The 288,358-nt window shown below is 41.8% G+C and overlaps 1 protein-coding gene and 1 non-coding gene across 4 annotated transcripts; one reads left to right on the top strand and one right to left on the bottom strand.

Annotated features, from left to right (window-relative positions):
- Positions 1 to 79,092: 79,092 nt before the first annotated feature.
- On the bottom strand, positions 79,093 to 189,003 carry LOC126484557 (uncharacterized). Of its 3 annotated transcripts, none has more exons than XR_007587875.1 (4): positions 188,834 to 189,003; positions 111,360 to 111,555; positions 102,606 to 102,872; positions 79,093 to 80,557 (listed from the first exon to the last, which is right to left on the bottom strand). XR_007587875.1 is itself a non-coding variant. In XM_050108118.1 (4 exons), exons 1-4 carry the CDS (start codon positions 188,899 to 188,901, stop codon positions 80,538 to 80,540), a joined length of 369 nt encoding a protein of 122 aa, XP_049964075.1. In that variant the 5' UTR covers positions 188,902 to 189,003; the 3' UTR covers positions 79,093 to 80,537. The 3 variants fall into 3 exon arrangements, 1 of the variants encoding a protein (XP_049964075.1); XR_007587876.1 differs by lacking the exon at positions 102,606 to 102,872 and adding an exon at positions 100,065 to 100,319; XM_050108118.1 differs by having other exon boundaries at positions 102,788 to 102,872.
- Positions 189,004 to 270,290: 81,287 nt separating this feature from the next.
- On the top strand, positions 270,291 to 270,364 carry Trnat-ugu (transfer RNA threonine (anticodon UGU)). The gene has a single exon. It is a non-coding gene; the product is annotated as a tRNA-Thr (tRNA).
- The last annotated feature ends 17,994 nt before the right edge of the window (positions 270,365 to 288,358 follow it).

The following is a 288,358-nucleotide window of genomic DNA, read 5'->3' as shown; positions in this document are numbered from 1 at the left end:
AGACTGTCGACTACGAGAAGAACAGGTTGACTGTCGAATTGGGCGATCCTGGTCTGAACAAATATTTGTTCTGCGAAATTTGTAAGGGGAGGCCATACGTTCGGATCACAGATTTATTTCGTACTTTGTACACTTTTAGTTGTCCATTAGAACAACATGATGAGCAAGTATTAACACGTACTGCTTACGCGATTGAGGAAACTCGCTAGAGCAGTTTTACGCTTCATTGATGTACCGATGCGTTGCAACCCTGGGCATAAGCGAGCGGCGGTCATGCGATTAGCGGTCGAGCACCGTAGTCGTGGATCGCTGAATAGCTCATCTTTTTCATTAAATAATATTTTTTCAACACTAGTCATGTTATTTCGCACATATTATATTTGAAAGGTAATATGATGAAACGACACGTGTATTTGCATGAACTTTTATTGCATTTCCAATGTTATTTCGGTGTTTACTAATTTTTATTATTGCAAAAATATTACACGAATTTTATCTCTAAAGGCAAGTTAAAAACTTTACCAGCCGTCGTAAAACTTGTTCATATTTGATTGAGAAATTACGAGAAACTGCTTCTCCTGAAAATGCTATTAAAATACATACAATCGTATATCACCAATTTTCGTCACCGATATTTACGAAAATGTTGCGTTACGCTTGGTTTATATCCAAATTATCGGAAGGAAGAGAAATTTTTGAAGATATCAACGTATGAAAAATATCATCGTGCAACTTGTAGTGTCGAAAGCACATCTGACGATTAGTCGTACATTACCCTCATATTCTGGCATATATTAACTCACTGTATTACTGAATAAAGTTATTTAAACCTTTATTTATCTATGTTTGACTTGGACTTTCTAAGTCTGTCCCTTGTCTTTCAAACTTATGTATGTAGATCCAAGCGTCCAGGTGCAAAACAGTTCTCGCAACCTAACCCGACTGCAAGTGTAATGGATTTCGGAAATCACGACAGGCATACATGTCCAGAAAATCATTATGCATTTGGTCATTTATCTGTCGATACTTATAAACATAATATTTGTTGTGACAGCAAAAATTATAAACCAACCAAATAACATTGGAAATTTGATAAAAGTTCATGCAAATACACGTGACTGTTCATCATATTACCTTTCAAACGTAATATGTATGAAACAATATGACTAGTGCTGAAGAATATGAATTTAAAAAAACAAAAAAACAAAAAAAAAATCGTGAGTGGCACTCGATCCAGCGAACCACCGATTACGAAACTTGAACGCTAACCACATGATCGCTGCCATCTCATGCTAAGGGTTGCATCGCAGCGGTACATTACTGACAGGTAACACTTCTCTCGCGAATTTCTCGAAATTGCATAAACAGCACGCCTTACTACTTACACACTATGTTGTCGTAATAGACTAATAAAGGTGTACAGAGCGTGAAGTAAATCCTTGATCCGAAACAGTGCATAGAATTCAACTGTACAGTGTACCTAAAATTCGTTGAGTTTAAAAAAGCTTCTGACAGTATACACCGAGTATCGTTGTGGAATATTGTACGCCTATTTGAAATTCCTGATCAGCTTCTTGATGTTTTCAGAAACCTGTATCTAGACTCGAGTTGCTGTTTAAGAACAGGAGATGGCAACATCGCGTTCTTAGCATTCTGACAGGCATCGGACAAGGATGTACTTTGTCATCATATCTTTTCATATTAGTCGTAGTATTTCATAACGAGAAAAACTATGGACAACTCAGATATGGCCGTATTTTGGAATTACCAATCTAAGCTTATGGATCTAAATTTTGCTGGCGACATCCTTCTGGCAGAAACATGACTGCCAAGCTGGGTGGAATTGCCAGTTCTGTAGGGCTAAAAATTAATAGTGATAAGTCAAAATGTGGATAAAAAGTGAAAATATATGTATTGTATTGTATGTTAACCGGGGTCCTAGAAACGACGGAGAGGCTCCGTCCCCGCCGCAGCCGCAGTGGTCCACAACCCCACGACGACTACCGCAGTCCACTTCACCCTTCCGCCACCCCACACCGAACCCAGAGTTATTGTGCGGTTCGGTCCCCGGTGGACCCCCCCCCCCCCCCCCCCTCCCAGGGAACGTCTCACACCAGACGAGTGTAACCCCTATGTTTGCGTGCTAGAGTAATGGTGGTGTACGCGTACGTGGAGAACTTGTTTGCGCAGCAATCGCCGACATAGTGTAACTGAGGCGGAATAAGGGGAACCAGCACGCATTCGCCGAGGCAGATGGAAAACCGCCTAAAAACCACTCAAAGACTGGCCGGACATCGACACAAATCCGCCGGGCGGATTCGTGCCGGGGACCGGCGTTCCCGCCCGGAGAGCCGTGCGTTAGAAAATGGTTCAAATGGCTCTGACCACTATGGGACTTAACATCTCAGGTCATCAGTCCCCTAGAACTTAGAACTAGTTAAACCTAACTAGCCTAAGGACATCACACACATCCATGCCCGAGGCAGGATTCGAACCTGCGACCGTAGCGGTCGCGCGGTTCAAAACTGAAGCGCCTAGAACCGCTCGGCCACCAACAGCCGGCCGTGCGTTAGACCGCATGGCCAACCGGGCGGGCGAAAATATATGTATTCAGATTATAGTGCAACAGACGGTACTACAAAATGTTGACCAATTTCACATCTCAGCAACCTTAGCTGCAACAATGGGGACATAGATGCAGACACCAGCAGCAAAATTGGGAAAACTTTTGCAGTCTTCCAACGAATGCGGTCTATATGGAGTAGTTAGAAACTATAAGCAAGGACAGAAGGGTCCGACTACTCTCTCATGTGAGACCTGGAAAAGTCACCAAAATCAGCGCACACGTCCAATGTTTCTTACCAACGATGCTTGAGACGAATTCTGAAGATCAGTTAAGAGTTTGGAAATTTGTGGTACCAAACTGCTGAGGTCATCGATCTCTAAGTTTATGTACTACTTAATCCAGCTTAAAGTAATTTACGCTAAGGACAAAACACACACACATGCCCGAGGGAGGACTCGAACCTCCGACGGGGAGAGCCGCACGGACCGTGACAAGACGCCCTAGACCGCGCGGCTATCCCGCGCGGCTGAAGATAAGTTATCGTAACCATATTTCAAATGATGAAGTGCTGAGAGAAAGTGATCGACACAGCCAGGACAAAATCGTCGCTGAAAGAAGACTGAAGTTTGAGAGGCACGTTCTGCAGAAGAAAGATGGAAGAATCCCGAAAACAGCTGTTGAACTCGACGAATGGATCACAGAAACAGAGGAAGACCTCGTAACATCTCGAAAGGAAATTTTGCGAAAGATCGTCAGTGCATGAACATGAATTGGGAGGAAGCTGATAATCTGTCAGCTGATCGAGTTCGATGGAGGAAACTTGTTGCCCGAAATGCTACTTAGCATTAGAGGAGATAACTCGAAGTCTAAGTTTGACAATATTAGAACCAGGTCTTTGGGGTGGTACTGTGGTATAAACCATTCTCGGATTTCTTGCCGCGTCAGTTCAGGGTGAAACGTCGAGCTTTCGACGATATCCACTGTCGTCTTCGTCAGGAGCAACTGAGATTTTACCCCGAGTTGACGCGACAAGAAGTCCGAGAATGTTTTATATAAGTTTGCAATGATAACTAGGATGTAGTCTTTGAAATTCTGAAGGCACTTGCGATAAAACACAGGGAGCAAAAAGTATTCTAGAACTTTTACAGAAACCACACTGCGGTATGAAGGACGATGGACAAGAAAGCGAAGCAGTAGTTAAGAAGGGCGTGAGATGTAGCGTATTCCTGATGTTACCTGTTGAATGAACAAACGTGAAAAACATCAAGGAAAAAGTCGGAAGAAGAATTAGGTGTTGAGGGAGGAGAAATAAAAACTTTGAGGTTTGCTGATGACACCGAAATTCTGTCAAAGATGGTGAATGACTTGGAAGACCACAGATAAACGGAATTGATGGTGAACTGAAAGAGGTTGTAAGGTGAACATTAACAAAAGTAAAACAAGGGTAATAGTTAAATTAAATATGGCAGCGCTGAGAGAAAACAGTAGGAAATGAGACAGAAAAAGCAGTAAATGAGTTTCGCTATTCGGGAAACAAATTAACTTATAACTGGCTAAGTAGACAGGACGTCAAATGGAGATTGGCAACAGAAAGAACAGTGTGTCTGAAAAAAGATAAATTTGTTAGTCTCGAATATAAATGTGAGTCTTATGAAGTCTTTCCTGTAAGTGTTTTTTTGGAATGTAGCATTGTACGGAAGTGAAACATGGACAATAAACACTACAAACAAGAAGAGAATGAAAGTTTATGAAATTTGGTGCTGCAGAGGAATGCGGAAAGTTAGAAGAGTTGATCTAATAATTAAGGTAGAGCTACTCAATCGAGTTTAGGACAAAAGAAATTTATGGCACAGCTTGACTCAGGGGAGGGATCGGTTGACAGGATTCACATGTTGAGGCATCACGGAATCGTCAGTTTGACAATGGACGAAAGTGTGTTTTGCGGGGAGGGGGGTGGGGTGTAAAAATTGTAGAAGAACACCAGTTTTTGGATACAGTGAGCAAGTTGAAATGGATGTAGGTTGCAGTAACTAGGCGGACATGAAGGTGCTTGCGTAGGATAGAGAGGCGTGAGGAGCTGCAGCAAACTACTCTTCGGACTGAAAGCCTCAACAACAGCCTTATTGTTCCCTTGTTAACTTGCAGAATTGATGTGGCATTTCGATGGTGTCCAGTAAACGACGCAGGAGCGCACAAAACTGGGACCACTAGGCGCAGAAGTGTACCTCGCTGGCCGGCGGCGGAAACAAAGACGACCGGATGCTTTCATTCCGTACACCTGCAGCTTGCATAACGCCTCGGCAACCAAGCAGACACAGTGCTCTGTTGCCTCGTTAATTCCATTCCGCGGCTTTTCGCCTCTGCTGCGCGAATCTGCTGCTCAAGGCCGGAGGCAAGTTTCATGTGAATGTTGCTGTTCTAGTAGGCCTTTTGAAACTTCAATCCCCCAGAGATTCTCCTACACTCAGGACCGTATTACGTATGTCCTCACTCGACAGTCAGTGGTATTGAGCACATTTGGCACGTTATTGAACGGTTTGTGCACGCTCTTGGACCCAGCTCCGACCAACTTCCGTGAGGTGTGGGTGGCATTTGACGGTCATCCACTAAAATGGTTACTAGTGTTTCCAAACCCAACTAGCAGAAAATCGGAACATTTGGGACTGGTGCTTTAAAAACCGACGGCACAAGGGCCTCGAAGTCGGACTATTTTTTTGTTTTTTTAAAAAAGATAAATTTACGAAGAGTGACAAGGACAAGAAAAGCATTTCTTGAGAAGAAAAATTTGCTAACATCGAGTATAAATTTAAGATTAGAAATTATTTTCTGACAGGATTTGTCTGGAATGTACCTTCGTACTGTAGTGAAACGTGGACCAAAAACAGTTCAGACTAGAAGAGAATAGTAGCTTTTGGAATGTAGTACTACAGATGAATGGCGAAGATTAGATGGGTAGATCGAACGACAACTGAGGAGATACTGATTAGAATTGGGTGAAAAAGAAATTTGTAGCATAACTTGACTAATCTTCCTTTCAAATAGCAAAACTCATCTACTAGTTTTAGTGCCTCATTTCCGACTGTTATTCCCTCTGCATTGCCTTATTTAATTCAACTGTGCTCTGTTGTCCTTGTTTTATAGTCAAACTGAGCTATAAATTTCTTTTCTCCTAAATTCGATCCAGTAACTCTTCATTAATTATATCCAGCCTTCCAATATTCTTCATTCTTCTGTAGAACCACATGTCAAAAGCTTCTATTCTCTTCTTGTCTGAATTGTATACCGTCTACGTTTCACTTCTGCACAATGCTACATTCCATACAAATACTTTCAGAAAAGACTTAATAATACTTAAATTTATTCATCTCGGGTAATCATCCGAGTGGTGGCGTCGTCTTGTGGTAACGTTTCGATGACTTTCGTACCCATCATCTTCTGGCGACAAGACGACGCCACCACTCGGGTGATAACCCGAGAAGAATTCATCACTGGAATACGCCGAGAAAGACTGCAATCGCATACTTAAATTTATATTTGATGTCAGCAAATTTACATTTTTGACAAGAGCCGTCTTGCTATTGCCAGTATGCTTTTGATTTTCTATCTATTTTGACAATTATCAGTTAATTTACAGCTCAAATAGGAAAGCTCATCTGCTACTTTTAGGGTCTCATTCACTAATGTAGTTTCCTCAGCATCGCCTGATTTAATTCGACTATATTCTGATACTCTTACTTAAGAGTATCCGTTCATCTGATCTCCCTTCGTCACTTGCCATCTTCGACAGAATTAAAATGTCACCGCCAAAGCTCAAAGTTCTTATTACAACTTCCGGAAAGATAATTTTCTTTCGAATTTTTTCCTTAGTTTTATTTATCGTTTGCTCAATGTACAGACTGAATAACGCTTGGGATAGGCAGCAGTCCTGTCTCAACCAATGCTTCCCTTTCATGTCCTTCAACCCTTATAATGCATAAGTAGTAGATAACCTTTCGCTCCTTCTATTTTATCGGTTCTTCCTTCATAATTTCAAAGACTGTATTCGTGTCAACTTTGTCAAAAGGCTTCTGGAAATCTTCACATGCTATAAACATAGGTTTGCCTTTCGTCAGTCTTTCTAAGATGAGTTGTAGGGTCACAATTGCCTCGCATGTTTCTACTTTGCCGGAAAAAAATTAGTACATCCTTTTAGACGTTACCAGTTCACTCAAGATTTATTGTGCAACAGTGCAGATCAATAGCACAAGCGGTTCTGGGGTACCACGTATCGACCCATCCTGAAACACCCGTATTAGTACGTGGTGTAGCCTCCATGGGCAGCACTGACTACGCCATTCAGTCGATCGTGCAGATGGCGAATATGTCCTGGGATACCTTATTCCACGCCTGCTCGAACTATTCAGGTCGTTCTGTAAGAACTGTTGGTTGACGAGTCATTTTTCGTCACGTCATATGCCACACTTGCTCTATTGAAGACAAGTTCGGAGATCGTGCCGGCCAAGGAAACTGCTGAACGTCTTGCAGAGCACGTCGAGTTTCACGGACAGTGTGTGGGCGAACCTTATGCTGTTGGAACAATACAATACCTACCTGTTGCAAGAACGGCAAAAGAACGGATCTAAAGCTTTCTACACGTACCGAGTGCTGGTTAGCGTCCCCTCCGAAAACAGCAAACGTGAACGAGGGTTGTAGCTTATTGCGCCACAGACCATAAAGTCGGGATGGGGCCAGTGCGTCTTCGATGAGTGCACCCTACGAGACAGTGATCATCAAGTCTACGTCGTGCGCGCAAACGACCATCACTTGGGTACAGGCAGAATCTGCTTTCATCGCTGAAGACCACAGCATGCCATTCCATCTTCCAAGTGATCCTCTGACGACACCAGTCAAGCCCTGCACGTCGATGCTATGGCGAAAATGGAAAACGGGCTAGAGATCTGAGTCCTGTAGTCCCACTGCTAATAACTGGTTCGGGACAGTTCGTGTGGACACGTCTGGGCTCATAAGCAGTCTTATCTGCGCTGTGGTTGCTGTATGATCTGCCGCTGCTGCCCTTACAATATGACGATCGTGGCAGACGTCTGTGCTGCGTGGACGTCCAGAAACTCGCCTACCAGTGTGAGAATGTTCGCATGACCACTGATACCAGCATTGTTGCACAACTGATGTAGCAATCCAACTTGTGTGGCAATTCTCCGTAAGGACCATCCCGGCACTCAGAAGGCTACAATTTGACCCCTTTCAAAGGCGCTTAGCTGGCTGTAGGAAGCACGAGTGCGTCCCCATGGCATGGTTGCCTGCTTACTTCACACGTACGCATCACACTGAGCCTTCTGATTGTGAGCATTCCCTAATTAAAGGTTAGACACAGATGGTGCTCTAGTAAGGCATACGCCATCATCGGATCAAAATCGACGTCGTATTTCCAGGTGTACTGTCATCGCCCGCTGTACGGGACTACAAGTCCCACCGCCACACCTACACCTGCCCATGTTAGGCAAAATTTTTCTGCCTGACTCATGTAGTACTATCACCGTCAGAGGGTGGTACGGGACTACAAGTCCCACCGCCACACCTCCAAAGTGAATTGCAGTGACGCAGTCACTGCCCTGTGGAAATTTACTGCCTCACCAACACAGTTAGACCGCAATAGACCGGTGATGCTGTATTGTAACATATCACCCCGGACTACAAGTCCATTTAAAAAAAAAAAAAAAAAAAAAAAACCAGGTGTACTTTTCTTTTCAGCAGTGAATATTTCTCCACAGCCAAAAGTGATGTTAAAAGATTGTTAATGTAATGGAACTTCATTTTGTCATGAAACGTAGATTCGAAATAAGTGGGACGAACCGAAAGTATATCGTAACGATAGTGCTGTTTCTGGACACAGGTTAGCTTTCAATTAGAGTAAGTCACTCCTTTTGTGCCCTAACATGCTGGAAATGTATTTCTGAAACTGGCAGCGTGTGTTTTCAAGATATTATGAGCCATGGGTAAAACAGCTGATTATAGTTTTTCAAGCTTCATAACGTTGCAAATCATTGCCGGAGCATTATAGTCTTTAGTGAACAGGTTTCATAAAATGCCACTGTACTATCTTTACATTCTGCTCTTCTTTTCTGAATAATCTCAGCTGCACCGCTACTGTATTTAAAGCCACTGCTGTAGCAACACGGAAGACTTTGGTGATCTTAGCTCTGGTAGCGTCGGCAGCTGCCCGCTCCCCTTGTGCACTTGTGATGCGGCGCGCTTAATTGTATTGAGCTGCTGGCGGCGGCGCCTTTGTTCGCGTGGAAATGAAGCCATTACACGCGTCCTTGTGCGCTTTGTCCGTTCCCGGGCACTGTTCCTTCACTCACCACCTCTTCTGGCTTCCTGCTTCCACCGACAGCGGCTGGCTTTGTGGCAGGGGCACCAGGCGCACACACTTAACCTTTTCTTTTATTGACACCCAAACACCGTGTCATATCCTAGTCAAACTGTATGTACGAAACAACACAAAGCATGATTTGCGTTTTGCTAACAGATAATAACTGCAGTAACAGTGGTTTCTGTGGTTCTATAGCTCAGTAGTTTCTATCTAACTACACTACTGGCCATTAAAATTGCTACACCAGGAAAATGACGTGCTACAGACGCGAAATTTAACCGACAGGAGGAAGATGCTGTGATATGCAAATGATTAGCTTTTCAGAGCATTCACACAAGGTTGGCGTCGGTGGCGACACCTACAACGTACTGACATGAGGAAAGTTTACAACCCATTTCTCATACACAAGCAGCAGTTGACGGGCGTTGCCCGGTGAAACGTTGTTGTTATGCCTCGTGTACGGAGTAGAAATGCGTCCATCACATTTCCGACTTTGATAACGGTCGGATTGTAGCCTATCGCGATTGTGGTTTATCGTATAGCGAGATTGCTGCTTGCGTTGGTCGGGATCCAACGACTGTTAGCAGAATATGAATCGGTGGGTTCAGGGGGGTGATAAGGAACGCCGTGTTGGATCCCAACGGCCTCGTATTGCTAGCAGCCGAGATGACAGGCATCTTATCCGCATGATCGTGCAGCTACGTCTCGATCCCTGAGTCAACAGGTGGGGACGTTTGGAAGACAACAACCATCTGCACGAACAGTTCGACGACGTTTGCAGCAGCATGGACTATCAGCTCGGAGACTATGGCTGCGGTTACCCTTGACGCTGCATCACAGACAGGAGCGCCTGCGATGGTGTACTCAAAGACGAACCTGGGTGCACGAATGGCAAAACCTCATTTTTTTCGGATGAATCCAGGTTCTGTTTACAGCATCATGATGGTCGCATCCGTGTTTGGCGACATCGCGGTGAACGCACATGGGAAGCGTGATGGTATGCGGTGCCTCTGGTTATACGTCTCCGTCACCTCTTGTTCTTATTGAAGGCACTTTGAACAGTGGACGTTACATTTCAGATGTATTACGACCCGTGGCTCTACCCTTCATTCGATCGCTGCGAAACCCTTCATTTCAGCAAGATAGTGCACGACCGCATGTTGCAGGTCCTGTACGGGCGTTTCTGGATACAGAAAACTTCGACTGGTGCCCTAGCCAGCACATTCTCCAGATCTCTCACCAACTGAAACCGTCTGGTCAATGGTGGCCGAGCAACTGGCTCGTCACAATACGCCAGTCACTACTCTTGATGGACTGTGGTATCGTGTTGAAGCTGCGTGGGCAACTGTACCTGCACACGCTTCCAAGTTCTGTTTGACTCAATGCCCAGGCGTATCGAGGACGTTATTACGGCCGGATGTGGTTGTTCTGGGTACTGATTTCTCAGGATCTATGCACCCAAATTGCGTGAAAATGTAATCACATGTCAGTTCTAGTATAATATATTTGTCCAACGAATACCAGTTTATCACCTGCATTTCTTCTTGGTGTAGCAATTTTAATGGCCAGTAGTGTATAAGTGCTGCATGATAAGTAAGAGGATAGCTGAAAGAGTCGGACAACGAGGAAGACAACATGTAATGGTTAGAAGCCTTTCAAATGCGATATTGATGGAGACTGTCGAAGATCACATAGATTAATCGAGTAAGGAATAAAGAGTTCCTTATCGAGTCTACGGGAAAGTCAGACGAGGAAAGGACACAATGAATCGAAGAGTTAGAATGGTTAACATAACGTTTATAAAAATATCAGTCGTTGCTAAAACCTGTAGCTGAAGAACGGTGGAAAGAAGGGATCGTAGAAGCAAGTCTATTCACGGTGTAACTTAATTAACACCGAAAACTGACACGGATGAAAGTATTCCATTCAGTTCAATTCAAATTATTGTTATGAATTTCAGGCCTGTTATCTTGAACATCTAAACCAATCGTACGTATTCAGTAAGGATGATAACGATATATATAGTTACTAATTATGACAATAGCAACCGTTGCTAATACGCTCTAAGACAAAAAAAAAGAAAGACGGACCACGAAGAAATGACTACAATTTCAGAAACTTTGAATGCTTTATTCAAGAGAAAGTGCTTCATAAATTGAGCAAATCAATAACGTGTTGGTGCACCTCTGGCCCTTATGCAAGCAGTTATTCTGCTTGGCATTGAGTGACAGAGCTTTTGGATGCTCTCCTGATAAATATCGTGCCAAATTCTGTCCAGTTGGCACTTTAGATCGTCAAAATCCCAAGCTGGTTGGAGGGTCCTCCCCTTAATGCTACAAACATTCTCAACTGGGGAGACATCCGGCGACCATGCTGGCGAAGATGTAGTTTGGCAAGCTCGAAGACAAGCAGGAGAAACTCTCGTCGTGTGCGGCCGTGCATTATCCTGCTGAAATTTAAGCCCAAGGTGGCTTGCCATGAAGGACAACAAAATGGGGTGTAGAACATCGTCGACGTACCGCAATACTGTAAGGCTGTCGCGGACGGCACCCAAAGGGGTCCTGCTATGAAATGAAAAGGCACCCCAGACCATCACTCTTGGCTGCCGGGCCGTATGGTGGGAGACAGTCGGGATGGTAACTCGCCACTGTCTGGGGCGTCTCCAGAAACTTCGTACCGTCACATCGATAGCTGGGAACTGTTGAACCAAATGTGCTAAAAATAACCTTCACTTAAAAAAATTTACTTAGCAATGTGTGGTAGAAACATTGGCTACGAGAAAAATATGAGGAGTGAATTCAAAGTTTTGATGTAAACCATAGTTACGGTACGTCACTGAAGCAGTTTTAAGTGCAAATATCATATGCGATCCATTTTTTTCGCCCAATACATTTGTCCACCAGTATTTGGAACAAGAGGGGCACGTACAACATATTCATTACGCAGATTAATGCTAACCAAATGATAATGGAAAGTCAAAAATACCAGGATAATTTTGTCCATCTTTTTAATGAACACTAATGCTATATTAACAAACGTATCGTTACTTAACGTACCTCGTCTTTGTTTGATCAGTGTAGACTTCTTAAGTAACAGAACCCAGTACGTTGTCCTCGATGGTGAGTGTTCATCGGAGGTGAGGGTATCATCTGGAGTGCCAAGGGAAGTGTGGTAGGTTCGCTGTTGTTTTCTATCTACGTAAATGATCTTTTGGATAGGGTGGATAGCAATGTGCGGCTGTTTGCTGATGATGCTGTGGTGTACGGGAAGGTGTCGTCGTTGAGTGACTGTAGGAGGATACAAGATGATTTGGACAGGATTTGTGATTGGTGTAAAGAATGGCAGCTAACTCTAAATATAGATAAATGTAAATTAATGCAGATGAATAGGAAAAAGAATCCTGTAATGTTTGAATACCCCATTAGTAGTGTAGCGCTTGACACATTCACGTCGATTAAATATTTGGGCGTAACATTGCAGAGCGATATGAAGTGGGACAAGCATATAATGGCAGTTGTGGGGAAGGCAGATAGTCGTCTTCGGTTCATTGGCAGAATGTTGGGAAGATGTGGTTCATCTGTAAAGGAGACCGCTTATAAATCACTGATACGACCTATTCTTGAGTACTGCTCGAGCGTTTGGGATTCCTATCAGGTCGGATTGAGGGAGGACATAGAAGCAATTCAGAGCCGGGCTGCTAGATTTGTTACTGGTAGGTTTGATCATCGCGCGAGTGTTATGGAAATGCTTCAGGAACTCGAGTAGGAGTCTCTAGAGGATAGCAGGCGTTCTTTTCGTGAATCGCTACTGAGGAAATTTAGAGAACCAGCATTTGAGGCTGACTGCAGTACAATTTTGCTGCCGCCAACTTATATTTCGCGGAAAGACCACAAAGATAAGATAAGAGAGGCATATAGGCAGTCATTTTCCCTCGTTCTGTTTGAGAGTGGAACAGGGAGAGAAGATGCTAGTTGTGGTACGAGGTACCCTCCACCACGCAGAGTATGGTGAATTGCGGAGTATGTATGTATATGTAGATGTAGTGTCTCGTTACGCTGTCACCTCTACAACATACTGGAGAGGCTCATTTTTCAGAGAATGATTAGAAAGGTGGAGCCACTTCCAATACCACAGCAAGCAAGTATCAGAGAAGGGAAAAGTTGCACGTCTCAAATATTGAACTTAACACAACATATTGAATGTGGATACGAGAAACGTCGCATTACAGGTTGTCTTTATCGATCTATCCGCCGCTTACGATACGACCAACCATCAGCTCGTTCTGAATAAAGTTTATGATATAACTAAAGACTTCATACTCATGTGCAATATTAGAAACCTGCTCCAGAATCGCAGCTTTTTGTGGAATTTCAGGGAAGAAAAAGTAGATGGAGAACTCAGAAAATGGGCTATCACAAGGCAGCGTACTTACGCCGCTATTATTCAATTTCTATACTAACGATCAACCTATCCCTGAAGGAACTCGAAGCTTTACTTATGCTGATGACTGCGCTATCACTACTCAGGCTGACTGCTTTGAGACTGTAGAAGGTACGCTATCAAAATCTTGGGAAGTATTCACTGTTTACTATCATGCGAATTACTTGAGACCTAATCCTGCCAAGACTCATAACTGTGCTTTCCACCTGAAGAATAAACAGGCATATAGATCCTTAAATATATCCTGGGGAGGCATCGTACTCGAACATAATCCTACGCTCATATATCTTGGACTAACTCTGTATCGCGTGCTAACATATGAAAAGCATTGCCTAAGCACCAAACAGAAATAAAATAGTGCGAAAATTCACAGGTACATTAATCCATGCACTGTGAGCTCATGCGCGCTTGCTCTATGTTATTCCACTGCTGAATATGCATGTTCGGTATGGTACAAGTCCAGTCATGACAGGAACGTAGATGTGGCTCTAAATGAGTCTTGCCGGATTATCACGGGTTGCTTAAGACCTACTCCTGTGGACAAACTCCATTGCCTCGCTGGCATAGCTCCCCCTGAAATCAGACGTGAGGTAGCTGCGAGATATGAGAAAAGTAAGGCCACAGCGAAGGAAGCCGATGGTCGTTAGCCCGCACATCCTAGGCTGAAATCAAGAAAGAGCTTCTTGACAACTACTGAGGCTCTCATCGATAATCCACGTGCAGCAAGGATCTCGCGATGGCGGGAAAAATGTCGGTATTTGGGAGAATGAATGGCTCAAAAGGAAGAACCTCCCCTGGACATTCGGAGAAGTGGTCAATATGGAGGTCTCTCAATAGACTATGGTCAAACACAACGAGATGCAAGACCAATCTGTGGACTTTGGCTTTCTCTGTGGACTCAGTTCTTTGCCAGTGTGGCGCTGAGCAGACTAACAGCCATTTCCTTGTGTTCCTCACCACCAACCGTCTGCACTATGCAAGACCATATGAGAGCTACACCAAATGCACTTGAAGTGTCTAATTTTTGGTCTTCTTTTGTGTAAAATTATGTCAACACTTATATATATATATATATATATATATATATATATCCCCCCCCCCCCCCATGAACCATGGACCTTGACGTTGGCGGGGAGGCTTGCGTGCCTTAACGATACAGATAGCCGTGCCGTAGGTGTAACCACAACGGAGGGGTATCTGCTGAGAGGCCAAACGTGTGGTTCCTGAAGAGGGGCAGCAGCCTTTTCAGTACTTGCAGGGGCAACAGTCTGGATGATCGACTGATCTGGCCCTGTAACACTAACCAAAACGGCCTTGCTGTTGTGGTACTGCGAACGGCTGAAAGCAAGGGGAAACTACAGCCGTAATTTTTCCCAAGGGCATGCAGCTTTACTGTATGATTAAATGATGATGGCGTCCTCTTGGGTAAAATATTCCGGTGGTAAAATAGTCCCCCATTCGGATCTCCGGGCGGGGACTACTCAAGAGGACGTCGTTATCAGGAGAAAGAAAAGTAGCGTTCTACGGATCGGAGCGTGGAATGTCAGATCCCTTAATCGGGCAGGTAGGTTAGAAAATTTAAAAAAGGAAATGGATAGGTTAAAGTTAGATATAGTGAGAATTAGTTAAGTTCGGTGGCAGGAGGAACAAGACTTTTGGTCAGGTGAATACAGGGTTATAAATACAAATCCAAATAGGGGTAATGACGGAGTAGGTTTAATAATGAATAAAAAAATAGGAGGGCGGGTAAGGTACTACAAACAGCATAGTGAACGCATTATTGTGGCCAAGATAGACACGAAGCCCATACCTACTACAGTAGTACAAGGTTATACGCCAACTAGCTCTGCAGATGATGAAGAAATTGATGAAATGTATGATGAGATAAAAGAAATTGTTCAGGTAGTGAAGGGAAACGAAAATTTAATAGTCATGGGTGAGTGGAATTCGAGAGTAGGAAAAGGAAGAGAAGGAAACGTAGTAGGTAAATACGGACTGGGGCTAAGAAATGAAAGAGGAAGCCGCCTAGTAGAATTTTGCACAGAGCATAACTTAATCATAGCTAACACTTGGTTCAAGACTCATGAAAGAAGGTTGTATACGTGGAAGAATGCTGGAGATACTAGAAGGTTTCAGATAGATTATATAATGATAAGACAGAGATTTAGGAACCAGATTTTAAATTGTAAGACCACAATCTATTGGTTATGAACTGTAGATTAAAACTGAAGAAACTGCAAAAAGATGGGAATTTAAGGAGATGGGACATGGATAAACTGAAAGAACCAAAGGTTGTACAGAGTTTCAGGGAGAGAATAAGGGAACAATTGACAGGAATGGGGGAAAGAAATACAGTAGAAGAAGAATGGGTAGCTTTGAGGAATGAAATAGTGAAGGCAGCAGAGGATCAAGTAAGTAAAAAGACGAGGGCTAGTAGAAATCCTTGGGTAACAGAAGAGATATTTAATTTAATTGATGAAAGGAGAAAATATAAAAATGCAGTAAGTGAAGAAGGCAAAAAGGAATACAAACGTCTCAAAAATGAGATCGACAGGAAGTGCAAAACTGCTAAGCAGGGATGGCTAGAGGACAAATGTAAGGATGTTGAGGCTTATTTCACGAGGGGTAAGATACACTCCTGGAAATTGAAATAAGAACACCGTGAATTCATTGTCCCAGGAAGGGGAAACTTTATTGACACATTCCTGGGGTCAGATACATCACATGATCACACTGACAGAACCACAGGCACATTGACACAGGCAACAGAGCATGCACAATGTCGGCACTAGTACAGTGTATATCCACCTTTCGCAGCAATGCAGGCTGCTATTCTCCCATGGAGACGATCGTAGAGATGCTGGATGTAGTCCTGTGGAACGGCTTGCCATGCCATTTCCACCTGGCGCCTCAGTTGGACCAGCGTTCGTGCTGGACGTGCAGACCGCGTGAGACGACGCTTCATCCAGTCCCAAACATGCTCAATGGGGGACAGATCCGGAGATCTTGCTGGCCAGGGTAGTTGACTTACACCTTCTAGAGCACGTTGGGTGGCACGGGATACATGCGGACGTGCATTGTCCTGTTATAACAGCAAGTTCCCTTGCCGGTCTAGGAATGGTAGAACGATGGGTTCGATGACGGTTTGGATGTACCGTGCACTATTCAGTGTCCCCTCGACGATCACAAGTGGTGTACGGCCAGTGTAGGAGATCGCTCCCCACACCATGATGCCGGGTGTTGGCCCTGTGTGCCTCGGTCGTATGCAGTCCTGATTGCGGCGCTCACCTGCACGGCGCCAAACACGCATACGACCATCATTGGCACCAAGGCAGAAGCGACTCTCATCGCTGAAGACGACACGTCTCCATTCGTCCCTCCATTCACGCCTGTCGCGACACCACTGGAGGCGGGCTGCACGATGTTGGGGTGTGAGCGGAAGACGGCCTAACGGTGTGCGGGACCGTAGCCCAGCTTCATGGAGACGGTTGCGAATGGTCCTCGCCGATACCCCAGGAGCAACAGTGTCCCTAATTTGCTGGGAAGTGGCGGTGCGGTCCCCTACGGCACTGCGTAGGATCCTACGGTCTTGGCGTGCATCCGTGCGTCGCTGCGGTCCGGTCCCAGGTCGACGGGCACGTGCACCTTCCGCCGACCACTGGCGACAACATCGATGTACTGTGGAGACCTCACGCCCCACGTGTTGAGCAATTCGGCGGTACGTCCACCCGGCCTCCCGCATGCCCACTATACGCCCTCGCTCAAAGTCCGTCAACTGCACATACGGTTCACGTCCACGCTGTCGCGGCATGCTACCAGTGTTAAAGACTGCGATGGAGCTCCGTATGCCACGGCAAACTGGCTGACACTGACGGCGGCGGTGCACAAATGCTGCGCAGCTAGCGCCATTCGACGGCCAACACCGCGGTTCCTGGTGTGTCCGCTGTGCCGTGCGTGTGATCATTGCTTGTACAGCCCTCTCGCAGTGTCCGGAGCAAGTATGGTGGGTCTGACACACCGGTGTCAATGTGTTCTTTTTTCCATTTCCAGGAGTGTAGATACTGCCTACAAGAAAATTAAAGAGACCTTTGGAGAAAAGAGAACGACTTACATGAATATCAAGAGCTCAGATGGAAACCCAGTTATAAGCAAAGAAGGGAAAGCAGAAAGGTGGAAGGATTCTATAGAGGGTCTATACATGGGCGATGTTCTTGAGGACAATATTATGGAAATGGAAGAGGAGGTAGATGAAGATGAAATGGGAGATATGATACTGCGTGAAGAGTTTGACGGAGTACTGAAAGACGTAAGTCGAAACAAGGCCCCAGGAGTAGACAACATTCCATTAGAACTACTGACAGCCTTGGGAGAGCCAGTCCTGACAAAACTCTACCATCTGGTGAGCAAGATGTATGAGACAGGCGAAATTCCCTAAGACTTCAAGAAGAATATAATCATTCCAATCCCAAAGAAAGCAGGTGTTGACAGATGTGAAAATTACCGAACTATCAGTTTAATAAGTCACAGCTGCAAAATACTAACACAAATTCTTTACAGACGAATGGAAAAACTGGTAGAAGCCGACCTCGGCGAACATCAGTTCGGATTCCGTAGAAATGTTGGAACACGTGAGGCAATACTGACCCTACGACTTATCTTAGAAGATAGATTAAGGAAAGGCAAACCTACGTCTAGCATTTGTAGACTTAGAGAAAGCTTTTGACAATGTTGACTGGAATACTCTCTTTCAAATTCTGCAGGTGGCAGGGGTAAAATACAGGGAGCGAAAGGCTATTTACAATTTGTACAGAAACCAGATGGCAGTCATAAGAGTCGAGGGACATGAAAGGGAAGCAGTGGTTGGGAAGGGAGTGAGACAGGGCTGTAGCCTCTTCCCGATGCTATTCAATCTGTATATTGAGCAAGCAGTAAAGGAAACAAAAGAAAAATTCGGAGTAGGTATTAAAATCCATGGAGAAGAAATAAAACCTTTGAGGTTTGCTGATGACATTGTAATTCTGCCAGAGACAGCAAAGGACTTGGAAGAGCAGTTGAACGGAATGGACAGTGTCTTGAAAGGAGGGTATAAGATGTTCATCAATAAATGCAAAACGAAGATAATGGAATGTAGTCGAATTAAGTCGAGTGATGCTGAGGGAATTATATTAGGAAATGAGACACTTAAAGTAATGAAGGAGTTTTGCTATTTGGGCAGCAAAATAACTGATGATGGTCGAAGTAGAGAGGATATAAAATGTAGACTGCCAATGGCAAGGAAAGCGTTTCTGAAGAAGAGAAATTTGTTAACATCGAGTATAGATTTAAGTGTCAGGAAGTCGTTTCTGAAAGTATTTGTATGGAGAGTAGCCATGTATGGAAATGAAACATGGACGATAAATAGTTTGGACAAGAAGAGAATAGAAGCTTTCGAAATGTGGTGCTACAGAAGAATGCCGAAAATTAGATGGGTAGATCACATAACTAATGAGGAGGTATTGAATAGAATTGGGGAGAAGAGGAGTGTGTGGCACAACTTGACTAGAAGAAGGGGCCGGTTGGTAGGACATGTTCTGAGGCATCAAGGGATCACCAATTTAGTGCTGGTGGGCAACGTGGAGGGTAAAAATCGTAGGGGGAGACCAAGAGATGAATACACTAAGCAGATTCAGAAGGACGTAGGCTGCAGTAGGCACTGGGAGATGAAGAAGATTGCACAGAATAGAGTAGCTTGGAGAGCTGCATCAACCCAGTCTCAGGACTGAAGACCACAACAGCAACAACATATATATTTTTGACCTTCTGCCGGCCGGTGTGGCCGAGCGGTTCTAGGCGCTTCAGTCTGGAAACGCGCGACAGCTACGGTCGCAGGTTCGAATCCTGCCTCGGGCATGGATGTATGTGATGTCCTTAGATTAGTTAAATTTAAGTAGTTCTAAGTTCTAGGGGACTGATGACCTGAGATGTTAAGTCACATAGTCCTCAGGGCTATTTGAACCATTTTTTCTGTACTTTTGACACGATAAATAAATAGTGTCATTTTTAGTCTATCGTAATTTTTGCTGTATAATGTCTTTCGTTATTTTACGCTATGATACCAGAAGCAGTTAGGACCCAAGCATCGGGAAGGAGAAAGGTGGAAATGTAAGACGCACCCCAGTAAAAGAAATTCTACATTTACACCTGACGTGATGGTTTATTTCAGGCTACTGTAGGAATTTTGATACGGTTTTCACTAATAGCTCTTCACGAGAGAGGTTTGTGTACTTAACTTATGACCGCTGCGCCAGAACAAATCGTCCAGCCTTAGACATTTACGAAGAAAAATCCCCATCGCACCCCCTCAGATTTAGTGCTAAAATGGCTCGTGGCCACCCGTCAAAATCTGAACACAGATCAAGCATGAAAACAGGAAGAAGGAGTATTGAACTGTAATAATAATAATAATAATAATACTATACAATAACAAACGCCTATATCTAAAAACAGAGACTAGGGTAGTCTACACTAAATTTAGACAGTATATAACATACTTAATAACATAAAATTATCTTACTCTAGTGTCCTGGGCCTAATGTATTTTTTTACAAGAAAAATTGCAACATTCAATTGCTTGATGATGATGTTGATGGTGGATGGTTGAGTCTTTTTGATGACAACTTCCTTCTGTGGGATATATATCCTTCACGCTTCAAAAACCAACAGTAGTCACTTAACATTGAAGGTTTCTATCTACCTTTATAGCGGCTTTCCATTCGCAAAATGTCCTGATGGAACCTTTCACCGTGTTCGTCACTAACCGCTCCCAAATTGGTAGGGAAGAAATCTAAATGAGAATGAAGGAAGTGCATTTTTAGTGACATTCTGCATCCAAGATTTTTATAGTTCTCTAAAAGAGTTCCTACCAATATGTCACTGGTTTCTGCTCTTTTATCCCCTAGGAAACCTTCAAGGACATCCCTAAAAGAACGCCAGGCTGCAAGTTCTAACTCACTTAATTTTTCTTCGAAGTTCTTATCGTGCATTAAATTCCTAATTTGTGGCCCAACAAAAAATCCCCTCTTTCAATTTGGCGTCACTTAATTCAGGGAACTCTTCACGAAGATGCATGAAACCGTTAGCATTTTTGTCCATTCCTTGACAAAATTCTTCATAAGGCCGAGCTTAATATGCAGTGGGGGAAGGAAAACATTTTGATAATCCATCAAAAGTACATATTTCATATTTTCTCTCCCTGGAGCCAATTTCTCTCTTGGTGGCCACTGTTTTACTGTATAATGTTTGTATGTTGCACGGCTGTCCCAAAAACAAAGGAAACAGCAATACTTTGTTCAAATGGTTCAAATGGCTCTAAGCACTATGGGACTTAACATCTGAAGTCATCAGTCCCCTAGACTTGGATCTACTTAAACCTAACTGAAGCGTCTAGAACCGCTCGGCCACAGCGGCCGACAATGCTTTGTGAAACCACTTGGGGGACCACTTAGTAAACCAATCACCTTAAGATCACCACATATTTTCAAATTTTGTTCCTTATACTTAATAGCTTCAAGTATCTCTTTCAAATTTACGTAGTTCTCTTTCAGAGCCACAGAGCACCCTATAGGTACAGATGGAAACGTATTACCAGTATGCATTAGTATAGCCTTCAGACTTGTCTTGGAAGCGTCAATAAACAAGCGCCACTTAGCAGCATCTTATGGTATGTTTAACTGTTTCATTAATCCTACTACATCACTACAAGCACAAACAATGCCCACCATACGGTAACGTGTCATCAGATCTTTATTACGTTGCCTACAGTGAGTAATTCTTGTTTCTTCATGAAGTAAGTCCCGTTCCTTAAGACGTGAAGATAAAAATTTTGCGTGCTCCTTGGATAAGTATGAATCTCGAACTAGGTCATTCAAGTCTGCTTGTGTAATTAAATGTGGTCTTTTGTTCTGGAATGTGCTCCTCTCCACTTGATTGACATTGTGCTCCCTCAGCGTTTGTAGATTCATGATTAGTATTAGGAACTTCTTCCCACACTAGTGGAAGTGTTGGAACTGGCAGGTCTTCACCGTGGGGAACAGGTCTAATTGCTGAGGGCAGGTTAGGGTACTTAATATTCTTCTTATTCTTTGATGAAAAGCCAGTTAAATTAGTCAAACAGAAGTAGCAATCATCAACACGATTTTGAGACACTTGCGAGATCATTGGTATGCCAAATGGTAAGTGCTCTTTTTTTCCTTTCAGCCATGGTCTTAGTTTAGAATTGCACCTAGTGCAAGTCGTGTGAGGTGCCCAATCTTTATCCTGATCTCCCAGTTGGCAGTTGAAATATAAATGATACGACGTCTTCAGTAAATTAGAAAATGGTCGTCTTTGTTTCCTTGTGGTGAATTCACCACATATATAACAAAATGAAGGGGGATGATTTGTACATCCACGTTTTGATTTCTTCATGTTGTTTTTTCAATGCCTACAAAACACTTTTCTGTCGAGTTAAATTAGCCAGATCAAGTCCTGAAAAAGAAAAGAAAAATTCAGAGACTTGAGATAATATAGAAAGAAGAGTAAGCAAGTGTATGTGACTGGAGTGTTTAAATACACAATGTAAAATACACTAATGTTACATATTACACTTAAAAAGTAGTTCACATTAAAGTTAAGAACAAAAAAGGTCACCGCTCTAAGTTTTATCACACTTCTTTTAAACACAAAGCACTTAAAAATTATACAGTAAATTCAATTAGGTTATTTAAAGTTTTATATGTACTTTGTCTGTACCAAAACCACTGTTGACTAGTGTAATAGAAGCAGTGAGCTCTCCAAGCTCATGACATGCACCATCGACCGCACTGTAAGAATCCCGCCATCGTGGTTGTGTGGTCACCGTTTTGGAGCGCAAAGTGGGGGATCAGTGTTCAAATCTCATTCGTGCCTCCTTTTTTTTCACAAAATTATAACCTTTCTGTCCGGTCTTTGACGTGTGTATTCTCCTTATGTCATACTACACAATGGTTATGGAATATGAGTCATGTGGTAAGAATATATTACCGTCGCAAGTAAATGTGATGAATAGTGAGAGCAGGCGAGATGTTGCGTAGACCTGTCACGGAAATGAAAACAACAGATAAACGGGTGTGAACTATGTTACAAGAAGTAAACTCAAGAGTCAAAACTTCCAAAACGGACAAGAGTCGTAAGTGTGGTACTGGTGTAGAGCAAATAGGAGATATATACGTCTGGAGGTCCATTCCTTACACATCGCTGTTGCAAACGGACGTACACGACGACACAGAAACAAATTTGAATATAGCGAACAGGCACTTCAAAGACAAGACGGACAATTCAGAATTTTGTGAAAAAAAAAAAAGAAATGGGGAACGAGGGAGATCTGAACACGCAACTCTCCCTCCGCTGTCTAACGCCGTCACTGGACTGTTTATTGTTTCGATTTTGCTTCTATTTTGACAGTTCAGTACATCTTCTTCCTGTTGTCATGCTTGATCTGTATTGATGGACTATTCACTGGGCCACCTTACCACTAAATCTGGGGTGGGGTGGGGGGTGGGGGGGAGGTGCGATGGGGAGTTTCCCTTGTTAGAGCTCATTATGCGAAGTTGGACTGGGTCGCTAGTGTGGAGGACAGGTACGCAAACGTAGACTATTTATATTTATTTGCTGTTTCACATAACTGATGCTGTTCTGTTGTTTTCATGATCTTACGAAAACACAAAGAAGAATTTGTTTATTTAACGATGTAGAAGAAGAAGCGAGTTTTTGAAGAATATACTTACGAAAAAATAAATAGAAAATTAAACCGCGGGGAAGCCAAACGCTGAATACAGGCTATGCGTCGCCGTTGGTGCGAATTCAGAATACGTTTGTCATAGTGCTTAAAGCCTCAGGAGCCCCCACAACGCCGGCAAAAAGGTGTGCATTAAGGTGCTCTCGGTGACGTGCACGGAAAAGTGAAGGAGAACCTTAGCCCATACCTCGATCAACTGCAGAATTTCACGAATCTAATCATCTTTCTGGCAAGGTATTGACAGGGTACATTGACATAAAAATATTACTTTGCAAAAAGGGTGCATTTTGACCTGGATCACAAATCGTTTTGCTGACAAATCGAAGACGTTTCGTCATATATTCACAAGTGCAAATGTCCGCCTAACCACAGCGTACTGACGTTCAGCAAATACGTAGTGTCACTTGCAAGGAACATGCCACTAAATGGTAGATAGCTTGAATGTCACGCCCGGTTACATTTCAGCGGTCCTTGTCGGCGGCGGTCAGACATAAAGGGAAGCTGGCTGTGTGGGAGCCGTTATGGGCGTGTCCGGCAGCCTGGCTGCCACCAGTGAGTGGGGCGACATTTATTTGCGCCACTAATTGAGCCCACTACACTCTACGGGCCCTGCACGCGCCGCTGGTTGCTCAACGCTCCTGGGGTCAGGGACGCAGGAGAGGCGCGCTGTGCCGCGACACCGAGCCCTGCTTCACTGCCCACCTCCAGTCGCCAACAGCACACTCCGGCCCAATCACTCAAAACGACGGCGTCGGACCTCAATGTATCACCATAATTCCGAGGCAAAAATACGAGGTCTGTCAAAAAAATTCCGAAACTTTCTCCACAAAATTTTTCAACGCTTACCGTTTACTTATTGTGCATGGTCTCCTTCGAAATATTCTTCTCCGCAACTGATACACCGCTCCCAATGTAATTTCCAGCTCCGGAAGTTGGCTTGGTGCGCCTCTAGCTGCACCGCGCCAAGTGTCGTTTGCGAATTTTCTTTTATCTCGTCTATCGTTGCAAATCTTCGTGCTTTCAATGGGGTTTTCAACTTTGGAAATAAAAACAAAGTCCACAAGGGCCAGGTCTGGAGAGTACGGAGGATGAGGCAGCACAGCGACTTTTTTTTCTTTTTTTGGTACAATAGTCACGCACCAGCGTGCATTATAGTGACGCAAGAGAAATGAATTTTGTCACCACATTTCAGGCCGTTTCCTTCTCACATTTTCTCGTAAGCGTCGCAACACGTCCCGATAGTACACTACCGGCCATTAAAATTGATACACCACGAAGATGACGCGATACAGACGAGAAATTTAACCGACAGCAAGAAGATCCTGTGATATGCAAATGATTAGCTTTTCAGATACACAAACAGCAGTTGACCGGCGTTGCCTGGTGAAACGTTGTTATGATGCCTCGTGTAAGGAGCAGAAATGCGTACCATCACGTTTCCGACTTTGATAAAGATCAGATTGTAGCCTATCGCGATTGCGGTTTATCGTATCGCGACATTGCTGCTCGCGTTGGTCGAGATCCAATGACTGTTAGCAGAATATGGAATCGGTGGGTTCAGGAGGGTAATACGAAACGCCGTGCTGGATCCCAACGGCCTCGTATCACTAGCAGTCGACATGACAGGCATCTTATCTGCATAGCTGTAACGCATCGTGCAGCCACGTCTCGATCCCTGAGTCAACAGATGGAGACGTTTGCAAGACAACAACCATCTGCACGGACAGTTCGACGACGTTCGCAGCAGCATGGACTATCAGCTCGGAGACCGTGGCTGCGGTTACCCTTAACGCTGCATCACAGACAGGAGCGCCTGCGATGGTGTACTCAACGACGAACCTGGGTGCACGAATGGCAAAACGTCATTTTTTCAGTTGAATCCAGGTTCTGTTTACAGCATCATGATGGTCGCATCCGTGTTTGGCGACATCGCGGTGAACCCACATTGGAAGCGTGTATTCGTCATCGCCATACCGGCGTATCACCCGGCGTGATGGTACGGGGTGCCATTGGTTACACGTCTCGGTCACCTCTTGTTCGCATTGACGGCACTTTGAAAGTGGACCCGTGGCTCTACTCTTCATTCGATCCCTGCGAAACCCTACATTTCAGCAGGATAATGCACGACCACATGTTGCAGGTCCTGTACGGGCGTTTCTGGATACGGAAAATGTTCGACTGGTGCCCTAGCCAGCACATTCTCCAGATCTCTCACCAACTGAAAACGTCTGGTCAATGGTGGCCGAGCAACTGGCTCGTCACAATACGCTAGTCACTACTCTTGATGAACTGTGGTATCGTGTTGAAGCTGCATGGGCAGCTGTACCTGTACACGCTATCCAAGCTGTATGACTTAATGCCCATGCGTATCAAGACCGTTATTACGGCCAAAGGTGGTTGTTCTGGGAACTGATTCCTCAGGATCTATGCACCCAAATTGCGTAAAAATGTAATCACATGTCAGTTCTAGTATAATATATTTGTCCAATGAATACCCGTTTATCTTCTGCATTTCTTCTTGGTGTAGCAATTTTAATGGCCAGTAGTGTATAAGTGCTGCATGATAAGTAAGAGGATAGCTGAAGGCGTCGGACAACGAGGATGACAACATGTGATGGTTAGAAGCCTTTCAAATGCGATATTGATGGAGACTGTCGAAGATCACATAGATTAATCGAGTAAGGAATAAAGAGTTCCTTATCGAGTCTACGGGAAAGTCAGACGAGGAAAGGACACAATGAATCGAAGAGTTAGAATGGTTAACATAATGTTTATAAAAATATGAGTCGTTGCTAAAACCTGTAGCTGAAGAGCAAGTCTATTCATGGTGTAACTTAATTAACACCGAAAACTGACACGGATGAAAGTATTTCATTCAGTTCAATTCAAATTATTGTTATGAATTTCAGGCCTGTTATCTTGAACATCTAAACCAATCGTACGTATTCAGTAAGGATGATAACGATATATATAGTTACTAATTATGACAATAGCAACCGTTGCTAATACGCTCTAAGACAAAAAAAAGAAAGATGGACCACGAAGAAATGACTACAATTTCAGAAACTTTGAGTGCTTTATTCAAGAGAAAGTGCTTCATAGATTGAGCAAGTCAATAACGTGTTGGTGCACCTCTGGCCCTTATGCAAGCAGTTATTCTGCTTGGCATTGAGTGATAGAGCTTTTGGATGCTCTCCTGATGAATATCGGGCCAAATTCTGTCCAGTTGGCACTTTAGATCGTCAAAATCCCAAGCTGGTTGGAGGATCCTGCACATAATGCTACAAATATTCTCAACTGGGGAGACATCCGGCGACCATGCTGGCGAAGATGTAGTTTGGCAAGCTCGAAGACAAGCAGGAGAAACTCTCGTCGTGTGCGGCCGTGCATTATCCTGCTGAAATTTAAGCCCAAGGTGGCTTGCCATGAAGGACAACAAAATGGGGTGTAGAACATCGTCGACGTACCGCAATACTGTAAGGCTGTCGCGGACGGCACCCAAAGGGGTCCTGCTATGAAATGAAAAGGCACCCCAGACCATCACTCTTGGCTGCCGGGCCGTATGGTGGGAGACAGTCGGGATGGTAACTCGCCACTGTCTGGGGCGTCTCCAGAAACTTCGTACCGTCACATCGATAGCTGGGAACTGTTGAACCAAATGTGCTAAAAATAACCTTCACTTAAAAAAATTTACTTAGCAATGTGTGGTAGAAACATTGGCTACGAGAAAAATATGAGGAGTGGATTCAAAGTTTTGATGTAAACCATAGTTACGGTACGAAACTGAAGCAGTTTTCAGTGCAAATATCACATGCGATCCATTTTTTTCGCCCAATACATTTGTCCACCAGTATTTGGAACAAGAGGGGCACGTACAACATATGCATTACGGGGATTAATGCTAACCAAATGATAATGGAAAGTCAAAAATACCAGGATAATTTTGTCCGACTTTTTAATGAACACTAATGCTATATTAACAAACGTATCGTTACTTAACGTGCCTCGTCTTTGTTTGACCAGTGTAGACTTCTTAAGTAACAGAACCCAGTACGTTGTCCTCGATGGTGAGTGTTCATCGGAGGTGAGGATATCATCTGGAGTGCCCCAGGGAAGTGTGGTAGGTTCGCTGTTGTTTTCTATCTACGTAAATGATCTTTTGGATAGGGTGGATAGCAATGTGCGGCTGTTTGCTGATGATGCTGTGGTGTACGGGAATGTGTCGTCGTTGAGTGACTGTAGGAGGATACAAGATGACTTGGACAGGATTTGTGACTGGTGTAAAGAATGACAGCTAACTCTAAATATAGATAAATGTATATTAATGCAGATGAATAGGAAAAAGTATCCTGTAATGTTTGGATACTCCATTAGTAGTGTAGCGCTTGACACAGTCGCGTCGATTAAATATTTGGGCGTAACATTGCAGAGCGATATGAAGTGGGACATGCATGTAATGGCAGTTGTGGGGAAGGCGGATAGTCGTCTTCGGTTCATTGGTAGTGTTTTGGGAAGATGTGGTCAATCTGTAAAGGAGACAGCTTATAAAACACTGATACGACCTATTCTTGAGTACTGCTCGAGCGTTTGGGATTCCTATCAGGTCAGACTGAGGGAGGACATAGAAGCAATTCAGAGCCGGGCTGCTAGATTTGTTACTGGTAGGTTTGATCATCATGCGAGTGTTACGGAAATGCTTCAGGGACTCGGGTGGGAGTCTCTAGAGGAAAGCAGGCGTTCTTTTCGTGAATCGCTACTGAGAAAATTTAGAGAACCAGCATTTGAGGCTGACTGCAGTACAGTTTTACTGCCGCCAACTTATATTTCGCGGAACGACCACAAAGATAAGATAAGAGATATTAGGGCTCGTACAGAGGCATATAGGCAGTCATTTTTTCCTCGTTCTGTTTGGGAGTGGAACAGGGAGAGAAGATGCTAGTTGTCGTACGAGGTACCCTCCGCCACGCACTGTATGGTGGATTGCGGAGTAAGTAAGTAGATGTAGTGTCTCTTTAGGCCGTCACATCTACAAAATACTGGAGAGGCTCATTTTTCAGAGAATGATTAGAAAGGTGGAGCCACTTCCAATACCACAGCAAGCAAGTATCAGTGAAGGGAAAAGTTGCGCGTCTCAAATATTGAACTTAACACAACATATCGAATGTGGATCCGAGAAACGTCGTTGTCTTTATCGATCTATCCGCCGCTTACAATACGACCAACCATCAGCTCGTTCTGAATAAAGTTTATGATATAACTAAAGACTTCACCCTCATGTGCAATATCAGAAACCTGCTCCAGAACCGCAAATTTTTTGTGGAATTTCAGGGAAAGAAAAGTAAATGGAGAACTCAGAAAATGGGCTACCACAAGGCAGCGTGCTTGCGCCGCTATTATTCAATTTCTATACTAACGATCAACCTATCACTGAAGGAACTCGAAGCTTTACTTATGCTGACGACTGCGCTATCACTACTCAGGCTGACTGTTTTGAGACTGTAGAAGATATGCTATCAATATGTTTGGAAGGATTCACTGTTTACTATCATGGGGATTACTTGAAACCCAATCTTGCGAAGACTCAGACCTGCGTTTTCCACCTGAAGATTAAACAGGCAAATAGATCCTTAAATATATCCTGGGGAGGCACCCGCACTCGAACATAATCCTACTCCCAAATGTCTTGGAGTAACTGTGGATCGCTCGCTTGTGAAAAGCATTGCCTAAGCACCAAACAGAAATATCACAGTGCGAAAATTGACAGGTATATCATGGGGTGCTAATCCATGCACTTTGCGCTCGTGCGCGCTTGCTCTATGTTATTCCACTGCTGAATATGCATGTTCGGTATGGTACAAGTCCAGTCATGCCAGGAACGTAGATGTGACTATAAATGAATCTTGCCGGATTATCACGGGTTGCTTAAGGCCTACTTCTGTGGACAAACTCCATTGCCTCGCTGGCATAGCTCCCCCAGAAATCAGACGTGAGACAGCTGCGAGATATGAGAAAAATAAGGCCACAGCGAAGGAAGCTTCAAAAATGGTTCAAATGGCTCTGAGCACTGTGGGACTTTACATCTGTAGTCATCAGTCCCCTAGAACTTAGAACTACTTAAACCTAACTAACCTAAGGACATCACACACATCCATGCCCGAGGCAGAATTCGAACCTGCGACCGTAGCATTCGCGCGATTCCGGACTGAGCGCCTAGAACCGCTAGACCACCGCGGCCGACGCGAAGGAAGCCCATCCACTATAAGGTCGTCAGTCCGCACATCCTAGGCTTAAATCAAGAAAGAGCTTCTTGACAACTACTGAGGCTCTCATTGAGAATCCACATGCAGCAAGGATCTCGCGATGGTGAGAGAAATGTCGGTATTTGGAAGAATGGATGGCTCCAAAGGAAGAACTTTCCCCTGGACATTCGGAGAAGAGGTCAATGTGGAGGTCTCTCAATAGATTACGATCGAACAGAACGAAATTCAAGACCAATATGTGGACTTGGGTTTTTTCTCTGTGGACTCAGTTCTTTGCCAGCGTGGCGTTGAGCAGACTAACAGCCGTTTCCTTGTGTTCCTCATCACCAACCAGCTGCACCATGCAAGACCTTATGAGAGCTACACCAAATGCAATTGAAGTGTCCAATTTTTTGCCTTCTTTTGTGTAAAATTATGTGAAACGATTCTAGGCGCTTCAGTCTGAGAACGCGCGACCGCTACGGTCGCAGGTTCGATCCTGCCTCGGGCATGGATGTGTGTGATGTCCTTAGATTAGTTAGATTTAAGTAGTTCTAAGTTCTAGGGGACTGATGACCTCAGATGTTAAGTCACATAGTGCTCAGGGCCATTTGATCCATTTTTTTCTGTACTTTTGACACGATAAAATAATAGTGTCATTTTTAGTCTATTGTAATTTTTGCTGTATAATGTCTTTGGTTACTGTACGCTATGATACCAGAAGCAGTTAGGACCCAAGCATCGGGAAGGAAAGAGGTGGAAATGTAACACGCGCCCCAGTAAAAGAAAGTCTATATTTACATTCTGACGTGAAGGTTGATCTCAGGTTACTGTAGGAATTTTGATATGGTTTTCACTAATAGCTCTTCAGGAGAGAGATTTGTGTACATAACTTATGACCGCTGCGCCAGACAAATCGTCCAGCTTTAGATACTTACGAAGAAAACTCCCCATCGCACTCCCTCAGATTTAGTGCTAAAATGGCACGTGGACAGCCCGTCAAAATCTGAACACAGACCTAGCATGAAAACAGGAAGGTGGAGTATTGAACTGTAATAATAATAATAATAATAACACTATACAACAAAAAAAATTTTTTCAGGTACAGAGATAAAACATGGTGGACCTAACTAATTTGGACTTGTTGAATCTGAAAATGCAGTTAGATTTTCGCCATCACCCTCCAATTTTTTTTGTTACGGAGGTTTTTAAACGCCTATATCTAAAACCAGAGTCTAGGGTGGTCTACACTAAATTTAGACAGTATACAACGTACTTAATGCCATAAAATTATTTTACTCTAGTCTCCTGGGCCTAATGTATTTTTTTACAAGAAAAACTGCAACATTCATTTGCTCGATGATGATGTTAATGATGGATGGTTGAGTCTCTTTGATGAAACTTCCTTCTGTGGGTTATATGTCCTTCACGCTTCAAAAACCAACAGTAGTCACTCAAAATTGAAGTGTGGCGATTTTAATGGCCAGTAGTGTACCATCGATTAACACTTTGTCGCTGAGGCAGGAATTCATGATAAACTAATCCTTGGAAGTCAAAGAAAATTATTAGCATGCTTTGACATTTGACCTGACCTGACGAGCTATTTTGGTCTTGGAGAACCTTTCCCGACTCATTGTGATTACTGAACGTTGTTCTCAAATCATAACCCTAGACCCACGTCTCATCACCAGTTACGATTCTCGATCTCATTTGCGCGGTCCAATAGCTCTTCACAGCTTGCGAGGCGAAGGTCTTTCTGGTCTTGACTTATGAGCCGTGGGACGAACTTGGCGTCAACACGATGCATTCCAAAATGCTGTGTCAGTATTTCATGAAATCATCCAACTGAAATGTTACGTTCTTCTCAATATCTCGGAAAGTCAGTCTTCGATTGGCACGCACTATTTCCTTGACGTTCCTGACAAAAGCGTCGTTGGTAGACTTCGAACGGCGTCCTGAACGAGAATCATCTTTGACCTCCGTTCTGCGAGTAAGGCTTAAGCATTGATCACCGTAGGCTTCCTACATCATTTCGTGTGTCTCTGCAAAGATTTCCTTGAATTTCAGGCAAAATTTAATGCAGATACGCCACACAACGTAAGGTGGCTCGCGGAGTATAGATGTAGATACGTTGCTCCTCTAACTCGAATTTCGAAAACTGTGAGACACCACGTTCTGCTCAATATAGCACTGAACAATAACTAACAGATATAAAGCAATGAAACTTCCGGGAGTTACACATTAAACACAGGTGTGTACAGGGACGCCAACCGCATTTCGCTCCAAAAACGCATCACTGACGCGAAATTGCGAATGTTCCGGAATTTTTTGATCAGATCTCGCACACAAGGTGCCTCAGGAGGAAAGATCAGTATTCGAGAATATGACAGAAACGATCATTTAATGCAGAAAACTTCAAATGGCCATATGCGCCATTCCTAACAATTTCCGAGATAGAACATTTTAATATACATTGTCATTTACTTTCTGTATTATTTAACACATCTCACGTTTACACATGTACAACAGTGGGTTTTACAAAGTATCAATCGAAAAATATGTATTATTAACACATTCATATCTCAGCACTGTCGTGCACGTCACATCACAGTCATTGTACAGTTCACAATAAACGTTCGAATATCCGACCGTCAACTTCATTGGATTTGTCCACTCTTGCGAGAGCATGTTGTTGTGCTTGTCTGACGGTGAGTGCCTCTGCACGTTCCCTAATGAAGGCAGCAGCGCCCATGATGCAGCCAAGCATTTCATCTTCATCTTCACCTTTCGTTTGTGCATCTCATACTTCGCCTCACCCCGTAAACAAAAGTCTAACGGCGTGCGGTCTGGCGAGCTTGCTGGCGACGTAACTGTACTGCCACGACCAATCGAGCGATTAGGTTAACTGCGACTAAGATGTTCCCTCACACATCTGGTAAAATTTGGAAGTGCCCTGTCATGCTGGAAGTACATTGCAGTCCTCGTGACCAAATGAACTTCCTCAAAGTCTTCAACAAACGAATTCCATAAAATGTAAATGAATCTGTCCCATAATTCGCTCTTCTGATATGACCGGACGCATCAACATGTTACCGATCATGTCGCACCACATATTGATCGAAAAACGAACTTGGAAATTAGTTTCCAATGTAGCGTCTGGATTTTTCTACAACCATCGATAATTGCTCCGTGTAAACGTGGCTTCATCACTGAACAGTATTAACGGAAGCAAATGACGTTTGTAGTTATTTTTCAATGCATCTGGCTTCTGGCTGGTTCGATGCAGCCCGCCACGAGTTCTCTCCTGTGCCAGCCTTTCCATCTCAGAGTAGCGCTTGCAACCTATGTTCTCAGTTATTTGCTGGATGTATCCCAGTCCTGTCCTCCTCTACCTTTTCTACCCTCTACAGCTCTCTCTAGTACCATGGAAGTCATTCCGTGATGTCTTAATAGATGCCCACCACCGTGTCCCTTTTTCTTGTCAGTGTATACCATATATTCCTTTCCTTGCCAATTCTGCGGAGAATCTCCTCGTTCCTTACCTTATCAGTCACCTAATTTTCAACATTCTTCTGTAGCACCACGTCTCAAATGCTTCGATTCTCTTTTTTTCCGATTTGTCCTCAGTCCATGTCTCACTACCATACAATACTACCGTCCAAACGTATATTATCAGAAAATTCTTCCTCAAATTAAGACCTATGTTTGATACTAGTAGATTTCTCTTGGTCAGTAATGCCCTTTTTACCAGTACTAGTCTACTTTTATGTCCTCATTGCTCCATGCGTCATGGGTTATTTCACTGGTTAGGTAACAGAGTTCCTAAACTTCGCCGGCCGGTGTGGCCGTGCGGTTAAAGGCGCTTCAATCTGGAACCGCGTGACCGCTACGGTCGCAGGTTCGAATCCTGCTTCGGGCATGGCTGTGTGTGATGTCCTTAGGTTAGTTAGGTTTAAGCAGTTCTAAGTTTTAGGGGATTGATGACCACAGAACTTAAGTCCCATAGTGCTCAGAGCCATTTGAACCATTTGAACCTAAACTTCATCTACTTCGTGATCAGCAATTATGATAAGTTTCTCGCTATTCTCATTTCTGCTACTTCTCATTGCTTTCGCCTTTCCTCGATTTACTCTTAATCCATACTCTGTACCCATTAGACTGTTCATTTCATTCAGCAAATTCTGTAATTCTTCTTCACTTTCACTATGGGTAGCAATGGCTTCAGCGAATCTTACCATTGATATCCTTTCGACTTGAATTTTAATTCCAGTCTAGAATCTTCCTTTTATTTCCGCCATTGCTCCTTCTATGTATAGATTGAACAGTAGGGGCGAAAGACTACATCCTTGTCTTACACCCTTTTTAATCCGAACACTTCGCTTTTTGTCTTCCACTCTTATTATACCCTCCTGGCTCTTGCGCATATTGTATATTACTCGTCTTTCCCTATAGCTTATCCCTATTTTTCTCAGAATTTCGGATATCTTGCATCATCTGGCACTCTCAAAAGCTTTTTCATGGTCGACAATCCTGTAAACGTGGCTTGATTTTTCTTTAGTCTTGCTTCCACTACCAATCGCAACACCAAAATTACCTCTCCAGTGCCTTTACCTTTCCTAAAGCCAAACTGATCGTCATCCAACACATCCACAATTTTCTTTTCCATTCTTCAGTATATTATTCTTATCAGCAACTTAGATACATGAGCTTTTAAGCTGATTGTTCAGCAATTCACGCATTTTTCGGCTCTTGCAGTTTTGCGAATTGTGTGAATGATGTTTTTCCGAAAGTTCGATGGTACATCGCCAGCCATATACATTACACACACCAACATGAATAGTCGTTTTGTTGCCACTCCCCCCACTGATTTTAGGAATTCTGATGGAATGTTATCGATGCCTACTGCCTTATTCGATCTTAAGTCTTCCAATACTCTTTTAAATTCTGATTCTAATACTGGATTCCCTGTCTCTTTTGTGTCGACTGCTGTTTCTTGTACTACCTCGTCATCAGACAAGTCTTCCCCGTCGTAGAGGCCTTCAATGTACTCTTTACATCTATTCGCTCCCTTCTCTGCATTTAACAGTGAAATTCCCATCGCACTCTTAATGTTAGCACCTACGCTTTTAATTTCGCCAAAGGTTGTTTTGATTTATAGGTATGCTGAGTCAGTCCTTCCAACAGTCATTTCTTTTTCGATTTCTTCACATTCTTCATGCAGCCATTTCGCCTGAGATTCCCTGTACTCCCTATTTAATTCATTGCTAAGTGATCTGTATTTCTGTATTCTTGAATTCCCCTGAACATTTTTGTACTTCCTTCTTCCCTGTACTTCCTATTTAATTCATTGCTAAGTGATCCGTATTTCTGTATTCTTGAATTCCCCTGAACATTTTTGTACTTCCTTCTTTCACAGATCAACTGAAGTATTTCTTCTGTTACTCATTGTTTCTTCGCAGTTACCTTCTTTGCATCTATGTTTTTCTTTCCAACTTCTGTGGTTGCCCTTTTTAGAGATTCCCATTCCTCTTCAATTGAACTGCCTACTGAGCTATTTATTATCGCAGTATCTATAGCCTCAGAGAACTTCAAGCGGATGTCTTCATTCGTTAGTACTTTCGTATCCCACTTCTTTGCACATTGATACTCTCTTCTAGTCTTTTATACTTCAATGTACTCTTCATCACTACTAAATTGTGGGCAGACTCTGTATCTGCTCCTTGTATGCCTTACAATCCAGTATCTGATTTCGAAATCTTTGCCTGATCATGATGTAATCTAACTGAAATTTTCCCGTATCTCCCGAACTTTTTCAAGTATATTTGTGGTTCTTGAACAGAGTATTCGCTGTTACTAGCTGAAATCACTGCAGAACTCAATTAGTCTTTCTTCTCTCTCACTCTTAATGTTACGCCCATATTCTCCCACAACCCTTTCGTCTAATCCTTCCCCCAAAAGCGCATTTCAGTCCTCATGACTATTGGATTTTCATCTCCCTTTACTTACTAAATTACCCCTTGAATAACTTCATATACTTTGTCTATATCTTCATCTTTGACTTACGACGTCGGCATGTATACTTCAACGATCGTTGGCGGTGTCGTCTTGCTGTCGATTCTGATGAGACTAACCACATCGCTGAACTGTTCACATTAACACACTCTCTGCCCTACTTTCCTATTCATAACGAACCCTACTTCCGTTATACTATTTTCTGCTGCTGTTGATGTTACCCCATACTCAGCTGACCAGAAATCCTTGTCTTCTTTCCATTTCTCTTCACTGGCTCCCACTATATCGAGAATGAGCATTTCCCTTTTCAGTTTTTCTAGCTTCCCTAACACGTATGTCATTTAACTAGTGACAAAATCCAAGTCGTCTAGCGTTATCGCCAATATGAAGATCATGAACACGCTGTATGTGAAATGGATATATATTTTTCTCATGTAATTTCGCCATACATGATGTCGTGGGACACTGATACCTGCAGAAAGTCGCTGTGTGCTAGTTGCACAACTACGCTGCACCATTTCGACAACGTGTTACTGTTCCTGAATAGATTGTTCAACTACGCTTTCAGAAGAGAAATGGGACTTTGGAAGAATACCTATTTCACACAGTACGCTGCAAACACTGGAAAATACTGTGCGATCAAGAATTTTGCATATAGGAAAGCGCCGACGGTATTCTTCGACAGCAGTAGGAGCACTACCATCACAGAAGCCGTAAACATGCACCACTTCTGCATATTCTTCATTGGAGCAGATGTGTGGCATTTTAGCTAGCACGTGTACAAACACAGTTAAACGGTATTCCTCTTTGATACTCTCTCAATTCCTCGCACTTATTTACTCTCAACAGCTCATGAACGACTGCGCCTTCTACTGGCTAGTTTAATGACAAAATGGTATCCCGAGAAAAGAGGATGAAAGAAACGAGTTAGGGTGGGCTAGAACAAAACGTCGAACTGGTTGGGTGGGTAAGACACATATGTGCGCTCCGCTAGCCCAAAAGCAAATGCACGTTATATGTGTCCTATCCCGGCAACCCTTCGGAAAGAATTTTTTTCTTCAGATGAGCTTTCCTGTCACATCCTTAAATATTGACCATTCCTCCTGGGACGCCACGTATAATTTCTTTTCTTCAGTTACTTCTCCCTTTTTTGAAAACATATGTACCCAGATTGTATGCAAGTTATTCTTAATCCACGGGCACCACCAGAAATTTATCCAAGATGTAGCAAGATTCCAAAAGTGTCATTTTTGATGTAACCAATTTGTTGACTTTGAGAACGTGTCGTTTCCCAAGCAATAAATTTGTTAGGAAGTACATACATCTTAAACGTTCCACATTCAATTCAGTCAATATGTTCTGAAGGCAGATTAGTGTCATATCTTGAGACATGCCTATGTCATTAGTATGTAAAAGGACATCTTTCTATATTATTAAAATGAATCTACATGTAGGAAACATTCGAAAACAACTTAGCAACCTGTCAGTAAAGGAAAAAGGTCCTTGTCTCCCTGGTTTGGCACGTTATTGTGTAACCATGGCAACTGGACTACAGAACTTGTAACACCATGGAGGATGTTGCATTTACTTGCACGCCATATGGGAACCATGCAATTTAAGAAGGTCCCAATACCTTTCTGACCTTTATGTCACATTTTTTCGTCGCTTCCTGAGCAGAAATTGCTATTTCCTCCGTATCTGAGTCCACAGATGAAGTATTGGTGAATACACTTGCTGTATAATATGACCGTGTCCTCATACTCTGCCACAATCTCGCTACCCTGTAAAACTAAATGAAGTCTTAGAAAGCCTTCACGGGTCAAACTCGAACCTACGGTTGAGATTAAGATGTCCAGCAGATGAAGGGCCTGTTCCTGGAACTGGGGACTGTTGTCGGGCAGGTACAGTGTAGCTGTGTTTGTACCGTGCGGGGGTTCGGACGGTCCCTTACTGTAGCTCATCAAGGAAGGAAGCGGCACAGTAAAGATCGTTTATTCTATTGTTCGGCAACGTTCTGTAAAGGTTCACAACGCCGAATCCGCAGCTACTATGAGAGGACAATATAATTTCCCGTGAACAACATGACAACGAAACAATGTAGTGTTTACTAAAGTAAAAATGTTTCCCATTGCATTCGGCAATACAAAATCTGCAGCTGTGTAGGATTAGAAACAATCATTTCTAGAAATACGCAGGAATCTTGTAATGAGTAAAAAAGTCTGTACTCTAGAGTTCAGCAGGAGGCAAGTGAATCCTCTTGTCCCCCTACCCCCTCAACACACACACACACACACACACACACACACACACACACACACACACACACTTGCCTATTCCTACGCCTTTATGTATCAGTTACCAGCAGTCATCCAGATGCAAGTGTAACATCGAGAGTAAGACTGTGAGACATAATTCATCACAATGTTGTGTTTGATCAGTACCTATGGGCGTTCATTTTGAACCGTTGTAATGACCACGATGTCGTGGGATCTTAAACTATAAGCTTACCTACTTCGTTTTATCAAGAGATTTAGTTTTTCCATGTTTTCATTATAGCATCGACGGTTGCTTCTTTTGCAGTGCCCGAACACCTCAGCTAACGTTCCTGTGATGCGACACCCTCACGGTGTGACGATTTCGAGAACATAGTCTATAATTTCACCGAGGCTAAAAGATATTGGAATATATATTACCTAGCGAAACTCGTAATGTTTTGCAATTGCTAAATATGTATGGCAATTGGATAAACGTCATAATTTCCTTCGCCCCCCCCCCCCCTCCAACTTGTTTCCCCCGCTCCCTGTTTATCTCTTATTACACGCTCTTTCTATTCATCTTCTCCTCCCACTTTTCTCTCTCCATATTATCCTTCCACTTCTTTATATTTGTTTTCTCTGTTCATCTCCTCTTCCCCCCTCTCTCAGACCTTATTTATTGTCATTGCAAACAGAACCTTGATTGGGAATAGAATTCAAAATGAATGAGTAAATTGGTTGAAACCATTAGTGTACTAAAAATGTTCAAATGTGTGTGAAATCTTATGGGACTTAACTGCTAAGGTCATCAGTCCCTATGCTTACACACTACTTATCCTAAATTATCCTAAGGACAAACACACACATCCATGCCCGAGGGAGGACTCGAACCTCCGCCGGGATCAGCTGCTCAGTCCATGACTGCAGCGCCTTAGACCGCTCGGCTATTAGTGCACTGATCCAGCTGCTGGATCAGTGAGGATAGTAGCTTTGATGACAGTATTTCGCTTTGTTTTAATCTACGAACGGCTAGCATTATAAAGTCAGCCATAAACACCATAAACACATCTTCCCTGTATTCCGTTAAAAATGCGAAAAGGAAAACAAAACCGCACATTTTCGCAGCACGGCTTAGCGTGTTTTTTCTCCCAGTCGGTTTAAGAGAAAGTGTTTACTGTAAAATTCGTATTCGATTTACCTCTAAAAGCTGTCTCCTATCTTCGTCAGTCTCATTGAATCTACAGTCACGTAGTTGGCTTGCGTTGCGCGTTCGCCGAACGACATTGCTGGTTGTTGGCACTTTTTTCCAAAGACATAAACCACGAAGTGAAATCAATTGAATGTTTGCAACACATCATATTACCGCTAGGGAACATCAAATCAATCTTTGAAAAACATCAACGATATGATCGTATTGCTTTCAAATGTATTCTTTTCCGAAAAATATCAATATTCATCGCGGAATTTGTTGTTTTTATTAAAAAAGTGCGACAGCAGACCTGTTAAACTGAAAGCCATTTTTTATGAATCGTCAAACCGACAGTCACATTTCTATCACTCAGATTTTCGTACAAAAATACCATCAAAATTTCCCACTTTTCCTGTGGATGTTCCCAACATTTTCTTTCATCCAAACCTTGTCCTGATGATTATGAACACACACACACACACACACACACACACACACAAAGAAATCGGTGATACCGGACGAGCCTTTCTGAAGTAATACTCTTTTTTATGTGCCACAGGTGCGGTAAATGATTTGTATTTATATAGATTAATTAATGCGAAAATTGGATTATCATATTTATGAGTTGGCGATTTATTTGTTTATAAATATGCAACCAGTCGCGCTTTTGAATTTTTGATACTATTTATTTTCTGTACCATTAACTAGTTTTCGAGGCAATGCAGGCTCATCATCAGATGTAGGAGTTAGAAACACTACTGTATTATGTTTATCTAGACGCTTTGGTCGTGGTGCTGCCAGAAGTGATGGAAATTGAGTTATTGATAGCTAAAAATTGATGAAACGAAAAGGTTGTTACGTTTTGGATACTTACAGTACTCTACTTCGTGGTATCCGTGGAAAATCCGTTCTGATAATGTACGTTTCAGTTTATATGCACACATTCACAGCATTTAGCTGCACTTTGTTTAACACTTACTCACAGTAAATAAATATTGAATGTAAGTACAAAGAATGCGAGTACGATATCACACTTTGAAACATCACAAACCTTGGCCTGAGACGCCAAATATTACAGAATAAAAACTTGAAAGTACAGATAATAGATGCAAGTGAATATTGTTAGCTACAGGTATTTTCTTACATTAAAAATCTTCTCAAAAGTTAAAAATATAGAGTGGAATATTTACTATGTAATTATATAGTGAATGAGTTGTTACCGATCTGCGATAGAGCTTTTCTTCATATGGGCATGGTAATACAAACAGTAAAGAAAAAATTACTTATGAGTAAACAGAGAGAACATCGTAGATGTTACATGCATAAGAGAATAGTAATGTATGCAGCAGGATGAAATATATCTTATAATTGGAGATTTCGATTTAAAAGCTACAATCACCTCCAAAAACCCTTAACGAACAAACCTTGTAAGTAGGCTGTTTAGGTTTTTTTATTGGTAACGCCACCTCTGTATGAAAATCACTGGCTGTGCTGTGTGCAGTCTGTGGCTGCTTTGCATTGTTGTAATACTCGCCATTGTAGTGTTAGGCAGCTGACTGTGAACAGCGCGTAGCGTTGCGCAGTTGGAGGTGAGCCGCCAGCAGTGGTGGATGTGCGGAGAGAGATGGCGAAGTTTTGTAATTTGTCATGAACTGCTACATATATTATGACTATTAAGGTAAATACATTGTTTGTTCTCTATTAATATCTTTCATTTGCTAACTATCCCTATCAGTAGTTAGTGCCTTCCGTAGTTTGAATCTTTTATTTAGCTGGCAGTAGTGGCGCTCGCTGTATTGCAGTAGTTCGAGTAATGAAGATTTTTGTGAGGTAAGTGATTTCTGAAAGGTATAGTTTAATGTTAGTCAGGGCCATTCTTTTGTAGGGATTTTTGAAAGTCAGATTGCATTGCGCTAAAAATATTCTATGTCAGTTTAAGCACAGTCATATATAATTTTTCTAAGAGGACGTTTCATATGTCGACCCTTAGCCGAGGATACCTCACTGGAATCTTCTGATTTTTTTCTTGTAGTTTGTGTAGTTAGTGTAGCTATTGTTTATTGCTAGCGCGTAATTGTAGAGAGAATCTCCTTTGTAGTTGCAGTCTTTCATTGTTGTACAGTAAAACAGTTGTGGCATGCATGTAGATTTGCACCAAGTATTTCGCAGCTGCGCTTGCAATTAAGTAGACATTATTTCCATTTCTATGTTATTTTATTTTGCTCTTCAAATTGTGCTTTTCTGTGTTATCGTGTGAAATATTGTGACAATTATGGCGTGTGAAAAACGTAATACTAGGCTCCAAAGTAAACTGAGAAATGACAGTGAAGACGAAAGCAGTGAGTTAGCGCCGCAGAGTAATGAATTAACTAATGTTCAAAGTAGTAATTTGGTAATTGTGCATAGGGAAATGGAGCGGGTTGCAAATAATGGTGTACACAGTGAAACAATTAGTGAACAGGGAAGCATTATCGATCGATCGGTCGGCAACAGCTCGCCTCAGGAATCCGAAATGACAGGAAACAATCTCGCAAATACTGTAGATTCAGGTTTTGGGTCCTCACCGTTTTCTCAAATAAGTCAAGACACATTTTCTGTTTGTCAAAATGTGAATGTTGCCGGTGCAAATGCACTGCCGAAAAGCATAGAGGAACAGATTCCAGACACTAATACATTATTATTGCAATTAATGAAACAAATGAAACAAAATCAGAGACAAACACAGCTACAGTTAGACACAATGGAACAAAAGCTTCAAAAGTTAGACACAGTGGAAGAAAATCTTAAAAAGTTAGACACAATGGAACAAAATCTTCAAAAGTTAGACACCACGCTTGAACACACACGTGAAGATTTAACTACTGAGTTACATAACATCGAATCGAAATGTCAAAAAGTCTGTAATGACGTAAAAACACAAATTTGTGAGCATTTCCAACCTATTTTTTCGCGTCATGAAAATGCATTACAGAATCACGAAGCAGCCATAAAAGAACTGCAAATTATTGTTCATGAAAATCACGACACCTTGCAAGCTAAAATTGACTAAGTTGCAACTACCGATTCGGTTACGCAACTTGCAAAAACTCAAGAAAACTTAAAGGACACAGTAGATTCGATTTCAACACAAATGGACACTCTGAAACTTGGTTCAGAAAAACACACTGAGGAAATGTGTTCACTATCGGAGAAAGTAGCAGAACTTTGGATCAGGTCACTAACTTATCTACAAAGGTAGATGATGATCTGAATGACACAAGACCTGTAGCCATCACTGACACAGAAGAGTATGAACAAATTAAGAAATTCAAACAAAATCAGAATCATATTAATACGCAATACAAAAGATAAATCCGGGAAGTACAAGATCAGTTGGCACAAGTAATACAAAAATTACATATTTCAGAGGACACTCGCGCTCCAACACGGGAAGAGGGAGATAGAAGTACGGAACAGCCACAAAATAATAACACAGCGCATTTCGGAAATTATGAAAGAAATTGGCAAGGTGCACCGAATTTTGAGATGGAACCGCCGACACGACGTAACAATGACCGATATGCGACTCGCCGACATGATGATTTTGACTATAAGCTGTTCATTACTACACGTAAATTCAAAACATTTAAGAATTCTGGCAACAACATTCATCCACAAGCGTGGCTCCATCAATTCTCTCATTGTTTTCCTCCCAACTGGTCATTAGAGCACAGATTAGAATTTATGTGTGGCTACTTAGAGAATGAACCAGCTGTAAGAATGCGATCGGTCATTCACGATTGCCACAGTGAAGGAGAGTTTTACCATGCCTTCCTCTCAGCACATTGGTCTCAAGCCACACAAGACCGAGTAAAACATGGCATCATAATGATGAAACATTTCGAACAATCTGAATTTTCCAGTTTTGTGAAATATTTTGAAGACATGTTGCACAAGAATCAGTACCTGTCAAACCCATACAGCCCCTCAGAACTCATCCGCATTTGCTTAATCAAATTACCTGAACATTTACGGCATATTATTTTGGCAGGACGTTGCAAGGACGACATTGAAGCTTTTCAGGGACTCTTACAAGAATTAGAAATTGACACATACAGTCGCGGGATGCGAAAACAGGAAAACAATCACTACAGGTCACATCCGTCACAATTCCGTGACGACAGAAACAATAACTGGACACGAGAGGTCTATTCTTACAACGCAAATCGTGACCAAAATAGACACCACCCGTACGACAACCGTTGGCAGAGTAGTAATAATTACAGGGAAAGATCACCTCTCCGCGGTAATGACTATCACAGAGACAATCAGAGAAACAGACAATATGGGAACCAAAATAATTATTATCAAGGGAGACAGAAAACTTTAGACGCAACGGTCCAGCACGCAGTTACGACTCAGGGAGAAATTCTCCACCACGTGACCGACAAGAAAGAAACTATGGAATCTACCGACATGACGACAGACGAGATAATCATAACGACAGACCTGAATTTCATCAGAACTGGCAGGATTCAAACAGAGCAGGGCACTTTCGGCAACGTGAATTTGTAGAAGCTAGGTCTCATAATCCCAATAACGACGCGCGCCAACAAAGGAACAGACAATGACTCGCACCGCAGGCAGCCGCTTGCGCCGGCTGGCTCAGAGAAAAATGACATAGACGCTAACCTTAAGAAAAATTCCAGTATTGTTTAACGACGTATACCGCATGATAATTGCGTTGAAGTTGAAACGCTGTGTACTAGGAAGAGTAAAGGTTTACACCACATTTCACATGTAAAACCATTTATTGAGAGATAATCTGTTTTTTAACTTTGTCTTTGCATAAAACTTTTCACTTCACATTTCTAGTATGCTTTGTCAGACTTAGAATCTGTTAACATGCAACAATGTTTGAAGTTAAATATCCAGTCAAGAACCAAGAGAACTTATTTAAACAGAAATTACGAATGCATTGTTATAGTGAACAGACGACACAGTGTTGTTATTTGTACATTCTTGCTTGTTAGTTGCACGATTACGTAACGACTATCAGGCTTACATACATAGAACATGTACTGGTACTGCTAATGAGATTTTAGTGCAACATTTTGGTTTACTTGAAAATACATTATGGATTCAAGGTGCTTTCTGTGAGATACCAGATGACACAGTGTTAGTTTATGTGACAGCTACACGATTTTATCACGACGCTACTAATGAGTGACAATATACAATGTTGCTTTTGCAGTGTTTCTGTTTTATTTCTGCACAGTTTTTCTGTATTATTCTGGAAAGTAAAACATGTTTTAGTAGTAACTTTTGTGGTATAGCTACAATGAGACAGCCTTTTTCGTAGCACAACAATACGTTACATTATAGTACTTTCTTGATCACGGTAAGGTACGTAATAACTACGATATCCATACGCAAAGCATTTACTTTCGTTTATGATGAGGTAAGTATATTGACTTCAGCAGAACTTTGCTTACAGAGGACGATAACTACGACACTTCCACAGAATTATCTTAGCGCTACAGGACACGCATTTGAGAGATTTTGTACTTAAGCCATTTATTTTTCAAGGTTTTTGAATTACAAAGAAAGTTTTCCATGATACATTTCATTCCATTGCTGTAATCTGTAACACCTGAGGGTATAATTACATTAATCCTCAGGGGGGTACACGCTTACTTTGTGTACCATGTGTTTGGCAAGCACAAGGAGCCCTAGCTAATATGGTATTTGCTTATACAACTTTATACATCGGTACCATATTTCTCTAACACACAAATTACACAGCTATCTGATCATTTAACTGAGAGATAAACATTTTTTTTACTACATCAGTGACACATGTTTACGCAATTACACAGTTGGGTAACTTCACACTTATGAACTTGTATTTTGCTGTACTTTGTGAACTGTTCATATTTTTTTGGAACCATTGTGATACTATGAGAGCTTTGAATGATGTCTTTGGTAAGGGAGCATGATTTTAAAGTACGTTTGAGGTAGATGACACTGTTATATTGATAAGATTTTGTTTCTACACATTTGCAACGCAAATTCTCGACCCGTGAAATTTTGTATATGAGACTGTCACTGTAGCGGAAACTGCTGTCGTAAATATTTCTGTAAGAAAGTTAAGTGACCACCTGCACGTAATGCGTCGTGGGCACCCAGCTGTGTGTCAGACGCCAGAAGAACAAGTCATTAGTGAGTGCCTTTCAGAGGCAGAGGTAGCAAAAAAAAAAAAAAGGAGGCCCTTATCCTCGCTATTGGCATTCCTTTGTAGAAAGCATCCCAAATACGACACTCTCAAACTTGAAAACATATGATTACACTGTGGAGCTCTTAATTTATGATTTACTGAAATGCCTAATGAAATGACGAGAAATATTTTATGTCTATACACCTGATTATGACTACTGTCTTTATAGTTGAGAGATTTTTCACTACCTTATGAAATGCCATGTGGCTAATGAATGATGTTTCATGCCTTCCTTGTACATATTTTCATTTTCTTTAATATCTAGTTTTTAGCTGCACTGTATCATTGGTTAAAATAAAATTTAATAGATGTACTAATATAAACATTTTATGCCTACAGATCCAGTAAATAATTTTATGATCTAATCAAAAAAAACGAAGGAGCATAAAAAGACATTTCCCTTCACAGGAATTGCATACGGAATTTTCTTTTCAACTACTTGATAATTTTTTTGGTAGAATAACTTCTTGTCGTGCACCACTTTCATTACATAGACATTAAGATGTGAATATACATTTCCCTTGTCTGCATTGTTGTCTTTAGTGTACTATTTTTTCTGCTTGAGCTTTGTCATGTTTAGGTACTAGTTATATCATTTGTTGCTGCTGTTTGCCAGGCATAGTGCTACTAAATTTCACTTTGCATTATTCTGTTAAGCCAGTTTACTACTGATTTATTTTTCTTGTTTGCTGCTCATTGCATTATATTAGTTGTAATTTATGTTGCTTGCTTTGTCTTTTGTATTTTTTATCATTGCTGTTTGTGTTAATTGTTTTGTGCTGCTGCATTGCCTCATCCTTAGTTTAGCATCTGAGCTCAGTAGATTTAAGTTAGCTTAAGAGGGGGTAGACTATATAAGAACCTAACTATGGAGAATAGGGAAAGAATGCATTGAGAAGTTATATGAAAACGATTTGGGTCAAAATGAGTATTGTACAATGAGCCATAATTATTTTGAAAGATATATGGTTAGAATACAGAAAAGAGGTATAGATAGGACTTTTTGGGAATAATGATGAATGAAGGGAGATCTCCAAGAAGTAAAGAAAGTTTTGTTTGCAAAATACTGCAGTACAACAAACCCTGTCCTTTCCTTTTGTATTATTCCGCTATATGTTTATGTACCCTTGTGTATTTGTCTTTTTCCTGTCTTTATGTGTTTAGCTAATAAGATTTATGTTGTAGAACTTTTCAAATACTATGTTATTTTCTTTGTAAAGATGTTTATACATTATTTATTCTGTTCTGTCTTAATGTTCATGTGTGAAGTTGGTGTTTCGAAAGTTATTCTGATCTTTTATGTATGTACTCATGTCATAATTCCTGGAACACTGACGTATATGCTATTTCGATTCTTTTGTAAAGCCTGTACTACAAATGTTCTCTGTATTGTTATGTTCTTTAATGATGTATTTTGTACCTTTGTTATTGTATTTTTATGTACTCAAATTGTAATTGTTACCAGTTCTTCAAATTAAGTATCATTTCACTGCACACGTTTCTGTTGGCATAATATATGCACAGTATGTGAGAAGTTGGGACTGTTAGTGTTTGCACTTGTGTTAATAATTCAGCAAGGGACTGGATAACAGCATTGCTGGTTCTAAGGACAATTTCAAAAACTTTGTGAGTGCACAAGTGGTGGTTTATGGACTTGCTATATTGTCCGCAAGACTCTTCGATGGTGATTGTGCACCTGCACAGTCGCAACAGATGGCTGCTGGCGTCTCTACAAGGACTGCAGTGGGTCTGCATCTTTGATGGCCCACCATTACCATTATTTCTACAAGGACTGCAGTGGGTCTGCACCTCTGGTGGCCCACCAATACCGTAATCTCTACCAGGACTACAGTGGGTCTGCTCTGTGATGACCTACCTACCAATATTCTTCAAAACTTCGAATGACTCTGCTGTGGGTTTGCTCTGTTGTGACCCATTACTTGTCTGCATGTCGAGAGTCAGCACTGTCTTTCCGTTGGAAGGACAACACTACTTCTTCAAGACTGCATGGAAATCCACTACTTCCGTGTGCATTTTCTTCTACTGCTCAGACTTTGAGAAAAACACTACTATTTTACCGTGATGAACGATCAGGACTGTCTTTATGGACTGTGAGAAAATTTGAGCTTTTGACCAACATTGTATCAATAAGTGTGTGCATTTGATTTCTTTGTTATTGTAATTATGAAAATTTTTTTCAAATCTGTATTGACCACTGCCCAAACCAATTTGTAAAATTTTTTGTGGGGCGCATGGGGGCTATGTAAGTAGGCTGTTTAGGTTTTTTTATTGGTAACGCCACCTCTGTATGAAAATCACTGGCTGTGCTGTGTGCAGTCTGTGGCTGCTTTGCATTGTTGTAATACTAGCCATTGTAGTGTTAGGCAGCTGGCTGTGAACAGCGCATAGCGTTGCGCTGTTGGAGGTGAGCCGCCAGCAGTGGTGGATGTGGGGAGAGAGATGGCGGAGTTTTGTAATTTGTCATGAACTGCTACATATATTATGACTATTAAGGTAAATACATTGTTTGTTCTCTATTAATATCTTTCATTTGCTAACTATCCCTATCAGTAGTTAGTGCTTTCCATAGTTTGAATCTGTTATTTAGCTGGCAGTAGTGGCGCTCGCTGTATTGCAGTAGTTCGAGTAATGAAGATTTTTGTGAGGTAAGTGATTTCTGAAAGGTATAGTTTAATGTTAGTCAGGGCCATTCTTTTGTAGGAATTTTTGAAAGTCAGATTGCGTTGCGCTAAAAATATTGTATGTCAGTTTAAGCACAGTCATATATAATTTTTCTAAGGGGACGTTTCAACCTACTCAACTCAGAACTTTTTCTTCCAGAATTTACAAGACATCCTGGTACCATAACACCATAAGAGACAATAATAAGATATATTCAGTCCTTCTGCATAAATTATTATTCTCTCATTCGTGTAACAACTATGGTTCAAATGGTTCAAATGGCTCTGAGCACTATGGGACTCAACTGCTGAGGTCATTAGTCCCCTAGAACCTAGAACTAGTTAAACCTAACTAACCTAAGGACATCACAAACATCCATGCCCGAGGCAGGATTCGAACCTGCGACCGTAGCGGTCGCGCGGTTCCAGACTGCAGCGCCTTTAACCGCACGGCCACTTCGGCCGGCTAACAACTATGGCATTCTGTCTGTTTTGCTCTTTATTATTTATACTAGTGAACCCAGTAATGCTTCGCAATTGCTAAATGTGTACAGGAATTAAATATACACGCATCAAAAAAAGTTTTGCATCACCCTGGTTCCCAGAACTCCTGAAGACAGACGCTGACTGTGGACATTGTATCACAGACACAGTCCCTTTGACTGTTCAGAGATGTCACTAAACCCGCCCAAAGATGTAAACAACCATGCACGAGCAGCGCCTATTAGACGGAGGAGGTCCGACAACCGATCAGTTCCAGTCATTCCACCAGGAAGGAGGCACACGGCTAGTGTTGTCTGTAGTTCAACCATGCCTAGACGATCAATACCGCAGTTCTATCGCGTCCGCATTGTTACTTTGTGCCAGGAAGGGCTCTCAACAAGGGAAGTGTCCAGGCGTCTCGGAGTGAACCAAAGCGATGTTGTTCGGACATGGAGGAGATATAAAGAGACAAGAACTGTTGATGACATGCCTCGCTTAGGCCGCCCAAGGGCTACTACTGCAGTGAATGACCGCTACCTACGGATTATGGCTCGGAGGAACCCTGACAGCAAAGCCACCATGTTGAATATTGCTTTTCGGCAGTCACAGCACTCGTGTTACGACTCACAATGTGCGCAATAGGCTGCATGATGCGGAACTTCACTCCCGACGTCCATGGCGAGGTCCATCTTTGCAACCACGACACCATGCAGTGCGGTAGAGATGGGCCTAACAACATTCCGAATGGACCGCTTAGGATTGTCATATTTCTCTTCACCGATGAGTGTCGCATATGCCTTCAACCAAAAAATCGTCGAAAACGTGTTTGGAGGCAACCTGGTCAGGCTAAACGCCTTAGACACAATGTCCAGCGAGTGCAACAAGGTGGAGGTTCCCTGCTGTTTTGGGGTGACATTATGTGGGGCCGACGTACGCCGCTGGTGAACATGGAAGGCGCCGTAATGGCTGTACGATACTTGAGTGCCATCCTCCGACCGATAGTGCAGCCATGTCGGCAGCATATTGGCAAACCATTTGTTTTCATGGAAGACAATTCGCGCCCCTATCGTGAATGACTTCCTTCAGGATAACGACATCTCTTGAATAGAGTGGCCAGCATGTTCTCCAGACATGAACCCTATCGAACATTCCTGGGATAGATTGAAAAGGGCTGTTTATGGACGATCCGACCCACCAATTACTCTGAGGGATCTACGCCGAATCGCCGGTGAGGAGTGGGACAATCTGGACCAACAGTGCCTTGACGAACTTGTGGATAGTATATCACGACGAATACAGGCATGCATCAATGCAGGAGGACGTGTTACTGGGTATTAGAGGTACCGGTGTGTACAGCAATCTGTACCACCACCTCTCGCTGTATGGTATTACAACATGCAATGTGTGGTTTTCATGAGCGATAAAAAGGGCTGAAATGATGTTTATGTTGATCTCTATTCCAATTTTCTGTACAGGTTCCGGAACTCTGGGAACCGAGGCAATTCAAAACTTTTTTTCATGTTTGTATGTCCTCATCTACTTCTCCTTCTCCCTCCTCTTTGTTCATCGCCTCCTCTTCCCCCCTCTATGTGGCCATCTCCACCTCCTCCCCCCCCCCCCCGTCTCTCACTGTCCATCTCCTCTCCTCCCCACAATGTCTCTCCAACTTCTCCTCATCCCTCTCTCCGTCCATTTTCTTCCCTCCCCTTTTCTATCCGCCTGTTCTTACCCTCTCTCTTTCCGATGTGGAGACTTGTTTAGTTATTCCAAACGAAACCTTGGTTGAGAAATTAAGTCACTTAAAATGAATGGGTAAATGTTTTGGGATCACTAACATAAGAGATACAGAGAGACCTGTCCAGCTGCTGCATCTGTGAGGATAGCAGCTTCAGTGACAGTATTTCTCATAGTTTTAATCCGTGAACGCGTAGGACTGCAAAGCTTTGGATGACTCATATTCCATAGAAGTATTCTAATCATAAGTCCATAAGCCATAAATGCAACTTTCATCTGCCGGCCTGTGTGGCCGAGCGGTTCTAGGCGCTTCAGTCTGGAACCGCGCGACCGCTACGGTCGCAGGTTCGAATCCTGCCTCGGACGTGGATGTGTGTGATGTCCTTAGGTTAGTTAGGTTTAAGTAGTTCTAAGTTCTAGGGAACTGATGACCTCAGATGTTAAGTCCCATAGTACGCAGAGCCATTTTGAACCAACTTTCCTCTGGAAACCGACTGTGAGGAAGAAATGAAAACAGCGTTGTGCATACAATTTTTTGTTTCAAATTATGTGTAATAAGAAAGAATATGGGTGAAGAAACAATTTGTCTAGTGGTTTAAATGCCTGGATATCTAGGTTAAAACTGACTTTGAGAAAGAAAACGAAGACATAAATTTTCACTACACAGGATTTTATTTCTCACAGTCAGTTTTTAACAGAAAGTCTGTACAGGATTGTTTGAATAAAATTATAGTCTGTTTCCTTGAATATTAGTAGAATGTCATGTAACAATATGAAGTAAAATGATCGAGAAATTTTAGAGTTTATTTACGAACAGCAGTACCCCTTTACATATTAATATATATTTATCTAATACACACATTAAAAAGACATTTTTGAGCATCATGTAAAAAAAATTTAAAATAAACTGGTAAAGAAATTTTCGAGATTTTCGCTAACAAAGTTTTCTCTTCATGCATTACATATATATTTCTGCGTCAAACATGTTTCAAAGGTATATAGCTTGCGTCCCTCCTAATGTTTATTAGAGTACACTGTAAAGAAACATAGAAAATAATGCAATTTGACTTTATGTATGCTATTAGTACCGATTACAATCGCCACAAGAAGAAAACATCTGTTACATGTGGAAGAAACTCATTCATTATTTAAGTAGGTAGAAATATTCCACTCAATATGTTTAAGTTTCGAGAAAGTTTTTAATCCGTACTACATATGGACTGTCAATGTAAGGACACACCTGCAGCTAACAGTATTAATTTGCGTCTATTATCTGTGCTTGCAAAGATTTATTCTGTAACACAATGCATATCAGGCCTAAGATCATGACGTGGCAAAGTGTGGTATCTCTCATATTGGTATCCTTTGTAAATACATTCATCGTTTACTTACTGCAAATAAGTGTTAAACCAAGTGCAGCTAAACACTGTGCATAGCCTGAAAAGTACATTATCAGACCGGATTTGCCATGGATACCATGAGGCAGGGTACTGTAAGTATCCAAAATGTATCAACTTTTCATAACCTATAACTCAATTTCCATCATTTCCGTCAACACCACAACCACAGCGTCTAGCTACACACTGTCCAGATAATTTTCCTGTAACGCCCCCATCATGGCACAAAAAATAAACCGGTTCAAAAATTCAAAAAACCGACTGGTTGCATATTTCTATACAAATAGATTGCCAATTTAAATCACAGTTGCAGTTCGTCATCCATAGTGGATATACTGAAATTTGGTATCCTTTGTAAATACATTCATCGTTTACTTACTGCAAATAAGTGTTCATTATTTAAGTAGGTAGAAATATTCCACTCAATATTTTAAGTTTTGAGAAAGTTTTTAATCCGTACTACATATTTACTGTCAATGTAAGGACACACCTGCAGCTAACAGTATTAATTTGCGTCTATTATCTGTGCTTGCAAATTGCACCAGACTTCGAGAGTGATGAAGTGTTTCGAGAATGACTAAGAAATAATAAAATAATAATGATTATCGGAATATTTTCCCTGGTTTTTGCGAATTGACACATAATGTCATTAGTAAGTTAGAAAGCATTAAGGTGGAGATTTCCCTTAAAACCAAGTCTCTGAGTGCTTTCAGGTGCAGCGATACAGCTGCTAGGTGAAGTCGGCGTTAAAAATTCGCCAGAACCTGGCAAACAAACTCTCATGGTGATGCTTTCAGACTTTACTGCAAATATCCAGTGTCCATAGGAATTATTTCAGCCATCCTATTGCTTGCCAGTCACAATAATGCGTTTAACTGAATCTAGCGATCCTCGCAGGCTCGCACGTGTTAGCATTAAGTTCAAAAATGGTTCAAATGGCTCTGAGCACTATGGGACTTAACATCTATGGTCATCAGTCCCCTAGAACTTAGAACTACTTAAACCTAACTAACCTAAGGACATCACACAATACCCAGCCATCACGAGGCAGAGAAAATCCCTGACCCCGCCGGGAATCGAACCCGGGAATAGCATTAAGTATCTAGTCTTCTGGCTACGCAGTAATAAATTATGCACACAAGCCTACTTAGTGAAAACCGTATTAAAATCGCTGCTCTAGTTCATGAGATTAGCCTTCACATTCAGACAGAAATATGGGGCGGTGTACTTCAATTCAACCAGTTTGCATGAAATATTTATAAATTATATTCGCATATTCGCAAACCTTCTTCACGAATCAGCCTGTCTATTAATGAAAACCGTATCAAAATCGCTACAGTAGTGTATCTGAGATTAGCCTGTACATACATGCAAAAAAAAGCGGCGGGAGATTCTAATTTATAATAGGCCTATGTACTGACAGATATGCATAAATTCAGGCGAAGCTTCACTGTTCTCTAGAGTTGTGGCGGCTGTTAACTGCTTTCTCCGTCTCTGTAGCTGAACAGCTCATAGCCCCCCCCCCCCAAACGGCAGGCCCTAAATATGAAACAAATAAGAATACATGTATTACACAGTCATCATTATTACGCTGGGCGTTCAATTAGTAATGCTACACATTTTTCTTTTCTGAACGGTTTATTTTATTCAAGAGTCGAATAGACCATATTATTTCCCACACTTTTGGCTACAAAATCCTGTTTTCAACATAATCCCCATTCAACGCGATGGCCTTCGCCACCTTACTGGGAGCGCTGCATCACTCTACTGGTCGATGCCGGAGCCAACATCTTCCTGCAACAATAACCTCCCCATCGTCCTCCTACTGCTTCCCGTGGAATGCATCCACTGGGCCAAACGGACGGAAGTCGGAAGGGGGAGAGATGGTGTGGCGCCACGCTACGGATTGCAGTTTTGTTTCCGGTTCGAAGTGACGAACCCATGTTTAACTGCCTGTGATGATGTTGGACAGAAAATTATCACGATGAGCCTCGTAAAGTGCAAACAATTCTGTACAGAGGTGGCGAGGAATCCAGCGAGTTCACACCTTTGAGGTGGTGGTGGTGCTGGTGGTAAGTTCCTATGGGACCAAACTGCTAAGGTCATCGGTCCCTAGGCTTGTATTGTATTGTATTGAACTGGGGACCTAGGAACGATGGAGATGCTTCGTCCCCGACGTAGCCCTCAGTGGTTCACAACCCAACAACAGGCTACAGCAGTCCACTCACCCCACCGCCACCCCACACCGAACCCAGGGTTATTGTGCGGTTCGGCACCCAGTGGACCGCCCCCCCACCCTCCCCCTCTCCGGGAACGTCTCACTCCAGAAGAGTGTAACCCTAAATGTCTGCGTGGTATAGTGATTATGGCGTAAGCATACGTGGAGACAGTGTTTGCGCAGCAATCGCCGACATAGTGTAACTGAGGCGTAATAAGGGGAACCAGCCCGCATTCGCCAAAGCTGATGGAAAACCGCCTTAAAAACCGTTCACAGGCTGGCCGGCACACCGGACCTCGACACTAATCCACCGGACGGATTCGTGCCGGGAACCGGAACGCCTTCCCGCTCGGAAAGCAGTGCGTTAGACCGTACGGCTAAGCGGTGGCGGCCCCTAGGCTTACACACTACTTTAATTTAAACTAACGTGCGCTAAGGACAACACACACACACTTATGCCCAAAGGAGGACTCGACGTGGGGAGCCGCCTGAGCCGTGGCCAAGGCGCCCTAGATCGCGCGATACCCCGCGCGGCACGCACCTTTGAGTACTTCCAATGTGAATGGCCTCACGCTGCAACACTGCAGGAGTCGCCGCTGTGTGCGTCCGGCTGGCACGCGGGAGATCGGACAGGTTTGCGCGACCTTGTTGGGTGATGACAGACGCGTCGACCAGCGACTCACCGTGCTTTTGTTCAGGGCCAGGTCTCCATAGACATTCTGCAAGTGCCTATGAATATCTGCAATGCTCACTTTTTCCACCAAAAGAAACTCAATGACAGCTCTCTGCTTGGAACGCACCCCTGTTAATGACGCCATTTTGAATACAGTGCTGCAACCAATATGAACTTCATGAAACTATAGGGGCTGAAGCACGAATATTCCACGATGTTCCGCAACATTTTTTCAACCGAAATTGGCCGAGAAAAAAAGTGTTGAATTCTTTATTGAACCCCCCCCTCATGTACTTATAAATTACCTTCACAAACCTTCCTTGTGAATCAGTCTATGCATCAATGAAAACTAGATCAAAATCTCTACAGTATTTCTTAAGATCGGCCTTCACATACACAGAGGAAAAAGCAGCAGAGGTTAATTTGTTAACCTCGTTGATAAGGCACTATCGTCGCCAAGCGACAAGGTCATCCGTGCTCCCACCAATCAGGTAACGCTAAATGTTCTACCACATTCTGGTTTCCTTCTTTATTTACTCTGATTTTTAGTCTCTAATTCGCTGAGCAATGACTGCAGGATGTTTATGTTGAACAGCTTAAAAATCCTTTGCTACATTTTTCAGCAGGATTGCATTTGGCCTCCAGTGAGTTTCTTTGTATATGTAATTGCAGATCAGTATACTTGTGTATGTGATCTGAATAGTCCTCACCTGCCCATTATTTCTAATAACAGCTGTAACCGTGTTAACTGTGATGAAGCAAAAATTTGGAATTAATTTTGCCTGCCGATATGAAGTAAAAGTCGATGCCAAGGTCACCGTCAGGACAGGTAAGACACCAGGCAGTTTCCATGTGTAGCAGGACTTGAACAACACAGAGGAGTGAGTACTGGCGTTTAGCGACCACAGTGAAACCCTAGACCTCACACTTTGGCCCTAGTGACCCAAAAGTTGACGTGATGTGAACCTTGATTAACGAGGTATTTTACTCTTTGGCTATGGTTGTAACGTGAAGAGCACTAATGGTATTATTGTTGTACCATCTATTTTAACCGGATACATCTAATAGAGTAACGATATTGAAGCAAATGTCCAAATGGCACATGTTGATCGCCTGCATTGGCGTTCGGAATCGCGTGGCACATACTGGACACAAAGTGTCGAGTAATGTGAGGATCGTGAAATAATCAGCCAGTCTGTACTTAAGTAATACATATATTCTCTACTTCCGTGGAGCGAAAGTGAAAGCCTGCCAGTCAACGCCCCTCTTGCAGCAGAAACCGGCCAAGCACGCGATTCTGTAGCGTCGTGCGGCTTCTGTGAGCTCACACACACATTCTCGCCAGATAGGTACACTGCACTCGTCTTACAAGTCATCGATATTATTCTATTGGGCACGCTAACAGATGCTGAAACACGAATGAGGCGTTCATATTTTTGACTGCGGTGTATTGTCTCAGTTACAAATTAAAAATAACTCGAATCCCGTAGCTCCGACGAAAGTTTTCTGGAGGTTTTTACTTGGTTGCAAGACAAACAACGTGATTTCATTTGTCGAAATTGACGTTTTTAGGAAGCTTGCAACTTTGTCATTCGTGATTTAAACAATAAAACATTGCGTGTTTTCACGCTTAGCAGGACCTTTTTCGAGAATTTGTGACATCATCAAGTGCAAATATTGATGGTTTTGAGACAGCAACCAGCCACAAATTTATTTTAAGTTCCTTTATTCAAAAGGTACCGTTACCGGTTTCGAATCATTACAATTCATCGTCAGACGGCTTTCATGCTTTCATTAGTACATGTGGTGCATTTTTACTGATTAGTTGTCCTAAAATATAAATAATACATAATTATAAGCACGTCACAAAGATGTTTGAGTTACAGATTTGCATTGGGGTGTGACTCACGTTTGCCAGTTTGGAGTACTTGTTTTCATGGTTTTCATCCAGCAGACGGCGTTCGTAGTTTTCACCACATTCCCATCATTGCACACATAAAATAGTATCATTGAGCGCTTCAGATTTGTCACTGAATACATTTCCACCATATTCCTACCGTTGCACACGTAAATTTGTGTCACTGAGCACTTCATATTAGTTACAGAACAGACTTCTAACAAGCACTGCATGTTTTGATAGATACAAAGTGTTTACAAACATATGACTGTCAGAGATGCTATGATGTATCGTAACATTATAAAGATAGTCCATGTTTGGAAAAAGATCATATATTCACTTATGTAACTGAAACGCCTTTTACACCAGTACAGATATATATATATATATATATATATATATATATATATATATATATATATATATATATGGGTAAGACAGTACATTATTTATTTACATTTAGCATCATGAGAATTGTAGTAACATATAAATTTGCTACTTGATCTGCAGATAGGTGAAGGAATACTATTTGCTTTGGAGAGTGGAAACTAATTTCTGGAAATTTTTCATGAAAAGGGTGTTAGCCAACACAGTTTGTTCATTAAGGATATAGTCTGGATTGCTGTTTTTGGGTGCTCGTATTTCTATTTCATTCAATATATTCATAGTGGCACCCTTTTCTGCTAGATGTAAAATTTTCAAGTTGTTCTCAAAGTTTCTCACTGAATGGCTTTCTTCAGCAATATGGGCTGCAAATACAGATTTGTTCAAGTTACCAAACCTTAAAGCATCAATGTGTTCTTTGTATAATTTCAAAACTTCTGCCTGTTTGTCCAATGTTGAATTTCGGGCATGCATCACATTTGAGCTTGTATATTCCTGACTTACTGTAGGGGCTCTTGGAGGTGTTTACGTCATGGATTATTTTTAGTTGTTATTTATTATTTGTGGAAAAGCTGATTGTGATATTTTTCTTTTAAATAAATTTGCTGTTTGGTATGATAGTGGGCCTATGTATGGGAGAGCAGCATGTTTATGTTTGGTTTCTGTGGCACACTGATTTGGTTTAGAGTGCATGTTGTGTGTATTGCTGTTAAGTGGATCTGTGGTTTTTGTTTGCATTTTGTTGTGGAGTTTTTCTATTATTGTGGGTTTATATCCACTATTATGAGCAGCTGTTTTAATTATATTGATTTCATGTTGTTGATCTGTGTCACTCATTGGTACTTTTTTAATTCGATGTACCATCACTCTGAAATATGTCATTTTTTGTTGGCGACATCTGTGGTGATAGGTTTTCTGCAAATACTAAATTGATGTTTGTGGTTACTATCATAAATCTTCAAGTCAAGAAAGTTAATTCTTTTATTAGTTTCACATTCAACTGTGAATTTAATATTTTTGTGCATTATCTTAGATCTACTGCTAATGTATCGATTTCATTTTTTGTACCAAATATTTTTTATGTCTTGTTCTGCCTCTCTTGCCCTGCAGTAAAACCACAAAAGAAAGACTGTAGGGCAAGAGAGGCAGAAAAATCCCCTCGCAAACATCGTATAAAATGCCTAAATATTTGCAGTTGATAATGAAAATAAATTCTCGAAACGCTTTACTATGCATGAAAAAGCGCAACTGATGCAGTGTTTTACTATTTAAATCGTATATGACAAATACTGGGACTGGAAATTCACTCCCAAGTATAACTGGAACCCCTTCTGCCCACCAATATCTCTCCTGGTGCTTGACTGAGAATAACTGGGCTGTACAACAGGTAGTATCCCGGACAGTCCGTTCGATCCTGCAAAGTAGAGCATGAAACTAATTTTTAAAAAACATCTACTAATTGTCAAACTAAACTTTCACTTAAAGAATGTTAAGTGTAGTGTTAAACATATACTACTACATGACAGAATTTTTCCTCTTCCTTAATATTCTGTAGGTACGCGGTTCAATAAAAGATATGATTCATTGTGCTGACCTTAAGTGTCGTACTGACAGTTGTTTTGCTTGTTTCGTATTGTTATAGTGCGTGCTTGACGTGCTTTGTCTTTGGTACCCATTTTAGACACTTATTTTATTGATGGCTGTAGAAAGGTTTACTCATGTTTCTTAATGGTCGGAGGTTTTCAACTTGAGGAAAAATTTAACACAGAATTTGCAATAAGGTTACGTGCATCACTACATCCGAAAGGTTGAATAATGTATGTAGCAAATATTAAATGACTAAAACAAGCTTTTACGAGTAGTATAAACTCTTCGAATAGAGTCTTGAAAACTCTGATGATGACAAGCGATGTGGGCTCACTAGCAGTCTAGCTGATGACGAAATCGAGAAGGTGAAGAAAATGTTTTTTGGCAGTCGCTGGATTACAGCCAGAAAGGTTGCTCATGTTGGTACCACATGAACTAGCTCTTTTTCCAAAGTGATTTTTCAAGAAGACGGAAGGAAGGAAGTTAGGGCTTAACGTCCAGTCGATAACGATACCATTAGAGACGGAGCACACGCTCGGATTATCTGAAGAAAGGAGAAGGAAATGGGTAGAGGGTCCATTCGTAGCATTTCCCTGGAGAGATTCAGGGAAATCACGAAAAACCTGTATCTGGATGTGCCGAAGCGGATTTAAACCGTTGTTCTTCAGAATACGAATCCAATGCGCTAACCACTGAGCCACCTTGCTCAGTAAGTTTTACGGTTGTTTTGAGCGTGATGTGAATGTCAGAAAAATGTATTCCGAAATTATTTATTTTCGGCTAAAATCAACGGCGACTGAGCATTACTCGGCGGGTGAGATCCATTACATCAGCCATTTTTTATGGAGCCTGCGGATATTGCTCTCTGGGATGTGAAAAGACGTACATTTCATTCCAGTAGAATACAATGAAATGCTTTAACATTATGAAATATTATTCTGTTGCAGTTTTAATGTTAATTATAATATAACCTAAAATATTACTTTTAAGATTTGCTCTGTTGATATTCCTCAGTGAAGTGAAAGTTCCCCAAAGGAAAGTTCTTTAATTCAGTCTACCAGCACACCAAGTTACTCTTAAAAGATTGTATACTTAATGTGGCAGGTTGCTGAATGCATGTGTACCCACGTATCCTTCTCCTTTCTGTATTAATGAACGATAGGGTGAGAATTATTGAACTATATGAAAAAAAATCGTCATAAATTCTGAACGGTTTGCGTTAGGACTTTCAAAGTGCACGGTTGGCTGCAGGACTTGATGGGAATTAGTACGCGCATGCACGGTTTGGTTTAGCGACGAAGCCCACTTTCATTTAGATGGGTTCTTCAGTAAGCAAAATTGGCGCATTTGGAGGATTGAGAATCCGCATTTCGCGTTCGAGAAGTCTCTTCACCCTCAATTGGTGACTGTCTGGTGTGAAATGTCCAATCACGGGATAATCGGTGCGATATTCCTTGATGGCACGATGACTACCGAACGGTACGTGAAGGTTTTGGAAGATGATCTCATCCCCATTATCCAAAGTGACCCTGATTTCGACAAGATGTGGTTCATGCAAGACGGAGCTCAACCCCTTTCGAGAGAGGAGAGTGTTTGGTTCCGGATGAGTACTTTGGGGATCGCATTCTGGCTCTGGGGTAACCACAGACCAAAGGCATAGGACTCGATTGGCCGCCATATTCTCCGTATCTGAAAACATGCGACACCTTTTCATGGGGCTATATTATGGGGAGTTAGAACGGAAAATTTTTCTCACATGTTCGGATTTTTATATCATTACAAAATTTGCAATTTTCCGAATAAAATGATATATATATATCGCTTATAAACTCACATGGGAAGTATTTTATTTTTTTAAATATAATGTACACCGGTTAAAAATGCTAAAATTTTTACATGCTTTACTTCGTGATCTAATAAAATCGGCAATTTTTTGTATATAGAAGGTTGTGAATTGCTGTGTTATCAAGGTCATGTCGAGAAGAGGCTGGGCACCAGGCTGAGGAAGTTGAAACAAAGTTTGAGAAACAAGAAACTTCCTTATGGTAAAACCATAAGAGGCAGGCTGACAGACAAAATGATTGATGAACTACAGCAGTATTAGGGGATGGCCATTAGAAATAATACTGAGGATCTGTTGAAAAAGAAGCAGGCAGTATGGGATACCTTCTTCCACAGACTGTGAACTGATGAAAAACCAGTACACCACCTTTGCCCTCCTCGACCTGATTCATGGTGCAATTACCGCTATGCCCAGTACTCAAACAGTTCATACAGCCATAAACATTTAACACTGCCGACCGCTGTGGCTGAACGGTTTGAGGCGCTTCAGTCCGAACCGCGCTGCTGCTACGGTCACAGGTTCGAATCCTGCCTCGGGCATGGATGTGTGTGATGTCCTTAGGTTAGTTAGGTTTAAGTAGTTCTAAGTCTAGGGGACTGATGACCTCAGATATTAAGTCCCATAGTTCTTAGAGTCATTTCAACCATTTGATGGCAACACTGATAGGGTGAAAGTGCTACAACATATGGGAATTAATCCGGGAGTGAACTGCATCAGAGAACTTGCACGGATGGACAAGGTTCGCATTGATAAAGCAGAGTATGCAGCACAGTTGGCCACTAAGGAGTCCCGAAAGTAGAAAATAAGAAAAAAAAACTTGGAAAAAGACAAGAGGATGATATACAGTATGGCGCAGGGCAAAAAATAAAAAAATTAAGCATATATTTAGTCAGTTACAGTCTTTTGAAACTTTGGAAGCCGTTCCTTAAAATTTACATTCTTTGTTGCATTTTTCCGTAAATCTCAGAAACCACTTCGAGTAGAGTATTCAAATTTTCAGGAAGTAATAACATACATATCCTGAGTCCACTGAACTAAAAGAAGAACATAATGTTATATGCAATTAAAATTATTTAGGATAACGTACAAAAACGTACACAAATTTTAACCGCGTAATTAAAAAATTGTATTTCCAAAAACAGTGGCTGAAATGCAACTATTGTCGTTCAGCAGACTCAGAACATACAGTTTAATATCCTGTAAAAGTTTCATGCCAATGGCTACAGTGGTTCCTGAAATACAGGGAAGCCAAGTCACTGAATTTAACATTGTCTTGATAGGGCGTTCCAACTCCCCTTACAGACAAGGTGTGCAGCAACAAACCTGAACCACTGCTGAGCTGAAAACACCCATTTAGCAGGTCATCGACAGCATCGATGTTCCAACACATCAGTGGGTCGTGCAGAATTTCGCTATCCGTCTGTGCCACATCATCGCCAATGATGGCAGGCGTATCGAACGTATTATAACCTAAATCTGAATATTTGTCGTGACGTTTACATGTTGAATAAAGTGCGTGCACGCTGCAGTTTGTAACTAATTTACGTTTTTTTATATTGTTCAATAATTGTTACCCTGTCGTAATTTACAGAGCAGGGCTGGACGGGAATGACTCGAAGCTAAGGGCCAGTCACACCACTGAAAGCTTCCTGAACAGCAAAAAAAGGAAAAAAGCTCATAAGTCCCATCAACTGCGGATGCCTTGCTCAGTACATTCTTAAGTGCCAAAGACGTAGTACATCACAAGTTTTTACCGCCGCTCATACGAGTACTAAGAAGGGCTATTGTAACAGTCTTATAGTTCTTAACCTTCGTATTAGTAGCATATGCCTCACTGTGGCCTCACCCTGTCAACAAAGGTGAAAAGAATCATAAAAGGATAATATTCTGCTAATATTGGCGAGATAAAGACAGAATAGGTGAAACAGGTTAAAGCTATACCGGAAATTATGTTGCAGAAGTTCTTCAAAGATAGTAAAAAACACTGGCACCAATGTCATTGTATCACGTGGTGAGTTGTTTGCAGCAAATGAAATTAATATCGACATTAAATAGAGATTTTTGAGAAAAACTGATTTTCCCTTTTTTTTATCAAACTGTGTATGTCAAGTGTCAAATATGATAGTGCACGATAAAACGCTAGCACATAACCGGTGTTTTGTGCGATTTTTAGCACTGGCAATAAGAGCCTTCCTCAAGGCATGGCAGCGATGAGGTAGCGTGGTCCATGCGCATCACCAGCTACGCTCCTTAAACCTGAATTCACAGTTCGTTAGTGCATTGTTATGGACGACACTAAACTGCCAAGCCACCGTATACCGTACATGATCTTCAGATGTACATGTTCTCTTGACGACGTGTCAGGAGAAACTGCAGGACAAAGAAAAGCCGCTACTTTTTACACTTCCAGAAATATTTACATATTCCTGACCTTTAAATTGTTGGGATTCATGGAGAGAAGTTCACTAAAGCTAAGTTACGATATTTAATTTTTCACCTTCATTCTGGAGAGAACCTTCAGTTGCTAGTTTCTATTACATGGCCTCGATTGTGAAGCTAATTTCATTTCTGCTATTGCACAATATTTTCATCGTTCTTCGGTTTACTCTCAACTTATATTTGTTCTTAAATATCCATTGCTAAAAAAATAGAATAACTCATAGTGGAAATTAAATCTGTAAATATTCTCTTGTAAAAAAATTAAAGTGACTGAAAACAATGTCTTCCCTCTTTTGACTGGACAAGATTTTTTATTCATGAATTGTTGGAGGAATTGTCATATTTTGTTGCAGTTACAAGTGACGAAAATATCAGTAATGGTATAAGATACTATGTACTTGTCAGAATTTTAAAAAGTTAAAAATTGAAGAAGCCGACCTCGGGGAAGATCAGTTTGGATTCCGTAGAAATGTTGGAACACGTGAGGCAATACTGACCCTACGACTTATCTTAGAAGCTAGATTAAGGAAAGGCAAACCTACGTTTCTAGCATTTGTAGACTTAGAGAAAGCTTTTGACAATGTTAACTGGAATACACTGTTTCAAATTCTGGAGGTGGCAGGGGTAAAATACAGGGAGCGAAAGGCTATTTACAATTTGTACAGAAACCAGATGGCAGTTATAAGAGTCGAGGGAAGTGAAAGGGAGGCAGTGGTTGGGAAGGAAGTGAGACAGGGTTGTAGTCTCTCCCCGATGTTATTCAATCTGTATATTGAGCAAGCAGTGAAGGAAACAAAAGAAAAATTCGGAGTAGGTATTAAAATCCATGGAGAAGAAATAAAAACTTTGAGGTTCGCCGATGACATTGTAATTCTGGCAGAGACAGCAAAGGACTTGGAAGAGCAGTTGAACGGAATGGATAATGTCTTGAAAGGAGGGTAATGGAATGTAATCGAATTAAGTCGGGTGATGCTGAGGGAATTAGATTAGGAAATGAGACACTCAAAGTAGTAAAGGAGTTTTGCTATTTGGGGAGCAAAATAGCTGATGATGGTCGAAGTAGAGAGGATATAAAATGTAGACTGGGAATGGTAAGGAAAGCGTTTCTGAAGAAGAAAAATTTGTTAACATCGAGTATAGATTTAAGTGTCAGGAAGTCATTTCTGAAAGTATTTGTATGGAGTGTAGGCATGTATGGAAGCGAAACTTGGACGATAAATAGTTTGGACAAGATGAGAATAGAAGCTTTCGAAATGTGGTGCTACAGAAGAATGCTGAAGATTAGATGGGTAGATCACATAACTAATGAGGAAGTATTGATTAGGATTGGGGAGAAGAGAAGTTTGTGGCACAACTTGACTAGAAGAAGGGATCGGTTGGTAGAACATGTGTTGAGGCGTCAAGGGATCACCAATTTAGTATTGGAGGGCAACGTGGAGGGTAAAAATCGTAGAGGGAGACCAAGGATTCAGAAGGATGTAGGTTGCAATAGGTACTGGGAGATGAAGAACCTTGCACATGATAGAGTAGCATGGAGAGCTGCATCAAACCAGTCTCAGGACTGAAGACCACAACAACAACAATTCTTGTGAAAAGGCAATACCAGAATTAACAAGGTATTTAATCAGCAAGTACGGATACCATGACAGCAAAAAGTAAGAATTAATTGCAACTACTGCTTATGCAGAAGCAAAACTGGTTATATCACGTTCGTATGCCTAATGGGAGCATGGTTTCAGGTGGTGATTTAATTTGACTGGGTTTTCGTGCATGGAGCTTCTGAGTGCTGCACGCGCAGTGAGGGCTCTTTTAACTGACATCGGAGAACGTTGACCTGAGGCCGCCTATTCTCGACTGTCACTGCACTGAGTGCTTAGTGTTCGCCGGCTGCCTGGCGCATCCTTTGATGTTGTCAGCCGCCTCTTGTGTGACATTTCCCCAGCGCCGGGCTTATGGCGCCACGACACTTCGGTGTACGCTCGAAGTATTTCCGGGATGAGAATCTCGCTTAGAAAATACACGCTGTTAAAAAATATTCGTTGTTTTGAGAGGTGGACTAAAACAAGACAACAACAGCCAGTAAACACAAGTCCTAAAACGCAAACCTTAAGAGCTATGAGCTCCTGTTCGTCTTATCTTCGCTACTGTGAAACAAATCTCTTCTGCTGCAAATTCTTTGGCTTTGCGAACCACCTTCAGAAGGCAGTAAACAATTGAGTATGCATTCCTCCGGTATTGTTCATGCAGTAAATATCTGTTAGTGTTGTTGCTCTTAACCTTATAGGCCTACGCAGTTCTGTGTAAGCGCAGCACACACATTAGTTTGTGGTCTGATAAGTTAGTGAGATGGTTTTACGTTATAGTTTTACCTTTGCACTTGCCAGCATAATGGGAGCCTATTATTGCACACGGGAAATGGCAGACAGGATCTTTCGTTATGGTCTGGAAAACGGAAGTAGCCGTCGAGACCCTGTCGTGTATGCTGAAAAATATACCGAATGTCGGGTTCTCATTAGATTTCTGCATTCTGTAGGTCGTTCGTAATAGCAAAGAGCTTGCAGCTGAAGATACGTGTTTCACAGTAGCGAAGTGCTCTCAGCTCTTGAGGCATGCATTTTAGAGCCCACGTTTACTGGACACTTTATCCTTGTTGCCGGCCGGGATGGCTGAGCGGTTCTAGGCGATTCAGTCTGGACCCGCGCGACCGCAACGGTCGCAGGTTCGAATCCTGCCTCGGGCATGGATGTGTGTGATGTCCATACGTTAGTTAGGTTTAAGTAGTTCTAAGTTCTAGGGGACTGATGACCTCAGAAGTTAAGTCTCATAGTGGTCAGAGCCATTTGAACCATTTATCTTTGTTTTTGAGAATACTACTACCTCTCAAAGTATGATATCCTTATTTTTAATATCCTTGAGAAGCACAAGTTAGTTTGTTTCGCTTTGGATTCCTTTTAAAGGTAGATTTGACTGAGATGTAAATGGAATCATTGACTCATTACAGTCAGTCCCAGCAATTCCCAAATTTAACAGCTAGAGATTTTGAAATGTTGTGTTACACAAGAATTCTGAAGCTTAGATATGTGGATCGGGAAAGTGTAATGGGCAATCAAATGAAAAGGGAACATCCAGGAGAATAGGACCATGGAATGATCCCATTCAAAAGTAACCGCTATACAGGTTAAGAATTTATCCATCCGGGAGACGAGACGATCAATTCCACTTTACCAGAAACTGCCTTCCTCGTTCGACTGAAACCTACGTCCACGCATGTCTTTCTTCATGTCGCCCACTACGTGAAAATCACACGGTGAGCGATCCGTGCTGTACGGTGGATGTTGCAGTGTTTCCCAATCAAATCGCCAAAGCCTTCGTCCGACTGGCAGTGTAGGGGCGGGCATTCTCGTGTAGCAGGATGCTTCCTCTGCTCGTCGCTTTCCTCGAGCGTGGAACCACGATCAATGCGCAGCACTATGGAGACACTTTGCAGAAACTGCGGCACGCCATGAAAGCAAAACGCCCAGGAATTCTGTCAGACGGAATCATCCTGTTGCACGATAACGCCTCCCCCGCACTGGCAATCGGATGAAGTGTACGTTTCGGCGATTTGGTTCGGAAACACTGTAAGATCGTTCATATAGCTCGGATCTTTTATCGTGGGAAGAAAGACTTGAACGAACGTCGGTTTCAGTCAGACGAGGAAGGGCAAGAGTGAGTGCGGTTGTGGATCCATCACAGGCCGACCACGTTCTACGAAACAGGAATTGATCGTCTCGCCTACCTGTGATATATATGCCTTACCGCGTGTGGTGGTCACTTTCGAATGGACCCATTTCATGGTCCCGTTGTGGCTGGTGTTCAGTTTTCATTTGACTGCCCCTCAAAATAATGAGATATTGAATCAGATGGAGGAGAAAAGAAATTTTTGGCACAGCGTGACTAAGAGAAGATATCGGCAGATAGGATTCATTCTGAGGCATCAGGGAATTTTTAATTAATTTAATAATGGATATAAGTACGAGAATAAAAATTATGGAGGAAGACCAAGACTTGACTACAGGAAGCTACTTGAAGTAGATATAGGTTGCAGCAGTTATGCAAAGATGAGGAGCTTTGCACCGGATAGACAAGAGTGGAGACCTGCATAAAACCAGTCTTCGGACTGAAGCACAACAACAACAACTTCCCGAAAGGTTCAGGGGCTCAGGAGGGAGCAGAGCCGATGATTATGAATGTTATTGGACGTTGAACAACAGTCTCGCAGTGTAAGATTTTTAGCCCTCGCTTGACGCAAAACACTAATTGTTTTCACTTTAGTTGACGCCATAGTGGCATCATATTTATGAAATGAAAACATTACCAAATTTTGTTCTTTATGCAAACGAACTGAAGCAAAGCTTCGCCGTCGCCATTGGACTTTTATTTTCTTTCTTTTTCTGTCTGCCTTCCATTTTTGATTTCGGAGCAGACAATGTTCTTTTTAGATTAAAGACAGGTACGTCCCTAGCAGATATATTCGTTATATTATTTAATATTGAAGATTTATAATCGCAACATCTGAAAATGTTTTATATACTGTCAACTACACTGAACAGCCAAAAAAAGGTATACCTGTCTAATATCGTGTAGGGCCCCCGCGAGCACGCTGAAGTGCCGCAACACGATGTGGCATGGACTCGACTAACGTCTAAAGTAGTGCTATGGGGAATTGACACTATGAATCTTGCAGGACTGTCCATAAATCCATAAGAGTACGAGGGGGTGGAGATCTCTACTGAACGGCACGTTGCAAGCATCTCAGATACGCTCAGTAATGTTCATGTTTCGGGAGTTTGGTGACCAACGGAAGTGTTCAAACTCAGAAGAGTGTTCCTGGAGCCATTCTGTATCAATTGTGGACGTATGGGGTGTCGCATTGTCCTGCCGGAATTGCCCAAGTCCGTCGGAATGCACAATGGACATGAATGGATGCAATTGATAAGACAGGATGCTTACGTATGTGTCCCTGTCAGAGTCGTATCTTCACGTATCAGGGGTTCCATATCACTCTAACTGCATACACCCCACACCATTACAGAGCCTACACCATCTTGAACAGTTTCCTGCTGACATGCAAGGTCCATGGAATCATGAGGTTGTCGCAATACCCATACACGTCCATTCGCCCAATACAATTTGAAATGAGATTCGTCCGACCAGGCAACATGTTTCCACTCATCAACAGTCCAATGTCGGTGTTCACGGGCCCAGGCGAGGCGTAAAGCTTTGTGTCGCGCAGTCGTCAAGGGCATATGAGTGGGCCTTCGGATCCGAAAGCCCATATCTATGATGTTTCGTTGAATGGTTCGCACGCTGACACTGGCGACTGCCCAGCATTGAAATCTGCGACAGTTTGCGGAAGGGTTGCACTTCCGTCACGTTCAACGATTCTCTTCAGTTGTCGTTGGTCCCATTCTTGAAGGATCTTTTTCCGGCCGTAGCGATGTCGGTGATTTGATGTTTTACCAGATTCCTGATATTCGTGAAATCCTCACTTCATCGCTACCTCGGAGATGCTGTGTCCAATCGCTCGTGCACCGACTGTAACGTCATGTGCAAATTCACTTAAATCTTGATAACCTGCCGTTGTATCAGCAGTAACCGATCTAACAACTGCGCCAGACACTCGTTGTCTTATATAGGCGTTGGCGACCACAACGCCGTATCCTGTCTGTTTATATATCTCTGTATTTGAATATGTGTGCCTATACCAGTTTCTTTGCCGCTTCAGTGTAATTTCGTTTGTTTTATTCCAATTAGGCTGGGTAATCAGTTGGATGTCACGATTTAGATAATGTACGTGTGTGACCACTAACAAGCATTATCTACGTTTAGATCTATGGGCGATTTTGACAATTAGCAAGAACGCAGTTGACTAAACTGGTCGTTAACAGCTGTCTTTGTAGCAAAGTTTATGCTCTGTGATGGCTGTAAAATCTGAATAGCGAACAGCACAAATAAAATTTGTGGCTTCTAGCGTTACCTATAGAAGGAAGAGTCGCCTCCGTAGCTGAGTGGTCAGTGTGACTGACTCCATGAGGAAGGGTGCTGCCAAGGATTTTTCCTTGGTGGGGGAATCGAATGAGGTTCAGTCAGCCTCGTGAAGTCAGCTGAGAAGTTACTACAATCAGAAGTAGCGGCTCCAAGTTTTGGAAGCTGAAAACGGCCGGGAGAGCGGTTTGCTGAACCAACGCCTCTCCGTATTGCATACGAATTGTTGTAGACTGGCCAGACAGCCAATCCACTATGACCGGTAGCCGAAAGGCACGCGTTAAGCTCACGCAGGCTGGCGTGAGGTCTGGAACAGGACAATGTCTTGAGACTAGCAAAAAAGGTACGTAGCTTCTGGAATACTTAACTTTAATCCATAATTGGTGAACATCGGTCTGACGGTACATGCATCACAAGATAAATAGCAATTGATAATGGAGCCTTGCTAGGTCGTAGCAAATAACGTAGCTGAAAGCTATGCTAACTATCGTCTCGGCAAATGAGAGCGTAATTTGTCAGTGAACCATCGCTAGCAAAGTCGGCTGTACAACTGGGGCGAGTGCTAGGAAGTCTCTCTAGACCTGCCGTGTGGCGGCGCTCGGTCTGCAGTCACTGATAGTGGCGACACGTGGGTCCGACGTATACTACCGGACCGCGGCCGATTTAAAGGCTACCACCTAGCAAGTGTGGTGTCTGGCGGTGACACCACACGAATGATGTAATTGGCAGAGGACGACACGGCGGTCGGTCGACGTCACGCAGTCTTCTGGGCCTAGTAAACGAGTTACCGAAAGGAAGATTAGCATTAACGTTCCATCGAGATAATTTGAGACACGGCACAAACTCTGATCAGACGAAGACGAAGAAGAAAATCGGCAGTGACATAAAGGAAGAATTCCCGCATTTGCCTTAACGGATTTACAATTATCTAGGAAACCCGAAAGTTAAATGGCAGGACTGGAATTTGAATTCTGCTGCTTCCAAAGTCGAATCCAGCGGCCTAACTTCTAAATCAAGACGGTGACGCAGAAGTACAACAGAAACGATATAAAAATTCAGCGACGATGGCTAAACTGTCTCACCATCCACAGGTACTGAACAAATGGTGCTAGACATCAAACTCTACATAATTTATAGCAGATACAGTTGAATCAAGGTAAGATTTAAAATTATTTTGTAATATAGGAAGTTTCAAAAAAATTAATCCAATTTCACAAGATATCTTATACACGAGTGAAGATAGATAGAAACTTGGGGTAAATTTTATAGCAAGTATGGGACTAAAAACCTTTTATTTTTGAAAGAACCATCCCGTTTCACAAGGGTATATCTTTTATATGCAAGCACATTCAAACTTGTGGTACTCTCTACAATTTCCTTGAGCGTCTCTGGAGTTTTTGCATTCACTACCGTATACTTCGCTGCATTTTTTGGTAAGGGAGGCACTTAGACGGAGTTTCTCGCAAACTCCGAAAAATAAAAAAAATATCATTTACTGTAAAATCAGTAAACCCTCGGGGGCCAATGGTCGAATGTTCTCGCAATTGTGGAAAAAGCTAAATTTCCAATGTATCAAATACTTGATATCTGTAATTATTTTTTCCGTAACAACGGAAAGGGCCATAAGGCTTTTTTGAGTAACGGTGCAAAACAAATCAAGCTTTGGAGAGTGTCTGTAGAGCTTGACTGTATGTGACTGCTATGTTCCACATATTGTTAGGGAGTGGCGTTTCACTTTTCCACTTAAATGCAACATAGCTTCATTACTGGACGTTAAACTTGAAAGGAAAATATTTTCTTTCGTCTCCATGTTTAGAATGAATTTACAGTATCTACACTTTCTTGTTTCTCAATATGAAGGGCTTGTAATAGTTAAATCAGATATATGGAGAATGGCTAACTCTCTGTCGGTAGCCGGCCGAGGTGGCCGAGCGGTTCCAAGCGCTACAGTCTGGGACCGCGCGACCGCTACGGTCGCAGGTTCGAATCCTGCCTCGGGCATGAATGTGTGTGATGTCCTTAGGTTAGTTAGGTTTAAGTAGTTCTTAGTTCTAGGGGACTGATGATCTCAGACGTTAAGTCCCATAGTGCTCAGAGCCATTTGAACTATTTCTCTGTCGGTATGCCAAGTATATTTCTGTGGACTGCGTGCTAAACTCTACTTATGCTCTGTACATCTTGAACAAGAGTAAGGGGAAGCCATTTTTACCCATATTATTATTTCAATTCCTAGTGAAGCGGTGTGTTGGCAGGGGATAGAACCACTCTTCCGCCAATATTACAAAAATGTGAAAGATTTTCAAATTACGTAAGAACAGATGGTGATAAAATATGTGTTAAAAAAAAACATTTATGACTTCTAAACTTTCTAATTGACTTTATAATACATGTAAAATATAATTACTCATAATGGTGTGAATGCTATGGTGTAACGGTGATGCTGGTGATTCATGAAAATGATTAGTGTCATGGTTCTTATGGGGCCCTGTGTATGGTTGCCAGGTCCAAAAACGGAATAATCGGATCAGCTTTATATTTAGCCAGACATTTTGGCCTAAAAGCTAGACTACCTGTATTAAACAGAAATAGTCTGTTGGGTGTTTTCAGTTGTTTAATTATTATTAGTTACAGTTAGTTATTGTGCGAGTTACTTAAACTAAAGAAATATAATTTCGCAGTTATGATAGCAACGAAGTGTTCGAACTTCATAATCGCACAGATTTCTTCCTAAAAACAAACTTCTTCATTAAACAAAATAAACTATTATCTATTCTTCTGGAACAGAAAAGGGAAAGATATTCAATAACTTTGGTCATTTCAACTAGATTTACAAAGAAAATCAATAATCTGTAGTTAAGTATTAAATTTTTCAAGCTTTATCAAGTACGTTCTTTTTCTTGGAAATCATTTCATGGAGCTCTGGACAGGCTAATTTTGTATTACACGTCATCTTTGTGACGATGTCCTTAGTCCATTAGGTGCTTATAAAAGGGAACAGCCTTCCAACGTTGGAATTATGGCCTTGAATTGCAAAGCAATATTCTGCCAGTTTCAGTAACTCCGAATGGAGATCTCCATTATGCTGGGATATGGAAGAAGCTTTCCACTTTTCGAGTGGACACAGCGGGCTGGCAATGACTGATCGGCACATACCATTTTGCCTTGCTCGCTTTGCGCGTAGCCTGGTTGAGACATTGTGCGTCAGGCTCGTTCGACTTACGAAGAAAAACACGGCATACAGAAATAAGAATAGCGTATCTATATATCCTTATGGTACGTACCCTTATTCATCCTTGCATTTATTTGTCGCGCTTGTATCATTAGCTTGGAACGAGCCTTAGTTGTTTATTCTCTACTTCATCGCAAAATCCGGACAGGCCGGTCTCGAATATATATTCGGCCAGACACGACCATAAAAAGCCGGACTTGGCCAGCTAAAGACGAATATCCGGCAACCTTAACATTGTGGAACTGCAGGTAGCGACTAAAGGTCAGTAAGGTGGAGGAACGATGAGGGAGGATAGTGGAAGGATGGTGTGACGTGGTACGTTGTGACTAGGCTTGGGAAAAAGAGGACATATCTAGAGATGGATTTCGTCGTCGGGAGTAGAAGTTGGTTGAAATTACGGCGAGAGAGGATGGCTATGGTATGAAGGTGGATGAAAGACGGAATATGGATGTAGTGGCGCAGCAACATACTGCCAGGACTGGGTTTAACGATTAATGTAATGGATCGGAAAGTGCTCTAGGAAGAGAACAATCTATGAGAATGGAAAGAGTTGTAAAAAGAAGCGAGTTGGAGTGGGTAGGCGGATGCAGAAGGCGAGGCGGGATGCTTGTCGTTCTAGGATTTCAAGGAACTTGTAGAATTTGAAAGAGTCAGAGATCCAGACAACCCTGGATGGTTCAAATGGCTTTAAGCGCTATGGGACTTAACATCTGAGGTCATCAGTCCCCTAGACTTAGAACTACGTAAACCTAACTAAGCTAAGGACATCACACATCCATGCCCGAGGCAAGATTCGAACCTGCGACCGTAGCAGCAGCGCGTTTCCGGACAACACTGGAGACCTCAGGTGTGGTCTGATAGTACTTTCAGTCGATCTTGGGATTTGCGCTGGATGATAAACAGGTGTGCATTTCATGTCAGCTTTTTATCTAGATTAAGTTTTAAAAACTTAACTGTGTTATTGAGAGGGATAGGTTGGTTGTAGACGAAGATATGGAAACCAGAGTGACGGAAACGGCGATTGGTGTGATCAAAGATTGTGGCTTGGGTTTGTTGTGGATTTACTTGAAGTTTCCAGGTAGTACACCAGTTGACCAGTAGATTCAATTGACACTGGAGGGGGCATGGGAGAGTTGAAGGGTGTGGGGAATAGCTGCTAGGTAGGCGGTGTCGTCAGCATATTTCAGGAGGTTTGGGGGGAGGGGGGTTGGGCATGTTTGCAATGTACAGGAAGAAGGGGAATAGGATAGCACCTTGAAGCACACTTGCAGTGGTGTGAAATATGCAGGAGTAAGTGTGGCTGATTGTGACTTATGTAGGACGTGGTGAATGAAGTATGTTAAAAGACGGGCGTAGTTAATTGAGAGTGTATAGCTTTGTAGCTTGATGAGCGATACAGAATGCCATACCTGGTCACAGGCTTTTCGAATATGAGGGGAGACAAATATTGCGGATATCAGTTTATCTAATTGATGGAAGATAAGGTGGATAAGGTAAAGAAATGGGGGTGTCCTGCGGATTACTCTTGTCAGATAAACAACCAATGTTATGGAACTGTTGGTGCCATAATCGTATGGTTTCAGTTGCAGGAATTTCAGTGACGCACTCTCGATTAAATTCGTCAGACAGCTGTAACTTCATTGCACCTGTTGGAATGGAGAAAGTAAATGATTTTTGTTGCCGACGCACATTTTGTAATGAACGAGCGAGTTAGCTAGCTGTACCAGAGAAACATCTACTGTCAACCCCATGAACCGGAGACTTTCACGAACGGATGCTAAGGTAAACTTATAGTTTCGATGCGTACGTCAGAATACACCCCAGGTTTCTATTTTCATTCATGTAGATGATATAGCCTTCTAAAATCAGACTAATCTGCTTCAAACCACCTGTACTTTATTCTGTGCCTGGGAAACTACAATACAGTGCTCTTTTCAAAGGATATTAAATACTGTAGTTAGTATGGACATGCTGTTATGTTGGTGACGGCACCCTGTCTTTGATCAGTTATTCTACTTTTCTCACAAGGAAACAATTTGAGAACAAGGAGAAAAGAAGCACACAGTGAAGGTATCAGCCTCAGCAATCAATCCCGAGTGCAATTAAGGCCTTCTGAAAGTACAGCTTTCAAACTTCGCGAGCAGCAGTCGTTTGTCACTCGTTCCGCCGCACTAATGGCCGAGCGCAAAGTGCGGTACAGCGGAATGACAACCAGAGCCCTTGTAATCTTGGAATGTTGAAGGCGGGGGGAACAAGTGGTGAGACGTAGACACATCCTCCCAACGTGTTATGAACTCTTGTTATTCTATGTTATAACTTGTTATTCTACGGGAAAAATTGCAGGTAATATCAGTACGTAATATATCAACCTCAAGCACAGGTACGCTCAATATTATTTTCAAAAAATTCTCGCACTGATATTCTGCACCTGTATGTATTTCTCAAAATCAAAGAGAATAAACCTTAGCGACTAAAGAATTTATAATAAATGAAGTTTCTGGTTTTCGATTTACAATTTAATCAAGCGAATAACGTTGAAGAATAGCGCATCTCCAGCAAATCTACATCATTTAATAGTGTCGGTTTTAAAATAAAAAAACGGCGCACAACAGCGATATCACTAATGAAACAGTGCTGCAGTACTTCTGTGCGCTTTATTTACGAGAGTTGGAACTTAAATAGTGGCAACTATTTATTCACAACCGATACAAAAGAGTTACAAGTTTGCACCTGTTAGTGTCTTTCAAAGTAGTCACCAGCGTTGTGTAGAACCCGTTGCCAGCGACGTGGAAGGCGTAGTATACCGTTAGCAGAGCGTCTTCTGTTGATGGTGCGAATGGAACGGTCTACTGCCTGTCGAATCTCTGGAACAGTTCTGAAGCGAATGCCACGAAGTGGTTCCTTTTTGTTCAGAATCAAATTAGAGTCACAAGGACTTCAGTCCGGGGAGTATGGTGGATGGTACAGTACTTCCCAGTCGGTCGGAGTGGCCGTGCGGTTCTAGGCGCTACAGTCTGGAACCGAGCGACCGCTCCGGTCGCAGGTTCGAATCCTGCCTCGGGCATGGATGTGTGTGATGTCCTTAGGTTAGTTAGGTGTAAGTCGTTCTAAGTTCTAGGGAACTGATGACCTCAGATTTTAAGTCGCATAGTGCTCAGAGCCATTTGAACCATTTGAAGTACTTCCCAGTCCCATCGACCGAACGGAGTAGCACAGCTTGCGCTGTATGCGCCCGCGCTTTGTCGTGCAAAATTATAGGTGGGTTGCGCAGAAAGCGTCGCCGCTTCTTTCGCAGAGCTGGTCGCAAGTGATGCTTGAAAAACGAACAGTAATGCTGTGCGTTGACGGTCTGCCGTGGGGTAACGTAATGCGTTAGGATAACACCATCACAGTCGTACACGAGAATCAGTAAAACTTTCACCATAGTGGGGCTCTGACGAACTTTCGACTTTCGCGGCGACCCATAATGACGCCATTCGTTGGATTGGCGTTTCAGTTTTGGCTCTTACTATGTGGCCCATCTCTCATCCAGTGTTACGATACGGCGTAAGAAAGCCTCTCCTTCGCGCTCATAGCGCTCCAAGTGCGTCTGAGCAGCGTCGTAACGCATCCATTTCTGCATTTCCGTCAAGTCATGCGGAACCCATTGTGAGGCAATTTTTCGCATGCCCAGGCGTTCCTTCAGGATGCGGAGCACAGTCGTATGCGCTAATCCGCCGTTTCGTGGGCGAGCTCACGAATCGTATGGCGTCGATCACTGTCAACTAACGCGGCAACAGCATGAACTTCTTCAGAGACGCTAGGACGACCTACCCGATGCATGTCTGCCACAGTTTGCCGACCTTCGTTGAAGGCTTTACCCAACGTGCCACTGTTCTGTACGGCAATGCCGATTACCCGCACACCTCTTGAAGACCTTGATCACACTGCCGTGCTGTACGATCTCTGGGACATTCAATCTTCATCCAACTCTGTTGTTCCTGTTTCGAAAACACAATGACACCATTACGTTAGACCTCTCGCTCACAGGTGACTGTGTTTCCCTCGATTGTGCGCACGCCGGTGACGTGGGACGGGCGAGTCCATTTGCTCAGAAGTAACGTGGGCTATCAGCGACAATAGTAGATTCCATTGCATAGTGTCTCCACAGCAGTGTTGCCACTATTTAAGTTCCAACCTACATATTTACACTACCTTTGTGAATCGCTACATAAATGTGTTCAAAAATAATAAATCTGTGACACCAGCAGTGTGCTAGAAACCGCGCACTTTGATACAACGAACAGATACGTTACCAATGTCGGAGCAGATGTTCGCAAACTTGTTAATGACTCCGCTGTACAGTACTTGGCGCTCGGCCATTAGGCGGCTGCAATGGGCCAGAGCGAGCGACAAACAAACAGTGTGCGCAAAGTTTAAAAGCAGTGCTTTCAAAAGGACACAACTAGGTACTATCACAGTTTAGGCCCAAATTTTCGCGCGGGTTCGTTTTCTGGGGCTGATGTCTTTGAGGTGTAATTTTTTCTCCTTAAAATATGTGGCACGGTGGTCAGCACACTGGACGCGCATTCGGGAGGACGACGGTTCAAACACGCGTCCGGGCATCCTGATCTAGGTTTTCCGTGATTGTAGGCACATGCCGGGATGGTTCCTTTGAAAGGGCACGGCCGACTTCCTTCCCCATCCTTTCCCAATACGTCGGGACTGATGACCTCGCTATTTGGTCCCCTCCCCCAAATCAATCAACCAATCAAATAACATGTTCTTTATAAATTAGTCGCAAATGCTCCTTTACCGTTCGCCATACAGTTCCAAGCTGTATTTACACGTTGAATACATTCCCTTCGGTTAACGATTCGATTCACTGTTTCTGTGTAATAACATTCTTCTTATCAGTACTGCGAATCAATGCCGTACCGACAGAATGTAGTGACGTAACAAGACTGTTACGCCACTTGAGGTAGCCGGTTTAAAGAAAGGCACGCGTACACACACGCCGACGGGCGTGAATTCTGGAACAGGATAACTATTGAATGGTAGCAAGAAAAGTACGTAGCTGCTTTATACTTAACTTTTATTATGTGATGAATACAGCGTTCTTCTTGAGACATTTATACTATAACTCTCAAAGTAGGTAAGGCTAATGGCGCCTTGCTAGGTCGTAGCCATGGACTTAGCAGAAGGCTATTCTAACTGTCTGTCGGCAAATGAGAGGAAGCCTTCGTCCGTATTGTCTCTAGCAATGTCGTCGTACAACTGGGGCGAATGCTTGTTCGTATCACGAGACCTGCCTTGTGGTGGCGCTAGGTCTGCGATCACACAATGGCGACACGCGAGTCCGACATGTACTAAATGGACCGCGGCCGATTTAATCTACCACCTAGCAAGTGTGGTGTCTGGCGGTGACACCACACAGAAGAACATAGATTATATTTGGCCACAAGGGATCGCGGCCGTTTCCGTTAGAAGTAAGGGGGAGTCCTTAACCCGTCCATGTCTACAGTGTTGTCCTGAGTGAAATGTTATTTTTTGCTTTCACGTGGAAACAGATCAGCAGCAGTCTCAAACTGACTGAGTATCGCTATGAATATCGCACACTGATGTCTAGGTCAAGAACCTAGTGAGCGTACTGCATTTCTTGCTATTAGCTGAGAAATATTAGAAGTGTGTGTGTGTGTGTGTGTGTGTGTGTGTGTGTGTGTGTGTGTGTGTGTGTGTGTGTGTGTGTGTGTGTGTGTGACTCATGTGGCGCCGGCCGCGACGGCCGAGCTGTTCTAGGCGCTTCAGTCCGCAACAGCGCGACTGCTACGGTCGCAGGTTCGAATCCTGCCTCGGGCATGGATGTGTGTGATGTCCTTTGGTTAGTTAGGTTTAAGTAGTTCTAAGTTCTAGGGGACTGATGACCTCAGTAGTTAAGTCCCATAGTGCTCAGAGCCATTTGAACCATTTTTTTAACTCATGTGGCGATTGCAATGACTATCTGCGCTGGTAGCGTTGTTCATTCTGCACGACTAGAAGGAGAGGCAAATGGAGACCGAAACCTGGGAGGTAGCCCACACCCTTCGAATAGAGAAGGAGGCCGCTGAATTTAACGTCCTCGTTCGACCGACAGATAATTATCTTTGGTGTCACATGCCCTCATTGCGACAGACACAGATTTAGCCTTTAACCTGGATAATATGTTGATCAGAACTTGAACGTGACTGTCTCTCCCCCCGCTCAATTCTTAATTTTTTTCTTCTGTTTCTCTCTAGGTATTTCACGACTAGCAAATTTATTTACTTTAATTTCATGACCGAACGCTCTTCTTGCTGTCATAATACTTTCGTATCAAATACTGAGTACTTCCGAGCTGATCGCTATTTCGGTAACCAAGGATAAGAAGGCAGCCAAACAGCGCGGCAATGGAACGAAAATCGTACAAACAGAATACAGTCCAAAGGAAGTAAACAAAAATACTCGTTATCGCCTGTGTTTGAAACATCACTAGTGACATCCCATAATCAGTAAAAAAATCAGTGAGGATAAATTTCCACGGATTCCTATCTACGTCGCTGACGCAAGCACTAGGCGACGGTCAGTCACATTCAACTGGACTGAATAGATTTGAGCCCAGTTTGGAGGTCGAAAGAGCTGCAGAAAGAAAAATGCCCAACTGAAAATAAAAGCTAAAACAGGTCATCTGGTGATATTTTAAATTAGTACTGATAGAAAGGGGACGTTGTAGAAGGAATCAAAAACAAACTAACCTCAACAACAAACTAAACGCCCAAGTCGAAATCCGCTTCAATTCTTGACCTATGAATGCAACGTCATTTATCACGCTCTTTTTTTCCAACGAGCAAAGATTCTTCACCGAAATAGTATTGCAGAGGCAGCCCCTTTTTAGGACTGACAAGGACCAGAGACATGCATTATATTTTCTTGTTCGGACTTCTTTGCGCTTCCTTAAGCCTCTTATATGCGAGAGACTCTCTTATCTTAATCGGCTGGTTGTGACAAGTGCGTCGACGGCTAACGTCCATTGCGTGTTATTCCTGTACTGACAAGTGAGTCTCGTCTGTCACCCTTTTCCGTTTAGACGTCGAGGCTAAAATTGCGTGTTTGGTGAAAGCTATTTGCTATGCACGCGAACGGTGATTATGAGGTTGTGACGAAACGCTGTTGTTGTAAGATATTGAAGTACAGTAACCTAAATTATGGAACTAGCAATGATAATAGAGTTTACTAAAGACCAAAGACAAATTCTTAATTGATGTTCTCCACAAAGGTCGTATGGCAAATTCTCCATGTCGCTGAGAAAAGAATGGGGCAAACAGTAGTCCAAATATTTTAAAATATCAAAATTTGTTTATTGGACAAAATATATTATACATCAAAACACATCAAACAATAACTAGACCACAGTAAATAGCGCTCTTTCCACTTTATCTTTTGCTTCTTGTTTTCTTTCTATGTGGCAGATAGCATCGAAAACTATTTTTATCGTTCAGTAGAAATGACTTTTCAGCGTTGAAACAATTTTCATAAAAATGGTCTTGTTTTATTTACGTCCTTGTTTATGCACAACGTAGGCTTTTTCTTTGTTCAGGTATTCTAAAACCTTAAATACCGTCTTGCTTTCAGATTTTTAGCACCTCTTGTGCGAGAACACTATTAGGAAATACAGGCTGTCCATAAAAATTTAGCCTGATAACAAAACAATGTAATCTTTGTTGGATACAGCAAATGAATCATACGTTTTACCACATATGCCTCTACTCATTATGTTTTGAATTTTTACATAAATTTTAATACAGGTAATACACTTCAACATTTAAATCACTTCAACATTTGCACGTCTGGTAAAATATCAAGTCGGTATTCAATCTCTTGCTACTTATTCTGCAACATGTCTGATCTGGTTGTCTCCGTAGCATCCCTGATGCGTTGTTGCGATGTCACAATGTCAGGAACCGCTGTTTGCTGCACAGTGTCTTTCACTTACTCCCAAAGAAAAAATCTAAAAGGGTAATATTAGTTGATCTCAGGGACCATGGAATTGGACTGTCTCTGCCAATCCACCTGTTGGGGAATTGCTGAAAGAAGATAGTGTCTTGCATATCCTGTACTTGGGGAACGGCGTAATTCACCAACATGTCTAGGTAAACATATCCACTTACATTGCTTTCAAGGAAGAGAAATGGACCAGTCATTCGATCACGCATTAAGCCACACCACATATTAATCTTTGAACTGTCCCGAATGTGTTCTCATACGACATGAGGAGTTTCTGATCCACAGATCCGCACATTATGGCGGTCAATTGGGCCACAAATATGAAACGTAGCCTCATTGCAAAAACAGACACGTTTCAAGAAACATTGTCTTTATCCTAGCTCTTAAGCATGTCCGTTGCAAATTATTCATGTTTTCGGCGATCATCTGGTTGTTATGCCTGAACAATCTGGACCTTGTATGTATACAATTTAAGACGTTTGCGAACCACTTTAGGCACTGAACTCGATTTCTTTGGCGACCTCGTGAATGCGGTTTGAAATGTCTGCACTTTCTCCTCCAAAATGGATGATCTGCCGCTGCTTGTCCGTTTTTTAACCATCTCCGTCGCTGAAAAAGTTTCCAGCTATTTTCTGATTAACTTGACATCATATTCTTTCTTTCCATAAAAGGGCACAAACTTCCGCTGCATAGTAATCGGTGATTTGGTTTCTGGAAGCCACACAACACATTGGGCTTTCTCCCGGGTGGAAGCCATTTTTACGATATGGCTCACGCAGCTTTCCTTGTGGCGAAAATGTCGAATGAGACACAGCTGTACAGAAAGTTCATGAGTTCCCTAGTAGACCTGTAACAAAAGACAAAGGTTTCTACCATAAATATAATTAACATTTAATTCTGAAATGATGTTAAACATTTATGGACACGCTGTATATCAATTCATTAATGCAACCTTTTCAACATGTCACCAACATGTCACAACAAAGCAGGCAATGTGTTTAATGACACATAGTCAACACAGATTTAGAAAACATCGTTCTTTTGAAACGTAACTAGCTCTTTACTCACACGAACTGTTGAGCACTATCGACAAGGGATTTCAAATTCATTCCGTATTTCTAAATTTCCAGAAGGCTGTTGACACTATACATCACAAGCGACTTGTAATCAAATTGCGTGCTTATGGAATGTCGCCTCAGTTATGCGACTTGATTCGTGATTTCTTGTCAGAGATATCACAGTCCGTAGCAATTGATGGAGAGTCATCAAGTAAAACAGATTAGGCCCTCTGCTGTTCCTTATCTATACACAACGATTTAGGAGACAACCTCAGCAGCCGTCTTAGGTAGGTTTCAGATGATGCTGTCGTTTGTTATCTAGTAAAGTCATCAGAAGATCAAAACAAGTTGCAAAACGATTTAGAAAAGATATCTGTATGGTGCTAAAATTGGCAGTTGACCTAAAATAATGAAAAGAGTGAGGCCATTCACATGCGTGCTAAAAAAGAATCCGTTAAACTTCGGTTACACGATAATTCAATCAAATCTAGAGGCCGTAAATTCAGCTAAATACCTAGAAATTAAAATTACGATCAACTTAAATTGGAAAGAACACACAGAAAATGTTGTGGGAAAGGGGATCAAAAACTGTGTTTTATTGGCAGAATACTTAGATGCAACAGATCTTCTAAAGAGATTCAAATGGTTCAAATGGCTCTGAGCACTATGGGACTTAACATCTATGGTCATCAGTCCCCTAGAACTTAGAACTACTTAAACCTAACTAACCTAAGGACAGCACACGACACCCAGCCATCACGAGGCAGAGAAAATCCCTGACCCCGCCGGGAATCGAACCCGGGAACCCGGGCGTGGTTCTAAAGAGACTCACTACACTACGCTTATGAGTCCTCTTCTGCAATACTGTTGCCAAATAGGATTAACGGTGTACATCGAGAAAGTTTAACGTAGGGCAGCACCTTTTCTATTAGCGAGAAAAAGGGGAGTGAGTGAGAAGGACATGTTACAGGATTTGGGGTGCACGCCGGTGGTTCTCGTTGCGACGGGATCATCTCACGAAATTTCAATCAACAATTTTTTCCTCCGAATGAGAAAATATTTTGTTGATGTCGACCTGCAGAGGGAGAAACGATCATCGTAATAAAATAAGGGAAATCAGAGCTCGCATGGAAAGACACCCGTGTTCGTTTCTTCCGTCCGCTATTTGAGAGCGAAATCATAGAGAATTTTCTATGCTATGCACTGATTTGCAGAGCAGCCACGTAGATTCAGACGTAGATGAAAATAAAGATTAAGAGCACAGTAAACAGCAAAATCCACTACTATAACATAAGCAACCACCGCGAGAATTGGTTAACTTGTGTTATTAGACTACGCCACAGTCCATTGTTTTTTGCACATGCGCAGTGTGCTTCATATGCGACACAATCAGTTGATGACTGACGTCATGGACTCACTCGCAACGTAGTTGGCTGATGATTTATACGCAAGCGCGTGACGCTGTAATGGTACTTGAATTACGTAACCATTACGGCACCTCAACTCAACCTTTTGATACCAGTAACATTCTACTGTGTTTCCGTAAAGTAGTTAACATATTTCTGAGACAACGTTCAGATTTGATTTCATTAACGTAGAGGTACTTTGATACATCGATATGTTTATATTGCAATGATATTATTCTTATGTGTATTCTTTCTTTTGCCACTATGATCTTTGTCGTACTTGTAACTCTGATTTTTGGGCGCGTAAGCGATTATTAGTTAGTTGTTAGAGAGTCGGATCTTGAGAAAGTCAAGTGTTGGACGTCATGTTGGAAAGACGCATATTGTAGTCAGCTTATAAAATGTGAACTTTAACCGTGACTGTGAGGAAGATGTTTTCAAGTATGTTTTGTATTGTGAAGTGATGATTTGTGTGTTACGTGATATTGCAACAAAAGCAATAAAAAGGAAGTGTAACTTAAATTCGGAGTGCTGATTATTATTTTTTTTACATCACTATTGTGCTAACTTTGAAAGGTTTAATCTTCAAGAATGGTTTGTGAAGCGCATCTACAAAACTTTTGAATATAGCAGAATAAAACCTAGGCCTTTTTGCATCCGAGCTTGGAATCACCACCACCTAGATTTTCGACGATTGAGCCATGATTTTACAACGAGACCAGCGTGGGAAACACGAAAAGATGAGTGCCTAGTTTATTCATTATTACATGAAATGACTTTAATAACTGTGCTCTAATGACACCTGCCACATAATAACTTTGTTGTTGCCCGAAAATGCAGTATTTAGCAGCGTGAGCAACACCACGATCATTATTAAATTTTGACCTCTGTTGTGGTAGGGTTGTTAGAACGCGCACCCACCAGGAGTGGATCGATATTGATGTGGAAGTTGCTCGAGTAAAACGCGCTTTATTGGACGCTCGGGGAAAGGAAAATGTCGAAAGTATGCAGATCGAGACACTGATAGCTATTGGCGTCGCCGCACTTGAAAGCGCCGCCTGCAGTATCCTGCCTCTGCACGTGGTTTTATTTCTGAGAATTTCTAGACATGGAAGAGATATTAATTTTCTGTGAATTAGGCATTGCGTAGTTAGGGCTTTGCGGTGTTTCGGTCGTTGCTGGCCACTGTGGGAACAAAGCATGGCGGGAAGCAAGTGGAGGCAACGGAGCGGCTCGCATTGTTCCCGGTAGCGCGAATAATCGTGGTCGATGCTTATCGCAGGGCACATGCAAAAACGCAGTGCGCTACTGGCGGACGATACTGCACGTGATCTGCGGTTAATTCGTCGAGGCAAACTGAAATCGTACATCTGTCCTGATGGGAACAATTGTAGGACTTCAGCGACTACGATTGACTAGTAGTTTCTTGTACGTTTACGATTTTTTTTCCTTTTGTTTAGGGTTTGAAGACTTGGAATGGGAAATACATGGACTTACGAGGTTAGATGGTGTAGAAGAAATAAGCAGTGTCATTGCAGAAAACATCGAACTTATACCAGATCAAAACTTTAGTTATGTTCTTGTGTAATCACTCGTCAATGAACAGTATTGAGTGCTTGTGCAGATGCTGTGCGGAGAAGTGCCCGACAGACCTACAGCATTCTCACGCCATGCTTGCGTCAGCTGGCGTATCGCAGTGCGTGCGAGTGTAGGGTCTCTTAAATCATATACCAAACTGTGCCTTAACTTTCTTCGTTTCGGTACAGCGGTTGTAATAAATAATGTTGGCGTGTGAACAAGAGGCAGAACACCAATGACCACTGAAGATGCTGTGCAAATAAAAGCGAAACGCGTCTGGTGTAAAATTCTCTTTAATTAATTGCAGTAAGCTTAAGGTGTAGAAATTAATAATAATTGATTGTTATGTCGATTTTGATCCGATGACGATAAATGCCACATGGGGGATAGTTCAAATGGCTCTGAGCACTACGGCACTTAACATCTGAGGTCTTCAGTCCCCTAGAAGTTAGAACTACTTAAACCTAACCTAAGGACATCGCACACATCCGTGGCTGAGTCATGATTCGAACCCGCGACCGTAGCGGTCGTGCGGTTCCGGACTGAGGTGCCTAGAACTGCTCGGCCACACCGGCCGGCATGGGATTTGGGGGGGGGGGGGGTAGTAGATGTACTGTTAATGATTTCAGCGTCGTCCGCCAACAAAGAGTATAGTGGCATAGCTTCTCGAGCGTCATTTGTGTCTACCCTTAAACAGGGAATGCTCATAGCCAGAGAGAAAGGCACAGTGTGCTGCAAACGTGTGAAGCAAGCAGGCAACCATGCCACTGAGACGCACTTGTGCTTCCTACAGTCAACCGAGCGAGATTGAAAGAGGTCAAGTTGCCCTTCCGAATGGCGGGATGGGTCTTTCGGAGAATTGCCATACAAGTTGAACGTGCGGCATCGGTTGTGCAGTAGTCACCAGTGACGGCTGCTGTGTAAGAGCACAAGAACACCCTAACTTTCGATACCTTGCGGATTTATCGGTTATTTTGCTTTGAATGCTGTTAAACGTAACATAAGTACTATAATCTGAAAGATACGGCACGGGATTTACCGCCCTACTGTTCCTCTAGACTCTGTGAAACTTGGCAACAGGATCGTGAGTACACTTTCAGTTGTGCAAGTTGTAAGGAGCTTTTGCGCATGCGCAACTCGCGTGACGTAATTGCCTTACAGTCCAAATACATACGGATTTAATAAACGAAGTGCACGGTTCGTGATGTGCACAAGGTAGTCCTTGCCACTCATCTAGAAGTTTACGTCAGTGCCACCAGTCAGTGCAAACAGTGCTTCTTCAGGCTGCAGTTTCTCATTTCAGAGTTGCGCCGTTAGCGGAACTCTGCTGCCCACCCGTTGCCTTCCTTTTCAGTCGTTCCGTGTGTGGACGGCCTCAACTGTGCCCGCCGTTGGCTAAATAGTTACGCAATGGAGTGAAGAAGCGATAGGTGACAGTTACGAGAGTGCCTCGGCAGCGCGTTGATCACAATGGAATGCCGTTACCCTTGTCTGCAGGCTTTTCACTGATGGCGATAAAGCTCGCGTACCTGTTCCGTTACTGCCTCTAGGCCTAATAGGGCACGGGAGAAATCGGGAGCTTATTCAGGCCTTCCTAACTGAGGACTGTATCGCCGTTATTGTTAAGTGCACGTACAAGCAAGAGGAAAGACGCCTATTCACTGAAAAGCGGGCGATAAATCAGCTGAGGGGGCACAAACTAAAGATACCGGGTAATCAAAATGTCAGTATAAATTTGAAAAGTGAATAAATCACGGAATAATGTAGATAGAGAGGTACAATTGGCACAAATGCTTGGAATGACATGGGATTTTAATAGAACCAAAAAAATACAAAAGTTCAAAAATGACCGACAGGTGGCGCTTCATCTGATCAGAATAGCAATAATTAGCATAACAAAGTAAGACAAAGCAAAGATGATGTTCTTTACAGGGCGGTGGCCATGCGGTTCTAGGCGCTCCAGTCCGGAGCCGCACTGCTGCTACGGTCGCAGGTTCGAATCCTGCCTCGGGCATGGGTGTGTGTGATGTCCTTAGGTTAGTTAGGTTTAAGTAGTTCTAAGTTCTAGAGGACTGATGACCACAGCAGTTGAGTCCCATAGTGCTCAGAGCCATTTGAACCATTTTTTCTTTACAGGAAATGCTCAATATGTCCACCATCATTCCACAACAATAGTTGTAGTCGAGGAATAATGTTGTGAACAGCACTGTAAAGCATGTCCGGAGTTATGATGAGGCATTGGCATCGGATGTTGTCTTTCAGCATCCCTAGAGATGTCGGTCGATCACGATACATTTGCGACTTCAGGTAACCCCAAAGCCAATAATTGCACGGACTGAGGTCTGGGGACCTGGGAGGCCAAGCATGACGAAAGTGGCGGCTGAGCACAGGATCATCACCGAACGACGCGCGCAAGAGATCTTTCACGCGTCTAACAATACTTTTTTTTTGGTTCTAATAAAACCCCATGTCATTCCAAGCATGTTCAAATGGCTCTGAGCACTATGGGACTTAACTGCTGTGGTTATCAGTCCCCTAGAACTTAGAACTATTTAAACCTAACTAACCTAAGGACATCACACACATTCATGCCCCAGGCAGGATTCGAACCTGCGACCATAGCGGTCGCGCGGTTCCAGACTGTAGCGCCTAGAACCGCTCGGCAACCCTGGCCGGCTCCAAGCATGTGTGTCAATTTTTACCTCTATATCTACCGTGGTTTATTAAGTTATCAAATTTATACTGACTTTTTGACCACCCGGTATATCGTGAATAGGCTTCTGTGGGAGAGATACATCATCTACAAAAAAAGAGACAGTTTTATACCAATTGTTTCTATCACTGGTTCTCAAGTGTACTTTAGTACGTACCGTCACCTAAAGAACATAATACGTGATGAAATTTCAAAAGACATATGAGAGTGAATATTTCCTAGCAAATAGAACTTACGTATTTTCAAAAACATCTCGGGAAAAGCAGCGATCGATTTTCATAAACGTGCTTAGAAAAATAGTGCAGACCGCACAAATCACATTTATTGGCGACCGGTTTCAGTCTAAAGGTGGACCATCCTCAGACAGCTGGAGGCTTCTGCAGTTTCTTACTCCTTGGATCCATCTCTACACATCGATTTTTGAGTACGATCTGAAGATGGTCCTTTGGACTGAAACCGGTCTATGTGATCTAGACTATTTTTCTAAGTACAAATAGAACGTACTATGTTGATCTTGAAACACGTATGTAACGTAGCAGCGATGGTGAGGCATGATAAAATCTTTGACCAGAGAGCCTTTTATCGTGGTTAGTCTGCGCTTGACCGCGCGAGAGTTGCGTCCAGCACTCTGTCGGTAGCAGTAGCTCAGTTCAGTTGCGAGTTATAGTCGGTCGGTAGTAGTCGTGCAGTACAGTTGCGAGCAGTCTGTCAGTGGGCAGTCTGTGAGCAGTGCAGTATGTCGGTAGTAGCAGTCGAGTGCAGTTGTGTGTGAGGAGTCGGCGGGCGTCGACACGGCATTCTGGTCAAGATTCAGGATGAGGTATATTATTTTTAAATGCGCTCAGCTAATAATGCAAATCAACTGTAACTAATTTGTGCAATAATCGCCCCAATAATAATTTTGATTTCAAAGTAATTTAAAAAAAACCATTTAATTGAACCAATGATTTCCTTCCATTTCCCTTAAAGAAAAGTTTCAGTTAAATTTAAAAAAAAAAAATTTATTTGCAATGCATTTCCTCCAAGCCGTGGCCAACAATAAGAGCAGAAATTTGACATGCAGTTATACTGAGGTAAGAAATTAATTCTGATTTTTGCACAGGGCCAAAGATCGATATTTCGGTTTAATTGAAATTTCATTGTCACTGAAGTTTCATTAGCACTGAATTATCTTTTATTATATTTTTTGTGGGAGCTTACACCAGAGTCAGATTGCGAATTTCACATTTTTATTGCCTCTGTCAGTACATTTCATTGCAGGGAGGTTACGTTTGGCTTGATTTCTATTAAATATTATCTTTTAAAATTTCGGTGGAAAGGTTACAATCTTAATGGGGAGAACACGTCAGAAGCTGGGAGGTGTTCAGCGTACCTCAGGGAAGTGTGATAGGGCGAGTGCTCTCAAGATACGTATAAATGACTTTGCGGATAAGATCGTTAGCCCTATAGTGATGTTCGCAGATGGTAACGGGGAGGTTACATCGTTCGAAACTAATGACCAATTACAGACGAACTTCCATACGATAAACGCCTGGTGCAAATATTGCCGGCTGACTCTCAACGAAAATAATTATAATGTATTGTGACTGCGCAAAGACCCGATATCCTTTATCCTTTGACTATCAGAAACGGTTTAAGGTGGAATGAGCGCATAAAGCAAACCGTGACGAAGGCGGATGCCAGGCTCATATTCAACTGGAAGAACCCAAAGGATAATTCACGAATGAAAGAGGTCGCTTACAAAACAATCATTCGGAGTGCTGTTCGTCGATCCGAGATCGTTACCATTTTAAAAAAAAATGGTTCAAATGGCTCTGAGCACTATGGGACTCAACATCTGAGGTCATCAGTCCCCTAGAACTTAGAACTACTTAAACCTAACTAACCTAAGGACATCACACACATCCATGCCCGAGGCAGGATTTGAACCTGCGATCGTAGCAGTCACGCGGTTCCGGACTGAAGTGCCTAGAACCGCACGGCCACCATCGCCGGCGTTACCATTTCGATTAACGGTAGAACAGAAAAGGTTCGAACGAGAGCTGTACCGGTTTGTTTTGTCGGTGTGAGAATTTACAAGAGATGGTCAGCAAACTGGTGTTACACAGTTGCATAGTACATTGCGAAGAACATTAATGACAGAGTTTCGAAGAGCCCTATAGAAACGAGCCAGGAAATGCTGTTGTGTTGTTGTTAACTTCAGGCCAAAGTTTAGTTTGATGCAGTTCTCCTGCTAGTATATCCGATGTACGACTCTTCATCTCTGCAAACTACTGCAGTTTCTATTTCGACCTTCTTACTGTGTTCAAACCTTGGTCTCCATTTTAAATTTATAACCCCCCCCCCACACCTTCCACCCCCAGCAGCCGCCACTCTAATCCCTCCCCCCTCCTCCACCCACCCACGCACATTTACTCCCGTTACCGAGCGAGCGAGGTGGCGCAGTGGTTTGGACTTTCATTCGGCTAAAAAACTTTCGTTAGTACGATGCGTGCTGTGTTCTAGTTTTGGGCTTGCTGCAAGTTATAACATTATGACTTGTGAGCCTTTGTTTGCAAAATGATCGTTGCATCACTGCAGGACGTAGCGCAAGAGTATAAAAATCTTGCATCCCGTTGCAGTTTTCGTCTACACAGCATTAAGGTGCGGAATGACTGATCATCTATAAACTGTCATGACATATTGTTACCCGTTTCTGGCTTTGCTTCAGTTTACTGGTTTTAGTGTATTTTTCGTAATATTTGAAAGAAGTGTGGTTTCAATTATTAATGCAGTTTTCCAGGTTTGTGATTACGTATGAAAATTACGACTCAGTGAGTCGAAAGTACTAATATAACCTTTTTAAAATTTTATTGTTTTAGTGACTGTGGCTCGGCGACCGTTTGTGGTCTCAAATAAACACTTTAAATTACTTTTTATAAATGCAAGAACACGCGATTTCTATATTCAAGGAAGATTTTAGTCAAAACCTCGCGTAGCGCGCATGAGCTATAGCTTACTTGAGAATGTAGGCCAATCTGAGGCTGTTTACCTACTTGATAGAACGCAAATATATTAAGGTGTTCTTCTCGACTTCCCGTAAACCACTGTGGTACGTTCTAAACAGTTATCGTTTACTCCCTGTATATTGCTAATACACATACCATAGAAGTTCTAATGTCGACACACTGTCGGGTTAGATGTAAAAGATTACCTGAAGGTCCTAATCTTGCGCCGTTAATTAAGTGCGGAGCGTTCGGTATGACCTTTCTAGCTCTCCTTTTCGACTGTGCTGCCATTCTGAACGAGCTTTCAATGCGCCTTGTCAGTTAATACTAAAATAGTCAGTATTACTTGACGAATAACGTCCTTGGTAGCTCGCAAGTTTTTTATTAGACTTATATACGCGGGTTAGAAATTAACTGAACTAGGGGACACGTAGAAAGGCGACATTTATTTCGCGGAGTGATGTCGTCCTACGTGCCTCAGTTGGAGATACTCGGGACTCGGCGCGCAGCCAAGTCGGCTCATCTTAGCTTGTTGTATTGGGTGTCACTCTTCAGTCGCACAACGTTCAAACGAATCCCGGCGACGAGAGGCAAACAAATGACGAGTTCCCAGCCGCGGACGGTGAAATACGGCCGAAGCACAAAGTTTCTGTTTGCATGTATGAGGCACTTGCAGCTCGCGTTAGCGTGCAAAGTAGCAAAGCCAGCTGTGAACAGGCGCGGCGACTTGCATCAGCGGTCGAGGCGCAGGTGATTCTTACCTCTCTCAATTTCTCTCTCTCTCTCCGCCACGATTTCCTCGCCCCACACCGACATGCACAATTATTTGTCGCATTCAGGCTGAGTGCCAAACAAGAGGACAGCCTTCAAGTGATGTCTGACAAGGAAAGAAACGAGAAAGTTCATGTCAATATGTGACCGGAAATGGAGGGGGAGTCTGCCTTAAAGCAATGTGGTCTTCACCGTCGAAGCTATCTTTGGTAGACACGGCATCATGAATGCACATAATGGTCATCTACGGTTACAGAATTACAGAAAATCGACAGAGAGTGACTGAGTCGTCTCATCAGAAACTGTTTAGCACTAATGTTTGCGCGGGATTTAGGGTAGGCAGGTGTGTGTGTGTGTGTGTGTGTGTGTGTGTGTGTGTGTGTGTGGCGGGGAGGGGGTTGAAGCTCCGCGTGGGGTAAAACCCCACATCGAGTTTTTGAACTGGCTGCCATTGATTCAGGACCACCTGGTGGCAGGTTTGTCTTATAGCAACTTAATGTTCCACGAAATTTCGCTCTGCAGGTCGCCCTAGAGGTGAGAAAATTAACTAATGTGGGGTCTGAAAAGAAGAATCAACAAATTACTCGTTACACTACTGCATTTAAGTTTGACTTTCGCGAGGAAATATTGTTGGTTTGGTCCCCAAAATCAGCACTAGCGCATCTGCCAGAAAACAGCAAAATGGAGCAAATCCGCGCATGTTTTTGGGTAAATCCTCGCAGCTCCAAGAATAAACGTCAATTCTTCAATGATACTGCCGCAAAAGATGACATGAAACACACACTGCATGAGATTATCGCACCAGAAGATATTATTCCACTGCTTGAAATAAAGATTTAGGGGAAACTTTCTGGCAAATCATTAAATTTGTGCTTCTAAAGTGGACACGCAATAAACAACGAATGGAAGAAGAATGCCTCGAAAAGGAGAAGCTTGCTACATAGAAGGAAAGACATGCCGAAGAAATAAAAGAGCGCGCTACAGAAACCAAACGACTTAAGCTAGGTTTCATTATATCAATACTAACAAAAGGAAGAAAACAAATCAAACAGCCAGCTGATTATTCTTCAGAGTCAGATTCTGACTTCTTACGTCATCACACAAGCTCTGATATATTGGTATGGGTTTACTATTTGGCGAAGAAGTATACAAAGAAGAAGAACAAGAACAATAAAAAGATGACGAGCCTGGGACTTCAATGAAGAATCAGAGGATCTAACGAAGTACCCTATTTACTGGGTATCTAGATAGCTTAGCCTGAATAATTGAACTATTTCAGGTTACCCTAGGAAACTTTCTTTCTTGGAGAGGAAGTGTTATTTTTGTACAAGTATTTTTAAACATTACGTTCAAATTTACGAGACATATCAGTTCCATATTGCGTTCGGTATCTTGCAATCCATGTTTACCTCAAATAGTGCAAAGACTAGCACTGCAGGGCTTTACACCTTTTTATAGGGTAAAACTCTGCGATTTTTGTTTAAGCTAAATTGTAAATTCCTCTATAATTAATAATCAGATAGAGTTGGAATTTGGATGGTTTTAGGTCACAACCCAACCTATGACTTCAGTTTGAAATCGCGGGAAAATATACCCCGCATTGACCACAGTACATATTAGAAAAAACAGAAAACTGCGGGGCTTTATCCCACCTACTCTATTGATAACCATTTGGTTGGATTTTTGTTTAACCACAACACCCTAGTGTATACACGTAAGTGAAATTCCTCCAGAACAGTGTCTCTTTCGCTGGTGGATGAGCCTACATACTATAGCATACATCAGGTAATGTGTCTGATGGTTGACAGAGAATGGGCTAACTTCCGTATCATTGGTCGTTAACACGGGAACTACATCTTCCCCAGGAGATGGACAGTGCGAGGCATCCTTTTTACCTAGTCTCTTCTTCACCGGATTAAAACCATATACATTTGTTCCTTGTGGTGGCATATGAAAAGTGTTGCGTACGCCGAACCAGTTGCCTATCTTGAGGTCCTCGAATAGCGTGTCCGTGTAGCTTCGTGCCGCTGTTGGCTACAGCCTGGAACATGGGAAATAGTGACACGATTCGTGATGCTACGTTCCATCCCATGGCGGTCAGTTTAAATATATTTTATAACATGGAAGAAATTAAAACCATGTAATGTGTCAGAACCCTTCTGGAGAGCCGACGGCGGAAGCACGCCGCTTCTGGGATTCAGGGAGGCGCGCGCCGCCTCCGACCCGAAACTTCCCGGTGGATTAATGGCGAGTGCATGTATGCTGGCCGGCCTGGATGTGTGGATGTGGTTTTTTGGCTTATTTTTAAGAGGTGAATGTGCGGCTAGTACCCATGTCCTGAATCATTTACACAATTCGCAAATATCTAGAAAACGTTCGCACATTTTCACGTGGGATGACACTAGATACAGACAGTTGTGGTATACAAATTCCGTCACGGAGGGTGATAGGGTGGGGGTTGGGAGGGGGGGGGGGGAGTCAGGGAGCAATAGGAAGACAACCATCTACCAGTAATATTGCCAAATCGAAAAATTAACATGCTGACCCCATGGAGATACGGGATAAAGAGCAGGACTAATTGCTTCATTGCATACTCACTTTTTTTTCCCCGTACATAGACTATGCGATCAAAAGTATCCGAACAACCCATAAAACATACGTTTTTCATATTAGGTGCTTTGTGCTGCCACCTACTGCCAGGTACTCCATATCAGCGACCTCAGTAGTCATTAGACATCGTGAGAGAGCAGAATGGGGCGCTCCGCTGAACTCACGGACTTCGAACGTGGTCATACCTCTGTACGCGAATTTCCACACTTCCAAACATCCCTAGGTTCTCTGTTTCCGATGTGATATTGAAGAGGAAACGTGAAGGGACACGTACAGCATCTGTTGACTGACACAGACCGCCGACAGTTGAAGAGCGTCGTAATGTGCAATAGGCAGACACCTATCCAGACCATCGCACAGGAATTCCACTGCATCAGATCCACTGCAAGTACTATGACAGTTAGGCAGGAGGTAAGAAAACTTGGATTTCATGGTAGAGCGGCTGCTAATGAGCCACACAACACGCCGGTAAATGAAAACGTTTGGTGTGAGGAGCGTAAACATTGGATGGTTGAACAGTGGAAAAAGGTTGTGTGGATTGACGAATCACGGTACACAATGTGGCGATCCGATGGCAGGGTGTGGTTATGGCGAATGCCCGGTGAACGTCATCTGCCAGCGTGTGTAGTGCCATCAGTAAAATTCGGAGGCAGTGGTGTCATGGTGTGGTCGTGTTTCTCATGGTGAGGGCTTGCACCCCTTGTTGTTTTGCGTGGTACTATCACAGCACAGGCCTACATTGATGTTTCAAGCACCTTCTTGCTTCTCACATTTGAAGAGCAATTCGGGAATGGCGATTGCATCTTTCAACACGATCGAGCATCTGTTCATAATGCACGGCCTGTGGCGGAATGGTTACACGACAATAACATCCCTGTAATGGTCTATCCTGCGCAGAGTCCTGGCCTGAATCCTACAGAACATCTTTGGGATGTTTTGGAACGCCGACTTCGTGCCAGGGCGCACCGACCGACATCGATACCTCTCCTAAGTGCAGCACTCTGTGGAGAATGGGCTGCCATTCCCCAAGAAACCTTCCAGCATCTGATTAAACGTATGCCTGCCAGAGTGGAAGCTGTCATCAAGGTTAAGGGTGGGCCAACACCATATTGAGTTCAAGGATTACAGATGGAGGGCGCCACGAACTTGTAAGTTATTGTCGGACAGGTGTGCGGATACTTTTTATCACATAGTGTATATTGATACAGAATGTTTGGCTCCTTTTCCTGTCAGTTCACTTATTTTCAGCATCATTCTGCAGCACCACGTCTCAAACGCTTCGATTCTCTTCTTTTCCAGTTTTCCCATAATTTATGTTTTACTTCTATGCAATACTATTCTCGTGGCGTACGTTCTTCGGTATTTCTTTACCAAGTTAAGCCCCCCGTTTGGCATTAGTGGACTTCTTTTGGTGCGGCATTGACTACTACTGTGCTAGTCTTTCTTCATGGTTAGTCTGTCATGCCTTGTCTTGCTTCCAACTTAGTACTGTGGAATTCCTTCATCTACTATGCTATCCCCAATATTGATGTCAGTCATTTCTGCTGACCCTCAGTACTTCCGTATTTCTTTGGCTTACTCTCAGTGCATTTACGAGGGACGTTCAGTAAGCAATTCAACAATATTTCCTGAAAGCAGGTTGGCTTTACTCAGAGTTCCAATATACCACTCTTTTGGCTACACAACCCTATTTTTCAGCATAATCTCCGCCCAATGCGACAGCCTTATGCCACTTCCAGCCGCGCGGGGTAGCCGCACAGTCTTAGGCGTCTTGTAGCGGCCCGCGCGGCTACCCCCGTCGGAGGTTCGAGTCCTCCCTCGGACATGTGTATGTGTGTTGTCCTTAGCGTAAGTTAGGTTAAGTAATGTGTAAGCTTAGGGACTGATGACCTCAGCAGTTTGGTCCCATAAGCTCTTACCACAAATTTCCAAATTATTACTTCCTCTTGTTTCTTGTATATGGTGAATGCTCGTCTTACCCGCCTTTCCCTGTAGCGAATACCTATTTCCCTGAGAATTTCAGACGTCTTGCTCCGCTTTACGTTGCCGAACACAATTTCAGGGTCGACAGATCCTATGCATAAATCCTGAGTTTTATTCAGTATTATTTCTATAGCTAAGCATAACTTCGGGACTTTCATTCCATTCTTCTGTTTTTCTAGGCGGTAACATGGTTGCGTGAGCTGTGGCGTTGATTGTGCGATAATTATTGCATTTATACGCCCTTGCTGGGTCCGTTTAAAGAGTACTGGAATAAATCGTATCACTCTCCCTTCCGCTACACTAAAGGTGACTTTAAGGTACATTTACACAGGTTGTATTTTACAGTAATATGTGCCCGCAATAGTATTGCCGTCTCACCTGTGTAATGTGGTCCCAACTTACGTAATTTTATGCCTGGCCTTATCCTGTGTCTTCACAGGGTCGGTGTGTTAATATGGATGGCTCTGAGCACTATGCGACTTAACTTCTGAGGTCATCAGTCGCCTAGAACTTAGAACTACTTAAACCTAACTAACCTAAGGACATCACACACATCCATGCCCGAGGCAGGATTCGAACCTGCGACCGTAGCGGTCGCTCGGTTCCAGACTGTAGCGCCTAGAACCGCACGGCCACGCCGGCCGACTTGTTAATATGGATTGGGCAGTGTTAGTGGTGGAGGGTAACCGCCTACTTTCCCGTCGCCGCTGTCCACACCGAGTGTTATCCTATGCGAAAGTTTGTATTCGCCTAGTTGCATGTGGAAAACCGCCTAAAAACCACATCGAGGCTGTCGGCACACTGGCCCTCGTCGTTAATTCGCCGGGCGGATTCGATACGGAGCTGGCACGACTCCCTGAATCCCGGAAGCGGCTTGCTAACGAACACGGGTATTCGAGCGGGTCGTAATGTGATTGCAAATGTTGCAGTATTGATCGGCAGTATTGCTAAGGGAGCAGGCAGGCTCTTGCAAATAGTTGCCGACATGTGGCCGATGCGTTGCCGCCGCTGAATATTTTGTGTGGCCGAGCCATATTTATCTCTGTCCTTGTATAAATGCACCTCTCTCACTCCATATTTACCTCTGTCCTTGTATAAATGCACCTCTCTCACTCTCAACCGTGCTTCCTCTTTCTCACGCCGGCGGCGCCCAGTGCTAAATCACGTAACTGGAGCGGTGAAACAATATTATTTGGCTCCAGTTCAAGAGTTGGAGTTCACGTGCGCCTAGTTGATTTGTTTGTCATCTACAAAAATGCAAAGGACCTCGGTTTTAATAAATGAAATGTGATTCGTACATCTACGTCCAGATCTGCAGCTGTGAGCCATAATTATATTCTACATAGGTTATTAAAACTCCTAAACTTTTTGAAATTTCATCACGTGTAGTTCTTGGGCACTAGCTTGGCAACTGACCTCTGATTATGGCCTTTCTACACCTCGCTTTTCACGTCCCATATTACGAAATTAGTACGTATCTTACTTTACTGGTGTACCTCAATGAAATAAAGGGTGTCCAGGTTAAACAAAATATAAAATGTAATACCTCCAGAAGTAATTTAGGTATTTATTGACGGTATGTCCCTTTAGGTATGATAATTCAAAATGTGTTTTTACGCACTTAAAAAGACTCGGCATGTACACCGTTACTGGTGACACAGACATGTAAACTGTATTCCACATCTCTCCAAGCGTTTTGCAGCACTGCAGGTGTAACGTTTACGATGGTTGTGCGAATGCCACGGCGCTGATCTCTTACGTCACGGACTGGTGTCTGGTACACTTCTTCATAAGCCCCCATAGAAAAAAAAAAACATGTGGCGTAATGTCTGGGCTTCTAGGGGGCTAAGCAATCGATGGAATACCTCTCCCTATCCAGCGATCTGGGAACGCTTGATTCAAAAAAATCCCTCACAGTGTTCGCAGAATGGCCTGGGGCGTCATCTTGTTGAAAGGACACGTCATAGGGAAGTCGTGGCACAGCATACGTGTGTACGTACGTTGTTGCATTAACTGTAGGCTCCGCGAAGAAGACTGGACCTACGTTTAATCCTGTCCTTCAACAGTCCACAACCCACACCCACTTTTGGAGAGTCGCTACCATACTCTGTCACTACGTAGGGGGTTGGGGGTCAGTTACCCATATGCGGCAATTTTGTGTGTTTACCGTGCCGGAAGTATGGAGTGTAGCCCCGTTTGGGAAACAGACGAAATCGAGGAATGATTCGCTTTCATCCATTTTTGCCAGAAGTGACTCCGCAAATACCTTCCGTCGTGGCCTGTTCTCAGGCTCGATTTTGTGACGAAGCTGCAGTTAGTACGTCCTTAGACGCAACGTTTTATGGACATAGACGACATCGCGTACTGTCGAACGAGGTTAGCTGTAACTATCTACCTGCTTGTCGGAGTGGATTACGAGGGCTCCGATGGAAGGACGTACGGATTAATTCAACAGCAGCCTCTGGAACTGCTTGCTTGCCGTTAAGTCCGACATCGAAAGCAAACTCACAGCTTCCCTGAAGCGGCTTGTCCCATTTCTTGACTGTTACTTAATTGTCAGCTGATCGCAATCTCCACTCACGCTGAAAACGACGTTGTACCAGTGTAATAGACTTTAGCGCCTCGAGAGAAAGCGCAGAAAGCAACTTCTGCTGTGGAGTCCACAAATGACTACTGACGCGCGTCTACGTGAAAAAGAGCATGCTCATGCGGTACGAACTGCCGCAAGCAAACACAGAAAACATTTTGAGTTACCATAATTGTAGAAGTAAACCACTAATAAATATCTCAATTAAGTCTCAAGTTATTACAGTTTATGTTATTATATGTTTAACCTGGACAGCCGATATTAACATAAACGTCTTATTTTTATTTCAAATTTATCTTGATGAATACCTTGAGCTTTTCCGCCAAAGCGTTGCAAACAGCTGGTACTAAGATGCGTATCGATGAAAAGTGCGCGTATGAGTCACCTGTAGCCAAAGCTGAAGAATTATCGCCACTGTTGTTGTATACTGGTATACAGCTTTTCATACAAGTGTTGCTACTATCATTTCTCGGGGCATTTGTTTTACGATATGTTTCAAATCGTGTTTGAACATTCTGGAAGAGGCAAGTATCCGTCATCAGTTCACGGGTAAAAAGTTACGGAGGCAGTTCGCGAACTTAAAAAAACAACGCATCTAAAAACTCCAAACTCGAATTTCTCGTTTCCTTGCTAACATTTTTGCTTGTGGAATGCAAAAGCAGAGGTGACGCACTTTGTAGCTGCCATTCCGCGGCTATACTGTGTCCCATGCTAACACTTGTGGTCCTGAAATGTACTGCCACAAGCGTTGCCCGGCAACAACGACCGGAAGTGTTGCCGAACTTGTAGCTGCAACTCATGTGGATCGCAATGTTGCCGTGCTATACTGTCGGCAATATGCAACTTCTATGGTCCTTGTAAGCGTACCTTTCGTACGCCTTGTGAATGGTGTTAAAATGTATGCACTGAGTTCAGGCTTCTAAAAGAAAAGGAGTAGAGAAAGATATGTGAGACGCGGAAACGCTAAAAAGTTCCTGATGTCCCGCAAACTTTGCAGGACAGTGGAAGTATTTGCTATTTAAAATTATCATGTTCTGCCAAGCATCAACAAAAAATTCAGTTAATATTAGTAAACTTCCGAATTCAGCACTGATTAGCTTTTCTGTGCATTTTACTAGGAAACTATTTTTTCTGCATCAAAAGCTTAGAACAAGTGTTAATATACTTCAGTTGTAGCTTACTAGTAGCACGTACAGAAGTTATTCTCATAGATTACTGTCTTGTACAGAAGCAACTGTTTATTACAATAAAACTCCACTGGGAGCACCAGTATTCCTGTAAGATGTAAGATGCTCTTCTTTCCTTTGGAATATTGCTCTCGCTCTACAGGGAACAGAATGTTTGTCATAGAGAAAAGCACGCAATGAAAAGTGACACAAATAATCCCTAGAAAATTAAGGTACAATAACTATAAATATAATACAGGAATGAAATTCGACGTACAGACTACGGAAAACATTCATGTTGGCATGCTATAATTTCGTCACGTGATGGACACTTGTTTACTCATAAATAGGGGGAGATATAGCTCCTCCAAGTTTAAAAATAACTTCTAAGTGCTAGCTGTATTTCATGTACAGCAGTGCATGGTATCAGATGGATCTTAAAGCAAAAGAAAAATTTTTTAAGACGAGACATATGTGAATCGGTGTCCGCAGCACGACTTATGGAACGGAATCTTTAAAAAAAATTGAAAAACGCTCTCTCTGAGGATGCCTATGCTATTCCCTGATTCTAGGACCAATGCTTACGGCTGGACGTCGGGTTACGAAACAATTTAACTCCGGTTCCACTAAGTTAGGGGTTGAATTTTACAAAGTCCTTTCTACGTCACTTGAAGAGCCGGCCAGAGTGGCCGAGCGGCTCTAGGCGCTTCAGTCTGGAACCGCGTGACCGCTACGGTCGCAGGTTCGAATCCTGCCTCGGGCATGGATGTGTGTGATGTCCTTAGGTTAGTTAGGTTTAAATACTTCTAAGTTCTAGGGGACTGATGACCTCAGATGTTAAGTGCTACAGTGCTCAGAGCCATTTGAGCCATCACTTGAATGTTCGCTCAGAATTTTATGTTTATGGGACTCTTATTTTAGAGTGGGCCTCTGTATGACTACTATGACTTGAGCCTCAATTTAGCCCCTTGGGCAATGAATTTTGAATAATCCTTTCTGATTGGGCGTCTGCGTCTCACAAAGGATGCGCCTAACAAATTTCATGTTTCCAGGACCAATGATTTGGATTGGGAGATGATTTTTAAATTGGACCACATCGCTTCATCTGGAACATCATTATACATCTGAGCTCCTTAGGGGTTGAATTTTACAAAATAAATTTTCAGTGGAAGCCTATGGTAGATAATAAATACGTTAGGTAAAACATTTTCGACCATTTATTTCAAGCGACAAAAATATGTGTAGTTAGTTACATGTAAGTTTATGAATACTATTTTTGAAAGTGCGCATTCTACCTAATCAAATGAAGATTTGATCCATAGCGGATGTTGGTATTACTGGTCTTTAAATAGAATGTAAAATAATAATTGGGTGTGACAAGTTTCGTTATCGTTTTCGCTTCTCGAGAGTGATCTTTAGCTATCAAAGCACCTTACATTATAATAATTCCCATAAGTCCTTGGCTCTGAGTGTGGAGTAAGTATGAAGTGCGTACCTTCTGCCGTGCACCTTCCTCGTTCCTCGATAACCGCAACAGACCAGTGGGCTACAAGCAGAGCAGTGGGTATCGGCGTTCGAAGGCGCCCGCCCGTGACGTCACCGCCAGCCACCTGTTCGCAGCTGTCTGCCTGACCCGACCCTCGCAGACACGCCGCCGACAGCGCGACCTTCACCCAGTGAACCCGGGCCCCAACTGGGGCGCACGTCAACGCCGCCAGCTGCTTCTTGCGAGCCCTGTGTGTAGCTCCTACTGTGGACATTTCGACAAGCACTTTATCTGATACAGCCAGATGAAAGATGATGCTCGCACTGGCACAACGGAGTGTAATACAACTGATGGCGGCGGGCAGAAATCTGGGCGGTATTGAAATGCAATTCATTATATAAAAGTATTTTTTTATTTCGTTACACAGCTTTGATTTCGAAGAATTTGATTCCCCCCACTCGAAAAGTCGCATTTACACTGGCTATGTTTTCGGCAATACGTGGCCGCAATAGCGTTGCCGTCAATGCAATGTGGCTGCAACTAAGACAATTTTGCGGTATTGCTAGCTAATATTGTTGGTTTTGCATGCTGTTGCAGGTAGCTGCCGACGTATTGCCGAGGTGCTGCCTGTGTTCTCCGACAAGGGGGAAATTATTTCGTATTGCAGGCAGGATCTATTTTTGTCCGCTAATATACGTCCGTCTTGCACTCAGCTTTGTTTACTACATATCTCACCTCCAGCGCTGCATCACCTGTCTGACAAGTGAGCGAAAACAATATCGTTTCGCTTTATTCAAAAGTTTGCGCATGTGACCTATAGCCTCCTTTTGTTTGTTGTGTACATCAATGGAGAAGTGCACAAACGAGATAATTATGAATTTCTCAAATGCAATTTATTTACGACCAGAACTATGGGACGTAGAAAGTAATGCATTCAAAGAACGCAATCTGAAAATCGTAGTTGCGCCAACGGCAGTTGGCGAGCTGTTGCCGATAAAGACGTTTGTTTCCGTCTGATGATGAACGAATATAAAATGTAAATGAAAATTAGATTCCTACTTCAAACTTACGTTAATGATATCCTTCTCTTCTACCTAACCATTTGCATACTTCTGTGCCAACAGACTTCCTGATGAAGAGGTACGCTACATAAGATTTCTGAAAGAATCACCAATAACTAAAAATCGATAGCCGATCGCCAGTCAAATTGTAGCTGGTGTACACGCTATCATATTTGTATCGGTTTTAGTATTTGGGTTGGGTTGTTTGCGGGGAGGAGACCAGACAGCGAGGTCATCGGTCTCATCGGATTATGGAAGGACGGGGAAGGAAGTCGGCCGTGCCCTTCCACAGGAACCATCCCGGCATTTGCCTGGAGCGATTTAGGGAAATCACGGGAAACCTAAATCAGGATTCTCTGCCTCGTGATGACTGGGTGTTGTGTGATGTCCTTAGGTTAGTTAGGTTTAAGTAGTTCTAGGGGACTGATGACCATAGATGTTAAGTCCCATAGGGCTCAGAGCCATTTGAACCTAAATCAGGATGGCGGGACGCGGGATTGAACCGTCGTACTCCCGAATGCGATTTTAGTATTTCTCTAGTACGTTCGGCTCACCCCGTCGGAGGTTCGAGTACTCCCTCGGGCATGGGTGTGTCTGTGGTCCTTAGCGTAAGTTAGTTTAAGTTAGATTAAATAGTGTGTAAGCTTAGGGACCGATGACCTCAGCAGTTTGGTCCCACAAGACCTTGCCACAAATTTCCAAATTTTTTTCCAATACGAGATATTCGAAATCGTATTTCGACATTCTGATAGAAGTTTCTGGAAAAGGTACATACCCAACATCAGTACACAAGTTGAATTTTGTGAAGCACCGTGCTTACTTAAAAACAATTATAAGGATTCAGTTGCAAAAGGCAGAAACATATATTCTTATCTACAACGTAATCAGCATTGAGTTAGCAACTTAGAAAGATCGGTTGAAAATATTAACAATTACTCTGCTACGTCTACGAAGAAGATTTGTGGCATATTTTTGAACAGATCTTGAAAATTTTACCAACACTATCTGTGCTCCGCAGTTCCTACCTAAGGCAATGCTTCCTTTTATGCTTGTTTTCACTCGGGTTACCAGACAATAGGTAATACGACGAGAAAAGCGAATTGCCAACGAATTCCGCAATATACTTTAATTCAGCTTTAAGTATATACCCGATTATAAGTTACACCCATCTTTCTGCGGAAAGCGTAGAAATACGATCAAAAGCGTACAAGACGCGCTGTGGGGATGGAAACATTTTGTTTGGAGCGCGTTACTGTATTTTCGATTCACTCAATTTTTTTTATAGTACAGTAATTAGATTCCTGCAGTGATTTACTATTGCTAAGTGCACACCGTACATTGAAAATCTGTATTCAGTGCATTATTGATCTCTGGAAAAATATCTCCTATTGTTTATTGCATAGTCTTTTACAGCATCAAATTTTCGGCAAATTAGCAGATACCATCGATCGTTTTATTCCTTTCGCCATTTGAATACACAGTTAAATACCTGCGCATACTTTTTCAAGATGTTACTCATGTAGTGAAGACCGGAACTGCAACGTTTACTTCATTCTTAAATTTGTTGTCGTCGACAACATTGATTTGATCTTTTTATCTCTGAACGATATCAAAATGTCTTCGTCTGTTATAATCGACGCTGTTCATTCATATCATCATCATCATCATCACCATAGTCGTCGTCGTCGCCGTCACCTATCGTCGGTTTCGTGGTCGTCGTCGTAGTCGTCGTCGTGGACGTCGTCGTCGTCGTCATCTGCAACAGATTCATCAGTGAAGCTGTATGAGAACGTAATTACGTAGAAAATTTCCCATACATTACAATAAATGATAGTCTCAATACCTGCAAATCTTCAGGCTCCATAGAATCTAGCACCTTGGTGAATCTCACATGGAGAGAATAATTACGAAACGTCTTTGGCGTCATCAAATTCGTTGGAAAGTGCAACATATGAAACGCATCTTATAAACCTATGAAAAAATGTGGTTTACGTCAATTGTCAGTAAATATCTTTGGAGTAATTGCTTTGAATAGCGAAGTTTCAAGTTTTGTATAATGCCCTGCTCAGACGGTTGTACATCACTTGTGGTGTTCGGAGGTAAAAATATTGGCTTCATAGCTTTTAATTTAATAACATGGTATGCCAGACAGTTATTAATAAAACGTGCGACTTTACGCTTTTCTCGTAAAAATCGCTTATACAAATTGAGAATCCAATCAGTAAATATAATGGCCGACACTCCTGCTTTTTCGTTTGCCGCATGTTATTTAGGAGTATTCTTACATTTTTAAAACACAGTTGTTTCAGATTCTTCCCATCACTAATAGGGTAGTTCCAGATCCATCCGAATTCCACTCTAGTCCTTTCCCTCCCCTCCCCACCGCCCTCCCCCCACCCACACCCCCGTACCAATGCTAACGGTCTGCAAACGGCAAAATTTCAGCGGTAAGCAACGGTAAAATAAGATAGTCTCATCTACGTTGAAAACAAATTTCGCGTTATATTGTTTTATTTTATTATTGAAGCCAACATAACGTGTATCCAATCAGTAGTCATGGCAAAACTTGGTTAGCTTTACCGCAAAAATTTAACACTTTGCTGTTCTTTTTCGTGAAAAGTTCCCAAAAGCCTACATTTGGAGAAAATTCAATATCCGTTTGGTTTCCAGCAATGTTACTTTTATTTTTACTGGCTTAATTAGTACAAATATCAATTAATAACAATATTTTGCTGTACTCCTATTACAGTCTGCCAAGCCTCTCTGTTAAGGGCACCCTCCTTGCGTACCCACGATGCCTCGTTCTTTCACTGTGTTGTCTTTCCAATAACATCGTGTCTTCGGCGTTTACATCTGTCAAGTGATTTCCATTCAAAAACTGCCCTTGACCACCGATGATATGACATTTTCAATAAATGTCCATACCACTTTAATGATTTTTTACGGTCCTATATATCACTGTTTAATTGGCCCTCATTCTAGCTCTTACCTCATCATTAGTTTTTTTTTTTTCGATTCTTGATATTCCGCTATTCCTTCGTAAATAATCAATTTCCACAGCTATTAGCCTCCTTATAAGGTCAGCATTTAACCATCATAGTTCAGATCCATAGAAAAGGACTGATTCGGCTATTAGCCTATCCAATCTTTTCTTACTGTTGTTAGAAATGTTCTTGTCCGACAGAATCGAATTCATACAACATATTAATTTTCTGCTTTGTCGCGTTCTGTATTTTACTTATGTATTACTCGATCTACTTTTGTCCATATTTGCCCCTAGATGTTCAAATTTTGCTGCCTGCATTAACTACCCAGACCCTGGAAAGAGAACAATTCGAAATTTAGTTTGTTTGAAGCAAACAAGCAATGCAGTCTCTACACCTTCTTTCTTAACTATTTTCATGCGTTTGCTCTCTGGCTTGAACATGCTGCACTCAAACTTTGCTTTAATTTGCTCTCTATTTTTAACTTTCGTTAACGGTGTAAGTTAGCAATTGCCAAACTCTCGGACTTCGATCTCCGTATGTCATCAGCTGCCTTAAGTGTCTCCATGTTCATTTAAAACGAGATTTCTACAACTGCAAGTAAAAAAAGAAAAAAACTGTACCTGTATGGGAAAAGAAGAAACACGAAACGATTTCGACACAAAATTCACTGATTTTTTAACACAGACATCAACGAATTCGTGTACTGTCTTTTGTGTTTGTATAGAGACAGTATCCGAAGACAAGCGGTAACATAGGAACAGAAATAACCATTATTTAATTTATTTGGTCTAACGAAAAAACAAGCCGTTAAATCTGGGTGACTCCACGGTCGCAGAAGTAGACATATTTGTTCGTCCAAGGAGAAAATATTTTCACGTTAGGTGCTTTTGTTCCGCGTTAAAAGAAAAAAAAATAATTAAACTACATAATATTTTATCCGAATCGCAGAATTATTTCGTGTTAACTGATTTTTCATGTTAAACGGTTTTCACTGTACTTGTTCAAAACTGCTACGAAGAATACTGCTATCATGACCAACGCCCATCTTTGGCTTCTGATGTACTACAGGTCTCTAGAAGGTCGTGCAACGCAGGAAACCGGTTACAAGGGACGGGATTATTAGGACATAATCTGGTTGGCAATGCTCCCAAGACAATTCTCCCGCGTGAAGCAATCTGCGATACTGCCGTGTTTGTTTACTGGCGAACTGATAGCCGGGCGCTGTTGCAACGCCGGGACGCGGGCCACTGGCACAGAAAATTATCTTCCGTGCTGCGTCTCTGCACGCCTCTCCCCGATTACAAGCCGTTTAGTTAGCAGCTAACGAAAGGGGGCTGACCAGTTTCTCTTTTGGCTTAATTCACTGATAACACGAAACTTTTAATGCAAGAAAATAACCGCTTACTGAAAACAAAAGCACACTCTCACCTGAACTAATAGCATTGCTTCCACGGCAATGCTGCTAATGTCAAGCAACTAATACAGCTGTTAGGACATAAAAAGTGATAAAATGGGAGTAGGTAGTGTTTATTCCCATAAGGATATGTCGCAAATTAGGGTGCCAGTATACTCAAATGGCTTTGGCTCAACACGACTAAGCGGCAGCGTCAATAGGTCTACATAAAATAATTTCAGAATTTGGCATTAATTAATTTGGAGAGCGATAATGATGTACATAATTTTTATATAATTGTCTTGATTGTACCATTTTTGAATGGAAATTACCGGTTTCGGCTGTGCCATAGCCATCTTCAGATTCTATCATAGAAGCAAAAGAAAGTACATTAGTAGCTAATAGAAGTTATAATAAAAAACAATACACATCTCATTGTGCTGCACTGCAACAATACATAACTCGTGAAAATAAGACGAGTCAGAACCGCCAAGCATGCATCAACCTGTCATATACAGGATGCAAAGCGATCCGAGAGGTCGTTGATGCATGTATAACGTACATGTGGTAAAAAGTAAATTAATTTGGAAGTACAATTCTTTCAAATATTCTCTGATGAATGTCAGAATGCAAGACTTTAAAATAAAAAAAATTATCCATACGAAAAATTTATTCGACTTCCGACAGTTTACACTGACTTGTTACAATGCGGCAGAATGAAAGGTATATTTTTCTATTGTAACTTCTTTTTTTCGTCTCTAAATCTATTAGCTAGTAATGTACTCGTATTTTCTTTTACTTCTATTGTAGAATCTGAAGTGACTACTGCATTTGCAAAACTCGTAGTTCTATTCAAAAACTGTGCGATTAAGATGCTTAAATAAAAATTAGAAAAAATTAAAATAAGTTAACTCTCGTCTCAAATACTACTCTAAGAAACGGGGTAACAACGTGTACTTGGGAAATTCTTTCTTCCTTTTGCTGCCGTAATGGGTTACAAAACATACCACTGTCGACACAAACTTGTGCGTCTGTAAATGGGTAGATATACGGTGTGTTTAATATCCGATGGTGACAGTCGCCGAAATAAGTCACGCGGAATAAAAAATTCTCCAGCGACCTAGACGAAAACTGTTTATTTGTGTCGTGAACCGCGTGGTTGCAAAATGCTGTGTAGAACTAGGAAATTGGCGTCAGCAGGAGACTATTGCAACACTGAAGGAAAGCTGACAGTATTTTGGGACCGGAGCACCTGCATAACGGGTTTATAGAGAGCACCGTTCGGACCATTAGAGGGTTCTGAAGGGATGCGATGTCACCATGTCACGCAGCCCCGCAGGTACCCCTTTATCGTTGTGATCGCACTTCATAGTTAGCTGGAGAATTTCTTGAGATTTTGATCAGCAACTAACAGCGTGGTATTCAAGGAATACCACTATTTATTACCGTACTCTCCTCTTCCAGGTGTCACTAATACGATCGGAACCATTCCCAGTAAAATCTCTCAGCGAACACTGGAACGGATAGTCGCTGCCATTATGAAACAGATTTCCCATAACTGTGGAGAAACTGTCAGTCCGAAAGGGAAGCGAGCACGAAAAAATACATGACTTATTTTATTTACAAACCCCGTGTGTCTGCACTCTGTCTTTAACTGATACACGGCTAATTTGAAACAAAAAAATTGTTATTTTGGAGTTCTGTCATCGCATTCAGTTTAGGAAAGGTTAAATGTATGTGTAATCAGCACATCGCTTGAACACGTCTTAAGAAACATCCGGTTGTGGTTCGACGGCTGGAAATCAAACTGATCTTTAAGGATAATTAATGTAAATATGTGTCTGTGTGTGTGTCTGTGTGTGTGTTTGTATGTGAATAATACAGCTACTGAAAAGCCCTCCGTACTTTATCATAAAATGAGACATACAGTTATCAAAACAAGCGTAGTCGTCAAGGTCCGTATCAAAATAGACCGCCCTGATGGACAACACTGGTGACTTTGAATACGTACGTCAGTTCATTTCCTCCCTATTGTATTCGTGCCTCAATGAATTTAGGAGAAACTACAAAATTCACAGTCACAATACCAAAAGTAAAAATGATTTCCATATCGACTTTACATCGCGATGTAACATTCAAAATCGAGTTTTATATTTCCTTGGAAAGGCCTTTAACATGTTGCCAGCAGACAACAGGCAGAAAATTCCCAGATATCCAAAAATAAAGTAAAAGATTACCTTATCAGTCATTTCTTCTATAATTTATCAGAATATTTTGATTTGGGGATGCAACCCGATTAGTACTGTTTGTATTATAGACATCGCCGCCTCGGAAATAGTTTCTGAAGTAAGTGCGCTGGTAAATACAACAAACACTGTGCGGTATTATTGGACTAGATTTCTATATTTTTAATATCGAGGATTATGTGCAGCTACTGAGATACACAAAAACACCATACTTAGCCGGCCGAGGTGGCCGAGCGGTTCTAGGCGCTACGGTCTGGAACCGCGCGGTCGCTACGGTCGCAGGTTCGTATCCTGCCTCGGCATGGATGTGTGTGATGTCCTTGGGTTAGCTAGGTTTAAGTAGTTCTAAGTTCTAGGGGACTGATGACCTCAGAAGTTAAGTCCCATAATGCTCAGAGCCATTTGAACACCATACTTATAAAATCACAGCTTCGACCTGGCATTCCTATTTTCTAAGCTCTTCGCAGGACAACTGTTTTTTGTCGGAGTCCGGACCAACAAATAATTGATGTGTGTTTGTTCTTATACACTCTTAGAAAAAAAAGCACCACGAAGGAGTTATCGGAATGGGACGGAAATCGGTAGATGATATGCACATGCATATACAAATAAATGATAACAATTTCAGAAAAAATTGGATGAGTTTTGGTTAAAAACAGTCTTGGTTGCAATTTTATTTTTTGATTTTTCAACTACGCGTTTCGCCTTATTTAGGCATCTTCAGGTTGTCTTAATTTGGTATTTATTAGCAGGATCCTTTAGTCAGTGTAGCCAAAGTGCATCGTCGAATATATCAGGCCAACATCTTTCCTGTGAACGGGAACGCGTTATGTAGGTCTTGGTGTCACTCGCGTCCATCTAGAAAAGTTTTTACTGAGTTTAACGAAGGCGATGTTGACCTGATATATTCGACGATGCCCTTTGGCTACACTGACTAAAGGATCCTTCTAAGAAATACCAAGTTAAGATAACCTGAAGATGGCTAAATAAGAAGAAATGCATAGTTGAAAACTAAAAAACTAAAAGGGCAACCAAGACTGTTTTTAACCAATACTTTTAAGCGCTGGCTTGCTGTATGCCACATGTGGTTTGCTGTCTGCCACATATGGACTGGAAAAATGGATGATTTATTCAAGAGAAAGAGCTTCACAAATTGAGCAAGTCAATAACGCCATGCTTCAGCTCTGGCCCTAAGGCAAGCAGTTATTCGGCTTGGTACTCGTAGACAGAATTGCTGGATGTCCTCGTGAGGGATATCTTATCAAATTCTGTCGAATTGTCACGTTACATCGTCATAATCCCGAGCTAGTTGGAGGGCCCTACCCATAATGCTACAAACATGCTTAATTAGGGAGAGATTCGGCGAGCTTGCTGGCCAAATAGCAAGCATGAAGAGAAGCAGTAAAAACACTCGCCCTGTATGGGCGGACATTTCCTTGCTGAAATGTAAGTCTAGGATGGTTTGCCATGAAGGGCAACAAAAGACGGCGTAGAATACCGTCGACGTACTGCTGTGGTGTAAGGCTGCCACCGATGACAACCAAAGGGGTCCTACTATGAAATGAAATGGCCTGGAATCTCATTAGCGGAAGCAGAATTGCCATCTTCCATGAGTCCCGCTTCGAAATGAGCCCTGACGACGAGCAAAGATGTGTCTGGAGACTCCCCAGACGGCGCTGGGATATCAACCTGTCGCCCGCCATACGGCTCGACAACCAGGAGTGATGATCTGGGGAGCTATTTCTTTCGCAACAGGACCCCTTTGATTGTCATCAATGGTACCCTTACAGCAAGCCTCGTTTTGTTGACCTTCTTGGAAAATTATCCTGAGCTTACGTTTCAGCAAGATTATGCCCGGCCGTACATTGCGAGAGTGTGTACCGCCTGTCTTCGTGCTTGCCAAATCCTACCTTAGCCAGCAAGGTCGCCTGACCTCTCCCCAACAGAGAAAGTCTGTAACATTATGAGCAGGCCCTCCAACCCCCTTTGGATTTTGGCGATGTAACGCGCCAATTGGACAGAATTTGACACGATATCCCTCAGTAGGACATCCAACTATTCTATCCATAAATGCCAAACCGAATATCTGCTTGCATAAGGGCCACTGGTGCACCAAGCTGTTAGTGACTGTCTCAATTTGTGAAGCTCTTTCTCTTGAATAAATCATACAGTTTTGCTGAAATTGTAATCGTTTGTTTGTCTGTAGGCTACATGAACATCACATGTAACGAATTTCGTCCCATTCGGTTAATTCCTTCGTGGTGCGTCGTTCTTTTTGCATTAGAATGAATAATTTTAAATGGAGGACTGGATTTCTGGACGGATGAAAAGTGACTTGGATATAGTAAATGGGGTATCTTCAGTTAAAATTTATTATTTACACTGGAAATAACAGGATAATGATAGAGGTGACAGTAACATGCGAAGATGTAAAACGGAAAGAATGTTTACTTATGAATTCGCTCAATGTCATTTGCGACTCTTGATGATGCCCTGCGACTTGCGTTTTACGTGCTCGTTCCGCGTTATCTTTCGGTTTGTTGTCTATTCTTCGAATGCAGGCATGCATTTGACATTGTAAGCTCACCGCATGAAATATTGTTAACCCCCTTAAAAGAGCACACTGATCGCATTGGTATCAGCTGGTCGTTTGACCCTGCACTGCTGACTTGGCAGAGAAGTGGAATGTATGAGCCAGTTGGTTGCATGGAATCAGCGCGGTAAGACCTGACTATCTGGACAGATTGGCAGAAAGCAGCTGTCGTGTCTGAACATGGCAATGATCACTCCGTGAATGTGGCTGCCCGATTTGTCGTTGTTCAGAGCGGACTCTCCAACGTTTCTACGGATAATGGTGTACGCCTTGCCGTCATGTAACACAATGTAAATTCAGTGATCTTAAAAAGTCCCTAAAGGGATCGGAGACCAGAGCATCGCAGTGTCAGCGGCAGCATATTTCAAACTCCACAGCAATTACTGCTCTGGTCGTGAACGCAGCTCCATCTCAACCATTATCCAGCGAACATTACGAAGCGAACTGAATGCACTGTACATTTGGAATCGGGTGCCTCGCAAAGGACAATTGAGGCGTTGAGATCAAAAAGGGGATATGTCATTTAACTGATGTTCTGACATATATTGAAAAAACTGTATAATTCTGAATAGCGTTATTCCCAAATCTAATAGCTAGTCTCACAGACTGGTGAGGAAGAATGCAATGTTATACCAGCAATCTGTAATCATAGGATGAAGGCAACTAATAGAAAATGGTAGTAGAAAATGACTGACATATCCCATTTTTTATTTAAACAACAGTTATTGTACTGAAGTATTGACTTAAGCGGCACAGTCTCTCCAGTCGGCGTTTTGATATGCCATGGAGTGCAATAATTAAGCTTTCTTGCATACCATAGTTTCCTTGAAACCAACTTTAGCCTGCAGATACAAGTGTATTAGTATCATAAAACAAAAATCTACATAATCGTAAAACTGTAACCCTATTAAATATATGCCTTAACGATTTGCCTTAAAGATTTTACAAAACGTAGACCAAAGATATACATAATACGGGAACGAAATGGTTAATAAAATAATATTACAGTTGTCATGCCAGTTACCTTATAATAATAATTTGCTGTCCTTCCACGATTGGTAATGGAATTTGGGCATGGTCTTCTTGCTTTCGGAAATAACGGAAGTATGTGAGCACTCAAGTACCCATCCTGTCCATCTTTGTTGGGCGTATTGCTGAATTCTGTCAACAATAGTTCCTTCTCAGCAAATGAGAACTTCTCAAAACATTTACGCCGGCATCTGTAAACAGATTTTAGCGTATTAATAACCTATATACTCGGCGAATAACGTATTTTTGCCGATTTCCTGTATTACAACTAAAACATAAGTTTAAACTTTACGTCCATGAAAGGAATTTATATTCATATTTTATACAATGTTTCTACACAACTTGCCTCTGCTACAGAATATTACATTGTATACAGAGAATTCAAACAATGAACATTGTATGACTGAACGTGCAGTCTGCACCTGTTTCCCTCCTAGGAACAATATTTCCTTTCCAGTTGGCATGATCCAAACCCTTGACCTTCTTTTATTTAATCACAATCCTCTTCCACAACTCGGGGCGTTTTTTCTTCCATCCAAATTCATGTAAATCGTCTTCGGACTCGTCTGACGGCTCCGTCGCCGAAGTCATTTGGAAATCTCCCAGATAATTACTGCAAACCGCTACAATGCTGCTCTCATGCCTCACGTTCTTTCGTGCAATACAGGGACTTTGCCAAGCAAAACAAACAGCTGGATGTCTTCAGTGGTCCATACAAATCAGATAGTAGCAGCAGACTGGAGGCTTTCTGTGTGGTTCGACGAGTGGCGATCGCCCCCCCCCCCCTCCCTTCCCCCCGCCCCCGCTCTTCAAATGATGCAAGCTGCAGAGCGCGCTGTCGTTGTGGTGGCGAGTCGGACTTTGGAACAGTCGATGGACCTCGAGTCCTTGAAGCTGATAGGGCGGCTTTAACGCGTCTGATGGGTGGGCTTCGGAAGGCGACCACTTCCTTCCTTTGTTTCCGAATAGGGACACGTTCAGGGCGACTAGCGGTGTCGGCAGTAAACAAGCCAATTACGAGTTAGATAAGCACCAGGAAACAGCTTCGCGCTACTGATAAGGGGCAACGGCTGTCCACTCTAGCGGCGTCTTGGAGTTACACAAATACACTTGTGAACTGGTTCCATAATCCCGTTGTTGATCTTCACTGCGTTCCTTTCCGCAAGCTTATCATAAAATTTGGTTTCATTTTCGGCGCTGGTGCAACTCTTGTCCTGCTACGGCCAAAGATTCTTTGTTGAAGGTCTACTGCAGTTGAATCAAATGAAGCAATCTCATGCGCAAAATGGAGTTTGTTTAGATACAAGTTGACAAGTATTCCTGCTTTATCATGATTCAGTGTGCCCGTACTCGAACGAGCTTTTCATTTATGGTTAGTTGCAGATCTGTTAAGTGAACTTCATTAACGATTTTTACGTAATCTTTTATGTTAGCTTTCTCATGTTGATTAGTAAATTGTAGTAATATATTATTCTGAAATATCAGATCGCTTGTAAATCTTTTTTTGATTACCGGTTTCGACAAATCTGTGCTGTTATCATCGGATCGGAAAGTTTGATAAACAAACACTTCAAGCCAAAGTGACTAACAGATACGTCATCTCATTTAAATGTTGGATATATTAATGACGCATTAGAACGTACCGCGCAACACATTAACAGAAGTTCATGATCTTTACAAATTTGCAGGTCACATAATGATATTGCGTCGTTTTACGATAAAAGGTAGCAAGGAAAATCAGCATGTCAAGCATACACCGTAAAATACCAGAAATATAAAACAAACATCATACTGTGCTGGTGTGTTAGCCACTCTGACTTGCAATGCTTGTTTATTAAACTTTCAGATCCGATGATGACGGCATAGATCTGTCGAAATCGACAATCGTTAAATAAAATACAAGAGATCTTAGCGTACCTGTTTATTACAGAATAATATAACTATTCAGATCGCCTTCAGTGTTGACACAATGTTAAACATGTATAAAAACACATGAATCTTTCAACTGAATACCGTACAAATCCTGAGTAATAATTGGTTGCATACAGTTACATTGTATGTGTCTATATTTATATAGACAATCCCCACAGCGCCTTGCGGAGTGCACTTGGCGCAAACATCGGCGGAATTCCGTCCTACTTAATTCACGCTCTGAGGGAGGGGAAAAATGACTGTTTATATGTTATCGGAACGTGCACTAACCCCTCTTATCTGATCGTCGCGATACCTATTCCAGACAAACGCGGGAGGTAGCAGGTCTCTCCCACGATCTTCCTCGTTTTCTACATTTACCCAATACAGTTTCTCGAAAATAATGTCATCTTTCTACTAAAGATACTCATTTAAGTTCCCTGAACATTTCTTTTACACTTTTTATGCCGGCCTGTAACGATACTTGGGGCGCATGTCTAAATTCGTTCGATGCCTGCTGCCACGCCTGTTGATAAGGACTTCAATAGCTGGAACAGTCCTCTAGAATTGGTCACACTATCGCTTTCTAAGATGATTCCTTTACAGATGCACTGAACCTCCCAGCAGAAGTCTTCATTTCGCCTTTCTTAATACTGATGTTACTTGTTTGTTTCGTTCCATATTGCTTCGTTATTACCTTGTATGAATCGGTCCACACAAAGCTAGTTTAGTTTCAGGTGCTGTGGTTGAGGTGAAAAATGATGTGAAGGCAGTTGCCAGAGTGACCTTGTGCACCTAAAAACTATTCCAGTCTGTCAGAAAACGGAGTCAATGAATCATAGCATCGCATTTCTATTTATTATAAAAACTAATTCCTCTACTTTGAACATATGACCAAAGAGGGTCCGCCTCCTATCGAGTCCTCTGGAAAAATTAATCACTTTTTCAAATCCGCCGTTATGACATTAAAAGCTAAGGTTTCGTGGAGGGATGTACCAGCGGCTGATTGGTTGGCATAGAAATTAATCGTGCAAGCCCTTCTGGAGACGATACCATTTGAAATGGACACTTCGTTCTGGATACTTGTGACCGGTGAATGCGCAATACTTCACCACCCGTGAGCTGGTTTGACTGTAGTAGTGTACAACCAACATTGGTGAGAGAAATGTTGTGGGTCAGTTGTCTTACTCCATTATCATTGGTTTTTCGTATCCAGCAACAGTTTGAGGACTGTCCACTTTGGGGCAAATAATTAACGTAATAGAAAAAGTACTTCCGAAAAATAAATAAATGATATATTGTAGCTGGGATGTGAACATTGTAATAAAAACAGTCTTAGCCTTAGCCTTAGCGTTTCGAACTTCGGGTTGGGAACCCAGTGGCGATCTAGGCGATTTTGTTAGTGCTTGTGCACAAGCTGTATGCAAAGTGTGCGATGTATCCATTGTGAGTCAGAGCATGCAGTTGAAGATATAAGTTGAGGTCAGCTGTGATTGGGCAGGAGAAAGCAGACGTCGATCCACAGAATTTCTCAGGCTACGGAATATGCACGCACAAGCACATACAACTACAGCATTTCAAATCCCTAATACGAGTACTCATCATTCACAACCCCTAAATATTTAAAAGTGATGGGCTGATCAGCCAGTATGAGTTTTTTCGTGCACTGACCATCGGATAGCGGTGTACCTTCTCCCATGCACCCTATGAGGTGCAGTGAGCAGAACTGCATGCGTAGGGTGGCAACTTCTGTATCCATACAGAGATGAGGTATTTACGGGTGGTGTGACTGTTCAACAGATGTTGTCCAAAACTGAAATGGCGAGGCGTTTCCTGCACTGTGACTAGTCTATCCCTCTCTCTATTTACCTATCTTTCCTTTTCCCTTAACGAGGCACGCTGTTTTCATGGTAAGTTTATTTAATCTTCGTGAACTGGTGCCCTTCCTGTCGCCATGGTCGTCAATTCGCCTAAGAGAGAGAAATCGATTGTCTGTGAATCGTGTAAACTTTTATACTGTCTGTTATTGTATTTTAAGTATTTGTGTAGTGTACGTATTTTTTACAGCGTCAGAGATTGGAAATTTGCCTAAATTCACTCTGAATGTGGCCGGTGGACCAGAGACTGACCATCGTCAATTCGCCAAGCGAATTCTGTCTGGATCTGTCGCACCACTGCGTCGCAAGCTAGCGCGCTGCGGCTGTTCTATCGACCATTACACTATCTGATCAGAAGCATCCGGACTCCTATTAGTCCTTGTGAGGCCTTGAACTCTACGCTGGACACTTTGAAAGGAACCAGAATCTCTGTGGTGGAATGGCAGCCAGTTCTTCTTCAAGAGCTGGGACCAGAGAAAGCGGTGATGTTGGACATTGGGGTCTGGTGCGAAGTCGCCGTTCTAAGTCGTCCCAAAGGTGTTCCGTTGGGGCAAGATTGGGACTCTGCGCAGGCCAGTCCATTTTAAGAATGTTATTGACAACAACCCATTGCCTCCCAGACATTGCTTTATGGCGGAGTACGTTGTCACGCTGACACAATTATCGTCCACGAAATGTTCCTCTTCTGTAGATACTACACAATACTGTAAATTGTGTTCATATCCTTCTACACTGAAAGCACACATGAGAACACATCATGCAGGAAGCCATGTTGTGTCTGTACAAGTGTTTTAGCATACCCAAGAGTACAGCTGGGACACCATCATGTAGCAGCCGCATTACCCTTCGTACATCCAAAAACACGTCTTCCAGCGGGGAAGCAGGATCACCCGCAGGAAGTGCAGATATGCCTCTGAGGCGCTGTGGAAGGATGACTGGTCGCAGGAGGTTGTCGCCAATAATCTCCGCTCACGCATTGAGACTGAACCGATCGTTTGCTGGCATCATACCATGGGGATTCTTCGTAGCCCACAGGTGGGTGCTAAAATGTGGAAGATGGATCCCCTCGTCTGTGAATAGGATGGATGACAAAGATCCCAGCACTGTAGTGGCCTGTGCGACGAACCAGGGATAAAACCGTCGGTGCGAAAGTAAGTCCGTAGGTAATAGTACCTGCACGCGTTTTAAATGATACAGATAGCTGCTACTGCCGTGTAGTATGTTCCACACGGTCTTCTGGCTTCCTCCATTCTGGCGGGCACCTGCCTGGCGCTGATCTTTTATCTCAACCTTTGTACCAACGCATTTGCGGCCATACGTCCATATGGCCCTTGTTACTCCTTGTCTTCTCACGAATAGTTCCTGCAGTTTTTTTTCCCATTCTGATAAATCACACTGCTTAGTTATCAGTCGGCGGGGGGTAACACTTAATAATAACACAGTGGCTCCTCATCCGGAGTTGGTTAAGTTTTTTATTAGTTTCGTAAGAAGGTGCAAAAAATTCAGGAAAAGAAAGGAATACAAAAATATAAGTCACTTAGGAATGAAATAAATGAGTGATGTAGGAAAGACAAGGTAAATGGTTCCAGTAAAAAAGGAAAGGAATCGAAAAAGAAATGATCGCCGGAAGGGCTGATATAGTGTATAGGAAAGTCAAAACATTTTTAGGTGACGTTAAAAGCAAGGGCGGCAACATTGAGAGTGCTGTGGGAATTCCAGTATTAAGCGCAGAGGATTGAGCGGATAGATGGAAAGAGTGCATTGGAGGCCTTCACGAGGGTGAAGAACTATCTGGTATCGTGATGGAAGAAGAAATGGGAGCCGAGACTATAGGGTGTGGTATTAGAAACAGAGTTTAATAGAGTGTTGGAAGACTTGCGATTAAATAAAGCGAACGGTGTCGATAACGTTCCTTCGGAATTCCTAAAATCGTTGGAGAAAATGGAAACCCAACGAATATTAAAGTTTGTTTGTAGAATGTATGAGTCTAAGGACATAACATCAAGCTTTCGGAAAAACGTCATCCACACAGGGCCAGATCATTCGCATAATCACCTTAACAGTTCATGCTTCCACGCTCTGGCGAGAATACTATACACAACAGTGGAAAGGGAGCTGAGGATCTGTTAGATGACGATCAGTTTGGTTTCGGGAAAGGTAAAGGCAACAGACAGGCATTCTGACGTATCGCTTGATAATGGAGGCATGACTTAACAAAATTTAAGACACGTTAATAGGGTTTATCGACTTAGAAAAAGGTTTCAACGTTGCAAAATGGTGGAAGATGTTCGAATTTCTAAGGAAAGTATAGGGAAAGGCGGGTAATATACAGTATGTGCAAGAAATTAGACGAAGCAATAATAATGGAAGACTAGCCACGAAGTACTCGGATTAAAAAGATTGTAAGGGAGTAAGGGCAGTCCTTGCCCCTATTGTTCAATCTGTACATCGAAGAAGCAATAACGAAAATAAAAGAAGGGCTCAAGAGTGGGACAAAATTCAGAGTGAAAAGGTATCAGTGATAAGATTCAATTAGAAAGTTCCTACGCTTAGTGAATTGAGGAGGAATTGCAGGAACTATTGAATGGAAATCACCGTCTAATGAGGACTGAGGGTAAACCGAAGAAAGACGAAAGTAATTAGGATTATCGGAAAAGGAATCATTGAAGACCTTGAAGTAGACGAAATTCGGGAATTTTTTTATCATTGACTCAAAATAACACATGATGGACGACGCAAGGGGATGGAGTCGGTGGATAAAAAGCAGACTAGAGCAAACAAAGAAGGTATTCCTGGCCAAAAGAAGTCTACTAATGTCAAACATCGGCTTTCATGTGAGGAAGAAGTACCTGATTATGTAGTTCTGGAGCAAATCGTTGCATGGAAATGAATCAAAGACTGGGGAAAATCTGGGAAGAACAGATTTGAAGCGCCTAAGATTTGGTGCTGGAGAAGGTTGGTGAATATTATCCGGAAATTTGAGGAGGTTCTTCGCATTATCGACGAGGAAAGGACACGTGGAAAACACTGACAAAAAAAAGGGCAGGATGACAGGATATGTGTTGAGGCGTCATAGTACGAGTACTTGAGGTAGCCACAGAGGGGAAAAACTGTAGGGGAAGACAGAGATTGAAGTACATCCAACAAATAATTAGGGACGGTGGCTGTAAGCGCTATTCTGAGACTAAGAGGTTTGCGCAGGAGAGGGAATCGAGGGGGCAACCCCAAACCAAACATAAGACTGGCACAAGAAAGATTAATTAAGATCCGTTTTGCGAGTTGTAGATTAACCGCTTTTGTTGTTATGCCTTATTTTGTATTTTGTATTACCGAAATTGGCCTGGTGACGGTTGTTATGTAACTGAAACCGGTAGCCGCCGGCGAGATTAAAATTAATGTTGGAGGTATGAATTAAACAACGCCTTCAGTCACAACTTTTTCGTGTTTCATTACCTACACGATGCATTTCGGACCCTGTGGGTCCATCGTCAGGTGTAATTTGTCCTCATACATGTTTTATTTGTTCCCTTGAATGAGGTGAAATGCATATTCCTGTCACGAAAAGGCCCTCATGGGAAAGTTTACCAGCAGAATCAGGGTCTTGCCATGGGCAGTAGCATTTCAAGTTTTCTGGCAGACATACTTCTCAATCATCTGGATAGTAGGTTCTTTAATGGAGACAGTAGACTGAAAAGTAAAATAATATATTACTGGAGTTATGTTGATGACACCTTGCTGCTATGATGGAACAAAAGAAGAGATCGAAGAACTACTAGCAGTATTCAGTTCTTTCCACGAAAACATAAAATTCACAATAGAACATGAGGACAACAAAAGCATAAACTTCCTGGATCTTAAAATCACCAACCACCAACAAAAACACAAGTTCAGCATACACAGAAAACGCACATACACAGACATAACACTGGACAACTCATCATGCCAACCCACCACACAGAAACATGCTGCATTTAGGTCCATGCTACACAGAGTACACTCCCTTGATTTAGAAGGAAACACTGTCAAGAATGAGATAGATACAATAAAGAGCATTGCCATAAGCAATGACTACACAGCCAAAACAAATGACAGTTTAAGCAGACAAATACACAAAAGCAAGACAACGAATGGACACACTGTGAAAGAAGAGAAAATATTCGCCAGTATCCCATACCTGGGCCCCATATCACAGAAAATCGCCAACCTTTTCAGAAAAACAAAAGTAACAGTTGCATTCTCAACCAGTAATAAGAAACTTACTCATCCATAACGTAAAATCAAATACGCAAACATACAACAACAGCGGAGTCTACGAAGTATCATGCCCCAGTTGTCCTTCCTATTATGTAGGGAAAACAGGCAGAAACTTCAAGATCCGTTTTCAAGAACATGTAAATGCTTTCAGGCTCAAGAATGTCGAAAAATCAGTCATTGCACAACGTATGTTGGAAACGAAACATGTCATCAACAGTCTAGAAAACAATTTGGTAATACTGCATAACGAAGCCAATGGTAAGACCCTAAATCTGTTAGAACAACTGGAGATATACCTCTACAAAATCAAAAAAATCAGAATCTATGTTAAATGAACAGATTTCGCAAGCCATAGTTATTTCAGTAATTTTAAAGACCTATTGTAAAGTTATTTCTTGCATATGTCAATTGTTTAATAGTTATATCTTTAGCACTACGAATAATTTCATCTTTGACAACACCATGTACAAAAACATCTGTGACGTGTTTGTAAACATGTGTGTGCAAATGTACCTCTTGAATGAAGTGACATGAACTAAAACGACGGAGGAAAGAATGTTTGCCGGTGCTAAAACGTTAAAAATGCTGTCCTTGGATGATGTGGTAAGTTTACACTGTTCATTTTCCACTATTTTACACATATTTTACGCGTTCGACTTACGAAATTCATAACCTAACATTAAACCTTTTCGTGGCAGGAATACGCATTTCACCTCATTCAAGAGAAGAAATAAAGCATGTGTTAGGACAAATTACACCTGACGATGGACCCACAGGGTCCGAAATGCCTCGTATGGTTAATAAAACACGAAAAACTTGTGACTGAAGGCGTTGTTTAATTCGTGCCTCCAATGTTTTGAATACAGTCACGTTTTAAGCTGAAAAATATGGATAAAAATAATTTAAAATTAATGTGGTTTGAACTGATGTTAATTAGCTAATGCGTTTTACCCCTATTAAGAATTACTGCCAGATAATTACGAAAATATTTTCTCAATCAAAAATGTTTTCGTAATGCGATTTTGTAAAGTTTGAAAGAGCTTTGCATGCGATTTTGTTACAGTGTCCGTGCTTTCAGTTCGCGTCTACTTTTTTGATCTATAGGAAAAGCACAGATAATTGTAGAGGTTTACTTGTGTGGCTGTGGTCAGTCTTCCCAGCGCGCGGAATTCCCGCTCTTATGTGGGGCATGGCCACACCCGTACCGTTACCTGGTACTCTGCCGCAACAGTTTATTTGGCAAAGTGCTCTGCAGCGTCTTACCACCGGTGCTACAGGGATGGGAAAATACAACCGAGAAGTGACGCCATGTGGTGCGTGGACTCTAGACTATAATCACAGTAACACAGCGCCAGTGGCTGTGATCGGAAGGCTATGATCGGAATTGCCTCAGAGAAAACGAGTGTGCTACAGCTGAGCATTATTTTCTTTGCTGGAAGACAAAAATCAAATGCTAGTCTCAGGGCAGAAACTAAAGTATGGTTCCGCGGAAGAAAATGCTAACCCACACGAACATACTCTGAGTTTCTGCGTGTTATGTATTTAGTTAAATTCAAAGTTAAAACATAAATATAATACGGGTTGCCAGCATATCGTGCATTCGAAAACACAACAGTAGTGTGATCAGATTAACACTTGCTGTGTTGATGGTTAGCACTTCCTTCTGCCACCCCTTCAATTATTTGTTTGGTTAATTGACCAAATAAATAATTATCTTGATTGTGTCGTCGTTGTATTGTTGTTATCATCTTCAGTCCGAAGATTGACTTCCTGCAGTTGATTCCAAGGTTTAGGGAAGACTTCATATGATCACTTGTACCAGTCTTCTAACAAGAATATTTTCGTTAATATATTCATACTGTCTTTGCAGCCTCTATACAAGTTAACATACTGAAACAGTTTCTTTTCTGAATTTCAATTTTCTGATGCCTCATTTCGCAATAGCGATAGAGTGTCAGTGAGACTGTCTTTCCCCAGTGGGACAGAAATTGTACAACAATTCTCCTCTATATTCCGAGGATACGCTCATAAAACTAAATCTTTTGTTCGTCTTAAAATTTGAAATGTCTTTGATCAATGCGTATAACTCCTCAATCTGCGTCCTCCGTCCAGGAACGGAAGTCATAAAATCTGTGTTTTGCACTTTTTTTTTTAATTGCTCTGAGCACTGTGGGACTTAACTTCCGAGGTCATCAGTCCCCTAGAACTTAGAACTACTTAAACATAACTAACCTAAGGACATCACACACATCCATGCCCGAGGCAGGATTCGAACCTGCGACCGTAGCGGTCGCGCGGTTCCATACTGTAGCGCCTAGAACCACTCGGCCACCCCGGCCGGCTGTTGCACGTATTGCTAGTGCGGTGTTCTTCAGATGCAAAAATTTTTTTTTTCTGTTGCCGAATTCTTCTGGCTAGATCACTGCAATGTTACGCATGAATTTAACTAGTGTGTCCGCTACTTTGTTAACTGTTCTGTCAGTCTATTCGTTCGGACGCTCGCTTTGCTTCCGTGCTTCTTTAAGTCGGTGTATTTGATAATCTTAATAGATATTTATAACCTTTGATGGTTACTTACAGAGATAATCATTTCCTCTATGTGAATAATCCATCAAATCATTCCAAATGTTCGACTGCCCTTTCAAAGAGATTTGTCGAAGCCTGTCCACATTGATTCCGGTGCAAAGAATAACAGTTAATGGGAGCTCCAAAGCCGGCGATGTTGTGGCTAATGGCTCCTCGATCAGGTTGTACGCTTTTACCTATGCAGCGTTCACCTAACAGGCCTGCAGGCGCTGTCACATATTGTGGCTTGTACTTTCCTCGCCAGATGTGCCCTGTGTTGTTGTAGGGCAGGGCTGTCCAAACCCGTGGCCCGCACACGATGCTATTCTTTGGTTAGTCCATCCCGATCCCGATCTCTCTTTTTTTTTTCACTCTCTCTCCCAGTCGCAGTAGTGTTAAATAAATTAAGTACGGTCCAAAAATAGTCGTCTTCTTCCAGCGTGACCCATGTAAGATAAAAGGTTGGGGACCCCTGTTATAGATACACTGTTCCAGACAAAATCTCTTCAGAATAGATAAGTGTGTGAACAGAAATAAAGATCGGCGTTTTCGATTGAAAATTAGAAAACTGATGGCAAATATTCAAAGGCCGCTAAGATGCGACGACATTTAGAAGATATGCTCCCCAATTGCAAAGACAAGAACGAAAAATTTTTTATATGTAAGAAAGATCAGTCATTAAGAAATCAAAAAACAATGAAGTAGGCGACCCAAACAGGGATGAAAAAGCCACGGAGGCATTGTATTTGGTCAGCTGTCGCATTGCACAATCGGGCGAAGCGCACACTATCGCTGACAATTTAATAAAATCATATGTGGCAGACATAACACCATGTATGCTCGATGAAAACTCTCCCAGGGATCTTTTTACAGTGCCGCTATCTTGCTGATAACTGTACGATATCCATGTAAACATTCATCGGAGAAGACTTGCTTATGTGTGCATCGTTGCCAACCAACGCTACAGGAAACGAAATTTTTGACGTGATTAACATTTTTTTTTAAATAAACGTTCTCGAGTGGAACGGTTGTTTCGATAGGTAGAACCAAGACAATGATTGACAAAATAACAGAATCGATATCGCTAATAAAAAGTAAAACGCCAAATTGTAGTTCCAGCGACTGAAACGTAAAACACTACTGCTCTACACCGAGGTTAGACGATTATCTTGGGCAAAGTCATTAAAAAGACTATTTGAACTAAGAACTGAATTACATGCTTTTACGACTGACACTCCTTTTAAATTAAAAGACCGCTTGAGCAATGTGTCCTGGTGGTTCACACTAGCTTTATTGGCGGTTATACTTCGAAAAATCAATGAAACAAATCTATTTTTACAAGGAAGACAATAGAGTAACAAAATAACCGTCTTCAAAAAAGATTAGGGACTCTTTGCGTTGGCAAAAGGGAACTAGGAAGCTTTTTAACACAGAATGTGGTGAGACAGCAGTTTTAACAAATGAAATATTTGAAGAATTGGACCAAAGTCTCCATAATATACGCGCATCTTTTAAGACGTATTTTCCTGAAGAGCCGAGTATAAAACTGAAAATGGATTTGTGGGTTCTGGATCCTTTTGTACCGAATTTGCAGATGCCATAAAATATAGCAAACGAAACCTTCGAATTTTTCTAGAAATGACATCAGATTGAAGCATAGCATCAGTTATTCAAAACAATATCACTTGATGATTTTTGGTGCAGAGTTTCGTGATGTCTATCCACAACTCGTCACATATGCTCTGACTGCTCTGCTCCTGTTCCCTACTTGTCTCAAACCGGACTCTCAGCATAAACTGCTTCAAAGACAAAATGCCGCAACAGACTGGATGCTGAACCTGACAAGCGTCCAACTCTCTTCTGTTAAAACTGACACGAAACCGTATGTGAAAAAAAGAAAAAAAAGTCATAGCTCCCATTAAATGGAAATAATTTTGTCAGTTTACAGTGGAATGAATACAGTATTATTTTGTGTATTGTATTATTGTGTATTGTTTTGTAAATTGTCGCTGAAGTTAGCAGTGTATAATGTACCTATTTTTATACGATTTTCATTACATATTTAATTAATTAATTAATTAAAGAATAAACATAAAACCGAGTTTTGCTTAATTTAGGTTTCCGTAAAATATTTAGTATTTCAAAAGGTTTGTGTCAGAAGAAAATGTCTAAGAACTACTGTCTAGGTGAAGGTTACAAATTAACTATATTTTCAATTACAGGTTTCGGGTTGTTACACCTTCGTCACTGGGAGATGTACATGTAATGCGCCCTTATACTCCCAAATGGTTACACCATGTTCGGAGGGTGCCACAGCAATATAATTTGTAATAGCTATCACTCGTAGTTTGATGACTCATCGGTTAATTTACAAAAGGAGCACTGCGATACAATTTAATCTGAAAAAGTGCTCAGAAAGAACTGCAGCTAGTTGCCTTTTATGGTGGTTCAATTTTTGAAGACGCTATTTATGACTGTTTCTAGCATCATGGGTATAGCAGTGGTGCACATATAACCCTGTAAAAGATAATTTATGTTTTCCAGTAATGTTAATTTCACAGCATTATACAAAGTTTGTGAATAATTGCACAGTTACACGTGGCAAGACCCCTTTATGTGCAAGAATAAGAAAGGAAGCCGCCTCATTTTATGATATGGGCCAAGATGTCAGACACGATACCTGTTCGAGCCATATTTCTTTGAAGGGTAGTGAATAGAAATACTTATTTGGACGAGCTATAAAACGCGTTTGAGCCTCAGCTCGAAGACTTGGGAACAGTGGACTATGTGTGCTTTCAACAGGACGGTGCTCCACCGCGCTTTGCTATTTGGGTGCGTGAGTTACTTGATTAACAGCATCGAGGCGAAGCCACTGAAGTGGAAGTTGTTCAGTGAGATTCCTAGTCCCACCGGAATGTCCGCCACGAAGTCCGGACCTTACGACCTTATTATGATGAATAATTAAGTCCCACGTGGCTCAACGCTGGTACAATGCTAATGAAGAATTGCGCAAAGGTTTTGCGGAAGCCTTTCTAATTGTAACTCCTGAGATGCTCCACAAGATTTCGAGGACATAGAGACGCTTAGATCTCTCTGGTGCACACACAGACCCGCTGGATACATAAGTTTTATACCAATATACAGTACAGGGTGATTCAGCTCAGCTGTTCGCTGCAGATATTTCCGGAACCAATGAAGAAATCGTAATTCTGTATTCACGCAGATGAACTGTGAGGAACTTCTCTTTGAATGACATAATCTTTTCATAGTTATATTAATGAGAGAATACCGGTACCAACTTTGTTTTTCAAGTGGAACTACAGTAATGTATGCTGCTAGTGTCATAGTTTTAAAAGAGACAATTTCAATGGCGTATATCTCTTCATAATTCAGTTACTAGTTTCAGAAAATTGCAATATTCAGAATTTTGAATTCATTTGTTTTGAATATTAAATCGCTTGCTGTCTTGTGAGGAAGTTAGTGATTTCATGCCCGAAGAAGGATGTATGAAATTGGATAAGAACGAAACAGTGTGTTGGACTGCTCCGATACCGGTATAAAAGGGGCATACACCAAATGCCGCTTTCATTCTGTCTGTGTCGTTCACGTGTGTTGAGTTCTGCATGGTTTGAGGAAATAAATATCTTTCACAAACCAAGAGAATCTAGTCATGCTATTTCTTAGCAAAGAACGCAGAAGGAATGCGGAGACAACAGCTGATTCGTACGCACAAAGGCGTCCCCATAAACTATGTCCAACAGCAATGACAATTGAGGGAACGTGCAAAAAATTGTTATTGGAAGGGTACTGGAGTTCTACGCCGGGTGTTGGGGCCAAGCCTGTAACGAGCGGAGCGGACGAAATACGAGGTGTGCGAGAGAAATAATGAGACTGACTTTTTATATATCAAGGTTTTTATTCTTTTTCAAACAACAATACTGTCCCCTTCAATGTTGTCTTCGGCAGCTACACACCGGCAGAGTCGTGGTTTCCGCTTTTGGCAGCAGCGCTGAAAGGCTTCAGCTCGTAGGGTCTTTAACAAATAGGTCACATCCTTTTGAACGTCCTCCATAGGCCAAAGATGACGCCCTCTTACGAAATTTTTCAATTTCGTCAAAAGAAAAAAGTTACGAAAACTCAGATAAGGTGAATAGGGGCTCTACGGAGCAACAGGAATACCTTTTGAGGTCAAAAATCCCCTAGTGGAAGTGGTCGTGTGTCTTGGGGCGTTGTCATGACGCTACGTCACTTGTCTGCAATGTCCGATCTCACTTGATTCACCCGTTTCATGAGCCTTTAAAGGACATCTTTTTAAAACACTTGGTTGACAGTTTGTCCTGGAGAAACAAATTCCTTATGCCCTATACACCTACTGTCAGAAATGCAAATCAGCAGCCGGCCGGAGTGGCCAAGCGGTTCTAGGCGCTACAGTCTGGAACCGCGCGACCGCTACGGTCGAAGGTTCGAATCCTGCCTCGGGCATGGATGTGTGTGATGTCCTTAGGTTAGTTAGGTTTAAGTAGTTCTAAGTTCTAGGGGACTGATGATCTCAGCAGTTAAGTCCCATAGTGCTGAGAGCCATTTGAACCATTTTTTGAGCAAATAAGCATTGTGTTGATCTCTGATTTCTTCATTCGAGCTTTTTCCTATCGAGGAGATGTCTCAACGACCCACACCTCACTTTGGCACTTTGCCTCAGGATCCTACTAAAAAAATCCAGGATTCATCAACTGTAATCACACGACTGAACCATTCGTGCTCACTGGTAATCCTCTCAATGGACAGGATTCTTCGGTTGTCCTTCCTCTCAGTTGTGAGGATTTTCCGCAGAATCACTTCGCATGTGCAAAACTTCGGTCAAAATTTGATGTACTATCAAAGCGTTTCTGAAGAAGAGAAATTTGTTAACATCCAGTATTGATTTAAGTGTCAGGAAGTCATTTCTGAAAGTCATTTCTGAAAGTATTCGTATGGACAATAAATAGTTTGGACAAGAAGAGAATAGAAGCTTTCGAAATGTGGTGCTACAGAAGAATGCTGAAGATTAGATGGGTAGATCACATAACTAATGAGGAAGTATTGAATAGGATTGGGGAGAAGAGAAGTTTGTGGCACAACTTGACCAGAAGAAGGGATCGGTTGGTAGGACATGTTCTGAGGCATCAAGGGATCACCAATTTAGTATTGGAGGGCAGCGTGGAGGGTAAAAATCGTAGAGGGAGACCAAGAGATGAATACACAAAGCAGATTCAGAAGGATGTAGGTTGCAGTAGGTACTGGGAGATGAAAAAGCTTGCACAGGATAGAGTAGCATGGAGAGCTGCATCAAACCAGTCTCAGGACTGAAGACCACAACAACAACATCAAAGCGTTTAAATTTAACAGGTCACCTATCATCCTTATTGTTAAACGTCGATCTGATCTCACAAGAGCCGCGCACATGTTCGTCATTTTCGTCGGTTTTTGAAGTTGAAGGCCTTCCAGAGCGAGGTTCATCTTTAAAGGGTTCTCAGCCTGCCAAAAATTACTTGTGCCAGCGGAAAACTTGTGCTCTTGACCAGAAATGTTCCCCGAAGGCCCGTTTCAACTTCTGAAAAGTCATACTCGCGAAATCCCGAAGTTTAACACAAAACCTGATGGCATAAACGTTGCTCTAAATTCCACTGCTCCATTTTCGTAACATACAACAAGAACACAACTTCACTGAAGGCGCTCCCAAAAGGGATGAACACCAGGGTGTACACAAGTAGAACAACACAGCGTTGCCAGCTAGTTCGCAATGTTGTCAGTCTCATTTCTTTTCTCAAATGCCTCATAGATATTCTGGCAGCTGGGATAAGTCAGCCCACAGTTGTCTGATATACGGTGAAAGCGTTTAATTCTATCCGCATCATGTGTCACTTCGCCAGCAGATTAACCAGCTTGTTGCAGAAGACGGAAGGAATTCTGTTGCTTGGTTCTCACGCGACATCAGGAAAATAGGTTCTTCCTTCAAAGAATTCTCTGTACGGATGAAACTACGATTACGAATAACGGAAAGCTGAATGTAAGATATACGAGCTACTTTGGCTTCTGAGAGTTTGCGCTGAGAGGATTGTGAACGTTTGATGCCGGGTTATGGAGACTAGGTAATGGCTCTTGCTTCATTGGAGAAACCTTAACGGGTAAAGGATAAGCATAATTCCTTACCACAATGTTATCGGCTCTTCTGGAGGAAGTACCACATGAAATACGTAAACGCCTATGGAACCAGGACAATGGGTGCTCGGCTCACTACTCACTTGTGGCTGGGAAATCGCTCACCTAGCTCTTTCCAAGTCGCTAGATAGGACGCGAAGGCTTTATCAATTGGCCGGGGCTTTCGCCTGACTAGAAGGCACTAAGCTTTATTCTGTGGGGTGAATTTAAAGAAGAAGTCTAGGCACGAATCCCGACGACTAAGGCATTTCTTTCGTCCTCTCTTATTTCTTTTGCTACCTTATGTGTGTCGTATAAACATTTCGTATTTTTTAAATTGTATTTGTCCTGTATGTATCACATAGTTATGTACCATGTCTCCTCTGACTTGGGACATGGAATACCATAACAATAAAATATTTCACTGGGTCTCTGTGTATATGGTTCTGATGACATAAAATTCTTTTGTTTCTATAAAACACAGAAAACACAGAATAACTTTTTAAATTACCTTAGCATTTTTATTTTCCTTGGTTCATGACATTATTCCGCTTATGCACTTGCGTTTAAATGCAATTCTTTTCTCATAGTAGAGTTAAGTATGCCGCCGCTTCCATATGCATTCTTATAATTGCGGATATCTGACAATGGCGGCCCGGTTAACAAAAAGCTTCTTATTGCTTTGATATAGAACTTCTCTGGCATAGTCCCGTCTTTTATATGAGGGAGACAAAAGAATGAACAGACAAGTTAGGTGAAATTTGGCCTTACTTTTTTTCAATTTATTGGCTTTCGCGACGTGTTCATTCAACCATCTCAATAGTGGAATGTTAATTACAACGATACGTACGTGTTGACAACACAACATTCCGTACCCGTGTGGAGAAAATTTTCGGCCGCTCAGGAATTCGAACTCGGGTCCCCATGCTTAGCGATCCGCGGCGTTGACCGCACTCTATCGAGGCTAACGTTCGCCTTACTTTATCGCAGACAATAAAATCTACTTGATAATTACATATCGACATGATTTATTATTACGTTTGGCGGCTTATGCAATGATACAGAAGGAATCTCTTCAGCCAGTACACAAATCCTTGCACCAGCGACACAAACGTCTATTGCAGTAGACGGCGACCATTTCGAACTTTTAATGGTATAAATGGGGTTTTAAGCAGTCTTGTAAGACCACATTATTTTGTCATTTTTTTGTTGCTGTTGCTGATGTAATTTTGCGATGTAGGTCTTTATCTTGAGATTAAACTCTGAGCACTATGGGACTTAACTGCTGAGGTCATCAGTCCCCTAGAACTTAGAACTACTTAAACCTAACCAACCTAAGGACATCACATACATCCATGCCCGAGGCAGGATTCGAACCTGCGACCGTAGCGGTCGCGCGGTTCCAGACTGTACCGCCTAGACCCTCTCGGTCACCCCGGCCGGCGTAGAAGGTATTATTTAAGAATATTTATACCTCAAATACCTGTTTTACAAATCCATATTAGTTTTGATGTTCACCTTTCTTTCAAAGCTCTAATAGAATCAAGTGCTGAATGGTTACTACACTTTATTGGTAAATCGTCATTCGCTCCCAGGTTCTTTGCTTCCAATTTGTGTGTTGGTCCAAACACATGTAGCCAAGTGTGATAAGTATCATTTTTCAAATTAAACTTTTCTCGACTGTTCTTCGTTTGTTAACAGACTCACTTTTAGCTGGAGCGCCCCATCAACCTAACGCGACAGTCCCTGTAACAACCTGAACACCGGCATATTAAGAAAGCAATAATTTTCATGCTCAAGACAGTTAACTCCTAAGTTTTAAATAATTTCTTACTCTGAAACTATTAACGGGATTTCAAAGACTGAAATGCCGTTGAATTTGTGTCTTTTACAATTACGATACTAGCAGCAGAAATTACCTCAGCTCCATATGAAAAAGCGAAGTTGATACTCGATATCTGTAATTATCATAGGTATAAAAGAATACTGTATATCATTTATTGATGAGTTATTGCCATTCGTTAGGGTAAGAGCTTAAATCGTTCAAGAAATGTATGAGCTGAACAGCTTAAGTAAAGCCGCCTGGGTACTAACATGTTTGTTTGCATGGCCATTTTGCGCAGCAGCTGTTATCATCAGACATTGGTAGCTTCTCAGTTTTAATCTTGCTGGAGATTAAGAGTATTTTTACCAGATGTATTTCACTTTTGTTTGTAAAGAGTCCTCTGCAGCCATTCAAGAAACGTGGATGCATAATATGACTCTGCATTTTGGTGTTTATGGATTAAAAACATTACAAACTTCCAAAGTGGACGTATAATTTACTTACCGTGTTTTTGTTTCTTCTTTACATGTTCTGCAAAACACTGCTTTTCTTTCGTTCTTAGCAGAGGTTGAAGTCGCAAGAAATTTGGTTGCACATTCAGTCTTGGCAATTTTTCGGCCTTTTTTGAACCTACTTTGTGCTAGTGCGTCGTCGCAACTGCAGTTCTATTTGTCTTGTGCAGTTTTAAAATGATGAGGTCAAGTTGGTTCAAATGGCCCTGAGCACTATGGGACTCAACTGCTGTGGTCATTAGTCCCCTAGAACTTAGAACTACTTAAACCTAACTAACCTAAGGACATCACACACACCCATGCCCGAGGCAGCATTCGAACCTGCGACCGTAGCAGCAGCGCGGCTCCGGACTGGAGCGCCTAGAACCGCACGGCCACCGCGGCCGGCAGGTCAAGTTGGAGTAACGCCAATACAGCATAGGAAAAAGCGGGTTAAAAAAAGCGCGAAATTGCCAAGAATGAATGTACAGCCGGCCGGTGCTGCCGAGCGGTTCTAAGCGCTTCAGCCTGGAACCGTGCGACCGCTACGGTCGCAGGTTCGAATCCTGTCTCGGGCATGGATGTGTCTGATGTCTTTAGATTAGTTAGGTTTAAGTAGTTCTAAGTTCTAGGGGACTGATGACTACAGATGTTAAGTCCCGTAGTGCTCAGAGCCATTTTTTTTTTTTTTTTTCAACTTCAGTCGCCGCTAACAGCGAAGGAAAAAGCAGAGTTTGCAGAATGTGTAAACAAGAGATAAAAGCACCGTTAGTAAATTATTTTCCAATTTTATAAGCAAATACTGTTTTTAATCTACAAGTACCAGAATATAGAGGCCCACACTAAGATGAAAGTCACGGGATAGCGATACGCACACATACAGACGGCGGAAGTATCATGTACACAAGGTATAAAAGTGCAGTGTACTGGCGGAGCTATCATTTGTATTCAGGTGATTCATGTGAAAAGGTTTCCTATGTGATTATGGCCGCACGACGGGATTTAACTGACTGTGAACAGAGTGGCAATTAAAGCCAAAGGCATGGAATATTCCATCTCTGAAATCGTCACGGAATCCAATATTCCGACATCCACAGTGTCAAAAGTGTGCCGAGAATATGAAATTTCAGACAATATCTCTCACCACAGACAAAGCAGTGGGTGACGGCCTTCACTTAACGACCTAGAGCAGCGGCGTTTGCGTAGAGTTGTGTTAACAGGCAAACAACACTGCCTGAAATAACCGCAGAAATCAAAGTATCCTTTAGGACCGTGCGGTGAAATGTGGCGTTAACGGGCTATGGCAGCAGATAACCCACACGAGTGCCTTTGCTAAGAGCACGATATCGCCTGCAGCGCCTCTTCTGACCTCGTGGCCATATCGGTTGGACCGTAGACATCTGGAAAACCGTGGCCTGGTGAGCTGAATCGCGATTTCAGTTGGTAAGACCTGATGGTAGGGTCGAGTGTAACGAAGACCCCACGAAGCCATTGGCCCAAGTTGTCAACAAGGCGCTGTGCAGTCTGGTGGCGACTCCATAATGATGAGGGCTTGTTCACATGGTCCAACTGAACAGCTCATTCACTGGAAATGATTGTTTTGGCTACTTGGAAACAATTTGCAGCCATTCACGGACGTAATATTCCCAAACAACGATGGAATTTTTATGGATGACAATGCACTAAGTCGCCTATCCACAATCGTTTGCGATTGGTTTGGAGTACATGTAAGGTGGCTATAATTTCACACCTTACAGCACTCATCCAAATACTTTGCCGTGAACTACAACCACAATTAGATATCATTTGATAGGCTGTACATCTTATATATGAATATTTAAAGGAGACTGACATTGTCACGTACACCTTGTAAATAATTGTTAACGCTTATTGCATGAAAGGTGACGGAGTGTCTTTATCATAAAAACGGCGTAATGAATGATTGCATATACTAGTAGAGGTTGGAACGCCAAAGGAAATGAAACGGAAGGCGGAACTCTTAAGCCCTGGGTGGAAGGCCCACACTGGTGTGTTGGTCCTGCTTAAACACAGGAAGTAGCAAGACGGACGTCATAGCACCTAAGCGCTGAAGCTCAATAGAGTCGCCGAACCGGAAGGATTATTTTTCAGAAAGTACGAAAATCTTGGACGCACGTGAGAGGAACGAAGAAGCGGCACCTCGGAAACCACGCAAGCTGGGTTATTTCCAAGGATTTTTACTCAGAAGCGTACCATTGTACGAGTATAGGTTCTCCTCGCAAACTTTCCACGCTGGACGACAAAAGTCTAAAATATGGTTGGTCGGCGTTCGGAGGAATCTGTAGAGAGGGAGAATACTCCGCGTTTTAGGGAATACGATTCGTTTTCGGAATTACGATGGTGGGGAGCTTAGCCTTGCAGGGAGACGAGGTCTTCTGTTGCGAGCGCTCGTGTGTGACGGTCGCTCGAAATCAGCTTTGTTGGTACAGATGGACTTGCTGTCTTTGCTCTCAGGAAAGTTTATAGTTAGAACAGTTAGGCACTGTACTGTTGCGAACCTGTACGATTCTGGACTTCACCTCCGGGTTGGAAGTCGTCGTTGAGTACGCAGGGTTCAGTAATTGAGAGCACTTCCTTTGCTGATACTTACGTTGAGACGTTATCTGAACTCCGTCCTTGTGGCTGGGAGTTCGCGTTTCTCGTCTGTAGAACACAGAGAGCAGACGACAGTATTAGAGTATATTAGTCAGAGGACCGCCTTCTGCGGTCCTAATGTTTGAAAGAGTTTTTATTTTGTGGCTGGAGTTCTTCCATCGACGCAGACGAGTACGAGAACCAGCACGCCGACGCACCAGACCCAGTACACAGGGTGATATCGCAAATAGCTTCTCCTTATTAGGGCTATAAAGCTAACAGCTGTGATCACTTTAGTTTATTTCCACTGAGGTTCCACAGCACTGTAGGTCATCTTTGAAAGTGGTGTCTTCTAGTGTTTGGTACATAGATGATGTCAGTCATTTCGCGTTATTGATATTAGACCGCGCACTCATAATATGGGACAGAGTAGGCAATTGGTTAGTAATTTTAGTTAGGAAATGTAAACTTCGTAATATAAAGGTTTCTTTTTAATCTACAATAAATATATAAGCAGGAACAACGTTTATCAAAATGATTCAAATGGCTCTGAGCACTATGGGACTTAACTTCTAAGGTCATCAGTCCCCTGGAACTACTAAAACCTAACTAACCTAAGGACATCACACACATCCATGCCCGAGACAGGATTCGAACCTGCGACCGTAGCGGTCGCGCGGTCAACGTTTACCATTTAGTAGGATTAGTTGCCTTCATCATTCATTTATGTTTAGATTGTAAATTATAGAATTAAAATATCCTAAGATCTGCTTCAGGGGGTAGTCAGACAGGGCCAAATCTTTATTTTAGCGTTTATTATTTTCCGTTGCACACATCCATTTACACCCGCCTGGAGTAGCATCATGGAAGCATTCTGGACAGTTAGAGTGAATAATCTGACCACCCAGATAGACCGACATGAATCCCATCGAACATTTATGGGACATAATCGAGAGGTCAGTTCGTACACAACATCCTTCACGGGGAACACTTTCGGAATTATGGATAGCTGTAGAGGCACCATGAATCAATATTTTTGCTGGCGACTTCCAACTAGTTGTTGTGTCCATGTCACGTCGAGTTGCTGAAGTACGCCTGGGAAAAGAAGGTCTGACACGATGTTAGGAGGTATCCCATGACTGTTGTCAACTCAGTATATTACGTATCCATGATTCTCGAATGGCCACTTAAGACCACTGGTGAAAACTATTCTTTATTTGCAGTATGCTCTGGACGGAAAAACCACTGATAACTGAGCCTGTGTACTGTTTTGCCCTAGTCCCGCAGCGATGTCTTGGACGCACGTGTACACGTTGAGAGGCGACTGCAGCCGCCGCCGCTGCCGCCACCGCCGCCCCAGGAAATGCCAGCCCGTCGCGAGGCGCGCCTACTGCGCCTCCTCCTCCGCCACCAGGAAGCCGCAGCGCCAGATTAAGGCCGCACTGCGCCGGCGCACACGCGTCGCCCCACTTAAAGAAGGCGCGCTGGGCGCCACCACTCACTGCGTACGACCTCTTCTGTACTCTCTGCCTGCCTGCGTTTAGGATGGAATACGAAGTACTGAACCACGGAGCCACAATCTTCTATCAGACTAAAGTGTCATCTCAAACTTTCTATTTCTACTGGTGTTTCCCATATAATTGCATCAGCCGTCCGCGGTGGTCGAGCGGTTCTAGGCGCTTCAGTCAGGTACCGCGCGACTGCTGCGGTCGCAGGTTCGAATCCTGCCTCGGGCATGGATGTGTGTGATGTCCTTAGGTTGGCTGGGTTTAAGTAGTTCTAAGTTCTAGGGGACTGATGACCTCAGACGTTAAGTCCCATAGTGCTCAGAGCCATTTGAACCATTTAATTGCATCAACGTGGCCCTCACCGGTCAAATTAATCACTGACGGGCTCGAAAACAAGAGAGGGCACAGGCTTTGCTCACTTCAGCGGGGATCCACTATCTTCGGTTATGTTTAAGCTACCGATGGAAGTCAGCATCTTCACTGCCGAATTCCTTCCTATTAAGGACGCTCAAAAATGGCTCTAAGCACTATTGGACTTAACATCCAAGGTCATCAGTCTCCTAGACTTAGATCTACTTAAACCTAACTAACCTAAGGACATCACACACATCCATGCCCGAGGCAGGATTCGAACCTGCGACCGTAGCAGCTATGGTAGAGCACTTGCCCGCGAAAGGCAAAGGTCCCGAGTTCGAGTCTCGGTCCGGCACACAATCTGACAGGAAGTTTCATATCAGCGCACACTCCGCTGCAGAGTGAAAATCTCATTCTGAAATGTTGTACACTTCCAGCCATTTTCTTAAATGTTTCCCTCTTGGATTTGCAATTTAAGCCCAATTAGATGCGGTCTTTGATCGAAAAATAATACCGGGTGATCAAAAAGTCAGCATAAATTTGAAAACTCAATAAAGCACGGAATAATGTAGATAGAGAGGTAGAAATTGACACACATGCTTGGAATGACATGGGGTTTTATTAGAACCAAAAAAATACAAAAGTTCAAAAAATGTGCGACAGATGGCGCTTCATCTGATCAGAATAGCAATAATTAGCATAACAAAGTATGACAAAGCAAAGATGACGTTCTTTACAGGAATTGCTTAATATATCCACCATCATTCCTCAACAATAGCTGTAGTCGAAGAATAATGTTGTGAACAGCACTGTAACGCATGTCCAGAGTTATGGTGAGGCATTGGCGTCGGATGTTGTCTTTCAGCAACCCTAGAGATGTCGGTCGATCACGATACACTTGCGACTTCAGGTAACCCCAAACCCAATAATCGCACGGACTGAGGTCTGGGGACCTGGGAGGCCAAGCATGACGAAAGTGGCGGCTGAGCACACGATCATCACCAACGACGCGCGCAAGAGATCTTTCACGTGTCTAGCAATATGGGGTGGAGCGCCATCCTGCATAAACGTCGTACGTTCCAGCAGGTGTTTATCAGCCAGGCTGGGGATGATGCGATTCTGTAACATATCGGCATACCTCTCACCCGTCACGGTAGCAGTTACAAAACCAGAATCACGCATTTACTCGAAGAAAAAAGACCCGATAACTTTATTTTTGGTTCTAATAAAAACCCATGTAATTCCAAGCATGTGTGTCAATTTTTACCTATCTATCTACATTATTCCGTGGTTTATTAAGTTTTCAAATTTATACTGACTTTTTGATCACCCGGTACATTTCAAATACATTTGTACTTAGTAGGACAATATTTCATACTGAAGTCAGTGGTGGCTCTTAACCTCACATTCGCAGGTATCTGACAAACGACTTGTTTGCTGGAACGTTTTTGCTTCTTCTACCGTACATTTTCACCTCTATCAATTTGCGCTACAACTTCTGATACACCCTGTCTAAGCACAGTTTGTTACATTCCTTTATGATGAGGATGAACTGCCAGTCCCTGTACCAGGTTTCGACTCTCTTTTGTATATAAAGTACGGAATTATCCGCCAACAGCTTTGAGAAACTTCTTACGTTATAGACTACATCATCGGTAACTGCCCCACAACGCTCTTTTGAACTACGACCGAAGCTAATTTAACATCCCACGGTTTCTCAATTGTCACCCGTATTGTTCACCTATGCCAGCCTCTTTTCCAGTATATGATGTATAATTCAATGACATATTTTATACCACTTAATGGTGCTCAGAGAGCGTATCTGGTTTTGCTGTTACAGGATTGGTAAATGGCAACAAACTTCCGAAACTGGTAATAAGAACACTGTAGTTATTAGCAGTTTTTCACAATAAATTATTATACAGGTTGATTCCGTGATGACGTTACAAACTTTCAGGGATTATGGAGAACGGTGAATGTATCAAACTTCCTGGCAGATTAAAACTGTGTGCCCGACCGAGACTCGAACTCGGGACCTTTGCCTTTCGCGGGCAAGTGCTCTACCATCTGAGCTACCGAAGCACGACTCACGCCCGGTACTCACAGCTTTACTTCTGCCAGTATCTCGTCTCCTACCTTCCAAACTTTACAGAAACTCTCCTGCGAACCTTGCAGAACTAGCACTCCTGAAAGAAAGGATATAGCAGAGACATGGCTTAGCCACAGCCTGGGGGATGTTTCCAGAATGAGATTTTCACTCTGCAGCGGAGTGTGCGCTGATATGAAACTTCCTGGCAGATTAAAACTGTGTGCCCGACCGAGACTCGAACTCGGGACCTTTGCCTTTTGCGGGCAAGGTTCGCAGGAGAGCTTCTGTAAAGTTTGGAAGGTAGGAGACGAGATACTGGCAGAAGTAAAGCTGTGAGTACCGGGCGTGAGTCGTGCTTCGGTAGCTCAGATGGTAGAGCACTTGCCCGCGAAAGGCAAAGGTCCCGAGTTCGAGTCTCGGTCGGGCACACAGTTTTAATCTGCCAGGAAGTTTCATATCGGCGCACACTCCGCTGCAGAGTGAAAATCTCATTCTGGGTGAATGTATCAGTTTGAGATAAGGGACACTGACCCGGAAACGACCGAGTCGAAAGTTATAAGCGAAAATTGTTCCGATACGTCTGATAGTGGAAAACATATACCGCCACTGTTGTTTGCTAACATTGTTGGGCAGGCAGCCTTAAGAGCTATGAGCACTTGCCCATCTTCACTACTGTGAAACAAATCTATGCTACTGAACAAATGCCCATAGCTCTTAATATATACATTTCAGGGCTCATATTTACTGGATGTTTTTCTCTTTTATTGTCCCGTACTATCTCCTTCAAAAAATGTGGAAACCAAAGCGCTTGCAGTAGTAGAAGAAATGTGTTTCACAGTATCAAACAAGTTCTCACACCTCTTAGGAAATGCATTTACAGCCCATGTTGCTTGACATTTCATTCTTGTTTTTGCCCATATCACCACCTCTGAAAGTTTCCTACCCTACAATCTTAGCAAGAACGATACTGGTACAGATATCGCTATCAGACGCACGAGGAGATTTTCGCTTTGAAGTTTCGACTCCGTCGTTTCTATTTCAGGGTCCATTATCTCAGATTGATACATTTACCCTACTTCGTCATCGCTGAAATTTGGAAACATCATCAGGATATTACCCTGTGAAATCTGTAATGGCACGGATATGGACTGAGCAGTTTTTCAATTTTTTTTAATTTAAATTTTTTTATTTACATCCTTCCAACTGAGGGCAGACTAGCTATGACAAGATTCCCGCTCTTCTGTCATTGTGTTATGTCACTTTCAAGCTAACTATAAAGTAGTTTAAGACGTTAAAATAGGTGCTGATGTCCATGAGAAGATGTGGTGACGTGATGTTCATTCTCTTCATTGTGACGACACTGTGACTTGGGCTCCTGGTAACCCAGGTTCAAAAATGGTTCAAATGGCTCTGAGCACTATGGGACTTAACTTCTGTGGTCATCAGTCCCCTAGAACTTAGATCTACTTAAACCTAACTAACCTAAAGACATCACACACATCCATGCCCGAGGCAGGATTCGAACCTGCGACTGTAGCAGTCGCGCGGTTCCGGACTGAGCGCCTTAACCGCGAGACCACCGCGGCCGGCGGTAACCCAAGCTACATGCTACTTTGGTATAGATAAGGATGAAAGACGGTTTTATATGTATAGACGATGGCCGTAAGATTTAATCCGCATGTTCGACCGGTTAGAAGTTTTAATACGCTGAAGACTTTCTCTGGGTAAGCTAAACGTTAACGTACTTCAGTTTCAAATGGTCTGCAGTACCACGTAACGTCTGCGCTCAACCATTAGTTTTCGTGAAGCACACACGCAACGATACACTCGCAGATGCTTAGGGCGTAGTTTAAGGCGAGCGAACGTGTAGAGCGCTTGGCAGAAGAAGAGGGTGTCGTTTGGTGTTACAGAGTTGCTCTAATGTTTCGAGACGGCCCGTCCTCAATTTATTGGCTCATTTGCGCCGCAGCTGCGCCGGTCGCGGACAAAAAGAAAGTCAGATGGTAATCTTGCGATAGCAGTGCCAGCCAGGGCGGCGGCGCGGTGGTGGGGGCGATTTCTTACCTCCTGCCAGGAGACATTTTTCACTTGGCTTAGCGGCTGCGTGGGGAGGCAATGACGGGCGCAGCTGAGCGGGCCGCTCACACGGATTAAGCTCAGTAGCATATTTCTCCCCTCGTGCAACTTACCAAAGCCATTAATTTATTCATGATAATGGTGACTGAACTCCACGGCTAAGGAGTTAGCTACCTGAAGTGATCCAGCAACCAGCCCCTTTTTATAAATCCATACTTACACTTAGACACATTTCGGGTTTTCGTCCATCTCTAGCTGGCGTTAAATTAATATCTTCATCAGTACTGCGTTTTCGTTGACATTATCTGCCATGTGCAAAATAACAATTTGTTTAGCTACCACATTTCCTGAATTGCTTATTTACGTTTAATTAATACTTACTTTTTTGTAATATAATCATATAGAGGCATGTATCATGTTTTAAGTATTATTAACTCAGTAAACACACGTGGCTTCATAAGTATTTTATGAATGCTTAAGATCCTTGTTAACTTCACTTTATGTGTCTTTCCGATATTAACTGGCACATAACTCGACCACGTGTATCAGTGCGCCAGTGAAATTAAAAGTGTGTGTGCTAGGCATATAAATGGGACAAAAGCAGCTGCAAGTTATAGAATGAAAATAAGTGCAGCTAACTATTAATTAAACACAAATACACAACTTAGGAAACGTATTGGGTAAATGTATCGTTATTTTGCACAGAGGAGTTGCATCTTTTCTTAAAGCGATCGACAAACTTTATGGATGAAACTATAATACATTACGTCAATTGAAGATGGTTAGAAACCCTAAACACGGTTTGGTATAAATAAAGGGATCTAGAAAGTGAATGGTTGTCATATTTCTTCAAGTAACTCTGTAGTTCTTCAGAGTCAGTTTGAAGCTGAGAGTGGCATTTACAGAGAGGAAAAAATTTGTGGTATTCGTTACTGAATATATGCACGAAACATTCGTTGATTGCCTGTCTCGTGGAATAAATGCCTTGCGGACGACTACCCTACGTTCTAAACAGGTTACTAGTACTTCTTCTTGGCTACTCTTCTATCGTGCGTCAAAGAGGGCATTCTTGGAAGAGTTTGGAATGAATCGCGAATGATGTTATATTTCTGAAACTGTCTATGCAATTTATCAATGTGTTTTAATTTATACTAAAAATCAAAATAGTTAATAAATGTATTATGATCACGCTCTAAATCAATGACAAAAAACAACAGATTAAAAAACGAACAGCTACACAGTCAGAACAAAAGTAAGAACACTATACAAACACATAAATTTTACAACAGAGATATCAGTCAGGCAGACAGCGTATTCATAGACAGAGAAAACAAGCTACTAAACAGAAGGCTGAAATATAATGTACAACCTGAACTAAGCCCCAAAATTGTGAAAGATATTATTGTTGCAACAAAAAATGCTGCATATATACCAAAGTTAAGCAATTACGAGAAGACAGTAATAGCTCAGAAAGTCTGTGAAAGCCATAAACAAAGTGCTAAACAAACAAGAAGTAAGTTACGGTGCTCACTGGGATGGCAGAAAAACACCCAAAAGATATAATGAAAAAGCGAAGTAACCATGAAGCCATAATCACCAAGGAGGCCAAAAGGTATTCTTTGTGTATAATGAAAGCAGAAGAATACATAAGAAAAATTTTTCAGACAAAATTCAAACCACAACTAAAAATGCACATTTCTTGCTGATTGTGAGAAGAAGTATAGCACAGTTCTGAATATTCGGGAACAAAAGCTAAGATCACAACCAAAAGTACACAACCAAAAGTACACAAAGAAGGTTGCCTGATTCACCCAGTTGTGAACTTAAGAAACAGCCCAGGTTATAAAATTACAAATAAACTTAACCAGGTACTAGCCAAGAGATTTTTACATCAAAAACTACTATATAAAAAACAGTCAGCAGGTAACAGAGGAAATTAAAAACATCTGTATCCCCATTCAGCCCTACTAATATCATGTGACATTACAAACCTGTACGCCAACACAATCGTCCCAGAAACACTTAAAGTCATCAAGTCAAACCTCGAGAAACTGTAACTGCTTTAAATTGTTGAATTCATAGATAATCTTGGACAGGTACCAAACTACAACTATTTTTCATATATAATAATAATAAAATTTACATGCAACATAAAGGTCTCGCAATAAGTTCAAATACAGCAGATACAATTGCTGTCACGTATATTAACCCTCTTGAGCAAAAAACTCTGTGGATAAAATTATTTACTATAAAAATTATGTTGATGATACTCTGCTCCTGGTACATGGCTACACAAACATAGTTGATATACACAATAAGCAGGATTAAAATATAAAATTCACATGTTTTGTTGTTGTTGTCTTCAGTCCTGAGACTGGTTTGATGCAGCTCTCCATGCTACTCTATCCTGTGCAAGCTTCTTCATCTCCCAGTACTTACTGCAACCTACATCCTTCTGAATCTGCTTAGTGTATTCATCTCTTGGTCTCCCTCTACGATTTTTACCCTCCACGCTGCCCTCCAATGCTAAATTTGTGATCCCAAGATGCCTCAAAACATGTCCTACCAGCCGGTCCCTTCTTCTTGTCAAGTTGTGCCACAAACTCCTCTTCTCCCCAATTCTATTCAATACCTCCTCATTAGTTATGTGATCTACCCATCTAACCTTCAGCATTCTTCTGTAGCACCACATTTCGAAAGCTTCTATTCTCTTCTTGTCCAAACTATTTATCGTCCATGTTTCACTTCCATACATGCCTACACTCCATACAAATACTTTCAGAAACGACTTCCTGACACTTAAATCTATACTCGATGTTAACAAATTTCTCTTCTTCAGAAACGCTTTCCTTGCCATTGCCAGTCTACATTTTATATCCTCTCTACTTCGACCATCATCAGTTATTTTGCTTCCCAAATAGCAAAACTCCTTTATTACTTTAAGCGTCTCAGTTCCTAATCTAATTTCCTCAGCATCACCAGACTTAATTCGACTACATTCCATTATCCTCGTTTTGCTTTTGTTGATGTTCATCTTATGTCCTCCTTTCAAGACACAGTCTATTCCGTTCAACTGCTCTTCCAAGTCCTTTGCTGTCTCTGACAGATTTACAATGTCATCGGCGAACCTCGAAGTTTTTATTTTTTCTCCATGGACTTTAATACCCACTCGGAATTTTTCTTTTGTTTCGTTTACTGCTTGCTCAATATACAGATTGAATAACATCGGGGACAGGCTACAACCCTGTCTCACTCCCTTCCCAACCGCTGCTTCCCTTTCATGCCCCTCGACTCTTATAACTGCCATCTGGTTTCTGTACAAATTGTAAATAGCCTTTCGCTCCCCGTATCCCACACCTGCCACCTTCAGAATCTGAAAGAGAGTATTCCAGTTAACATTGTCAAAAGCTTTCTCTAAGTCTACAAATGCTAGAAATGTAGGTTTGCCTTTCCTTAATCTATTTCCTAAGATAAGTCGTAGGGTCAGTATTGCCTCACGTGTTCCAACATTTCTGCGGAATCCAAACTGATCTTCACCGAGGTCGGCTTCTACCAGATTTCCCATTCGTCTGTAAAGAATACGCGTTAGTATTTTGCAGCTGTGACTTATTAAACTGATAGTTCGGTAATTTTCACATCTGTCAACACCTGCTTTCTTTGGGATTGGAATTATTATATTCTTCTTGAAGTCTGAGGGTGTTTCGCCCGTCTCATACATCTTGCTCACCAGATGGTAGAGTTTTGTCAGGACTGGCTCTCCCAAGGCTGTTAGTAGTTCCAATGGAATGTTGCCTACTCCCGGGGCCTTCTTTCGACTCAGGTCTTTCAGTGCTCTGTCAAACTCTTCACGCAGTATCGTATCTCCCATTTCATCTTCTTCTACATCCTCTTCCATTTCCATAATATTGTCCTCAAGTACATCGCCCTTGTATAGACCCTCTATATACTCCTTCCACCTTTCTGCTTTCTCTTCTTTGCTTAGAACTGGGTTTCCATCTGAGCTCTTGATATTCATACAAGTGGCTCTCTTTTCTCCAAAGGTCTGTTTAATTTTCCTGTAGGCAGTATCTATCTTACCCCTAGTGAGATAAGCCTCTACAGCCTTACATTTGTCCTCCAGCCATCCCTGCTTAGCCATTTTGCACTTCCTGTTGATCTCATTTTTGAGACGTTTGTATTCCCTTTTGCCTGCTTCATTTACTGCGTTTTTATATTTTCTCCGTTCATCAATTAAATTCAATATTTCTTCTGTTACCCAAGGATTTCTACTAGCCCTTGTCTTTTTACCTACTTGATCCTCTGCTGCCTTCACTAATTCATCCCTCAAAGCTACCCATTCTTCTTCTACTGTATTTCGTTCCCCCATTCCTGTCAATTGTTCCCTTATGCTCTCCCTGAAACTCTCTACAACCTCTGGTTTAGTCAGTTTATCCAGGTCCCATCTCCTTAAATTCCCACCTTTTTGCAGTTTCTTCAGTTGTAATCTAAAGGTCATAACAAATAGATTTTGGTCAGAATCCACATCTGCCCCTGGAAATGTCTTACAATTTAAAACCTGGTTCCTAAATCTCTGTCTTACCATTATATAATCTATCTGATACCTTCTAGTATCTCCAGGATTCTTCCACGTATACAACCTTCTTTTATGATGCTTGTACCAAGTGTTAGCTATAATTAAGTTATGTTCTGTGCAAAATTCTACCAGACGGCTTCCTCTTTCATTTCTCTCCCCCAATCCATATTCACCCACTATGTTTCCTTCTCTCCCTTTTCCTACTCTCGAATTCCAGTCACCCATGACTATTAAATTTTCGTCTCCCTTGACTACCTGAATAATTTCTTTTATCTCATGATACATTTCATCAATTTCTTCATCATCTGCAGAGCTAGTTGGCATATAAACTTGTAATACTGTAGTAGGCATGGGCTTCGTGTCTATCTTGGCCACAATAATGCGTTCACTATGCTGTTGATAGTAGCTTACCCGCACTCCTATTTTTTTATTCATTATTAAACCTACTCCTGCATTAACCCTATTTGATTTTGTATTTGCAACCCTGTATTCACCTGACCAAAAGTCTTGTTCCTCCTGCCACCGAACTTCACTAATTCCCACTATATCTAACTTCAACATATCCATTTCCCTTTTTAAATTTTCTAACCTACCTGCCCGGTTAAGGGATGTGACATTCCACGCTCCGATCCGTAGAACGCCAGTTTTCTTTCTCCTGATAACGACGTCCTCATGAGTAGTCCCCGCCCGGAGATCCGAATGGGGGACTATTTTACCTCCGGAATATTTTACCCAAGAGGACGCCATCATCATTTAACCAAACAGTAATGCTGCATGCCCTCGGGAAAAATTACGGCTGTAGTTTCCCCTTGCTTTCAGCCGTTCGCAGTACCAGCACAGCAAGGCCGTTTTGATTAGTGTTGCAAGGCCAGATCAGTCAATCATCCACACTGTTGCCTCTGCAACTACTGAAAAGGCTGCTGCCCCTCTTCAGGAACCTCACGTTTGTCTGGCCTCTCAACAGATACCCTCCGTTGTGGTTGCACCTACGATATGGTCATCTGTATCGCTGAGGCACGCAAGCCTCCCCACCAACGGCAAGGTCCATGGTTCATACAACCTTTGCTCCACATTTGAATGTGAAAACAATGGTAGCATCGACTTCCTAAACGTAAATATCAGTGAAGAAAATAATTTACATGCCTCCAAAGTCTGCAGGAAAACAACAGCCACAGACGCCACCATACACAGCTCATCTTGCCACTTCTTGGCCCACAAACATGTTGAATGCAGAGCACTAGTTAACATTAACAGAGCCAGCAGTATATCACTGGATAAATATGTGAAGTTTGACGGACTCAGCACAATCAAACAAATGGCTGCAGCAAATGGCTGTGATAACACGCTATTGACAACTTCACACAGAAAAGAAAAAAACAATAATAAACCATTTGCTTCACAGAAAATGCAAAAATGCAGAAGAAAATTGGAAATTTGGAAATATGTGATAAGGTCTTTTGGGACCAAAGTGCGGAGGTCATCGATCCCTAAGTTTACGCACTACTTAAACTAACTTACGCTAACGATAACACACACGCCCACGCCCGAGGGAGGATCGAACCTCCGACTGAGGGAGCCGCGCGGACCATAACAAGACGCCCCAGACCGCGCGGCTACCCCGCTCGGCAAAATGAAGAAGAAACAAACTGCTTGCTTACCATTCATAGGCAAACTCTCCTGCAAACTAGCAAACCTTTTCAGCCTGCACAACATTAGCATTGCCTTTGCAGCACATAACGAATTGCAACACATACTGAGACACAAAATAAACACACAGACAGGATCAGACATGTATAAAAACAGTAGGTAGAACATGAAAAACCCTCTACGTGAGACAAACCGGGAGATGTTTCCAGAAAAGATACGATGAACATATAAATGCCTACCACACAAACAATTAAATAAGTTAGCAATAGCCACCCATATAAAGGACACTGGCCAGTCACTCCATGATATTGTGGATGATCTTCATATATTACACAGAAAGGACAAGGGACACCAAACGGCCTTATATGAAGAATTAGAAATTTTCATTGAAGGCACAGTACAAAGTATCATGTTACTAACTGATAAGTTAGAAAATAACATTATTAATTTATTCAAAAATTTCTCCAATGCTGAATACTTATTTTATTGAGTATGTTCTCATTAACAATATTAGTTTTCTTTACCAGATAATCATATTATCTAATAAGTGCCACGGTATTGAAACATCTAGATAGAAATCTTCAATGTATATTACTGTCTTAACAACTAAAACTAGTTTATGTTAGCAGCTGAGACTGTTTGGAAAGTTGCAAACATCTGTATGTAAAAATGTTAATATGAGATGTGTTTGCCACTGTGCTCTGTGTGCCAGACAACTAAATTTCCAACAAAAGTGTAGGTAAATGCAGTAATGAAAAGATGTAAATATGCAAATTTCTTAGTGAATACTCCACAATGTATGTATCTTTCTGCACAGGATCGCATTTCGGCACATAACCTCACTGGCACGCGTAGCAAATGAACCTAATTACGCTTCAGATTAATGTAACGTTCATGTAACTGGAATGCACCTGAAGATGGCAGCATGCGTCGTGCTAGTTAAATATTAGTAAAAGATGACTGAAGCAGTAGAAATTATATCATAATAGTAACTACTTGGGCCTCGTTTTGTTTTCGAAGCGCGAACACAACCTTTGCGGTGACCTTGTGACTGTCTATATTTCTTACTGACATAATATAAAAAAATCTTCGAGGTATCCGATAATTTTTGTACTTCACTGTTGAAAAAAATGGGAAAGAATGTATCGCAACTTTTATTTTATTGTCTCAAGAGTGACATGTTTCAGTAATTACCATATTGAGATTGGCCGGCCATAAAAACCATCTTAGTAAGTTAAACAGCAGAAAACAGTTCCTCTATCCAGTTGTTGAACTATCTGTAACATGTTTCCAATTATGGTTTGCAGATAATACTAACAGAGGTTGTCCCGCGGTGTATGTGGCAACAGCACCACTGAGATCATGCAGTCGAAGGAGAGTGATGGCTTACCCTGCCACAAGGAATAAACACTTCTCTGCTCTTCGAACAACGCTGTTCCGGTCTTCTTGGATTTTTCTACATGCCAGCTGTCCAGACGCGAATTTTATTCCTAAAATTTTCTGTCTGATTATATGTTTTATCCCTGCTTCCTTCATGTTATCTTTTACAGCATCGATCCTTTTGACCCTTCTAAATTATAGCTTTACTGCAATATTTTTTAATGTGTCCATAAAACTTTAGCGTGTTCTTTGTCATAGCCGAATAAATGTTGGTATACTATTCAATTTGTCTGTACGTTCCTTCTTTAGTAAATTTGGACCTAAATTTTTCCTTATTTCTTTCCGTTCTCTCTTTTGGTTCCCTTCAGTCTCTCTCTCTCTCTGTTCAGAATACACTACTGACCATTAAAATTGCTACACCACGAACATAAAGTGATACAGACGCGAAATTTAACCTACGGGAAGAAGATGCTGTGATGTGAAAATGATTAGCTTTTCAGAGCATTCACACAAGGTTGGCGCCGGTGGCGACACATACAACGTGCTGACATAAGGAAAGTTCCCAACCGATTTCTCATACACAAACAGCAATTGACCGGCGTTGCCTGGTGAAACGTTGTCGTGATGCCTCGTGTAAGGAGGAGAAATGAGTACCACCACATTTGCGACTTTGATAAAGGTCGGATTGGAGCCTACCGCGATTGCGGTTTATCGTATCGCGACATTGCTGCTGACGTTGGTCGAGATCCAATGACTGTCAGCAGAATATGGAATCGGTGGGTTCAGGAGGGTACTACGGAACGCCTTGCTGGATACCAACGGCCTCGTGTCACTAGCAGTCGAGATGACAGGCATCTAATCCGCATGGCTGTAACGGATCGATCCCTGAGTCAACAGATGGGGATGTTTGCAAGACAACAACCATCTGCACGAACAGTTCGACGACGTTTGCAGCAGCATGGACTATCAGCTCGGAGACCATGGCTGCGGTTACGCTTGACGCTGCATCACAGACAGGAGCGCCTGCGATGGTGTATTTAACGACGAACCTGGGTGCACGAATGGCAAAACGTCATTTTTCGGATGAACCCAGGTTCTCTGTACAGCATCATCATGGTTGCATCCATGTTTTGCGACATCGCGGTGAACGCACATTGGCAGCGTGTATTCGTCATCCGGCGTGATGGTATGGGGTGCCATTGGTTACACGTCTCGGTCACCTCTTGTTCGCACTGACGGCACTTTGAACAGTGGACGTTACATTTCAGATGTGTTACGACCCGTGCCTCTACCCTTCATTCGATCCCAGCGAAACCCAACATTTCAGCAGGATAATGCAAGACCGCATGTTGCAGGTCCTTTACGGGCCTTTCTGCGTACAGAAAATGTTCGACTGCTGCCCTGGCTAGCACGTTCTCCAGATCTCTCACCAATTGAAAAGGTCTGGTCAATGGTGGCCGAGCAACTGGCTCGTCACGATATGCCAGTCACTACTCTTGATGAACTGTGGTATTGTGTTGAAGCTGCATGGGCAGCTGTACCTGTACACGCCATCCAAGCTCTGTTTGACTCGATGTCCAGGCGTATCAAGGCCGTTATTACAGCCAGAGGTGGTTGTTCTGGGTACTGATTTCTCAGGATCTATGCACCCAAATTACATGAAAATGTAATCACATGTCAGTTCTAGTATAATATATTTGTCCAATCAATACCCGTTTATCATCTGCATTTCTTCTTGGTTTAGCAATTTTAATGGCCAGTAGTGTAGTATACTGTTCGTGGCAGTTCCTGCTGCCAGTGTACAAAAATTTCCGAGTACTCGAACTGTTCCCTATAAATGACTTTTTTTGGTCACTATTGATTGGACTGTTACAGCACCAGTCGGCAACTTCGTTAACAATATTAATGTTATAGGTAGTATACATAGTTATAGTAACTGTCACACATGGCGTTTGTCCGCTGTGCCTCTCAACAACACAGTCTGCCCCGTCGCGTTCACAATGGCTACATCGAACGCGTATCCAGCCATCAGTGTAGGACAAGTTGAAGCGAGACTCGTCCGAATACAGTGCATTTTGCCACTTAGCAAGCCAGTAATCGGCGCCTACGTGTCCATTGCATTTGCGTTGGTGCGTTCTGGTCAGTAAAAGCAGACGTAGTGTCATGCGTGCCACCATTCCAGTCAACAGAGCAGAAGACAGCATCAAACCGTCGAAGCAAACATGTGCACACCTGTTGCAGTGCTCCAGCGTCTCGCAAAGGCGAGGACAAAGCTACTCTGACGGTTACGGCCAAGCGGACAAGATGGCGACATCTCGCTCTGTGGTCACGATGCGTCGTCCAGTATCGGGTCGGCACTATGCATGGCCCTCTTCTCTCCACTATTCCCACACACATCTCACTGTCGATGCAGCGTGCCCTGCACGAGCCGCAATGTCACGGAACGACACACCCGCCTCCCGGACATCAATCATTCTGCCCGTTCGAAGGCACTCACAAGCCGATATTCCAGCCTGTGAAGTCGGCGAGGTATGGTGGCACCCGGTTACACATTCTACTTCGTATGACAGCTCCGCACCAGATGAGCGTTACGTAACACAGACTTTTCCGGTCACCAAAAGCGGACGCTGTTCGGCCCACGTGTCATTTAAATCACTTATTACGGTTCTGCTGTTCTGCACATCCTCTTATCATGGCGTGTTCCAGACCATTGCTTGTAAGTGTTTCATTTCTTATGGTTCAAATGGCTCTGAGCACTATGGGACTTAACATCTGTGGTCATCAGTCCCCTAGAACTTAGAACTACTTAAACCTAACTAACCTAAGGACAGCACACAACACCCAGTCATAACCAGGCAGAGAAAATCCCTGACCTCGCCGGGAATCGAACCCGGGAACCCGGGCGCGAGAAGCGAGAACGCTACCGCACGACCACGAGCTGCTACCATTTCATTTCTTACAAACAGTATGAAATGATGGGTGGCTGAAAACTGTATGTGCCAGAGTGTCCAACCAAACCTTTTAAAACAATTAATAGTTTACTTTTGAATGCATTACGGGAACAGCAGTGATCAATGTCTTATAAATAATTACTATTAAAAACAGTCTTGATCACGATTTATTTAACAAGGTGACTGGTTTCGACCACTACTGTGGTCATCTTCAGACCTATAAGTTGTACATAAAGCTCTAATTAGAGGGCTACATACATTAAACAAAATACATAAAGTTATAAAGCTATAAAACGTCGAATTACCATTGAGTAGGAACCTCTTTCTGTTGGAGAATTACTACTGGAGAAACCAGTGCACGTCTTACTATATATAATGGAGGCTCCACCCACTTCTGACTGCATGATGTCATTATTAACCAATGAGTTATAAGTCGAATTACAATTTAAAATTTCTTAGTTAAAAGAACATTGTCAAGAATTAGAAATAAATACACACTAAACTTAGCTTATTAAACAGCTATTGTCAATTAAGAAGCGTTAAAAATATTTAAATATGTAGTAAAATGAACTTCGGTTTGGCAGTACATGGGTTGCCCTCTCAAAGCCTGTCAGTGAACCATTTGGAACCACTGGTTGCTATGGTGAAGTTAGACGCCGTTGTAAAGATGAAGCAGCAGGCTTTTTCCACTGAAGTTGTTGTAAAGTCGATAGTCGAACTAGTGGTTGCCATGGTGAGGACAAACGCCAGTGCAAAGATGTGGCAGCAGGCTTCTTTCCAACGAAGTTGATGCGAAGTAGAATGGCAAAGACTGTGGCGTTGGGCGATGTATTATTGAGCAGCAACTTGTCTTTATTGAAACGAAAAGAGTAAGCTACAATAATCTGTAGCTGACATGCATACTACATGCTGCCCAAATACGATACGAAGTAGTTGTCCGTATATATGAAATATTATCTATGAAGTTGATATGTAGGTTACATGAGCCTTTTTTTCATTTAAGGCATTGCTATTCCTCAAGTTATATGCCAGTCATATAAGCAAATAAAATGAAAGAATTTAAAATTATAAAATTATGAGACAGTGTCAAAAGTAAAACGATGTGAATTAGCAATATGCAGTCTAAAAGCATAAAAGCAAAAATTGTATAACAGATAGTCAATCATAAAATAATGTTTGGTAAAAGACAATTACAATGTAAAGATAAAATATTTGCTAAAAGTCTTTATAATTAATATATATATATATGTATATATAACCTTTTAAAACAAAGGACAGAAGAGTAAACATTCTAAAGCAGATCATCGAAAAGCTCAAAGAAATGTTTGTCTTTGAACTGAAGTTGTTCGTTTAAAACAGATAATGGATTACTTTTGTGAAGTGAAAAAATTTCAATTTCTTCTAAGGTATTTAGCAGTGGTCCTTTTGGCACAGTATGTAATATTTTCAAATTGCTAGAAATGCAACCCTCGGAATGATTGTATCCATCAAGATGTTGACCAAATATTGATTTGATACGTGCAGTACCAGTAGCATGTTCTTTGAAACCTGTTAAAAAGTTACAGCCAGTTTAGCCAATATACTGTTTCTCACAGTCATTACATATTATTTTAGAAACGCCTGACTTTTGGTATCTATTTGAGTCTCCAATTGTGTGTTTCAGTTTCATCTGTAGGGGGTTATTAGTTTTAAATGCTATTGTCACGCTTGTGTTCTTAAATAATTTATTTATTTTATCTGAGATAGATCCCATGTATGTCATTTGTGTAAATCTCTTCTTGGAATTTATAACAGCGTCATTTTTTTCTTGTAATTTTTGATATAACAGATCAACCTGAAGGGAATTATAATTGTTAGCAACTGCTATCTGTTTTAATGTATCAGTTTCCTTTTGGATTGCATCATGTTGGAGAGGTAATTTCAGTATCCTATGTATCATAGTTTTAAAAAATGCCATTTTGTATCTTAATGGATGGCATGATGTAGCATTTATTATTATTTCGGTTGATGTGGGTTTTCTATAAATAGAAATATTATGTTTTCCATTCTGATTTGTAATTGTGAGGTCAAGGAAATTAATACTATTGTTACTTTCGTGTTCTACTCTAAATACAAGTTTTGGATGTAAATTATTCAAGTTGTTTGCGAAAGTGTCAATTTCTTCCTTAGAGCCGTTATATAATAGCAGTGTGTCGTCAACATATCTTTTGTAGTATATAATTTTATTTGTTATTTCTGGATTATTTTTGAAAAATTGGATTTCAACGTAGTTGACGAAGATATCTGCTATGGTGCTAGCCAGGGAATTCCCCATTGCAAGTCCATCTTCCTGTATGTATATTTTATTATTAAATGAAAAATAATTAAAATCTGGAGTAATTCTTAACAGTTCGATGAATTCTGCTATTTCTTTGGGGCTCATGATTTTGTGATGCGTTAAGTTATCATTAATGATAGAAATAGTCTCTTGAATAGGTATATTCGTGTAAAGATTTGTAATGTCCAACGATGCAAACCTTGCGTTTTTTGGAATATCCACATCATAAATTAACTTAGTTAATTCAAAACTGTTTTTAATACTATAATTTCCTTCATAAACGTACAAGGATTTTAAGAACTGATTGAGCTTTTTGTTCAGGTTATAAGAGGGTCTGTTGGTATTGTTAACAATTGGACGAATTGGTAAATTTGGTTTGTGTAATTTTATTTGCGATCTCAACTTAGTTAAAGTGGGGTTCATAACTCTAAGTGTTATTTTATCTTTAGGTGAAAGTAAAGAGTCACTATCATCAATCAGCTTTTTAATTTTTGTTTGAAATCTTGAAGTCGGGTCTTTATTAACCTCAGTTATTCCATTAGCGTTAAAAAATTGTAAAATTTTAGAAACGTAATCATCTTCACTAACAATGACTAGAGTATTCCCTTTATCTGCCTTGATTGGAATAGCTTTATTAGTTATTAACTTCTGGTTGATTTGCTTTATAAGTTTTAATTCATTATTATGTTTATTTTTATCTTTTTCATTAGTAATGACATTCTTAGTACATTTCAAGATTTAATGTATCTTTTTCTTTATATGCATCTTTAATTTCAGATCTAATCCACAGAATGCTACTCTTCTGTCGAAAAAACTTTTCTATATTTGATCTTGTATAAAAACTAATTTTTACATAATTAGGAATCACATTATTCATTAGGCATTGTTTGTTAAAAGATATTTTGGAATTAAGTTTCATAATTGTAGTGCGTAACCCTCTAAACTTCTTGTAATCTCCCAATACCTGACTTAAAAATTAGCAGTCAGTTGTCACCATTAATATTTTCACAGCTACTTAACTTTACAGATGACAAAATTAATGCAGTGCGAGAAACTATTCTTAATAAGCATTATAATAAAATTGCAGCTCTTGTTAGTCACCAAAATGTGTGTTCACAAGATGTTTCACCAAACGTACAAAACTTTTATCCAAGAGTAACCAATCTAACCAAAATTTCTTTTACTCCTGCTGAGACAACACATTTAAACAAAGGCCTAAAATATAATTTAGCTCCACAATTCAGCAATGCAAATATTAAACGTGCGATTGCTTATGTGAAGATTGCTGCAAAACATGCACAATTTAGTAGGTCTGAAATATGTGACATTGCATGTAAAACTAAGAATGTCATTACTAATGAAAAAGATAAAAATAAACATAATAATGAATTAAAACTTGTAAAGCAAATCAACCAGAAGTTAATAACTAATAAAGCTATTACAATCAAGGCAGATAAAGGGAATACTCTAGTCATTGTTAGCGAAGATGATTACGTTTAATGGAATAACTGAGGTTAATAAAGACCCGACTTCAAGATTTCAAACAAAAATTAAAAAGCTGATTGATGATAGTGAATCTTTACTTTCACCTAAAGATAAAATAACACTTAGAGTTATGAACCCCACTTTAACTAAGTTGAGATCGCAAATAAAATTACACAAACCAAATTTACCAATTCATCCAATTGTTAACAATACCAACAGACCCTCTTATAACCTGAACAAAAAGCTCAATCAATTCTTAAAATCCTTGTACGTTTATGAAGGAAATTATAGTATTAAAAACAGTTTTGAATTAACTAAGTTAATTTATGATGTGGATATTCCAAAAAACGCAAGGTTTGCATCGTTGGACATTACAAATCTTTACACGAATATACCTATTCAAGAGACTATTTCTATCATTAATGATAACTTAACGCATCACAAAATCATGAGCCCCAAAGAAATAGCAGAATTCATCGAACTGTTAAGAATTACTCCAGATTTTAATTATTTTTCATTTAATAATAAAATATACATACAGGAAGATGGACTTGCAGTGGGGAATTCCCTGGCTAGCACCATAGCAGATATCTTCGTCAACTACGCTGAAATCCAATTTTTCAAAAATAATCCAGAAATAACAAATAAAATTATATACTACAAAAGATATGTTGACGACACACTGCTATTATATAACGGCTCTAAGGAAGAAATTGACACTTTCGCAAACAACTTGAATAATTTACATCCAAAACTTGTATTTAGAGTAGAACACGAAAGTAACAATAGTATTAATTTCCTTGACCTCACAATTACAAATCAGAATGGAAAACATAATATTTCTATTTATAGAAAACCCACATCAACCGAAATAATAATAAATGCTACATCATGCCATCCATTAAGATACAAAATGGCATTTTTTAAAACTATGATACATAGGATACTGAAATTACCTCTCCAACATGATGCAATCCAAAAGGAAACTGATACATTAAAACAGATAGCAGTTGCTAACAATTATAATTCCCTTCAGGTTGATCTGTTATATCAAAAATTACAAGAAAAAAATGACGCTGTTATAAATTCCAAGAAGAGATTTACACAAATGACATACATGGGATCTATCTCAGATAAAATAAATAAATTATTTAAGAACACAAGCGTGACAATAGCATTTAAAACTAATAACCCCCTACAGATGAAACTGAAACACACAATTGGAGACTCAAATAGATACCAAAAGTCAGGCGTTTCTAAAATAATATGTAATGACTGTGAGAAACAGTATATTGGCTAAACTGGCTGTAACTTTTTAACAGGTTTCAAAGAACATGCTACTGGTACTGCACGTATCAAATCAATATTTGGTCAACATCTTGATGGATACAATCATTCCGAGGGTTGCATTTCTAGCAATTTGAAAATATTACATACTGTGCCAAAAGGACCACTGCTAAATACCTTAGAAGAAATTGAAATTTTTTCACTTCACAAAAGTAATCCATTATCTGTTTTAAACGAACAACTTCAGTTCAAAGACAAACATTTCTTTGAGCTTTTCGATGATCTGCTTTAGAATGTTTACTCTTCTGTCCTTTGTTTTAAAAGGTTATATATACATATATATATATTAATTATAAAGACTTTTAGCAAATATTTTATCTTTACATTGTAATTGTCTTTTACCAAACATTATTTTATGATTGACTATCTGTTATACAATTTTTGCTTTTATGTTTTTAGACTGCATATTGCTAATTCACATCGTTTTATTTTTGACACTGTCTCATAATTTTATAATTTTAAATTCTTTAATTTTATTTGTTTATATGACTGGCATATAACTTGTGGAATAGCAATGCCTTAAATGAAAAAAAGGCTCATGTAATCTACATATCAACTTCATAGATAATATTTCATATATACGGACAACTACTTCGTATCGTATTTGGGCAGCATGTAGTATACATGTCAGCTACAGATTACTGTAGCTTACTCTTTTCGTTTCAATAAAGACAAGTTTCTGCTCAATAATACATCGTCCAACGCCACAGTCTTTGCCATTCTACTTCGCATCAACTTCGTTGGAAAGAAGCCTGCTGCCACATCTTGGCACTGGCGTTTGTCCTCACCATGGCAACCACTAGTTCGACTATCGACTTTACAACAACTTCAGTGGAAAAAGCCTGCTGCTTCATCTTTACAACGGCGTCTAACTTCACCATAGCAACCAGTGGTTCCAAATGGTTCACTGACAAGCCTTGAGAGGGCAACCCATGTACTGCCAAACCGAAGTTCATTTTACTACATATTTAAATATTTTTAACGCTTCTTAATTGACAATAGCTGTTTAATAAGCTAAGTTTAGTGTGTATTTATTTCTAATTCTTGACAATGTTCTTTTAACCAAGAAATTTTAAATTGTAATTCGACTTATAACTCATTGGTTAATAATGACATCATGCAGTCAGAAGTGGGTGGAGCCTCCATTATATATAGTAAGACGTGCACTGGTTTCTCCAGTAGTGATTCTCCAACAGAAAGAGGTTCCTACTCAATGGTAATTCGACGTTTTATAGCTTTATAACTTTATGTATTTTGTTTAATGTATGTAGCCCTCTAATTAGAGCTTTATATACAACTTATAGGTCTGAAGATGACCACAGTAGTGGTCGAAACCGTTCACCTTGTTAAATAAATCGTGATCAAGACTGTTTTTAATAGTAATTAATTAATAGTTTGCTTTTTGCTAATTTGTTGTTACATTGTTTGCTTGCCATGGTAAGAAGGGTTAATTTTGTGAATAATTGTAAAATTATATGCCAAAGTGAAACCACCTTTTAAAGAAAAATTGATTGTTTACCTTTTGGCAGCTTCTTGTTGCATACGTTGTGTACTATGATAATAAAGGTAAATTCTGTGAAATAAATTAAAATTTAATTTTTTTATGGTATTGGGATTCAAATGATTAAGATGAAGTTTTCGGGTAACTTTTAAACACTGTCGATAATACACTACTGGCCATTGAAATTTCTACACCACGAAGATGACGTGCTACAGACGCGAAATTTAACTGACAGGAAGAAGATGCTGTGATATGCAACTGATTAGCTTTTCAGAGCATTCACACAAGGTTGGCGCCTACAACGTGCTGACATGAGGAAAGTTTCAAACCGATTTCTCATACACAAACAGCAGTTGACCGGCGTTGCCTAGTGAAACGTTGTTGTGATGCTCGTGTAAGGAGGAGAAATGCGTACCATCACGTTTCCGACTTTGATAAAGGTCGGATTGTAGTCTATCGCGATTGCGGTTTATCGTATCGTGACATTGCTGGTCGCGTTGGTCGGTGGGCTCAGAAGGGTAATACGGAACGCCGTGCTGAATCCCAACGGCCTCGTATCACTAGCAGTCGAGATGACAGGCATCTTATCCGTATGGCTGTAACGGATCGTGCAGCCCCGTCTCGATCCCTGAGTCAACAGATGGGGACGATTGCAAGAAAACAACCATCTGCGCGAACAGTTCGACGACGTTTGCAGCAGCATGGACTATCATCTCGGAGACCATGGCTGCGGTTACCGTTGACGCTGCATCACAGACAGGAGCGCCTGCGATGGTGTACCCAACGACGAAGCTGGGTGTACGAATGGCAAAACGTCATTTTTCGGATGAATCCAGGTTCTGTTTACAGCATCATGATGGTCGCATCCGTGTTTGGCGGCATCGCGGTGAACGCACACTGGAAGCGTGTATTCGTCATCGCCATACTGGCATATCACCTGACGTGATGGTACGGGGTGCCATTGGTTACACGTCTCGGTTACCTCTTGTTCGCATTGACGGCACTTTGAAAAGTAGACGTTACATTTCGGATGTGTTACGAACCGTGGCTCTACCCTTCATTCGATCCCTGCGATACCCTACATTTCAGCAGGATAATGCGAGACCGCATGTTGTAAGTCTTGTACAGGCCTTTCTGGATACAGAAACTGTTCGACTGCTGCCCGCTGCGCGGGATTAGCCGAGCGGTGTAAGGCGCTGCAGTAATGGACTGTGCGGCTGGTCCCGGCGGAGGTTCGAGTCCTCTATCGGGGATGGGTGTGTGTCTTTGTCCTTAGGGTAATTTAGGTTACGTAGTGTGTAAACTTAGGGAGTGATGACCTTAGCAGTCAAGCCCCCCAAGATTTCACACACATTTGAACATTTGACTGCTGCCCTGGCCAGCACATTCTCCAGATCTCTCACCAATTGAAAACGTCTGATCAATGGTGGCCGAGCAACTGGTTCGTCACAATATACGTCAGTACTCTTGATGTACTGTGGTATTGTGTTGAAGCTGCATGGGCAGCTGTACCTGTAAACGCCATCCAAGCTCTGTTTGACTCGATGTCCAGGCGTATCAAGGCCGTTATTACAGCCAGAGGTGGTTGTTCTGGGTACTGATTTCTCAGGATCTATGCACCCAAATTGCATGAAAATGTAATCACATGTCAGTTCTAGTATAATATATTTGTCCAATGAATACCCGTTTATCATCTGCATTTCTTCTTAGTGTAGCAATTTTAATGGTAATTATCAGTTACCGTGATTCAGAGGTTCATAATAACGGTACCTATGCAAGTAAAATAAGCACGCAGTGTCCGGCATGAGGCGCAAGTGTGGTTTTAACTAACGTAGTGAACACGTGGAAAGGGTTTTGGGGTCATCACAAGGGTTCTGAGGTCGCCAAACTATGTTTTTAGTTGCCATTTTTTCGCCAATAAAACTTTATGACGTCCTGTCTCTGTATAATGGGCGCTCCACGCCTATACGGGTTGTCTTGACCTGGAGATTACTCCATGGTACAAATGGCGCCGTAAACAGCAAAAAAAAAAAAAAAAAAAAAACTGTTTTGCCATACGAAATTCTTTGTCCGTGGAAATCAAACACCACATTTTTTTGTTACACTTTAGATGTAACCTAAAAGTGTCGTGCAATTTAATGTAAAGTAGCGTAAAGTGAACATGATTTGTATAGGATACGATTTTGTTTTAACCTTATATTATGTACTTATTTGTTTGTTTATATGTGAGAATGTATGTAAACGTGTCGAAGCAAAAACTGTCAAAACTTCACTGGCCGACGGAGTTCATTTTATATAAGCAGCACATCCTGCTGTAACAAGGAAAAGAAAGAAACCAGCTGACAAATGCTCCTGTCAGAGCACAAAAAAGGGCAAACATGGCCCTTTTAAAAAGGATCTGACAGAAAGTTTCATTATGAGGACGCATCACGTCTTACTCCTTGTACTCATTAGCTATAACTATTTGGTTTAAAGTATTCAACCTGGCACGTATTTCTTCTATTGCTAAAGGTAACAGAAGTACTCTATGAATCATCTGAGCTAAAGAAGACCTTGCATTTGGATGGCTGGCAAGAACTTGTATTAATGAACACATCAGTATGTGTCGGCATCCTATATATTGCGAATGTATGCCTGATCCCGGCTATTGAGATAGTGGGATCCAAATAATTAATAGAACCTCCCTATTCCACTTCTTTGGCTCAATCCGTTTTCGAAAGCATGCTACTTGCCAGTTGCGAAAATTCGTTAACATCGGTATTACCGTATTTTATTAGAACAAGGGTATCGTCCATATACCACTTGTAATAGATGACTCTGTCTTCCAATTGTTGAAATTTTTCGTATTTCTGTTGAAGTTACGTGAACTGGCGCGCACCAGCGACATCTGGCTCGCTATAATGTAGGAAAGTTACTCGTCGCTGCACGGCTGTACACTTCGTTTCCTTGAAGTGTTAACATGTATGGCGTAATGACGTTCTTGGTATTCGAATTTTGTAGCTTTGTAACGGAGATTGTAGGGCTAATTAATGTGACTATACCATCAAAATACGTTGTGACGCGAATGTGTAGTATACTGCACTTACGCGGGTATGGAAGTGTGATATCTGAAAATAGTGCTTCCTGAGTCTGTGGAATTTGGAAACATTGTACGTCAAGCCAGCTCTATATACTAATTTCTGTCTGAAGATGGGTACCGTCGACCTTAACTGATAACCTGACTGATAAATATTTGTGGTTCGTTGTGGATTTATAATAAAATAAAATTAACTTCCACGGTACTCGACTGAACTATAATGGGTTCAAGTGCTACACTGAGATGGTGGAGTGTGTATATGAGAGGAACTCGTGGCAGAGCGTATCAAACCGGTCATGAAACTGGTAACTCCAAATCCCCTCCCCCCTTTTTTATGAAAAAGGAGGATGTTCGTATGCATATACTGAATCTCGGAGTATATTCGGTTGTTGCCAGCCGACCATGGCGTGGATTTAGCCTGAATGTTGTGGGCGATGCCTACAGCTTACTGCGCTGAGGTTAGCTTCCCGGCTGTAAGTTAGCAGCAACAGCGGACGCACTGCCGCACCCGACGCCAAGTAGGTCGCACAACAAACAGCCTGGGCGCCGCACCACACAACACACAGCTCGCCGATGAACGCTGCTCAGCCTATTCGCTCACTCCACACTCTACTCCCAACGCTCACTTTTCGGATCTATTCGCTAGCTCTGATGTAACGATATGAATTTAGAAAGGCGTCTTGTCGTCTATATAATTTCCTTACCGTTGTTGTTGCGGTCTTCAGTCCGAAGGCTGGTTCGATGCAGCTCTGCATGCTTCTCTGTCCTGTACGATCCTCTTCATCCCCGAACAGCTACTGCAGCCTACATCCTTCTGAATCTGCTTACTGTATTTCTCTCTTGCTCTTCCTCTACGATTTTTACCGCCCACACTTCCCTCCAATACGCATATGGTGATCCCTTGATGTTCAGAATGTCTCCTGTCAACTGATCCCTTCTTTTGGTCAAGTTGTGTCACAAATTTCATGTCTCACCAATTCTTTTCAGTATCTCCTCATTAGTTACTCACCGATACCTCTAATCTTTCACATTCTTCTATAGCACCACATTTCAAAGGCTTCTATTCTCTTCTTGTCTAAACAACTTATCGTCCATGTTTCACTTCCATACATGGCTACACTCCAGACAAATACCTTCATTAAAGAATTCCTAACACTTAAATCTATATTAGATGTCAACAACTTTCTCTTCTTCATAAATGCTTTTCTTGCTATTGACAAGCTGCATTTTATATTCTGTTTCGGCCAACATCAGTTATTTTGCTGCCAAAATCGCTTGATACGGGCAAAACTTCAGGTCCAGATTGTATACCGATTAGGTTCCTTTCAGATTACGCTGATACAATAGCTCCCTACTTAGCAATCATATACAACCGCTCGCTCACCGATAGATCTGTACCTACAGATTGGAAAATTGCGCAGGTCGCACCAGTGTTTAAGAAGGGTAGTAGGAGTAATCCATCGAACTACAGACCTATATCATTGACGTCGGTTTGCAGTAGGGTTTTGGTGCATATCCTGTATTCAAACATTATGAATCACCTCGAAGGTAACTATCTATTGATACGTAATCAGCATGGTTTCAGAAAACATCGTTCTTGTGCAACGCAGCTAGCTCTTTATTCGCACGAAGTAATGGCCGCTATCGACAGGGGATCTCAAGTTGATTCCGTATTTCTAGATTTCCGGAAAGCTTTTGACACCGTTCCTCACAAGCGACTTCTAATCAAGCTGCGGGCCTATGGGGTATCGTCTCAGTTGTGCGACTGGATTCGTGATTTCCTGTCAGGAAGGTCGAAGTTCGTAGTAATAGACGGCAAATCATCGAGTAAAACTGAAGTGATATCAGGTGTTCCCCAGGGAAGCGTCCTGGGACCTCTGCTGTTCCTGATCTGTATAAATGATCTGGGTGACAATCTGAGCAGTCCTCTTAGGTTGTTCGCAGATGATGCTGTAATTTACCGTCTAGTAAGGTCATCCGAAGACCAGTATCAGTTGCAAAGCGATTTAGAAAAGATTGCTGTATGGTGTGGCAGGTGGCAGTTGACGCTAAATAACGAAAAGTGTGAGGTGATCCACGTGAGTTCCAAAAGAAATCCATTGGAATTCGATTACCCGATAAATAGTACAATTCTCAAGGCTGTCAATTCAACTAAGTACCCGGGTGTTAAAATTACGAACAACTTTAGTTGGAAAGACCACATAGATAATATTGTGGGGAAGGCGAGCCAAAGGTTGCGTTTCATTGGCAGGACACTTAGAAGATACAACAAGTCCACTAAAGAGACAGCTTACACTACACTCGTTCGTCCTCTGTTAGAATATTGCTGCGCGGTGTGGGATCCTTACCAGGTGGGATTGACGGAGGACATCGAAAGGGTGCAAAAAAGGGCAGCTCGTGTGATATTATCACGTAATAGGGGAGAGAGTGTGGCAGATATGATACGCGAGATGGGATGGAAGTCATTAAAGCAAAGACGTTTTTCGTCGCGGCGAGATCTATTTACGAAATTTCAGTCACCAACTTTCTCTTCCGAATGCGAAAATATTTTGTTGAGCCCAACCTACATAGGTAGGAATGATCATCAAACTAAAATAAATCAGAGCTCGAACCGAAAGGTTTAGGTGTTCGTTTTTCCCGCGCGCTGTTCGCGAGTGGAATGGTAGAGAGATAGTATGATTGTGGTTCGATGAACCCTCTGCCAAGCACTTAAATGTGAATTGCAGAGTAATCATGTAGATGTAGATGCAGAAATAGCAGAACTCATCTGTTACTTCAAGTGTCTCGTTTCCTAATCTGATTCCCTTACCATCAACTGATTTATTCGACTATACTCCATTATCCTAGTTTCACTTTTTTATGTACATCTTATATTCTTCTTTCCACAGCGTTATGCTGTAAAAAATATATCATGGGGCAAAATAACTCGGTAAATTCATCTAGACCAGGAGCATCCTTTATACCTTTACCCGACTAATTTTTGTTCATGGAGTTGGAATCAGTTTTCACAGACAAATGGGACATCCATGTACTTTCTAATTACTTTTTTTCTCTCGGTTTCAAGTCAAAGTCGCAAGACAATGTCACGGCAAACTTTGACATCTCACCAAATACTTTCGCTTCAGTTCGGTTTCAGCCACTTTTCGGCTATTGTGTCAGAATTATACGTAACGAAAGAAAAATAAAAAAGTAAAGATCAACAGGATTATAGCAACAGAATGTTGTTTTGGAGAAATCGACAAAAAGGACAGAGATTTATTGATATATTTGTACAAAGCTTGTTTTCTTGATTAAGATGATTGTATCGCGGCAGATCCGCCTGTCGCTAGCGATCATTTTTGTTTAGACTTGGCACCAAAATTGCATGTGCTCTGTGACTGTGTGATGTGCAGTTTGGCGCGTAAATGGTGAAATTGAGGTTGTGGGGGACCGTTCTCCTTACAGAAAGTCGGAATATAATAACAGCATAAAGGAACTAGCATTGATAAGAGAGTCTGTTAATGAACGAAGTATAATTCATAGTGGATGTTCTTGACAAAAGTTGTTTGGCAAATTTTCCACACTGTTGTGAAGTGAAGCAATAGGCAAGTCGCGTCCAAACACTTCAAAATATGGACACTTGTTTCCTCGAGAATATATAACATAAAAGCACATTTCGGAAGCAGCATATAACGCCATTTTACTTTCTAATTGCGAAATAACATGCAAAACTATTTTTCTCGTTTACTGGACTTAATTTTTTCGCTCTTGAGACGATTTTAACTAAAACCGGTTTTTCATCTATTTATATTCTTATTCGTGTTGGTATTATGGAATATATGGCTCAGCAACTCAATATCTAAACCCACTGAAATCTAGGAATGGCTCTAGTTTCCTGAAAGCTATTCCATTAACATACGATGGAAGGACCACTTCTACGAACTCTTGAATAAACACCCAGAGCACGATGAAACAACGCTTCCAAAATTCCTCAAGAATCTACAAAACCTCATCTTGGTGAAGTTCCCTCTCTACAATAAGTGGAGAAAGCTATTAAGCAACTCAAAAACTAAAACGACACCGGATCGGATGGAATCCCTGCTGAATTTTTCAAGGATGTATCCTGGCTGAACATATGTTGTCAAAATATGGAGGACTGAAACCATTCCTCCTAATTTCAGAGATACACTGACAGCTACCATCTTAAAAAGGCGACAGAATTGACGGTAGGAAGTATCGTGAAATCTCCCTTCCATCTGCTGGTGGAAAAATACTTTCTCGGATTCCATCCAACCGCCTGATATCTCTCGCTGAAGATTGTTTGCCTGAAACACAGTGTGGATTCCGCCTAATCGCAGTACCACAGATATGGATTTCTGTGTCAGACATATGTAGGAGAAGCACAAAGAACAGCATCATCTGTACGCGGTATTCATAGAACTTGTCAAGGCCTTCGACTAAGTCAAAAGAAATGTCTTGTGAAAGATCTTAGCTAAAACAGGCTGTCCTGTGAAGTACATTTTCTTAGACTACTGCACGATAACATTAATGGCATGGCTCTTGTCAACAATAGCACTAGAGAGAATTTCGAAATCAGAACGGGTGTGAAGCAAGGTTGTGTGATAGCTCCAACTTTGTTTTCAATATTTGTTGGAACTATACTCCATCATGTCGACGGTAAGTTGCCAAAAGGCATGGAAGTACATTACTGGACTGATGGTGGTTTGTTCAATCTCAGTAAACTACAGGCCAAGACTAAAGTGTTCACTACAGCCGTCACTGAACTTGAATATGCAGATGATAATTTCGTCCTCGGCAACTCAGTTTTCTCCTCCGATTGCGAAAACATTCTGTTACCACCCACGTATATAGGGAGAAATGATCATCACAATAAAATAAGAGAAATCAGGGCTCGCACAGAAAAACTTAAGTGCTCGTTTTTCCCGCGTGCCGTTCGAGAGAGGAACGGTAGAGAGACAGCTTGAAGGTGGTTCATTGAACCATCTGCCAGGCACTTTATTGTGAATAGCAGAGTAATCAAATAGATCTAGATGTAGATATTCCCTTGTGTTTCCAGTTCGCAATCGCATCACCAAGGCAGTTTTAGAAGGGCTGAAACTTCGGTGATGGATTTGTTATGACTAGTCCACGCTAGCAGTCACTGACCGACCCATTCAACTCTTACTGCTTCTCCACCGACAGCTGAATACTCCACGCCTCCTTTTGTACTAGCGGGCTGGCGTGCCTTATGTGAAGTCTAAGTGTTTAATTCTCCCCTACATAGTGATCTCCATCCACTTTTTATCAGGTAGTGTACACCCCTTTATCGAAACGGCTAGTCTAGTCAGCCACTGAACGTAGCTCAGAGGGTACAACTAATACTCAGGATTTTAGAAGTCTAGACTCAGCACAGAAAAATGATGATTGACGTTACTGATCCACTCGCGTGGCCGATAAGATTTAAGGGCCGTGTTGGCGTACGTCACAGCACTTGGCACTACAGGTCTTACGAGTTGCATCTACAGCAGAGAGCGAGTTACTAGAGGGTGAACCACAAAGCCGGCCGTTGTGGCCGAGCGGTTCTAGGCGCCTCAATCCGGAACCACGCGGCTGCTACGTCGCAGGTTCGAATCCTGCCTCGGGCATGGATGTGGGTGATGTCCTTGGGTTAGTTAGGTTTAAGTAGTTCTAAGTTCTAGAGGACTGATGACCTCAGATGTTAAGTCCCATAGTGCTTAGAGCCATTTGAACCATTGTTGATCCAGAAAGAACGCCCCTTTTCAACTGTTTACAATACTTTTACTAACACAGGTGTTCATGATTTACAAATACAGACGTGTTATTGGGCTTCGTAGTTTCGTGTGGCATACAGCTCTCATTTCTTAAGGATCACATAACTGAGATGAGCACCAGTCTCATAGCTCGTCTACATGAGCGCACCTATGAAGTGTTTCCATGTACAGCGACAGGAATACCAGCGACTTCTCTAAGTATGTCGGCCTCCAGAGCCTCAAAGTTCGCGATTTTCGAACAGTTTGGACTTAAAGTATCCCCAGAGGAAGAAACTGGGAGCCATCAGATTGGGTGAACGGGCCGGCCGAGTCACTAGGACAGGTGAAAAACGTCCAGGAAACCATTCACGCAGTTCGTCCATTGACAGAAGGGCGACGTGTGCAATTTTTCCATCCTGTTGATACCATGTGATTGGACGGATATGCTGTTGTGGCGGAGATATGACGAAATTCCGAATCGTAGACACACATCACTCGAAAGTCACAGTAAACACTGCACAATTGCAGTCCTAAACGAAATGTGGACCGAAGATTCGAGCTTTAGTGAGTCCGCACCTCATAATTAATTACGGGCTGTGTAGCGTCTGTTCATGGACTTGCTGTGGGTTCTGAGTGCCCAAAAAGGACAGTTTTGCTTTTTAACTGCCCGTGACAATAATAAGTGTACCTAAACAGTTATCATCAAGCAGTTAACAGTTCCTAAATTAGCTGCCAACGCCTTCGGCGTTGCACTAGCTGTATCTTGTAGGATCGTGCATGCAAAATCTAGGTGTACGCAAAAAATGCACAGCACACTGCCGTAGCTCATGCTTAGCGTCTGTGATCTGCCGTGGAGCGGTCGTTGAGGGCTTGTTTGAATGCCCGTGTACAGTGGATGTTTTCCCGTGTCCTCACATTTCGGGGTCATCCATGTGGTTTGCTAATGTGCACTGACCCATCCCCGCGCCACTGAGCCATTCAACACTGTATGGTTTTGTCAACCGTTTCAAATGGCTCTGAGCACTATGGGACTTAAAATCTGAGGTCATCAAGTCCCCTAGACTTAGAACTACTTAAAGCTAACTAACCTAAAGACATTACACACATCCATGCCCGAGTTTATCATCCGGGACGTGTCTACGCTGTTTTAATCTGCGGAAATGTCATTGGGTAGCTACTGTTGGTTCGTTTCAATGTAAAGGTCTACCACATAGTCTTGCACAATCAAATGGTTTTGAGCACTATGGGATTTAACATCTGAGGCCATCAGTCCCCTAGAACTTAGAACTACTTAAACCTAACTACCCTAAGGACATCAACACATCCATGCCCGAGGCAGGATTCGAACCTGCGACCGTACCGGTCGCGCGGTTCCAGACTGAAGCGCCTAGAAGCGCTCGACCACAGCGGCCGGCTCTTGCACAATCATTTCCCCACAGTATCTGAAATTCCCACTCCTTTGCAATGCTGCTTGCATGTCACCGACCACCTACGCGTGCTCCTGCAGTCACAATAGCCAACTTAAAAGGGATGATCTTTCTGATTCACCCTGTATTTCAGAACAGTTAAATACTCTGTAGGTGGAGGTTTAAATACACTCAAGCCTTCACATACTGGTCCCCCCGGAGTCCCAGACGTGGTAGAACTTTCACGATGTATGTCGCGCAAGGCAGCTACTGTGACGTCACAAGTTCGTTGCGAGGCCCGTATTCCCCGTGGGCCCCTCCCACTCGCGATTTCATTAGCTCATGCTTTACACGCTAGAGTGCGACACGCACAGCCACGAGCAGTCGAGTTTCATGAGAAAGTCGCTCCTTACGAACAGCGACCGCCTGCGGCTTTTCCTGGTCTAGCGCAGGGCGGACGTGCTGGCTGAAGCGGCCGGACAATGCGCCGGCGGTTGCGCTGCGCGTGTAGCGTTTACGGCGCCGTAAAGCAGGCACGAGGCGGCGCCGTGGCCTTGCCGCCGCCGTCCGCTGCACGTCGTCCCGCACCAGCCGCAGGCAATAAAGGCCGAACACACCGTCTAGGCTAGGCGAACACTTCGAAATCGCCTAAACTCAACAGGCATTTACTCAGTTTCACTAATGTTTCTCATAATTAGAAATGACAAGGAGCGATTTTTATGTATTTAAAGAATTTCTTATAGACAAGATCGCGTCCAAAACTGTTTTTTATTCACCCGTTTCGACAGGTACGATTGTCATCTTCAGATCTTTAAAAACTTTAGTGGAAATCATATAGCACGCCGCCGGCCGGTGTGCTCGAGCGATTGTAGGCGCTACAGTCTGGAACCGCGCGACCGCTACGGTCGCAGGTTCGAATCCTGCCTCGGTCATGGATGTGTGTGCTGTCCTTAGGTTATTTAGGTTTAAGTGGTTCTAAGTTCTAAGGCACTGATGACCTCAGAAGTTAAGTCCCATAGAGCTCAGAGCCATTTGAACCATATAGCACGCCGCGCGGGATTAGCCAAGCGGTCTGGCGCTGCAGTCATGGACTGTGCGGCTGGTCCCGGCGGAGATTCGAGTCCTCCCTCGGGCATGGGTGTGCGTTTGTCCTTAGGATAATTTAGGTTAAGCAGTGTGTAAGCTTGGGGACTGATGACCTTAGCAGTTACGTCCCATAAGATTGCACACACATTTGAACATTTTTTTCATATAGCTCAATCCACACAAGTTTGTCAAAAATAAAACTACGAACAAGTTTGTCACAAGTGAAACGTCCCCTTAGAAAAATTATGAATTACTGTGCTTAAACTGACACACAACATTTTTAGCGCAACGCAATCTGACTTTCAAAAATCCCTACAAAAGAATGGCCCTGACTAACAATAACCTATACCTTTCATGAATCACTTACCTCACAAAAATCTTCGTTACTCGAACTACTGCAATACAGCGAGCGCCACTACTGCCAGCTAAATAAAAGATTCAAATTACTGAAGGCACTAACTACTGATAGGCATAGTTAGCAAATGAAAGATTTTGATAGAGAACAAACAATGTATTTACCTTAATAGTGTTCAAAAGTCGTAATATATATATATATATATATATATATATATATATATATATATATATATATATATATACATCTACATGGTTACTCTGCAATTCACACTTAAGTACCTGGCAGAGGTTCAAAAATGGTTCAAATGGCTCTAAGCACTATGGGACTTAACATCTGTGGTCATCAGTCCCCTAGAACTTAGAACTACTTAAACCTAACTAACCTAAGGACATCATACACATCCATGCCCGAGGCAGGATTCGAACCTGCGACCGTAGCGGTCACGCGGTTCCAGACTGAAGCGCCTAGAGCCGCACGGCCACACCGGCTGGCGCCTGGCAGAGGGTTCATCGAACAGCCTGTACAGGAACTGCAACATGCGCTCGTGCATTATCCTGCTGAAATGTAGGGTTTCGCAGGGATCGAATCAAGGGTAGAGCCACAAGTCGTAACACATCTGAAATGTAACGTCCACTGTTCAAAGTGCCGTCAATGCGAACAAGAAGAGATCGAGATTTGTAACCAGTGCCACCCCATACCATCACGCCAGGTGATACGCCAGTATGGCGATGACGAATACACGTTTCCAAGGTGCATTCACCGCGATGTCGCCAAACATGGATGCGACCATCTTGATGCTGTAAACAGAACCTGGATTCATCCGAAAAAATGACGTTTTGCCATTCGTGCACCCATGTTCGTCGTTGAGTACATAATCGCAGGCGCTCCTGTCTGTGATGCAGCGTCAACGGTAACCGCAGCCATGGTCTCCGAGATGATAGTCCATGCTGCTGCAAACGTCGTCGATCTGTTCGTGCAGATGGTTGTTGTCTTGCAAACGTCCCCATCTGTTGACTCAGGGATCGAGACGTGGCTGCACGATCCGTTACAGTCATGCGGATAAGATGCCTGTCATCTCGACTGCCAGTGATACGAGACCGTTGGGACCAGCACGGCGTTCCGTATTACCCTCCTGAACCCACCGATTCCATATTCTGCTGACAGTCTTTGGATCTCTCCCAACGCGAGCAGCAATGTCGCGATACGATAAACCGCGATCGCGATAGGCTACAACCCGACCTTTATCACAGTCAGAAACGTGATGGTAAGCATTTCTCCTCCTTACACGAGGCATCACAACAACGTTCACCAGGCAACGCCAGTCAACGGCTGTTTGTGTATGAGAAATCGGTTTGAAACTTACTCATGTTAGCACGTTGTAGGTGTCGCCGCCGGCGCTAACCTTGTGTGAATGCTCTGAAAAGCTAATCATTTGCATATCACAGCATCTTCTTCCTGTCGGTTAAATTTCGCTTCTGTAGCACGTCATCTTCGTGGTGTAGCAGTTTTAATGGCTAGTAGTGTATAAGCCTGTGGAGAAGATAAGTGACACGATTCGGAAAAGAAAAATTGCCTTTTGTGAGCACATGGCATGAATGAGCTCAAGAAGGATATCTAACAGACTATTAACCTACTTTCAAGATAAGGAAACAAAGGGAATGGTTCATAGAAGTTGAAAAAGATCTGCGGGAACTGAAGATTTGTCCTTAACATATCCAGGAGCGTGATCCACTTACGGAAAAGCTACGAAGACAAGAAGTTTTCCAAGAAAAGCCGAAGTGAAGACAGGGATGGCGTATACCGAAGAGAGAAAACAATAACACCGAAAACTAATGCAGGAACACTAGGAGGCAGTTAAAGGTCCAAAAAAGAGAAGGTTTAATTAACATGGCCACTCGTCGGCCGGAAATACGACATAAGAAGGAAGAAAAAATTGGCCAGGTGCGAGCAGGAGTCGCACACTGAGGTTTCCGTACAAACTTAATTATGTATATAGACAGTTCATCACTTCCAGAAATCGAGGAATTCGTCGATTTTTGCCTATTATCGACGCTGATGCTGGCAAGATATCGGTCCCCTGGTTTCCAAGACTTTCGAGAATGTTTTAATTCCGAGATAGAAGTCAGATAACAAATGATAAAAGAAAATTTTTTCGTGTGGTATAATTAGAAATTAAAATTTTTCTGATTTTTCCCTTTATTTGTGGAGTGAAACCTTTCTTCTCTGGAAATTTCACGATTCTACGTCAAGGGGAAGTACCGTATAGATTTTAATGAGTGAGCTTGCGAGTATCAAAATATGTGACGTATAATGGCCGCATCATACGTATAATGGCCGCATCATTTGATTGCACTGGCTTAGAAGCTTCACTTTTTTTACATCCAGGAGGGTGCTTTCCTTAATATTTGACATAATTTCGACTTGATATGTCTGCGCGATCCTGAAAAAAAGTGTTTTGAACAGTCGGACAGATAGACAGACTCACAGTAAACTGATCCTGTAAGGGTTCCGTTTTTGCCGATTGTACCATGTTCAGGGCACAAAGGTATTAGGCAAACGCTTCAGAACTATAGTTTTACAGGATCGAAAGAGTCCCTTAAGTGAATGGAGTTTAGTTGAAAGAAACTATCTCTTTTTGATCTTTAATGGTTTAAGGGCATCACGGCAAACCTTAATGTGGATGGCCTCGGTTCTCCGCAGTTTATTAACCACTGCGATACAGGATTCCTCCTGTTTCCTCTGCTGTTGCATTTTTGAAGAACTTTCAGTTCAGTGATTAGCATCCGAAGTATTATATTCAGCAGGATAATAGAGTAAATTGAAGAAATTTTTTATAGCTAAGATAGCGTGCAAAACTGCTTTTTATTGACCGGTTCCGACAGTAATACGGTCATCTTCTGATGTTTAAAAACTTTTTTGGTTATACGTCGTGTTCCATTATGCCTTCATTACTCATGGCATGTTAACATTTTACTGGAGAGTTTATTGCGTACTCCACACAGGTCTGTCAAAAATGAAATTGCGAACAGGTTTGTCATAAGTAAAAATATACGGATCTAAAATGCACCTTGTGGAACTTGATATTTCTACCTGTGTAGCAGTCCTTTGATGCTTGGCAGTTATTAAAAGTAAGTAAAAATATACAGATCTAACATGCACCTTGTGGAACTTGGCATTTCTACCTGTGTAGCAGTCCTTTGATGCTTGTCAGCTATGAAAATCCACAGTGTATAGTGAACGTGCCCATTTTCGCGATTGTTTACATTTACATGGCGAGTGAAGCACATCTTGGAACCTCCTCAATCGAAATACATAATGCAACTCAGTATTACTACAAACGTAATACTTATAATTCTTTCAAGAAATACGAAATGTGAATTGACAATTAATTATATATAGCTCAGTGAAAGCGAACTTAATACTTCAATATTTTTATATATTGACTTAACCCTAGCAGCACCACCGCCTTATCAGTAATTTCGAGTGGGAAGATAAATTTAAGTGTAAACATTGGCGTAAATGTGCACTTTTACTATATGTTGTGGATTTTAACAACTGACAAGCATCAAAGGAGTACTACATACATACACATTCCAGGTTCCATTTCTTGTGACTAGTGGTGTAAAATGCTTGGGCATTTATAAGTTGGAGCAAATGCTCAGTATAAATGCATGGGCAAATGCCCAAAATTCATAAATGGCCGGGCATTTGTGCATTTTAAAGATTGATTAGTCTTATAAAAAAATTTGGCTGATATTTTGTATTGGAAAAGGTGTTTTGTAAAAGTAAAAAGTGTTTTGTGTTTTGCAACACTGCTTCTTTAGTGCTTTGGGAATCAAGTTTAGAAAAAGCTTCTTGAGAGTTAGGGGAAAGTTCTTAGGGGAAATAAATTGGACTTTTTACATCTTGTATGAGGTCAATTTTATCTTCACAGCGGTGGAAGCAGATAAAGAAAGGAGCAGAACAGAAAACTGCAGTCTGACTCAAATGTCGCTAAATCTGACAATAAAGCATTTTTTTCTTCACTGAAAACAGTTTAACATTAAAGGGAGGTTTACTATCTTTTCGTTCAAAAAACCGATTTTTTTAAGATTGCATTTTTGATCCATAAATGTGTTTAAAATCCACCCCTGAAACGGTTCTTCCGAATACGGAATGCAAATGTTTGTTATTCGCGGTTGAACAAAAAATGCATCTGCCTGAAATCGACCTTTTTCACGCACCAGTTTTTTTCGTTTGGAGGACGAGTTATTGTACCGGTGCTTTGAAGGGAACACAAAATTCAAATGAAAGTTCGAACGCGCATGTTTGGAAGTTAATCCCCAAGCATTTGCATTCTGGTGTGAAGACTGTGGAGATTGCGACTTTCCTGGCAGTGACCAGCTTCAACGAAAGGTATTCAGCAACTCTGAAGACCACGACAACGATGAACGTCACCCTGGGACTCTATTCGACGCAGTTCGCCAGGCATTCGGACGACCACCGATCCATCAAATGCTGCTACAATGTCTGTATTCTAAGACGGGGCTACTGCTTCTTCTGCTGCTCTTTTCATTGAATGTTCACTCACAACACATAAAGCATTATGCACTAATTTATTGTATCTGTCAAACCTTAGTGCCGATGCATACAAATCCATCACAGCACAAAAAATCTGTGCTGCACTCCTTCTCTTTTCAATACATCGCATTGCATAATCAAGCTGAATATTTACGCTTTAATGTCGACTATCAGTTACTGGCCATGTCATAGTGTCACTGTGCATCTTACACGAGTTACAGCCAATCACTAACCGACATGAAAGACCCTTCCTTGCTGAAATGTCCTCAGAGACGACAATACTATTTTCACAATTGCAGTACTTCTCACAGCACTCTTCAAAATTCTTGACAGTATATTTAGGTTCACAATAACATTTCCGTCGTTACTGCTGCTCACAATACTACTAGGGTTGTTGTTATTACATTCAGAAAGCGAAAGTTTACGTCTAGAAGTACTGCCTGTACTCACAGTTTTCGCAGGCGACTTTTGAAGCAACTGATGTGTATTTTTCGGTTGTGTTTGAAACTGGTTCCCGTGAAACATTCGTTTGGGGCTAAATTTCTTTACTCTCGGCATTTGTAGCACAGGAAACACACACATAGAAATAAAACAACACACAATAACTACAAAACCAGATGCGTATGAAATTCCGAAATCATATGTTCTCAGATATTTGTTTACATTCGAACCATAGCCTTCTAGACATGCCTGTACGTTGGTTCCAAGAGTCAGTGCCTTCTAGAATACACCTGTGTTAAGGATCTGTAACTAACGAAGGAAAAAAACAGAAGAATAAAATAATGCATCACTTATTCTGACACACTTCAAACTTAGGTACTCAAGGTACCCTCCGCCACACACCGCCAGGTGGCTTGCGGAGTATGGATGTAGATGTAGATGTAGATTCAAGGGGCCGAAAACCGCTTGTCACCGGCCGTACGAGCGGCTCTGGAGCAGCGCAGTATAGCCCAGATCGAGCAGAACGCCCTCTATGAGAAAGAGAAAGGACGAGTTTATGGACCCGGAATAGCAGATTGAACGTAAGTTGCATAATATTGCATTTATATGTAGTCAAAACTTCAAATGAGTTTTTCTCGTAATGAATTTTTTTTTTATCGCGTGGTATGGAAACTTCAAATCTAACGAACCGATCGGAATGATTCTTTGTTTCCGGCGAAGGTAACTAAATTGTCTAGGAGTTGTACCACTTTTATTCAGATCCATCAAATATAAATATTTTTACTTGGCCAACGAAGTCGAAAAATCGATGAAAAAACCCTATTTTTTTCAAGTGGCAGCCATTTTGTTTCCTATGGTCCAAATAACTTATGCGAGGTACAACTCCTAAAGAATCTCATATGCATCGCTAACGTCAACTCATTTTTGATTTCAGACGAGCCGGTTGATCAGTGACATACCGCGCGTAGAGGTCTACATCGAAATTTTGCTTCATGCCGAGGGCGCTTCCGCCTTTGCTCTTCGACATTTCCGGTCGAAAAAATTCCAGTTTGTAGAGAAAATATCAATAAACATTTTGACCAAATTTGACAATGATATCTATAACACATCCCGAGAAAAAAATTCTCAAAGAACATGCTTTTTTCGGGCCAAAGATAGTAAACCTCCCCTTAAGGAATAGAAACGTTAGGTACATTGACATAGGTTTCGACACCTACTAGGGGTGTCTTCATCAGCATGAACAGCTGATAACTCATAATATTACATTGCTAGAAAGCAACAGAATTGTGAGCAGCTGTTCTTACTATTGGTTTTTAGCAGTGTAGCTTTATGATTTAGCAACTGTTCATTCTGATGAAGACACCCTTAGCCGATGTCGAAACCTAGATCAATGTACCTAACGTTTATGTGCAATCAGTTGGCTGTTTAATTTTATACTGAAACTGGTATACGGTTGCTGAGTAACAGCCATGTTCAAAACTGTAAAATTTAAGAATACGTTCTTCATCAAGAAACACATGCCAGCTGTATAATGCATTCAGTTATAATTTTGCTATCATTAATCACTCTTCAATAATATTCCGAGATTTGACACAGATTGTATACTGTGTTACATTACAAAGTTATGACCTAAGGACAATTTTTTTTTACTGGCTATCACTACACAGCTGTTCAGCGCGGTGTGTGTGTGTGTGTGTGTGTGTGTGTGTGTGTGTGTCAGGGAATGGGAAGGGGGGAAGGGAGGGGGGGGAGAGGAGAGAGGAGGGGGAGAGGGAGAGGGAGAGAGAGAGAGAACTGGTAAGAAGAAAAAGGACGTTATAAATGATAAGAAACTATCAGCAACACAAGCCATTCTTCGGTACAGCAAGTTGGAATGCTAGAAAAAAACAAAAGGCTTATCACTTCTTTCCCTTCGTTCTTAGTAATAAAGGAAATAAATGAATACGTAGGTTAAAGTGTAAACATTTACTAACTTTCAATATCGGGAGTATCATCCAATCCCTTATTTCAATTGGTAAATTTCGCATTCTAGCAGTAAAAACTGTAAAAAGTACTTTTTTTATAAATGTCCACATTTTGGACATTTTAAACTGCTTTGGAAAGTTCCTGGGTGAACGCCCATTTATAAATGTCCTGCCCCCTGGACATTTGACCGACCCGCTCCATATGAAAATCACTGACTGTGCTGTGTGCAGTCTGTGGCTGGTTTGCATTGTTGGATTTTGATATTGTAGTGTTGGGCAGTTGGCTGTTAACAGCGCGTAGCGTTGCGCAGTTGGAGGTGAGCCGCCAGCAGTGGTGGATGTGGGGAGTGAGATGGCGGAGTTTTGAGAGCGGACGATCTGGACGTGTGTCCATTAGTGACAGTAAATTTGTAAGACTGGATGTCATGAACTGATATATATATATATATATATCAGTTCCTTCCCGCCCGCACGCACCTTTCCGTCGCGAAGTATGAGGGTCGTGTGGATAAGTGTATCTGTTAGGTGTAGGCGACCGTAATGTGTGTGTGTGTGTGTGTGTGTGTGTGTGTGTGTGTGTGTGTGTGTGTGCCCGTGTGTGTAGTATAGTGTAGTGTAGTGTCATGTTAATGTTGGAGATGATGAGAGAAGGGAGATGGTGAAGCTCTGAGCCTGCTCATAGCCTAATCTTCTCGAATAGCAGCAAGGGTGCCGCCGAGGTTAACGTTCACATCCGACGGACGGATCACCACCAACAGTGTCGATTGCCCTTATTTCATGAATCACTGGGGAGAGATTTGGAATTTAAACAAGGGACTTTTGCGCAAAGACTGGTGATCAAGGACATTTCACTACCGCTCCTCCTATCCCTTCTGGCGGAAGGCAAAGAGGAAATTGTCAACAGCACGCAACGTACCCGGACGGTCACCCATCCAAATAGTGGCGTCGCCCGACGTTGCTTAACTTCCGTCGTTGTTTGATGTGGCCGCATCTCGCTGGCATGCCACGTATGGTAGTGTTTCCGGATTGTCCGGTCGTCATTCATTCCCAACGACGCATTGATTTTCTTTTTGTCGATATCGAATTTTGGCAAGATTATGATAATGGGCATATCTGCACACGTCGATAACATGAAATTTTAACGCTGTTCCTAGAGCGTTCTGTAATTCTAACCATTTAGCTTTCACTGTGTCGTTTAAATTGTCTGAAATAATTTGTATGCTTCCTTCACCACATTACGGATTTCGCAACATCGGTGCTTCATGGAAAGCCTAAAAGTTATCACACGATTTCTCTATCGTCATAGAGTTCAAAGTTGTTACGAGATGGTGCGGTTAAAACCGTTCGATGTATTACATAGAGATAATAGACCGAACGTTTCAGCTCTGTAATCTTCGCAATTTTGCCTGTTATAAACACATACGTTCAACTTGCCATAAAAGTTTTATCACACATTATCTATTAGTGTTCCATGTGCGAGGCGAGATGATTACAAATGAAGTCTTGAAATAGGGTGTCCATTCAATAAAATCTTCTCCATTTTCTTGTCACTTAAGATCGCAATGTGAGAACGACGTTTTGGAAACGCGATTCTCTCTTTCCATCTACTGACGAACTGAAGATTTTACTGAAGATGTGTTGCAGATTAGATTCAGTTCAAAATTTCTTCCTACATTTTTAGTCATATATTTTAGTGGATTATAGTAGGGAACGAATAGGTATAATTTCGAAAAGGAAGTCATTTTTGAAAATGCGTCGTTTGCGTGGTATAATTTCGAAAAGGAAGTCATTTTTGAAAGTGCGTCGTTTGCGTGGTACGTTAGCGTGAAGTTTTATGCATCGACCACGGCCTATCAGCCCAGAAGTTTTAAGTGAAGTCAGTACCGGCCTTGAAAGCCTACACTGTGTGATCATACGTTACATTTGTTTATATTGAGTGTCAACTGCCAATCCCTGGATCAAGTGTTCATCCGCTGCAGGTCTTCTTGAATTCCGCCAAATGTTTCTAGTGTTGCGAGTTCTGCGTAGACAACACTACACTCCACCAGAGGCTTATGGCATTATTGTCTGTGTTTTATACTATGTAATGGGAATGTGTGGGAGCACCCTCTATACGCAGTAGCGACTAGGTAGAAGCGTATGTTATGTTTCTGTCAATTAAACTCATTATGCAGTGCACTTGCGCTGCTTTTGACGATCATAATTTGAGTAGCCTATATAAACCTTAGCACACCGGACTCGCTTTCGGGAGGACGACGGTTCAAACCCGCGTCCGGCCATCCTGATTTAGGTTTTCCATGATTTCCCTAAATAGCTTGAGGGTAATGCCGGGATGTTTCCTTCCCCTTCCTTCCCTAAACCGATGGGAGCGATGACCTCGCTGGTGGGTCCCCTCCCCAAATCAACCAACCAACCAACCAACTTCATAAATAAAACCATGCAGAAATATTGTTACAGGATTTAGCGGCATTTTCGTCACTGTCACGGTTACGAAAGTAATGTTGTGCCCTAAAAGCCAAAGCTGAGAATTGAGGCCGATCGTAGTGTTTCTCCGGAGTTTCACCTGAAAGAACAGTAAACACACAAGAACACGTATCTGGATTCCGTACTTGCCCGGTTCACAGTCTTAATCTGTCGCAGAAGTTCACAAGTAAAGATGCCGGTGCTCATCGCAGTAGCTGCGCGGTCAGCGTGACCGTTTGCTAACCGAAGGCGCCAGAGGTTCGATTCTCGGCCTGATCAGAGATTTTCTCTGCTCGGGGAGTGAGTGTTGTATTGCCTTTCGTATCTTTGTATTTGACATTCCAACACTGAGATGGCTGTACTGGCATGTCCCGAAAGCCAGAAAATTAAAAAAAAAGATATCGACAAAAACTTGTAATATATTTTGAAATTATCGGTAATCGAGAAGTTAATTCGCAAGTGAGTGTCTTAGTGTTTGTGAAGCGTAGGCCGGTAGCGTTATGGGGCAAAGTGGAGACGCCGCCCGGCTCACATGAACTCCCCAATTTTTACCTGCTCAACACAAGAGCTTCTCAACTTGCCCAGTGCTGTCCTGCCACCAATATACGAATTTCACAACTAGCAGCAGATCTACTATTTTCTCTTGGGCACCCCGCGAACATTTTTGTAATAAAAATTAAAAAATTAAAATTGTTATCGCAAATATACGAACTTTGAGAAGGATGACAAAAGACTGTTTAAAGGAAAAAGTATATAATAAAGAGTTTCAATTGTAAGGACTTTTACTCAAATGATAGTTTTTAACTGATGACAACGTTTTTGAACTATGTACTTCACAAAGTACAATATGATCTTTTCACCACTTTGCCATTGCACAATTTTGTTACCTGTATTTCTCTGGTCTTCTTGGCAGTTTTTGGCACGGAACTGGAGGCAACACTATATTGCCAAGTGTGAGAATGGAATGACTTCATGAAACTAATCGCAGTTGAGGAAGGTGCCAAAACTGGAACACTTGCTCGGACTGACACTTGCACGGAGCCCGGGGCTCTTGTCGGGCTAACCGGCTTTTCACAGGTACAGGCGCACTAACAAGTCTAGCAGTTCAGCACAGCTATTCGTGTGAGCTGGCCCGCGCTCTAACCACAGCAGTGAGCCAACCGTGTACCTTTTCAGGATGGCTCATTAACGTTTCGTGGCAAATTTGTTTTGAAGACTGTTGTATTAATGAGAACTTGCAATGAAATTCAACATAATGAGAAGTGTCAATGAAATTCATCATCTCTTGTAATATTTTGGCGATGCAAAGAACGGGCTTGGAGGGAGAGGGGGAGAGGGGTTGCAGCTAAGTAAGAAGCATGGTATTTCTTACGACTATTGTAGCCTTATGATGACTGCCGTTTAAGGACAAATTTAAATTGACAATCTTATATTGCATTGCCATTTTATTTAAACGTTAAACATAAAAACACAGAATGTCAATGAATACTACTTATTTTACTTTTCACTAACGAATCAACGTCTGGTACCATTTTTTGAATAAGGCTAATTCGAAGCCAAGCTAGTACATCTGCCAGTGAGCTTCCGTCGGCGGATTTCGTTCTCTTCAGTGCGTAATAAAGCAACATGTACTTGTAAGTTTAAATATCGACATAATCGTAGCTACAGACTTCTAAAGTCGCGAAAGCTAACATTGAAGAAACAGAAGGTGACGAGACTAATTTTGCTATGAAACTACAATCAACCCAAACGCCGCACTTTGGGTATACAGGGTGTAAATTTTAGGTTGACAAACCAGAATAACTTGAAAAATAAGCTTCACACGACAAATGTGTAGAATCCAAAGTTGATTATTTTCGAGGGTGACATCTGCTGGTGCTAAAATTAGCCCGCCACCCCAGCCCCCTGGGAACCCCCATTTTTATTGCAGAATCAGATTCTACATAAAAAAAACTACATACATTTTGTGTTAAACATTTGCTTTGATTCTTGGTAGTTGGCGCTGTAATTCAAGAAAATCCATGTTCTCATTTTTGCTTGGAAAATGGTTACGGATAAATAAGAAATACTTATTTACTTCGTAAATTTTCATTCGCTAAAACTAAAACTCTCCCTCTCTTCCCATAGGGTGGGGTTTGCGAGAGAGGAATAAGAGTTTTACAAATGTTGACCCAAATATTGATTTTTTCCGCAGATTCGGATAAGTTTTGTTTGTTTCGTGCTCAAAATTTGTACCATCCCATTTTACCGCGAGCAGGCCTACTGCAGTCTACATGTGTTACTAGAAACTAGTTTTAACATATGTTGAAAGACTGCAAAACTGCGATCAGTCACTATTTTATGATAATTTATTTTGTCTTTGGTATTTTCATGCTGGTTTGCTCATATTCTAACGGAGGGAGAAAGTATTTATTTCATTGCTTGACGTTTGCCTGCGTTTCCGCTGCATAGATTTTGTATTCGGTGTCCGCCCACACAGATTTTGATTCTAAGAACCTTGCAAAGCGAATGCGATTAATTCGCAGAAAAAGCTTGGCCTCTGAGATAGTCTTGTCAGTCTTCAATAGGGAATATTTTGCAAATTTCAAGAAACAGTTAGCCGATTTTTTGTCGTTTCCAAGAAACACCAGAAGGAGGTAGCCTCTTTCTATCCCCCATTAAATTTATTTACAATATTTACAACATTACCAATGACTATATTAAATTACTTTTCAATAATTACAAATGTTTCAATGATTCTGATGTTTTCTGCGTCATTGTAACTTCTGTGAGTAGGCCACGCAAGTCAGAAATGATTTGAAGCTTGGAGTTTCTTTAAAGTCCTTGCAATCGATTCGTCAGTGTTCACTACTGACTTCTTTTAAGCCTTTACAATCGTTTCGTCAGTCTTCATTGCTGACTTTTTTCTTCTGTTCCCATCAAGGTTTAGAATTAGTCGGTAAACTGGTGGCTGTGGTACTCTGCATCTTCTCGAATATTTCTCACTAAAGACTAAACATTCGGATGAACTTCTGATATTAATGTATTTATTCTTCGGTTCAATCCTTCTGAGACTTAATTAGTGCGATGGCGCCTTCCACTGCAATTACACATCCCTATTTGCATACGTTCGTTATCCGGCCGCTGGTCCACAAAATAGTCATAAAAGTCCTGAAGCTTTTGGTTTTCATGCGTGCTCTCCTGAATACACAGCTAACCATCATCCAACATTTCCAAGGGAAGATGGGCTAGGGCAGAACATATTCTTATGTGGCAGCTTCTTTCCTAGTTTTCCTTATAGGCTGGAACAAGGCCACACCACTGAACTTGTTTTCACAAACATTGATTAATATGACAATTGCTGCCAGTAATCTCTGTTCCAGGAAACAGAAACAAACTGTTAGTTGCTTGGACGTCGGCAATTTCGAAGTCCACCCTAAGATATACAGGGTTCCACCCAGGCACGTTAGTTTTAATAGCTTTAAAAAACCTTCATATCTTTCTAGCTTTTTATTTTTCAGCAAGGCGTAAACAACTGGTATGGGGTTTGTTTCCTCCAAAGAACTATTAAGGTCGGCGTGGTGATAAACAACTGTCCAAACTCGTTGCTCGAACTCTTGAACGTTCCATCCACAAAGAATGATTCTTAGTTTGATAAACATGGTTTTCCCTTTTTGCTGGCAAACACCAGTATTCTGTCATTCGGTCCCCTGCTCTCATCTGCAAGTAAAATATTGCATCATTCATCAGTAAATTATTTTCTTGAAAGACTTTAGCTCCAGAATCGGCGGAATCATGCTTATTGCCCATACATTTTCGCCTAATAAGCTGTTCCGCACTACAGTGTGATGGTAACGATGTTACTAAGTCATAACATCAATGGGCTTTGGCCTCTCCCAGAAAACGTCACAGGTAGCGGCGGACAGGCCGTTGTATTCCACTTCTGAAACACCCTGTCCACGATCTGCGAAGTCCTGGGCTCCGTGCAGACATCAACACATTCCCTCTCTATACAAGCGTTTCTCCGTAGAACTGTTACAAATTCGCAAAAATCAGATTACTGGAAGGATACCCAGGAAGTGTTGAACACCCACGAAGGAGATAGCTTACAAAATCCTCGTTCCATCACTAATTCAATATTTCTCGTCGGTATGGGACCTGTACCAGATAGACTTGTTAGAGGAAACAGAAGAGGTCCAAATAAGAGTAGCTCGTTTCATCACAGGTTCATTTAGTAAGCGCTCAAGCGTGGCGGGTATGCTCATCCCACTCCATTGGTAGACTCTACAAGAGGTGTTGTTAATTACGCTGCGGTTTGCTGTTAAAATCCTTTGTAGAAGAGTCACAAAGTGCAGGGCGTTTGACTATTACCGGTGCAAACGAAAGGGCCGAGTAGTAGTCAATGACACAAACAAATGATCCTAATAAACACAGGTCCAGAAACAAACAGTTTCCCCGACACGGTGTATTACGATCAAGTACATAAAAAACTTGTAACAGAATCGCTGAGCATCCACAATGCAGATGTGCAGTTGGAGACAAACAAATCACAAATGCTCCACATGGTAATCGTTCACGGGAAGGTCTTCAGCACGTGTCCTCATCGATGCCCATAGACCTTCAAAAATCCTAGACTTGTTCCGAACGCATCGATGACCACCCACAATGCTTTCCCGGAGTTCATCGACACTATCAACAGGGCCGCAGTACACGAAAGCTTTTAAATATCCCCCCCCCCCCTAACACACACACACACACACACACACACACACACACACACACATACAGAAATCCAGTGGGCTCAATTCTGTGTACCTGGGGGGCCACGGTATTTGCGAGCGACTTGTCGTCGAAACGCTATTTACCAGCACTTGGGTATCCGGAATGATGATAAAATTAAACCAGGGCAGTTTCCCGCTTTCTCATTCACGCCTCACTTGCGGTGTTCGGTATGAACGTAGCCACAGACATTAATAATGTAGTGACGACATAACTACATTTATGCATACGCCGTATTGGGGAACCCATTGGTTTCTAGACCTATGTTTATAGGGATTACTGTATTTACTTGTTTTATTGTCCTCTACTCACCCATTTCAGTTGTTCCTACTGGGTGATTCCGTACGGTGATAGGAACTTTCAGGAATAGTGAAGAGGGTAAATGTAACAATTTGAGGCAATGGACCTTGGTCCGTAAACGGCCGAGTCGAAAATCCTTCTGACAACCCTGGCGGTGGAATACATGTATTATGGTGGTGGAATCCTGTAATGGTACTGTTCTTGCAAACATTGGGCAGGCAACTTTCAGAGGTGATCGTATGGACCAAAAGAAGAAAAAAAGGTGCAATAAATTTGGGCTCTATAATCCACACGTTAAAAGCTATGAGCACTTGTCCGTCTTCGGTACTGTGAAACACAACTCTTCTACTGAACAAGTGCCTACAGGCCTTAAGGTGCGTATTTTAGAGCCCACATTTACTTCACATTTTTTTCCTGTTTTTGTCCCTATTACCTCTTCCAAAAATGAGCAAACCGAAAAGATTGCAATGGAAGAGACGTGTTTCACAGTATCGAAAACAAGTGCTCATGGCTCATGAGGTATGCGTTTTAGAGCTCATTTTTACTGGACACTTTTCACTTGTAGTCCATACTGCTACCTCTGAAACTTTCCTACCTCACAACCTAAGCAACAACAGTAGTATTCCACTGTCAGGGTAATCAGAACAGTTTCCGCCTATTACTTTCAACTCAGTCGTTTCCGAACCAGGACTCTTCGGACTGATACATTTACCCTTCTCCATCTTCCCGGGATGTTTGTAACATCATGACGGAATCGCTCTGTATAAAATCAATCATCATTTTTATTGGTTCAGGTTATGCCTATCTCGCGTAAATATCATGAAAGTAAACTTCGAGATCATAAATTTAGACAACATTGTCTATGGAGTGCAGCGATCTGATAGGTTACAATCAATAGTCGAGATTGCAATAACATTTGTTTATTTACCGGTTTCGGCTTATGTTAAAGCCATCTTCAGAATTTTTGGCGAGCACCAGCCATAGGAGACTAAAAATTGTGAAGATGGCTTTGAGATAAGCCGAAACCGGTAAATAAACACATGTTATTGCAATCTCGACTGTTGATTATAGCCTAAACTTAGAGAGGTTCGAGCTCACACGTAGACTTACCAGCAGTCGTTCTTACAGCGGATAGCAAGGATAGGAGAAAGTGAGAATTCTGCACAAAGTACTCTCCGCTGCACAGGATAAGGTGGTTTGCGGAGTATACATGAAGATGCAGATGTAAGGGTCTGCTTGTACTCTTTTCGAGTTACTCGCAAAAAATGTACATATTAGGCTGAGCTGATTCAAGCGAAGAGTTTAAAACGAAAATGGGATCTCTGGCGCTCATTGAACGTTGTGCAAAGCGCAGGGATTTCTTCCACCCAAGAATATGTGCACGCTCTTTTACCTGAAGGGAAAGTTGTGGAATTTCCTTAGGGTGATTAGTGGACCCTTGTGGACCCCTGTTGAAGTGCGGAACTCGTGTCCCCCACATTCCGTGCCATTAGGCATGTGGGAACGGGCTGCAACTGCGCTGTCCTTTGTTCCTAATCTTATCTGCGGCCGGGCACGGGCCGCCCGCGCCTTTGTACGTCGGAAACACAATCGGCCGCCTTTGGCCGCCCAATCACGTGACTTGTGACGCGCTTATCTCGGACATACTTTCAGAAGACAATATTTATGTGTTTGTACAGCCGTCTTCTCGACTGGTTGCTTACAACCTTCGTGTGTGGTAATATCTCTCAACGGGATTGCTATTGTTTTCCTCTTCCACTTACCGCGGGCTCGCTTCGCCTTGTAGTGAAGATTATTTTTAACACTACAGTCGTTTCAGTTGTCATAACTGAATCTGTTATTCCTTTTGTTAAGGCTTCGCTCCGGTGTCCTGTAAACAGCGCACAATGAAATTTGGCTTACAAATCCCTCTGTCTGAACTGCACTACATGCTGGCAAGCAGAGGACCGAAGGCGCTTACGAGATGTTTTATCATATAATAACTATTTGCAGCAGAAAAAAATTTAACAAACATTAAAGTGCACTGATATTTCTCAAAACAGATATTGGCCAAATAGGGAAGGCTGAAAAATTTATCAGGGGCGATCAAAAAGTATCCGTTTGATGGCTTTGCTGCAGCGCATATGCAACGTAGTGCGACTCCGTTGCGGGTATATGAACAACGACATGTGGGCAAGGGATTAGTATGGCATTCGTGTCTTTTTGACGTGCGTGTGGTAAATGCAGAAGCATAGACTATGGCAACCTTATTACCAAATGCGTCCAAACGGGACCAAAGCGCTGAGGACAACGCGCCAGCCAAGTCCCTAGCTTTTCTTCCCTTTGTTGGAAATATCTCCTTTAAGATAGCAAGGATTCTCGATCATTTAAAGTGAAAGTGCTGTTTCGTCCGCCTTCTAAGATTTCGGATTTGCTGGGATCGGTGAAGGATGATTTGCTACTGCGGAAGGCTGGAATTTGCAAAATACCGTGTCAATGCGGTATGGCATATATAGGACAGACAACGCGTACAGTGGAAGAGCGTTGTACAGAACATCAACGTTGCACTCGCCTACCGCAACCCAGTAAGTCTGCAGTTGCGGAACACTGTATTTGTAACGGACGTTCAATGGAGTACGACAAAACTTCGATTTTGGCCACTGCAACAACTTTTTAGGACTCGATTACCTAAGAATCAGTTGAAATACACATAGCGGGAAATCTAATGAACCGTGACAGTGGTTACCACTTGAATAACGCATGGAATCCTGTCATCTCTGAAATTTGCTCGAGACGAAGACGCCAGAAGACTTCGATAGCTGCGGCCAGCGACAATACCGACGGCAGCTGAGTACTGCAGTTCCACCAGCAAGGGCGCTGCCTCTGGGCGGTGTGGTCCTTCCGTCTCCGCAATTGCAACGCATGCGCGGCAGTACTATCAGCGCACTATATAAGCTGGAGCGGAGAACGTCTGCGTCAGTCCTCGTTCGGCTGGCAGTTGTCCAGCCGAAATATCGTGCAATGAAGTTTACGACGACCGGCTGCAAGCCCGAAATCTTTTTGAACAGCTCGATACAATTTGGAAAGAGACTCGTTCGACCAGGCAACATGTTTCCAATCATCAACAGTCCAATGTCGGTGTTGACGAGCCCAGGCGAGCGTAAAGCTTTGCGTCATGCAGTCATCAAGGATATACGAGTGGGCATTCGGCTCCGAAAGCCCATATCGATTATGTTTCGTTGAATGGTTGGCATGCTGACACTTGTTGATGGCCCACCATTTTCGGAAGGATTGCACTTCTATCACGCGGAACGACTCTCAGCAGTCGTCGTTCTTGCAGGATCTTCTTCCGGCCGCACCGATGTCGGAGATTCGATGTTTTACCGGATTCCTGATATTCACAGTACACTCGTGAAACTGTCGTACGGGAAAATCCCCATTTCATCGTTATCTCGTAGATGGTGTGTCCCATTGCTTGTGCGCCGACTATAACACCACGTTAAAACTCACTTAAATCTTGATAACCTGCCATTGTAGCAGCAGTAACCCATCTAACAACTGCGTCAGACACTTGATATCTTATACAGGCGTTGCTGACTGCAGCGCCGTATTCTATTTACATATCTCTGTATTCGAATACGCATGCCTATACCAGTTTCTTTGGCGCTTCAGTGTATATTTACGTAAAATGAACTACTGGGCAGCTGAAAATCCACGCTGGCTTTTTCAGGTACAACAACAATGAACCTGAAGCGTAAACCAATGGTTTCGAAAGTTCCATCGCGGGACTTTACTTGCTCCCAGGGATGTTAAATTGAAATACGCAAGCACATTTTCTTACGAACATTCTACCTGCCCTGCTAGAAGAGATACCACTGGATATCCGGCGGTGTATGTGGTTCCAATATGGCGGCTGTCCAGCTCACTCTTCCCGTGTTGCAAAGCAAAAGTTGAACGAAAAATTTCCTGGATGTTGGATAGGACGGAATGCTGAAATAGAACGGGTGGTCATGTCTCCCGAGTTTGACCCCTCTTGATTTCTTTCTATGGGGACCTCTGAAAGATGCAGCTATCACGAAGCCCCAATAGGCCAGACGATACGCGCCCGCGAATCGTCGTAGCGTGCAACGGCATATCATTCAATGTACTTAATCTGCTCATCTATCTCTCGAACAGTGATTGCAAATGTGCTTGGGTTGATGAGAAAAAAATTGCGCACATATTAAGTAAAGTGTAAAACTACTTTTTGCCAAGAAAAGTATTTATTTTGTGGGTGACACGTCGTCAGTCTTCCTAAATAGACTGTTCAGTTTATTCGCATTTCAATTTAAGTAGTATTTATAGACACATTTGTCCGACAGAAGTTGGTTTACTTTAAGAACCATTCAGGTGAGGCGTCTCCAGACAAATGTAGGTCAGGTATTATTATTATTTTCAAGTCTAAAAATGTTAATGCAGTACTTTCCTTTTTCCCTTGACTGAGCTGTTTATCATCACGAACTATGAATGACCAACGTTTCTGTTTCGACTTAGACAAATAAGTGACAACGGGGAGGGTTTAAATGGAAAACTGCCTGGCGATACTGTGGTTGTTTCCACAAAAACCTCGAAACGAATACACGTTTGACACCTTTTATAAGCCTCATCTGATGCGCCAGAAGCTAGCATATGCCGTAGTTCCACATTAAAAAATCGTAGTTGAGCCTGAATCTATGTCATATAGGAAATGAGGTTTTACTTTAGTAGCCTAGTCCCATTTTGCTGCATATAACGACGGAGCCTGGCTTGAGAGCTATGCTTGCGCTGTTGTCACCGCAATAGGTAACTCCGGTCATGTTGTTTTCTAAATTTTAGTACGCTTTTCGGATTCTTTTGTGAAGAAGTTCAAAAACATGAATACACAGTATATTCCTAGAATGAAATTTTCACTCTACAGCGGAGTGTGCGCTAATATGAAACTTCCTGGCAGATTAAAACTGTGTGCCGGACGAGACTCGAACTCGGGTCCTTTGCCTTTCGCGGGCAAGTGCTCTACCGACTGAGCTACCCAAGCACGACTCACGCCCCGTCCTCACAGCTTTACTTCTGCCAGTACCTCGTCTCCTACCTTCCAAACTTTACAGAAGCTCTCCTGCGAACCTTGCAGAACTAGCACTCCTGAAAGAAAGGATATTGCGGAGACCTGACTTAGCAGGAGAGCTTCTGTAAAGTTTGGAAGGTAGGAGACGAGGTACTGGCAGAAGTAAAGCTGTGAGGACGGGGCGTGAGTCGTGCTTGGGTAGCTCAATCGGTTCAGCATTTGCCCGCGAAAGGCAAAGGTCCTGAGTTCGAGTCTCGGTCCGGCACACAGTTTTAATCTGCCAGAAAGTTTCACACAGTATATTATTGCACTCGTCTTTTCAAGCGCTTTCAGGTGCCTTTAAAAATCAACATCACGATCGATACAAGAGTTAAGACATTTTATCACATGCCAAAGTACATGCCCATTAACGTATTATCATTTGCATATCACGATCGATGAGCTCCCCGTTGGCAGTTCAGTCTGGCTGCTTTCTTTAAATCTCTGTGTCATCTGTCCAGTTGTCTTCCGCTTGGTGTTTTTTGGTAAACTAGGCTCCAATCTAGTTCTCGGGTTTTGACCAGCTGCCATCTCTTTTTCGAGCGTCATGACCAGCCCCCAACCGTTTCAAGATATTCACACCTTCCTTTATGTCGTTGACCTATGTTGTGTGCTTGATACCAACTGGTTTCTTTCTTGAGGATGTTCAGTCCATTTGTCAATCGTGTGATTATTGCCACAACATGTTTTGGGACAACATTATTCCATTTTCAGGTGTTAAAAACAAGGAAATGAGATAAAACAATCCTTCTCATACCGACAGACATATGATTACAGACGTCCTGAGTTATAACCTTGTAACCTCCCCGCAGAAATAAAGGACAACGCTAATGAGCCAAATGTTGACTCCCCACAAAAATTAAGGAATGATGATTGCTCATTAAACCCACAATAATATTAATCAAATAACGAACCATGAACCATATGTAACATCTCAACAGCAATAATTAAACCTGATAAATCTTATAAGGGCAGCAACGCTGACCTTCGGCCCTGTGAAATAATTAAACCTGAATAGACAAACCAAAATTCTAACCTCAGTAAAACTGCATCTATATCTGCTCTTATTTTTCGGCACAGCTCCGTGCAATGCTGGCCCATATTTAATTTTGATTCTTGGAGAGAATGCATAGGAAGTATTATTTAACTTGAAACGAATTTTTTCTTTAAAACAGTTACTTTATAAAAAATTATTATTGGGGCAATTCTTGAACAAATTAATTACAGTTAACATATGTTATTAGCTGAGCGCAATGCTGCTTCATTACCTTCTATAACAATATACCTCGTCCCGAACCGTGACCAGAGATGCAAGGAGAGCACGCCGACGACGCATGCCGACGGCCGCTCAGTACAACCGTCCACTCGCTATACGCAACTGCACCAGACTACTACTGCCGACAGAGTGCAACTCGCAACTGACTACTCCCTCTGCCGACTCCACACACACTACTGAACTCTCGCGCGGTCAAGCGCAGACTAGCAACGATAAATAACTCTCTGGTCAGAGGTTCTGTCATGCCTCGCCATCGCTGGTAATGAATACATATGAAACGTACGCGTTTCAACCTGACTTTTAAAAAAATGCCATTAGGTCTCGTCTCAACTTAAAGCCAAGCTGCACCCGTGCACTGTCGACTCAAACCATATAACATAACACATCACAACCCGGCGCGTCCACCGTACCCGAGATACAATTGCAAACAAAGCCGCTGCCATCACCTTCCAGAGAAGATATTTACGTAAAGCCTAATGCTCAGCACCCATGATATTGCTGTCTGTCAAAAATATTTGAGAAATGCCTGTTTGGACGCAACCTATTCTAACTTAAAACTGCCTCTACGCTGCAATTTGAACGGAATAGCAAAAGTAAATCCTATGTCACTAGGTAAAATATGTCGGTGGCTGCTTCTTAAGGAGGATATCGCTAAAGTGTGCCCAGAAATGCCCTTTAGACACTTCCGTCCTCCCATTTAAAACGCCGACACACTCCTCTTCCAAGCCACAATAAATCTCTACCTCCTCTACATTTGATAACAACCACACTTTTTCTCCAACGTGCGACTCCCTCATGCCTTACATTATAGCAAAGCAATTCAAGAATGAGCAGCATTCGTTGGGGGGATAACGGAAAGTACGAGGATGTTGCACGTTGAAGAAAGAGGGTGGTTGCCATCAAATTTAGAGGAGGTAGTGATTTATTGTGGCTTGAAACAGGAACGTGTCGGCGTAGCCCAAAATTGTTCTTTCCTTTCCTCTTTGGGTTGCTATTAGTTTTCTGACGCTGAACTCATTTAATGCCCGTGTATCACAGCCATAAGTTATTATTGAAGTATATATTATTCAAAAACTGTTTTCTTCAGCTCATCCGACATCTTGAACTTCAAATCTGAGGAGTATCTTTCATAAGCTTGCCAGCCTAATTTAATATGTCGAAATATTTCTGGTTTTAGGTACACTTTCATATTTAGTAGTTGACCCAGATATATACTGTGACCCTTTTAAGCTGCGTACCTCCAACAGATATACAGTATTTCCCTCCGCTACCCATTCATTTATCATGATCTTCGTTTTATCAATATTCATTTTTAGGTCAACTTCAGAAAAGACTGATGCAAATTCACTAACCAGTATTTGAAGTTTATTCTTCTATATTATTTGCAAATAGTACGATATCATCAGCGAACCTCAGGTTACTTAACCTCTTTCCCATAATTTGGATTCCCTTTGTTTTTCACTCTAATTTAGACATGCTTTCTCGAGGACTGCTGAAAACAGCTTTGGAGATATAGTCACCAAGTTTTACACAATTTTCGATGGGAATTGACTGGTTTCGTCAACTACATTCACAAACAGTATGGAGGTTTTGTATAAAACTTTAATATAGACGTGTTCTACTTCTTCCTTTGTTATAACCTCAAACACAGCTGAGAGACTGATCGAATCGAATGCCTTTTCAAAATCTTTGGAGGCCAGGCAAAGAGGTAGATGGTACTCATTGGTTCTACTGATTGTTTCACGTAGACTGAGTATACGATCCATTGTACTAAATTCCACATGGAACCCTGCTTGCTCAGTGCGATGGGCTAGGTCAAGTGTACTGCTCAATCTTGTAGTCAAAATTCTAGTAAAAATCTGTACAGTGTAGACAGGAGGCTCATAGGATGATAGTTCTTTGTATCTTTAGTAATACCCTTCTTATGTATTATGATTATTTTGGCTTTTTTACAATCTTTTAGCAATTCTCCCCTGTGCAAACAATATGAAAAATTTTAGCTAAATGCTTTATAAATTCGTCGACCATCAGCATTAAAATATCGACTGAGAGGTCATAACTATCTGGAGCGGTTCCTTTTTTCATCTTGTCTATAGCATGTTTGATTTCTGACCGGAGTGCTTCTGGGATTTGGGAAACAGGGGCATCCAGTTCGTCTAGGGTTAAGACATCATCGTTGAGTTTACTGTACGGGTTTAGACTACAAAAATTCTCAGGACATTCGAGTATTTCTTTCTTATCTGTGTAATGATCTGTGTAATGCTGTTAGCTAATTCTTTCTAATCATAAGCTTCCGCTTGGCTATCTTTAAACTAGATTTATTTTAAAGATTGGATTTTAGCTTATCTTCTTCATACTTCTTGATGTCATCTTTCATGCTCTTTCTGAGAGACTTGCACAGTTCTGTATATTCCGACTTATCTTTGTCTGTTTCGACTTTCATTTTTCTTCTCTTGCTCATCAGACTTATCGTTCTGTTTGTCAGTTTCTTTGGTTGGTTTTTAGTTTACACAAACCATCCACGTGTTCAGCTGTTGTGATTAGTATCGTTATTACTGCTTCTGCTTCACATTCTTTTAATTTTCTCTCAATTCTTTTTTGAAATTTCTCTTTCCATTCTCAGATATATTTGAAATTTAAAATGTTGCTTTTTTCTGTAATTTGTTCCATTCTTTGATCTTTTGTATTCAATTCAAATCTTGCTCTTATTAATCGATTTTTACTGTTTGTATTGAACCTGTTCAGCATAGTAACATATTTAACATGGGGAGGCCTGTTAGTAAGAATGGAGTCTATTTCATTTTTCACTTTAAAGTTAGGACCCTGGAAGTCCATTTGCGACTAGGATGTTTCTTGAAGAACGTATTCATAATAGGTGTTTTCATGCATTCTGCAAATTGAACTAGTCATGTCTTTCATCTATTCCATGTTTGCCAATAACTGAATCAGCTTCCTAGTACTTTCTAACTTTGACACTGAAATCACTAATTATAAATTTATAAATTCAATCTCTCCCTTTTTCACAGGTTTCTTTCAGGCACTCATAGAAGGATTCTATTTCCTCCACTAAAAGCAGGTGCACATGTTTGAACTATTTTGATTTTATACCTTTCTGATATTTTGAGGACTAAAAGTGCAATTGTGCTTGAAGTTCCTTCTGATACTGCTATGTTGTCTAACGTGGTTTTATTTACTAAAAACGCGATTTAATTTAGTTTTCCAGTTGGTTCATCATAGTAATAGCAGAGATTTCCCGAATTCAGTGGAAGGCAGTTTTCACCTTTAAGACGTACTTCAGTTAACAATGCTCCAGTTAATTTTTTCTAATTCTTCTTCTATTTCTGTCAGTCTGTCGTCTCTCATTAACGTACAATTATATGTGCTTATTTGAAAGCATTGCTCCTCTCGCTTTGTAGACTTAAGGTTTGCCGGCGCTACAGTCTGGAGCCGCGCGACCACTACGGTCGCATGTTCGAATCCTGCCTCGGGCATGGATGTGTGCGACTGTCCTTAGGTTAGTTAAGTTTAAATAGTTCTAAGTTCTAGGGAACTGATGACCTCAGAAGTTAAGTTCCATAGTGCTCAGAGCCATTTGAACCATTTGAACTTAAGGTTTAGTAACACTAAAGCAGCTCCCACCCGGATATCCGAATGTGAGCTCATTTAACTCCGGAACATTTTACTTTACTGTCACATATTATGACTCAAAGGTGACAAGCATAGTCGTCACACTTGCTTCAGAACGGATTGGCCATCTGATTTTCAAGACAGCCCGAGGTGTTTTGGCTGGCCATTCCTCTGGAGTACAGACGCCGCCCATGTTGCTAGTTTTGGTCCACCGCGGATATTTTATTTCCCCGATGCCACCCATATCTGGGAGTCTTTCCCCGATCCGCCACCTGGGGAGGTGCCCGATGGGGGAGAAGCAAGCACGCTAACAGAGTTGTCACGCGGGTTGGCAACGAATGACCAAGCTTCACAAGTTCGTGTAAAAGGATTGCAGTAGTTCCTTGTCGTCTGTGACACTCAAAGGAAAGGTGACCTGCATCATCTTCTCTGCACGAGAGCAGAAAGGTGTCTCTACGTTGTGCAGCTATTTATGGAAATATCCGTGGATATATTTGGGTGGCTATTTAGCGAGGTAGCTATACAGCGACTGTGTACGGCATATCCTGGAGTAGGGGAGAGAAGGATGAATTATTGCTTACGTCGTACCTTTGTGTCTTGTCCTTCCCTCCCATTTCGTTGTCAGTCTTCTTCATGCATCCATGTAGTATGTATCGGTAAACCATACTTAGGATTACAGTCGAAGTAATGTGTCCTGTCAGAGAAGATTCTCTGCTTAAGCAGTAAACAGCTTCATTGGCACAGATCTTAAAGCGTGATTTCACTCAAGCGAAGTTAACGGTTTGGTTTTCTTCAAGCAATAACACTTCGCCAATCCTGTATAAAATGAGGTTTTCCGTGAAACTGGTGCTAAAATTTTGTGAGTACTATTAGAGCAGATGATGAGTTGTTAAGTAGATGATATAGAGCTGATGTCCGCGAGCAGTTGCGTAGCGCTTCTATACAGCAACACGAACTGCTGTTGTGACACTTGCCTCTGTTGATAATTTGAATAGCCGAGACTTCTGAAAACATAGTACTGTAGTAAGGGTTTCCAAAGGAGTCGCTGGTTTTGGAGCTTTCAGATACAGATATAGATTGCCTCTGGATCTAACTTTAAACCTGCACCTAAGTTTCATTACTAAAGAGAGCCTCATGCTCATAGGTATACCAGTTAATACATGCACCTGAGACAATTTTAATGGAAATTAGACGCTAAAACTTTTTAGGCTAGGTATTATAATAATCTTCCTTGAAATCTCCTGAGGCTATAAGCACACATGGACTAAGGAAGGAGAATTCTGATAATCCAGTAGCGTACATTTCAGCATTGTGTGGCTACACTTGAGGCGATCGATTGCAGATTGCTAGATTCATATTGTCTTTTTTTTTACAAATTTTACGCAGAGATATCTCCGGCGTGAATCGAAAAGAGATTCTTGCCTTTCAATCAAGAGATCATTTTGTACAGCTGGAGCGCATTCCTCAAACACAAGCATTCAACGCTTTGTATTGGCATTAATCTTGTTGAGGTAAGTGCCAGTGGTAGATCCATAACAACCACTTCCGTAATCCATGACTGGAGGTGCCATTGTATGGTCAAACGTAAAATCCGTGCCACTCGTGTCCCGTCATAGCTATCACTGTGTTGATTGCCAATCATCTTACATTTCTGAGCGCCATATTCCAGCTTAAATTATGGTCGATGAAGAGTTCCAGGTATTTGACGAATATCTGCTTAGGAAAGTGGGTCCAGTCTAGTGCATTTGCCGGAGATGTTACTCTGTACCTCGAAAATAATACTGCAATTGACTTAATTGTCGATACATGCAGTCTTTGATTTTGTAAGCCACTGCTTTAAGACGAACATTGCGGTAGTCACTAGTGTATTTCAATCTTCTAGAGCTGTGGTTTCCACGTAAAACACATATCGTTTGCGTATTGTAAAATTTTCACCTTATTTAGGAATAATTTTAAGTAGCTTTTGGTGATCTTCCGGAAATTATCGTGGAATAACTTTATCGCCAGCTGGCAGAGTGGGACTACGTAAAAAAATAACAAGGTACACGGAAAATAGAATTTGTAGCCTGGGTTCCTGAGAATGTTGGAGATAAGATATCCAGGACTGAAGGTTCCTGTCCGTGGTAAAAGGAAATTTAGAACAACATGAAACTGTGGATTAATTATCAACTACAAGATGATTTTTTAGATTTTTTTAGATTAATTATTCATTTTATAGAACCACAAAAAAAGGATCTTCCTGAGTGCGGAACATGTCAGATAAACAAATTACAAATATGTAATTAGAAAAACTTGAGTTTCATTAATTTTAATGATCCTCTGTCAATAAACAGTAAAATTATGTACATGAATTAAAATTAAACTTCTAATATTTACAGGTTTAATACTTACATCTGCTTTCATTAAATCCATCATTCACACAGTAGCTAGTTACTTGGCTATTACAATCATGCATTGTCAAAAAATAAAGTAAATTATTCATTTCAATGATCCTCAGTTAAGAACAGTCAAATTATGTACAAGATTTAAAATTAAACTTCCACTATTTACAGACTTAAGACTGACATCTGCTTTCCATATATCCATCATTCACACAGTAGGTAGTTACTTGGCTGTTACAACCAAGTATTGTCAAAAATTAAAGTATAATAAATTTTCATTAAAATTGTCTATTGCACATGTTGAGAAATTCATGTATGGAATAGAAGGAGTTGGCCACGAAAAATTCTTTTAAATTATGTTTAAATGGTGCCTTGTCTGAAACTAAACTCTTAATGGTTGCTGGTAACTTATTGAAAATATGCATTGCTGAATACTGGACTCCTTTCTAGGCAAGAGTAAGTGATTTTAAATCTTTGTCTATATTGTTCTTATTCCTATTATCTATTATTGGTACTGTGTGTTAAGCAGTTAGTTGGAAAAACAGAAATCACAAAGCATATTACGATATATATATATATATATATATATATATATATATATATATATAATCGTAGTTATAATTCTTCAATGAAGCACGAAATGGGAAACTGACAATTAATTACATTTAGTAGAATGAAAGTGAATATCGTACCTCGATGCTTTTGTATTCTGTGAAAATTGAGCGATGACATTTATTTAACAAGCTAAATTTTTTCCTCATTTTAGGTTATTATTGGGACTTTGAAGTCAGTGCTAAGGATCTGGGTCATAGCGCTGTTACGGAGCGTGCATTTTTCAACTGGCTTCTTAGGCAGAGGTCGTTAGCCGCGATTGTGAAAGGGGGAAATTCGTCACAAGACTGCTTGCGGAAATCGGCGCGCAATCCGCGGACGGGCGTCACTAACGCTCGGAGCGCGCTATGAATGGCCTGAAGTGTTGGTGAAACACAGGGGCGATCGTTAGGAGCGGCCCTCGTTGCGAAACGGGCACACCGGACGGAGCGAGCTTCTTGCTTCCTGCTTGCATGCCAGCAGGAATTTCCTCCACTGCAGGCGACGACGTGGGAGACGAATTGCTGAGCGATCTTTAGGGCCTGTCTCCAATACAATACGTGTGCTGTGTGGTTTTAATGAAAAGCTAATTTCTGCCAGATGATTCGCAAAAATCGTATATTTATGAAAATAGATGCAGAACTGATGTGCTCTGTTCACAGAACAGAAGTACAGACGCAGGCAGTCTCAAAGCTAACACATACATTGAATTCAAGGGTAACAGAAAATTTACTACTGGCCATTAAAATTGCTACACCAAGAAGAACTGCAGATGATAAACGGGTATTTATTGGACAAATATATTATAATAGAACTGATAGGTGATTACATTTTTAGGCAGTTTGGGTGCATAGATCCTGAGAAATCAGTACCCAGAACAACCACCACTGGCCGTAATAACGGCCGTGATACGCCTGGGCATTGAGTCAAACAGAGCTTGGAAGGCGTGTACAGGTACAGCTGCCCATGTAGCTTCAACACGATACCACAGTTCATCAAGAGTAGTGACTGGCATATCGTGACGAGCCAGTTGCTCGGCCACCTTTGACCAGCCGTTTTCAATTGGTGAGAGATCTGGAGAATGTGCTGGCCAGGGCAGCAGTCGAACAATTTCTGTACCCAGAAAGGCCCGTACAGGACCTGCAACATGCGGTCGTGCATTATCCTGCTGAAATGTAGGGTTTCGCAGGGATCGAATGATGAGTAGAGCCACGGGTCGTAAAACATCTGAAATGTGACGTCCACTGTTCAAAGTGCCGTCATTGCGAACAAGAGGTGACCGAGACGTGTAACCAATGGCACCCCATACCATCACGCCGGGTGATACGCCAGTATGGCGATGACGAATACACGCTTCCAATGTGCGTTCACTGCGTTGTCGCCAAACACGGATGCGACCATTATGATACTGTAAACAGAACCTGGATTCATCTGAAAAAATGACGTTTTCCCATTCGTACACCCATTTCGTCATTGAGTACACCATCGCAGGCACTCCTGGCTGTGATGCAGCGTCAAGGGTAACCGCAGCCATGGTATCCGAGCTGATACTACATGCTACTGCAAACGTCGTCGAACTGTTAGTGCAGATGGTTGTTGTCTTATAAACGTCCGCATCTGTTGACTCAGGGATAGAGACGTGGCTGCACGATCCGTTACAGCCATGCGGATAAGATGCCTGTCATCTCGACTGCTAGTGATACGAGGCCGTTGAGATCCAGCACGGCGTTCCGTATTACCCTCCTGAACTCACCGATTCAATATTCTGCTAACAGACTTTGGATCTCGACCAACGCGTGCAGCAATGTCGCGATATGATAAACCGAAATCGCGATAGGCTACAATCAGACCTTTATCAAAGTCAGAAACGTGATGGTACGCATTTCTCATCCTTACATGAGGCATCACAACAACGTTTCACCAGGCAACTCTGGTCAACTGCTGTTTGTGTATGAGAAATCGGTTGGAAACTTTCCTCATGTCAGCACGTTGTAGGTGTCGCCACCGGCGCCAACATTGTGTGAATGCTCTAAAAAGCTAATCATTTGCATATCACAGCATCTTCTTCCTGTCAGTTAAATTTCACGTCTTAGCACTTCATCTTCGTGGTGTAGTAATTTTAATGGCCAGTAGTGTATGTTTGACAGTACTACGTGTACCTTCTTCAAATAGAGCAATGCCTATTTTTGCAATGTAACTTGTGGCAAGGGTGATATGAATCATATTCTTTTTAGGGATCTAGTGCTAACAGGTCGCGAGGTATCATTATTACGTCCTGCAAGTGTTTTTCTCCGCTGTGTCCTCTGGTTTGCTGAAAAACAGCAGGCATCATCTCATAGTACTACTGAATGTCAACAACAATATGAACTTCGTACGTTAGTGTACCCTGTCGATGTTACAGTGAATTTCCGGACAGACAGAGGACAACTGGCTGTGCAGCTCATAGATTGGGTCACATTACGATATACTTTTCATTCCAGAGATCCATAGAGTGGAGATCCTGAAAGATGTAGTACATGTTATAAAACGAGAATACATAACACGTATTTACAAAAAAAAGAGTTATGCTAATCTCCCTTCCACATACTGTAGGTGAAATGGTCCCGATGGACGTGAATAAGTAAAAAAAAAAAAGAAGTCTTAAAATATTTCTAATTAAGAGGCAATGGTGTGGTATGCTTCGTCTGGAAGCGGTCTTAGAGAGGCGAGGGGGAAGTTTTTTTTAGACAAAACTTACGTTGTTTTATCGACAACATATAGCAATGTCATATATGGTCGTGATTTTAAATGTGTTATTAACAAAAAAAGACCAATAGCTAAATTTTAACAGATGCATGGAACTTGAATGTATGGTCAGAAATTTAAATATTATTGACAAGTGTAAGGCAACAAACGCAATCTCATTCATGCGCACCTACGTTACTAGTCAGTCTTTCGTGAATATAATATCGTTACGCCAATTATTCACAGATATAACGACGAAAGGAAACAAATTTTCGAAGCAGTTAAATATTGGTGAACTATATTGTTAGTAGGATTAAAAGTATTTTGGCGGCGCCTATGAAGTTCAGGTGGTAATCAACGTTAAAAATAGGGATTTTCCTCTCTCATGTTGTTAAATTTATCAGAGGAATGTAATATAGCTACTGTCGACCACAGCTTGAGAACGGTATTAATCGCTCATTTCTTTTAACTGCTTGAAAAAGTGACGTTTATAATTATCGCTAAATGTACGTGAATTTAATTTACCAAGACAAGTTACTGAAAAATGTAAACAGACCTCGAATGTAGAATAGCCTGTTAATTCCACTCTTTGTATCCTCGAAACTAAGACTTGATTCAACTGTTCATCCAACATAATAATTTCCAGTCAACCAGTACTACATCAGTTTAAAATATTATACAGCCCTTTGGTAAAAGTGTGTTCCGAAGCGTATATTACGTTGTAGTTACTATCCTCATTTCATATTTCGAGAATATGTCTGTTTAACATGAGCGACAGATGAGGCTGAGAGTATGGTCCGAGGAGAAGGTGGTTTGTGCAAGTAGCTCACACGAGCTTCTCGGAAGTTCATTGTTCTGCTAACTTGCCTGTTACTATTTTGTGCAACGCCAATCAGCCATTCATTTTTTTGATAGGGGAGCGTCCTATCACCTGACGTATTGTTGCGAAAGTTTATCTCCAAACTTTCCAGCTTTGCTTCTGGCTATGTTTTATCACTAAGTGCGGGTCAGATTTCTAAATTTTCGCAGCTTACAATCATCCGTTCCCTGAGAAATATAAGTTACTGCCATGGTAGATATTTTTAGTACTACTGGCGACGGCCTCTATGGACAATTAAAATAACAAAAAATATGGTTAGTTTTCTCTTAAGAAAGTAAGTAAAATTGACGAGCAGTAGGAAGGATGTCAATCAGAGTAGCTAACCTCAAAATCCTTTGTCTGTTGGCTGTTGTGGCGCCATTTATGCGACTCCACTACCGCTAGCTAGTGCTACATCGTAACTCTGGACAGTTCAGTACACACTGGGCCCTAGTGCCAAGTAGATTCATTGAGGGAGTGACGATGGCAGACTTCTGTCCGATGATTGCACTCCCGTAAGCTAAGTACTTACTACCTCGAAAAGATACGAAGCTAAACACCACTTTCTCCCAACGAATCACACTGTATTTCAAATTATTTCCAAAACATGGGCCGCGATAACTGGTTCAAATGGTTCAAATGGCTCTGAGCACTATGGGACTCAACTGCTGAGGTCATTAGTCCCCTAGAACTTAGAACTAGTTAAACCTAACTAACCTAAGAACATCACAAACATCCATGCCCGAGGCAGGATTCGAACCTGCGACCGTAGCGGTCTTGTGGTTCCAGACTGCCGCGATAACTGGAGACTGCATTACAATTTTATTTCTCTTACGTTCCGTGTCGCATGGTTATTAATCAGCTCTCAAGACAACAACGATAATGAATTTGATTTTTTTAAGGAAAACACATGGACTGAAGACCTTGGAATGGTCTGACTATTCGACGCTTATAGAAAATCAAGATATTTATCGGACATAGACGTATACCAGTACTGCTGTGATCGCTACTTACACTAGGAACAGCTGACGGTTCTATGTTCTCACGTCAATGTACGAGTAATTATATAATTTTAACTGTCTCCGCAAATCATTTTTTACAAAGAAAGCACGAACTTTATTCTATTGGGGGGTAATACGAAAAACAGAAAAATTATCAGCTCAAAGTGGACGAGGGCAGTGAAAATTAGTCCATTTATTGATTAGCAATGCTCCTGGATGATGACAGACGACAACCAAGGACGCCAAGGAGGCGTAGGCTGATCATCTCGTTATTTGCCGTTGCCGCCACTCGGTGCGTTTCGATAAAGGCGAGGAATCCAAATGTAAATAGAATCATTCTGTTATAAGGTTTTAATTCGTAACACATTTATAGAATATCACCTCCAAATTTGTGCCATCGGACGCAACACTCGTGTCCCAGCATTTAATCCATTAAAGTTACGCTACACAGCCCCCTAGCGATTTTTGTTTCGCCTCTTCTTAGCTTCTAACGTGCTTCTTGATAGGGTGGCATATATTATGAGCAGGCTACGTGCGTAGCGTTTTTTTTCTTTGCATTTAAAATGCCTGGCTTTCATTTAGCTCTTGAAGGTAGCAATGCTGGTTAAACATGCTATCTTGCTGCACTCTTTCTACCGCTATCATGTCGAAAAAACGAAACCAACATTGTTTTGGGATTAATTTTCACCTGTTTTCCATTTTTTTTCTTTTTGTGATAACGAAGCAATCTTCCACTAACACGATTATTACTTGATTTCTCGATTGTGCTTATGACGCCACGTCTTTCCGCCTGTAATGATTTTGTTGAGAACATAAATTGGAACCATCACATACAATATTTGTAGGGAAGGCGAACTAAAGACTGCGTTTCGTGACCAGAACATTTAGAAAATGCAACGAGTCTACTAAAGAGACTACCTACATTATACTTGCCTGTCCTTTTCTGGAATACTGGTGCGCAGAAATGTATCCTTAAGAGGAAGAACGGACAGAGGACAGCGAAAAAGTTCAAAGAAGAGGAGCTCGTTTTGCATTATCGCGAAATACAGGAGAGTGGCACGGATGTGGTGAGTGAGTTGAGGTAGCAATCAATAAAACAAAGATTTTTGTGGTGATATCTTTTCACGAAATTTCGATCGCCAACTGTGTCCTCTGGAAAAATATTTTGTTTACGCTCACCTACATAGCGAGAAATGACAATCGTTATAAAATAAATCAACCCTCGCGCTGAAAACTTTAGAAGCTGTATTTTTTCCGAGGTACTAGTTGAGGGAGAACCGGTCGATAGATGTATGTGTGTATTAAAGTAGCCCTCAGTGGTTCACAACTCCACAACAAGCCACAGCAGTCCACCCACTCCACCGAACCGCACCGCCGACCCCCAGAGAACCCAGGTGAGGTTTCGTGCCGGGGACCGGCACGCCTTCCCGCACGGGATGCAGTGCGTTTGACCGCGCGGCTAGCCGGGCGGGCGGTCGATAGATACTCTGGAAGTGTTTCCGTGAACCCTCTGCCAATCACTAAAGTGAGAATTGAAGAGTAATTATGTAGACTGTTTAATAAGAGGGTAACTAATTTTGAGCGGCTGATACCGGCGGAGGTTCGAGTCCTCCCTGGGGCATGGGTGTGTGTGTTTGTCCTTAGGATAATTTAGGTTAAGTAGTGTGTAAGCTTAGGACTGATGACCTTAGCAGTTAAGTCCCATAAGATTTCACACACATCTGAACATTTTTGAACTAGTTCTGATAGATATTTTGCCCATTCAAGGACATACAGCACTTCCAAAAAGTTTTAACGACAGGATGTTACGCGCTCCCTAAAATACGAGTCTTTGTCGACTGCCACCGGTTTCTTGATATCTCATCTCAAATTGCGAGGTTTCCCTGCCAACCGCGTATCGAAATAATTTGGGTCACATTGTAACCTAACCTTCAGCAGTGTTTTATAACAGAAATATGGAGCATCACAGAGAAGCCATAATCTTTTTTAATTTAAAAAAATAAATCTTCTACAGTTACGTACTTCATTACTGATTTACGAGCTGACAATCATGGCATCGCCCCGGTATTCATTTTGCCAATTCTGTATTAGGAATGAAAACAAGAAAAGGATCTGTATAGTGTAATATCCTTGACAGTTCCTGTACACTGGACGCAGCTGCTTCGCATGTCTATAACGCGATTTTGTAAACGTCTGTATGATATCGTCTTTTCATAGAGCTATGGACGGCGATTGTTTTCGCCCACAGCCGTTTGAGCTTTACAGTTGAAAACTGTCAAAAGTGCTGCCAGGCGTTAGAAATTTCCTTAAGTTGACTCGACCGCGGGAGTGTCTTGTAGTAAAGTATACATGTATTAAAACTTAATGCATGATGCGGCATTTTTTCAGGTACCTCTGTCTTTATGACATATCTCTTGAACTACGTGTCGTGCAATGAAATATTTGTGTAGGTATAACCTGCGGCATATGTGCGTACTGTAGGCAAAATGTGTTGCGAATTAAGGTAGTAGCAAAACAGTAATAAATTTAAGTGTCATGCACAATGCGGCAATTTCTCACGCATCTCAGTGTTTATGACGTCTTATCTGCTGAACTATGCGTTGAACTAAGATATAATTTTGTGGCTGTATTTAGTGGCATACGTAGATACTTTCTGCGAAATACGTTACCAAGTTTGGTTGAAATCGGTCCAGTGGTTTCATAAGATACTTACGTGGAACACATACAAGCCCACCCTCAAAGCCCACCCTCAAACCCAACCACACACCCACACCCGTACGCACAAACGCACGCACCCACCCACCCACCCACTCACCCACCCACCCACACACACACACACACACACACACACACACACACACACACACACACACACACACACACATTCATTTTTAAAATATGTATGGATTCTATCATAACCAGTTTCGGGGCGAAAACGTTGTTATCAGTACTCATCATCACCAAACAGCCTGAACAACTGTAAAGATCAGACAAAATCTGAGAACGAAGGCGGAAACTACATACACCCCTTGAAACTAAACCGCGATTTGCCTTCGTCTAGGCGGAGTAGATATGAGGGCATACGGCACTTTGGCCAACTTTTCCATATTTTGCCGTCTCTTTACAGTATTGTTCAGGGTGTTTGATGATGAGCTCTTTATAACGAGGTTTTGGCCTCTAAATGGTTATAATTAAATAAATAAAGAAGTGAGATGAAGCTCTAGGAGATTTATTTCCTGAAAGATGGCCCATAGTAATTTCCTCTACAAAAATGGATAATTTTCCTGAAAGCACACCAGGCTTCTCAACGGTGCAATACCCATTTTCACCGTACAATACCGTATTAGTTGGATGATCAAATTGTAGCCATTCCTTCAACAAACATACTCCGCAGCTTAAGAATCCATCACATTAAGAAAGCAAAAAAAGTGAAAAGTTTCGGCTGAGCATGGCTTCCGGGCAGAAAAATCGTACAAAAACATTATTCAGTTTCGTATCGGATATTATCACCCCTTTTCTCTTGAAGGTTGCGAGAGGAAGAATGAAAAACGAAATCAAAACAAAATTGGCCCGCAAATAACGACAATAAGCTTGATACAAAAGATTTCAGCAAGACACTAGTGAAGAGATACTGTATGTGAAGAGGTGTCAGCAACACCTACGTCACATAAAACTAAGAATTGCTTCGGGGAAAGAAAGACAAGACTGAAAAAATAAAGTGAATGAAGTAGGCTGCTGCCCCCCCCCCCCCCCCCCCAAGAGACGAAATTGGCTTCACTTGGTTACACGGTGTGTTCGTTCTTACGTAAACACTACTTCGCACGTCAACAGCAGATTTTCGTCGACTGCCCACCAGCTAACCTTCATGTTCGAGGGCGGATCTGACGTTCCGAAACTGTTTGCATCTTATTTGCATACACTCGACATTCAGTCTCTCACGCTCACCTCGGGCAAACAAGACGTGCTCTTTGCGTCCAGTCCGACGGCAGCGTATAATTACACAGCAGATAGGAGAAGCTTATTACTTCGTGTACACAGCGTTGCTTGAGAAAGAATTCCCAAGGCCTTACGAAACCATTGTCCCCATAAACAGCTCATACTATGCGGGAGAAAAAGAGAAGAAAACACATAAAACTTTCAATTGCATTGTTAGTGGAGTCACATACTAACTGCCGCAGCAAATATCGCTTCAAAAAAGAATGCACGATTAAGATAGCGCTGTCGCAGATATCAAAACGATGGAAACATCTGAACCAAGCGACGTAAAATGCGCATTTTTCTAAGCGTCTTCCCAGACTGTAGGAATCCATCCGTAGTGATGGTCCTGCATATTTCACTGTTCGATGCATCTGCGTCTTTGGCTAATTATAAGAGCGATCTGTTTCTGTTTCCAATTATAACTTACTAGTGGACGTTTTTGTTTCCCAGCCAGTAGTTTTCGCACAGTTTACGTCAAGAAAAATGAGATTTTTTTATGTGAAGGAATACTGTCTTGATACTTTTCTTTTGCCTTTATCCCCTACCTGCACAGGGTAGCTATTATCGAATGAACCCTTTGGTTCCAGAAACATTTTCAAGTATCCGCTCGTACTGACGATCCTGCATATTTCACTGTTTGATGCATCTGCACCTTTGGCTAACTATGAGTGATCTGTTTCTGTTTCCGATTACAACTTATCGATGGATGCTTTTGTTTCCCGGCCAGTAGTTTTCGCTCAGTTTACGTGAAAAAAAATGAGATTTTTTTTTTACTTCATATGAAGGAATACTGTCTTGATAGTTTTCTTTTGCCTTTACCCCTTACCTGCAGAGGGTAGGCATAGCTATTACCGAATGAAACCATTTTCAAGTATCAAACATATCTGATGTATACACGCAGACGGAAGTGATGAATGAAAAATTATATCAAGGCAGGGATTCGAACCCACGTCTCCTGCTCATTAGGCAGATGCACTCACCACAGTGGCTGTGCACAACTGTGCGGACTACCCTAGCACGACTCCCTCCTCAATCTAAATTCTCATTCACGCCTCACTCGAACAGCATTGCAGAAGTTCTCAAACTGTATTGAAATAGTACCTTAGCATTGAACGAAATGGCGGACCCTGCCTGAAACCTAGGGATAGGTGCTTTAATCAAATGAAACTATATAGTTTCAGAGACCTTTTCAAGTCTCAAACATCTATGATGCAGACTGAAGTGACGGATCAAAATTTTTACCAAGGCCAGGATTCGAATCCAAGACTCCTGCTCAATATGCGTGAATGAGAATTTAGAATGAGAAAAGAAACGTGCTTGGGCAGTTGGTGCAGTCGTGCAAAGGTTCTGTGCCAGGGTGGCATGGCGGTTAGCTCATCTATCTAGTAAGCAGGAAACCTTGGTTCGAATCCCGGACTTGGTACAGATTTTCATTTGACACTTCAGGTATCCACGTGAAAGTATGCGAATGGTGCAGCTGAGACGGGATGTGGATACCAGTCCTGTATTCGCCTAGTCGGACATGGGAAACCGCGTAAAAACCACATCCAAGCTGCCCCGCACACCGGTCATCGTCATTAATCCGCTGAACGGAATCGATCCAGCGCCGGCGCGCCTCTCTAAATCCCGGAAACGGTGTGCTTACGCACGCGGCTAGCCAGGTGGATATGAAGGATTACTTGATATGAAGGAACAATACTACAAACTAAGCTAAAAGTCTTCACATACTTGTTGATCTAGAGTAACGTTCCAGCATCTGGCAGGGGAAAACGCTAAGTGGAATTTTGAAAACAGAAATGAGGTATGAGGGAGGCTGCCCGTCAGAGTTTCGAGTCCTCCCTCGGGCAAGTGTGTGTGTGTGTGTGTGTGTGTGTCGTTCTTAGCATAAGTTAGTTTAAGTTAGATTAAAATAGTGTGTAAACTTAGGGACCGATGACCTCAGCAGTTTGGTCCCATAAGACCTTACACAAATTTCCAGTTTCGGAAGTCCGTATAAAAACAAACAGAAAATAAAAAAAAAAGAAGTAGAAAATAAGGATAAGTATTAAGATAGTAGGTCTAAAACATGGATGGAATGTCTCACAATTGTTACTTGTGTGCTGAAGAAACATTCGATGAAGGGAAATAAAAGTTTAGAACTAGAATGTGAAGTTAACGGTAGAGCCGTTAAAACTAGAGTCTGACAGGAGAAAGTAAATAAGAAGCATGTGAATGTAGATTTACTGGACAATGCGACAGGAACAGGATAGTTCGATCATTGTACAAAGAGAACACATATCGGCAAGGAGTTGCAGGAATAAGGGTGAGAAATGTTGCAAATGAAAAATACGAAAGAGAGGATAAAACTGAAGCAGACAGCACAAAGGGAGGGCGTGGCTGCATAAAAAATGGGCTACTGCAGCTGTTGCTGCAAATCAAGACTGAAGTCTCTGACAGCGTCTAGAAGACAAAGTATAGAAGAATGACATTGCGTAGTGGAAAACTTGGATAGTAGAACCTAGTAGCATTTGAAATATGGTGCTATACGGGGAAGTTACAAGTTAAATCCGTGAATAAGATTCGAAACAAACAGAATGTGTTAGGAAAGTTTCTTCTCGAGTAACTTATGGGACATACATTTGTGAAGGCATTTAACGCTAGGTAAATCGTCTAGGCAGATGTAAAAGGTAATGAAATTAAATAGAAACATAATTTATAAGTGACGCGCATTACAAAGGTTTTTTGAACGTAATTGTCGCCATTTGACTGTATATTTCAACATTCATTTATTTCACACTATCGCGATTTCAGCTTTATAGACATTGTCGAGCGCGAAGGTGAAATATCACAAAATGTCCGACATGCCTGAATGACATGTAATAGTCGAAATAATTCAAAGATATATCTGTGGTGGACTGGATAGTTACAGCGTTACAGGATACGAGTACAGATTAAAAGTAGCAAATACAGTGCGGCTGACACTGTGCACATCAGACAAACGCTTCTTTTGAGTAGGATGTTAACAAAGTTCAACTAGGGCTACACTACCATTCTTAATTTTCTCGTAGACGCGATTACAATATTGTCACAAACGCTAAAATATATTCGCGTCGCTCTCAACCTACAAGAAGACAAATTTACAGCTTTACAGCAACGGCTGCGCAGTGGGTGAGAGAAAAAAAAAAAAAAGAGAGAGAGCAGCGAAAAGGATCTGATTTGCAGCAACAAAACATCGCCAGTGGGTCGCATTTCGTCGCAGACCAACAAAGGCTTGGCGCTCGCAGACGGCGAAAAAGCGACGAAACATTGCGCCATTTAGCTGGGGTCGCTTTTTATACGTGACCCTCAGCCAACAGGTAGCCCAAATTCTCGTCTGACACTGTTTCTGAAACTCTCTCAGAAATTCAGAAGCTGTTACCATTCCCTGACTAATATTACTTATTCGCGCAATTACGATTGTCATGTAGCTGATGTTAGTATCGAAGACTAGCGCTGAGAGCTGCGTCGCACCATTCCTCGGAATGAATGTCAAACAGTCGAGGCATACATAATGCTAACCGTTGGGAATGTACGTATTAACTTCCTTTCATATGAGTAAGAACATGCAAGAAAAAGGGTAGAGGGAAGGGAAGCCAATTTTGCGGAAGGAAGAGAGGTAGAAGAAAAGAAGCACAGTTTCTTACAAAGTAAAACAGAATGCTTTTCCCGAACTGTGTTTATTAAGCATCAAACATTTTAATGCTACCGCTTTAATCAGGTATCCTGCTACCTCGTTTTGATGGTTTCTGACATTGGCCGGTAGCATGATTATAAAACAGCTCGAACTGAAAGTGCACCACTGCTGGATGCATCCTTCTGTCTCGTAAGAAAGTTTGCGAGCTCGCTTAGCAAAGAAGACCATAATTTATTTCTGGAGTGGCGGCGGGGGGGGGGGGGGGGGGGAGGGGGGGAGGGGGAAGCGGAGAAACGGAGGGGCAGTTGCCTCCTCTTGCCACTCCCTGGGATGCTCTTGTGAGAGTGTATGGACATACATTTTTCTTCTGGAACTTATGTGTGCCCCCAATCGACGATGTAGTTCTACTTATATCTCCAATCTTAAAGCGAGGTACACATATCGGTCGTTGAAAAAGTACATCTGCAGTTAGTATTCCTCAGTAAAATACTCTGTTTCCTCGTGCATTTTAGTTTCATCGTGTTCTGCCTACTGATGCAGTTAGATAACAATGACTGCTTTCTGAAGTTGTTCACAATAAAGTCAACAGAATAGGACAAACAGCTTGTTTCCAGAGTTTAGTTTTTTTCTCTTATCAGTAGTACACTAACGGAAATAGGATTTGTCACATCATGGTTCAAAATGGCTCTGAGCACTATGGGACTTAACTTCTGAGGTCATCAGTCCCCTATAACTTAGAACTACTTCAGCCTAACTAACCTAAGGACATCACACACATCCATCCCCGAGGCAGGATTCGAACCTACGACCGCAGCGGTCGCGCGGTTCCTGACTGCAGCGCCTAGAACCGCTGAGCCACTCAGGCCGGCGTGTCACACCATGAAACGTCAGTAAAATAGTTATCAAACTTTGTCGAGGTGTTCATCAAATAAAGGGTATTAAATGATTATACTTAAATTCCAGTCGCAGCTGACACCCATGATCAAAAATGGTTCAAATGGCTCTGAGCACTATGGGACTTAACTTCTGAGGTCATCAGTCCCCTAGTACTTAGAACTACTTAAACTTAACTCACCTAAGGACATCACACACACCCATGCCCGAGGCAGGATTCGAACCTGCGACCGTAGCGGTCGCGCGGTTTCAGACTGTAGCGCCTAGAACCGCTCGGCCACCCCAGCCGGCACACCCATCATCAACGCCAATCTGAAGTGTGACCCTCACTAGTACAAATGCAGTCTTGTTTTCGTTGGGGCATGGAGCCAGTCATCCTCCGAATCTATACACTTGAAGTGCGTGCTGTGCCATTTCATGAAACTGTTAGCTGGAGGTTACTATGAAAATGCGTCCTCCTGTTGCTTCCCAGGGATTATGTATGGCTAAGAACTCATAGAACTGGGCAGGCCAGTCGAGGACCCGTAATTTACTCAAAGCGTTTTTGTGTGGTCTATAGTATGGCGTCTGGAATATGTCGTTAATGACCGTTTTCATGACGTGTAAGCGTATGACAAGCTGATTTTCTGTTCTTTCCAGATACTGACGAGCTATCGGCCTTCATTCAAGAATTATCAAATCAGTCCTCTTATCACGTCTAATAGCCCCCGCACCATAATTCCTGTGGTTGGAGAGGTCTGTGACCCTTCACCACGGCGTCTACATAGACGTTGGCATCGATCTGATCGCAACGAAGAGAAGCGAGACTCGTCGTTCGAAACCAAAGAATGCCACCCAGTGTTCCAATTGACTCCGACACCACATAGTGCAAATCTCTTTTGTATGCATATGTTTCAGTGGTGTATGTTCTGTCGGACATGTCTCATGACGACGCGGTTGTTGCATACATTTACCAAGACATGAAGGAATTAAAGACATTAGCTCCCAGTTGGCACTGATTTATACCAATAGGGCAAGTTTAGAATTTGTGCCAGACCTGACTTTGAACCGGGGTCTCCTGCTTACTAGGCAGATACGCCGGCCACACACCATCCAGACAAAGCGGTCACCGCAACTGCATGGACTACCCTGACATGTCTCCAATCAGACCCAGATTCTCAACTTACACCCCACATTACAGATGTAATGCACCTGTTACCGCAAGAGTTCGAGCTTGGTGCGCATCTACTTTGAAGGGATCATTGGCCGTCCTCGTCTTAATTATACGAGTATATGTGGTGCCTTTTCTTTCGGACATGTCCGACAGAAAAGACACCGATTCGATCCTGCAGCCAGCCCAAAAGAACAGACACCACATATATAATTAAGACGATGGACACCAAGCTCGAACTCTTACGGGAATCGGCGAGATACAGCGAGTAATGAGGCTAATAAGCAGGTGCAGTACATCAGCAGTGTGCGGTATAAGTTGAGAATTTGGGTCTGACGAGAGGAGTGCTAGGGTGGTCCCAGTAGTTGCGGCGTCCACTGTGTCCGGATGACGTAGTGGTCAGCGCATCTGCCTAGTAAGCAGGAAACCCTGGTTCGAATCCTTGTCTGGCACAATTTTTCAACGTGCTCCGTTAATATAAATCACTGAACATTGGCAGCTAATGAATTGCTTACTGCCAGCCGGAGTGGCCGTGCGGTTCTAGGCGCTACAGTCTGGAACCGCGTGACCGCTACGGTCGCAGGTTCGAATCCTGCCTCGGGCATGGATGTCTGTGATGTCCTTAGGTTACTTAGGTTTACGTAGTTCTAAGTTATAGGGGACTGATGACCACAGCAGTTAAGTCCCATAGTGCTCAGAGCCATTTGAACCATTTGAATTACTTACTGTTTTGATTCGTAGTGGCTGTAGTATCGAACTGGTGTCTGATCTTTCGGACATGTCTGAAAGAACAGACGCCATACACACACATCAAAAAGGCTTTGCATAACCCTGGTTCCCAGAGCTCCTGAAGATAGACGTTGACTGGGGATATTATATCAGAGACAGAGTCCCTCTGAATGTTCAAAGATGTCACTAAACCTGCCCAAAGATGTAAACAACCATGCGTGAGCAGCTCCTGTTAGACGGAGGGGGTCCGACAGCCGATCAGTTCCAGTCATTCCACCAGGAAGGAGGTACACGGGTCGTGTTGTCTGTAGTTCAAATATGACTAGACGGTCAATACCACGGTTCAATCGCGTCCGCATTGTTACTTCGTGCCAAGAAGGGCTCTCAACAAGCGAAGTGTCCAGGCGTCTTGTAGTGGAACAAAGCGATGTTATTCGGATATGGAGGAGATACAGAGAGACAGGAACTGTCGATGACATGCCTAGCTCAGGCCGCCCAAGGGCTACTACTGCAGTGGATGACCGCTACCTACGGAATATGGCTCGGAGGTAATGCCATCATATTGAATAATGACTTTCGTGCAGCTACAGGACGTCGTGTTACGACTCAAACTGTGCCCAGCATCACTCCCGACGTCCATGGCGAGGTCCATCTTTGCAACTACGACACCATGCAGCGTGGTACAGATGGGCCCAACAGCTTGTCAAATGCACCCCTCAGGACTGGCATCACGTCCTCTTCAGCGAAGAGTGTCGTATATGGCTTCAACCAGACAATCGTCGGAGATGTGTTTGGAGACAACCCTGTCAAGACACACTGTCCAGCGAGTGCAGCAAGGTGGAGGTTCCCTGCTGTTTTGGGGAGGCATTATGTGGGGCCGACGTATGCCGCTGGTGGTCATGGAAGGCTCCATAACGGCTGTACGATACGTGAATGCCATCCTCAGACAGATAGTGGAACCATATCGGCAGCATATTGGCGACGCATTCGTCTCCATGGACGACAATTCGCACCCCCATCGTGCACATCTTGTGAATGACTTCCTTCAGGGTAACGACATCGCTCGACTAGAGTGGCCAGCATGTTCTCCAGACATGAACCCTATCGAACGTGCCTGGGATAGATTGGAAAGGTCTGTTTATGGACAATGTGACCCACCAATCACTCTGAGGGATCTACGCCGAATTGCCGTTGAGGAGTGGGATAATCTGGACAAACAATGCCTTGATGAACTTGTGGATAGTATGCCACAACGAATACAGGCATGCATCAATGCAGGAGAACGTGCTACTGGGTATTAGAGGTACCGGTGTGTACAGCAATCTGGATCAACACCTCTGAAGGTCTCGCTGTATGGTGGTACAAAATGCAATGTGTGGTTTTCACGAACAATAAAAAGGGCTGAAATGATGTTCGTGTTGTTCTCTATTCCAATTTTCTGTACGGGTTCCGGAACTCTCGGAGCCGAGGTGACGCAAAACCTTCTTTTATATGTGTACATAGCAAACATTTATATGAAACAGAGAGTGGATAAAGAAAGGGAAGGGATGGGTGGGATTTCGTGACTTCCAGCTACACAGGACATTGTAGTAACGCTATATGAGAGTTGAAACTTTGTGCCGGACTGGGACTCGAACACGGATTTATCGCTACTCAAAAACGTTTCTCTTAACTGCTTCGGCACCAACCATCACTTCCCTTTCCTACCCCATTCTCTGCTTCATGTAAATTTCTGTTGTATTTTGTACTGTGTCAGCACTAAACGGCGCATGACAAAAAATAGTTCAAATGGCTCTGAGCACTATGGGACTTAGCTTCCGAGGTCATCAGTCCCCTAGAACTTAGAACTACTTGAAACTAACTAACCTAAGGACATCACACACATCCATGCCCGAGGCAGGATTCGAACCTGCGACCGTAGCGCTCGCGCGGTTCCAGACTGTAGCGCCTAGAACCGCTCGGCCACTCCGACCGGCCGGTGCATGACAGCTCGAGATCTTAACCCAGCTTGCAGTAACTTAACACTCTGTCATCCATTGGTTAGAACCAGCTGAATGTTACGGTATGTTACTATCTTCTGGTGGTATAGTCCTTCTCAGAGGACCCGTGCCTCCTCTTCTTGTCATACTGCTGTCCTGAGTCGACTTCGTCACCACTTGTTCTGCAGTCGTTGCTTGACAGCCAACTATCTGCGTGATCTGTTTCTATGATGCTCTCATAACTGTGCCAGTGATTCGACCTTTCTCAAAGTCCGCAAAATGGAGATAAGCTACATGTGCAGGTGCTCCGCACATGCAATGCTGAAATTTTCTCCGGCAAAGGCCAAGCAACGTTAACACACCAAACAGCCGCAATGTAGTCACACCATTTTCCATCTAAAGCATTGGTCTGAAAATACTGCAATTAAGTTCGCATAAGGATAAAATTTTAATCAACATACTCCACGGGCATGGAAGCACTGGAATATACTGTGGTAGCAGTAGCTCGAGATGTTGATGGTGTAACACTTACATTTTCTTCGGTGGACGAGTGTATTGGCACTGTCTTTTGTTTCCCTGCTGTAGAAAAATACACAGCGGTAATTTTGGTGCAAATCTTCCAATCAAGTACCAGTTACAAACTTCTAAACATGCCCCTTACCTGGTGCATCCTTGTCAGTCGCATATCTGCCTGAGGGTATCTATAATTACTGTGTACAATTTGACAAGAGCGTGTGCAGTTCTTTCCAACACTATACAGGGTGATTCAGTTGCACCTACCACTGTCGTTTTATGCATCCTCAATGTTATAGCTGGCATTAATAAACTACGCGCGAGATTTTCATATTGTCTCCCTCACTATGCGCAGTCTGTTAGTCCTATGAAGAAAAAAAAAGTACTGCAGTACGTTTTCGCTTGAGGCCGCAGTTTTCAAGTTACACAAAAGAAACGAACGAAAGTGCCCTTCAAAAGTACCCCCACTCCCACACTCAGCCTCCACCGGTCGGGTTTTCTAATGTGTTGTTCATGGCACTCCCTCCTGCCACTGTATAAATATTTGCGACTGCAAGAACTATTTCTCACATTTGACATTTCTTGATCTTCATTGACTGGTATTATTATGCCACCAGCTTACTCGAGCACTTACAAATTGTGAAATTGATTTTTTTGTTTGAATGTTACCCAACAATTTTGTGAACTTTAACAGAGCAGTTAAATCGTTATATTCCTCAAGATTTCTGACTAGAAACTTCTGCGCTTGTAAGGGTTAAGTTCGTATCGAATTGTCAACTTAATTAGTTTTAGCGTAACATGTACAAAAGTCGTTTTCCGTTCATTATCCTCACGAGCACGTTTAAATTAATAATGGTAAGGAAGTTGCCGACTGGTGGCGTAATAGTCCAATCAACAGAGACCAAAAAAGGTCGAATATCGGGAACAGTTCGAGTACTCGGAAATTTTTGTACAGTGGCAGGAGGAACTGCCACCAACAATATACTAGAAATCCTGACTGCTGAGGGATGAACGTGCAATGGAGGCGCATTTGAAGGTCACTTTCGTACATCTTTCTTGAACACTTCGAAAACTGTGGCCTCCAGCGAAATCGTATTTCAGTACAAAATTTAACTACATTAAATTTCCTACAAAACGGTCCAGCTCATTTTCTTCTGTACGACCAGTAGTTTGCTCGTAGTGAGCGACAGAATACAAGAATCTCGTGAGCGATTTATGAAGACCACATGGTCCGCCTCGGTAGCTGTGCGGTCAGTGCGACGGCCTGCTAAATGAATGGGCCCGAGTTCGATTCCCGGCAGCGTCAGACTTTTTCTCCTCTCGGGGACTGGGTGTTGTGTTGTCCTTACGTTCGTATCATAACTGCCGTTACACTATTGAGTCGGCTGAACGGGTACGGTCTGAAAGTCATTAAACTAAAGAGAGAGAGAGAGAGAGAGAGAGAGAGAGAGAGAGAGAGAGACTAGTTATAACATTGCGGGTTGCATAAAATGACAGCAGTAGGCACAGCTGACTCACCTGTATAATCCCAACATTTGCATAACAACACTGCGTACGTGCGCGTAATACTAGCAGGACTGAATAGTAGACAGTGGAAGCCGGAGATGAAACAAGCACGAGTGTATTTAACTGCATTGTCGACCATAAGTATCACGAATAGATGGATCCGTTTTTTCATAAACACAATACGCATTCCGTTTCATATGCGTTTTCACCTGCTTGCTGGTAGTTACAGAGCAATACAGTCCCGAAGGTGACTGGGTAACGACTCTGGAGAACTGCTGTGTAACGAATACTGTGGAAGAAGGATTCAGTGTATCCCGATGCTCCTGAACAACTTCTGAAGGTTTGCTGGTGGAATTCAGCCTCCCCTGTACACTAGCTGTGGGAGCTGAAAGTGAAATTAGGCCTGGAAGAACGACCGATGCTTCAGAGCTCTGGTGCTCAGACTGTGGATACAAGTAGCAGATCCTTTATGAATATGCTATGGTGTTAAGACGATGTCGTGGGAGGCTTTACTCTCGAATAGGGCGTGATGCTGCGACAACTGGAAGGGGAGAGAAGAAATATATGTCAACGGTTGCCGTAAGCGGACACGGAGGATCAAAATATGGCAATATTCGTGAGTGATTTGCGTGAAGGAGTTGTACAGAGAAGGCGACCGAAAAGTCTGATCCCTCAAACGTGCCCGAGTTATTCAAGCGTGAAGAGACGAGCAAGAGACGAGTATGCGAGCTACAAATGAGTTCTAAATAGCTACCATGGGACATTTCACTCGAATCGAAAAAAAAAAAAAATTGCACGTACGGCCACGACAGGTCAAATGAGTGGAAGCTAAAGTAGTGACATCCAGTTATGTGTTTGAAGACGTGTGGTAACATAAGTATTGTGACAACGTACAATGTCATCTACCGAATATAACGTTAACCAGTTACTGCAGTATCCATGCTACCATGACTGCACTGTTGTTGTTTCGTATTTTTACCAGGGTTGTTTTATTAGAGTCTGGACGCCACGCATATGGAACCAAGCGTTTAAAGTACGGGCACAGTAAACGATGATTTTGCGCAGGGTCATGAGGCCTCTTTCGCAATATAATGCTCGAGTGAACGTTCGAGGACAGTTATTGTGTTGCCACCAAATCTGTCTCGAAGACATAATGGCGAGATAAGTAAATTAAGGTTCTTACAAGAGATGCAGACAACGGGTGGTTATAGTTAGTCACTCACAAAGGTCCAATGTGGGGTGTCATTAACGTCTGGTAGTGACACTTGGTGGATATTCTAATGCGTTAATGCGGAACTTACCTACACTGGGAAAAAAAAACTGGTCCCAGTTTTGGTCACCAGTTGCACTTCTGGCGCCGTGAGTGCAAGAAAGGCGTATAGAAATGTTTTCATATGAAATGGATTAGAAACGGGACGTGGGCAGAAAACTTTAAACACGTGAGAAAGGCATAATGTTGCTGTCATTATTAACGACTGCTTACACAATTTGTTCAAAATGAGCACCAGAGACGTCGACGAGATGCTGCATCCGTAAGACGACGTCATCAACAGTTGCTCGCAGCAGTTCCGGTGGAATATGAGCAACGTGTTCCTGTACACTGGCCTTCACATAAGATAAGACCGAAAGCATTCCTGGTAAACGCGTTTTTTTAGGTATCACCAGAGCCAAAAGTCACATGGATTCAGATCGGGTGATCTTGTAGGCTATGCATCCAGAAAAGCTCTGGCAATATGATGTGCTTGGAAGGTTACATTAAGCAGAAATTTCACTAGGAGAGCCCATAGGTGTTACCCCATCTTGCATGAAGACAGTGGCTTCCGCACAGTTGCGCTCTTCCGAAGCAGGTATCACATGCTGTGTGAGGAGGTCTCGGTGACGTGCAGACGTCACAGTACATCTGACAGGACTTCTCGGTGTATTCTCTTCAAAGAATAACAGGCTGAGAATAAAGGTGCTTGTGATTCCATACCACACAGTCACATAAGGAGTACAATGGGTCTTCGGGCACGACACGCGGTTTCACAGTACACCAAATTCAGCTGTTCTGTGTATTCACTGTAGCCTATTGTGTAAAATATGTCCCACCACTCTATAAAATATTGCCCGGCCACATGTTGTCGACTTCGATCCGTGCCAGAAACCGAAGAGCAAATTCAGAACGTTGCTGTGAATCATGAGGTTCCATTTACTGTACCATCTAGGTCTTGTATGGATACCAGTGTAAAATTGACCGATGAACTTCGTGTACGGTTGACAATGGGATGAAAAATTCTCGTGATACGTCACGAACGCTGGCGCTGCCCAGGGCACGTGCTAAATGTTCGGTTACAGCAACAGCTATGTCGTCAATAACTTCCACTGGTATAGCACGCCTTGCTCTTCCAGATACTATACCAAGCTCACCCATGTTTTTTCATTTTCATTATCAACTTCTTTAAACCATTTAATGATATTGGGTCTGAGGAGAGACCATTCAGTCGACGATACTCTCTCAGTGCTGCTCTGTAATTGCTGTCGTTCACATAAAACATTTTCACTAACGGCGCACTGTCTCTCTTCTCCATAGTTACACTATTCACTCGCATTATGGCTTTTAAAATGACAGCGTGGATGTCGTACAGTCATACAAACAGTGCACCGCGCCGGGTTTGCAGCTGGTGGCCAAAACTTGAACTATTTTTTTCAGCGAAGATCGGTTCTGGATTAACGCACCAGTATATCTGCCAAGTTTCGCTGCCATACAATGATTACAGCCCACATTAGGACGTCTGTGAGTAGAAGCACTTCAGTTATAACCACAAGATACTTGTTTTATATTGCAGAACTACCACACTCTTCTAACTCGTGCATTTATTGAGAAACTGGAGGGAGCATATTCTCCCCAAGTGGAAAGGCTACCATTGTTGTGAAACAAGGAAATGAAACTAATGTCGAGAACGAAGCCTGCAACCAATACACATCCTCTCTCATCAAGAAACGCCCAAGGAACCGGACAAGCTAATGTCTTCATCTGACAGGCGAGTCAGCATTAGTGTGTCTTATACCATTAAGTTACAAGACACTACGAGAAGCCTAGAGGCTGTACCAGGATGCCAGAGTAATACTGATCAGCAAGTAATCTCCACCCGCCCTACCTGGCACGTTTCCCTCTTATCTCACGATACCACATCGTTTTACGGATCTGGCTATCACCGTCCAGCTATTCGGATTTACGTAGCTCATGACTGATCTAAATCGGTTAAAGGCGAATGCCATGATTATGCCTTTGGAAGAGCGCTGTCAATTTTCTTCCCCGATCTACATTTCTGCTCTGAATCAGCTGACTTCCTCATCGATTGGACGTAGCGCCATACTCTTCCTTTCCACTTGTTCCTTTCGATCTTATGGTCCATCTCTAACGATCTCGTTGACGACTAGACGCCATCATCCGCCCTCATCCTTGCGTTCGTCGGTGCCAACCAGTGCCTGTACCACTGAACCACCGGCAAGGGCTTTAAATCTCTCGTTTTGCAACATTAAAAGCTGGCGAGGCAGCTGTTTGTATCTAATTCAAGGCGAGGAAGTATCTTCCAAAATAGATTACTCCCAGAGACTACACTAAGCTCACTATGATCCCGCTGTCTCTCATACACAGTAGGTGCCTATTGGAATCAACGGTTTCCTGTGTATGTTGCACGATTTCGGTTTTGGGCAAATATTGGTGGTCATTTACCGTGAGTGTTTACTTATTTTCTACGAGAGGCATTCAATAAGAAATGTAACACTTTGTTTACTGACGGCATGTTGGTTTTATTCAGCATTCCAATACAACATATTATTCCCCACTCTTCTGGCTACAAAACCCTACAATCTCCGTTAAATGCAACGGATAAAAGCCACCTTATGGGGTGGGGGGCTTTACGTCCGCGTGGTATCACTCTACTGATAGATGTCGGAGCCAACACGTTGGTGCTCATCATCCACACGTTGCTTCCCGTGGAGTGCACCCTCCATTGGACCAAACAGGTGGAAGTCGGAAGGTGCGCGATCCAGGCTGTTGGATGAATGAGGAGGAACAGTCCAACGAAGTTCTGAGAGTTCCTCCCAGGTGCGCGTACTTGTGTGATGCCCTGCGTTGTCATGGAGAAGTTCCTTTGCATTCTTATGACTACAAACACGCTGAAGTTGTTTCCTCCATTTCCCGAGGGGCAGTGCAGTACACTTCAGAGTTGATTGTTGCACCAAGCATCAAACAGAATAACCCCATCAGAGTCCCAGAAGATCGTCGGCATGATTAGCAACAGAAGGTACTGCTTTGAACTTTTCCTTCTGAGTATGGCGCTACTTCATAGATTGCCGTTTTGTTTCCAGTTCGAAGTGATAAACCCATGTTTCATCACCTGTGACGATGCTCGACAAAATATTGTCACGATCAGCTTCGTAATGCGCAAGCACTTCCACACAGGTAGTCCTTCATTGCTCTTAATGGTCTGTTAGGCGTCGAGGAAACCAGCGGTCACGTACATTTGAGTAGCAGAATAGGTGCACGAGTGTGTCAGCGCTACCAACAGAGACATCCAGTTGTACAGCGAGGTGTTTGATTGTGATTCGTCAGTCACCTCGAACGAGAGTGTCTGCACGTTGAAACTCTAGCAGTCACAGCTGTGTGCGGCCGGCTGGCACACGGGAGATCGGACAGGTTTACGCGGTCTTGTTGCGGTGATGACAGACGCCTCGCCAAACGACTCACCATACTTTTGTTCACTGCCAGGTCTCCGTAGACATTGTACAAGCGCCTATGAATACCTGCGTTGCTCAGGTTTTCCGCCAAAAGAAGCTCAATAACAGCTCTCTGCCTGGAATGCACCTTCATTACAGACGGAATTCTGGAGGCTACGTATAGTGCCACTACCTATCGTGCCGTCATGAAGGTGTAGGAGCTGAAGCGGGAACACTCCACGATGTCCCACTACAAGTTCCGCATTTTTTTCAACCGAAAATGGCCGAGAAAATGTGTTACATTACTTATTGAACGCCCCTCGCATTTTCAAATTTGCCGGATTATATTCAACTTTTGGTTGACGATATTGTTCCAGACGCTTACGTAAGGTGCTCAGCCTCTACGGAATTTCTCCTGACACTGTAAAATACTCGCTTTTTTGTAATGTTATCTTGGTTGGAGGCTGCTTTGCAAAGCTTAGCCAGTGCAAGAGATGCAGAGCACTGTAAATATCGTCGCACAGGTGGATGCCATGTTTCTCGAGGTCAGAAAGGTATTAGATACAGTTCCATACTGTCGTTTAGTGAACAAAGTACGAGCCTACCATCTTACCAGATCTGTCACTGGATTCAGGACTTCCTTGTGGACAGAACTTAACACGTAGCTCTTAACAGAACAAAATCGAGAGACGTAAAGGTAATTTCAAGACTACGCCAAGGATCTGTTCACAGTTCATACAAATGATCAGAACTTAACACGTAGCTCTTAACAGAACAAAATCGAGAGATGTAAAGGTAATTTCAGGACTACGCCAAGGATCTGTTCACAGCTCATACAAATGATGTAGTGCGTATTGTGGGAAGCTCCATAAGGCTGTTTGCAGATGATGTGTTTGTCTATAAGACGATAGCAGCTGGTAGCGAACAAAGAAAGTGGAGTTACGTGCTGTGGTTGAAAGCATTCTGATATAGGGCTCAGACTGTTGGACATCGAACGAGTGCCAGAGTGGGAAAATGAAGGTTGTCGAAATTGACGGGTTAACGTGGAGCACGAGGGCAACATAATTGGAACGACTGTGGAATGAATATGTAACAATGAAGATGGATACTGTGAAGCCAGTCACAGATTGGACTGATGTGCGAGTGCTGAGATGGTATGGACACGTCAAATGGCTGGAAGAACAATGATGTTCGCAGTGTTTGCTCAACTGGTCATCGCCAGGGAGCAGGAGTCGAGGGAGGCCGAGACCAGTGCGGAGGAGAATTGTAGCCAAAGCCATGGAAAGGAGAGGTCTATCGGAAGAAGACTGACAGGACAGAAATTTGTGGTCTCTGAGAACAATCAACTGTTGGTAAGTTAAAAAGCCAACTAAAGTAACGAAGCATGATCCTATTGGGAATGATACACCGTTGCCCTTCTCCGATCTTTGAACTGACTTACCCAGCTAGTTACAGGGGGGGAGGGGGGCTTACTTTAAGGGGAGACGGAAGGCAAGTGGGCTTCAAAAATTCGATTTTTAGATTTTAGCATATTTGAAATGCCTGATTTGTCCTGCGTGAAACAGTTTTTGTTTTATATAAATACGACAATTTTTTCGTGAGATATGATGGTTTTCCTGACGCTCTGTGCGATCTGGCATTTAAATGCCACGCCTTCCTTTTTGCACCATGCAGAGATAATGCACAGCATTTAATTAAATGAAAGGAAATTAAACCCATATTTAGAGACGTTTGTAAAGATAACTTGTTGAAGAAATGTCTTCATGGGAAAACCCAAAATTTAAATGAATGTGTGAATTCTGTTATTTGGAACCGGTTACCAAAAACTGTATTTGTTCGGCTTATAACCCACAAATTTGGTTCGAATGTTCAAATGTGTGTGAAATCCTATGGGACTTAATTGCTAAGGTCATCAGTCCCTAAGCTTACACACCACTTAACCTAAATTATGCTAAGGACAAACAGACACACCCATGCTCGACGGAGGACTCGAACCTCCGCCGGGAGCAGCCGCACAGTCCATCACTGCAGCGCCTAGACCGTTCGGCTAATCCCCTGCGGCTCCCAAATTTGGTGTTTATGATGCTATTTTATGCTTCAATGATGGTGTAATTAGAAAACTGGATGTTTTGGAATTAATGGGCATAAAATCTAGTGGAAATACTGCAAAATCTTTTGTGCAAATAGATAAAGAGAGAATCTGCAAAGCAGATATTGCTAATTTAAAATGCACAAAAGACAGAAAAGAAGAGGAACCAAGAGAAGAAAAGATGATTAGTATGATTCAGATGATGCTCAGTATGGTGCAGGAAAATATTAGTGGTAAGTAATTCTTATCAATAACTATATTAGAATTGCAATATTAAACTTTAAATGGATTTTTCTCAAAACTACATTTTTGTGCTTTCAGGTACCATTATTTTATAAACTGATGTGGTTAGAAACATTACCATCTGCAGTACAAATTGACCAACTTTCATAAGTTATTACAAATAAATTGAGAACCACCAAACAATCAGAAACTGTTTTATAATATTTAATGTACATAAAAAGTTAAATTTTACTAGTGAAAGAATAATTTTTTTTCTTCAAAACCATAAGACGTATTATGTTCATTTTACTTGTAAATTGAGGCAAATATATATATATGCAGTAAAAATTTCATTGTTTTATCACTTATAGTTCTTTTGAAAAGTGTACCTATTCAAAGGGTAAAATAGCATTGGCAGAATAGGGATAAAAATTGCCTTCCGTCTCCCCTTAACGTGGACTCCGAGCCACGCTGCAGCTCGTTATTTTTCACATCGAAAGACATTGCCAGAGGTGAAAAAAGTGATAAATGAGAGATAAATATCCTAGGAAGGGGTAGGTAGTGAACCCAAGACCTTTGGAAGTGTAGCTTGGCACATTATCATTTAGCCACCAAACCACACAAGCATAACGTTTTGCACATAAATAAGCAAAGGAATCCACTGCTTTTCGATTACACTTCTGGAGACAAATCACCGGAAGCTGTAACTACCGTAAAAGACCTGATAGTAACTGCCCAAAGCGATCTGAACTGGAATGACGACATAAAACAAATTTTAGTAAAAGCTGGTGCTAACATTAGGTTAATTGGAAGAATCTGAAGGAAATGTAATTCATCCACGAACGAAATAGCTTGGAAAAGACTTGGTTCGACCAATTCTTGAATACTGGTCATCAGTCAGTGACACTTATCAGGTTGGATTAATAGGGGAGATACAGAAGATTCGACGAAAAGCAGCATATTTCATTATGGAATCATATATCATTACAGAGATGGTCAAGAAACCTACAGTGGCATACGTTACGAGAGGGATGTTTTGCATCACGGAGAGGTTTACTATTGAAATTCCGGAATCGTTTCAGGAAGAGCCAGGCAACATACGCTATCTGATTAAAAGTATAGGGATTCCTATTAGCGAGCATTAATATGTGGTGTGTCCAACCTTCACCTTTATGACAGCTTGAACTCTGCTGGGTACTCTTTCCATGAGGTGTTAGAATGTCTGTCGTGGAATGGCGGCCCATTCTTCCGCAAGAGCTGAGACCAAAGATGATGGTGTTGGACGCTGGCATCTGGAGCGAAATTGATGTTTTAACTCATGTCAGAGATGTTCCATTGGATCCTGATCGGGACTCTGGGCAGGCCAATCCATTTCATGAATGTTGTTGTCCACAAATCATTGCTTCACAGGTGCTGTTTTATGACAGGGTGTATTGTCATGATGGTATAAGAAATCATCTCTGTGAACAATTCCTCTATAGTATGCAGTAAAACGTATTCATATCCTTCCACATTTTGCGTCTTCTTAAGCGCAGTAAGGGGATCAACCTTGATCACCAAAAATACTCCTGTATCGTAACACCATCTGCTCCATACTTCACTGTTGGCACTACAAATGTGGCAAGTGAAGTTCTCCAGGCCCGCACCCAACTCAAAACCCTCTGTCGGATTACAAGAGGGTATAAAGCGATTCTTTACTCCGAATCACCCGTTTCCAGTCATCCATTCTCCTGTGGAATCACTCTTTACGTCACCTCAAGTGTCGCTTAGCATTGACAACAGAAACGTGTGGCATATGAAAGAGCTGCTCGATCATAGTACCACATTATTTTTAACTCACTACGCAGTCATTGTGCTAGCTAGACTGCTGGTAGCATTTTGGAACACTATATGGGGGTGCTCAGATTATTTAAATCACGTAATGTATTACGAGACATACCAATATATGATCGTTAGGATAAGTATGACACGAAGTGTTGACCTCAGGTGTCAGGCTTATATAAATTTTGTAACAACCTTATTTCAAATGTATGGACACTTCGAATTCAATTTCTTATAGCTGCTGATTCAGAATGTGTCATTAAGTTTAAAAGTTTTTCCTTCGTTTTTGAACTCGTACTGGCTTGGTTGGTTGGTTGTAACTTGGCTGTTGTTTAGCTTTGGGCGACTTTGTGCATTTCCCACTGCGAGAGAAACCAAAAATATCTGCCTGCGAGCATAAAACATGAATTTGGCCCTGTTTCACAATCTTTCTCAAAATTAAATTCTGAACTTTAATCTCTTTAATTAAACAAAGTGGTCCCTGTGCGTTAAAGATCTGACAAATAATGCTGTTCTAAAATGGCCCCTTTGCGTTGATAATTTTCGTAGCAAACTGATCTTAAAAAGAAAATGTTACCTCGTAATGTAATTGCTTGGATACGTGGTGTTCGCTTCTCTGTGTTCGCCAGTTGTAAATTTGTAACTACCGTCGCTGAGAGCTTTCGCCAGCTGTAAATTTCTAACTACTGTTGCTGAGAGCTTGGTGCAATGCTCCAGACTACAAGTAAACTATTTTATACACATCATTGTGTGAGACACACTTTAAATAAAAATGACTTGGATCGACGGTGTGGACAATGCTCTTAGGTGAAATATTTCTTTAAAAAACTGTTTTTAAAGTAGCTGATATATCATTACTAGTACGAAATTTATGTTACAACGCTCATTAACACTGACAAAGGGCAACATCGATATCAAATTCTTACCCGCACAAATGTTAGACAAATAATTAATAAATACGAAAAATATCTTACAGTGAAAATCACTCAATCTTTAGCGAAAATCTAAAGTTCCTGATATGAATGTCTCAATCAACAACGGTTCCAAACTACGCACGACAACAACGTAACTAAATAAAAAAACCTTACCTCTATTCCTTTTCGTGTGCTTTTCTAATCTCATTACGTCTCATTTCATTCTAAATCACTAGTCGAATCTTTCGCCTCTGTTTCACAATGTTCATAAACAAATCATTTGACTTTTAAACACAGATGCATTTAACCTTACGTCTACATAGCCACGAGTCCTGTGCTCGGCGTCTGTCACTAACGATAGAACTTCGTGGTGACAAAAATAGCACATCTTCCAGCGACACAGCTACTCTGAAGAAAGACTGCGCACAAATAATAATTCAAAATAGTCGCTTAGCGTTTGAGACATGCAAAGTATCAATGAATTCCAGAAATGCAAAAACAAACTCCCAGTAGACCTGTTTGAATTTCATTCCGACTTTAGCAAGCATACATATATTTCTGCGTTGGTTGTGCCATTACTAATCGATACGTGAACATAAAATATCCTCATTACGTAATTGCAGGATATTTTTTGTAAGCACTGAAATTAGCATTCACTTTGTATTTGTGTTATAAACTCACATAAATGTTAGGAACATTTTTCAACTAATAATATTCTTGTTATAAGCAACTTCACATAAAAAATCGTCAGGTGACATATTCTATGAATTTCGATACTAAAAGCTAAAAGCCGTGTAAAACTTTTATGTTGCAAAAGAACGAATTAATGCGTAATTGAATGACGGTTGTCTGTGGACACTAGCAAGATTTTGATTCTAATCCATAAATTTTCTCTTTCTAATAATGGATGACGTAGACAGTAATTGTTACAAATATACAGAAGGAGTTGTGAATTAGCCATGTGGGTGTCAGCTTTCCGACAGTTTTTGTGAGCCAGTTCTGTTGCAGTGTTACACAATAAACACGTGATTCAGAAAGAGGACACCGTCTCAATCTGAATTTCATGACATTTTTCTGAGCACTACCAGATGTAGAGCTGTACTGCAAAGAACTCAGCAATTTGCAGTAAATTTTAGTGGAGCCGATCTTTTAAAACTGCTGCAGCATCGAAGGTTGCCAAGAAACGAAGATGAGTATTTGCTAATTTATTGTTATGCCCTGGTGTATTTCAGTTACTTCTTCTCATGTGCATCCCTCGAGAGGAACACGAGAAAATGTAAGAAATTAGAGCTAATGTGGAAGTTAACCATGGGGGTAAAAAAAGAGGGAGGTGGCACTACAGACTCACGCTGTACGTTGTTTTGAAGCTAGAGGGGGCGCCATTTTAAGCAGCTCAAAATATTAGCAGACTGCTGTTTACGAGTGTCATTATTTCCGTGGTGTGCGCGCAATAACTGTTTTAGATAGTAAAATTATAGAGCTCACATGAATAACATAGTGTCAGGAAGGCAATTTCGAACGTTTTTGTGTTCTTGAATGCTTATTTGCTCTAGTAATACGACATAGAGTAACGTCACAGGGAAGTGTCACCGCGGTGAACGATGGAGGCACGACTGTGGTGAACCTAATGCCGTGTGACTAGGGCCTCCCGTCGGGTAGACCGTTCCCCTGGTGCAAGTCTTTCGAGTTGACGCCACTCCGGCGACTTGCTTGTCGATGGGGATGAAATGATGATGATAAGGACAACACAACACCCAGTCCCTGAGCGGAGAAAATCTCGACCCAGCCGGGAATCGAACCCGGGCCGTTAAGCCGTCGGCACACAGACCGTGCTGTCGAACGTTAACGTTGAGCGTGCCAACTTCAACGTGGTGCTGAACGCTCAGGAACGATGCGACATGTGCGCACGGTACGTTGTCCCCCAACGTGGTATACGCGATCGCAACGCACTCCAGCGGCAGTTGAGGGATGTTTCTAGTTCGTAAGTCAGACTGTTTACTCAACGGGCGCGCGTAAAATTCCCACGTTAGCTCTATTAAAACGCACATTTCCTCCATCGTCCACGAAAAGGAAAGTACCATGTCCAATCAATAAGGACACAGGCTTATAAATATTCCATTACAAACAGTGCATTATAAATTTTGAATACTTCTCCGCATAAGATAAACATTTCACCAGGGCCGGCCTTAGCCATCCAGGTGCCCCGGGCGAGTAGTCAAGTTGGCGCCCTTTATTGTATAAATAGCGAACCTGGCAGTGCTTTGCAACACGGTATTTGACTGTTTTCTAGAAATCGTCTTAAGTGGTTAATGGCGTCATCTTATGATCATAACATGGTTTTTTCCATCGTAAATTTGAGTATTTTATTTTTTTAAATGGAAATGAAATCCAAATAATCTGAAAGCCCGCTAAGACGCTCCATGTGAGTCTTGTGTAGCCTGTGACGTCAGTCCAGCATGCTGCTGTCGCTGCCGTAACAGTCAGTATAGCAGTGATATATTGTTTGGGCATTCACGTTTTGGGAAATTGTCTAAAAATATTGCGTAGTACTGCACTGTACATCTACAACAACTCCAGAAAATTGTTTTTGCGTGTTCCAAACAAAGAAAAGATGCGTAAAATGTGGTTGAAACAGGCTCGTATATCCCAAATATTTCTTTTCTTTTCTGAAGCACCCCTGTACTAAAGCGAACAAAACAAAACAAAAATTATTCAATTTGGTCAAGCCATTTCTTTGTTTTGGTGAGACTAACACACAACAATTGATTTTTATATATAGGAGGTAATATGTATAACGAAAAAACACTAATTTTGAATTGGGTACCATATTTTTATTGAATTTAATACAACTGTAAGCCATAAACCTATATTTTCTGTCAGTCATCTGAACACATAACATATTACGCCTAATGAAAAACAATTATAAACGACTAAAATTTTACTTTTCTCGCTTTTCTGTCGGCAAAGTCTCTGATCAGATTAGCAAAGTCCAGGTTTTCTGCAACTTCATTTTCAATGGACAGTGAGGCCAAACTGGTTAGTCTTGTTTGAGAGATTGTAGACCGCAAGTACGTTTTTATCAACTTCAGTTTGGAAAAACTGCGTTCGCCGCTTGCGACAGTCACTGGTGTTGTTAGCAAAATACGTAACGTTATCCAGATGTTGGGATATAACTCTTGAAGATTATGCTTTTTTATGAAGTTTAAGGCTTCAATAGGCGTTGCCTGGCTGTCTTCGATATAGTGTTGCAGGCCTAAAATTTCGTCGCACAGCAAATTTCCATCAATATCTGACTTCATGTTGACAGTTAACTTTTCTTGTAATTTAGAACAGCATTGTATTAGTTCTTCTTTATTTTGATTTTTTTTAATGTCAAACAAGAAACTCCACGTCGCAGAAAATTCTTGCATCTGTTCAAATCTTTCTTTCATGGATATGTGCACGGTGTCCAACAGTGCATTGAAAAACTCTACTTTAAACTTCTTTTTTGGGTCAGTTATTTGATCATAAACAGCCTCTTCACCCGGCCTGCGTTTAATACGTCTTAATCGCATTTGTGGTTTAAATAATGGCTGCGTATCAAGATCCGAAGCCAGTTCAGTTGCTGTTACAATAGCTTGTTCGAAACCTGTTCGTCTATATGTTTCCAAATAAGAGCAACATTTGTCAAGGATTCCCATAAACTCGACAAAGTTGATTGTGGGTGACTGACTTGCTTTACTCACAACGTTAATTTGAAACAGAACATCATACCATGTCACGAGAGAAACAATGAAGCTGAAGTCTTTTAATTGTCCTCCTAGTGTTGTCGCTTCGTGTGACGCCGCAGCATCGCTTCATTCAGTAGCATCGGCCAAGGAAACCAAAGCGTCATGCATTTCGCATAATTGATAACGAACCGCTTTGACGCTATCAATTCGAGCTTCCCAGCGTGTGTCGCTTACATTTTTCAGGGTGTATATCTTCAAATGGTCGGTCAAAATTTTCCATCTATTTACCGATCCAGCAAATAGATTAAACATTTTTTTGTAACATTCCGAACAGTGTCACGAATTTTACTGATGATTTTGCCGCATCACACAATACCAAATTATAACTATGGCATCCACATGGCACAAAAAAAGCTAGTGGATTTAACTTCTTAATTCTGTTCTGGACGCCTTTATTTTTTCCCTTCATGTTCGCGCCGTTATCGTAGCCCTGTCCTCTGCAGTTATTAATGTTAAGGTCAAGATCACTCAATGTTTTTAAAATGCTTTCTGTGAGGCCTTCACCAGTTGTATCATCTATTTGCAGAAATGAGATGAAATGTTCTTTTACACTTACGCCATCCTCTGTTATGTCGGCGCATCTTAAAGTTATCGAAAGTTGTTCTTTGTGGCTTATATCTGAAGTACAGTCAGCTATGATTGCATAATACTTTGAACCCTTTATGCGGGATACGATTGTAGACATAACGTGTGATGCCATGAGTTCTATTAATTCATTTTGTATATTTTTGCCGCAATAATGGTCAGCCAAATCACCATTCAATGCCAGTCTGACGTGCTCTTCCATGATTGGATCAAACTTTGCCAATAAGTGTACAAGACCTAAGAATTTTCCATTATTTGGGGTAAATAATTTATCTGATAACCCTCTGAATGCCATATTATTTTCAGCCAAATACAAAGTAATGTGCATCAGTCTTTGAAGCACATTGCTCCATCGTAAACTTTCTTTAGAAATTAGCTTTTGTTCTTCCTTGTCAATAGTTAATCCAGCTTTAAACCTGATTTCAGCTTCAGTCCACTGAGTAAATGCTTTTTTGTGGTTAGGACTATTTTCATGCAGTTTCAGAGCTTCACTTAAATGTTTCCAATTTCTGAAACCCACAGTGGTAGTCAAATTAGTAGTTGACTTTAAATCAAACAGTCGACAACAAAAGCAAAAGACACTGTCGTTTGATACAGAATAAACTAGCCACCGTCGTCTGATAGTTTCTTCGTTTGATAGTTTTCTTGTGTAATGAGTTGAAGAGAAATGACGGCCATTTTCATCTTTTGGAAAGTTATTTAGACATACTTGTGAGGGTCCACATATTATAATGCGATCTATATCTCCAGCATTAAGTACTTTTGGCCACGTACCTACATCAGAAACATTGTATTCTTTTATTGCAAGAACGTTGATACTTTCATCGACCACAGATGTCATGTGTTGATTTTGACTTGGAGAAATATCAGAGGATTCATGCAAAGATGTACTGCGCTGGTCAATTTGATCACCTTCAATAGGTGGTTGTATATTTTTTGTGTATAATTATTCACAGTCTGAAGAAATATTTGCTGATACATGGACTTTTGATTCAATATCTGAAGTATTTGCCTTAGAATTTCCTTTAAGGTACTTATAAATATTCATGTGCTTTTTAGTTTCTTCAAGAACTTTTTCTTTTTCAGCTTTTCTTTTCCGATTTTCTGAACCAGAAAGCTTTTTTTAATCATTTCCTTCTCTTCTGGCATGATTTAATAATTTGACAAATTATTGCTTGGACACTGCTCTATTTCGCGACCACAATATTCGATAAAGAAATTCACCTATCAGTAGACGTAACTAGAAAAAAACCTGAACTGAAAGATAAAAATGTTTTTCGCACCTACCAGAAAATTAAAATGTTGACACAGTCACGACACTCGTTTCACTCACAATTATTCAGCCACGAAAACATGATCGCTGCCTCCGACTCTTACTGACAATTACTGACATGCGGGTGCAAATCGTAGCGCTGCCAACATATGCAATCTAACAAACATTGTGTGGCGCTGTATTATTTCAGTAAGTTAGGTGAGAATTCTTTATGAATGCAGTGCACGCATTGCATGATCTATTAATTAATGTACATGAGTCATTAAGTCACAAATATTCGATATAAATACATTCGTATTAATTAAATCATAATGTAATGTATATTTCACAGTCTGTATTTTCTTTTATTTGGAGCGACCGGTAGTTTCTGTTGTAAACGAGAGATGGTGCGGCTGCATGGGCTCGTCCTTGTTGCAGTTCTTGAAACAAATAAGAGAGGCGCTTTGGTAGAGCCCGTGCTAGCCCGCGTCAAACATGGATGGTTGCAGACAATACGAAGATTGCATTCAGCATGATTTCTCTTCTGCTACCCCGAATTCATCGCGCATTCGTGAGATTAGCGACGTATGTTGAATGAGACTGAATAATATTTTAGTTTCGCGAAATGGGTGATTGTAAATTGTATTTTTTTTTTACATGCGTTTAGTACGTGGCGCCCCTTGGGCCCCGGCGCCCTGAGCGACCGCCCGAGTCGCCCCACCCTAAAGCCGGCGCTGCATTTCACCATTCCCACTTTTTAGTAAAACTCCAAGGTCAGTCTTACTTGATCACTGTTCCTACCCAGTAGCAGTGTCTTTGCAACATGTGAATTACGAAGCGTAAAAGAAAAAGGAGCAAAATATCTTTATCAAGCAGCGCAACCTGTCCTGTAGATTATGCCAATCGAACAAAGTCACCCCACAAAAATAGGTGAACTTATGTTTACATAACATCAAATATTATAGTATATACTTATATTTACCCCCCCATGAACCATGGACCTTGCCGTTGGTGGGGAGGCTTGCGTGCCTCAGCGATACAGATAGCCGTACCGTAGGTGCAACCACAATGGAGGGGTATCTGTTGAGAGGCCAGACAAACGTGTGGTTCCTGAAGAGGGGCAGCAGCCTTTTCGGTAGTTGCAAGGGCAACAGTCTGGATGATTGACTGATCTGGCCTTGTAACAATAACCAAAACGGCCTTGCTGTGCTGGTACTGCGAACGGCTGAAAGCAAGGGGAAACTACAGCCGTAATTTTTCCCGACGGCATGCAGCTTTACTGTATGATTACATGATGATGGCGTCCTCTTGGGTAAAATATTCCGGAGGTAAAATAGTCCCCCATTCGGATATCCGGGCGGGGACTACTCAAGAGGATGTCGTTATCAGGAGAAAGAAAACTGGCGTTCTACGGATCGGAGCGTGGAATGTCAGATCCCTTAATCGGGCAGGTAGGTTAGAAAATTTAAAAAGGGAAATGGATAGGTTGAAGTTAGATATAGTGGGAATTAGTGAAGTTCGGTGGCAGGAGGAACAAGACTTCTGGTCAGGTGACTACAGGGTTATAAACACAAAATCAAATAGGGGTAATGCAGGAGTAGGTTTAATAATGAATAGGAAAATAGGAATGCGGGTAAGCTACTACAAACAGCATAGTGAACGCATTATTGTGGCCAAGATAGATACGAAGCCCACACCTACTACAGTAGTACAAGTTTATATGCCAACTAGCTCTGCAGATGACGAAGAAATTGAAGAAATGTATAATGAAATAAAAGAAATTATTCAGATTGTGAAAGGAGACGAAAATTTAATAGTCATGGGTGACTGGAATTCGAGTGTAGGAAAAGGGAGAGAAGGAAACATAGTAGGTGAATATGGATGGGGGGACAGAAATGAAAGAGGAAGCCGCCTTGTAGAATTTTGCACAGAGCACAACATAATCATAACTAACACTTGGTTTAAGAATCATGAAAGAAGGTTGTATACATGGAAGAACCCTGGAGATACTAAAAGGTATCAGATAGATTATATAATGGTAAGACAGAGATTTAGGAACCAGGTTTTAAATTGTAAGACATTTCCGGGGACAGATGTGGACTCTGACCACAATCTATTGGTTATGACCTGTAGATTAAAACTGAAGAAACTGCAAGAAGGTGGGAATTTAAGGAGATGGGACCTGGATAAACTAAAAGAACCAGAGGTTGTACAGAGATTCAGGGAGAGCATAAGGGAGCAATTGACAGGAATGGGGGAAATAAATACAGTAGAAGAAGAATGGGTAGCTTTGAGGGATGAAGTAGTGAAGGCAGCAGAGGATCAAGTAGGTAAAAAGACGAGGGCTAGTAGAAATCCTTGGGTAACAGAAGAAATACTGAATTTAATTGATGAAAGGAGAAAATATAAAAATGCAGTAAGTGAAACAGGCAAAAAGGAATACAAACGTCTCAAAAATGAGATCGACAGGAAGTGCAAAATGGCTAAGCAGGGATGGCTAGAGGACAAATGTAAGGATGTAGAGGCCTATCTCACTAGGGGTAAGATAGATACCGCCTACAGGAAAATTAAAGAGACCTTTGGAGATAAGAGAACGACTTGTATGAATATCAAGAGCTCAGATGGAAACCCAGTTCTAAGCAAAGAAGGGAAAGCAGAAAGGTGGAAGGAGTATATAGAGGGTCTATACAAGGGCGATGTACTTGAGGACAATATTATGGAAATGGAAGAGGATGTAGATGAAGATGAAATGGGAGATATGATACTGCGTGAAGAGTTTGACAGAGCACTGAAAGACCTGAGTCGAAACAAGGCCCCCGGAGTAGACAATATTCCATTGGAACTACTGACGGCCGTGGGAGAGCCAGTCCTGACAAAACTCTACCATCTGGTGAGCAAGATGTATGAAACAGGCGAAATACCCTCAGACTTCAAGAAAAATATAATAATTCCAATCCCAAAGAAAGCAGGTGTTGACAGATGTGAAAATTACCGAACTATCAGCTTAATAAGTCACAGCTGCAAAATACTAACACGAATTCTTTACAGACGAATGGAAAAACTAGTAGAAGCCAACCTCGGGGAAGATCAGTTTGGATTCCGTAGAAACACTGGAACACGTGAGGCAATACTGACCTTACAACTTGTCTTAGAAGAAAGATTAAGGAAAGGCAAACCTACGTTTCTGGCATTTGTAGACTTAGAGAAAGCTTTTGACAATGTTGACTGGAATACTCTCTTTCAAATTCTAAAGGTGGCAGGGGTAAAATACAGGGAGCGAAAGGCTATTTACAATTTGTACAGAAACCAGATGGCAGTTATAAGAGTCGAGGGGCATGAAAGGGAAGCAGTGGTTGGGAAGGGAGTGAGACAGGGTTGTAGCATTTCCCCGATGTTATTCAATCTGTATATTGAGCAAGCAGTAAAGGAAACAAAAGAAAAATTAGGAGTAGGTATTAAAATTCATGGAGAAGAAATAAAAACTTTGAGGTTCGCCGATGACATTGTAATTCTGTCAGAGACAGCAAAGGACTTGGAAGAGCAGTTGAATGGAATGGACAGTGTCTTGAAAGGAGGATATAAGATGAACATCAACAAAAGCAAAACAAGGATAATGGAATGTAGTCAAATTAAGTCGGGTGATGCTGAGGGAATTAGATTAGGAAATGAGGCACTTAAAGTAGTAAAGGAGTTTTGCTATTTGGGGAGCAAAATAACTGATGATGGTCGAAGTAGAGAGGATATAAAATGTAGGCTGGCAATGGCAAGGAAAGCGTTTATGAAGAAGAGAAATTTGCTAACATCCTGTATTGATTTAAGTGTCAGGAAGTCATTTCTGAAAGTATTCGTATGGAGTGTAGCCATGAATGGAAGTGAAACATGGACGATAAATAGTTTGGACAAGAAGAGAATAGAAGCTTTCGAAATGTGGTGCTACAGAAGAATGCTGAAGATTAGATGGGTAGATCACATAAATAATGAGGAAGTATTGAATAGGATTGGGGAGAAGAGAAGTTTGTGGCACAACTTGACCAGAAGAATGGATCGGTTGGTAGGACATGTTCTGAGGCATCAAGGGATCACCAATTTAGTATTGGAGGGCAGCGTGGAGGGTAAAAATCGTAGAGGGAGACCAAGAGATGAATACACTAAGGAGAATCAGAAGGATGTAGGTTGCAGTAGGTACTGGGAGATGAAAAAGCTTGCACAGGATAGAGTAGCATGGAGAGCTGCATCAAACCAGTCTCAGGACTGAAGACCACAACAACAACAACACTTATATTTAACAAGTAATAAAGTATCAGAACCTAATAAAAACGCGAATGTTAGGAAAAATATTTGGTAGTGTCAAAACGAGAACCAGCGCCCTACTAATCAACTGAATACAGGTCAGTTACGCTATTGATTACGCTAAACCAACATCGCGCCTCTGCTCAAGACCTTAATTGTAGATATGTGACTAATTGAAATTTAATTATAACAAATTGTACCAAGAACAATGCGTTTTGGGTGGATCTTCAGTGTGTCGCTGCTTTCAAACGGCCTACTCTCATAATACACAAGTTACAATAATTCCTACCGAGCGAGGTGGCGCAGTGGTTAGCACACTGGACTCGCATTCGGGAGGACGACGGTTCAATCCCGTCTCCGGCCATCCTGATTTAGGTTTTCCGTGATTTCCCTAAATCGTTTCAGGCAAATGCCGGGATGGTTCCTTTGAAAGGGCACGGCCGATTTCCTTCCCAATCCTTCCCTAACCCGAGCTTGCGCTCCGTCTCTAATGACCTCGTTGTCGACGGGACGTTAAACACGAACCACCACCACAATAATTCTTTTGCCACGCATATGATGTTTCTCATTATTTTATTGGAACGAATCACCAAGTAACAACGGGTTTTCCAGTGATTCTCAATTTGCTGGTGCTCAGAAACAACATATATACATATAGGCTTGAAATGAATGCCAATATGGAGCCTCACTACTCTGTACTGTAGGGAGACGGCATGCTTGTGACGTTGGGGGCGTTGTGCCATCTCATTGGTCAACGCTCAGACGCACGCCCAGAATATCTGGCATGCCAGATATTGCTCTGCACGTTCGGAAAGACTCCCTAACGTGCTATTCCACGCTATGACTTCAGAAAGTCGGCACCCTCAACGTTCTGATGCACGGTCCGTGTGCCGACGGCTTTAAGTATGACTGTCCGTCGCTCTGACCACTCAGCTACCAGGGGCGGACGGTGAACCTAATGATTTGGGTTAGTTGTGATGGCGGACATAGGCTTCAAGCTTGTGACGCCTCTCTGTTTTTACCTTCGTGAAGTTAACCGACACTCATTCAAGAAAGGAACATGGAAGGGAGGACATACAGTAGTATCGAAATACCCTCTACCACACACCGTAAGGTGGCTTAAGAAGGGTAGATGTAGATATAGATGAGCGCTCAGTATCACCTTCATTTATGTCTGTTCGCGACGATTACTGCACCAAGTACTACGGAGTTGTTAACTCTTTCAACCGAGCCTGCTGGACTGGGGACTACGTCACAACTTCGCTATCGAGGAGCGGTGCACTGTTAACCGCCTGTTGCTGCTGCTGTCGTCGCGTGGCTGGGTTGAGCGGCACGTTGTCCCTGCAGACTGCGTAATGAAACTGTTTACAGCTGCCCGGATTGAAAATACCGCGCGCTGAGTCACTCCTCGGCAGACAAACTGGCGGGCCATGTACGCCACCTGCTACTCTGCTGAGTCGTGGCGCGCTTGTCGCCTTTGCGCATGCGCGGAACGCAAAGTGCTTGTGGCTGTTTACACCGCCCAGTCAATTAGTAGTCGCCAGTAGTCGACGAACGAGTTACTTGAACGACAAATTTATGAACGAGTATGGGGGCTCGGTATGGTACTAGGCCGCAAAAGAGTGTTTCCCGAAAACATCTGTATTTCATTTGCTGACGCCTATCGGTTTTTGCCGTTGAAGGAACTAACTTGGCCATGTGCAAAGTCCAAAAGCATGTGTTATTATTTCACGGTATAAGTAAAAGAAGCCTTAATAGAACAATTCACTGATAGGCTGTTATTATTTCATAGTGGAAGTACAAGAAGCATTAATAGAACAGCTCAGTGATAGGCTTGACAACTAATGAGATAGCAAAAAAAAAAAAAAAAGTTCAAATGTGTATGAAATCTTATGGGACTTAACTGCTAAGGTCATCAGTCCCTAAGCTTACACACTACTTAACCTAAATTATCCTAAGGACAAACACACACATCCATGCCCTAGGGAGGACTCGAACCTCCGCCGGGACCAGCCGCACAGTCCATGACTGCAGTGCCTTAGATCGCTTTTTTTAAAAATCTCTTTTTGTTCTTCTTTGTTCTTTGTATCTGCTCGGTGCGGACGTCACAAGACACCCGTTTCATTTCGTCGTTGATCCATTAACTCAGTTTTTTTTTTATTACAGAGGGCAGCTAACCCTCTGACCGAACACACTGAGTTACCGTGCCGGCACCCCTCTGCTAATCCCGCGCAGATAGCTGAGCAGCTGAAGGACATGTAACAATCACTAATCTGAAAAAAAGGGCACTTTCAATTTTTCATGGCGTAATTAATGTTCCATAAAACTTAAGGCATGGTGTAGTTTCCAACTCTTCCAACGGTATTTCGGCCGCGTTATTTTCCGGCCATCCTCGGAGTGAACCAAGAGCCTGTCTCTCGACTCATTCCGACGGTGGCGGATGGAAGATACGTGACAGAAATATCAGTGGCAGAGTTGGAATTTGCAGTGTTGCATGCCCGAAATGTAATGGATAAAAATCGCTTGCTCCACCTACAATCAGAAGATAATATAGTAAACTGCTAATGGAGCGTCACGGAACGTGCTAGCGAGAGGAAAAATGATTTATTGATGATCTCCATAAACGTCCTGTTAGACAGCCGTTTCTCCACACTGTTAACAAATAAATAACTGTCAGGAAATACGACAGTGAGAGCAAAGAAGAAGAAAGGAATAATCAGGAAAATATTTCTGACTATGAGGTTTCGTTTTCAAAGATGCTAATTACAAACTTTTACAAAGCAATTCATACTGCTGCTTTTTAGATCACGAATTTACAGTACTTCACTTCTTGTTCCTAGCGATTTTTCCGTGGACACGGGCTACGTTTCTTGTTTTATTTAATGATTCGTCAATTATTTATTTATTTTAACTTTGTGTCGGATGTCTTTTCTGTCGCCATAGGCGTTACTTAACCTGTTGTTTTTGTTGTTGTTGTGGTCTCCAGTGCAAAGATTTGTTTGATGCAGCTCTCCATGCTCTTACCTAGGGATTACAATTAGGAACAACTTACATCGGAACGATCTCATAGAAAATGTTGTGGGGAAGGCGAAACAAAGACCGCGGTTTATGGCGGAGCACTTAGAAGATGCAACAGATCTACTAAAGAGATTCCCTACGCTACACTTGTCGGTCCTCTTCTGGAGTATCGCTGCATCGTGGTAATAGCAGTAGCGATAATAGTAGTAGTTTTATTCATCCGCACATCACTTTTGCAAGTATATTGGACAAGGCTTGGTATTACTATTTAAGAACAACAAAAATAACATATTTCGTATATACAGGCATTTACATACTTACGTGTCTAGTTGTCAGGCAGTCGGCCGTGGCCTTATACGAGTATTATGAACCATTCCGACATTTGCCTGAAGTAATTTAGGGAAACCACGGAAAACCTAAATCAGGCTGGCCGGATCAAGATTGTCTCCAGCCTCCCGACTAGAAGGCCAGTCTGTTGAAAACAATGCTACCTCATTCGCTTTGTGCCTGAAAGGCTACTGCTGAACTATTCATTCATTTCTCTCTGCTGCACACACCACACACGTTCTTTCGTACTGTTACACACTACACATTATCGGCTGATGTATAGGAACCTTGCCACAAAGAATGACGGAGGGCATCGAAAAACTTCAAAGAGCAGCTTGTCTTCTATTATAACGAAACAGGGAAGAGAGTTCAGGATATGATATGTGAATTAGTGTGCCATTCATTAAAAGAAAGCGGTTTTTAGTTGCAGCTAGATATTTTCACGAAATTTCAATCACTAAATTTCTGCCCCAATGCGAAAACATTTTGTTGAGGTCCGCCAACTCGGGAGAAGTGATCATCGTAATAAAATAAGAGACATCAGAGGTCCCACGGAAAGATTCTGGTGTTCATTTTTCCCGCGAGCCATTCGGTAAATAGTCTGAAGCTGGTTCGATGAACCCTCTGCCAGTCATTTTAGTGTGAATTGCGGAGCAGCCATGTAGATGTAGATCTGTGCAAGCCTCTTCATATCGGTATAGCTACCGCAAACTACATCTATTTGCGCCTGCGTACTATATTCCAGCCTTGGTCTTACTCTACAATTTTTAGCCCCACACACTTCCCTCTGTTACCAAAGTGATGACCCCTTGACACCAGAAGGCGTTTTAGTCAAGTTGTGCCATACATTTACATTTTCCCCAGTTCTATTTAGTACTTAACATACGGGTTGAAAGTTGTGTGCGTCATCTGTCAACTGTGCAAACTTCGTCGTATGCTACAGTATCTTATAACTGAAGAAAAGGTGCAACCAGTCGCAGTTTTCGAATGAATTATTTATTTCGCGATAATTAATTTTTGCTGTCGGCCCGCCATCAGGCGGCATCGACCATTCCTCGTAAAAGATCTTACACTTTTGTCCTCTGTCTGATGATGGACCTAGGCAGGCCGGAAACTGGTTACAGTGAAATGAGTCACTGAATCGAAATTTGTAGCCCTTCACATTAGGTTAAGATAATCTGTATATTTATTTGTGGTCCCGTAAGGTTGTTATTGCTATTATGGGGTGGGAAGATATTTTTCTGAAATATTATATCAAGTTGAGACATTTGGAAAATAGAGTGCTAACTCGTGGTCTGTTTTGTCTCTGGCATGCTCTCTGATTATTGTAGGATTCACACTGTTCATAAAAACACTGCTGTCCTTGTCGATACGTAGACAAGTGGAAACGTTCAGTAAATAAGCATGAATGGAATACTGCTTGCTACACATATAGAAGTGGGAATGGCAGTTTATATATTGTGAATTTACGTTACACATTTACAACTGTGTCAGTAATAGTTCTAATAAAAACACCAATTAATCGTGACAGTTGCTTTATGTTCTTGTAATAAGCAATGCACATTACACACTATCAACTTTGATGTGAGGATGCCGGTGAGTATATCTGTACATTAGTGGAACAAAGCTACTGCACACAGAAACGTGTACCGCAATAGCGATGAGATGCGAATTTTGATCATTGTCTCCAGATTGTGCAGATTGTAGAAAATGTTCAAATGTGTGTGAAATCTTATGGCACTTGACTGCTAAGGTCATCAGTCCCTAAGCTTACACACTACTTAACCTAAAGTATCCTAAGGACAAACACATACACCCATGCCCAAGGGAGGACTCGAATCTCCGCCGGGACCAGCCGCTCAGCCCATGACTGCAGCGCCTGAGACCGCTCGGCTATTCCCGCGCGGCGCAGATTGTAGAGATTCCGTCACACGAAGAACTCTAGAACTTGGTCACTCAGCGAAATAAATTACTAACTGTATGTGGCGCAGGATTTCGATGGGAGTGGAGTTTGGCGGGGGTGAGTTGGGGGGTGGGAGGAGGGGGCGGGCGGTGTGGAGGGGGGAATTTTTCCAAATGACTCCGGACTTGGTATGGTAACATAAAATTTCGGGAAAATATGCTCCCACCCCTAATAGCAATAACGCCCCTTACAGGGGCAAAAATGAATATACGATCAGATTACCTTAACTCAATGTACATACACCATCCAGTATAAATACTTCGCCCCACTGAGATTAACTTTACAAAATGGGTACACAGTGTAACCTGCAACAACACACACTACTCGACAAGGTAGCATAAGGACACCCCACTACGACCGACACCTTAGACAAACACAGAGAGACAACGTGGACGTCATATACAACCTACAATGACAAAATAACTCAGTGTACATCAGTTATCAAGGCACATGGAAAGGCAAATTGAACCATTAAAGGCTTATCACTAATATCTCATTTGTCAGATAATTCACTGCTTTGTAATATTCAGGCCACACTGTCATCAAAGTACTTCTCCTCAAACTACAGGCCCATTAGGGGCCACACTGCGTTTCATTATTTCAAAACCGTGAGGTGCACTAATGCCACCATAGTCTCGAAGGTCAGCACAACAAAGTGGCACAAGTTACGCTTACGCACGGATTTCCAATCGTCGTAACTGAAAAATTTCTTCTGCAGTGCTTCCGGGCTACCATATCATCTGAACGTACAGGGGCGCCGCGCAGAATTAGTCGAGCGGTCTCGGGCGCTGCAGTCATGGACTGTGCGGCTGGTCCCCGCGGAGGTTCGAGTCCTCCCTCGGGCATGAGTGTGTGTGTTTGTCCTTAGGATGATTTAGGTTAAGTAGTGTGTAAGCTTAGGGACTGATGACCTTAGCAGTTAAGTCCCATAAGATTTCACACACATTTGAACATTTTTTTTCGCACAGGGGCAAACACGTCTGCTGCCCCAGCCAAACGAGGCCTCGCGTTTACAGCAGGCCACAGCCAGTGTTGACGGTCCGGAACCTCAATGGCTTGCTGCCTACACGCTGTCCTCTCCCACTACATTTAGCACTCTTGAGCTTCCTGCAGGACGTGTTTGACCGCGGCAACTGCCAGTGATGCCAATACAAAACAAACTCGGCCGGCGCACCAAGCATGACCCGCGAGGCCTCGCCGAAGCCCTGCCAGCCACTGCGCACGACCCGGTGCTGCCTCCCTGTCCAAATTGCCACTCCATTTCCGTAACGCTTCCAACCGTCCTAAAAGGTCCCCCACAGATTCCAAAATGGTTTTAGACCGTCAATATATTGACCATATGCGAGTGCGTATTGATTTACTGTCAATACTAGAAACATTGACGAGCAGTATTCACGGCCCTCAAACTTTTTTTTTGAATTTTTATGGTAAGGTCATCGGTCGCTAAGCTTACGCACTACTTAATCTAACTTAAACTAACTTACGATAAGGACGACACACACACGCATTCACGAGGGAGGACTCGAACCTCCGACGGGGGAAACCAAACGGACAGCGATAAGACGCCTTAGAGCGATCGGCTACCCCGCGCGGCCTCCTCAAATTATTTCTGTATTGTCAACATGTACTGAACATAGTTAAGTATTGACTGCTTGACAATATTCTACAGTCACATGTCAACAGGCCTTCATGAACCAACCACACGGCTTTTGTGTGTACTGTTTATGTTTTCAAATCGCGTTTGTTGCATCTCATACCTCAGAGTCAATTTTTCAGGCAGTCTTTTAACACAAAACCATTTTAATAGGCCTATGCAAGGGTAGTCATTGTATATACCACTTCAGGATCGTCAACGGAGGATTGTCTACGACACTGATTATTTTATTAATTTGAAAATGTAGTATAGGTTGGTGAGGAAATAGTAGTTTGGAAATACTCTTCCTCTTGGAAAAAAACGTGGTGTATTTACAGTGAATAATAAGAAGTCTGCGAAATGCATGTCAATTTCATCAGATTAATACAAAACGTTAAAAACGTTTTACATTAATTGGGTATCTGAACACATACTTGCCGGGCAGATACAGTTGTTTCACAGGTTTCCATATATTTTGTGTTTATTGTTATTGCGGAACTAACCTCCAGGCAATAGAATTAGCTTCCTGTCGCCAGAAATGTAAAAGTTACTCCTAATTTCCGATTGCTACTGACCCTCACGGACTCCCAAAGTATGTTGTAGAAACTAAAATATATAGCGTTTGATAAACAGACTAACAAATATGTCTTGGAGGCCATAATAGAGGCGAGGACATTGGTCATTGACGTGCGCTTACTTTGGATAAAAGGGTATCAAGGCGTTATCCTTAATGAAACTGTTGACCGCTTCGCTAAGAGAGGCATTGCGGAAGGACAGTTCCGCCCAGCACCAGTCTCTCATACGAATTTCAACTCAACAGTCAAGAAAGCTGCTTATCACGAGTGGAATAGTGAACAGCACGTAGGGGAAAGTGGCGGAATTTCGCGCACCTAAGGCATTTTGACCATAACCTTAGTCTATACAACCATTTGAACCATCCAATTTTTCGTATAGCATTAGTCGCAAGTGTTTAATGTAACATATATTGAAACCATAGATATACAGCTAAACGTTTTAGAAAAAAACTGATAATTATGTCACTAATGCAGTAAGTGGGGTAAACTGGCACTGGGAATGCTATGAGATATTTAATTCCACAAATAATACAAAATATGTATATTGAATAATACGTTTATTACAAAGAACACTGAACAAAATAGTTTACAAAAAGAAAACAGTGAAAATATCAGCTTAATTAACTATGGAATATATACAAAACAATAATAATAGTTTTCTTATAAAATGCGACAAAAATGAAAAAGACCCAAATGTAACCGCATTCACTAACTTGGTCTCCTTCATATCTGTAAAACAACTAATGCTTCTTCAGACGGGAGTCGCAGCTATAGTTCTTAGGACTGTTCAACCCACTGCGTTCAGAATGAGACGAAGAAGCAGAAGAAATACACCAGCACCATTCCTCGCCATCTTTGCTCAATTCACCACATACTACACACAGGTCTTTGCCTTTGGTATGTTGTGATGGGTGCCCGCATCTCGTGGTCGTGCGGTAGCGTTCTCGCTTCCCACGCCCGGGTTCCCAGGTTCGATTCCCGGAGGGGTCAGGGATTTTCTCTGCCTCGTGATGGCTGGGTGTTGTGTGATGTCCTTAGGTTAGTTAGGTTTAAGTAGTTCTAAGTTCTAGGGGACTGATGACCATAGATGTTAAGTCCCATAGTGCTCAGAGCGATTTGAACCATTTTTTTTTTGTTGTGATGGGTGGCACTTTGTTTATTGGAAGTCCCATTATGAACAGCACTGATGGCATTTCTCAATTCGTCCGCAGTTCAGATATCTCGCTCTTTTTTTACGGGGGTACGTCCGCTGTATCTGAACAGAGGAATCCATTATTATAAAAATGATGCACAATGTTATTTTGACTTTCGTTAACTCTCATTTAGCTACCTACTTCCATTAGTGTGAAACTGATATGGGGTAAGATAAGATGCCCTGCTTCAGTGCGTCAAATTACCCAATAAGCGTGGCTTATATGAAACTATAGTTCCATACTCGCCTTTGCTAGAGAAATAATACTTATATAATCGAGAGTATTAATTTGCAGAGCAAGACATGACAGCAAAAAGTTGTATTTAACGTAACAGGAAATAACTTATCTCTTAGAAAATAGAGATCAAATATTAGAAGAAACAAAGACAAAACATATTGTCGCTTCTTGCGCCGACAATTGGCAAGTAACGAAAAAAAATGGCTCTGAGCACTATGGGACTTAACTACTGAGGTCATCAGTTCCCTAGAACTTAGAACTACTTAAACCTAACTAACATAAGGACATCACACACATCCATGCCCGAGGCAGGATTCGAACCTGCGACCGTAGCGGTCGTGTGGTTCCAGACTGTAGCGCCTAGAACCGTTCTGCCACCCCGGCCGGCCGGCAGGTAACGGTTCCCGCGTTCTGTGTTCTTATTTGTATAACAGAACACCAATTGGCAGCACCGATCAGATAAGACTAGCCCACACAGTCAGATATATTGACGTTTGTCATGTTACTCGCTGCGTCAAATTCCCCCAATCACAGCATTAGAAGGGCGGTCATTCAACCGATCGTCTATTCTCGGCCATGGTTCAACTCGGTGAACCTTAATACACGTCATGTGATATCTCTCATCCGCATGAGACTGAGACACGGATATAACCCCACCCACCTACACAGGTTGAAAATCATTACTTCCGGACGCTGTGATCGGGACACAACGACAGTGGCGGATGTGAACCACGTTATGTTGGAGTGTACCGTTTACTCGGCTGCAGAGGCGGTCTTGTATAAAAAATTGGTTGCGAGGGGCTACCCTCTCCCTGTAACTGTAACTGTTTTACTACACCTGTTTGGTACATATATAAGTATTATTTGCTCGCGAATTATTTAAAAGATGCCGGCATCCAGCTTTGTTCTATAAATTGTGTGGATCTTGTCTCCCCATGCAAACAACCCGGTTCAAAAACTTGGACGTTTGTTTGTGCTTTTACTTCACCTTAAGAACTTATCTTTGTAAGAGACGGCGTTGTCCAGTTTATAATTATAACTCGCTTTGGCTGTCACTGTCCTTTGGAACCAGACCGGTTCGAATCCTGTGTCGTAATATTGTGCTCTTTAATTTATATAAGGAACTTATCTTTATACTTCACACTTTAATGATTGTTCCAACGTGAAAGTTGCACTAATATTAACTTGGCGTTCTTCGTGTAGTCTTTTTTTTGCGTGAAGAGCTTATGTTTGCACATAGAACTTTTTTATTGTTCTACTGTGAAAATGACATGTTAATATGATATTTTTGTAGCTACTGTTGGCTGTATGGTCTTTGCTACCCAAAGTCAAAAATAAATAATTTTAAAAAAGTTACTTCTGATTTCTCGTCAACAGAGACTTATCTCTCATTCTCGTGCTTTCTTCTCTGTTTCTTCTCTATCTCTTATTATGTATCGGCAGTAACAATTTGTCTTACGGTGCAGATCTGATCTGGAAACAGTTTATGAAATCATTCGGGAACGTGACTGATTTCAGTCAGCAAAATAACATGCGATAAGTCCTCTTTTTCAGCTGTTTTCTGGCCAATGCCCTCTTTGTCGTTGCTTTCTGTTGTTATAGCTAATATAATTGCGGCACAAGCTTTTTCTTGGGCGTTCGACGTCTTAACCTTGTAAAATCGGGTTGCCAATTGACAATATTGACAGTAATATTGGGTGGTATTTGGGTTTCTTCAATATATTGGTTTCACAAATTACGAGGGTCGTTCAATAGGTAATGCCCCACATCTTTTTTTTCTTCTCAGAACATATTTATTGTTAAGAGTCAGAATTTGGTGACAATAGACAACATGTCTTGTCCATGTCCGGTTTTTCTACGTAATCTCCATCACGTTCTATGACCGTACGCCAAAGTTGTGGAAGAGCATGTATTCCGTGCTCGTAAAAGCTCTTGTCCTGTAGACGCAGCCATGTTTTCACTGTACGACAACATTCCTGTCATCTTCAAAGTGTGTTCCCCGTAGAGAATCTTTAATCGGCCCAAAGAGATGGAAACCCGAGGGTGCCAGGTCTGAACTGTAGGGTGGTTGAGGCAATGATGTCCAACCAAATTCGGCGATGTGTTCCCGGGTTTTCAGACGTGTGTGAGCGTGCATTGTCGTGTTGGAGTCCGCGGCTCGTGGTCTTGCGGTAGCGTTCTTGCTTCCCGCGCACGGGGTCCCGGGTTCTATTCTCGGCGGGGTCAGGGATTTTCTCTGCCTCGAGATGACTGGGTGTAGTGTGTCTTTCTTCATCATTTCGTCCTCATTCACTCGCAAGTCGCCGTAGTGGCGTTAAAGAACTTGTGGAGCGAGGGGTCTCCCGGCCACCAATGCCATATGCTCATAATAATAATAACCGTGTTGGAGCAAGATTTCTGCTGAATTCTTGCCCAATCGAACACGTCGGAAACGGTTCTTGAGTTTATTCAGAGTCTTCACGTATGCATCTGAATTGGTGGTTGACCCTCTTGGTATCACATCTACGAGAATGACGCCATCACAATCCCAGAAGACTGTCACCATGACTTTCTTCTTTTGTGGTAAATGAGGATAATACCACTCCATGGACTGATTTTTTGTTCGGCGCAAAGTGGTACACCCAGCTTTCGTCCCCCGTAACGATCCGTGACAGAAAAGCCTCTTCGTCGGTCTCAAAACGCTCCAACAATTCAGATGAAATGACCTTTCTTTGAATCTTGTGCTCCGCTGTGGGAATTCATGGAACCCAACGTGAGCACCTCTTTGAATATCCAAGAGTCTCAGTCATTGCAGACGCATCTACAATGCTGACCGACAACTGTAGAGACAATTTTCGAGTTGTGATGCACCGTTCGGCACGAATAATGGCATCCTCACGATTCAGCATGTCTGGACCAGTGGCTGTGGCAGGACGTTCCGAGCATGGCTGATTATGGAGCTCTGTTTCTGCATTTCCTGAGGCTGAAAATTTCTTTACTCATCGCCCAACTATACTCCTATCAACTGCACCATTGCCATGCACTGCACACAAACGTTCATGGACGTTCACCACGGTTGCTTTTTCTGCACACAAGAATTCAATAACAGCACGCTGCTTGCAGCGTGAATCGTATGTAGACGCCATTTTGACGCTGTACTACGGCTCTGGCTGCTGCCAGAACGATTCTAAACTTCACCGCCGCACAGAACAAACATCAAATGCGAAGCACCATCAAGGACGTTTGTCTATGTGTATTAATGGCGTTTAAAAAAAAAAGATGTGGGACATTACTTACTGAACAACGGTCGTAGTATTGTCAGTAAATACTGAAAGTGTGCAATCTCCCTTAGCTGTTTTGCTCCTCCACAGCAAATCTCTACGTATCTTAATTTTTGCTTTGGATGCAACTGTACGACGTTCATTGGAATGACACTGCAGATTCGACGATCAAACAAGGATAGGTTGATAATTAATTGGAACGTCTAATTTATTTTTACACAATGTAAAAACCCTACAATAGCATCTACGATATGGAGAATGTGTGAAAACAGCGACTAATAAAGGGTATTATGTGGTGATACGCACAAATATTTATACGAAGTCAAGTCGGCCATGGATGGGTACATCTTTATTATATTATTTTATTCTCAACTGTTCGTGTCTCAAAATAGATGTAGGTTGCATAGATCTGAGAGTTACAAATGACCATAATCGTGAAACCGATGCTGTATTGTACCCAATGACTTCGCAAGGACGTCTTTTTCTTAAACACTGCTTTCCATTCATATTTCTCGACATGGACTGAAGTATTCAGTGCAGATGTCAAACTCTCTGTGCAGGGCTCAATGTGCTCTGTGAAATATTATCGTTATCCAAGAACAATTAACCACAATATGTTTGAAGGGACTTTACTTCTCGTTGGCACTACGACGCGATGGTTTCCCAAGGAGAAAATTGTTGTTGTTGTTGTTCTTGTGGTCTTCAGTCCTGAGACTGGTTTGATGCAGCTCTCCATGCTAATCTATCCTGTGCAAGCTCCTTCATCTCCCAGTACCTACTGCAACCTATATCCTGAATCCGCTTAGTGTATTCATCTCTTGGTCTCCCTCTACGATTTTTACCCTCCACGCTGCCCTCCAATGCAAAATTTATGATCCCTTGATGCCTCAGGATATGTCCTACCAACCGATCCCTTCTTCTAGTCAAGTTGTACCACAAACTTCTCTTCTCTCCAATCCTATTCAATACCTCCTCGTTTGTTACGTGATCTACCCACCTAATCTTCAACATTCTTCTGTAGCACCACATTTCGAAAGCTTCTATTCTCTTCTTGTCCAAACTATTTATTGTCCATGTTTCACTTCCATACATGGCTACACTCCATACAAATACTTTCAGAAACGACTTCCTGATACTTAAATCTATACTCGATGTTAACAAATTTCTCTTCTTCAGAAACGCTTTCCTTGTCATTGCCAATCTACATTTTAAATCCTCTCTACTTCGACCATCATCAGTTATTTTGCTCCCCAAATAGCAAAACTCCTTTACTACTTTAAGTGTCTCATTTCCTAATCTAATTCCCTCAGCATCACCCGACTTAATTCGACTACATTACATTATTCTCGTTTTACTTTTGTTGATGTTCATCTTATATCCTCCTTTCGACACTGTCTGGTTAGCACACTGGACTCGCATTCGGGAGGACGACGGTTCAATCCCGTCTCCGGCCATCCTGATTTAGGTTTTCCGTGATTTCCCTAAATCGTTTCAGGCAAATGCCGGGATGGTTCCTTTGAAAGGGCACGGCCGATTTCCTTCCCAATCCTTCCCTAACCCGAGCTTGCGCTCCGTCTCTAATGACCTCGTTGTCGACGGGACGTTAAACACTAACCACCACCACTTCGACACTGTCCATTCCGTTCAACTGCTCTTCCAAGTCCTTTGGTGTCTCTGACAGAATTACAATGTCATCGGCAAACCTCAAAGTTTTTATTTCTTCTCCCTGGATTTTAATACCTACTCCAAATTTTTCTTTTGTTTTCTTTACTGCTTGCTCAATATACAGATTGAATAACAACGGGGAGAGGCTACAACCATGTCTCACTCCCTTCCCAACCACTGCTTCCCTTTCATGTCCCTCGACTCTTGTACGTGCTGAAATATTATAAAAGATATATTCTGTCTTTTATTCGTTGAATATGAAGGAGAAATCGTAACTTGAAATATGAAAAGAGTTTCAGAAGATGTACGTTTTGCAAAATTTTTAGTTTTAAGACCGCAATAATTCCGAGAAATCTCTGATCCTCTTAAAACATCCAAAGTCAATAAAGATAAAATTTTTCGACAGCCAGAAGGCGAATTATTGTCGTCACTAGACTACTCACAGACGAAGAATTAGTCCTTGGAATAACTTCACATCTATTATGTACGAGACTCAACCCTTGTGAGGCCAATTGAGGAGCTTCGTGACTGGAACGTAGTGGCTCCGGTCACGAGAACTGACAACGGCCCGGAGAGCGTCGTGCTGACGACATGTCCCTCCACATCCGCTCCAGTGATGCCTGTGGACTGAGCATAACACTGCGGACGGTCGATACCGTTGGGCCTTCACTGCCTGTTCGGACGGAGTTAAATTTACGCACGATGCTTTTCTCCCAGGCCTCGTCTTCTTGAAGACCATATGCTCTTTAAGAGACAGCGATCAACACACAGAGTTGTAGTACGTGTTTCTTTGTTGTTCAGGGCGTCATTCTCCATGGATTCCGATACTCAGCCGCATCATCGAGAGCGAACGGTAAGTTAGACGCTCCAGAAGCCAAAAGCAAAAAGAGACAGCGCAGTAGTCTGAAAGGGATCAGACATTACCACGACTGACGCCTCTTAGGTGACAAATCAGTTGAACGAATAATTATGGTGGTCCACAGTTCGCCAACTACAATATAGCTGCCATCTGCCGGCATCGAATTTCTTCTTTTGTCCAATTAAGCATAGTTTGCTAGCACAACGATTTGATGACAGAGATGATATGAAAGTGATCTTCAAGTAAGTGGATATCAGTTTCTATCAGCGAGGATTTGGGAAGTGGTTTCAATGATTGTGCAAATCTACTGCTTACAAGCAACATTAATTTGTACATGCAAAGAGCCACTTTAGCTGGAAGTGGAATCTGAACAATCTACATCTGTAATTATGCCCACTTTTACATTGCTTTCGCTACAGTCCTCACAGCAGGAACATGTGTCAAGAAAATAATTACGTGATAAGAGGATCTTACAGGTTGTCCTCTTACGTTTCTTTCATACTTGGAGAATTTGAAGATCATTTCCCTAAACTAGTACGACCCAAAAGTACTCGAAAAAGTGGCGCTCGAAGATTAGAAAACTTCCAAAACTTTCGAAAGCTGTTAACCGCGTAACATTTCGAAGCTTTTAAGAATATTGTTGGTAACTGCCTGCGTAACTTAAAAGTCTTATACAGTCACTGGTGCGAATCTCGCTTGCAGCAATCTTTTTTTTTACTTTTATTTACGGAATGGAAATATTAATTAATACTGAATCAATTTTTTAATGAAACCATATCTTTTTATTTTACGCATTAACAGCTTGAAAAAGCGAGTATTTATGGCAAATTAAAATTTCGTATAGAAATGCTGAACATCAAATATGAAATAATATACTGTTTGTTAATGTAGTGAGCAACGTTATTGAAGTACATAACTTTTATCATTTAACCATAAGGATTTTCATAGCGTGTAAAAATTTTCGATTTATTTTCGGTCGACCAGTAATTAAAAATAAATAAACGTTATTTTTATTAAAAATTATGGGTCAATAGTTGTTAGAATTTCCATCTGAAAATAAATGTACAATGGAAATAAAAGTAAAAAAAATTGCTCCTTATTAGTATCAAAGCAGCAACTTCTTGATTACAAGAGCTCTACACTATGCATTGCACTTCACAAAGTGGAGACCATAATATCAATGAGTACCTATTGGAATCCGTCAGTACAGATACCAGACAGTATCAGTTTCTGATGGGATGATGCATAGGCTAAGTCATAGGTAGACCGTTTCCCAGACTTTGGTTCATTGCTGGATGCTGGGAAAATGCAGTCAATCTACAATGTAGGAAGGATGATTCAGGTTTAATGTCCCGTCAACGACGAGATCATTGGAGATGGAGCATGAGCTTCGGTTGGGGGAAGGATGGAGAAGGAAGTCGACATTGCCGTCACCAAAGGAACCACACCAGCATTTGCCTTTAGAAATCAAGGAAAACCTGAATCACGATGGTCAGACAGGGATCTGAGGCTCTGCCATCTCGAATGTGAGTCCAGTGTGCTAACCTCTGCACGGCCATGCATTCTCGCACTCACCTAGTCGCGACTGTGTTAACTGTCCAGAAAAATTTTGTACTTAACAGTGCTCAAAAATCTTCAGATTTTCGAAGTAGAGTTTTTTATTTTATTTTATTTTATTTTTTTTGAGAATTGTGCAGTACTGCTTCACGAAACTGATGTCTATGCACTGACTGACTGACAGTATGAAAGAAGTTGAAAGGGCCAGCCTGTAAGTGCCCCTGGTGAGTCATTCTTTTCGCAGCTGTCTTATTCTATTTCTTTTTCTGTACCTTGTCCCGTTTCGAAAGGGCCAACCTGAAAAAGCTGCCCATCTAAAACCCAACTGATCCACCGACCCACTTGCCAAACACAGCTGCGAACTGTCTGACTGTATATGGACATCAGCAACCGCTTGGCGGACCCTACCTGCTCTACTGAAAGTGTGTGGGCTGGCAGGCAGCGGTAGGGCAAAGCAGAAAGAGGTCCATTGGTCAAACTGGTAGATGCAGACCACAGACTCGACTGTGGACCCGTCGTCCACGCACTGGCGAATGGGTTGGGGCAGACCTACTCGTCTGTTGGGTCAGTGGGCTTGTTTGCCTGTGTAAGGGGTGCTACCCATCAGACGAGCGGATCTGCTCCGACCCATACGCCTATGTTTGGACGATGGGTCAGCAGTTGGGTCCATGGTCTGGGTCCATTGGTTCGACCAGCACACCTCCACTGCTTGCTCCAACTCCTACCTGCAAGCCCACAATCCGTCAGTGCAGGCAGGTTGGGTCTGCCAAGCAGTCACTATTGTCCACACATAGTCAGATGGGTCGGTTGACTAGCTGGGCTGTGAATGTACACCTTACAATCCCATTGTGAGTCATTACTTTCTAGTTGCCATCTTCTCATACCTTGCATTTTCCTGTTTCTCTACATGGTCGGCATTGTTACATGGTTTGCTGCAATGTTAGTGACAGTGGGTGGCCTGATGCCCTACCTGACCCTGACGCCACCACTTCCATTCCCCCCCCCCCCTCTCCCTCCCGTCCACCCACCACCCCTCAACCCAGGATGGAATTTTTGTGTGCCTCATCTGTCTGTGTAAGAACATTTTCTAAATGTCTGCCTAGTGTATACCTGAGGCGCGACATGTTTACCAGCCCAGTGTTTACCTAGTTGGAAGTAACAAACTGCCTAAAGTCACATCAAGGCGGGCTGGCTCTTGATCTTAATAAATGAGGTGATGTTCTCCCGAAATCCTGTGAAAGGCAGATAAGCCTTTGGGTTCGCTTTCTTACATCTTTGTTAATTAAATAATTATTGCAAAGGCGTTATCTGGATCTCAGTTATGTAGTGACCAATCGTGGCAATGTAATAAATGTGTATTATGGAAGACAGAGTTTGTTTGCCGCTAGGTCTGAGAGTTGTAGGCGGTTGATAATTAGAGTGTGAATATTTATTCGTATCGGTGAGCCTGCGAGATGTTTCTAGCACGCTGTGCGAAAGGAAGTACAGCCGAGGTGAAAGCCGAGGGAGCCCGGGATTAGCAATTTCTCGGAAGGTCCGTCCGGCTCGCCCGGTGAGTTACAAAAGCAGTGACCGCTCTGTGGATAGGGTCGGCGTCCTGCGGCCTTTCATTGTTGACCGTCTGATCCCTGGGAGGGCCAGATGAGCGACCCGCAGGCCGCAGTGCATCGTCACAGAATAACATGTCTTTGTCTGTGGCATCGTCTTGGACCGTGCGTTAAGCTGCGGGGGGCGTATTATCCGGCTCGGACGGTGCTGGCCACTTACGAGGTCAGAATATAGCGTACGACACTCTGGCGCCTGTTTAAAGTATTGCTCCGGTGAGAAGAGTAATTTTTGAGTGACTCGATGGCGCTAGGCTAACATGGGAGCAATAAAGCCAGCCGAACCTTTACTGACGCGGTACGACCTCCGGGCGCGTGAAAAAATATTACAGCACAACAGAAGGACCTCGGTTCGCATCAGGGCATGTTGCGTAGGTGTATAACCTTTTTGGCGGCAAGCTTCCCTATTGGGAGACTGCCTTATTCTGTGTTCTGGTGCGGTGTGATAATTTCGCCAACGGCACGATTTATGCTCGTCAGTCGACGATTGGAGACAGGTTTTTGGCGACGCGCTCCTCGTGGAGCGACAGTGTTGAAGAGGTAAGCAAGGGAGAATTTTCTGGGCGTTTGGCGGGGGGTCCATCTGAGAGAACAGTTTTGGTTGTCGGCGGGCGCCAGCCAGGATTCTGCACTAAACTTGGTACAAGGATGCACTGGCTGCGGTTTTAGCCGTTACTCACCTATAAGCAGCCACCATACCACACGTTCAGCAGTACGTTGGTGAGCATATCTGCAACTCGTGCAAACTAGGTTTTTTTTTTTTTTTTTTCGAGGAGTTTAGTCTTTACTGCAACAAGTCCATTCGACTTAGCAGCGCTTTTGTTTGAGCCAATGTACGTCGTTTTGAGCAGCCTGCTGAAAGTTCTGTCAGTTTAAGATATAATAGATGGGGCTTACGTTGCGATTACTGCTTCAGACATGTCGTGTTAATGTGACCACTCCCTTCCTATTGGATAGCTTTACCAAGCGTCGGTATCAACCGTGACCATCAATTTTGATCCGTGTTTTTTTTTTTTTAATAATTTTGACCAATGTGATATTTGTGTGTTTAGACAGGTATTAAATTGTAGTACAAAATTTCTGATGAGAATAATTATTCGTTTCAGAATTGGTTCTTCCTGATCATTAATGAATTTATTAATTTTACTGTGAATTGAGGAGACGTTAAGAGAACAGAAACCCTATACTAAAATTCCCATGTTAAGCCACTGTCAGGGGGTCAGTTTGATCGTTGGCGTTATCAAGTCTGTTGCGCGAATACTATCAATGGTGAGCTTTAAGGGTGGTTCTGACGAGAGGAGGAGATTCCGAGTTAGGTATGCCAGTAATATAAATTGAACTTTGCCTCTTACTACTTGTACCCTGAAGTAACGCGCTCGGCTACCCAGGCGGATCATTATTTTGCAGCTGTGTCCCTCCACTAAGCCCAAAGTGCGTGACGGTCCACGAGCGCTTTCTCCCCTGCAGTTAACTAATCGAAATGAGTTTTGGAGTTGACATTCCATTGATGCAGCGCCATGAATTTGATCAAAAGAGTGTAGAAGTTGTATGAGCATTTGTTTCTTTCAGCAACCTGAGGTGCATGAGTGTAATGTGTGGCAAATATCCCTTGTGCTGAATCAGGACTGGCACTGTCGTTGGCTTGTAGTGTCCAAATTATGTACTATTCCTGCTACAGCGTGTGAAAAATAATTTCGTCTCACGATTGCCTTAAAAACAACTTCACATGGCTGATAATAATATCCGAAGTGCTGATAGTTATCTCTGACGAAATATGATAAAGATAAGAATGAATGTTAATAACACGATAATAACACGAGATATCGTCGTAGAAATGTTTGTCTCTCTGTGTAGCCCAAGCAGTGCGACAATGAGGAGGAATTATTTTTTTTTAACTACCAAGATCATCAGTCCGTAAGCTTACACACTACTTAATCTAAATTATCCTAAGGACAAACATTCACACCCATGCCGAGGGAGGACTCGAACCTCCGCCGGGACCAGGGAAGAATTATGCTCATAGATACTTTGCCGCCGGCCGGTGTGGCCGAGCGGTTCTAGGCGCTTCAGTCTGGAACAGCGCGACCGCTACGGTTGCAGGTTCGAATCCTGCCTCGGGCATGGATGTGTGTGATATCCTTAGGTTAGTTAGGTTTAAGTAGTTCTAAGTTCTAGGGGACTGATGACCTCAGATGTTAAGTCCCATAGTGCTCAGAGCCATTTGAACTATTTTTTGATACTTTGCCATCTTTCGTTGGCAACTGTAAAATGTGGAAGTATCACAGGTGAAATATTTCAAGTTAAATTGTCGTCACCAGGTTTACCATGTGCCGACTGTCAGCTCTAAAGTCTGGTAAATAGAAAGTGTTTCAAACTTATTGGGTTTATTTACTGATGAAAGTAATACGATGACTATGTGGTAACTGATGGAAACCCACCGAAATAGCTTCTTGCTTACGTACACGTAAGTTACATGAAATCCTTTAAAGAAAGAAGTCGTTTTGTCAGTGTACTTTCCTATTCAGATAAGAAAACTTTAATGTACAAAAATTCAGGATTTCGCTAGCAAATACTTCTCTTGTAATAACAATTGTTCTATCGCGGCGTTTTCAGAACGCGATTGCCACTATTTTTTAGAACGTAGACGTTCAAAAGCCTACGTTCCGTACAGTCCTAACTCAGTAGGGCAGTAATCCTTTCTTTTCTTCCGTTTTTGCACACTTGTCCGTACCAACATAGTGAAAATCCCTGAAGTTGGTAAGGTATGAAACTAGATACTGATTATGACGCCTGAGTCAAAGAAACAGTTTTAGAGCTCTATTTGTTAAAGAAACGTGTAGTTGCGACTGTGGCCAGCTACCACTGACATACAACTGACGCCCATAAATACTCACCATACGTGAAACAGAAACTGTACACTTCCCTGTTTTACAGTACGAACATTTTTTAACCCTTGGCAGATACCGGAACTAACCAATCCACTTGTCCTACGTAGACCGGTTAGGTATCGTCTGCATTTGTGTAGCGCAGCAGTTGTCCGCGTGCATTGCGGAATGTCTACTTCTATTTATTCGTTAAATAAGTGGAAAACAAGAGACCAGAAGCTTTTAAATATGTAGAAGTTATGCAGAGATGAAGAGAGTTGCAAAGGATAGACCAGCGAGGAGAGAGCCACTACACCTGTCTTCCGAGTGAAGACCACAACAACATTGTTCGTTACCTCAAGCTACGACATACTCCGCATACCATTCTACTTAGCATTCCAGAAGATATACCATTGCTTCATTTAAGGTCGAATTTTATTAATGCAACGATGGAAGAATGTCTTTGAAACTCCACAAATATCTTAATGTCCCACGTGTTGCTATTGCGCTCCTCGCGCGAAGTATGTAGTTGGGCTGTTAGAGGCTAAAATTTCGTAAACGGGAACCAAACGTAGGACTGAACGAGGATAGGAAAGGAAATTGGCATTAGCTTGTACTGATTTAAGGAAACCTCGGGAAGCCAAAAAACCGGGTGGCTGGCCTGGAATTTGAATCCCATACCTACACAACACAAGTTCGTTGTCTTAAAAATTATGTCACGTAAGATAAGCGTAAATTTGAATAAACTACTTTCGTTGTCCCGAAGAGGACGGCAGCAAAAATTATTGAAACGTCGATTTTGTTTTATAGTGGATTCACTATTCCAAAAGACACTGCCTGCCAGCTAGAGAAGCTATATTCAAATTACGTCACGTGACTCGGCATGTATCTGGAACAGTCATTCTCTAATGTACTCAACAGTTCTTCGCAGGAAGAGTTTCATCTTTATTATAATCGTCCACAGTTCTCTGATAATGATGTGTAAGGCAGAGTCGTGCAGTACCGGCTGGCTTACGTTTGACTTTACTGTGAAACTGTGGTGGTTAATCGGAATACTAATATACCATTCTCTTACCTCAAGACAAGTTCTCTGAATAGCACAGTGTAATGAATTTTATTTGTTATTTAGAGTATTTAGTTACATCGAAAGGAAAAGAGCTACAATTACGAGGCTTGTAGGCAGTGTCTTCCCCTATTGACTATTGTTTTTGCTGTGGTGATATTATTTGTAAATGATACGCTGCGCTGATACTTATTGAATAACAACATAACACATAAGCTTGGGAACCTATTGTTACTATTTGAGCTCAGTTCACCAATGTTCAGCTCACTGTTTTACAAAGGTCGCAAATTAAATACAAATTACTCTCCTGATCCACACAAACAATCTGCGACCACCCTCTACACTTAGTACTCTGCACCGAGTCTTCTTCAAAAGGCTCCAAAAACGTAATTCAGTCTTAAGTCTCTTCTGTTGACCCATTATTTCCAGTAAATCCAGTTTTCTTCGCCACTTTCGATGGCCACCTTCTGCGCGTTTGCTTTCTTTCAGAACACCCAACTCAAGTTCAGGTTCCTGCAAATCTCTTTTAGACTTCACTTTTTTTTTTTTTTTGCTTTTATAGCCTTCTCTTCTTTGACCATCTTTTTCTTTTCTAATTCTTGAAAACGCTTCATCTCCCTCCCTTGCGATCATTTTGTTAGACATCTTGCTCACAGCCATTTTCATGCACTCTTCATTCCATTTACCTCTCACATTTTTCTCATTTTCCGCAATTTCAATCTGAAAAGAAGTAAGAAGAAGAAAGTATAATTTAAAAATTAAAATTGCTGCTACCGATACAGGTCGAGTGGACGGTACTGCACGAAGAATACGTAGTAGGATCTAGTAATACTGTACGTATTTTTATAGAAGTTATCATGAAACGTTTGTTACACAGCCGAAACGTAGCAGCAAAATTAATCGCTTACCACAGGCCTCAAAATATCTTGTGTGCACTAAGAGCTGCAGCAATCACCATCAAGCACTCAGAACAGAGGAAGTACTGAAGAGAGGAAGGAGACATCTGACTCCAGTGGACATGGATAGGCAAGCTTGCGTCTGATTACGGTACACTTCTGTAATTTGGTGGCGGAAGGGGAATGGCAGTAGTGACCGGTACTGTAAGCCGGCCGATACTGCAAGAATCTCCTCTATAATGCTCTTGACTGACGAATTAGTAAGTTTCAAACATTGGCAGGCTCTTCCCTCCATCATTTGTTGATGCTCTTATGTCGAACCTTTTTTGCCATGCACCGGTGAAGGTAATAGTTGCGCGTATAGCGCTGTAATTTTTAACATTTGTGTTTGGAGAGGATCTGCCTTGAGCAAAACGCAACTTTTATGTTTACTTTTATTCCCTAGACATGTTTCTCTGGAGTTTCAGCATCGTCAGCGTTTTTTTTTTTTTAATATCATCCGTAAAACAGAAAAATGCTTCTTACTACTTGCGCACAAATAAATTTGAGTTTTTTTAGACATTATTTACATATTTGCAAAACAGACAAAATTTTGTATATGTACCATATATACCATGAAATCCTGTGGATTTCCTTGATTCTATGTTATTTAATGCAGTCGTTTTGTTTCACAGTTTGCCATCTGCAACCATGTAGAATTAACGTAGACACAGTTGCTTGCTTCGAAAATTTACGACTGGGCATTTTATGGTTATGGCTACATTTAACTAATTGGGAGACTGTGTGTGTGTGTGTGTGTGTTTGGAAGGGGGTTGGGGTGTTTATGGGCTGGGGCTGACTGGTAGCTCTTTGAGGGCAGCGAACAGAGTCCATTGCAGAGAACTGTGTACTTATTTATTACTTGTTTTCCTTCAATTATGGCTTTCTGTATTTGATAGTTTTCTGCAGTTATTAGTTTTTGTGGGGGGCTGTTGCTGCATTTGAGAATTTTCAGTTCAATGTTGATATTTGTTGGGCAGTGCTCCATATCCGTAAGGTGTTCAGTAAATTCAGAGTGACAGCTGTTACTTTTTAATGCCCTTCTGTGTTCTGTGTATTTCGTATTAAAGTTTCTGCTTGTCTGTCCTATATAAATTGATTTCCGGTCTTGACATGTCAGTTGGTAGACACCAAATGTGTTGTGTTTGTCTGCGCTTGTGTTGGTTACTCATAGTTTTTTCTTATTGAGTTGTCTGTCCTGTAGGCTATTTTTAGACCATGCTTTTTTGAACATGTTGCCTATTCTATGGGTCGCTTTGTTGTTGTAAGAGAGAGTGTACCATTTGCTTGTTGTTATGGGCGTTTCTCGTTCATGTGTGTCTGTGTTTGCAAGTCGGTGTCAGGTTGTTTGTTTTTGTGTGCTAGGTGTATCCTTTATTTTTGTTTTAATTTTGTGATTCAGTTTCTGTATAATGCTTGTATCGTATCCATTCTCTATAGCCATTTGCTTGATTGTTTGTAATTCATTTTTGTAGTTGTCTCCACTGAGTGAAGTATTGTTCAGTCTGTGCAGAAAATAACGGAAATTGGCTAGTTTTTGCGAATTCAGATTATTACTGTGTCTGTGTTTAGCTGTGCTGATGGTGGTGACTTTTGTGAATATGTAGAACTGGTGTTGGTTGTTGTCTCTGTATATTGTGAGGGCAAGGAAGTTCAGCGTTTTGTAATATTCCGTTTCTATGATAAATTTTTTTTTGGGGTGAACTTTGTTTATATTATTGGGGAGTTGTTGGATGTGACTGGGTGTTTCATCTAGAAGACACATGATTTCTTGTACTTAACGATACCAATATACTACCTGTAATGTTTGGGTCTTACTATTGTTTCAAATATTTTGTTTTCATTGTGATTGGGGAAGATGTTGGCTAAGAGACCCCTGACTGGTGATCCCATAGGAAGTCCACCCTGTTGTGAATGGAACTGGTTGTCAAATCAGAAACAGTTTTACTCTATGATTAGTTTTAGAATGCTTGCTATTACCTTTATATAGGGTTTGAGAACGAATTTTGTTATTCTAATTGTCGTCTGATGATTTTGATGGTTTCGGTGGTTGGGATATTCATGTCCATTGATGTGATGTCGAATGATGTGAGTACTACTGATGTAGGTACGTCGATGTTTTTGATTTTTTGTTTCAGTTCTTTGGTGTGGCATACGCTTCTTTTGTTTGTGTATGCATAATGTTTCTGTAGTATGTGTATATTCCTCTGGCTTGGATATATGTGGGTGCACTTCTGAAATTTATCTCTGGGTGTATCGGAGTGTCCTTATTGTGGAGCATTAGTAGGCTTTTCAGTTAAGGTGTCTTGGGGTTCTTTTGTTTTGTGAATATGTGTGATATCATTTTTAGAAATTTCTGTGTATTTTTCTGGTATATTTTTGTTGGTCACTGGTTAGCTTTGTTATATAGTTATCTTCTAGCAATTTTGATGTTTTGCTTTTGTATTCCTCCTGTTTCCTTACTATCTTGGTGTTGCCCTTGTCTGATCTCATGATGAGAAGCCCATTGTTTTTAAGTTTGTTTATTATTTCCTTGGAAGTTTTTTCTTCTTCAGTTTTGTTCCTGTCAATATGTTGTTTTTGTTTTCCTTTATTATGCATCTTATTTGTTTGCAACTAACTCTCTTGTCAGAACTGCTGTGAAGTTTGATTTATTGTTTCTTTCTTGTTGTTTTATTATGCACTCAATTTCCATGATAAAATTCTCTACTGCTTTGTGTGTAATGTGGGTGTTGGTGTTGTATTTAGGTACTTTTTCAAGCAGTGTTATTTCTTGGTTACTTATTTGTATATCAGTAAGGTTGACCAGACGTTGGTAGAATGTGTGGTTTGTTTGCCTTCTATTTTTATGGATCATGATTTTGTTTTATTTCAAAAGTGTGACTAGTTGTTGTTGTCGTTTCTCTCATTTTATTTTTATTAGTGTTTCTGTGTTTAGTTTGACTGTATTCAGCGTCATTTCATATTTCAGAGATTTTAATGTGATTTCCTAGTTCCATATGAATTTTGAAGTCTGACATTGAGTTCCTGCTTCTTTGTATGGACGTATCTAAATTTTTGTTGCAACCAACAAAAGTCGGCTTTCTGCTTGGCATGTTGGGATGCAGGTGACATACTGTTTAAACTGACATATATATAGTTAGGTATTAAATTATGTGAAAGACATATTCTGTTGAATTTTACGTTTAAAATAGTTTGATGTAATTTTACTCTGATATTCCAGAATTTGTTGTAGACCTTGCTTGAAAATGCCTGGCAGGGCGTTGAATAAGCATCTTGAGGATGGAGCTCTTCTGTCCGTGCTTGATTACAATAGATTTGTTTTTGGAGAGGGTCTGCCTTGAGCAAAACACAATTTTGATCTTTCTTTTTCTTTCTCAGACATGTTTCACTGAAGTTTCAGCGTAATCAGTGGGTTTTTTATACTGTCTATAAAACAGGAAAAATTCTTGTTACTACTTGTGCACATATAAATTTGAGTTTTAAAGACAGTATTTCCATATTTGAAAACACACACATACACACGCACGCACACACACACACACACACACACACACACACACACACACACACACACACACACACAATCTTCCACATGGTGTTAGTTAATGGCAGGTATGACCATAACATGACCAGTCGTAAATTTTCGAAGTAAATAACTGTTTTACATTAAGTTATAGGTGGCTGTAGATGACAAACTGGGAAACAAAACAACTGCATCAAATAATATATAAAACAGGAAATCCACAGCATGTGGGAACAGGTATATATTGAAACGTCCCCTTTTGAAGAATTATACATGACTGTGCTTAAACTGACACACAATATTTTGTTAGCGCAACGCAATCTGACTTTCAAAATTCCCTACAAAAGAATGGCCCTGACTAACATTAAACTATACCTTTCACAAATCACTTACCTCACAAAAATCTTCACTGCTCAAGCTACTGCAATACAGCGAGCGCCACTACTGCCAGCTAAATAAAAGATTCAAACTATGAAAGGCACTAACTACTGATAGGGATAGTTAGCAAATGAAAGATATTAATAGAGAACAAACAATGTATTTACCTTGATATCATCATGTATAAATATAGCAGTTCATGACAAATTTCAAAACTCCGCCATCTCTCTCCTCACATCCACCACTGCTGGCGGCTCACCTCCAACTGCGCAACGCTACGCGCTGTTCACAGCCAGCTGCCTAACACTACACTGGCGAGTATTACAACAATGCAATGCAGCCACAGACTGCACACAGCACAGCCAGTGATTTTCATATTGAGCGCTACGTAACGTTGCCAATAAGAAAACATAAACAGCCTACTTACATAGCCCCCATGCTCCCCACAAAAAATTTTTACAAATGGTGTTGGGCACTGGCCAATACAGATTTGTTAAAATTTTTTTCACAATTACAATAACAAAGAAATCAAAGGCACACAATTATTGATACAATGTTGGTCAAAAGCTAAAATTTTCTCACAGTCCATAAAGACAGTCCTGATCGTTCATCACGGTAAAATAGTAGTGTTTTTCTCAAAGTCTGAGCCGTAGAAGAAAATGCACACGGAAGTAGTGGATTTCCATGCAGTCTTGAAGAAGTAGCGTTGTCCTTCCAACGGAAAGACAGTGCTGACTCTTGACATGCTGACAGATAATGGGCCACAACAGAGCAAACCCACAGCGGAGTCAGTCGAAGTTTTGAAGAATATTGGTGGGTAGGTCATCACAGAGCAGACCCACTGGAGTCCTGGTAGAGATTGTGGTATTCGTGGGCCACCAGAGGTGCAGACCCACTGCAGTCCTTGTAGAAATAATGGTATTGGTGGGCCATCAAAGATGCAGACCTACTGTAGTCCTTGTAGAAATAATGGTATTGATGGATCATCAAAGATGTAGACCCACTGTAGTCCTTGAAGAGACAGCCAGCAGCCATCTGTTGCGACTGTGCAGGTGCACAATCACCATCAAAGAGTCTTGCGGAGAATATAGCAAGTCCATAAACCACCACTTGTGCACTCACAAAGTTTTTGAAATTGTCCTTAGAACCAGCAATGCTGTTATCCAGTCCCTTGCTGAATCATTAACACACGTGCAAACACTATCAGTCCCTACTTCTCACATATTGTCCATATACTATGACCAACAGAAACGTGTGCAGTGAAATGTAACTTACATGTTAATAATATCATGAACTGGTGACAATTACAATTTTATAACATAAGAATACAATAACAAAGGTACAAAATACATCATTAAAAACATAACTATACAGATAACATTTGTAGTACAGGCTTTACAAAAGAATCGAACTAACATATACATCAGTGGAATTATGACATGAGTACATACATAAAAGATCACAATAACTTTTGAAACATCAACTTCACACATGAGCATTAAACAGAACGGAATTAATAATGTCTAACATCTTTACAAAGTAAATAACATATTATTAATGCAAATTATATTTGAGGATAACAGTATTCCTCATCATAGTTCATGTAGCTGAGTATGAGAAAAATTCTACAACATAAGTCTGATGAGGTAAACATATAAAGACAGGAAGAACATATATACACAAGGGTACCCAAACACATAGTGGGATAACACAAAAGGAAAGGATAGGGTTTGTTTCATTGCAGTATTTTGCAAACAAAACTTTCTTTGCTTCTTGGAGATCTCCCTTCATTCATCATTATTCCCAAAAGTCCTATCTAAGCCTGCCTTCTGTATTTTGTTCACATCCTCTGTCAAAAATAGTTTTTCTCTCTGCTTTCTGTATTCTTTTTATTTTGCCAGACCATTTTCTGATAGCTTCTCAATGCATTTCTTATAAATTTATAATAGTTAGTTTCTTATATAGTCTCCTCTTAAGCTAACTTAAATCTACTGAGCTCAGATACTAAACTAAGGGACGAGGCAATGCAGCAGCACATAACAAATTAACACAAACAGCAATGCAAAAAAAATGGAAAATTGCAAAGCAAGCTACAGTAAATATAAATTACCAAGCAATGCAACATTACAACTAATATGAGCCAATGTACAGTAACAAGAAAAATAAGTCAGTAGTAAAACTAGCTTAACAGAGTAACACAATTTAAAATTCAGTAGCACTATGCCTGGCAAACAGCAGCAGCAAATATAAAAATATAAAAAATATAAAACTTATATCTATACATGACAAAGCTCAAGCAGAAAAGATATTACAGTAAAAACAGCAATGCAGATAAGGGAAGTGTATATTCACATCTTAATGTCTATGTAAATTAAAGTGGTGCACCACAACAACTTATTATAAAAAAAATATTACCATGAACTTGAAAAGAAAATTATGTGTCCAGTTACTGTTACTAGTCCCTTCTTATTGTTCTTTCCTTTCCAAGTGCTCCTTTTTTTAAAGAATGTGGATTACAAAATTATCATTTAATAGATCTGTTGACAGAAAGTGTTCACATTAGCAAATGCATTTTATTTTATAAAAGCAATGCTGCAACACAGCTGGAAACCAGATATCAAGTGAAATAAGCAACTACGAAAAGCAAAGCATAAAAATATCATTCAATAGTCATGTGGCATTTCGTAAGTCAGTAGCTCTCAACTCTCATAGAAAGACACTTGTCATAATCAGGTGTGCAGATGTACGAATATTTCCCATCAATTCATAAGCATTGCAGTAATTAGCACAAAGTACGAGTAATCATATTTTTTCAGGTAATGAGCGTGTAATATTTGCGATGCTTTCTACAAAGGAATGTCAATAGCAAGGTTAATGGAAGTAATGAGGGTGTCGCATTTGCAATATTTTCCCTAAAGGAATGTCAATGGCGAGGATAAAGGCCTGCCTTTTTTCTTTTTTTTTTTCTACCTGTGCTTCCGGAAAGGCACACCCTAATGGCTTGTTCTCCAGGTGTTTGACACAGCTGCGTGCAGGTGGTCACTTAACTTTCTTACGGAAATATTTACGACACCAGTTTCCGCTACAGTGGCAGTCTCACATAAAAATATTTCACAGGTCAAGAATTAGCGTTGCAAATCTGTAGAAAGAAAATCCTATGAATATAACGTTGTCTAAAAAATTTTCGCCGGCATTGTGATACATTCACGCATTTACACACATTTCATAACTCTTAAAGTACGATTCTTGGTTTCCAACATCCTTCTTATTCCTCATATACGGTAGCCTCATCTTATTGATCATAAACATATCTCAACAGCGTAGTACACATCGTCGTCGTAATAATAACATCATAACACCTCAGTCAAATCTCAAAAACGTCGTAGCTTTCTGTAATAATTTCAAAACCTAAAAAACATTCTCTGCTCATTTCAATAGTGTCATCTACCTCAAACGTACTTTAAAATCATGCTCCCTTACCAAATACATCATTCAAAGCTCTCATAGTATCACAATGATTCCGAAAAAATATGAACAGTTTACAAAGTACAGACAAAATACAGTTTCATAAGTGTGAAGTTACCCAACTGTGTATTGCGTAAACATGTGACACTGATGTAGTAAAAAAATGTTTATCTCTCAGTTAAATGATCAGATAGCTGTGTAATTTGTGTGTTAGAGAAATATGGTACCGAAGTGTAAGGTTGTATAAGCAAATACCATATTAGCTAGGGCTCTTTGTGCTTGCCAAACACATGGTACACAAAGTAAGCGTGTACCCCCCTGAGGATTATTGTAATTATACCCTCAGGTGTTACAGATTACAGCAATGGAATGAAATGTATCACGGAAAACTTTCTTTGTAATTCAAAAATCTTTAAAAATAAATGTTTTAACTACAAAATTAATCACTCAAATACGTGTACTGTAGCGCTAAATGTGCGTCTTGTTGCAACATAATCTGTGTGGAAGTGTCGTAGTTATCGTCCTCTGAAAGCTAAGTTCTGCAGAAGTCAATGTACTTACCTCATAATACACAAAAGTGAAATGCTTTGCGTATAAATGTCTTAGTTATTACGCTTATTGCCGTGATGAGGAAAGTACTGTGCTGTAACGTATTGTTGTGCTACGGAAAAGGCAGTCTCATTGTAGCTATACCACAAAAGTTACTAATAAAACATGTTTTGATTTCCAGAAGAATTCAGAAAAACTGTGCAGATATAAAACAGAAACACCGCAAAAGCAACATTGTATATTGTCACTCATTAGTAGCGTCGTGATAAAATCGTTTAGCTGTCACATAAACTAACCACTGTGTCATCTGGTATCTCACAGAAAGTACTTTAAATCCAGAATGTATTTTCAAGTAAACCAAAATGTTGCATTAAAATCTCATTAGCAGTACCAGATATAATGTTATTTTTCTCGGAGCCAGCCGGCGCACGTGTATGCCTGCGGTGCGAGTCATTGTCTGTCTCTTTGTTGCCGCGCGTCGTTACTGGGATTAGGAGGCCTAACTTCCACAAATTCGCCTTGCCGAGAGGGCCCAGCTCTGTTTAAAGCTCGCCAGTTCTGATGGAATTCAGGTCTGTCGTTTTGTCGGTAGTTTACACAGTTTCTTTCGTGTCGGTCACGTGGTGGAGAATTTCTCCCTGAATCGTAACTGCGCGCTGAACTGTTGCGTCTGAAATTATTCTGTCTCCCTTGATAATAATAGTTCTGATTACCATATTGTCTGTTTCTATGGTTATCTCTGTCATATTCATTACTACGGAAATGCGATCTTTCTCTGTAACTATTACTCTGCCAATGGTTGTCATATGGGTGGTGTCTGTTTTGGTCACGATTTGCGTTGTAAGAATGGGCTTGTCGTGTCCAGCTATTGCTTCTGTCGTCACAGAATTGTGACGCATGTGACCTGTAGTGATTGTTTTCCTGTTTTCGCATCCCGTGACTGTCTGTGTCAATTTCTAATTCCTGTAAGAGTCCTTGAAAAGCTTCAATGTCGTCTTTGCAACGTCCTGCTAAAATAATATGTCGTAAATGTTCAGGCAATTTCATTAAGCAAATGCGGATGAGTTCTGAAGGGCTGTATGGGTTTGAAAGATATTTATTCTTATGCAACATGTCTTCAAAATATTTGACAAGACTGGAAAATTCAGATTGTTCGAAACGTTTCATCATTATGATGCTATGTTTTACTCGGTCTTGTGTGGCTTGAGACCAATATGCTGAGAGGAAGGCATGGTAAAACTCTCCTTCACTGTGGCAATCGTGAATTACCGATCGCATTCTTACAGCTGGTTCATTCTCCAAGTAGCCACACATAAATTCTAATCTGTGCTCTAATGACCAGTTGGGAGGAAAACAATGAGAGAATTGATGGAGCCATGCTTGTGGATGAATGTCGTTGCCAGAATTCTTAAATGTTTTGAATTTACGTGTAGTAATGTACAGCTTATAGTCAAAATCATCATGTCAGCGAGTCGCATATCGGTCATTGTTAGGTCGTGTCGGCCGTTCCATCTCAAAATTCGGTGCACATTGCCAATTTCTTTCATAACTTCCGAAATGCCCTGTGTTATTATTTTCCGGCTTTTCCGTATTTCTAAGTCCCTCTTCCCGTGTTGGAGCGCGGGTGTCCTCTGAAATACGTAATTCTTGTATTACCTGCGTCAACTGATCTTGTACTTCCCGGATTTCTCTTTTGTACTGTGTATTGATTTGATTTTGATTTTGTTTGAATTTTCTAATTTGTTCATACTCTTCTGTGTCAGTGAAGGCTACGGGTCTTGTGTCATTCAGATCATCATCTACCTTTGTAGATAAGTTAGTGACCTGATCCGAAAGTTCGGCTACTTTCTCCGATAGTGTACTTATTTCCTCCATGTGTCTTTCTGAACCAATTTTCAGGGTATCTACTGCATCTTTTAAGTTTTCCTGAGTTCTTGCAAGTTGCGTAACCGAATCGGTAGATGCAACTGAGTCAATTTTAGCTTGCAAGGTCTCATGATTTTCATGAACAATAGTTTGCAGTTCTTTTATGGCTGCTTCGTGATTATGTAATACATTTTCATGACGCGAAAAAATAGGTTGGAAATGCTCACAAATTTGTGTTTTTACGTCATTACAGACCTTTTGACATTTCGATTCGATGTTATGTAACTCAGTGGTTAAATCTTCACGTGTTTGTTCAAGTGTAGTGTCTAACTTTTTGAGATTTTGTTCCACTGTGTCTAACTGTTGCTGTGTTTGTCTCTGGTGTTGTTCCATTGTGTCTAACTTTTCAAGCTTTTGTCCCATTTGTTGCATTAATTGTAATAACAATGCACTGGTGTCTGAAACATGTTCCTCAGTGCTTTTCGGCAGTGAAGTTGCACCGGCAACATTCACATTTTGACAAGCAGAAAATGTTTCTTGACTCATTTGAGAAAACGGTGAGAACCCAAAACCTGAGTCTACAGTATTTGCAAAATTGTGTCCTGTCATTCCTGATTCCTGAGGCAAGCTGTTGCCGACCGATCGATCGATAATGCGTCCCTCTTCACTAATTGTTTCACTGTCCACGCCATTGTTTGCCGCCCGCTCCATTTCCCTATGAACAGTTACCAAATTACTACTTTGAATGTCTGTTAATTTATTACTCTGCGGCGCTATCACACTGCTTTCGTCTTCACTGTCATTTCTCAGTTTACTTTGGAGCCTAGTATTACGTTTTTCACACGCCATTATTGTCACAATATTTCACACGACAACACAGAAAAGCACAATTTGAAGAGCAAAAATAAGAGAACACATTAACATAGCACTGAAAATAATATTTAGTTAATTGCAAGCGCAGCTGCGAAAAACTTGCTGCAAATCTACATGCATGCCACAACTGTTTTACTGTACAACAATGAAAAACTACAACTACAAAGGAAATTCTCTCTATAATTACGCACTAGCAATAAACAAAATCTACACTAAATACACAAACTTCAAGAAAAAATCAGAAGATTCCAGTGAGGTATCCTAGGCTAAGGGTCGACATATGAAACGTCCCCTTTAAACAATTATACATGACTGTGCTTAAACTGACACACAATATTTTGTTAGCGCAACGCAATCTGACTTTCAAAATTCCCTACAAAAGAATGGCCCTGACTAACATTAAACTATACCTTTCACAAATCACTTACCTCACAAAAATCTTCGCTGCTCAAGCTACTGCAATACAGCAAGCGCCACTACTGCCAGCTAAATAAAAGATTCAAACTATGGAAGGCACTAACTACTGATAGGGATAGTTAGCAAATGAAAGATATTAATAGAGAACAAACAATGTATTTACCTTGATATCATCATGTATAAATATAGCAGTTCATGACAAATTTCAAAACTCCGCCATCTCTCTCCTCACATCCACCACTGCTGGCGGCTCACCTCCAACTGCGCAACGCTACGCGCTGTTCACAGCCAGCTGCCTAACACTACACTGGCGAGTATTACAACAATGCAAAGCAGCCACAGACTGCACACAGCACAGCCAGTGATTTTCATATTGAGCGCTACGTAACGTTGCCAATAAGAAAACATAAACAGCCTACTTACAATATACAAAATTTTGTCTGTTTTTCAAATATGTAAATACTGTCTTAAAAACTCAAATTTATATGTGTACAAGTAGTAAAAAGTTCTTTTGCTGTTTTACAGCAGATATGAAAAAACCACTGACGATGCTGTAATTTCAGCGAAACATGTCTGGGGAATAAAAATAAAAATTTAGTTTTGCTCAAGACGGGCCCTCTCCAAAAATAGATCTATCTGTAAGTAAACACGGACAGAAGAGTTTCAGCCTCAAGATGATCTGTTGTTAAAGTGATTATCTGAGAAGAGAGAGGGTACTTTGTAACAACTTACTAATGTATGCCATTCCGCATTCGAGCGAGAGTTCCAGTATTTCGCAAGTAGACCTTGTAAGATATGTAGCTTAAACTTCAGCTGGGCGCGGGTGATCAGACTGACACACGTAGAAATGTTCTGTTAATCATTTGCCAGAAATCGACAACACTGCTAGTAGTAGCTTCCCCCTCCGAATGCTTTCTTCTTCAATATGGGGGCGACTGCTGACTGCTCAATTTGATACATTGAACCCGTTGTTGTTTCATTTCATCGGAACATTTATTGGATAATCAACACAACTTTGCAAGCAGTACAAAGGTACTTTAGAATGCAAAATGCTGTAATTATCTTTTTGGATTGCTTAAACACATTTCAAGCTGCCTAAGCAGGAAGCATTGCAATGATGCATTACGTCTGATTGCGTTAATACGTAGGAATTTAATTAGTTTAGGTGAGATATACTTAATCATTGGAGGCTGCAGTCAGAAGTATAGCCTCCTCTTTATGAAAAGGTTGAAATGTGATGTTGGGCAACGGGTTTACCAGTATTGGCTTCATAGAAGAGTTAGGAAGGAAAAAAAATCTTCCTTTTGTTGGGATGATGAAGAAAGACAAGCATGAGATTGCTCTGGCGTTCACCACCAGTAAAGTAAGGTCTGCCCATAGTTCACTTTTTGGGTTCAAGAAAAGCTGTTCCATAGGTTCCCACGTTCCTAAAAAGGAAAATGTTTACGCTTTGCAACAAGCTTGCATGTGAACAATTTAACAGATGCTAACAGTGACACAAGAGATAAACAGAAGCCATCCAATGTAGTATTTTGTAATGGGACCAAACTGGAGACGACACTTCAGGTATGTTAGCCTCTTCATACAAGATTACAAAAATGGGCGCCGTTCGTCCACGGATGTATCTGTTACATTGATCAATATGGGTGACATCAACAGCGAAGTTATTAATTTTTCAACAGTTAAAATTTTATCAGAAGAAAAGGATTCCTGAGCAACCATCTCATGCGTAGGGTGTGTCTCATTAGATCCGAAGAAGTTATTTCAGGAATTCATATGAAACTTCAGAAGAGCGTAATATGTTATATATCAACATGCGAAGAAGAAGGAGGCAACGACTTCAAAAATGATGTACATGCGACTAGTGTCAAAATAAAATGGTGTAATACCTATAGAGTAACGAAAAGGCACAAAAAGTTCAGTTGTTATAGTGTAAAAACCCTACCTGATACAAATTCTAACTTTTTGCTCGGACTGTGATAAAATTTCCCACTTGTTATCACAGCACACCAGTGATGATTAAACAACTGAATGATTCAAGACATAAAGGAATTAAAGACATAAGCTGTCAGTAGTATTGATTTATATGAATGGACCAAGTTGAAAATCTATATGAAGACAGTAACTCGTTCTCGAAAGAACAGTTACTGTTGAAGACCGTGCAGCTTTTCCCTGGAATAAATGATGACTACCTAACAACCTCAGCTGCCGACAGGTGTTGTTGATATACCTCGATGTGGACAGCTGAAAATGTGTACCCCGACCGAGACTCGAACCCGGTGGGCAAATGTCCATAAGGTACAATACATATGTAGAATTGTGGACAGTTGGGAATGTGAGTCTCACGGGAAGCGTGCAAGGGATAAGTCCTTGCAGTCGCGCTATTCATCTGTGTCCTCGGTGGCTCAGATGGATAGAGCGTCTGCCATGTAAGCAGGAGATCCCGGGTTCGAGTCCCGGTCGGGGTACACATTTTCAGCTGTCCACATCGAGGTATATCAACAACACCTGTCGGCAGCTGAGGTTGTTAGGTAGTCATCATTTGAAAATCTATGCCGGACTGGTGGGATTCGATACTGCGTCACCTGCTTACTGGGCAGATTCACTGATCATTACGCCATTCAGGCAAAGTGGTCACCACTTCCACACAAACTACCCGAGCATGCCTTCCGTCGGAATCAAATGCTCAACATACAGAACGCCTCTTTACTCATTAGCCTCGTTACTCGTGGCATCTCGCCGATTCCCGGAAGAGATTGAGCTTGGTGTGCATCTGCACTGAAGGGATCATTGGCCGTCATCGCCTAAACCATATGTATATGTAGTGTCTGTTTCTTTCCGACACACACACACACACACACACACACACACACACACACACACACATATATATATATATATATATATATATATATATATATATATATATATATATCTGAATGATTATTATTCCTGTTGGTGTTGTGTTCTTATGACATGACTGTATTTCTGTAAAGATATACGCCATTTGTGATGAGTTTAAATAGTGAATTAAAAAGAAAATAGCAAGTGAATAGGCGATATGATCAGTTTGATACTCGACGACCGATTTCTTTGCGGGGATTACCTTGTCCGAGTCCAACGGAAGGTTAATCTCCACAGTCGTAATATAGCACCGGAGAGCATATTTATTTGTATGAACAACGTAATTCGGTTGCTGTGTCAACAATTCAGGAACATACGAGGGCAAGTGGCATTGTTCCAGCATGACCTCTGTTACAGTTCTCATGTGTGAACTTTCTCGGACTGTTGTCTTGGTCTGGCACCCTCTTGTTTGTAAAAGTGCTAGAATCACTTCCTGTAGCGTGTTCCTTGTGAATATTCGTAGAACGTTTTGCTTTCCTCGTAAGCAGTTGTTTAGTGGCACACGATATGGAATTGAGTGGCACAAAAGTTTTAATAAAGACGAGTCTAGTTGTATTGCAGTGCTTCTGTTGTTAATTATCCAATGAAATTTTGACGACAGATACCACATATCATCTTGCTGTGGCACCCTCTGAATGTGATCTACATATAAGGAAGGATAACGAGGTGTTATAGTCTGTTGCAGTCGAGCCATCTGAACACTTTTCACACACTAGTCCGTCAGTGTCTTTAACAAAATGAATGAAAACTTAACGGTAAAAGGGTGAGAGTATACTTAATTTCAGATGAAGCATCACTCCGACTATTTTCTAACCGTGTACCACGATTATTCCGAGTGTTGATAGTAACAGAACCTTCATTTCACTTCCTCATTAGCCACCTTCTGAGCCATGTTTGCACTTGTCACACAAGTTAACTTGTCAAAAACAGCAGGAGCCGTACTGCTCGCTTGGATCTCTCGACTGTCGATTGTACCCATGGAGGTACCTCCATGATTGTACCGTTGTGTGGCCATCTTTGCCCGAGCCTGACCCTGCGAGAGCGGGGCCTCGGTTGTCTGAAGGTGGGCTCCAAGCACTAAGGGGCCGGAGGAAGGTCCACGGCAGGCAAGGCGTTCTACCAGGAATCGTTAGCGCTAGGATTTCACCCGGAACACGTCCCGCCCACTCACCCCCGGTTTGTTCGGCGCCTGGGCATCGTTTCACTTGACCCATGTGGTTTACCGCGTTCGGCTGTACTTGGAGTGAATGTTAAATTAATATCTTGCTAGGTCTTAAATTTTGCCAGACAGTTGAAAGACACGTTACAAAAAACCTGAACAATTGGCCTCAGCTGTGCCAGGCACTTCCACAGCAAACATAAGAGAAAACAATTTAGCACTGAATCCTTTAAATAAGAGAACTCAGTATTCAGATGAATAGCCTATGAAGAAACATACTTCTATGTGAGAAAAAGCACCCAAAGCTAAAACAGGTAAAACCTACCCTCAAAGAATAATCTGCTTGGAGAAAGAGGAACCACAGTATACTTGACACTTGGAGAACTCAGACAGTACATGTGCAACAAGCACTAATGTTCACTGTACTTCCAGATGGCATCAAAATTACTTTGTTCTTGGTAGATCGATCCAAGCTGTTTTTGCGTGTTATTCACTGAATACCTTTGCTGAAAAGTTTTAGGGGTGGAAGAAGAACTAGCACAGCATGAAGGACATTATACAGCCGTGAAACACTGCAGAATTTATTTCCTCCGTAACTGCTCTGTGACAAACATACACATCATCATTATTACTTTTAAAAAATTGTTTGAATGACATTTACTAAATTAGTAAATCTTTTGGTTAAAAACAGACAGGACAAAGAATAACGACAGATTATTTTCCTGAGACGTTTGCAACAGCATATGGGACACTAATAACACAGAAACAGCCACAATTCTTTATAACCTTGTTTATAATGCGCAGGTATGGCATTGGAAGAATTTACAAGTTAAAATTTACCCATTACCCATGCGAATACTAACGAAATATGACATATAAGCAAATGTCTTACTGCTTTCATTAGGCATTTCTACTTTATGGCATTCTTATATTCTTTAATTTTCGTGATCTACTATGAGGGCCTACATAAACAAAACGACTTGCACTTATTTCTATATAACGTTGATTTTAGACAACAGAGTTAGTCGACTGCATCTGTGGCTTTACTACCGACAGGACAGATTCAAGACCATTGTTTTCGCACTGTATGTTGGCTCTGCTGTTTCCCTCAAATAAACGTATTATAATAGTGAATTAGTTAATGAAAATTTGTCCTTATTGCCCTTAAATAACATCACGTTATTTTTTGTTTTCTATTGCTGGCGATGCTTTCAATTCACTATAAATGCTTTTATTTCTTTAATAATCCACATTCATATTATATTACTATCCAGAAAAACTTAAATTTTTTATCATTACTAAATCTCATCACAGTGTAACATGTGTTGGACTGTGACGATAACAACTTTGATGTAGCTTCCAGTTTAGGGAAATGGGTGCTGTTTAGGGGAGGGCCTTACACTATGGACAGGCGTGGAGGGGGGTGAATGGGCGGGACTTGTTCCGGGTGAAATCCTAGCGCTAAGGGCACGTCGTTCTACCAGAATAGATCAAGGGCTGTGCCTACTATCAACTGTACTATTGCCAAGTGAATTCGTGAGTTTACTATTCTGCTGTTTAATTGGTATTGCGGTACAAGCCGTAACGGCCGTCTTTTTTGGACTATTTGTAAGAGTCTTGAAATTCAAAATTCTTCACTTGTTAAGTGTAGAAGCACTTTTAAGTAGGCATATTGATTGAGTTTTGTGGCTGCTTGTTATATCGTGGGTTCATGGTTGTCAGTAAATTACAACCTGAGTTTGAGCAAGATGTTAATTTGGATTTCTAGTGGTCTACTGTTTACCCTTACCTAACGGCCATTACTTTCAGGCCGAATTATTCTAATTGCTTATTGCTAGCAACAGTTCCCTGAAAATTCACCCAGGATTCTGGTGCTAGGTGGCGAAATATTTAGACTACATTTAAGCCCCAGCCATTGTTTCCTGCCTGACTGCGTCACTGCGGGCGCGTACGGGGGCTTGGCCAATCAAGCAGTATGCTTAAACATTCTATTATCGTTGTACCTTATTTAATGTTGTTAGCTGTAATCATGGATATTTTTACCGAGCCACTTTATTCAGTTGTTGGAGCTAGCAGCTGATTTAAACCAAACTTCTTAAGACCTTGAATTTTGTTTGCCTTTACTTATGTTAAATTCATTAACTTATCAGCTGTAAATAATTTTGAATTTTAAGTAGAAGTTTCTACGATCCATGAGAAATATCAAAACAACTGTAATAAGATTTTCTTGCAATAATTCTTTACTGTCACCTCATTGACTCACTAAGCTACAGTGTCACATTTTGCTGCATGTTTCATTAAAGAAAGTGTTGTATTTGTTTGAACTGTGAATAATGCTCTTGTTATCCTCTTGAATCCACCATTCCACCCCACAGTCAAGTGTGCAGATTACTAATGTGGTTTGTTGAAGGAATGCAATGTGTTCTCACATTGCTTATCAACTTGTGCGGAAAAAAGAAAAACACCGCTGCTATGGCTAGTAAGCAAACGAAATCGAACATTATGGAAGTTGCTATTCTGTGCGAAAGTTACCCTTCTAACTAAATACTAATGTCATCTAACTAATAACCTGAGAACTTCTGATCTATGCTCATTGTAGAAACTGAATGTGCACTTGATTAATTATGCCATCGCGGTAAATGATCAAATATTGTCCACAAATGTATTGCGCAAGAAACTGAATTTCATTGTAATTCAGAAACAGAAACCAAGTTTGAGTTACGTTAAAAAAATTATCTGCTTTATTGTTAATGCGTAGCAGTTGCGCTTTTGCGGTCTAGTATTCTCTGGAAATACTGGCAGTGTGGAATTGCAGATAAACAGGAACGACCTTCAGAAATTTCCACTCTGCGGTGAATGGCAGCGTATCTTGCTAGAAGATAAACGGGCGATAAAATGTATCGAAACCAACAAAAGATCCGATAAGAGTCAGTTACGAATCAGACTTATTCCAGTTGCAATACTCAGGTCGACGGCGTACACAGTCAAGTCTGCACCATGTATAACCGTGCGTAAGTCCACTCGCACGGTTCCATTGAAGAAATGTTTGGAAGTACAACCGTGTAAAATCCACTCATAAATAGTGCAAGAAATGAGAAGCCTGTGGTAATCGAAAGACTGAGGGATCTATAATATTTAATGTTCCTTAATTTAATGTCTGAGGAACAGATCGCTTGTACCAAGAAGTCTCGAAGAAATGAATTCATCCCTGAAATCAGTGACTGAAAATTTGTGAAATTCTACGGATATTGACTTCCTCTCTCTCATAGGTACCATAAGGGAACTGAGATTACGACAATCCACTTTTCTATTAGGTAACATATTTTGGTCGATTAACAGGAAACGAAAAGACAATATGGATCATCTTTTGTTCAGCTGCCTATTGCAGTACGTACACTGCTTGGTTTTCCAACTCATGCAAAGATTTCTTCGTTTTCCAAGAACGTGTAAATTGAAAGCTGTGTTGTCCCGACTGAACGGATGATTGATTGTGGATTATGTCCACGCCGTGTCTGACGTGCATCGAGTCTTTGTCATATACTGCAGCTCGCATTTTCGCTTGTGAATTGTCACCTGTTGGTTGTTGTTATGTGCAAGTCAGGTCACTCCCAGGTGACAGTCAGTTGAAAATCGAAATTACAGCTGAATGAGGATAAGAACTTTGTCTAGAGGTGTGGAAAAAATCATTTTTCTTCTTTTTCGCCAGAATGCTTTGGATGTAAGCCATTACGTTTTCACTAAGTCTTTCTACATTTCTCCTAGTTTCTCCTCCTTTGAGATAATTCTAACATAACAAGTCATGTATTGTTCATCGTCTGCACGTGTTTGTACGAGAGTTTATTTGCTCTACATTTAATTCCTTCTTATTTTAGTTTTTTATATGGTCTACTCTTGAGGAATCTCTTGTTCTGAGAAATTTCTTTTCTCTGTTTCACATAAATGTTTATTTTGTAGGTTTATAATGAAGAAGTATCATGAGAGCCATACTTTTACGTAATTTTACCTTTAGTTCTTTCTCGCTTATATGCCGTAAATATAAGCAGTTTTGCGCCCGTATCTTAGATTCCTTGTTATGACTTTTATTTACTTCTTTTGATGTTCATAATTTTCCATTAGTGTGCAAAGTTTACTTCTGTTTACATTATTAAATAATTTTTCGACATGTATAATAACTATGATGCAAGTTGAATTCGCACCTTTTTTTCTAATAGCTGCGTTGGAATGAAAACACTGTCTGCAGGTAATCTTCCCTTTCTGTATCCATTCTGTTCTCCATGAGCGACAATTTCTGACATTATTTGAAGGCATGAAAAATTTTACTTGTTTGTCAATAAACGTAGATTACGTGTGGAAACTTACATACCTTCATATTTCAGTAATTATGTGTTTATTTTTATCCGTTGCAATTGCTTTTTTTGTACGAAGCCTTGATTTTCCTGTATTGTACAGTGATCAACTTCATCTAATTCGAATGTTTTCCGGAGTCCATGTGTTGCAGCTAATTAAGTGCATAGTGACGAAATTCTTAGTTTCCACTTAGTCGTGTCAACATTTTGTAATTCACATACAGATATGTTTCGGAAATTCATTCAGTTTTCAACAGTTATCGTATATAAACACCATTATGTGATTTACATATACGCAGGAAACTTAGAAATCGAATGTGTTAACACGTCATACATGTAAATGCTTACGTTCTGATACATTCGGTGTCCTTTGCGACGTTTGTCCCGTTTGCGCAGCTTAAAAGCAACCGAAAATGCCCTTCAAAAATGTCAAGTTCATCGTTTTCCTTTTCTAATTGGTCGTTCTAATATGGCCCTATAAGTACTTGTAGTTATTCACCCACTGCGCACTATGTATTACATCTAATGTTATTATGTCGTTCTCGCTCTTATACATAGATTTTAGAATTTTATAGATGCACTCCTGCTTCACATAGATAGCATTTTCCATTTGAGTTATTGAGTTGTTATGCTTCTGTTATTTATTCGTTTTTGCTACCTCCGGAAATTTTTTGTGCATCGTCTTCAGCTTCTTCAGTCTAGAAATGTTGTGTTTCATATTTTCTTGTCATCTCAAGGGCTTCTCTTACTGTCTTTATCGTGTAGCGGCGAACATTTTGCCGCTCCATAACCAAACTGACTCCAGTAGGTGTTTCCAATAGATATTCGTTCAATATTTTTCTTTACATTCAGCTATGTTACACATTTTTCTTGTAGCAACCCCAGTTTGTAGAGTTTATTTTGTGAAGGGTGTTCTCGAAATCTTAGTTTTCACTTTTTCGTCACGCTCTGCAGGTACTATATGGTGATTTGAACAAATATCGCATCCCCTGACGATTCACCAATTTCTGAATTGTGAGCTTCTCATATCTTAGTAAATAATTTGTTATTGACCAATAATACCGCCAAAACGGTATATATTCTTTAATATCGTTTTTCCTGCGGGGGTTATTTGTGGTTTTTAAAGTATTCATGTAGGGAACATTTTTAAGTTAATTCTGATTTTTTTGTGATGAACTTCTCCAATGGATCTAACTACACCTGATATTAACGCGTCATCTACATTTACATTAACATTGTTAAATAGTACTACATGGTCTTTTTTAGCAGTGCGCTTTAGCAGTTTTCGGTAAAAGTTTGCAGCTGCTTCTGTCTTTCTTCTTGGTGAGCACATACTCCTATTATTCCCACGTAACTTCTGGCTGTAAAACTACTTTTTTTCGTAAAATAAATGTGGCTTGCTTGGGTCATCAAGATGAAGAAGTAGAGGACAACTTTAAAAATAAGAGCCTTGAAAATCTTCACGTTCTCCATTTACTTGTCTGTACACAAAACACGAGAAAACTTACTTCGTGACATATTCCCAAGAATAGCCCCTCTTCTCAAATTACATTATATCTTAATTTCTAAAACAAATTAGTATCCCCATTACTACCGACATTTTGTGTCAGAATTCGTATAACGAACAACAACTTACACGAAATTCACAGGATTCGAAATACATCATATAAAATAAAATATAACAAGAATTTATTTGCGACTGCGTGGTTTCATGGCGTTGAACACTGATAAAAGGTTTTCGTGCTTCCATTCGAGTCAGGTTGTTTAAAATCCACGAGCTTTCGACCGAGTGCTCCTCGGCCATTGTCAAGCATTCGCTGTCGTGTTTGCTGCTGCCGTCCAAACAGCAGTGCTACCGCCTGTGACGTCACTAGTGTCCAGCGCCAAATCAGGTAATGTTTTCCATTATAAGATTGCCGCCCCCATATCACTGCTGTGATTACTGGGTCCCAAGCCGTGCTTAGCTGCAGACCACCGTCCGTATTGAGGATTTTTTCAGAAATTTTTATCCTGGTCCCTTCATTTATAACGCTATCCCAGAAATTAACTGTTCGTTTAATAATAGATGTCTCGCCGAATGCAGTTCATTGTCTGTTTTCCTCAACATTTTCTGATACCGATGATTTCTCAGGACACTGCAGGCAGAAACACCCCTCTTGTTTTATGCACCGCTGTTCAATAGTGCGCACAGTTAAGAATTTTTTCTGCATTCAGAGTTCTATCTTGGCTTTTACTTGCGTAACGCAGCCGTGAGTCAAACAAGAAGAATCGTATAAATTCGCGCTGGCGTGCTTTCTTCTGTGAACCAGTTTACTCTGATAGATCGTATTTCTAAGGACAGTTCCGTTTTCTTATCACGGTTGTCGCAGCAGGTGGGAAGATGAGCTCCCGAGCCTACAATGTGCGAGATTGAGAACAAACGGTGACCGCAGCAACGTTGCTGAGTATTACTGATTTCTGTGCAACTGCTGTATGCCAGATTAGCGTCGATTCTCAGAAAAGCAAGAGACGTTATCTCTGTCAGTGGCAACCACATGGAATGGTACCGAAAGTACAGATCTAATGTTGAAGTTACCATTCGTAAGCAACACGTTGATTTTACATTCATCAAGACAAGGAACAGAATTTCTAGTAAAACTGGTTGGTCTCTGTACAATGTCACTGTAAAATTGGTTAATCAAAGATTGTTCATGGCATAATAATTTTGTTCGTTTGCAGCATGTGCAAACTCCCTGGATGAGAGCAATTACTTAGCGGTGGAAAATATTCGTATTGAACAGATGTGATAAAACAGTTATGCGACATGAACGTAGATGATTGTCACCTATGAAAATGAACGTAAGCTCTTGCAGCAGTCAAGAATATAAAATTTCTGTCTGTGGTTTCTAGTTGGATGGATGAACACGTTAGTTCAGCATCAAGTTATTGTGACGTAAGTGCGTACTACAAATATTAGCCGAAACTTAAGTGTGGAGAAGATATACTCACCAAAATCACTGCATGGACTCCTTGAAGAGAGAAAACAGAAATTTCTGAGAAGAAACTGCGCGGAAAAGAATGCTTCACAGTAGTTACAAGTATTCGAAGACGCACCGTTAACAAGTGACACCATATTCTCGCGTTGTTAGTGTTGTGATCGTCAGTCCACAGACTAATTTGATGTATCTCCCTACACTAGTCTGTCCCGTGCAAGCCTCTTCATATCCACTTGAACGTACTCACACCAAGACTTGTTCTCCCTCTACGATTTTTAACCCACCCCCATCGCTCTCCCCTGCCCACCACCCCTTCCTTCCGTTGCCATATCAAGTATTCCTCGATGTCTCAGAATGTGTCCAGTCAATAGATTCTTTCTTTCAATCAAGTTACGCCATAAATTTCTTATCTTCCCGTTTTGATTCTGTATATCTTCATTAGTTAGGCAATCTACCTATCTAAATTTTTGCATTCTTTCACAGCACCATATTGCAAACACTTCTAGTCTCTTCTCTTCTGTGCTGTTTACCGTCCACGTTCCGCTTCCACACAGTGTTACACTCCAGCAATAGTTTCAGAGAAGACTTCCCAACACTTGAATTTATAATCATTGTTCAAATGTCTCTCGTTTCCACAATATCGTTTCTTGAGACTGAAAATCTACAACTTATATCTTCGATTCTGCCAGCATCAGTTACTTTTATTGCCCAGATAGCAAACTCATCTACTAATTTTAGTGTCTTTTTTCCTGATCGAATTGCCGTAGCGTCACCTGCTTTCATTTGACTGCATTACAGTAATCTTGTTTTGCTTTAGTTACAACCTGCTATTTCGTCGAAAACTGACATTTTGAGCCCGTGGCTGTGAACAAAATACAAGTTGGTTCTTCCAGAGAAGAAACCAGCAACGAGTCGCTCTTAATAATGCTATTTATTCGCATAAATAGCTCCTATGATAGTTGTGTTACAATTGCGATGTCGTAATCTTTACATATAACTTTCCATATGGGAAACCTTTGGTGTGTGTGAGTGGTGCTTTACGCTATATACGTACACATAATATCAGAAAAGTGCCTCATCACTATGTGAACAGCAGTCAGTGTTGCACAGTAATGACGCCGGATTTTCGTCATAAGCAACCAAAAATAATTGATGAAAACAGTTTCAATTTAATGATTTGTTTATATTGTTTCCAATCGTTATTGCGTACAACTAGAGTCAAATTGGCCGTTTTCTGACACCATGTTTTAGTTTTAGGAATTCTCACAATGGGGAATAAAAGTGTGAAAGCTAATGAAAACAACAAACATGTATCTTAATGTGAACAACCGTCTGATGATGGACCTGTAGGACGAAACCTGTAACGGTTCTATTTATGTGGATCAATAGCGCTATTAAAAGTAGTTGGTTGCTACTTTCTTCTCCGTATGAATCAGCCTGTACATTTACAAGTTATTCATTCTGTTCAACTGTTCTTTCAAGTCCTCTCTTGTCTACATCAGAACTACAAAGCCGTTGGCAAACCTTCAAAGTCATTTGTCCTTCATCCAATAGTTTAATTTCATTTCTGAATTTCTCTTTGGCCTCCTTTAGTGTTAACTCAGCGTACTGAGTGAATAATATGGAGGACAGGCTAGAATTCCGTCTTACTCATTTCTCAGCTACTGTCTCCCTTTCATAATCTTCGACTCCTATAACGTTAGTCTCGTGTCAGTGGAATGTATTTTATCCCTGCTACCTTCAGAACTTTAAAAATGCTAATTGATTCTTCTAAATTACTGTTATCTAAGGTAAGTTGTAGGGTCCACGTTTCCATGCATGTTCCTGACTTTCTCTGGAACCAACACTGATTTTCCTTGAGGTTGCCTTCATCAGTGTTTCTACTCTTCTCATAGGACTAGAACAATGCACAATGCGCACTGTTGTGGTTGCATAATGTTCCACAAACGCATGAAATGTCTCAAGGTTAACATGCAATCGAAGTTGCTCTTGTGTTATTGCTGTCGTTTGAATGCACAGTGATCCGGGGATAATAGTATCTTAACAGCAATTTGATGATTTCGTCCTGGGGGCGGTTTGCAATACACTCAGAGCGAATATCGTATAAATCAGTTCTTTTGCAATCTTTACCACATGTGGGAAACGATCAGGATCACTTTCGAACAGAAGTGGAATGATAACCGCATTTATGACTACAGAAGAAGTATCAGTACAACGGGAAGAAAAGAAGAGGTCAAATTGTCTATGAGTGATAATCCTTCAGTATAGATGAGACGAGACTGAGTGACAGACAGGATATTTCTTTGTGAAGTCCCAGTTTCGTTTGTTTTTGTAGGCCCTGAGTTACTCTGTTGTTGGCGTGTTCCTTTTTTCCTTCTACTAAAGAAAAGTCGCGTTGCAGGATGCAATAAGTTACAAATGCTAAACAGTTCTTTTGTTTAGTTTGACAAAGTTATTACCTGTAACAAAAGCGAATTTCCTTGCGAGGAAGCAGAATATCCTGTGCTGTGTAGGAGGCGTTGGCCAGCAACGCCTCCAAACGCAAAAACAATAATTCTGTTTGACAATAAATAGTTTCCAACAACGTCCCTTTATTGCAGGCGGATGCAATTCATTGACATTTATCGAAAGGTTACGAAGAGTTCTTGTTACATTTAAAAGATAATTTATTTTTCCTTCATTAACATGACAAGTTACATACAACGCAGAGTGTAGAACAAGACGAAGGGCGATTTATCTTGATAATTATCGCTTTAGGTTCGTCTGATTCTAACTGAACGAAACTAATTTTTCGTGCTATACGCATTTTGCATTTTTTATTTGAAAGACATCGTCACTGGCAAATTTCGTAGATGCTGCACTACATCTGTTTTTGTTCTGGTTTTATGCTGTTCTGCTTATAACCATTCGCAATTTCATTTGCACAACACTAGGAATGAACACTCATTTACTTCATGATGTTCTGGATGGGTTTGGCACGTGGATGTGGATCAGTTTACTGTAAACGTAGCCTGCTGCCGACCGTTGATGTGTCGATGTTGTGTGGCGTTATAGACACAGGTTTGTTGCACGTAGGGGCGGAGTCCTCGAATCGGTATTGCATTGAAAAACTGAACGCCATTCTTGCAGTCAAACGTTAATTTATTTATAGTTTCAACTCACCGCACGACTGGGTTCCCGACTTGTTCCACAATGGAAAGTTTAAATAACTTCGAAGTGATTTTTCATGTTCCTTATTCACATGACCTAACTCCAAACGACTTTTGTGTACTTCCGACGATGGAACACACGCTACGTAGTCGCACTTTCTGCAGTCACTCGTGCTACTGTTGCACTAGCAGTTTTCCAGGGGTCAAAACACACAAAGAAGCGTTCGCAGCAGCCATGGAAGCATGACGTCGACGAAATGAAAACTCTGTACGGTTGCAGGAAGACTGTTGAGAAATGATAGATGTTTTAAATTTTGTGTTGACTATTTACCCAAAATAACAAAATCGTTAACTTAAGAACTTGAACGCAACTCGTACAGTTGGCATGTCACTCTGTTCTCCATCGTCGTCGACGACACAATTAGGCAGATGGTGGTCGTTAAAGCAAACGACACCATAAAAGTGCTTCAATTAAAGAGATATTCTGTTACGAAGAGTGTGTACGTGATTTGGAAATATCTTATAGACTGGGAAAATGCAGAAAGAGCGTAACATTTAAAAATAAAAAGGGTTGATGAGGTACGAGCTCAATAAAATCACTTTTGAGTGTTAAGCCGCGTCATTATGAAATACTGAAACAACCATAAAACCGACGTTCCGATTATTTTTGCAGCTGTCCTCACCAGGACTACAGTTTAGTCGACTCGAAGAGTTCTGATGAAAAGATGGTTGGAACGTCGATTTTATTGTAGTTTTGGTGTTACAGGATGAAGCAGTGTAATGCTTAGCATGCAAGGTTAGGATATGGATAAGCTGAAATAACCAGAGAGCATTAGGCAACGATCGATTGAAACAGGGTTGAGAAACACAATAGGAGACAAATGGATATCCTTGAAACGTGAGATAGTGAAGGCAGCAGATGCCCAAATAGGCAAAAAAGACAAGGCCAGTGGAAATTCTAGGATAACATACCAGACATTCAGCCCAGTTAACGAAAGGAGAAAATATAAAATGCAGCATATGAAGCAAGGAAAAGGGAATACAGATGTCTAAAAATGTCATTGACAGACAGTCCAAACTGGCAAAATAGAGAAGGCTAGAGGAGAAATGCAAGGCTGTACAAGAATACATGACTAGGGGAAAGATGGATAAAGTGTATGGGCAAATTAAAGACTCCTGTGGAGAAAAGAGAAGCTTCTGTGTGAATATTAAGAGCAAGCTTGTAGTAAGCAAAGACGGGAACGCTAAGGTGGTAAGAATAGATAAATACATAGAGGGTCCTATATGAGGAGCACAAATTTAGATAATATTGTAGAAAGAGAGGAAGAAGTAAATGAAGATGAGACGGGAGATGTGGTACTGCGAGAAGAATGTGACAGGGCTCTCTAAGATTGAAGGTAGACTGAAGAAAGGCAAATGCAGTTTATCGATTTTGTACTTTGAGACATAGCCGTTGACAATGTTGCTCGAAATACATTCTCTGAAATTCTGAAGATAACACGGGAAAAATACAGGAAGCAAAAAGTTACCTACTTGTATAGAAATTTGACTGCAGTTACAAGTGTCCAAGAACACGAAAGGGAAGCAGTAGTTGAGAAGGAAGAGAGACAGTGGCTGTAACCTTTACGCGACGTTATTCAGTTTCCACATTGAGCAAACCGTGAGGGAAACCAAGGCGAATTTTGGAAAAGGAATTACCGTTAAGGGAGAAGCTTTAAGAACTTTGCGGTTTGGTGATGACATGGTACTTCTGTTAGAGACAGCAAAGGTCTTGGAAGAGCAGCCGAACGGAAGGGATAGTGTCTTTAAAAGAAGTTATAAGATGAATATTAGCAAAAGTAAACTGAAGTTAACGGAATGTGCGATATAAACAAAAGTTGGTAGGCGTGTTTCTACATCTGAAGGATGATGTGACATCGCGCCAGGCGCATAAGAGTGGAGTTAGTAGTGCCACTATGAGGACGCAGATCAGGTTTGCTTTAAATAAACGCCGTAACGGTCGTGAGCGTTAGTTACCTTCGAGGTTGGACGCGCTGGGTCGGTGTTAGTCAAACACGCCTTTAAGGCGACAAAGACGCCATTATCAACACCTCAGAGAGTTTGAACGAAGACATGTTACATGCCAACGAGAAGCTGAATGTTCCTTCTGCGATACTGCAGAAAGACTTGGCAAGAATGTAGCAACTGCATATAGTCGCTGGCAACGGAGTTCACCAGAATGTACGGTCGCAAGAAGACCGGGCTCCGGACGTCCACGAAGCACTACCGGAAGGGAAGACCATAGTGATAGGCGTATGGCTCTGGCTGTTGTAACCCAACGTGCACTACAGAGTGTTGACAAGTTACTTTGGCCTGCTCGATCACCAGATCTGTCTCCAATCGAGCACGTATGGGACATCATCGGACGAGAACTCCAGCGTCATCTACAAAAAGCATTAACCGTCCCTATATTGACCGACCAAGTGCACAGGTATGGAAGTTCGCCCCAAAACTGTACTACACAATGCAAGCACGTTTACATGCCTGCATTCGACATTCTGACGGCTATACCAGTTATTAACGTACCAGCCTTTCACGTTTGCAATGGCTACCTCGCAATTACATTAATCCCTGATGAAGCAACGTTAATTACTTAAATTGTTACACAGAGAAAAGCATTCCAGAAATTTCATTATTCTACATTAATAATTATTTGGTGTTGCGATTTGTTTCCATCAGTGTAGATTAGGAAATTAGACACTTACAGTAGTCGAATTTTACTACACTCCTGGAAATTGAAATAAGAACACCGTGAATTCATTGTCCCAGGAAGGGGAAACTTTATTGACACATTCCTGGGGTCAGATACATCACATGATCACACTGACAGAACCACAGGCACATAGACACAGGCAACAGAGCATGCACAATGTCGGCACTAGTACAGTGTATATCCACCTTTCGCAGCAATGCAGGCTGCTATTCTCCCATGGGGACGATCGTAGAGATGCTGGATGTAGTCCTGTGGAACGGCTTGCCATGCCATTTCCACCTGGCGCCTCAGTTGGACCAGCGATCGTGCTGGACGTGCAGACCGCGTGAGACGACGCTTCATCCAGTACCAAACATGCTCAATGGGGGACAGATCCGGAGATCTTGCTGGCCAGGGTAGTTGACTTACACCTTCTAGAGCACGTTGGGTAGCACGGGATACATGCGGACATGCATTGTCCTGTTGGAACAGCAAGTTCCCTTGCCGGTCTAGGAATGGTAGAACGATGGGTTCGATGACGGTTTGGATGTACCGTGCACTATTCAGTGTCCCCTCGACGATCACCAGTGGTGTACGGCCAGTGTAGGAGATCGCTCCCCACACCATGATGCCGGGTGTTGGCCCTGTGTGCCTCGGTCGTATGCAGTCCTGATTGTGGCGCTCACCTGCACGGCGCCAAACACGCATACGACCATCATTGGCACCAAGGCAGAAGCGACTCTCATCGCTGAAGACGACACGTCTCCATTCGTCCCTCCATTCACGCCTGTCGCGACACCACTGGAGGCGGGCTGCACGATGTTGGGGCGTGAGCGGAAGACGGTCTAACGGTGTGCGGGACCGTAGCCCAGCTTCATGGAGACGGTTGCGAATGGTCCTCGCCGATACCCCAGGAGCAACAGTGTCCCTAATTTGCTGGGAAGTGGCGGTGCGGTCCCCTACGGCACTGCGTAGGATCCTACGGTCTTGGCGTGCATCCGTGCGTCGCTGCGGTCCGGTCCCAGGTCGACGGGCACGTGCACCTTCCGCCGACCACTGGCGACAACATCGATGTACTGTGGAGACCTCACGCCCCACGTGTTGAGCAATTCGGCGGTACGTCCACCCGGCCTCCCGCATGCCCACTATACGCCCTCGCTCAAAGTCCGTCAACTGCACATACGGTTCACGTCCACACTGTCGCGGCATGCTACCAGTGTTAAAGACTGCGATGGAGCTCCGTATGCCTCGGCAAACTGGCTGACACTGACGGCGGCAGTGCACAAATGCTGCGCAGCTAGCGCCATTCGTCGGCCAACACCGCGGTTCCTGGTGTGTCCGCTGTGCCGTGCGTGTGATCATTGCTTGTACAGCCCTCTCGCAGTGTCCGGAGCAAGTATGGTGGGTCTGACACACCGGTGTCAATGTGTTCTTTTTTCCATTTCCAGGAGTGTAATTGATCAGCAACATAACTGACAGTGGTCGAAGTAGAGAGGATACAGAATGCAGACTAGGAACAGCAAGAGAAGCTTTCCTGAAAAAGTGTAATTTGTTAACATCGAATATAAGGTTAAGTCTTAGGTGTTTTCCCTGAAGGTATCTTTCCGGAGTGCTGCTGTGTATGGTAGTGAAACGTGGATGATAAGCACTTCAGACAAGAAGACAAGGGAAGCTTTTGAAATGCGGTGCTACAGAAGAAAGCTGAGAGTTAAGTGGGTCGGACGAATGCTAAGAATTAAGTGGGTAGATTGAATAATTAATAAGGTGGTAGGAATAGAACTGGGGATAAGAAGAGAGTTGTGGCAAGATTTAACCAAACGAAGGGGCCGATTGACAGACACGTCGCGAAACATCAAGGAATCATGAATTTGGCAATGGGAGAAAGTGTGAGGGTAATAATTCTAGAGGGAGACCAAGGATTCAACACAGCAAGCAGGTGGAAATGGATGTTCGTCGCAGTAGCTATGCAGTGATGAAGGAAGTTGAACAAGATAGAATAGCATGGTGAGCTGCATCAAACCAGTCTTCGCATATAAGACCACAACAACAACAACAACAATAATAAGGGCTTTTATTCAAAATGAGCCTGGGTGTGAAAGGCTAGCACTTACAGTTTCTCTAGACAGAAGATGGACTTGGCGCCAGCAGCATGCGCAGGCAGGGAAGCTTGGCGTGCCGTGAGGAGGGCGGGACCGTGGCAGCTGTCCTCTTTGTGTGGGCGTGTCGGCCAGACAGGGGCGTGGCCGCCGTCGCCATGCCAACATCTCAACAAGCCGCGACACCGGGACACCTCGCTTCGCAAGGACAGCCCGCAAAAAGTGCGCAGCAAATAACACAAATTTGTACCGGGACGAGAAGCTAAACCCTGCAGCCTTACGTGTGTAAAGCGTGCACAGTGATTGGTATTGAGAAATGAATAAACATTGTAGCACAAACTTTTTGTGTCATGAAATAACTTCTTTGTAAGAATGTACAAGGTGACCCAGAAAGAACTTACGTTTTCAACCTTTAACAAATATATACAGGCTGATTATAATTAAAGGCCGGCCGTTGTGGCCGAGCGGTTCTAGGCGCTTCAGTCCGGAACCGCGCGACTGCTACGGCCGTAGGTTTAAATCCAGCCTCGGACATGGATGTGTGTGATGTCCTTAGGTTAGTTAGGTTAAAGTAGTTCTAAGTTCTAGGGGACTGATGACCTCAGATGTTAAGTCCCATAGTGCTCAGAGCCATTTGAACCATATAATTTAAGTTAAACTTACAGACCGCTGTAGGAATAACACCACTGGTCAGAATGACGTCAAATCGCAACGGAATTCTATCGAAGAAGGGGGGAAACGTATGGCAGAAGAAAAATAATTAGTTACAAAATGTAGCAATAGATGGCTCCAAAAAACGCATAAAAACCATCAATCAAAATCAAATCGGATTATTAATTTCCGTGAAACTGGTGCAAAACACGTTCAATATGCTATCCCCCGTTTTCTGCAACATGCTGAAATCGAGAAACAGCGTGTTCCACAACTGATCGAAGTGTTTCAGGAGTCATGTTCAGAATGTATTGCGCAATGATTGCCTTCAATGCAGCTACGTTTGCAGTCGGAACACTGAACACATCTTTCAGATAGCCCCACAGCCGGAAGTCACACGGATTAAGATCAGGTGATCGGGACGGCCCAGGCTGTAGGGAAATGGCGGCTG

The sequence above is a fragment of the Schistocerca serialis genome, chromosome 6 (assembly GCF_023864345.2).
Source record: "Schistocerca serialis cubense isolate TAMUIC-IGC-003099 chromosome 6, iqSchSeri2.2, whole genome shotgun sequence".
NCBI lineage: Eukaryota > Metazoa > Arthropoda > Insecta > Orthoptera > Acrididae > Schistocerca > Schistocerca serialis.
The sequence above is the reverse complement of the archived record's forward strand: the minus strand, read 5'-3'. Positions and strand labels throughout refer to the sequence as shown.

Excerpts from the sequence above, each read along its gene's own strand:
- LOC126484557 (XM_050108118.1), bottom strand. The coding sequence starts at position 188,901 with ATGCGTCGTCGGCGTGCTCTCCTTGCATCTCTGGTCACGGTTCGGGAC. Across the intron at positions 111,556-188,833 it reads GAGGTATATTGTTATAGAAG|ATGCCGGCGTAAATGTTTTG; the intron begins GTAATGAAGCAG and ends ATCTGTTTACAG. Across the intron at positions 102,873-111,359 it reads CAGCAAATTATTATTATAAG|ATGACGACGACGACGACGTC; the intron begins GTAACTGGCATG and ends AATCTGTTGCAG.